Source organism: Colletotrichum truncatum (genome assembly GCF_014235925.2).
Source record: "Colletotrichum truncatum strain CMES1059 chromosome Unknown Contig_0009, whole genome shotgun sequence".
NCBI classification, from domain to species: domain Eukaryota; kingdom Fungi; phylum Ascomycota; class Sordariomycetes; order Glomerellales; family Glomerellaceae; genus Colletotrichum; species Colletotrichum truncatum.
Genome location: NW_027222406.1, coordinates 677,216 through 892,683, shown reverse-complemented (window position 1 = coordinate 892,683; position 215,468 = coordinate 677,216). Strand labels below are relative to the sequence as shown.

Here is a 215,468-nt window from a genome sequence, read left to right as displayed (position 1 = left end):
AGGGTCTCTTTTCTTCAGCATAGCGTCACACCAGATCTGGCTCTCGTTTCTTCGTCGCGGCTTTCTTTCTGTATGCGGATCTCCTGGGGCTCAAATATGGGCCCAGTAATGAGCGATACTGAGAAATGACGGGTAAGCGCGGATGCTTGCTTGCTGTTGAGCTGCACTGTGATGAGAAATCAGCCGATTGAACATTCGCCAGTGAGCCCCGCGAGGGACTTGGTCGTCCTTTTCGGGAGCTAAGGTGTCAAGGGATCGAGCCACCAGGGCAGCGGGAGCGGCGAGACGCAAGATACGAGCACGTCAGTCGTCGTGCATGTGCTCATGACACATGCTTCTGATACGAAATTGGTTCTTCATTCAAGGCCACCAGTCTTGGTCGAAAGCCATCCGGTTGCGAAAGAAAGGGGGGAGGAGCTTGCATTTCGTCAGACAGTAAATGTGCTGGAGAGCAATATTTCATGAGGCCACAGAAGACTGTTGAAGTAGGATTTAGGAGCAATGAAATGGTGTGGCAGCTGGAAGATGAAAACGACAGGGGTCTGTCTGTCATGGATTCGGGGCTAGCCGCTGCGTTGACTGGCTCGCAGATTTGATGCTACCCAGTGCGTGCCAAAGACATGCAAATGATGCATCCCGCAGCAGCTAGGCAAGTCTATCCGGCATTAGCTGCCATTGTGTATCGGCCGCAAGGCAGGTGGTGCGGATCGGTTTCTGGTCAGGTCGCCGGCGACTCGAACCTGTCGCAGCCTCGACCCTTAGAGCGAAGACCTAATCCTCTCCTCTGAAAAAAAGCAATGAAAATGACGAAGCGCGCCGCCAATAAACCTGTCCCTAGAGGCGATGATGACCTGCAGGTCTGTAGGAGGGTGCCTTGTCAGGTCTTACTTTTCCTTCCACCACCACGCCCAGTGCTACGCCAGCGTCCACCTGCGACGATTTCTCGGCCGCGGAAAACGATTCATCACCTGAGAATTTCCTGTAGATAATTGGTGCGTCAGCTTTCTGAAGGGAAACAGGCTTGACAGAGTTCTTGACGAAGGGGGAAAAGAAAGTGATGGGGGGGGGGAGGGGCGGCGCCATTCTCTCTCACACACACCAACCAGCCAGTGGACACTGGACAGTAGCATGGGTGACTGAGTCCGAGATCGCTTATTGGTAGAATCATGACGGGAAGCGAGAATTCCATCTTACCATCCCCTCTCTTCGCCTCCACTCAAGAAGCTGCAATCACTGTTGAGCTCACAAGCCCACCCACCTCCAACTCCACGGCCATTTCTCCAAGAGTTGCTGTCGGCCCCAGCGCCATGACCAGGACCAGGACCTGTTGGTTGTTAATCGAAAAGCTCGTTAACTGATAGTGACGTAGGGGACTGATCCTACCATCGGTTCCTGACGCTCGTTCCCAAGCGGACGGCGATTTTCTCCGGTACACACTCAAGCCGCAGGTGAAGGCTCGGAAGTCTTCCGCGTCAATGGTCTCGGGCATGACCCCGGTAAGCACTCGGCCAAGGGCAATGATTGATGCTGCGTGCGAACAGAGAACTACAGCGCGCTTGCCCTGGGCGTCGCATTGCTCAATTATGGCTTGAACAGCGGCTGCGAGGCGGTCGTGCAATTGGTCGATTGTCTCGCCGTTGCGGGCGGGAAACACACGGCTCTGATACGTCTCGTCGTAGTGACGGAACATGGGCTTCAACACTTCCGGCGAAGCCGGCGTCGGATGCTCAAACGGGGCGGCCCCATACCATTCGCAGAGGCCATGCTCGGGACGAATAACGGCAGCATCACTCTCAGCTCCTGCGGCTTTTTCGCCGAGGCGTCTGAGCTCATCCTCCTTAAGAGACACGAAAGGTGTGATGGTTTGGAGACAACGATAGTAAGGACTGGAATAGACGGCTTCAATGGGAGGGTCAACGGTCATGAGGTGAGCGCCCAGTTCCTTAGCCTGGTCGACGCCGTGTGCTGTCAGGGCCGGATCCGATGGAATTCCTGTAGGGGATGGTATGGACGCCGTGTAACTGCCCGTTGCAGGGTCGACAAGCCAGTTGGACCGGAACTGGTGGGTGCCAAGATTACTGTCAGATTGATTCCGGCAAGCTTAACAAGACAAATACACCCAAGTGGCCCAGCGGCCAGCGCCTACGACAGACACCCACACCACTAGGACCTAAACATGGTCAAGGTCGAGGACCAAAATCAAACTAGGGCTAGGGTATCGTGGTTCAAGTCGCGAAGCGAAGGGTGCTGGTGTTGCGAAGAAGGAATCTGACCTAGCCCGTCACCCTCGATCCTCATTGGGACTTTTGGGACCAGAGCGGAGTCGCGGACGGGGACGGGACGGGGACGGGGACGGGGACAGAGCCTGATACGAAGAAAGGAGGTGACGAGAAGCGAGGACCAAGACTTACTCCATGGCGGGTAATGTAGATTACTTGCAATGACATGACGGCGGGCTTCGCAAACTGCAGTGAACCCCGGCTGGACTGGATGATTGTGAGAGGACAGAAAGCGAGAATGGTCAGGGGGGGGTGTGAGGATGGGTCCTGGAGAGTCTCCGTACACTAATTGGTAGCGTGCTTGTCGTTTCTGGTCTTGTCTTTTTTTTTTCTGTGCCGTCCGTGTTGGTTCTCGGGCTGGGATGAGAAACTAAACTGGGAAAATGGATAGGATGTGAAGAGGAGAAGTTTGAGAGGAGGGGGTGGGAGAGACCCCTGTGACGGTTGGTTGAAGATGTCGTTCAACTAAGAGTGGTTGTGACCAAAGGTGGGTGCCTGAAGCCCGGACCAGTTCCCCGTGTGGTGTCTCCAGCCAACCTGCAGTTACCCTACCGAGGCAAAAGGGAACGGGCAACCACGGCTACTGGTCTGCTCCTGCCTACTAGTCACCTAGTATACTAACTCAAGTGGTATCCGTACTCGTAGTTGCTCGATAAGCAGAGGGGGGGGGAAGCCGGCCTGGATGTGGGAATACCTTGGGAATACCTCCCCGCGGAAGGACACCCAGTGCACCGTGATTACGCCAAGTGGGGCCCCATCCTTCAGCGCCTCATGGCAATGAGCAGGGTGGTGGGAAGGCCACTCCTCCTGCCAAACACACACACACACACACACACACACACACACCTAAACCGCCCGCAATGCGACTCGACCCAGCACAAATTACATCTCGGGCTCGTAAGCTGGTAAGCAGGCCACTTGACCGGGAACCTGTAACGGGATGAATCCGGTAACCTCCACGTAGTATTCCAGCGACCGGTCAAGATCCCCGCAACCTGGAATAGTGCAGGTGATCGATCAATCTGCACCTCGGGACCAGAATATGACGGCCCACTCTCACTCTCTCACTCACCTCATTCTCAGGTACCTAAGTGCTAGCCAGCCTTCTCGGTTCTGCCAGTTACCAATTCAATCCATTCAGCTTTCTCAAGCTTCTTTTTTTCGACTCATTATTTTTGTAACAAAACAGGGGGGGAGGAGGTACTTTGACGGTACAATGCGTGATGCAGGTAGGGGCCGGCTTGCAAATCTCCGTGACACCCTCCCGCCCCGGGGAACAGTGACTCTGCAGCGCATACACATAATCATGTCATAAAGTATTCCCATGGAAACTAGAAAGCCAGCTCATCCAGCACAGTTGGGCAGATAAGCTGTCGGCCGCCTCGTCCTCGTGTCCACGCCCACGTCCACTCAATAGACAACCCGAGCCAGAACCCCCCCCCCCCCTTCCCCCCCGCCTCCTCCCGTCATTAGTGGTAACTCAGCTCCGGATTCGCCCTGAAATTGCATCTGCAACGACACTCGGGCACAGGACACTCGACGTGTCTGGTGAACCACATCCGGGCGTGGTCCAGGTGAAGTACGTGCTCGCACTTCAAGCAAAACGTTGGGAAGTTGGCCGCCGTCCATATCTCAGGCTCGCCGTTCAGCTCTGGACGGTCCGACCTTGGGACGCCCACGACTTCCAGGCACACAACGCAACGCGGAAGATGACGCCCGCAATTCGGGCAGCTGATCCCTGCATTGATGCTCGTCGCCATTAGAGGGTTCCGCGAGTCCGGCGCTCCAAGCGGCGGTCCTGACCCAGCTCCCCCTTGCCCCGCGAGAGACGTCTCGGCATCACAGTAGACGCATCGAAGCGCAATTTGCCGTGACGGCGGCTTAATCGTAGGACGTCCCCCGCGTTTGCTCTTCTTCGTGCTCTCGACTTCGAATTTGGTTCGTTGAAGGAAGGCCTTGTGCCGTTGGAGATACGCCCGGTAGGCATTCCTCCAGGCCAGACATCGGTAGTCGTCAATATATCGCGGCGCGCATATCGACATGACCAGCGTCGCCGTCTGAAAGTCGCTGAACTTTTCAACATACTTGGCGAATATGTCCACCAGCTTATCCGTGATACCCGTGAGAACGATTCCCTCGATGTCGCCTGTGTCTACTGCCATGGAAACCTGTTCGTGAAGCCATTTGGTAAGCTGGTCGTCGTCGAAGTTTCTGACGGCGACGTAAGCGCGGTCCGTGAGAGGCAGAGACTTTTGATTTGCAATGGCAAACCAATCCCCAGTGGCAATAAGAGATGATATCGCCCTGAGGTATGGGTCCGTCTTCGAGGCCACTGCTTCGTCAAAGTCCAGCTGCTCCTTGCTGAGCTTGTTATCACTCTTTCCAATGAGTTGCAACGCGAGCGATACAAACAGCAGCTCCGGATGCGTCACGCTGGCTGTCTTCAAAATACGGATCGCCTCTTGCGTGTCGCCCTTGAACAAGGCTCGAGCTGCCGCCATAGTATGTGTTGTCGTAGGGTAGTCCGTGCCTGGGTCATGCGTAGCCCCTCTCGCCTCGTGTGCTGCCGTGTCTCCCCATCCGCAAATATCCAGGCATAGTTGCCTGTGGAATGGCTTTTTAGTCTGCGTGCCCTCGTACTTTGGCAGTTTGCGCCTCTTGCAGATGCTACCGATGCATTTCTCCCAGAGGGTTATCTCGGGCATGGGAGAAGCCTCCGGTAATCTCGATGAGGGCTTTTGACCTATTTCATATTAGGAAAGACGGTCGCGTCACTGTATAGTAAACACGTACCTAGATCATTGCACCATATGGTACAGACACCCATGTAGCTCAAGTCCAGCGGAGATAGTTTCATGCCTCCATCGTTGGCGGCATCCTCCGCATCTTTTCACCGTTAGCTGTGATTTTTCAGGAAGATGTATTCACTAACCTGCGATCCAATCCCACATGTATCGTAGCCACGGGTCGTCAGAAACCACGGACCGGTTGACATTGCAATCAAACAGGTATTTCTCCTTGGCCCTCAGGAGCATCACATGGTCCAGAAGACACTGTGCCTCAGTGGACAAGCTTTGAGCTTTCAGGGGTAACGCGAGAAGTGATTCATGCATGTGGCGACAAGAAACAGGGCCGTCCTTGGAAAGGGAGAGCTGAGCAAGGGAGCTGACCGACTCTTCCAAAGCTGAGCTTTCAACGCTATTTGTTTCTGACTCTTTTGCCTTTTCCTTTAGGTTCGATCTCAAAGCTCGCATACGCTCTGCTACTGTTTTCGACTTGTCGAGGGATGGTGGTGACCGGTCTATATTGCCCACGAGTTTGCTGTCCAGGTCTGCTGCCGAACACCTCGCTTGCAACGTCTTGTCGACAATAGCCTGAACATCGACTTTGTTGGGACCGAATATGGCAATGTCCGAAAGCGCCTCTTCGACAAACAACGGTCCCAGCATTTCGGAGCACTGCGACGGTTCAAACTCCATGACGCTATGATATGGTCCGCCCTCTTTGTCATGTTAGAACACTGTCCTTCCCAGTGGGGGTTTAAAAACGTACCTTCTAAGCCACGGTAGGGCGGTTGCCACGGTGTAAGCTTGTAGAGATAGTCAGAGGTGTAAGAAGGCTGTTCAAGAATCTCGAACGTGCCATTGGCACGAAGAACCACCAGGCGAGGCTGCAATAGGGGCGTGTCTAGTGTAACCCAGTCGAACGAGACAATTCGGTCGTTCTTCTTGCCACTGTCACCGTATTGCACGTCCATGTCGTACGACTTGTGAACTTCAAGAAGTTCCGGGCTTCCTTCGAGAGCCATATCTCGAGACGTTATTTCCTTGTTCGTCTTCAAGACCTTCAATTGACCAGTGCGCGATAGAACGGCCAGGAGTCCACGATGGTCCCGGCAGTACCGCAAAGATCGCACGATCGAGTGTTTACTCTCACTCAACGACAGGTCGTCATCTGAGTCTACAACTTTGTCGAGTCTGAGAGCGCCGCCCCATGGGAGCTCGTCCTCATCGACAGCGCCGAGGTAAGAGTGCGAAGCTACTGGGCGAGACGTTGCCCGACGATCCCATACCATGATACCCGGTTGGTCTAACGCGGACGAAGCAAAGTAGTTTTGATCGGCATAGTCTATTGCCAGGTTGTTATTGCACTTGGTCTGGAATGTGACCACGCTTCCCGCTTCTGTATCACCCATGTCAGCAAACAATCATACAGCGAAGCAGACACCGAGACCTACCACGCAGGTCATGGATGCGGAGGCCCTGAGCTTTAATTCCAACAACCAACGTCTTGGGGTTGTCTTCAAAGAATTTGACGCTCGACACTGAGACACTGGGCTCTAGTCGATAGGTGGGGTCCGTAAAGGAGTGCATGTCCTTGGAGAAACCCTTGGTAGACTTGTTCATCGACGACAGACGATTGACGTCCCAGATGTGGAGGCACTGATCCATGCGCACGCGATCCAAGCCAACTGCCAGAAGACCTTCGGTATTGAACGCAACCGCCTGACAGGTGCGTGTCATTTTCAGACCAAGTTCAATGTAGGCGTTGGAGTTGTCGTCCATCCTCAGCAAGTTGACAACGCCAGTCTGGGTGCCGACAGCCAATAGGCCCGGTACGCTGGGTGACCAGTCATAGGTAGTGAGCGTCGGGAAGTCATCGTGCTTTGACAACCTTGTGTACTCAAACTTGCTCCTTTGAGCTAGGCCATTGGGCTCGTAGAGCTGCACGACGCGGTGTTGCAGATTGATATGGATGAAGCTATCGTAGCCCGGGATCTGGGACCATTTTATCAAACCAGGCTCCGGGCGGTCCATGGCGGCCGCATGCGCCTGCACTTTGGCGTGGCTTTATGGCAATTTTATTCAGTTTCCACGCCACGTCGACTCAGTGGGAGGCCGAATTGCTGAGATCCTTCAGGCGGGGACACACAAGTTGAATGAGACCGATGAGCGGATGAGATCGCCAGCCCTTATGAGAAGGGGTAATACAATGTCGTCGATGGCTATATATTTGAGCAGTTTGATATTCTTCTTCACTGTTTCGTCAGGACTTTCTAAGAAAAAAAGCTATTGAAAGACGAGATGCTGTCGTGAGTGTCGAGTCGAAGATGTCTATCTGAACTCACTGAGCTTGGGCGGCAGGTACAGCTTCGCTTGCAGCTCAGTGAGCCGTTGTAATTGGGGTCCGTCATTGGCCTAAGCGGCTCAGTTCATGCGCTAGTCCCAAATGGAACTGATAAGCAATTCCCGGTGGGGTCGGCAACATCCAGGCGACCGATAACCAAATTTTTGAACCAAGACGGGCGAAGCCATCGTCTACTTTCCCTCCATCCCAGCCATACGCCGAACCCTGTAATTTGTCGTCAATCTACGGCACATACAGCCACAACCACAAAAATGGGCGCAAAACGATCTCACTCCGAGGTATCGGACGTCGCGATGCAGGAAGTCTCCGACCAGCGCCATGACTCCCCGGCGACCTCTGAAAATGGCGGCCAGCCTGCGACGAAGCGGTCCAGAACCGGTCCTGGTGCCACGAAGAAAAAGCACAAGGCCAAGGAGGGCACGACGGCATGGAATAAGACACGAGCGCGTACAATTAGGAGGTTGTTGCAGAGCGGCAAGGAACTGCCGGCTACGGTGCGAAATGATCTGGAGCAGGAACTGGAGGCACTGCAGGAGAGGGTGGGAGAGCACGACTTCAAGAAGAAGAGGAGCCATATGATTCAAAAGTACCACATGGTTCGGTTCTTTGGTAAGTTTTGTCTCATGCCTCCAGCAAGAACCCTACGAGTATCTCAGCTAACTCTGAAACCACTAGAACGGAAAAAGGCGGAAAGACTCCTCAAGCAGCTCCGTAAGAAGATCGCACAGTCAACCGACGAGGAGGAGAAGAAGCGGCTCGAAGCTGAGGCGCACGTGGCTGAAGTTGACGTCGCCTATGCCCGTTTCTTCCCCCTAATGGAGCGCTACGAGAGTTTGTATCCCAACAAGGACAAGGACGGCAATGCCGACGACACGAAGACGGACGAAAAGTCGGAGGAGCAGCCCTTCAAGCAGCCCAAGGCCTTGCGCGCGCTCCACGCTGAGAGACCCAAGATGTGGGCGACAATCGAGAAGACGCTCCCCGGAGGTGAGACGGCGCTATACAGGTTACGAGACCGCAAGTCGCCGACAGATACCGGTGCTGCGCCAGGCCGACCGGCGAAGAAGAACATTCCCAAGATCAACAAGGCCAAGGCTAGCTTCCCAGCAGAGCAGCACCACCACCATCACAAGGACAGGGCAGTGAACTGGAAGTCTGAAGGAAAGGCACGGAAGTGGCAGGCTCCGGCGCAGCAGGACGAGGACGAGGATGATGGCACAGGTTTCTTTGAGTGATTCAGGCGCGGAAACAAAAAAAGTTTTGGTGTTGAGCGTTTTCGGTCGTCATTTGTATACCCCTAAGAATTTCACGGGATACGTGTAAAATGAAACATAGGTTCATAATCACTTGCAACACAAGTCTTGATCACGCAGACCGACGGTGATGCCTTGGTGGTGCATATTGCGAAAGAGCCAATCGGCCAAAATCGCCCTATGAGCATATGCCACTTCACCCATTATCTCAAGTAAAAAAAACTCAAAAAATGATGCAAATAAACATGATTGGGGTCAACCTTCCAGAGACGTAAGGCAGTGGCTGTGGGTGCTTTTGACTTCGAGTTCCGTCACAAAGAGAAAGGTGTCAGCCCAAGGCAGGCAGGTCGTCAGCCTCCAACATGAAAGCCCGCGGCCAGCAAGGCGGCCAGGCACCGCGCCTTCTCCGCAGTATTTACACTTGTTAATCCATCTCCCCAACACATCGTCATTTGCTGATATAAAGGCCCAGCGGTCGCGCCTAAGTTTCCTTTTAATTCTTTTCTCAGCTAACTTTGGTCAATGTGCATACAACTACTGTCTGGTTACTAAATTTGTCCATTTCTCCATCTGGCAATTTGAGGCCCTCAAACGCTCACATCTACCCCATGCCAGGCTCAACATCCAACGGCAACGTCTCGCAAAGCGTAGACTGGCCAGCGCTCAAAGCCTGGATCGCCCAAAAAGAAGCCTACGAAGCGCAGCACGGCCGCCCGGCTCCGTTAACAGATGTAGAGGCCTCAGCAATTGCAGTACTCCTACAGCCGGCCCCGCGTCCGGAGCCGGTCATCGGCAAGGAGAACTGGATTGGTGTACTGAACCGTGAGCCCCTCCTCTACTCATTTCACCAAACCTTTCATACGTATCCTTGCTCTTGTCACCTTTCCTACGTCTCGGCCTTGTTCTATTATAATACGTCAATATATAAAGCCAGACAAGGACAAGCAAAAGCGAAACATGCAACGAATCCATCATGGCCATAAGCCGAACTGACTAGGAACTTAGACTTCCTCCAAGTCCGCGAAAAGAAGGTCACCTTCTCAGATGAAGCCCGTCAGATCCCCAGACTAGGAAAAGCACCAGAGCTGCGCTGGGCATGCTTCGCCAAATTCGACAGCACAGGGGACACGTTTCCCCGGGCCGGCAACGGCATCGATGAAGGTGCCTCCCTGAGCCCAGACTTCACCCGCAAGCAGGACGCGAAGCAGTTCGCCGCCAAATGCGCCTGTGAATGGCTCATGGAGAACGGGCTAATGCGCCGGAATGGCGATCTGCCTATGATACCGCCGCCGTTTCCCAGTCCTGCCGCCGAACGGGCGGCTACTTCTGCTGTTCCTCAGCTGGCGTCCGTTCCGACAAGGAAGCGGTCTCCTCCGAGCTCGCCTCCCACGTTAGTCACACACGACTTGAGCAGCATAAAGCAGGAGACGTCGCCCACCGAGCCGGAATCTTACATAGCATTCTCAGAGCCCAGTCCACGGCAGCCGCCGTCTTCCCCGAAGCAGAAACCAGCAAAAGCGCCGCGAATGACGTCCCCTGCCAAGCCCTCCGCTTCAAACTCGATGTCAACAACAGCATCATCCTCCGCCGCAACCTCCCCAGGAGGCGCAGGCGCAGCAACATCCCCTTCAGACGTTCCCGCTACAAAGCGCGTGACGGACCTCTGTACCCGGCTCGGCTTTCCCGCGCCCGATTATCGCATCGGAGAAGACGATTCGGTCCCTGGCGGGAACATATGGAAGGGCACAGCATACTTTGACAACAGCCCAGTTGTCCCCGAAGATATAGGGACTGTGAGAGGGATCTATACGAAAAAGGCTACAAAAGAAAAGATGGCAGAGTTGATTCTGGACTGGCTGCTAGCTCAGCAGAAGAAAAGGGGCCAGGAAAAGAAGGCCATACTTGAAGCATAGGCCATCAAATTTACCGTCGAGAAAATAAGAGGGTGCAAAGCATTTTTATACCATATATGGGATTCAACAAGTGGTTTTTATGAGAGTATTTTACTAGTCAATGAAGACAAGCGCATAAATAAACAAGGGAAGAGAAGTAATAGACACGGCAGTCACATACTCGAAGGCACTCCGTAAACCAAACAGAAGCACAAAATCGTGACGTGATTCTTCATGTTTCCTTTCCCAAATCTTCTATACTCTGCGTAGCTAGGTAGTCAGACTAGACGCGGGGATCTAGTACAACAAATCACGACCGACCACCCCTCCTACCGCCCCTGCCTCCTCTACCTCCCTTCCCAGGAGGAGCCCTCATCTTCAGGCCCTCAGGCAAGTCCGCAATCTTCTCCCCGTCACTCCACAACGTCCCAACGAGCGCCTCATCCCGTCCCCTGACCTCCTTAAAAAGCCTACTCGGCACCACGCCCTCCTCGTCTCCCTCCGTGAGCACAACGCCGTTCTCGCTAATCCACCACTTTAGGCCCTCCTCCTTCAGCGCCCTGGCGACGTCAACATACACCAGAAGCTCGGCGTCTTTCCTCATCCCGCTAATGACGCCCTTCTCGTCCGTAGGCAGACCGGTCGCGAAATGCACATGGTTCCGCCCCATTCGTTTCAGGCCACCAGATTCTTCAATCTGCTTCCAGAACGCAAAGTACGTCCCGTGTACGACTGTTTCCGGCACGTTCTCAGGAGTTATTGGGGTAAGGAGGGACGCCGAGTCGAGCTTGATGCTGTGGCCCTGGTTTGCGCGGATGAGCCAGTGCGACGGGTCCACGGACGTCTCGTCCAAGGAGGGGTTGGTGGTCTCATTTGGCTTCAGCGCGAAGCGCTGCTTGTCCGATGTCGAGACGGCGGAATGGATATCCGCGAAGGTTACTTTGAGAGATCGGATGGGACCGTAGGCAAGCTGGTGCTTATGTTAGCGCCGAGTCCCTTGAAAATCTGAAAATTCGAAAGGCGAATCAAACAACTTGAGTTGTCAAATCGCCGCCTTGCGAACGCCCATTTCACAAGCCCGAGATGGAGACCGCTCATCCTCATCTCACAACCTCAACTCTCATCGCACACATAATAGACTCTCATCGCGGGACAACACTCACCACTTTATCCAACGGCGCATAACCCCCATCATCAAGCGTGATCCCCGCGTTCTCAGCCTGATGCCTCAGAAGCCGCGAAAGCGCCTTTGACACAAGAACTTCTCTGTTCTGTCCGCCGCCGCCGCCGCCGCCACGTCCGCCCTTGCGGCCCCCGGCCCCGCCTTTGCGCCCCTGTTGCGCCCTGTCTTCGAGTGTCCCCGCGGTAGTCTCGTCAAAAGCATCGGCCATTTTTGATTCCTTCGAGGCAGGTGATGTAGACGGCCGTGGGATTGGTGGTGGTGGTGGTGTAAGACTATGTTGGAAGGTACCAGCAGCCGGTCGCTTATTCCCGGTTTTGGGCTGAGCTGCTTGGCTGGCAAAGGTTGCCGAAAAGATATATGCTCGCGGTGCAGACGCCGGTATCACTGATTTGGGAGTGGAGATTCTTAAAATTCTTGACGCGCCGGTCTTCATGAAAGTCGATGAGATGTTGTGTAGTTAGTTATATGACGGACGGGGGGGATGAGAGTTGGAGTGAACGTCGGAGGGGGAAAACGCAATTGGGTTAGGCCCCTCCCCGCTGAAAAAACTCATATGGCAGTGACTGGCTGGCTCATCACTCACCACCCCCTCTCACTTCACTTCACGTCTCGCACCAGGCACGTTCGTTGCCGGTGAGTCAACTTGTCAGCGAGGCCAAATCCGTACCAACTCGGAAAATAAATCTTTTACTTTTGATCCGCACGGATCCGAGTCTAAGACGTCAAAGATCGTGGAACAAACCGTGACAGCTCCGCCGAAAATAATTGACAGCGGCCCCGTCGCAAGTGACTAAAACTCAATTGGCGCGTCCGATCGCTCCATTCATACACATCTCACGCAGCGCCATGTTGGGAAAATGAGTAAATCAGACATTAACTTTTTTTAAAAAATAAAAAAAACTAGCCTCCCCTGTTCCGGAACAAACCCAAACACCTTTGATCAAAACGGCGTCAACGTCCGCCGTATAGCCAGATGCACATGTCAATGGTCTGACATTGGCCACGTATTGGGGCTTCAGGCCCCTATCCCTAACGTTTTGTTTCTCCTTATGGATTTCTCGATATACAATGCTCCCAACCTTCCCAACGAGGAGGCGTGTCCAACAGTCAACCGGCCGTCCGTCATGGTTGTCATACAAGTACAAAGTGACAAGTGCCGAACCCATGCGATATAACATATGCCAAACAAGAACGACGCCAGCATGAGAAAAAAAATAGTTAATGGTACATTCATCCATCCGTGTGGGTGTCAATCGTCAAGACGTTATCGATAGCTGCCCGCTTGAGCAGCAGTCGATGTATTCGTTATCGTGCTGTCGCGGTTTGCTCTGCGGCTTATACTGCTCGCCCTGTTCAACAAGGACGTATGAGTGAGAGAAAAATGCCGCGGCTGCGCAATCGTCGTTTGCGCGCGTTCTTCAGGCTTCTCAGCTGAGCTGGGTGCGTCACGTTCTGGGGTTCTTTCCAGATACCGACGTGTTGTAAGAGATGGCGTAGAGGGTGCGACCAAACGTGAGGTGAGTGTCGATGCTCCGAACCGTCTACGGGGTAAGGCAGATGAGGCAGGAGATGCGACTTCGTTTGCCGCGGTGCTGGAGTGATAGGTGTGCGACACAGCGCGAGCTGGTGTCTGCAATTCGGTGGCGGCCCGCGAGGGGGCACGGAACCGGGACGATTCTTCATCGTCCTCGCCAATGGTCCCTCGGCGAGTTCGAAGCAGGGAGGTCTGGCGACCAGGTTCTTGACGAACAACCTCGCGCGACTCCTCAGGCTCTTCGGTACCTGCTCGTCGGGTTCTCAGTAGCAATGATGATCTCCGTCCATCTTCAGGTTCCTCTGTTACTGCACGGCGAGTGCGACCGATGAACAGAGATGATTTACGATGCGCGGTCTTGTTGCCGTCTCCTGGTGTAGACGGTATCGTGCCGGGCGGTAGGGCAAACCTAGGACTAGGTAGAGCGCTCGAATTAAGTATGGTGTTGCGTCTCTCCTCGTACTTTGACAAAGCCCTAGGGCTGGTAACAGCATTTGGCTTCGGGAGGACCTGCTGGTCCGTCACACTAGGTCGCCGTGAAGCTGCCACTCCCAAGACTGCCGATCCTCCACCGGCTGTGAATGTCTTGGTCACAGTGGGTGTCGATGGGGCCGTTGCTGTCACATCCTTGGAAGCGGGCACGTTGATTTGGAGTGTCTTGTCCCGTGCTGATTCCTCACTGAGGACCAGCACCAAATCGGTCAGACTCCGGCAAATGCTGTCGGCCTTGCGTCGCAGTTGCCGATCCGTCAAGTTGGTTCCAATCCCGATGCTGCTGGCTCCGCTCGATATCGGGCCCGGCTGGCCCGCAGTGCCCATCATGTTAGCAAGCGCCAGTGCTTCCGTTGCTGCCGTCTCCAGAGCTCGTGCTACTTCTTCGCTGAGGAAGGGTTTGGATTTGTTGACTGCGGAAAGAAGAATCGGTTGTTGGGTTTCACGCTGTGACGAAGTAGTGCTAATGGCGTCCCCATTGGGATGATTACTGCCGGAAGTTCTCTTCGGAGAAGTAGACATTGTGGTGTTGGTCGCTGTGGGCGGCCGTTCATCGGACGCTCGAGACATTGCAGCACCTGATGTGGCGGGCAGCTTGCCCGTCAGTTCCAAACGGTGGATTCGCGATTTAAGATCGTCAAGCTCGTCCCAGACTGTGGATGGGGCTGTTGTCGATGCCGTTGCCGTCGACTCTGTGCCCTCTACTCCATTACCAGCGTCGTGGTTTGTTTCGGTACGCGGCGTTTCTACTGTTTTTGGTACCAATGGCGAAGAGTTGTAGGTGCGCGTTTGACCGTATGAAAGATTAGACTGTCTGTATGACAGGCTGCGAGCAGAGAAACCCGTGTTGCTGTCTGTTAGGGATGGTCGTCTCCGTCCGTAAGGCGACGTGTCTGATGATTCTTGAAAAGTGAAGGAACGAGGCGTGTTTGCAGAGGAGGCAGAGCGCGGACCAGAGTTGAAAGTCTTGGAGCGATTTAAGTCCTCTCCAGGGTGAACCGAGGAAGGGCGGTCTCGAGTCAGACTGGGGCGGTACGCCAACGCGCGAGCCATGGGTTCAGGAGCACTCTCGTCTTCTGATTGTCGTGCACGCTTCTTGGACGTCTCTTGCTGGTCGGAAAGCCGGCGACTGAGTTGGGGCGGGGAAGTCGGGTGATAAGACAATGGGACAGCTGCCGAGAGGGGGCGGCGGTGGGAGAATCTGGTAACACGTGCCTGTTTGTTCTTGTCAGCCAGGTTACGGTGATCCATAGCAAAACTCTATCTTCGCATCAAGGGCGCCACGGCTAGCGTCGCCGTGTCCTGAAAGAAATGAAGTCGCGCTAATGGCGCTGGGCTAGGAGATTCAAATGGGGAGTGGCATGGGCAAAGACAGCGAGAGCGAGATAATCGACTAAAAATATGGGCAGATGGCTGGGAATGTCGGCGAACAGACACTGTCCATCACAGGGCACGGTCGTCCGAATGACACTAAATAACATCCCGAAACAACAACGCGGACATGATGGGGGTTAAAACTTACAATGGCACTTGACTCTTCCGCTGGCGCAACGTCTGTCGAACCGCGACGTGTTGGCTCCTGCCTCGCGATTTTCATAAAGACGTCACCAGTCGTGTCGTCAGCGTCCGTTGGGTTAGCCGAGTGCGGCGGCGTCATTCGCATGAAGTCATCGTCAATCCTGCCTTCGAGGGCGCGCAAGGCGCGGTCGCGTTGATTTGAGTCTGCGAATTCATCGCCAAAGTCGAAAGACCGCATGGTAGATGTGCTGCTATCGAGTCCCAGACTTCGACGGGACCCGGAAGATCGAAATGATCGGATGGGAGCCACGCGAACAGAAGCGGCTGGGGTGCTGCTGGCGGGGGCTTTGAAAGAAATGGGCGGTCGCGACGTTACGGACTTTCGTTTCTCATCTGTCGGGCTTGAAGTCTGCAGCGTTTTTGGTAGAAGCAGCTCACGCTGGCCGTGGGCCCAGTCCTTTGTTGTTTTGTCCGCTGGGGGTGGAGCGGCGTCGTCGCTTGCGTCAGACTGTTTGTTTTGATGAGCGTTTACAGGCGGCGATCCGACATCGACGGCATTCGACTCGCGGGATCGAGATGTAGCCGCCTTGACGATGTGAGGTCTAGTAGGGGCAGATGTCTTGGGCTCTGCAGTTTCGCCGACGTTCAAGGCCTGGACGATGACGGGAGAGTCGGGGAAAGAAGCGGGCCGCTTGTGTGAGACGGCTGGGGTTGCAGGGGCGGATTGCGAGGCGATCTGATATGTCGATGCTCGCGATCGCGGACTCAATCTCGGTGGCGGTTCGGGTAACTCGTCAATAGGGCTCGAAATTCGGGGGGAAAGCTGGCGGTGGGACGGTCGGCGATCGTGTTGAAGCCGGAGGGAGGTCGGGCGGGTGTTTTGGCTTGGGCTGGTGGTGTCGGGCGAGTTGTGGTCCTGGTGTGGCTGCTGGTGCAGGTCTGACGTTGTTGTTACGACTGTCGGGGTGGCAGCAGGGACAGCGCCGGTGGCAGTGTCAACGGCAGTGCCAGTGGTGATGCCAATACCAATGTCAGTAACGGCGGCAGGGTCGTTTCCGTTAGAAACCGATTTAGGCGATACAGGCGAGGGCGGGATGTGCTGCAGCAGTGAGGGGAGCGCTAGGCGTGGGGATTGGTGTTTGTAGTCGGCGAATCGAAAGGCCGGAAGTTTAGAGGAGTTGTGGTTCTGGCGGTGCGTATGGTAGGGCGAATTGGGCGAAGTTACTGGGGACGTCGCAGAGGCGGACGAGGTCTGAAAAGCAACGCTTTGCGAAGATAGTGAGGAAGAAGGGGACGCGGACGCAGACGCGGATGCGGATGCTGAAGCAGAAGAAGACAATGTGGGATTCAATGTCGGGGCATGGCCCGCAGGTTCGAAACTGGCCATAGCCATGTTCGCGTCTCTGGAATCCGCTCTCATTCGCTTCGGTCGCAGCTTCGCGTCGAGCCAGGGCTTGTGCTTTTTTTTTTTTTCGTCTCCTATCCTCCCTCTGCGCGCTGGCTGTGCTGGGGGGACCCTTTTCGCTCTGTCTCTAACCAACCCCAGTCCACCAGTTGAAGCTTGTCAAAGTGGAATCCACTGACCCAAATCGATTGGTGGTTCAAGTGACACTGAGTGGTGTGTGCGTTAGCACTTGTTCAGTCGTTGATAACACCGTTATCCTTTTTTTTGTGGCCGGGGTTGTTTGCTTTTTTTTTTTTCGGTTCCCCTGGGAATGCTGCAGATTTGTGACTCGGAATGGGTGTTTGTTTCTTTTTGTAATGTTCGGGGTCGGATCGCCCGATTTTGCAACAATCTCCGTCCGATCGTTTCCTTCCTTTCTGGTCTTCTCAGTCTCTCCTTTGATGTTGCGCAATTGGCAATCGTTTGGATGGATCTTTTCTCTCGTTAATTAAGGATTAGTAGTAGGTGGTACACGGTTCGGCCTTCTGGGACATCCATCAGAGAGTCGCCAGAGTCCGTATAGGGGTGTGGGTTGTAGGGTTGGCGGATCGATTCGTTGGTGGTGTTGTTCGGGTGAGGGGTGTGTATTAGTGACACAAGGTTTTTTGGAGTAATGGTGGCTGCAGGTCGCAAAAATGAGGTACCAGAGTGTGGTAGTACGGGTCGAATCGAAGAATTCCAAGGAGAGGACGAGGACGCCGGCGTTCTGAGTGATGATGTATGGAGATAGAGAGAGAGAAGAGGTGGAAGGAGAGGTGGGAGGAAAAGAGAAAGTGAAAGAGTGCGAGGGATGTGATTAGGATTAGCAAGGAGCAGGAAGGAGAGTCGTGAACAGTATAGCGGGAGAGGGCGCAATAGTCCGGCCCAATCCGGTCGATCAGATGGACAGCAGCAGGAAAAGATGATTACAGCTCAAGACAGAAACTTGAAGGACAGAAATGATAGGGTAGAACAGGACAGAGCTAAAAAGGTAGAGTAAAACTTAAGAAGAGGGAAACCGCGGGGAGCGGCCTTTGACGAATTTGCACCTTGGTCGTGGGTGACCACAGTTGCATGTTGGGAATGGAGCTCTGCTGGAGCTTATTGCCTTCTGCTTGTCCTGTCACGACAAGGCTAGAAGCAAAAGCAGCTTGGGCCCGTCCTTCCTTTCTCCGCACTTCAGCTCTGCCCAAATTGTCACTCTACAGGAAACCGCGAGTGGCCAGTGTGGCCATAATGGCAATATCGACTTGCTATGGTGCTCCTGCCTTGTACAAGTACATGAGGCCGAGGTTACTGCTTCCCAAACTCCATCAGCTCAGTATAGATAGAGTACGTAGCAGGATTAGGTTCACTCTTTCCCCCTCATAGTCACTTATACCCAACATAAGAGCAGGTACGTTTCGCACCTTCGCCATACTCCATAAACATCTTGTTAGGTCGTCTCTGTCTACCCTCCTCTTCTCTCAAACATGTTGGGTATGTTCTCTGCTTGTACACTTCTCATTCACAGAGGGAGAAATCTATGCAAGCCCCCCGAGCACATTTCTCATCCTCACTCATCACTCAGTGTTCAACAGCTCCCACTGGTCAGGGCCCTGGCTCGTCGCCTGGTTCAACAGTGGCTCTAGCCAGTCCATCCCGGCCAGCTAGACCTGCACACTTAGCAACCACATCCACACATGCACCACAAAAACTACCTTCTGCACCACCCGTTGAACGCCAACAAATGTATCGTGGGTACGTGCTGCGGGCCGTAGGCGCGCCTGCCACCGTCACTGCAAACATGTTCCCCAGGCCCGGGACACACCGCCTTTAGTCTGCCCTATCCTATCAACCAGGGCCTCGCCATCTCTATTACACAAGTGCCAACCCCTGTCAGCCGGCCTTCCGTCATTCACTCATACTTAACCCTTCTTGTCGTCACGACGAGAGCTTTCAACCCTCTGCTCTGGCGCAAACAGCGGCATGGCCTCTCGCCGATTATCACAGGAACCCCTTGCCCAGTCCGGTCAACTCTCTTTGTCCAGCCCGACCAGTCAAAACGAAGTATCGGCTTCGGCTCATTCTGCCACTAAACGCACAGTTTAGGGGCCGATGCGTCCACCGTTCAGAAAACAAAAAGGCCAAGGTATGTTTTGGTGGAGAGGCTGCAGGGAAGTGCAGTACCTTAATCTAGAATAATGAGCCCTGAGGCCAGGGATACACATGCACGGCTCTCAGGCAACACGCCTTCAGGGGTCCCGTGCCAATTGCAGCTAGCTGACGAGAGGAGGCTGGTTGGTCCTCCAGCAGGAAAGGGGAAGGGCCATACGGCACTTTCGGCCAAACCACCGCCGTTAGTCGCCATAGCGCCGCCCCGGATCCAGTTCCTGAAGGAAAACCAACGAGGCCACAGTCTTCACAAGCGTGCCTGTCTCAAATACGGAACGTTGCTACGGCTCGGGTCTCACTGGAAAGAATGATAGGGACACTATCCGTACGACCATTGTGGGCATGCAAGACAAGAAACACAAGCGAGAGAGACAGAACGAAAGAACTTGCGATGGTAGACCTTCCTTCTTTGCATGGCCCAAAATTACAAAATAGGGGGTTGGGCTCGCCCGGCGATCCTCGACTTGTCGAATCCACGCAGAGACGCGAGATGTGATATTATCGATCCATTCGCACGCACTTCTCTGGCCCCCTTACGTCGCCATACCATCTGTGCCCTTACTCGGGGCCCTGGGGAGACTAGAATTCAATCGGCTGACAGCTGTCTGTCAAACTGTCGTTTGGTGTGTGCTCAGTGCCCTTGGCCAATCTTTAGTGCTCCTCAAATCGGTCGACACCAATTCAGCATACGAGGCTCGAGCTCTGCTCCTCATAATCCTCTTCGAGCGCGGTGCTCGGCTGCTATGCAGCTTTCAACAACCTGAAGTTGATAGTGGGCCAGTTTACACCAAGATGGGGCTGCATTTTATTATAATGCAGACAGACCCCCGAACATGCAGTTGAAAGCCTGCAGGTCATGGCCAGTGACAAGATTTCCAGACAGCAGAACAATTGAGACACCCGCCACCTTGATTTCTGCAAGATCTTCTTCAGAGCACCTGTCTATCTAGCGGTTCTCGTTCCTGCTTGGGGCATATGTCGCAGATTTCTGTCTCCCTCCTAGGAGTCGCGGACGGTTGAGAGACGAGGCATTGTTGATTCTCTTGCCATGGCATCCTTGGATAATTGGCGCTCCTTATGAGATGGAACCACTTAGCTGCGCCGATCGCCCTCGAACTGGGGCAGCGCACAAGACCAGGGTCCTCAAACAAGACACCACCGTTGTACAAAATCCCCGCCAGGTACGGATATGGCGTGGGCGGGAATTTCAACGCCCAGCGCCAGCCCAAGTTCAAGTGCAAGCCCAGGAGTCGGAGACTCGACTAGGGGTACCATTCCTGTTCTTACTCGCATACATTATGGATATAGATCATGACACTGTTGGGTTAAGCGCAACCACAACTACTATGTCACACCGTGGGCGCATACATCAGATGCAGAGACTTACTCGTGCGAAGCCTAGCCAAAGTCTGCTTGTCCAAGATCTGGATGCTATGTAGTACTCGCACTTGTAGCTCTCTCATCCGACAACCACAAATGTCTTTCTAGGGTCATAGCGCCAAGGATGATACCGGCATGCACGGTCAGTCTTCATTTCTTTGCGCATTCCTTTTACTCCCAATGCAAAGGATTGCGCCAGCAGGGGTCGCGGAAGCATAACGCGTCCCGGCAGCTCAACACCGCGTTTTCAAGGGAGAAGCAACAATGGTCTGTCTCCACGCCGAGATCTCCATCTGCGACAGTGATTTCAGATGGCGCAGGAACAATCGTCATGACACGATTGAAAGCTATTTTTGCACTAACCCTTAGAGATGCTGTTCTGCCCCTTTCCCATGCCCATGGCCGACGACCTTATCTGTGACAAACTGCACCGCGCACGGAGGATTTCGGTTCCGCCTATGCGCGAATCGACGTCTACTTTGACTGTAGAGAACCATCAACCTAAATGGCATTGTGTAATGGCCTGGCTTACACGTACATTCCTTCTTCTAACAGGGGCTCCTCGAATCTGAGCTCCCTCAACCCCAAGAACCCTGACAATCACGCCCAGACCATCATCAATCGTCATGCCATTTGCTTGTTTCGTATTCCCACGAGCACAGCTCCAGCACTGAACTCCATTTCGGTTGAGGCGTTGTTGGTGTTGCAACGAGTTTGAGCCGTCAGTCAGTTCGGCTGGAGAATGGTGCTTCAGTATCACGCCGTGATCCAAACAAAGCCACAAGCCCATCGGCAATGCTTCCGGGAATGAGTGCCCCATCTATAACTCGGTCGATATACACCAGCCTAGCACTCTGCCCGAACCAGATGCCGTCTTTCTATGGTTGACATTTGCATACTATTGACTGTCAAAACGAAACATCTACAGGGTTTGACCTCGCTAGATCTGGCTTGCTAACATGAGACCCATTGTTTGTTTGACTCTGACGAACACGCAAAATGAAGAGCGCATGGTATCGTCTCGGTTATTCACAGGTAGCTTAATGCGTCTTACTAGTCCAATGGACCAGGCCGATCAAGCTCGCCCATGAAATGTACAAGGAATTTCGGCGGGTGATTGCGGCTCGATTGTCCGGGATCCAGCTTAGACATCAGATTTCGCTTCTCTTATTGCACCAACCACTTTACTGGCAATGAGCGTTGAGGGCCTTCAGGTCGTCATGTGTATGAGTAACCAAATCTGTATACATGAGAAGCAGATTTGGCCTGAGGCTTCGTTCTGGGGCTTACAAAAGTAGCAGATCGAGTTGTTTCTGGCTAACCAGTGCTGGTGAACAATAAAGACACATTCGTGATAACCAACTTTAAATCCAACAGCGGAGATATGTCTACTGCCGTTGGCAACACAAGTCCCCTTTTGACCATCTCGAGCCCCATGGTTTGTTGCCATCAGCAACGAATTCAAGCTGTCGGGGACCGGTGATGTCACCCCCAAGCCTCGGTCGCTAGAGGATACAAGTAAATTGAACTTGGTCGTGAACAGCGCCCGTTGAGCCTTATCCGACAGGGCAGATTCCTCGCGTACTTGTTCATGTGTGCGCGGCATTCTCTGTGGATCCAGACCCGTGAGGTGGCGCGTTGGGGGACATTGGTTTTGTTCCACAAAGAAATGTCGTTATAAGTCACTTGTCTCAGGATGACTCTGAGGTGATGGGTCGACAGACATGTGCTGCCAAGAAGAGGGCACTGAAGCATGTAGAACCTTGCGGCAACGGGGCTTGGCTGTCGGGACAACGTTGGTTGAGATCGGGCAACGGCGTACTAATTCTTGGCTGCTCTGCAGACTGTTTGTTTGCGGCGCAATGATAACTTGGGGTTTTGAAACGGTTGCCTCTGTCAATGTCTATTTTGGCTGACATTGAAAAAAACTCTTTGATAGAAACTTGGGAGGTAACATTCCTGACGTAGGTGGTTGTCGCGGTTTCGCTTCTTTCTTTTTTTTTTTTTTTGGCATCACGTTACCCATGTCGTACCTTTTAAGTGGCCCGGCGGCTAAAACCCGCATGGCAGAGACTGTTCTACGGCCAAGAACGCCCAGCGCATATGTAGAAGCATAATGGTAGGGTTTCCAGAGTATCAAATTGTCTTGTCCAGTGCAAGTCCCGTGCGAAGATGATGCGATGGTCTACGGCAAGTAGCATCTTGATTCTATGGCGAGCATCTTGAACATCTTGGGCTCGGGGGCGCTGCTGTTTGTGCCAGATATAGAAGTTTCAGGAGGATATCAAGGCCATGTTGCATGGTCGGAATAGCAACAAAACCCCAAGACAAGTGATAGCCTGTGATGTCGATGCGCCGCATTATGGTGCTGGTTCCACCGCGGGAGATAAACACATTTCGTTCTCTTCGATTCCGCTCTTCCACGCGCCTGTATTGTCGTATTCTGTGTATTCTGCTAATGACGCTCTGTCGACCAAGAAAATTGTCGACTGATCTTGCCCTGTACATCTTTGGATTGGTTTCCTGGAACTATGGAGTTGTCACCAGCCTCGTTTGCGCAGAGCTTTGTATCAAATAGCTTTACACTGGACGTTACTGATCTTGGTTCAGCTACTCATGTTACACATCAAGCTCTTGGTCTGTAAGCATTGGTGTTGAGACTCGGACGCTTTGGAGTGGACACTTCTGAGACTCTTTCAACTTGGACCAGGGGCAAGCAAGCCAGCCTCCTGGGTTATATTTGCGACTTCCGCTAGGGTATGGAATACGTATGTTACATCTGGGGTGTTTAAGTGATTATGGGTGTTCCAATCAAAGAATCACTGTCTCTGTACCCCCCCATTTCTCCTGGCGCTTTAGTTCTGTTGGGCAAGGAATAGTAGTTAGACCTGAAGGAAGTGATGAATAGTAATCCGCGCGAGGTAACTGTGATAACGAGCAACTGTATTCTGTGAAATCACCGAAAACTCTAGGCGTCATGGAAAGACAAGTGGATTCAGGGGATGTAGTCGTAGTAGTGGCAGTTCACGCCACCGTTACGTTGTTACGTTTTCGCATTCTACCCGAGCTGAGAAACCCTGTTCTTCCCAATCTTGATACCTCCTCCTGAGTGATTATTTTTTGCATCTTAGAGACCGCCGAGCATGCGTGAGCTGAAGACCTAGATTTAAGAGTGGTAGATTTTACCTGTTTGATATTACTCCTACATATCCGTGAGACTAAAGGCGCTGCAGCTTTTTTTTTTTTTCTTTTTTTTCAAGATCAGTGAACCGTTTCTTCAGAGTAGAATGCTTACTCATATTTCTCATCGTCACCTGTTCTGCTGTAGATAAGCCAATGGAAAAAGCCATAAGTCTCTACGCGGCTCTAGAAATTGTCCGTTTATTAGGTATTCTAACTCCATCTTCGACGTTTGCTTGGTGTTGTTGGCTGTGCTACTGGATATACTAACTCCAACATCGGTTACTTCTTACTACCCAGGATTGAAACAAAACGGGTGATTATGAACATATAAGATATAGCTCTTATCACAAGTAAATCTATGCTCAAAAGCCTTGCTCTTGAGATGCTAGAAGCATTACTTGTAAATATCACCTTTCCTCAGGTTCGATCAGTGGCGGCGTTATCAAGGGCTTGTCCCGGATCGCCAACCTCCAATTTAGGTTGTAACTACACTATACTGCAAAAAATAAAAACGGTTTGTCTTGCTTTATACAACAAAAGAGGGGTTTGCAGGGCCGCGGCGGATACAAGACACCACACGGAACTAGAACCTATCGTGGCGTTACCGCGTGGTGTCACTATAACCTCAACCATGTCTTCCACTTGCTTATTCTATCTTGTTCTCATAAATTAACTACTAGTTGAGGAACTTGTGAGAACAAGTCTCTTGCTCAAACGTGCTCACCTAACTTATTCATCGACCAGTGTGAAAGCAGCCGCCCTGTTGGCAAGACATGCGGGCTTTTGGAGGCTGGTAGTCGTATAATAAGGTTTTCAACATGTACACTAACAGCAACAGAGTTGCCTGATATTCACTATGGATATTGTTTTTGGCTATCGCTTTTCTAACTCTGGTAAGTCCCCCGAGGACGATCTACATAGACAAAGTTGCTCATTTTAGACGACAATTACTACGCCCCGAAGAGGAGCCTCACTTTGGCGGTTCGTAAAACATCTTATCCTAACTTTGATTTGAACATCCAGAACGAGATGCCCAGTTCCATGAATCGAGAACCTAATATTCATGCGCAGTGGTCGAATTCGGCCTGGACGGCCTACATCGCTCATGGAGCCCCATCTGAATCAGGAAAGAGACCATGGCAATCACGGCTGCCAATTTCGTGACTATCTAACTTTAAGTTCAACTTTTCACTAAGCTATAGATTGAGTACGGGCTAAACCAGAAACGGGGGGGCAAGGTTTGGAAAATAAGATAGCTGCCCGTTGTGTCACGAAACTACATTGGGGGCTTCGGCAGCCCGACTCCAGTTTCGGAAAATGGCCAGATAGTCTCATGGACACGGAAAAGTATCTGAGGCTTTGTACGTCCGGCATTACTTGGTATCCCTTCTCTGCCAAGTTCAACAGAAACGCGGCACTTGCCGGCGCGCCAGGGAGTTTATGACGAGTCGACAACCAACCAGCTCATGCAAGCTCTGAGGCGGTTTAAACATGAATCGAACCCTTTATTTCTTCCTTCTGGAGGTTGGGACAGGCTGTTTGAGGTAGAGACGCTGTCCCGTGTCATTTGGTCTCCCCTCAACCTGAGACCGAACACTATGCCCAAATGGCAGGAGTATAACCTAGTCTCTCGCTCCGGACTGCCGGTTTAGAAGACGACCACACACGGAGCCCCGGCGTCGCAGCGAAACCAGCCTCATCAACTGATCTTGAACTTAATCCGCTTGTGGATCGTCTACACCTTCTTTTGTTAGAGTAGCCAGACAGGTGTGCGTGGGCCTTTTTCTCTTTTTCTTCTTTTTTTTCTGCCATGACATGGCTGAACAGGAAACTTGGGATGAGTTCGCGAGGCCCCCCTCCCCTTGTCGTGCTTCTTTTCTGGTCTAGGCCTTTTTCTCCCAACGGTTTTTTGCCTGCCCCCCCCCCCCCCCCCCTTCGGGACGACGTAAAAGGCTAGACGAACGACGTGCTGGCGACATTTGCATCGTCACGGTCGGTCACTGACCCATTGGTGCCGCCTGCGCTGCACTTCCCTGCGTCGCCTTTGACTCGCAACCATGAAAGGGGACCCGCTTCAGCTGAATTACTCCGGTAAACCCGTCAGGCACGGGAGATTAACGAGCACTGTTCGGTAGTGGACTGAGTGTCTAGAACCCGGCGGGATGTTAAAACTGATTTCTTTTTTATTTCTTTTTGACAGGGAGGTTGATTCGGGAATCCGTGGCTTTTGGATGAGGCCTCGTGTGGAAGCTTGTATGGACGAAGAGGCGGCATGTAATTACGGAGTGGGTACCCAAGTTGTCAACCCGGCACAACCAACATGTTGGCGACTTCTCGGCACTTGAGCAGGCCAACGAGGGTGAGTTGTGTATGTGGTCCATGCTGAGTCGTCGCGTGTGATCTGAATAGATGTCTGCTCCACGTTGAGCATGGCTAGAAACGACCATCAGTGGGTGTGTTTTGCGGTTCATCATGGAGATTATGAGATCCATTTACGTCCCCCAGGAAACTTGCAGTGAGCCGTGCGTGACAGATCCGTCCCATCACGTAATGGAGGTAATATTGGTCATCTGCTATAGGTTTGTGGACGTGCCGAACACCATTGCTCAACCCAGACTGTCCCTTTCACGGTAGAAAGGTCCTCCATGGTCGGGCACAAGCTTATCCCATGTGCTCTGCATGATCCGACCCCGAGCATAATCTGCTCATGTAAGTCCAGGGCCGGGTCTTCAGCATTGGGTGGGCAGCATATTGAGAGCCAAGTCGTGAAGTACTTTGACCCCAGACCAGAGCATGACCTTGTCACAGACAACAACAGGATTCTGTACGAATAGAGAGAGAGAGAGAGAGAGCAGAAACGGCTAGGCCAGCTTGGCGTTAAAGTTACGGCGACACAAGCACAACCACCTCCTGACCACGATGTGACCCGGTTCCCACAAAAGCATGGTAAATTGCCAAATTCCGGGCGCAAGAAAGACGTCGGCGGACAGGAGAATTGCTGAAATCCGCATGTCAAAGTTCTGCATCTTTCCCGAATTATCATGACCGAGGTTTTCGTGTTCGTTCCAGGGGGGGGGGGGGGGGGATTGGAATACACTTCGACTCTTTCGACCGTACATAGCCCCAATGCCGCGTGTTCCGGATCTGCTAGTCAACACGGGATGGCATGCCTACTAAGGCTGAGACGGTGGAACCTGGGTCGATTCAGAATGTCGATGTCTATTCGTGAACAGCCTCTTTTCTTCTAGTATCAAGGAACCTCCATGGGGGTTGAAGAGAGGTATTCCTTCTAAGCTGCCGCACAGTTGAAGTGACAACTCACAGGATGCCGTTGTACCTTTGTCTACTCGAAGTTGAGCCCCAAGTAACTCTCACAGGCTCCAGACTGATAATGCCAGGATGCCCGACCAACGCCCTTTCCCCACTACAGGTTTTGGGTATCTGCCAAGTCTCCATCTTTCACGTCTCAACTACACCCTCCGCGGTATGAAGCGGGCACAACGGTCCCTATACACGAGAACGGCAACCCCTCGCACACCCGGGGCTCGGACAACGACCACCGCTGCGGGGTCACCCTAGACGGAGTTTCCGCTTGTGCGGCGGCGACGGCGACACTTCGTCGTAACCAAACTGCATCTCCTGAAGCGAGCCAGTGGCAAAAAGGAAAAAAAAGTTGCGGGAGCTGCAGGATGCTTTTGCAAAGTTTCGTGACACAGGTGCCACCGTAGCTCGTCTTGTAACATGAACACACTACGCCAAGCCGCAGCCGGGCCGTGTTGAGATACCATACCTACCCTTTTTGCAGGCCTCTGACATCAAATGAACATGTATAGCAGTCGTTCTATCGTTGGGGCCTAACGGAGTTGGTCTGTACCCCCCCCTGGCAGATCAGCCGGCATTCTAGAGCGGCCTGTCAAACGTCCAGACAACTCTAATTCGATGCCGTATGCTCCACGGCGGACTTCGATGATGGACCAGCAGTTATGGCTTGATGGTACAGAATGTATCACGCGTTTTCAGTAAAATGCGTTATTATTCATCGAATCTTCAGTCTCTTTAGGATTCGATGGGGGGTCATTGGGAGTTACTGACGTGTTCCTGTGAGGAGTTGCTTCCTTGACGACACAGCCTGCTTCGCTCCGTATACCTCTGTAACTTTGACTAAACTAAGTGAACGCTGAACAAGTAAACCGATACCAACACGGCCGTAGGACTGCAGAAAGAATCATGTTCTAAGCAACGGTAAACTGCACACCCCCCTTGGGAAAGGAACATCACGGCTCCTCTACCACTAACACCATACCCTGGACCAAAGCTGTCTCCGAGAAACCCCCCCAAAAAAGACAACCTTTTCACAGCCACGACGCATCCCATCTCACGATCCCATCGTCCGCAGAACATCCACCAGGGCTCAACGACAAAGCCAGCGCACGCCTCGAACACCAAAGTGCCATCCCGGGCCTCGTAAGTCACGAGTGCACAGCCATGTCCCCACGTGGCCCGGAAACCCCGACATCAGCGTAACCAAAAAAAAAAACCCCGGCACGTTTACCCCATCCACCCCTCTGTCTGGTGTCAGAAAAGAAGAAGAAGAAGAAAAAAAAAAGAAAAAAAAAAGACCGGGAGAAGAAATTATGAAAGGATGACGACTTGAGACCCAAGGGGGCATCCAGACCAGATAGCCCGAATACCTGGGGAAAAAAACAATGGTCAAACGACCCGGGCCACTTTGCGAACGGAGTGTGCTTCGACTCAAAACCGCCTCCCCCCTCGACTAACACGCTGACTCGATGGGTGGGCAAGGAGGCGAGCACATCTGGAGGGGGAGAAAAAAAAAAAAAGAATGAAAGAAAAAGAAGAGAGCGGTGATTTTGCAAGTCCCGAACGTCCCGTTTGCATGAGGGAAGACGTTGCTTGGAAACAGCCGTCTCGGTGATGGTTGCGTAGAACGTGCATTGCATTGCACATACACTACGCATCCTCTCCACCGCGGCATCCCACGACTCGTTTGGATTATGCCCCCCGAACGACGTGGGAGATTTTGAGTTGTTCCAGTTCCATGTCGCCTCTTTTACACGATGTAGCTTTCACCCCAGGACAGGAAGAAACTGGTATGCTTTGTCGCTACCCGGCATTCAGGCTTGACAGTAAACGCAAACTCCGCTTACAAGGTGACCCAAGTGACTTTCGAACATCCCTCATCGCCAGTCTAGTCTGTTCCATCCGGCGAACAGGAGAGACAAAATCCGAGAAACCCTTCTGAAATAGTGATAATCATTAACCGGCATCGGGGACCGCGAGAAAGTTGCGAGCACCTCGCACCATGCCCTCGGCATCATCCGGTCGAGAACCAAACCAAAAGCGGGGCCGGGTTTCTCTCTGCCATCCCCGCGGCATCCCGGACGAGCCTACTGATCGGCGGCGAAGGGGGCCCGGGGGGGGTTTGCTGCAGAAAGCACAGCCCACCGGCTCTCTCAATGTCGCTCTTTTCCTCTTTCCTGTTGAGTGTGTAGGGCAAGGTGGTACGGGCATTTATCCAGCCTTATCCAGGCCTAGGCCTTTTTTTTTTTTTTTTTTTTTTTTGTTGTTGTTGTTGTTTTGTTTTTGCCAAAGCCATTCGACATAAAACCTCAAAACGGAAACATATACAAACCCCAAGGAGATTGATTACTTCCACCTCCCAACAATTAAATAAGTCAATAATAGTTAAAACAATGGCAAGCATCTGCATCTGCACCGCACGGTCGCAGGCGCACTGGGGTCAGACACAGGGTTAATCTTTTTGCACTACTTGCTCCCCCCTCTACCACTGACAGAAATCGAGGGGGGGGGGGGCGGCTTCGGTGATGAGTTTCCGCTTTGGGTAGGCTACTCGTTCGAGCCTTTGACATTTCCGGCCTACGGCGGTTCACACAAAGGGAACTTTGTCTTTTCTTTTCCCTCTTTCCCTTCTTCGTTATGGGCGTTCTGCAACGCCAACATACTAAAGAAGACCCGAACGGGTTAAAAAGGAGATCCCCGACTCCATCGGGTTTCTAGACCACCAACCTTGGGTATTCTCGGAAACGACATGCCTAACGCCTAACGCTTAAATCAAACGCTTTACCGTGATCGGACGTTCTGACCTGGACTAAAACCGGGATATGGAGGCAGAGCAGGGCAGGGCAAAAAAAAAAGAAAAGAAAGAAAGAAAATTAAAACAAAAACGTCATTCAATGACCCAAGACAAAGCCCATCGCCGAGGATTCCTCGTTGGAAAGAAGGAAGAGAGGAGAAATGATCCGTCGTAATCGGGTTACAGTTGCCAACCTAAAGGCGGACAGAGTTTGCATTGCGCCGCAGAAGTTACCAACACAGCGGGTTTTGGTGTGAAAGGGCTTGCGCGTATGTGTGGTCAAAGTTTAGAAGTAAGCCTTTCGGACCTTGCGGGACACATCATGTCTCATCGATTTAGGGGCTCCATGAGGTTGCGCAGCGTGGCTCGCGTTCCACACCAGAAGGGAAAAGAAGACGCCCCCACTAAAGAAACCTGCGCAAGTAAACTTAAGTGTCTGTCCGCTCTTGAGCATTGCTGTCGCAACTCGTAACGGACAGGCTTGCGCTTCATTTCGGCACAACTTGCATCTGCAAAATACACTACAACAGATGGAAAGTGTTATTTCGCAGCCCTGCCCATTCCTAAACGTGCACAATCACCAGGGCGACGTTGTCGGGGATGAAGTGGGTGAGATGCTGAAACAGCATGTCGCCGGTTTCGTGTCTGTGCCCGGGGGTGCCTCTTTCCCAGGGGACCTTGAGGGGCCAGGCAGGCCAAACGTGTTAGCACTAGTAGGGGGGGGGGTTGTTGGGGCTTGCAAAGTCATGCCAGCATCACCCGTTTGATCCGCAACCTTCAAGTTTGGCGAGAGGAGGACGACGGGTCATCGACAAACTATGGGATGGCAGAACGGGCCACTAGTGCAAGCTGAGACGATAGGCGATCAGGATTCATGATACCTCGCTGCATCTGGAAGGGTTCAAGAATCACATAGACCGTTGGTGGCTTCAACGTCGTTTGATGATATGGTGGCCGCGGAAGAATAAATCACGTTTGCGTTGTTAACCTCTGACGACGTATTAGTCCGAAACCAGGCGGTAGGCACCCATTCCCCTCGCCCCCGCCCCTCATGGCTCTCTTCGGCCGCCGGCAGAAAGTTTCCTTGGAGAGAGCACCGAGAGGATCGGGATGAGTGGGTTTTGAGTTGGTTGCGACGAGCCGCAGACAGAGGACAGACAAGCCGGGATTGCCCAACGACGCCGGAACCGCGCATATCTCCCGATCCGGGTACAGAGCCGTGGGTAGAAGCGCATGAGTGCAACATGTAGCCTCTTGGGACTGAGAAGACGCGTGCTTGCATACGTGTGCAAGGCAGGCGGGCTGATGAGACGACACGGAGACTAACTATAGCAAACGGGACCAAAGTCCATGGCAACTTGGTACCTTTTTCTGCTCTGCCAGCACCTGCCTTGGGCGAGTAATTATGAGAAAACAAGATGACAATGAACATATCGTTCAGAGAAGAACGCAGATCAATGCCTCGTCATCATATTTTCATCATCTTTCTTTGACCTTCGCTCGGACGAAAGCGACAGGGCGGATGTCACCAGGAACACTAAAGACCAGCGTTCTGTGTTGTCCCAAATGGTGGTTCCAAAAACGGAAATGCCACTGTGCCATATTGAGGCTCGGCTCAGAGCAGGGCCCCCCTTAAGCAAATTACAACGGGCTGCGGAGAGAGTCGTCTTTTTTGTGGACTCTCAGATTTCTCGATGCATGGCCGACTGGGTCATGTGTTTGACGAGAGTATTGCCATTGTTGTTGTTGATGCTGTCGTTGTTATTGCTGCGCTTGAGCACCGCAGGCAATGAGGTCATGGCTCAAATCGAAAGAGTGCACGTAAAAAAAAGAGAGTAAGACTGAAAGTTGGTGGAGACTGGACATGCTCTAAGGCAGGATCGAGATCGGGCGGAGAAATCTCACCATGGTTGCTCGACATTGGTCAACTGCTGCATCGCTGGTTGTGAACAGGTTCGCCAGATGGTCCAAGGTCCCTCCGTTGTGTGTGGTAGGGGACAGACGACACAACGTGGAGCCCCGACCGTCGGCAGGGGTCCTTGACTTGAAGTGCCTTACTGATATTACGGCAATGCGCCCGTCGCAGGCACAAGAGCACTGACACAGGCAGAGGCACAGGCGCAGGCACAGGCACGAGAGCACGCGTCGTCAGGGCGGAATAACCGTTTGATATTGGGATCCTGGTTACAAACTGAGCCCGCCGTATACTATAGCCGTCAGTGGTGGTGTCTTGTTGATTACCTCCCAGGTCGAAGGGTGTGGGACGGCCAAAAAAAGCTACTCACGCTGATGTGCAGCATCACGGGCCGGTGGGAGACGTCTGCGTTGGTGAAAAGCATTCAGCGAGATTTGGATTCGCGAGCAGAATTTTCGCGCTGCTGTGATCTGCTGAACCCTAATTGATGAGGCTCATCAGAGTGAAATGAGCCTCAGTGTCCTGACTGACTCTGTTTCCCGTATGTTGATGGGCAAGGGCACGCACGTATTTGCTCACAACGCCAGCGTGAGAGAGGACAGGCAGCTAAAACAACCCCGGATTGCTAAGCCAGCAATGCGACAGGGGTTGTGTTCTGCGTCAACAATCGACATTTGAGGGTTACTGGACCCATTTGCACGGCTCAGGTGAAGAGTTCGGGATTGCAGCTGTCTGTTGAGGGGGGGTGTGTGATTGATGGAGCAGAAGCCGGCCCAAGCCAAAAAGGGTCACCTGCAGAGTGGTAATTTGCGGAATAGACGCCCAAAATAGACGCGAGCACGAGGGATTGGGCGATTGCAAAAAAATCGTAAATTGGGGTGTTCCCTGCGAGGGCTGTGGAGGAACAGACCGACTTTTCGAAATGGCATTTCTCCTTAATCTTTTTTTTTTTTTTTTTTCCCCCTCCCTCCTTCTTACTGGCTTGTCTTGGTTGCTCATTGTGCATCGGTATCCGTGTAATACGTGGTGGTAGTTTCCAGGTTTGTTTGAAGGCTTAGAGGATTTGCACATAGCCTTGTTTCGTCAGATCAACACCAGCTCCTTCCCTCCTAACCCCCTCCTTCCGGTTATATTTTGTAGTATCTTTCGGTGAATTTCCAGAGAAAGCTGTCGCCCCCCCCTGCCTTGTCGAGCTGCTTCTGGCTGGGGCTGCTGCCAATCGTGACTTGCCGCTGCCACTTTTTCGGACTGTTGGGTGGGTCTCCAACCGTTCAGGGGGTCCCGTTGTTTCAGATTCTGCCAAGATGTCGAGGAAAATAGCTTCAAATTTCTCCCAACGACGGTCCCAATCTCCAGTGCATGGGTAGGTGGGGGGGTTCGGTGGTTGGCTACTTTTCCAGCCACAGTCCATCCCAGCGCCAACCACACTGTGGTTCCCGATGATAGTTCCGCACCTTAGTACAGTGTGGTCTCATCATGATTGACCCTTAGATGCTAGCTAGCCTTCTTTTTCCGTTCAAACGATCTACTTGCCGCGTTCCTTCAGCAGATGGGACAGCAAGCCACAAAATTGTAGCATTTATCAAAGGGGCTTCGATTGACGGATAGCCGAACCTATCTTGCAATCCTATTTGTCGCAGGTTGGCTGCCGCCAGAGTTTTCCGGAGGTTTTTTTATGGTTTAATCTTCGATCGCGAAATTGCGATGAGCCTGTGGGAGTCTGAGAATGTTTTAGGACCGGGGGTTTTTTTGTCGCTCCGTCGTAAGCCACCTTCCCCTCACCAAGAAACAAAATGTCGGGCAACGCGGGATGGGGAGGGAGGGTTATGCAATATCCAACCGCAAACCAAGGAGGCTCTGCCCTCCTCACATCGCACTTTGTATCAGTATCCGAGCGTCTTTCTCCATGGGACACCAACGCAATTCCGATCTCCCCCATGATGATGATGATGATGCAGAGGATGACGATGATGTTCCCCTTGGGGGAATGAGTGGAGAGGTGGGAAAAGTAACATGGGACGAAACGTGGACATTTCCCCAAGATTGACGAACGGTGAGACTAAGCATGATGACCTTGTTCCTAATTTTGTAGAATACATAACATCGACTGTTATGGCCGTCCCTCCGTCAGGTGAAGGTATTATCCATGATGAAAAGGGCCATAACGGTGAACCATCCTTATTGCCTTGGCCTCGGCATCTCCCATACGAGAAACCAAGCCCAGGGTTCGGCATGACGGGAAGGGATATCGCTGACTGTCAATTCCCACTCTGCAATTTAGCCCATGCAAATAGCGAGCAGCATCAATGAACTCTTGCTCCAAGAAATGCGATCTTTAGGTGTGGCTTACTGGGCTGCGAGTCCTGGCTTTGTGAACCCAGGTTGCCACGAGGTTGATTTGGCAGCCATGTCAAAAAAGTCTCTCGATACGAAAAAAAAAAAAAAAGGTTCACGTGAAATTAAATCACCAGAGTTTAACGGGCGGTGGTGACGTCGCAACCGACTTCGTATTCCCTTCTGACTGATTAGGAGGTAGAATAAAAAAAAAAGACACAGGCATATCCCAGGAACCAGAAAGTGGGCATACTCCAACCGTTGGGTTCCCTCAAGATGGGATTCCCCTTTCTCGGTCAGCCGCCGACAGATGAAGCCTGCGCCTACTCTACGGTGGTCTATCTGAAGAAGGAGAGAGCCGCAGGTAGAGCGGGCACCACTCCCGCTTGAACCCCTCCCTCCTTCTACTTAGGGCAATCGAGGATCCAAGATTGGGTTCGACTCCCATATTATCCTGCCAGATCGGACGAGGCAATGCGTTTCCAACAAATGAATCCGTGGCCTATCACCATTACTATACCGATGATTAAGAACAGATGGCGGCGAGTCCGACCAACAAGTTGAGAATAGAACCACATGGTCTCTATTTCAGTGCAAAAAAAGTGGCCTTTGCTTTCTTGCTTGTTCCCACCTCCTTCTGAACTGTCACAAGACGGCTGTGTAACCGTGTTCAGATACTGAAAAGAGGTATTCGGCGGCTAACGCCGAACCGCGGAGAATATGGGGCTGAAGTAAGGGGAGGGAGGGGTGGAAGGAAGGGGGATTGACCACAGCTATTCACTCGCGATGGCGGTTTTGATTCAAACTGAAACCGATGTGGTTGGCTGGCAACGGCCACGTTAAGCAGGAATGCCCGCCCACGGGAAGGAACCGAAAACATTCACGTTCTAGACTGGCTCAAGGGGTTCGGCAACGTACGAGCTTGTAAGGGCGAATGTGTTTGACCACAGACATGGCGAGCAAAAGAGAGGAACTCTGCAACGACGGAATAGATTGATCGACTGATCCATCTCACACTCACGGACGACATAGAGGCCAAACGAGCCTTTGAAAGTGCACATAAACAATCAACCGGCCGAGAGAGGTCGGACATTGCCCCAAAAAGACAAAAATAATTATGGAAACTATGGGTTGTAGTGGGACACTACTTCGTCACAAGCAAGGAAGCGAGTCTTAGCTCAGGAATGAGGGAGAAAGTACTAAGCAGGAGCAACCGGAGAGTCGGTATTGGGGAATTCTCTTTTGTTTTTTTGGGCATTCTTTGCAAGGGTGTTGGATGAAAGCACAGGACGCCAGGAGGCTCCAACCGAGGCTAACAACTACCACTGAACCAGTTGTCTGGTTGTCTGGCTTGCTGGCTGGCTCGCTGCCAGAAAGACTGGGGCCAAGAACGATCTGGCAGCCGAGACGAGGCACCGAGAAGGACGATCATTCGAGGTTTGTGTGTGTCCCATCAATCCAACCAAGGTCAGGGAAGATGAGGAAAAAAAAAAGGTTGGAGGTTGATCATCAGCCCACACAAACTAGGTCGCTGCGCTGACACTCGGCTAAAGAAACCTGTTGCTCTTTATCAGCCCTGGATTGGATAATTGGAACTTGGACTTTTGACAGGCCTGTCACTTTATCCCGTGTTATTGTTTTGGATGGAACGTCCGAGAGTTTCTTTGCAGCAAGGCCACCACTGATGCGGTCACTGTGACTCTACCGCCGGCGTATGCAGTAGTGAGTAAGTAGTACCGTTCGCCTTGTTATGAACGTGCGGGAAATGCGTGCAAACATGTCACTGCAGAGGTTTCTGTTCTGTACACAGAGAAAAAAAATTCAAAACAAGGCTCCTTCTGTTCTGGCTTGATGACCATGACCGGAAATAAAGTACGAGCCCAGGAACACCCGAGGGCAAAACCCGAAACCGCAGAGGCCGTTCCTGGACCGTCCTGACGCGCTCCAGCAGAGGGGGGCCTAGCCTCCTGAGATCCATTTTGGTAGGGGGCAGTTTGTATCAACAAGAGCAGGTAGTGTTGACAGTAGAGGAGGAGCAGAAACCAGACTCGGGAGAAAAGCAGCGGGAGCATGATATCCGTACGTCGGCGTCACAATCGCTACTACTGTTACTGTGCAGCAGAGTACTAGTAGGGAATATTGAAATGGTTCAAGCGCAAACTTGCAGAGGGCACCTCAGACTCATAGAGACAAGAGACGAAGGCAAAATATTAAAATTAATCCCCTGCCTGCACCAAATTGGACCTCCCGAGACTCCCATTGGTCGTATGTTGGCGCCGAAGCTGGGCTGCACAGCGCTACCGCAGGCGCATGGGCTATTAATAGCCCCTGGTCATGTTTCGCAAAACACCCTCAAGTCACGATGAAGCCTGTGGCGGCCATCCGTTCCCCACTTTTCCCTGCCTCTTGTGCCTCCAGCAAAGTCCAGCACCCACATTCTAGGTAGTTGCACTTACAACGTCCCCACTTCACAAAGCCTCTCTGATATTCAGACCCCACTTTTCCGTGTGGGCGATGAGTGTGAGAGTGAGGAGCCCTGGCTTGGTTTTCTGCCTCCTTTGAAGTCCTGCGACCAGTCACCGTCAACCATTTGCATCTTGCAGCTTGCAGCGCAGCGGCACCTGTCCGTCCTCCCATCTTCCCCCTCACCTCTCTCTCTCTTTTTCTCGTTCCGCCTGTCTCATTCGTTCTCATCAGCATACCCTACTTACTGCCTGTTGGATGTGTTTATCGTAATCCGACCACGGCCTCTACTCGTTGCGATGAGAACCGGCAGGGAACTCTTAGTTGGGGGGGGCAGAAGAAGGTTTATTAGCACCACATAGTAGTTATGACTTCATCCGCCCGTTTGCGCTTCTCTCGAATGCCCTGGTTGTAGTGGCGCTCTCTCTCTCTCTTAACCTCCCACTACTCTAAGCACCACAACAATGAATCCCCCCAGCGAGGTCCCGCCCCATGCATACTGGTGTCAGCAACGCCTTGCCGTGCCTTGCCCCTCCAGGTGGTCCAGGTCCGGGTCCAGGTTCAGGCCCGCCGCCCGCCCAGCTAAAGTGGCCTGTAACCTACTGCAAGTGCGCGCTCTCACTCGCAGCTGCTCCAGCGGACGCCGACCCTTCTGTAATGATTCCTTGTCTTGCCCCCCCACTGTTCAGTCGGTACAGCCTCCCCCCCCCGGCCAATGTCGACGAGTGTCGTGTGTACGTAGTAAGAAGGAGGGTAAAAAAAAAAAAGAGGAAGCGAAAAATGGGCACCCCGTAAAGACAAGATACGTACTTCAGCGTACAGCGCCGCCTTTCCCTTTTTGGATCGCCCAAAGGATACGTACCCCGGTACCTTACGCACCTGTTGCGGGAGCCACTAGCAGCCCAGAGAAGGACCCCTACCCCGGTCATCTCAGCCAGCAACTAACCCTGGTGCCCTGGTGCCCTGGGGGACCCTCCCACCACCCGTTGACTTCCAGGCCAGCATCTCCAGGCCAGACCCAGCCCAGTCAGTTGCCCTCGTCGACGAGCCCATTCTCTCCAGTCGCCTACGCCTGTGCCTGCGCCTGCGTCGTTCCCAAACCAAACCAATCCCTTCCTACTGCCTCCCACTCCGTCTCCTCTTCTCTGCCACCTCTCGAATCCTTCCATTCGATTTTCAACTACTTCCACCCACTCCCCTCCCCATTCCGATTTCTTTGCCTCTTCACCTCCTCTCCCAATTCTGTTCCGGCGCTTCACGCTTTCTGCTGCCAGCCAACCCTTTTCCCTTTTACCCGCCTTGTCCAATGCTTCCGTTTTGACGGTGCCACACATATTCTTCTCCTACAGCATGTGCTAACCACGAGCCGCCGTTTTCGTCGTGTCCAGTAGCCATTGTTTTCTCTCTCACTCCCACCCCATTCTTCTCTCTACCAACTTGCCTTGCCTACCTTTACTGCTACTATTACCTTTTCTGCTCCTGCATCCTCTACTTCTCTTGTACTTGAACACGACAACTTCCCAAAAAAACACTACGCCAGGCCCCCCGCCGCATACGAGTAACCGCCCCCGCCTACCGACCCCGTTCTTGTCGCGAAGCCTGGTCACCTGGTCCTGCTGCGGTCTCTATCCGGTACCACCCCGAGTACGAGGAGGAAGTGAGCATAGAAACATACTTCGGTCCTTCCGAGACTGGACCTCTACAACCACTTAACCAACCAACCACCCCGCGGAGGAAAAGGAAAACAAAAAACACCAAGCAGTGACGGGATTCAGCAGCGCTGTCCTCCGATCTAACATCCTCTTCGATTTCTTGAACAACCCGCGATTACGCTCTTTCACCAACAAAACGCCATCATTTCTTTAACTATTTCGCCAACGGTGCCCCTCTCGGCCCTCTCAGTCTCGTCGCCCGAGACCGCCGCCAACACGTTTCCGTCGCGCAAGAGGAGAGAAAGAGAGAAGGGATTTGGGCAGCCAATTCCCAAGGTGCACAAAACCATGCCGTCAGCAGCGGCAAGACGGATCTACGAGGATCAAATCCCCTCTTTCATGTCAGTCTTCGATCTCGACGCCGAGACAATCGCCGCCCAGGAAACCGTCACCCTCGTCGACCCCAAGTTGATTGAGATGGAGGCCGCTGGAAAGCCGTTGGGCAACCCCGTCCAACACCTCCGACCGACAATACCTTCGGATCCCACGCACAAGCACCACGACAGCACTTCTACCCAGGCATCCGAGTCTGCAGAGTCATCTCCCACAACAACGCTGTCCACAAGTGATTCCTCCCCATTGTCAGACCCGTCGCCTTCCTCGTCCCCAGACTCACCTGTCAATCTCATCCCTCTGTCCTCCTTCCCGGCAACCTCCTTCGGCGCTCTCCCCCCAATGTCCTCCATGAACACCCTCACGGTGTCGGACACCTCGAGCTTCGGCCGGCCAATGACGTCTCCTTCGCCGCGCCGCCCAAAGAACATGAAGGGTCTGTCTATCCAGCCGCCTTTCATGGGCAACACCGCTACAACGCTCGTGTCTGAGCCCGCATCGCCCTCTTTCATCAAGCCTACAATCCCGGCAATGAAGCGCAAGCCTAGTCAATTGAGCCTCAACACCAAGACTTCCGATCTTGTCATGCGGAATACTTTGGAGGTCCCAGGCACGCCTGGAATGGCCCCGATCATGCAGAGACGTGCTTTGAAGCACTCGACTTCCTCCCCCCACATGCTGCCCTCCTTGAAGTCGGCAACATTCGGTCCTCCAGGTGGTATGACCTTCCCCAAGGTGTTGGAGCGCAATGAGTCGGGTTTGTCGGAGCTGTTGAGGCCAACAAAGACAGGTGTCGGTTCCTCCTTCGATACTACCATCGTCGAAGAGGACTCCCCGATCAGGACGCAGCTCGCCAGCCGCGCTGCGCTCGATTTCGAGCCGTACCACGAGCACGAAAATAACGAGGACCAGAAGACTCCCGGTTATCCGGATGGTCCGATTGCCATCTACGAAGACAACGTCTATCTCTACCTAGAGCCGACAGCGGAGGAGGCCTCGAAGTTTGACACTGTTATCAATGTCGCGCGGGAAGTAAACAACCCGTTCTCATTGCTGCCAAAGCCTGATGTGCAAATGATGGACTCCCCTGCCGTCCTAAGCCCCATCCCCGACACTGCTGTGTCAACTGCCAGCTTTTCCACGGCATTCGAGTTTCCCACCGAGGGAAAGTCCGAGACCCCGACAACCCCCAAGGCAATGTCATTCTCGATCAAGCGCCCAGAGTACATTCACATGCCCTGGGATCATAACACAGATATCGCGCAGGATCTCATGCATCTATGCGAAACTATCGAGGCGCGAACAAAGGAGGGCAAGAAGGTTCTCGTCCACTGCCAACAAGGCGCAAGTCGATCTGCCAGTCTCATCATCGCCTACGGCCTTTACCGGAATTCCGACCTCAGCGTTAATGATGCCTACTACGCGGCGCAGGAAAAGAGCAGATGGATCAGCCCCAATATGAAGCTCATGTACTGCTTGCAGGACTTTCAAAAGCAGGTCTCGAAGAAGAAAGCTCCTCCCGGATCAGCCTTCCGTCCGCGAACTGGACGCAGCCCCACCAAGCACCGCTTGACACTGTCTGCGGATGCTGCCATCGACACGACGCCCAAGGAGCCCATGACAGCCCCCCTGCCAGGAGAGAATGAGGGCAGCTCTGGGAACTCGAGCCCGAAGAGAGGCAGTCCCACTCGGGCTCGTGGTCTGTCGACGCCTGCTAGCCAGCCAATATCACCTGGTCCCTCATCAGCACCATCGAGCTTCTCATGCTCAGAAAGCGAGAGCAACTCTGCAAGATTTGGCAAATTTGATATCGATCGATTGCTTCCGCAGCTTAACCCGCCTCCCTCTGATACTGGCTTTGCATCATCTTCGTCTTTTTTCGCAAAGCCGCCACCGTCGCCTGGTCCTCCTCCTTCACCTGGATTTGGTGCACACCGATTTGGACCCTCCGCAGGTTTTGGGTTCTCAAGCTTGAACCTGGGCCCGTCACAAGAGCACGAAGCGGAGGAAAAGCTGCCTAAGCAATCAAAAGAACAGCACGTCGCAGTTGCGCTACCTAGCGATGCGGCACTTATGTCGCCGAGAGCCGAGACAATGACGAACAATCCGCTGCACGGCTCTTACAGCGAATTCGCTGGTATGCGATTTGTTGAAGTGCCGCCAACTCCTAGCGAAGGTCTGTTCTCGCCTCGAGAGACAATGTTCCCCAGGGATCCTTTTTTCCCCTTTGGACGCCCCACTCAAGTTGCCGACCCACGAAGTCCGCCTACAAGAGGTGAAACGCCAATTGTGAGGTCTATTGATGAGCTGCTATGACCGCAGTGCGGGACACACCGCCACTAGCGACTAGCACCAAGCCCGCGGAATTGGACTAATTCGGCGTTACTCGGTCGGACTAGGGCGGCCAATTTCATCTTGGTCATCACGCAGCGACGCAGCGAAGTTGATGGCGTGAGTCAACACGAGGTTGCGGCCAGCATCCGAAACAAGTGCGCACTAAATAAGCCAGGGTTTATTTCTCTTCACGCTGAGCGTCAACATGGCATTTGCAGGCGTAAAACCGTTCTGGAAACACAAGGGCCTTGGCTGGGAATCACGCTTCCGAGCACTGCCGACGACTCCATTGACCTCGTCGACAACCGATTACAAAACTCCAGAAGTCTAGCGATCATTTAGCCGGCATTTCATTTGTCTTTTTTTGAGAGCCTTCTTTTCAGAGAGCAGCGAGTGGCGAACTGGCGGTTGGTTTCGTCACGAAGCACTAAGCAAAACGTACTTTACTACCATAAACCGAAATGTGTAATCTAGAATCGAATCCCCTGGGCGCGATATATAGGAACGAAAACGTGGGACTTCCAACCCATTTGGACACGGAAAGGGCAAGGAAAGGGGTTCGGCCATCATTATTTTATTCTTGTTTTGTTCTCGCCGTCGTTTTCACGCAACACATTTTGTTCGCTTTGGGAGTTGGGGAGGGTATCAGGCACACAGGTATCTCACGAAGGCCATGTTGTTTTATACCCTACGGGGGACTGGCTTGCTTGGAGAGGAAACGGTCGTCGTGCATTCCCGAAAAAAAGAACCGGACGCCCTTTAAGTCTTGTTGGGTCATTTTCGGGTTTTCAGTTTACTTTTTTTTTTTTTTTCTCTTTTCTTTGTACTGCGGTTCATCTACGGATGATAACCGCCCATATGCATAAGGAGTCCAGGGGAGAGGGATGAGATGAGGATACCATGACTGCATGGCCCTAAGGAGTGGTAGATGACTTGAAAAATGAGAAAACGCACTTGAAAGTGTGTCAGTTAAAAAAAGTTCTGGTTCCTGCGTTGTGATTGGAGAACATTGGTGAATGTAATACACGAACGTGATTTCAGAAAGGAACGCACGATGAACGTGTGTAGAGACAGTACTTTGAACAAGTTTTGAAGCCGTGCAGCAGCAGCAATGGATTCAGCCAAAGGACTCTACTACTACTACTATGAGATGTTCAAGCATAGGAGTTGTTCACTATTATAACGCCTACTACGCACATGCATACCACGACCTGGATCCACAAAAGCTCTGGACACCATCACGACGGAGAACATGACGATGCGATGAAGTTGAATTTGATATCCCAAGTCCATGGACTTAGCGTAATCTATCTGATGAACCGCCGCCGAACGCCGGACAGACCACTTATTGGGTCATGTACATGTGTATATATATATTTTTATGTATACAACGCCACTTAGGGGGGATCAAAAAAAAAGAAAAAAGAAAAGAAAACAAAACCGGTTGGATATCTCAAAAGGGGTTCTTTTTTTGAAAACTGAACAGGAAATACATTATCCGTCGATGTGTGCGCAATATTGAGAGATTCAGAGTAGACGGCAAACACTCCTCTTCATATCCCCATCTTCTGGTTCCCTGTCTCTTAATTGGCTGCGTTGCATGACAGAACTCTTCAATGTGATAATGCTTTGCCGATAGATAGACGGAAGAGCAGACATGCGAGAGATGGAGATGACAATTGGGTGCAACGGATGAAATAAAAAGTAAGGCGGCGGGCGAGAATGCAATCTACTGCGTCTTACCGGCGGCGGCGGCACGCTTCGCGGCTTCCTTGGCCTGCTTCTCCTTGGTCGCAATGCGGGCTTCCGCACCGATGGCACCAAAGACAAGAGACACGCCGAGCCACTGCATGTTGGAAAGGCTGTGGCCGAAGGCGAAGACGGAAAGGGCCATTGTGACCATCTTGCGGGTGACAGTGACTGTAACGAGGAGAACGGAAGAGAAAGTAGAAAGGGTGTAGACTGTGATCAGTTAGATAGTCCGAAACTTGAAAAGAACATACAACTAAATGTATGTGTATGTGAGTGAGAAGAGAGAGGAACAACTCACAGATGAAGACCTGTCCTACAGCACCGCACGCGGCAAAGCCTAGCACATCCCACCAGACCGCAGGGTATCTCGCCATGAATCCGAGTGCGGCCTTCAGCTCCCCAGCGTTGCCTGCAACGTCCATACCAAGATATTCACCCAGTCCAGTGTGCACCAACCAGGGGCTCAGGAGGAGATATCCGAGCGTGACGGCGGTGCTCATGAGGTTGTTGGCGCACATCATCTGCGGCCCGGTGTAGCCCTTGAACGTGCTGAAGATGTAGTCCTGGGTGCTATTGGTGAGACCGTCGAAGAGCAGGTTGATGGACAGCAACAGCATGCCCCACGGCATGTTCGCATCCGGGTTGACTACAGACTTCTTCTTCTTGCTTCCGGAATGCAGCGTGAACACTGCGACACCAGCAGTGACACCCGCCACAACGAGATATTTGTACAGAGGATATCGCTTGCCAAACAGTGTCGTGTGGAGTAGCATCACAGGCACCAGCTTGCATGACTTGGCGAGGAGGAAGGTTATATAGTCGATGTGGCTCAGACTCGCATATCCGAAAGGAGAGGCGAGGGAGGATGTGACTGCGACTAGGGCCAGAGGCCAGAAGATTTTGCGAGAGGGGAAGACAGGTGGGATGGAGGCGGCGTTTCGGGAACTGTAGAATAGGTATAACAGACCCGTGGTCGCGGCGAACAGAGACTGGATGGTGTTAAGGAAGACGGGATACTTGAAGACTTCCGGCTTCGAGGCTGGGCCATAGGGCGTCGTCGTGAGCTTTTCTTGCAGGTACGCCCATGTCAGGCTGCGGCAGGTCAGTCACATCTCTGTAGACAGAGCAGTGGGAAATCGTTGACGTACAATGAGGCGTAGATGCCGCCTACGGCAATCAAGATCTGCAATGCGCCAGCTTCCTTAGTCTCAGCGTACGCAGGCGCAGCGGCGGCCGTCTTGCCGTTGGCCTTTGTTGGAGCGCCGTTACTAGGCGTGCGTGAGAGGACATCTTGTTTAGAGAAGTACTCGGACGAAGTCTGTCGTCGGATAGGCGTGGCCTGCTTCGAACGCGCCATCGTTGCGGTTGTAGTGTCGCGGACTGAGTGCAGTCAGTGAGCGGGCTATCGGTCGCAATTTGCGTTGATCCAGCAAAAGGTATTTACGACAGAAAGGAACGAAACTTGCGTCAAGAAAAGGACAAATGGGAAGTCAAAGATAAATGATAAAAAGCGATTGTCAATCGAGGCAGCTTCGCACCGAGAGAAAAGAACTAAAGTTGAAATAGAAAGCCAGTGAGCGGAGGCAGAAGCGCCGATGTTGATGAAGGTCTAGGCTGATGACAGGTTGGCTTTATCCCAAATTAAAAATAAGGTGGGGAGCTTCCCTTACCTCACTTTAATCTGCTGGGCGGCCCCCCCCTGAACTCACCCCTTCCACTCAAGCCTCTTCAGGGTCCCCTCAACTGTCTGTTTGCGAACGGCCCCTAACCTTATCAGGAATCAACCCAGCCTGGTGCCTCCTCTCCGGATCGGCATCGCCAACAGGTACCCAGAACCCCGCGCAGCATTGGCCAATCACAAGGAGAGCGCATCCTGATCCTGGGCCTGCCATGCTTGCGCCGAATGGGAGCTTGAGCCCAGAGGACAGCGAATTGCTGCCCAAAAGCTTGGTTGATTTCAGTGGGCAGTCCTGTTGTTGAGAGTGGTTGCAGACAGAAAAAGGATTCAGCTCGCCGTAGCAAAGTGCCATGAAGACAACAGACTGAAATTGTGACTGTATGTTTCTATGTACTTCCACATCTTCTACAAAAACTACTTCAACATCACATTACCAAAAAGATTTTCATTTTGAGCGGCCTTGCTAAGGGGTATTTGTGTCTGCCTATCTATGGGTTGGTATCACTATCTAGAATCCTCCCGGTGTCGGTCATAAAGCCAATACCAGAGGCGTTCAAGAGCCCTCCCATAGCCCAAGACCAGCAGGGAATACTTGGCCACTAAGATGCGTTCGGTCCAGTCGAGGTAAAGAGGGGAAAAGGAGGTGGAGGTACGAGTGCATTGATGTCTGATGGTCGATGGCCGATAATCATTATTAATGTTCATTCGAAGCATAGCTTCGAAGAGGTATCCCGCGTCGTGAATCATGAAATGGCCTGTCACCTTTCGATGACTAGCCACCTGCCTATGTTCGTGTGAGTTCATACAAGCATCCCGATCCGTGGATCCTAGGATGTCTTTTGCCTGCCCAAACATTGACCGGAAAACCCTTCCTCCAAAATGAGCAAATTTGTCGCGTATTACGACTACAACTGAAAAGGTGAAAGCTGAGGGGCCACAACCTGCTGGTACCCACGTAGTGCTTCGCGTGTGCCTGAACCATTTGTCGGCCCAGAAATCAGAAACGTCGAGTGAGCAAAGAGAAAAGCGTTTTCGAGTCCCAGACCAAGGAACAGCTGTTTAATCAACTGCCCTAGATCAAGCCTTGCGGCCAAAGTCTGCAATGTTCGTTGTGGGAACGGGGACGAACTGAAAAGAGGTAACGTGGAAAATGCGTTTACTCAGAGGACGGGGCCTGGGAGCGGCGCATCTTCTCCGCCTCAAGGTTCTCGTACAAGAGGAAGAGAGCCGACTCATTAGCCTTAGCGGTACCCATGATAGTGAACATGCGCTCGCCGCTCTCATCATGAGGGGCCTAACGAATCACTGTTAGCACAACTTCAACAAATGACACAATATCATCATCTTACCTTGGCAATGGAGATACGGGCACCAGAAGTCTTGCGGATCTCGCTGATCTTGCTGCCAGCACGGCCAATGATGCAGCCAACCATATCAGCGGGGATGGAGATGTTCTGGGTCTGAATCTCCTCTCCATTCTCGTCGTGGGTGGGAGGGCCACGGGAGGCAGCATCTGAATCAGAGCGACGACCGTAGGGTCGAGTGGCACCACCGTTGCTGAAGTCGGCACCGTTGCCAGTACGCATGACACGGGGGCTGCTATACTCGGAAGAGCGGCCGCCAGCAGAGGAGTAGCTGCCGCTGCCACCCAGGGTACTGGTGGAACCAGGCTGGGTGCGGACGACAGGGTTGTACAGTACAGTGCCAGTACCACGCTGCCAGTCATCGACGAGACACTTGCAAATCTCCCAGATAGCAGCCTTGATACCATCGGGAGTGCCCTGGACCTCGACGATTCGCTCAGTAGACTGGGGAAGCATCTCCTTCTGAGCAACCATACGAACGCCAGAGACATCCTGGATGTGCTTGATCTTCAGACCTTGGCGGCCAATGATGGTGCCCATTTGGTTGTGAGAGATAAGAAGCTTAATGGCTAAGAGGCTAACATTAGTGACAATTTTCACTCATAAGCGTTAAGGAGGTACGTACGGTGAGTGCCGTTGTTCTGGACAACGCCTCCCATGCCCATAGCAGGAGCGCCCTCGAGAAGAGCTTGCGCGACAATAGCATAGGCCTTAGAAATGGCCTGGATCTCGCCAGTGATGGTGAGGACACGGTCATGAACGCCCTGGACAACCTTGGAGACGCCAGCCTTGACACCGGTCTCGTCGCGGAGATCAGCAACATTCTTGCCGGCCTTGCCAATGATCACGCCAGCCTCCTTTGAAGAGACAATGGCGCGAAGAGTGAGCTGAGAAACAGCATACTCCTCCTCAGTCCGGGGAGCGGGCTCTCCGTCGGGACCGAGTCTGGGCTCGCCATCATCGACCTTGAGGTGGTCAAGGGAGCCGGCAAGCTCATTGCCGTTGGCGGAAATGGTGTCCTGAACAGCAGACATGTTGATCGACCTGAGATATCGAGAAGTCGAAGGATAGGTGTGAGTAAAGACTTGGATAGCGTGGCGAAATCGGTCGCGTAGCTATCAGAAAGAACTGGGAATATACGTTAGTAAGATGAACCATTTTAAATAAACAATTAGACTTAAAAAAATCTACTGCTCGAAGATGTGAATATTGTGGAAGAAATAATGCTTTGGAAATGTGTTCATGGCTAAGGCCTATGGCATTGCAAATCTGCACTTGCGACCAGTTGTGGTGTCGCAGCAAGATGTGGGAAAGGGAAGATGCATGCGCAACTGAAGTACCTCTTGAATTCGAAAGGCAGCGGTCGTAATTTAAAGGAATGAAAAAAAAAAGAAAAAGAAAAACATAGAAGGGGATGGCCGTGGCAAGGTAAGTTTGCAGCGCAGAGGTGGTGAACGTGGAAGGGGTTGTGATCCAAGGCGGGGTGGTTTTGTGCGGTGCTAATTACCTTGTATTTTTTTCCTGAGCTTTGTCAATCAGGAAAGCGCGGGGTCAACTTGAGGCAGCAACCGAGAGGGCAGGTGCGAAACCACAAATTGAGAAGGAGGGACAAAAGTTGATCGCAAAGCGCAACTCAAAGAGGACAGCGGTAGATATGGTACCTGAGTACGAATTGTCGGAACCGTTAGTTGGTAGGTCGAGGTTGTGAGGCGATGCGACAGGTGTGCTCAGTAGTCGGTGGGTAGAGTTGAGTGGGTGGTGGATCGGGGAGGAGATCGGGAATCTGGAGGGGTGAGGAGTAGTAGATGGGAAAGTGGAGGAGTGGGATGGAAGAGAGATAGGAGGGTGTGTTGGTGGAGAGGAAGAGAGATGTGAGGCGGAAGAGAGGATGTTTTGTGGAAGAGTTTGGGTGAGGTGGAAGAGGCGAAGAAGAGAGTTGGGGGTCGGAGAGAGGTGAGGTTGATCGTGGAGAGTGAGGTGAAGGACGAAAAGAAGTGCGGGCAGAGAATTGGGGGGAGAAAAGTCGGTTGGTAATTGTCAGAAAGACGGGAGGGAAAGTGCGCCGCAGTTGTTTTTTTTTTTCCTTTCCCACCAAGCTGGTAGTGGAAGTGTGGGAGGGAGGTACTTACTGGTAGGTGTGGTCAGGTAAGAGAAGTCTTGTATCATTTTAGTGTTGAAATCTTAGTGACTGATAGCTTTATGGGCTGCAAGGCAGGTGCGCAGGGTTGCTTTGAAGGAGAGCTTCTTGCTGAAGCTGGGCCATTTGCAGGGCTTGATTGGCGAAGAGTGACAGAGGAGGTACGTGATTCAGAGGCTGGATGCGCCTCAAGACCTCAACGGCGACTACTAGTGCCCCACTCTGAAGCAGTCAATCACGTGTACCGACCCGCAGAGATGTGCAGCGACTGTACCTGGGAAGGCGCTAGGGCCACAATCACAGCAAGTATCCTGCCCCTCCTGCACATGCTTCCCGAGCTGTACCTAGAACGTACCTCATCTTGGACCCCTCCAAGCAAAGATGGAGCTTTCCCCAGCGCCTTGGCTACTGCCTCGGGGTGGTTTTGACACCCGCTGCTGATGCTACTGCTTCACTGCCAAAGAAGACCCCTCCAATGCGACTTCCCCTCCCTCAAACACTCACACACTCACAGATGTGACTGATGAAGGACGAGATAAGACGAGACACCAGTAGCCGCGTCCAAGCCTTTTCTAGCCCTGTCTTCTCCGGCGGTAGAAGTACACATGATCCCTAACAGTTAACGCGGCCATCAAGGCGCGAAATACCTCCTACACCCATCTCCTTGGTGCCCTTTCCCAGGGCATATGTCCTCCCTCCGGTTCTCCCTCTCTCTCACACCACTTACACCTCGTCGAGGGTGGGGGTGCCGCAAACTTTGGAGAGAAAGTCCCTAGGCGGCCTCTTGGGGCTAATGGACCTCTTCGGATTGATCCCCGCCAGGGCACACAACAGGGAAGAAGCATTCCGGACCGTCTCGAATCGGCCTACATTCCAGGGTTGAATCTCTCAACATGATGGGCAATGCTGGTCTCTATAGGATCTACGGTGCCTGACCTGGTCGCATCGGGATTCTGAACGGCAAGCACCTTGATCCACCAGCCAGAGTGCCCAATCGAAACGACCTTGACTGCCCGACTTGCGACACGCGACATGAAGTTTGCTCGCTCACTTGTTCTCGCAGTCGCAGATGCACGTCAATGACAGCTTTCCCCCTCGGGACTGTCGCAGGCACATAGGCGCAGGATGCAGGACGGCGAGCAGCGATGGGGAGGGCATAGAGCGTCCCAAGCTCCAGTGGCTGGCCATTTCCCACCTCCAACCGAGGGATACAAGACGCCCTGATCAACAAGGGCCCTTTGCTGCTCCTCTCCACTCGTTACAGCGCTGCAGTTGTGCTTCCTAGCGCGTGTATCCATACCAACATGCCATTCGAATGCTTGGCTCCCGTCCAAATTTTACCTTATTCGTACGCCGATTGTTTGGGTTATCGTCCCGCGGCCGACCGTTTAGCGAGAAGGAGCCGACAAATCCAACCTCCCTCTCTCTCCTCTTTTGGCCAAATGGCATTTAGTGCTCAGAATCCCACATGCAGCGTATATCGTGACTGTTCACCTCATATGGATGCATCCCACCACCAGTAAACACATATGGCATATTCAAGACCTTGGTATGGCCAGAAAAGAGGGCCTGCATGTTGTGTAACTCTACTGCAACTCCCGCCCGTTATCCGGGCTTCGCGGGAATTGCCTGATGGCAACGACCTCAGTGAGGAGAAACCCCGTTCCAACCCCCCGCTAGCCCAGCCGCCACATGACGCCGCCGCCGCTTTCCTATTAGTTTCCGGCCATCCGTCACATCTGGGTCCTCCACCCAAAATATACGATGCCGATGGGCAGCGTTTCTGAGGATAATATCTCCTCAGTCAACCGGATTGGTTGGTCAGGGAGATCCCCGGTGGTGGGGTCGGAACGTGCCATTGGCGACTCCACGGGAAAACCGCCTACTCAAGCAACCTTTACGTAGCGTCTGCAATGCAGTAACCCAGTCGCTAATGCCAGAAAAGCTCTTGTCCGATGTTCCGTCATGCCACGGTCGCCAAGCTTAACGTGTGGCGCATTGCCAGCAACCATTGACACGATCGGGGTATCCCGTTATTCGACTAACAACGTGAGCGGGAGATGGACATGACAATGTATCAATGTCATTAAGCCAATATAGAGGCGAGCACTAAGATGAAAAAAAAAAAAGATTCCCTGTTGCTGGAGCCAAATTTATTGTGTGTATCTGTGACTTGCCGCTCAACCCACGCGAAACAAGAGGCTTTAGGTATCATGATTGTTCAGTATATACGCTTGAATATGCCCGTCAGTCACTACAACGGCCCGTTCTATACACCCAATCACCTCTGCCGCAGCCGCTTCTCGTGTTCAATCCAGAAGTTCTTGCACGCCCGGTGACCCCAGTGCTCGACCCACCACTCGCCGAAGCTGTCCTCGACTTCGAAATCGACCTTGCTCACCCGCTCATCCCGCTTCAGGCCGCAGATTATACACGCCTTTGGCGCCGTAGGTACAACTTTGGCCGTCGACACCGGGATCGTCTCGTTCAGCTCCGGGACGCGGAGCTGCTCATTCTTCAGCGCCGAGTTGGCCGTCACAACTGCTGAGCGCAGCCTTCCGACGTGCTCCTTCCACACACCCACCACATCTGCCGCCTCGCGGTCTTCACGCGCTGCCTGCGCCTTGTCCACACCAGCAAGTTTCATACCCTTCGCGCCAGCCGCGGAAATGGCCATACCTTGTGAGAGGAACTTGTCGCGGTGCCAGCGCAACTTGCGGCCGGCGATGACACGAGCCGCGACAGTGGCAAGGGCGAGATAACCCTTCAAGAAGGTTACAGTGGCCGGATCGGAGAGGATCTTCTTCTTGACCGGAGGCATCTGGCCATTTAGCGGCTTGAAGAGGGCCGTGTTCGCGGTCTCAAGGAGCTCAGGGAAGATTGAGAGAAGAACAGAGGGAGGGGGGATGTTAATGGGCGGCGGATTGTCGTCGCTCGTTTCCAGCGTCGGCTCTGGGTCGCCTAGAAGATTTGTCACTGTTTTCGCGGCGGTTGGGGCTGGGGCTGGGGCTGTTGACGGCTTAACGCCGTCAACAACATCCCAATCCCAGCTTTCAGGGGGCTTGCTAGAATCAATGACAGAGGGTCCATCGTCTGGAAAGTCCTCAAAATCTCCCCAAAGATCCTCCTCAACCTGCGTCTTCTTGGCATTAGTGGTAGACGTAATGGTAGACTTCTTAGCCGTGGCGGACGGCTTGTCAGATGAGGTCTGGCCAAAACTTGGCCAGGCAGTGATGGGCGTGGGAGAATCCTGCTTCTTTTCGTCATTTTTGAAATCTGTAGAGGTTGGCGTGGTGAGTCCTAGGCCTGGAAAGGGGTTGCGCTCTTGGAAAGACGGACTCTTGGGTGCCTGAGGATACGGCGAAACGGGAGCGTTAAGATTCAAAGATGAAAGTTGCGGCTTCTTGGGTTGTGGCTGAGAAATAGGTAGAGGATCGTCGTCAAGGGAAAGCAGATCCATGGAAGGAGGCGGCTGAGATTTCTGTTGCTGTTCTTTCTGCCTTGGCTTCGAATCCAATGTTGGACTCATGTTTCCGCCGGGAAAGGGGGTCTGAACTGTCTCAAAGTCACCAAACTCATCATCGTCTTCGTCGTGTCCACCTTGGAGCTCAAATTCCTCCGCATCAAAAAGAATATTGGAATCAGTCTTCGTCGAGGGTTTGGGAGTTGTCTTCCTTGACATATCAGGCATTTGACCGCGAAGTCTAGGGCTCGACTGCGGCTTCGGCACAGCGCCCGTCTGGAATGTAAGGCCTGGACTAGCTGGCGGCTTAAGGGCTCCCGCACCCGTTCTTGACGAGCCGGGGCTTGGTTGCCGGTTGGGCTGCTGCAACGTCAGTCCCGGGCTTGGCAGGCCCGGGCTCGGAATGGGCGACAAGCTTGAGCCCGGAGGCATGTCTATGACGTTGACAAGGTTGTTTGACATGAGATCAAACGTCGAAGCCCGCGCCACGCGGGTCCTAGGCGGCGGCGATGCTCTTGCCTTGTTCGTCTGTGGAGGGAGAACAAAAGACATTTGAGTGGGCGTAGGTTCAGCAACCTCGAAGTCGCCAAAATCATCGTCATCGTCGGCAACTTGTTTGGTCTGCTTAGGCTGCTGTGACTGCTGTTGCGTTGGGGTAGAGGACATGAATCCAGAAGCAAATGAGCTGAAGTCGCCCCATCCTCCATTGTTGTCATTAACGCCGGAACCACTTGGTTGCTGCGTCTGGAAATCCGGCCATGGCTGAGTCTGATTCTGAACCTGAGTTTGTTGGTTCGGGGCCGATGCTACCGCCGCTGCCGGCCTGCTGGTGACACTGGTGTTGGTGAATGAGGCAAAGTCAAAAAGGTCAGTAGATGAGGCCGTAACCTGCTGCGGACGTTGCTGTTGTTGCGGCAGCTGTCCAAACGGGCCCCCCTGTTGCTGCTGCTGCTGTTGCGGCGGCTGCGGAGGGCTTGAGTAGAAGCTGTCGAGGTCCAAGAGGTCGGCGCTCATTGCTTCAGTTTCACCACCATCGGTTGCACATGCTTTTTGGTTATTCGTCGTTGTCGAAGGTTGTCTTGCTAGAAGGTGGAGCAAGAAGTGAAGGTGAGGAAAAAAAAAGTGATGGTGAGAGGAGAAAAGGGTTGACGTTGGGCGGGCGACAATGGGGGCGAACAAAGGAGGTTAGGTGCTCCGTAGATAGCTGACCTTATTGGAATAGGGGACCATCCTCGTCGGATAGAGTGCTAAATGGGGCTGAATGCTGAAATGCGGTTCCACGGGGCTGGGATGGCAGCACGGCTTTGACGGCAGGATAGGGGAGTAAGTGACCTAAAAAAGCTCGGGTAACTCATTACAGAACGCCACAGCCACAGTGGTATGCGGACGATCCTTGACCAAGACAGTCGGCGAGACCGCGTCCTGGTAGCAGAAACAATTGGATGGTTGCCAGCCCTACAAAGCGTTGCCAGCGAGAAGGTGTCCCCATCTAGAAGGGGCTGACAAGTGCAGGAAAATGCGGGTGTTTATCGATCTCCGTACGTATATATTAGACTCTAAAGTCGGTTATGTAAGGATACACAAGTTGGTGGCAAGTAACCACTCGAACGGTTCATTGGAAACCTTTCAGCACCACAAAAAGGTACTGCCTAGCTCTCACTTGGCTTTGATCCTTTTTGTTCTTCATAGGCTGGAGCTTGATTCTGGTTCCTCGGTACTGTTGCCTGGAGTGCTACTGAAATGCAGACATCCTAAAGCCCATTGGGGAAACCTCCTGGTTCCGATTGTGCCTTTGAATATACGGTCAAATATGTCCATTTCACGAGTTCAACTTATTTGATACTGGACACTTGATTTGACTTTGGTAATAGACCCCTGACGTGGCGCTAAGATGGCCGTCGGCACGGAGCTTAGGCCACGCCGACGTGGGGGTTTTAGTGTAGAAATCTCAGAAACTGAGCTCTAAAATTTCCATTCGCAAGCCAGGGGTGGCACTTGACACTCATTCATCAACCCAGCACCAGCCCATCAGCGAAAATCATCATGCCGCCACGAACTTTGGCATCGCTATGCCCCCGGTGTCGACCGCAACCGTTCCCCCGACTAACGACGTCTCCATGGTTCTCTCAGAGCGCCGCCTACCGTGCCGTCACGAAGGCAAAGCCCTCACGGATGGTTCTGTCCGATAGCGTCTCGCAACCTCGAGGCCGTGATGGCAAGCCGCCTCGTCGCTTCGTTGAGGGGCCTTTTGGTGGAATGAATCAAACAGTTGCAAGAGTTTCCCATGCTGCGCATCGCCCGCGCCCGTCGAAGTCGAATGAGGCTCCGGGCAAGCCTCGCAGAAGCGACGACAGGAATTCTGCCGACTCGAGGAAAGCTTTAAAGATGCAGCGCGCTTTGGCTGGTGTATCATACGGAAAGAGAAATCATCTGAAGGACAAGATGCAAGAATATGAGTCTTTTGACCAGTTCAACCTCCTGCCTTCGGTCAAGGCTGGCGTCCACGAGGATCTTCTAAGGGGTATGGTAGATATCAAGCCAACGCCGGTTCAGAGGCTCGCCATCCCGGCCATGCTAGGCCAATCCAGTGCATTCAAGGTCAGGGGCGAGAAGAGGCAAGACTTTCTTCTTGCTGCTGAGACAGGTTCTGGCAAGACGCTGGCGTACCTGCTTCCAGCCGTTAACGCCTTGAAGGTCGCCGAGGAGCAGAACCCCGATATCCAGGCATTCAAGAAGCGGTTTGAGGAGGAGAAGGCCAGAGAAAAGGCCTCTAAATCAAAAAAGATGTCAACGTTTGACGAACCTCACCCTACCATGGCCAGACCTCGCGTCGTGGTACTGGTTCCTTCAGCCGAACTCGTTGATCAGGTTGGCCGCGTGGTTAAGACGCTCTCTCATGCAGTCAAGTTCAAGTCCGAGAAGCTTTCCGCAAACCTCAGCGCGACGCAAATACAGCGCAACCTCTACTCGCCTCGGGGCATCGATATGGTTGTTGCGACGCCTCACCTTCTTGCCTCGATTGCCGACTCAGACCCCAACGTTCTGTCCCAGGTTACTCATTTGATTGTTGACGAAGCCGACTCTCTGTTTGATCGAAGCTTTGCGCCTGTCACCACAACAATCGTTGACAGGGCTATGCCGTCGCTCAAGCAGTTTGTTCTTTGTTCTGCCACAATTCCGAAGAGGCTTGACAACTACCTCGCCAATAACTTCCCCAACATGACCCGTATAACGACACCAAACCTCCACGCCATTCCCCGTCGTGTGCAACTCGGTGTCATTGACGTTGTCAAAGACCCCTATCGCAACAATAAGAACCTTGCATGCGCCGACGCCATTTACTCCATCGGCCGTGAGGCCTCCAAGCACGAAGGGCCGGTTCAAGGTGAAATTGATGTTCGTCGTATCATGGTCTTCGTCAACGAGCGTGAAAAAACAACGGAGGTTGCCGAGTACCTTCGAACCAAGGGCATCGATGCAATTGCGCTGAACAGAGACACCGCTGAGCAGCGTCAGTCAGAAATGTTGTCCACTTTTACTTCATCTGAGCCCCTGAGATCCACGGCGCCAGAGACTCCTGTTACAGGCAAGCGATCGTTGCCCAACACCAAGGTCATCGTCGCAACGGACCTGGCCTCCAGAGGTATTGATACGCTCGCTGTCCGCCACGTTATTCTATACGATGTGCCGCATACTACCATTGACTTTATTCATCGGTTGGGGCGTGCTGGACGTATGGGACGACGTGGAAGAGGCATCGTGCTAGTCGGAAAGGATGACAAGAAGGATGTGGTTTCGGAGGTTAAGGAAAGCATGTTCATGGGCCAAGCACTCATCTGATGGGCTTACATAGCCCTTGAAATAACTCTGTACAACACCATGTAAAAACACACTGTATACCAGAACAAAAAGGACCATGTTACGAGGATATGGACGCATATATACCTGAGATAGATTTGGAATTGGTGTTGCTTGGTGGAAGATAGAGGACCCAACTCCATAATACTTTTTGATCCATGAGAATTACAATTTGCATCATGCAAACCTCGCAAGACAAGCCATCAGTATTGTGTTTTGAGTGTCTGACCAAATACAGTGAGGCGCATCAGTGTGGTGGTGTGGCTTGTGGTGTGGCGCTAGCTCTGCTTTCGATCTGTGAGTGGGACGCGACTTGGAAGGTTCGAGTCGCGACGCGTCCCATCTGCAAGCGTTTCCCTCCCACACACCACATCAAAATATCATAGACTCTTCGCCATCCGTACCTCTGGCCACGGCCCTATAGTCGTGGTTAAACCTCCGCACTCACATTTACAACGTAACTAATATAAATTTCAATAACGTAGTCGATTCAGCATCAACAATCCGGTTAAAAGCAAGCATGCCGCGTCCTAGGAGAACGCGTCGTACCCAAGCCCCCGCCATCGCCGCCGTGGCTGCTGCTGCGCCAGAGGACAAGTCTAGCCCTGCGCCTGCCTCGGGTAGTGACATCTACAGCCACAGCGATCGCGAACATTCAGTTATCAGAAAGGAGCATGAGGAAGGAACGAGCACGCGCCTGCGGAGGAGCACCAGTTTGCGCCAGAAGCAGACGTTGAAGGAGACAGACCGCGCAGTAGACAAGGGCAATGACGTTGAGAAGGATACGAAGGGCAAAGCGAAGGAGGACCAACAGAAATCCGAATCATCAGTTGAAGCGGGAAGGAAGACGCGCGCAACCCCGGTTCAGCAGAGGAGGGACACGACTGGCTTAGACATGGATGATGATTTGTTCGGGCTTGACACCACTTTGGGTGACGACGATGATGATGCCGCCGCTGCGCCGCCGAGCGCACCACGCTCCGATACCTCGACTTTTAGTGTCAGCAACTTCAGGCGTCGGGGCCGCGCGCCGAGCATTAGCATCAACAAGGACGACGCCCCCATCAGACCAAGCAGTCGCGGAATCAGTACACCAGGCATCAGCTCTGTCTTTAACATCGGGAATTTCAGGCGCCGCCGGAGAGAGCCAAGTATTCTGGGTACGGCACAGAAGGAGCGTGCCCAGCGCCCACTTGAGCCATCATCAGGACCGGAGTCTGGAGATGAAGACGAGGAGGACTTCAATCCTGAGGCTGAATCGACACCTATCAACAACCGGCGCAGAACACGGCCGCCTCCTGCAGCGGAAACAGACTCAGAAGCCGAGGCCGAACCAGTCCCCGAATCTCAACAGGTCTTAGCACCGGATTCGCAACCCGAGAAAGAGGCCGCGGTTGCTTCGAGCACCAGATCCCGCAAGCGAAAGAGCTTAGAGAGCCATGAAGAGACAGAGCGTCCTGGGAAAGCATCGCGAACTGAGCCTGAGCCTGAACTCGCAGATGACAGTGACTCATCGCTCTCTGACTTGCCTTCGCCCGCGTTACTGACCCCTACGCGAGGATCAAACCTTCCGCGACCGGTCACACCGAACCAAGACGAGATCATGGCTCCGCCTGAGAGCAGCGGTTCGGAAGACGATGATGGGGTGTGGCCTGATATTCACACCCTCGCCAAACAACGCCGTCGACGCGCCTCACCTACCACACCAACACGAGACGGTAACATATCTGATGCATCTTCCCCACCCTCTCTCACTCACTCACCCAACTTCCCTGCAACACGCAACAAGTCGCGGCAGAAGAAACAGCAGAAAAAAGTGACCACGGCGGATCTTACTGGTCTCCTTCCTCAGAGACGCCACAAGAAGAACAGAGATCCACTGGATGTGGACGAGTCTGATGATGAGGTCGATACCTCTAATTTAGGCCAGGGCGATGACGAGCTTTCATACATTGATGCTCGCACTCGTTCTAGACGCGCAAGGACTACGCCGCTCAACCGCAGCTCAGCCAACCGACCTCCATCCCGCGGTAGCAAGGCTACTGCGTCAGTCGCGAAGTCCAAGGCGACGCCAGGAAGCAACCGCCCTTCAACGCGCACCTACAGTCGCCGTCTGTCGGACAAGGAGAACCAGGTTGAAGTTGAAGACGAAGTCGAGGGAGAGAACTTGGCACCGGCCCAAGACGAAGCGATCGATAGCCAAGAGAGCAGCGACCCAACCCGGACCGCCGATGAGCTTAAGCAGGCTGTGCGAAAGTTCAAGGAAGTTGATCGCTGGGAACTGGAGTTTGAGGAGGTGACGGAGGACTCGTCGCCGACTCGGGATGCGCGGTGAAGATAAATTCTACGAGTAGTCGATTGGGAGCGTGCATGACTTTTATGCGCCGGTGGGGGGCAAAATGAGGCAATAGGAGAGTGGTATACTTGAGAGGCAATAGGCGTTTTGCAAAAGGCGTTTTATGTCAAGTTCATGAAGTCGGAGGGTTCCTTATATCGGCAGACTGGGTTCATCCGTCCAGCTGGTGGGTCAACATGTTACCTAGTTGCTTTACTGGAAAATGGCGTTGATGAACTTTTTCACCTCGGGGGCGAGGGTTTGCAGTCAAACACGGGGGGGGGAATCGGAGCTGATTAATTTGCACATTTCAACGGCACAGCCCGTGTTGTCCCTTTACCTGCTGTGGTATCTTCTTCGTACCTACTTTTGAATGCCTGTAACGCCTTGGTCTTGCCTTACTACCCCGAACGCCGGCCCCTTATGAGGGTCATTCTACGAATCAACCAGGAGAAAGTAAGCCTCATTGCTTTAGAGAAACGGTCTGCACCTGCCGCTCGACCGTGGGCAGCAGGTTCATGAGCAAGTTCGGGTCGCGCAATGCAATAGTAATGTCATCCGGCAACCGACCCTCCATGAATAGTGACTATAACTCTGTTGTCAGCAAAATATTCATGAAAACTGGATATGCAACCGCGGGTAAGACTCACCCTCTTCACGCTGGCAAAGTTGTCCTCCTTGGCCGTATACTCCCGAATGACTTCATCCGTCTCAAAGTCGACATAGACTCTCGTGTCGCGAATTCGCACAATGACGTTGTCAAGTCGCATGAACAGCCTGCAGAGCAAGAGCATGCGCTTCTCGTGGACGCGCAGCTTGACGCTCACGATGGAGATTCCGTTATCGTCAAGCTCGCTCTCGAACAAGACCACGTCGTCAAAGAACAGAATCGGGTCGCGGCGTTTCAGAAGCTCGAGAGGGATCTCCTTGGTCGTTGTATTCTGCAAGTTCTTTCCGCCCTGCTCCTTGAGCGTGCCGGCGTATTCGGTCGAGTAGGACCAGTCGTATGGCTTAACCACCTCTTTAATTCCCGCGCTCGTCTTTTCTCTGGAGGATGACCAGTCCTTGGCGTACGCCACCTTGAGCATTTTCTTGTCTGTCTTGTCGACGCTGTCGAGTGCGTCGTAGGCGTTGAACGAGATGGACCAGCCTGTAGGGACATGCTCGATGCTGACGAGGTTGTCGCCAAAGATCATTTCTGGGACTGGGATTCCGAGTGAGGCCGTCATCTCGTCAATGGGCCCGGCTTTGGAGATTGGGAGTTTGCGTGTAGAGATGCGAAAGCGGGATTGCGTGTGCGAGGTCGTTGCCGCCGCGAGGGCGTCGGGGGTGGGAAAGGGCTCATTTGGGGAGGTTATGTGGTTCATCTTGCTGCCGTGCCTGTGTCGTTTGTGTTTGTAAGCTTCGTTGTGCCTCCGGAAGAAGGCGAGATTCGCGGGCTGGGCAACAATATCGGTATGGTCGTATGGTGTTAGAGTGAGGTTGGAGAGGGGTGCGCACGGTTCGGAGCGGAGGTAGTTGGAGAGCTCTGGTAAAGAGGTGGTGATGGTGGGGTTTGGCGGGGAACACGGGATGTTTCAGTGCTCAATCCCTGCTTGTCTCGGTGAGGGGCGAACGCCACTTAGTTATCCAACTCACCGAGCCACCTGAACACTTACACAGGCATTCCGGCCGTCTTTCGTTGGAACGACGATAATATCAGAAAAAGAAGTGAGAAATAGCAAGAAAATATGGCTTTTAGAACCATCTGATGGAATAGAAAAATACCACTTGAGAGTCCACATATAACTTCTACGTAAGCTCGTACAAATAACAGGGTGAGGCATGAAAACAGCTTAGAACAGGTGACTTTTGTAATTCAAATTTGTAGATCTAAATTCACAAGTTCTATGATGCTTGAAATAGATCAACTCTTGGTTCAACGATGTAGACTCAACCTTGGTGGTGGCTCGAAGAGATACAAGTTATGTCAGTACAGAGTATTCGGAAGCAGTGATGCAAGTCGTCACATTTATGGCTTTAAGAAAATCACATTAAGTAGTCCAAGTATAATTTCTGGAGGTTGTTTGATTTCTTTTGTTCGTTATATCACTTTCTAGGCTGAATGCGGGACTGCGTGGTTTGTAACAACAACCTCTGCATTGTAGACAGGGCAGCCATGAGCCTCTGAGAATCACTCACTTGATAGCGTACTGCTATATGTTCACCTGCGCCATTAGGGGAGTAATCGAAATTGCTGGAATTTCCAGGTACACAAAGCTGTGGAGAGAGTAGCGAGTGACAGAATAGAGAAAGGAAGGGTGTGTAATACTGGGAATTGGACTTCTCGGGACAGAGACTTCGCAAAACGAAAGGAATGAAGTAGCCCGGTAGCTGGACCGATCCTAGATACTACCATCGGTAGTTGCGCCTGCCTTCCTTCCATGCACCGCGGCAATTACTCTTTTGGAAACCACTATCAGGATCAGTCGCAGATGCCGTCACGGCTTAGGCACCTTCAACAATGAGTAATAGGCCCAGTTGCTTCCCGTATGGAAATTTATGGCTAACGTCATCCGACTTCTCACTCGTCAAGGACCAACGGGTTTCCAATCCACCACGGGCATTTTACCTTCGTTCGAAGAAGTCCTAGAGCGGCAAATGTCCAGTATTATATTCATGCGCGTTACCCCTAATCATATGATATCAAGCCAATCTTTCATACTAACCATTTTCTTCACTTCCATCCTTCCAACGGCATGGTGTCAGATTACACCTCCCAGCTCCCTCCCGATTCGAGGTCGTGGAATTTGGCCCGGCTGCGGCGCAATAATTATTCGGGGTGGGTCGATGCCGTATGCTGCAAGATGCGAAAGGTGTGACAGATTCTGCACGATAGCAATTCCTCAATCGCGTCTCCTGCAATCCGACCAGGGAGAATTTCCAGCTTCGGGAGCAAACTTACTGCACGACAAAAGAAACGGCTACCCGGCAACTCCCGTCTCCCTCTTCCCCACATCAGTGCTGATAGCATGTAAAGCAGTTTTGCGATGCCGTAGCGACTTTGCCCTGGTCTTTGAGACGGCAGCTGCTTCAACTTAAAGAAAGCAATAATTTGGTACTCTTTGTGGAGAACCAGATGCCCAGGAGCCTGTTTTCGGAACTCCTCGAACTGATCAAACCTGGATCACCCGTGATACCCCATCGATGATAGGGTACATCGCCGTAGATGTATCGTTCGGCGAGGAAACTCAACCACGCAACCAGAAGAGGAGGGTTGTTCCTGGCGTGATCAGTATGTTTACTCTGCCGCCTTGCTCAGCATGCATATATCAACATTGGACAAGTAGCACGCTTCAATGTCGACAATGGATATATGTGGGTGAATGTTGTGGCAAACATGTTCCTCATGATCCTGGGACTACTCCCGTACGGAATTCTTGCATACACACATGGAGCGCAAACCGCCCATATCCGTGCTTTGATTGACAGTGGATGTGTTGATGAACTCGACATAATTGACGCGTTCGCGTATACCCAAAGGTATATCAATGCAACCCAGTTTTAGGAGCTGACTGAGAATATACGAGATGCATGTCTCAAAACGCAAAAGCGAAAATGGCCTACCGATCAAAAAACATTGCAAGAGGCATGCAAAAGTGCCTCAGATACTCTTGCTGCCCTCGAGCTGCCCATTTAGGGGCAGCGTTTTGAACTGTTACGCACGTTGCACCAGCTTTCCCTGATGCACCTTCACCGCCTGAGTCGGGAGGCACACAGAATAAGACAACCAGTACACCCACTGAAGCAGAAAGGCATACAATATCAGTTACGAGTGAGAAGGATGAGCTCACACCGGTCTCGGCAGAACAGAAAGCATGGAGGAAAAAGAGCAGCTCGTGAAGATAATAACGAAGGGCATTCTATTCTTAACAAGAAATTATGCAACGGTTTGCTGACTGGCAATGTAATGGCGGTCGCAAGTACTTGTGTGCCTGGCGGCAAAGTTGGGCACGGAAGTAAGGAGGATAAGTAACGACGATTTTCTCGTCTCGGTGCAAATAAAGCGAACACACCAAAGCCGGTGGTCGAAGAAGCAAGGTTCAATAGTCATAACCAAGAAACAGTCGTCAAAACAAGGCATCCGTTGCATGGATTACTTACGAGCGAGCCGCTTGGCTCGATTTGGCCTCGCATAACTTATGAAACGGTGATTGCAAAGGAAGCATACATGAGAGATGGCGCCTAACTCGTTTATCGAGCAGTAGAATAATTATGGTTCACGTCAAAGAGAGGACTGACAGCAAAAGCGCCTGGTGTCTTGGTAGAGTGGGGGCTGGGGGAGTGGGTCAGTCGCTGCCCTGGTGCTGTTTCCCCGGCAACCCAGCTCACCCCCATTGTTTAGGCGGCTCAGCATCGTTGCTCGAACCTTTTCTTAATAACCCCCGACGACCGCTCCAGATTCTTTCCCAACTCCAGGCACTTTTCTAACCAACAGGGAACATTCATACTTCGGCACTCTCTCACCACACAGCACAATGGCCACTCGAACGTTGGAGTCGCGTTTTGAGCGCATGTCTGTGAATGATGAGAACGACCCATGCGATGGCTCCAAGCTTTACTCCAAGGCTCAGGTTCGTGCTGTCTTCGCTGCACACCTTAGCCTGCCAATTCAACAGTCAGCTAACATGATGCCCAGTCCATGGTCAAGACATCACAGCTGGCACACAGTTCGAGCAGACCGAACCTCATTAAGGTCGCGCTGCAGTCCCAGAGCACCAACTCCGTCGCCTCGGTAAAACTGCCCTCGCAGTCCGTACAACGCGAGGCGAAGAACCCTGCAACACCGGCAAGAAAGGCTCTCCCATCCGGCTCCTCGAGGGCCTCCGAAGAGATCGTTGAAGTGGACCACAAGTCTGTCTCTATCGTCGTCGAGCCTGCACCCCCGAAAATTTTCCATCTAGGCATGTTTGAAATCGGCCGACCCCTCGGTAAGGGCAAGTTTGGTCGTGTCTACCTTGCCCGCGAGCGCACGAGCGGTTTCATCTGCGCCCTCAAGGTCCTGCACAAGAACGAGCTGCAGCAGGGCCGCGTCGAAAAGCAGGTCCGCCGTGAGATCGAGATCCAGAGCAACCTGCGCCACCCCAACATCCTGCAGCTGTACGGCCACTTTCACGACAGCAAGCGTGTGTTCCTGATTCTCGAGTTCGCCGGCAAGGGTGAATTGTACAAGCACCTCCGGAAGGAGAGCCGCTTCCCCGAGTGGAAGTCGGCGCAGTACATTGCCCAGATGGCCTCAGCGCTGCGCTACCTGCACCGCAAGCACGTAATCCATCGTGACATCAAGCCTGAGAATATCCTCATGGGCATTCACGGTGAGATCAAGATCTCGGATTTCGGCTGGAGTGTCCACGCTCCTAACAACCGCCGCAACACCATGTGCGGTACTCTTGACTACCTGCCGCCTGAGATGATCAAGCCCGGCAGCTCAGACAACTACTACAATGAGAAGGTCGATCTCTGGAGCTTAGGTGTTCTGACGTACGAGTTCCTCGTTGGCGAGGCACCTTTTGAGGACACACCCGTCATGACGCAGAGGAGAATTGCTCGGGCTGACATGACGGTGCCCTCGTTTGTCAGTCCCGAGGCCAAGGACCTGATTAAGAAGGTGAGTAGATTCACTCCAAGTTTGTTTCGGGACTTCCAACTAACTCTCTCGCCCAGTTGCTTGTCCTTGACCCCGAGAAGAGAATACCCCTGGAGCAAGTCCAAACCCACCCGTGGATCGTAAAGCATTGTGTAAAGGGCGAGAGAGCCGCCAACCGCGAGAAGAGCTACTAATTAACGACCTTCATGATTCATGCATACCAGCCAAGGCATAACGGTCCTTGTTGGATTAGCGGCGTTCATTCTTTTTTTGCTGGATTAGGCGGGCTCTGATCTACGGCTTGTTGGGGTTTACGGTGTTGTTTCCATTGCATGTAGGGGAGTTGGGATTCTTCATATCGTCCTTTTGAGTAGATAACGAAAACCAAAGTAGTGATATCATCCAAGCATCCAAACACTGTTACGTGGCGCTTCTCATGAGAAGAAATTACATCCATGGGGGGGTATTATACACACGCTCTATTTCGAGCCGTCCTGTTCTCCGTTACCTGTACACTTCGTCAAAGGGCCTCGTGTCGTTGAAGCAAGAATCCCAAACCTGATTCACCACCTTGGTCGCCTGTACGTCGTCCTTGCACCTCGGCCGGTTGAGCACAGATTGTATAGCGCGCTTGCGTACGCAGTCCTGGAACTGCTGGGAAAGGCTCCAGTTGCCTCTTGTGAATGCCTCTCTCGTCCATCTACACTCGCCGCTCAATGCGGATGCACGAATCTGTCACCATACGTCAGCCGTGAACCTCATCAACCAAAGTCGTCCGCCGATACTCACCTCCGTACACGCCGCATGCTTCAAATCCAAATCACCCATCCAATCCACATTCCACCTCAGATGGTCCCAAGCATGCACCATTTCATGCGAGAGCGTATCCTCCAGGTGCTTCCTGTCCCGAACCTCGTTGGCGCAGATCAAGATGCCGTGGGCAGGGCTGAAACCGCCGGATTGACGGTGCACCTGGCCATCCTCGGTAAGGCGCGCGGGACATCTTCTGCAGAGAATGTTGGAGCTGTCGAGCTGGCCGTTGAGGGCGGCGATCTTGTCGTTGAGGAAGCGGACGGTCGGGGAGAAGGCGAGGAGCCAGTCACGGTGCTCCTCGCAGCGCTTACAGTCGCGCTCCTCGTGGACACGGTAACGGTGCTCGCGGTAGTGGAACTGGCCTTCGGGCGTCATGCGGCCAGTCAGGACGTTGAAGTAGTTCATCCACCATTTTGTTTGGGGGTCGAAGCCAGTGCGGGCGGGATCGTTGCGTAGCTCGCGAGGGCCGTCTTGAGTCGGCGCTGGGGGAGGCGTTGTTGTCGCCTGTGAGGGGGCTTCGGAAGCCATCGTCAGGTCCTGTGTTGTTGTCTTAAAGGGTCAGGGGATAGTCTTGTTGTCAATTGTTGTTGGGTGAAGTCGATCGTCTATGGTTGGTGATGGTTAAGGTATGAATGGACGATGTTGATTGGAGATTGAGACGGAATTTTTGGCCTTTATCGATAACGACCTGCACACGGGGCAGGCATTGCGTCCCTGGAGACAGCGCCTGTGTTTTTAGTGGGACAATCTGTAAGAAACGACAAGTAGCGAAAAGAAGCGACAGCGACCCGGGAACACGAAAAAATGAGTGTTGAGGAGATAATAACGATAAATGAGTCAACTATGGAGCATAACTCTTAAAGCTTTCGTCGCCTTGCGGTTGACAATTCATAGGTAGGTGACTATCCGTTGAAGTCTACCAAACAATCGAACAAAAGACTGTGAATTGTTCACAGTAGTGACGGAGCAGAGCTTTAGAGATAGTCAACCGAACTGTCTAAATTCTAGAAGACGTACAGATTCCATAGCATATCTTGCATTCCAGAAATACTCCGAATTAAGTTGTGGTTGTCTTTGCCTGGAGTAGTCTTGCCCTGAGTCTATCTCATCTGGCAGTTTACAGACGCAGCTTGATTAGCTTGATTGTGGGAATATGGAGAGACCTCTAAGCCAACATGCAAGGCGCGCCCTGCCCAAATGTGTTGCGAACCTGATCAATGCATAGTTTGGCGGTCACCAAGCCCATTAGTCTGATTCATGGGATCATATCTTGGAACAGACGGACAGGGGGTGAAGGAGACGGACGATGGTAGCATGCTAAAGATGTCACTAGCCCCGGATTTTAGGGGATTACAGGCTCTCTCATAGGCTGCTGCCCACCTACCGAACCAGCCCCGTGTTCCCGTTCTTACACCGGACGATCCCGATGTCGGGGCCAGGGTTTTCAACGACCCAGTCATTCCCGAAGCAAAAACCCAAGACGACAAAGGGCGCAACGACCGACCAGGGGCCTTGAATAATGTTCGCTTCGTCCCACATTAACACGACACCGGCTGGTCTGACAATGGCGGAAGAGAGTGGTCCAACGTGTAAGAGGATCCAGTATTTCTTAATACGTAATGTGCCCAATGCCGGTTGTTTTTGGGCAGTTTTGTTTCTGGTTGCATTTTATTTCCATCTCGTCCTTGGCTTTGGAGGGGTAACGTTCAAAAAAGTGTGTGTGTGACTAACTCCGAATACCCTCATTTGCAGACATGAAGCACCGTGAGGGCGCAAGACCTCTAACGGTGGTGCTCAAGCTAGGTGAGTTGACTCCCCTCATTATCTCTCACATGCTTCGATCTAATTCGTATTACAGGCACCAGCTCTATTGTTGATGAACAAACCCATCAACCCCTGCTGTCCATCTTGAGTCTTATTGTCGAGACAGCAGTCAAACTGAGGAAAGATGGCCATAGAGTAGTCATCGTCTCATCTGGTGCCATTGGCGTCGGCCTTCTCCGCATGGAAATGGACCGAAGACCGAAGCACCTGTCAACGCTACAGGTCTGCTCATCCAGGGACTTCAAAAGTCTAGGAGGTTGAACTAACGAGGTATACAGGCCCTGGCGGCCATCGGACAGTGTAGACTCATCAGTCTGTGGGACGACTTGTTTGGACACTTTAGGCAGCCCGTCGCTCAGATTCTTCTCACTCGCAATGACATAGCGGATGTAAGTGAGGCCGCCACTTACTCCAAGCCTGCAGATATTGATGGAGCCTTAGCGGACACGATACCTCAATGCGCAAAACACATTCAACGAGCTTCTTGACCTGGGGGTCATCCCTATTGTCAACGAAAACGACACTCTCGCAGTCTCAGAAATCAAGTTCGGCGACAACGATACCCTTTCCGCCATCGCCGCTGGCATGGTCCATGCCGATATGCTATTCCTCATGACGGATGTCGACTGCCTCTACGACAAGAACCCCAGGACAAATCCGGACGCCCAGGCTATTGAGGTCGTTGAAGATATTTCCAGTATCCAAGCCGACGGTAAGTTGGGCCCTTGCCCCAACTCACAAAAAATTAAACTGACACAATTGCATAGTATCAACAGCCGGCTCCGCCCTCGGCACCGGCGGCATGATGACCAAGATCGTCGCCGCTCGCCTCGCAACCTCAGCAGGCGTGACGACTGTCATCACCCGGTCTTCCAATCCGGGCAACATTGTGAAGATCGTCCGCTACATCCAAGCTCAACAAAGACACTCCCTGCGCTTCGATAATTCTGACAGCGAGCATGACAGTACGGAAGATCCCCTATCCCAATCTACGGCCTCCCTCCGCCTGGACCAGTCCGTTGCGAAACCCCCGCTGCACACTCGCTTCCTCCCCTCCTCAGACCCGATCCGCGACCGCCACTTCTGGATGATCCACGGCCTCAAGCCGCACGGCACCATCTACATTGACTCGGGAGCACACAGTGCTCTACTCCGAAAGGCCGGGTTGCTGCCCGCGGGCGTGCTCGACGTCGAGGGCAACTTCGCACAGCAGGAAGCCGTGCGGCTCGTCGTCGTCGACAGGCTTCACCAGCCGAATCCTGTCAACGGCGGCAAGATGTGGGGCGGCACGCCGCTTGAGGTTGGCCGCGCGCTGGTGAACTACGCCGCGCCGGAGGTGATGCGCATCCGTGGCCATCAGAGCTCTGAGATTGGTGGGCTGCTAGGATACGCCGACAGCGAATACGTGGCGGAGCGGCAACACATTCACGTTTTTAGTCGGGAGAGTCGGCCGGTAACGCCGAGCTTGGAGAAGGCGAAGGAGCAGATCGTCGAGGAAGTGATTGCGGGAGTTGCGGGATACGAGGGAAAGGCATGAGCGTAACATGATTGTTTTATATTTATAGAATTGGCCAAAAAGGATAGGGGCATCATGATGAGGAAAAGAAAAAACGCAAAATGTCTTATGATTCGAGGAGCGATCCGCCAGATTCCAGCCTTATGGGGTGTCAATATTAGACTTGCTGTTACGACGAAAGAATAAATAAGACTGTGTATGACCAACAAAAACGCCGTCAAGATGCCCCCCGGTCTTCTACTCTTTTTTTTGCGAACCAAGAAACGCCGTCCCATGTACAAACATGCCCGGAAACCTATGGGTATCCCGACCTCTTCCACTAGGTCTTTTCCATCTCCCAAAGCTTAACCAGTCGCAAAGAGGGTATCTTCGTCACGCAGGTACTCGCCACAGTCCGATTGTCTGAAGCACACAACACCGGTGGGGTCCAGACGACGCGCCTCGGCCGTCGAGCGGGCAGTAACACCGAAACCAAGGGGCTTGTCGTCCATGGAGTAGACGATGACACCTTGGTGCTCGGGGCAATCATCAGACCAGCGGCCGACGTGGGCCTTCACGATGTTGCCGCCATAGAGGAAGGGCATCTCTCCGTTAGGCTGTCGGGTTCAATAGTCAGCTATAGCACCTCGAGATGTGCATCGGCTTTTCGAACGTACCTTGACCCAGATCTTGTACCTTGCGTGCTCACTGAGGATGGGGAGAGCGGTAACGTGCAGACGGAACTTGCCCGTTTTGGTGAACTTGCCTACAGAGTGACACAATTAGGAAGGAGTATTTCGTCTTCAGAAAATGCGGAGACGTACCGAGGCAAATTCCAATACTGAGAAGCTTGTCGCGGGCAATGCTAGTCGCGAGGTTGGCAACGGAGAGGCGCACGTAGTAAACGCGGTCCTTGATCATGCGGAAAACATAGCGGTCTGCGTCGGGAGAGTTGTCGAGCGGGGCGATAAGGTTCTTCAGCGAGCTGCCCATATAGCTGGCCAGCTTGTTGAAGAGGGTCTGAGTCTCTTGTTCCGTGAGGGGACGCATCTTGGCGGTGTTCGGTGCGATAGCTCTCGGGTGGTTTGGTAGAATAAGACGAGAGTCTTCGAGATGCGAAAGATCCGTACCGAGAGTGGGATGTATCGCGATGCCAAAGGTTGGAGTAGCGGCAGAAACCCAAAAAATTTCGGGCGGTCAGACAGATGCCCAGGGTCGTTATTGGTTCAATGGCCCAAACCCCACAAAAAAGTTCTTGACGGTCCCTCTTCTGCTGCACTGTCCAAGGGTCCCATACAATCCACTCCAGAGTTGAGAAATCTTGTGCATCCGAAGCCGCACGACGTCGACGGCTCTCCGAACAAACCACACTGTCCAGACTCAATACGATTAGAGATACAATGTCGTTGAGAGCCCCTAAGCGTCGCAGGCTCACGCCTCCCCAATCCGAAGACGAGGAGAACCATCCGAAGAGCCGCTCTTCCAAGAAGATTCAGAAAGCCTTCTTCAAGAGCGCTGTTGGCTGGGACTTGGAGCAGGATTATGAGAGCCGCAAGCGAAAGGGTAGCAAAAAGGATAAGAAGGAGAGCACCAGACTGCCCATCAAGACGGCCGACGGCCGCATCGAGCAGCTTCGCGCTCTCGAGGACGACAACGACGATGCCGACTCAGTTGAGAGTGACGGTGATTGGCTCGAGGGCAAGGAAGATGAGGACGCAATCGCTGAAGCCGAGGCCGAGAGACTACGCCAAACCCGCCGTCAGGAAGAGGAAGAATCCGACCTTCCGGAGCATGTCCAAATTCTCCAGGCGAAGGAGGAACTCGCCAAGATTGCCACAGCCCTGAGCGAGGACCCGGAGGAGAACGTCGGCGCCTTCAAAGCTCTCGCCAAGATCGGCCAGTCGCGGATCCCGACTATCCAGAAGATCACCCTGGCTACCCAGCTGGCCGTCTACAAGGACGTTATCCCAGGCTACCGCATTCGACCCGTTGCCGAAGATGCACCCATCGAGAAGCTGTCTAAGGAGGTCCGCAAGTTACGAGCCTTCGAACAGGCACTAGTCTCTGGATACCAGGGCTATATTAAGGAGCTGGCGAAGTGGGCTAAAGCCGACATCCCTGCCACGCGCAAGTCGGGTCAGAGCATTTCGAGCGTGGCCATCGCCTGTGCGTGCACACTTATCAACGCGGTTCCGCACTTCAACTTTCGCAACGATCTGCTCAAGATTCTCGTCAGCAAGCTCTCGAAGCGCAAAGTCGACGCTGACTTTGTGAAATGTCGCCGGGCTCTTGAGACTCTCTTCGTCGAGGATGAGGAGGGCCGCCCAGCCATGGAGGCCGTCTCACTGCTCGCCAAGATGATGAAGGCACGTGGTTTTGCCGTTGATGAGAGCGTGCCCAACCTCTTCCTCCACCTACGCCTGCTTTCCGAGTTTGCTGGCACGGGATCTCAGGACCGTGTTGACCGGCAGGCCGACCCCTCAGCACCACCTCCTAAGAAGAACAACAAGAAGGAGTTCCGCACGAAAAAGGAGCGCAAGGCACTCAAGGAGCAGAAGGCGATCGAGAAAGACATGCAACAGGCTGACGCTCTTGTCAGTCATGAGGAGCGCGATCGCATGCAGTCTGAGACGCTCAAGCTCGTCTTCGCGACCTACTTCCGCATCTTGAAGTTGCGTGTCCCGCATCTTATGGGTGCCGTGCTGGAGGGTTTGGCAAAGTACGCACACCTTATCAACCAGGACTTTTTCGGTGATCTCCTCGAGGCCTTGAAAGACCTGATTCGTCACGCTCAAGAAGATGCTGAGGGCGATTCCGAACCTACCGAAGAGGAAGCCGCCGCCGCGGCCGCTGAGGATGACGATGATGCTCCCGCTCGTAACACAACTCGCGAAGCCCTCCTCTGTACAGTGACAGCATTCGCCCTCTTGGCCGGTCAGGACGCACACAACTCCCGCTCAGAACTGCATCTCGACCTCTCCCACTTTGTGACCCACCTTTTCACTTCGCTTCCCGCGCTCTCGTTGAACCCAGATATCGAGTTGACATCCAAATCTCTGCACATTCGCCCCGGCGCGACGAGAGACAACCGCGTAAATCTGCAGACCACCACCGTCCTGCTCCTGCGCTGCCTCACGGCGGTGCTACTGCCCACCTACCAGATCCGCTCCGTCCCGCCGCTGAGGTTGGCCGCTTTTTCCAAGCAGCTCATGTCCGCTGCGCTTCACACTCCTGACAAGTCGACGCAAGCGGTACTGGCGCTGCTGCAGGACGTGGCGCACACACACGGCAAGAAGATCAGTGCGCTATGGCGTACTGAGGAAAGGAAGGGCGACGGCATGTATAATGCACTGAGTGACAGTGTTGAGGGGAGCAATCCGTTTGCGACTACTGTGTGGGAGGGCGAGTTACTGCGGAGGCATTTCTCACCCAAGGTTAGAGAGGGTGTCAAATTACTAGAGAAGAGTATCGGAAACGCATAATATAAGAATAGAGGAGTTGGGGAATAAAGACACGGAGTGCTTGTCGTTCAGAATAAGGCCTTTTGAAAGAGCATGTTGCAAGTTTGACGTTTGTATCACCGAGGCACACAGTGTGCCTCTATACCTACACATTCAATAAAAACGTTGCCGAAGTTACGGTCATTAAAAAACTTTTTGATTAGTCGTCTAAATACCCGATTCTAGACTCCAAAGTTGAGTAATCAGGCAACTGAATGGCAAAGGTTTTCTGCTTCAGACAAGACTTGATGCCGAAGCAACTTGCCTGCCACGTTCCTGATATCACCCTCTTCATTTTGTCGCCCACCAACCTGCCTATTGTAGGTCCACGGCTTGGTCTTCAATGTACCATGCATAGCAAGATAGCAGGCTGCGATCTTCTTGGAACCCCTGGAACGTAGGTTCACTGACTGAAATTACTGCAGAACACGTGAACAAATCTTTATCCGGCGGTCGTTCATCGGAACTTTGATGTAGACCTTCTCCAGTCGCATTATGGTCAGTAATGATATTGTTCATTCAACGACACAAGGAGAGGAGTAGAAAATTGGCCGTAACTGACCATTATGCTGGCGATGAGTAGTTGAGGCAGAAAGGAAGTGTTGCTCACAAGTAACCTTAGTCGGCCCAAATAGATGAAGTGAGGCCACGGCTGCGTCCAGGCTTCTGCTTCTCGAAAATCGTTGCAGTGGTTTTTGTAGGCCATCTTCTGACGTCTAGATTGTCCTCCTGGGTCTCGATAGTTGCAGGGGTCGCGCCAAACCAAAGAGGGTAGTGAGCCTTTACCTTCTCCAGAATAGGGCAGTCGGCGAAAGGGTGGTCATGTAAAAGGACATTGACGGGAAATTTGTGTTGAACGGAAGTCGGCAACGTATCTGAGACTCGAACATCGCCATCGGAATCGGTATTGAATCTGGAAGCATTAAGGCCAAGAACAGGACGGCTTCGCTTAGGACAATTGCACACTAATTTGTCCGTAAGCTCCTTTATCACATGAACTTCACTTGTAGGGATCTGTTGCTCGTGATCTTGGACAGCCGAAGTCTCCTTGATGACGGGACTTGCCTCAGAGCTTTTGCCCCCAGCCATACAAGCTCTGAATTCCTGTTCATTTGGAAGCAGCCGTCCAGACTCCAGTTGCAAGAAAGCCCATAGGGCGGTACCAAAAAGAGGCTCTTCATTGACAGGTGCAGTGGCAGTGACACTAGTCGACGTATCGTTTGTAGCAGGCGAGGGTAGGTTGAGATCGGCAAGCAAACGAGTAGCTTGCCCCATACAGTCAATAGACTTTGCAATGGGCTGGCTTGCGTTCAGGTCGATCAGAAATGAAGAAACCATGCCGGTTTCATTATTCTTGGTGTCCCCTCCATGGTCATTTCTGAATCGGGCCTTGTTGGCGGTGGCATCATCTTCAACCCACTTATGATGTCGTTGTCCATCGGAAGGAACAAACAGCTCCACCTTGTTACCAACGGAGTACGCACAATTGATTTTGTTAGACTTGGATTCGTTTTCTGACGGCCTTGTAATTTGGTCTGTGACTGGCTTGATCATCTTCGGCTCAACAGGCGTAACATTGCCGCTACGAGTCTGAAAGATAGTAAGCGCTTGCAAACTAACGAATGTCTGTGCTAGACAACTTACATTGAGAGAAGTGGGTAGAAGAACAGTGGGAGCAGCAGGAACTTCCTGCGCGGCAGAAGCAGAAGTAAGCTTAATTGGGTTCTCTCCATTAACCCAGGCCGAGAGATCAGCGTCAATCAGGGTAAGCGGTTTGTTATCATTGGTCTGTGAAAGAACTCGTTTCTGTGGAGATGTCGAGAATGAAGAAGATATAGGCCGTGTTGCTAAATAGGTCAGTGAATCCAGGCCCATACTTCAGTACAAAACTTACGCATGGGTTGACGAGTGAGGTGACGAGAAGAAACAGATTGGGAATCTATCTTCGGGCCAGAGCTTACGGGTCCATTACCCCTGCCTCTCGAACTGCCTTTGTTATTCCTGGGGCGTCTTGAGTTGACACCAGTTTTAAACTCGCTCTGTAATAGTTTCGCGAACTCCATTTGTGCCGTTGAAGCCATTATGACGTGCGTTAGCCTTGTGAGACACGTTGTGATAGTATCGAAGCCTTCTCGGTGATCTCTATCTTTCCTGATCAATGCGTTACAAAGGTATTGTAAGTTTTGACCCTAGAATTTACCTTGGGTAACGAAGTTTGTGGCCGAAGTTGGGCTCAGATGATCCTTCCCAGACACATTCAAAGGCAAGTATGGCGATCAAAATCTAACGTCCGGATGAATCGAGACTGTATAGTGTCAGTTTTTGGTTTCAAAGTTCACCTTTGAGAAAGAGGCGTAACTGAACAGTAACGACGGATAGAAATTTGACCCTGCAGGTTGTCAAAAAATTGTACCACTCGGTTTGGGTCGAAGAAGCGGGTGTAAAACGGAAGTCTCGTGTGTCTTGGCATAAACCGAGGCAAGAGCGATGTGAGATGCTTATAAAAGAAGGGGCATGGCGTGGGAGGCTGAGTATGGGTACTTGAATTTATGGAAGTGGGAAAAGTGCTATGAAAATAAAGGATGGAAGGCATCGACTGGTTGTTGATGGAGGAGGGAGAAGATTCCGGTGTATCTTTGGAAGGATCAAAGATCCCACGTCCAGGAAGGGCCAGGGAAACAGCATATAAACATTTTACCTTTCCAGTTTTATGATTGTGGTCTAGGTTTCTGAAGAATTCGTGATGAGCTCTGAGCTGGAAGAAGGGGGCAAGTTCTTCTTGACCGAAGTGAATAAAGTCGTGGTTGACAGAGTTGATGATGGGAATAGGTGTAGTGGAAGAAGGAAGATTCGTGATAAGTGCTTCGAAGTAAAGATGTAATTAAGAAGACATACGTTTGAAAGCTCAGATAAATAAGCAGGTTGGGGTCATCTACTTGCGTGCGCAGACACTGGTAGGAGCCAATATCAGAACCTTCCATTTCCGAATGAATGCAAGAGACGACGATTGGGGAAGGCCGTGAGGAGACCAGTGCCCTAAGAGCGTAGATAGCCAGTCTCCTAGATGGGTAACATCTGACTCATTTCTATGATACCTATCTAACGGTAATCGGGGCGACAGTTAAATCATTTTTGGGCGTGAAATGTGATAACGTAGAAAGCACGAAGCCGAAAACGGTCGCTCACCCGGTAGCCAATGCAGAAGGCATTGACTTGGTAGTATTAAGTAGTAAGGCTGGAACAACAAGCACAGGCTAATTTGACTTAAATTTCTGTGAGTCTGATACAAAAGGGAAGGCATGTTGGCGAACCTCTCCTTGTGCACATGAACTGTGTGAACATGAATACTTATTGCGACAAAGGATGGATTGAGCTATCTACCAGCTTTGGGTATCTTGTTCATCTAGTAGTGGTAGTATCTCGTCTTCAGACATTTTCAATGTCAAGGCTCTTTCCCAACAAACATGTTACTCTCCAAAGATCCCTGGCAATGCTTCTTTTTACCCTGCCTATGCCAGGGATAATTCATGCTTTGCCTGTCTTCTTAACAGGAACTAGCTTTTCTTCGATTTTCAGCTGAGTTTGGCGGTATACAGTGTCGCGAGCCTCATCAAACCAAGCTATCCTAAGGGGCGAGACGTGACCCTGAACGTAGTCAAACAACGCCTTCGACATGGGAGCGCCCATACGAATCCCGACAGATGATACCCTGTGTATTCCGAGAGAAGCACTGAGCCTTTCAGCACATGGCTTCGAGTATCCAACAAGTCTCGTTGGAGAAGGAGAAGCTTTCGAGGCCACAGCAACCATTTGTGGTAATTGACAGTTGAACGCCGATGACTGACCGGAGCGAGCAACGAAGATGACTGCGTAAGGGCCGGGTGTAGTAGTCGTGCAATCGCTATCATTCGATGGTTGCTCTGAGCTCTGTTGCGCCGTGGCAAGCTTCTCGAGATTGCGAGTGATGCTGGCTAAACCGACGTCGACGAAGGAGGCGATCTCGGGCGTGGGTGGACGGTCTGGCTTCTCTGATATCTTTGTGTTTGCAGACTCTTCCTTTCTCTTTCGCTTAGCAGCCCGTTTGCCTTCAGATGGTTTCACATGCTTTTGGCGGTGTTGACCAATGGGCATTAGAAGACTGTGCAATATTAGCAAAAGAATTTACACGCAATACAAATAATTATGGGTGATAGATTGACCGCATGACGGATAGTGTCGGTAACTCGACACTCTAGGGCAGCCTTTGCTAATAATGGAAAGAGTTGTTCGTCGAACAGAAACATACTTGCAAAGCAGCTCTAAGATGGCATCCTGGTCTTCAAATGAGACTTCTGGCCTACAGTTGACTCATCAGTCACGCCCAAAAAACCAAGGCTGGGTTTGAGGTTACCACTGTGTTGCTGAGAAAGGGGTGTCGACTGAATACACCAACTTCTTCCTCAAGGGGGCAGACATAGTTGTTATTGCTATAGCAAGGGCTTGTGCTTATAGTTCGAGCTTTGAAGGGAAATTGACACCCACAGGAATGGGCAGAAGAGATTGGCGAAAAGAGTTGCTTGAATTAGGCCTTCGACTGGGGCAGCTACGGCAAGACTTCAAGACTGGCCAAAGTGTTCGTAGCAGCTGAATATCGCGGCCATAAAGTGTCTAATACTAGCCTATGGATGGTGAAAAGTCTGTTACCAACCTGACTTAACAGCCCAAGAAACTCAAGGCCAGCTTGGTGAGCTGCTGTCTGATTTCAATGAAGACCACGCGCCATATGAAGGCTTGATGTTGGAGATTGTTAGAGGAATATGTTGAAGACTGCTTATGATGCTCTTTTGTTTCACAACAATCTGCAGTCTCGTTTGCAGGGGCGGCAGTGGTGGTAGCGTTGCAAGCAATGGATGAAAAGCATATCAGTAGTCACATGGGGGGAAAAAACGATAAGAATAAAAATCAGTCGTGACGCGAGGCTAATTGGGCGTGGCCTTAGCGGCCGATACGCCGATAAGCGAAGATGCTAGCGTGGGCCAGAAGCGATCAGAGGGGAAAATCCAGACGAACAGACACTAAGCACCAGTTCCAAATGGCCATGATGAAAGTAACGGGTGAGCTCATGCCAAAGGATTGAGACTTATTAGTCGGAGAATTGATGTCGATCTTGAAAGCGCCTTGTCAGTCACGGCAAGAGCAGCATTTTAAAAACTGCTTTGAGAGAATGGAGGAGGATCAGCCGTCGGAAATACTACTGTTGATAACGGGAGAATTAGAGGCAGCAGGGACAAGGGCAAGCTCTCTGGGCCCCGCAAGAGCTACAAGGCCGTCCATTCAGAGGGGCACGGACGACAACGGAAGGAACAGCCTGGTCGGGCAAGCGGCGCTGAGAGGCCGGATGCTACATTAGATGCTTCCCAGGAATGAGTTGGATTACATTTACATACCTTTTTTTTTAAGGGTTTAAAGTTGTTGCCTGGATCGAAGTTATCCATATGCAGAATGAGAGAAGAGAAGCAGGCTAATTTAAACGTGTAAAAAGCAATTGCCTTGGTGTCAAACAAGTAGGATGTGTAATCTGGATAGTACAGTCAAGGCTTCGAATTTTTACACCTTCATTATTGCTGTCATCGTTATTATAATCTAAGTGTTGATGTTATCTTCGGGATTCCTTCAGAAAAAAAAGCGATAAGTAAGATGAATCTTTTGGCGACAAGAATGCCTTTCACCTATTCCTCTTCACAGTCTTCCTGTCGAGAGAAACGCAGGTTGACTGACCTAACATTTAAGGCCATAATAAAGATGTGAGAAGATAATACTGAAGACTGCTGATCTTGAGCAACGCACACACAACCAGCTCTCGTCTTGTTAAGATATGCACCCTGCTTCAGATGCCGATTGGACAGCGGCTCTTTACAGGACCGAAACGGCATATCACTAGGTTTGGTTGATCTATTTGTGCCCTTGGCGGCTGCTGTCACAACCTGAGTGACCAAACAGTCAATCATACAATCATTTAAGAAACCTGAACTTTCGAGTGACGCAATTGCAGTGGGATCGTCTGCCTTAACTGGCAGCATATCTTACTTTTTCCCAAGCCTGAAGAAACAGAAAGTCTAACATTGTTGCGGTACGTACCGGCTTCTCACTACCAACCAGAGCACACCCACCAACGCCACCAGCAGCAACAGCCACACCTTCAGACCCCTCTGGTCCGTTGAGCTCCTGGCTTCTCGTTGACGCAAAGGGTGGAAGGCAAGACAGTCATATCACCTGCCACCTGCTCTTTCTCTGTTACGGGCCACAAACAACCCTCATTCGATCCCCCACTGCAAAAGAAGGCGGCTAAACCTCCTTCCTGCTTTGCATCAAACTGACTCACTACTCTTGCACAAAGAAAGGGAAACAAAGTCCTACCACGACCTTTGATATTGTATCTGCATTGTCCTTATCTTCTCGTTCACGCACACGCATGAGTTGGTGCTCACCAGTCAGCAGAAGGCTGCACTTCTGAGGTGGCTAATCGGGTATCGGCATCCCATTCAAACAGGGTCAGGTAAGAACAACAACGAGGGAAAAACAAGCATCGATCACCAAGTGAAAAATTCAAGACAAGGCAACAGCAAAGGACGGATCAACAGATGCTCAGACGTACTGGCTATCATCCGAATACTACGACTCTACTGATCTCCTTCTCGCTTCAGCTGCTCCCTACCCTGCAGGTACGTATGGCTCTTGCTTACCTTACATGCCTGCCTTTGGTACAAACTCTACCCCTCCCCACTTGGACAGGACTGTTTTCCGGACCATGCGCCTGTGCCACACTGCACCGTCACCCCGCACCTTCCACCATCCAAAACCTTTCTAGCATCAACGTCGCGCGCCTAAAGAAGCTGCCCCCGACAAGCTGGAACGTCCCGAAAGGTACATTGTCTAATCTACTACCTAGCTGCTCACCCTTCTTTTGGAGACAAGAAAGGATATTTGTCCACGAAGAACACCAGCAAGCAACATTCCGACTTCTTTTAATGGGAGAAAATTCACCTGCTCCTCCCGACCTCTGTCTTTTGCTCTTTGCTAGGCACTGACAAGCTAAGGTGAGGCAAAGCACGGAAGTCTCCTACTTCCACTAACCTATCTCTGCCATCATTACACCACCTACGATTATCCACCTCGCAAGCGTAAGGTACCTTCCCGCCCGTCCCTTACCTCATCCTGCCCCATCTGCGTCTCCAAACCGATGAGCATCCTCCCCTCCCCCTCCAAAGCTCACAGCTCCAGTGGATTCACTTACGCCCGCACCGCGTCTGACTAGAGAACCAAAAAAGGACGACGTGCACCCCTGCACTTCCCCCAAAAAAGCCCACCTTGAACACAACCTGCTTGGGTCGTTGGACTTCAGCCTGCACTTCGGTATCGTCACCTCGACATCCTTGCGCTCTCCCCCCAATCATTTTTTCCCCAAGCCCTCTGCTCTTACTGAGGCATCAAGCCGCGCAGCCTTGTTCGTTTTAATCTATTTGCCTTTCAGTCATTACTACTCACTGCGTGCAATCTTCTGTTCTCCTGCTCCGGCACCGTCGCTAGAAAAAAAAAAAACCACATGCTAATTCTGGCCAGCTGCTACCGAGTCGTCTCTCGCGCCCGAGTGACGTCTCTGGAGCTCCAGGACCCGCGCTGCAACTCCTCATTGCACCAACCAGATGGACCAGCCTACAGGATCCTCGGAAGCAACAGAACGCGCGGTCTCTTCTGAGCCTAGCTCAACCAGACCAAACCCCTTCACTGAGGGCGACGACGCCTCCAGAAAGCGGCGCCGTACTTCCATGTCTGGAGGCTCCCGAAGCCGATCTGTGGAAAGCACTAGGCCGGGGCTCGACAACTCAAGCTCTCCAGCTACAGACACCCTCGCCGAAGATCTCAATACCCAGGAATCCGCCATGAAGATAGATACCGGGCCTTCCACTCCGCAAACACCTGAGTTGCAATCAACAACCCTCGAGCCGCCGATAGAACCCCCCTCGAGCCGTGTTACGATAAACCTGCGCAATGCCGCCCAACTTGCCCCTTCCTCCTCGTCCCCAACCTCGCCGACGCCGCGAACGTTATCGAGCCAGCCGACCGATCCTTCGGAAGGCGTCAAGAAGAGCGTTGAGGACTTGGAGGAAGTTGACATGATACAAGCTCCGATAGAGATCACAGATACCCCGCCGTCTACATCATCGAGCATGCAGAGTCCCGAAGTTGAGGTGGTTGCCATCCCAGACGATGACCAGGATGCTCCTTTCGACGACGAAGTCAGCATTATCAGAGAAGATACGTCTCCTCTCGATCCGACCGCCGACTTCCCATACCATGAGCCCAATGAGCCGCTGCAAGAAACGGTATCCAAGCTAATTAACTACCTCTCTCCGCCCCGTAAGTTTCCCCTTACGTCTTAAGATTCCGGTCCTAACTGAACATAGAAGTACCGCCAGATGAAGCCGTGCTAGACTCCTTACGAACTTGGATGATATCATACATAAGATATGTGGGCACTGTTGGTGTCAAGGCTGCGTACGAGACGCACACTGCTTACCATAACTTCTGGCATATGTTCCCAGAGCTTGCGTGGATGATATCTAACAAGAAGTTAGTGTTGCATCTCCCGCTAATTGGAATAAATTGCTAACAATCTTGTACAGACTATCGGTGACGCGGGACACCCGGCATGCCATTACCGAGTTCTTCCTCGCATACTCTAAACTGGCCTCTTTCTTCGTCGAGTTCGATTATCTGACTGCTCAAGCGTTCCAAATAGCCCCGGAATCTGAGCGTCGGCAGCCAGATTTTCTGCTTGGTCGTTATGTGCCGCCCCTAATGTCCTTCGCCCGAAGAGAAGAGTCACGATCGCAGAACGGGCAGTTGTCTGATGAGGAGAACTACTGGTCACGGTCAAGTGACATTGCGGAGATGATGAATCTGTTTCAGTCAGAATCTGGTAGCATCAAGGGGCTGAGCAAGCTCACGCAGGTGCATCTGAACAATGCCCCAAGATACCAGCACTTGATGGATGTGCTATTGCCAATCGCTAATATCACGGCTCTTGTCCTTCAAAAGACGATCCAAGCCGTGCGCGCTCAAGCAATACCCGAAAATATTGAAATCGCAAAGGCAAGACTGGCCGAAGGCCATGTGCTTTACGACATGGTTTCCGGCGCCTTAAATACCATTATCGAGAGGAACGTAACTCAGCTCTCCAACGAGACATCAGCAGCAATCATAACTGCCCTGTCCGAGATTCTCAAGTATTCATTGAACGGTGACGATGAGTTGGCGACCGAAAGACTGAAAGCTCACCGGCAGCGCTATCCCCAATTACCTTCCAAGTTCACCCCGGAAGCTATCTCATTAGAATGGCGGCTCAGCATGCTTGGGAAACTCATTACGTCCAGTCAGATGCAGCTGCGCGTTATGGCAGCCTCAACAATGTGTCATGATTTGGTGACCTGCTGGAAAAAATACGGCGACAATGAAGAAGATAGCAACCAACTCCTTACGTATGTTGCAGAGTATCTTCTCCGTACCAAGCTGGTCGACTACATTCTCGGACCGACTTGTCACCCTGAAATCACGCTGGAAAGCGGCAACATTGTTGGCTTCCTGGTGGTTACGCGCTTTTACCGCAACGAGCAATCCGACTTGCTTTGGCAAACGATCACAACAACCCAAGACCCGCGGATTGCAGAAGCATTGATGCGTATGACACAGAGCATAGCAAATCTCTTCTACAAGGAGCAGTTGTTGTACTTGTGCGAGAAGCTGCATAGCCTTCCCATCGACAACTTCACCTCGCCTGTTCGAAACCTCTGTGATGCCATCCTTCGGAACCTGCAGACAAAGTTTCAACTTAATGGAGAGACCCCAAGCATCTCACCATTGAGTCTTTGTATCCGTCTTCTACGACAGTCGTCAGTGTATAGTCCGGACTCGCACATTGCATATCCCGAAGTGCATCATTTTGCGATGACCAAATTCAGGGATTTGGCTAGAGACGGGCTTGATCCAGAGGTTCGAAAAGAGTTCTACGCCGATTGCATAAAGGATATCGCCGCAAAATCTTCCACAACGCTGGGCACTCTCTGGTGTCTTTCTATGGCTTTGCGGCCCGCTATCGCGACCGAGTTGCGTGTCCTAACAACGGAACATAACCTTACAGCCCTGCTTGTTGATGAACTTGAGCATGCAATCGAACAAGGGAAACAGGCTGGAATTCCAATGGTTCTCTGCGAACATATCAATTCTCCTCGCAGAGAGTTAATTAGCTGCATTCTTAACCACGAACCTACCACCGTCTCCGCCGATCTTGGACCACGTCTTTGGGATATGCTAGTTGGTCATGGTACTGCTTGTCAAGAGGATCGGAATGCCGGCTGGTTGATCATCAATACAATTCCAGACTCGGCGCTTGGAAACCCGTTTCTGTCGGTATGTTTTACTGAGTATCTGCCTAATCTTGCGCGCGATTGTCTCTGCGAAGGCGCGTTACAGTTCGTCAGAAGTGCAGTGCTTCCTCGCGTCAATGACATCAACGATATCATACTGGATGATGAGGAGAGTCTTGCACAGAGTGGGGTGGAACAACTTTGGCGCATGATCCTTGACGCAGACAATTCGACGCTCGTGGAAGCCGCAATCCAGACACTCGTGGGAGAAATCTATATTGATAGCAAGTCCATCCTGACATACCCGCATTATAGAGCCTGCCAAGTTCACCTTGGCTTGGTCAACCGTTGTCTGAAGCAGATGGAAGACGCTGCAAAGCGTCTGGAGTCCTTCAACGATGGAACTCGGAGTGGGGACGACGAGCCTATGGTTATCGTGGCGACAGATGAACAGATACGGGAGCAAGAGCGCATCTTTACACGCTCACTTGCAGTTCTTCGGCACTTCCTCAAGGCACACCAAGCCAAGTCCCATTTCTCTGCTCCTGATCTTCGCGCTCTTACTCCTGGCTCACCAAGTGTTGCCGAAGGAGAATCGGCTGAACTTAAGTTCCAATCTTTTGATGGCAATAAACAGACGGACATAATACCCTTGGAAGTTGGGCGGCGAAATACGGCGGCTTCCCTTTTGGCCAGCATCAGGCAAGCCACTGGTTTCGAAAACTATCGGATTTACTATCGTGGACATCCATTCGCACCCAACGAGGTCGATGTTTGCCGGTCCTTGGAGGAATTGAAGATCCACGACGGTCTGATTTTGGTCAAACGAGATGAGAATGGCATAGCCGCGGCGACTAGGATCAAGCCAGGTGCCTCTCTTCTTGAGATTGAAATTCTGGGACATTTCAAGCAACTGTGGAATTACCTGAGTATGCAGGAGACTCTTGCTAGAGAGGTATGTGCTTGTCTTATCTGATGTTCCAATCTTTAAACTAACGACTTCATAGATTCATGCGTTCTTAATCAAGCTACCCGCAGATGCGCAGATGCTGGCTGCTTTCGATTCTCCTGACACGTCTTACCATCAGATATTCCCACTGGGGCACACATTTAAATCCCTCTACGCTATATATGCGATGAAGGAATACATGGATTCTGCTGCTCGTCAGTTGAAAGAAGCTACTTCCACCATATCCGACGACGAGGTTGCTGTTGAACTTTACCTCGAAGCTTTAGTAAGGGTGCGACACCTAGTTGTAGCAGCTATTTCCGACCCCGCAATTATCGACAGCTGTCCTTCTGAGACATTGAAAAATCGGCTGACATTCAGCTTGATGAATGCCTACATGCTGACTCTTAGAGGTAGCTATACCGGGATATTTGCAAACAAGCTAGCTAATCATGATACAGAGCCAGAGGTCTCCGGCCTCTCCTTCAAGCCCAAGGCTGTAGCCATAGCACCCGCCAACCGACTAGTCGACATTCTAAAGTCAGCTGTTATCGGACGGCGCAGCGACGCCTTAGTCTCTCTTGTAGCATCAACATTCACAGCAATTCTTAGAAGCATTTCTATCGACTTGAACTTTTGGACCGCTTTCAAGTCCCTGCCAAATCTAGAAGAGCTTTTTGGAACTCTCCTTTTGGAAGAACCTTCTGATACGATTCGTTCCAACATTGCCAAATTGATTGAGGAGAGAATTATTTACCCCGTGGAGTGAGTTCCCACCACTAACATATCTTTTATAGTCTACTTACACAAATGTACAGGCCGACTATCAATACTCGCGCTTTCCGTGAATTTCTTTGGCCGGTCCTTACTGGGCTCATTCTCAGAGCTACGAAGTTACCAACACAAAGCCAACAAGTCTTCGGGCTAGCTCACACCCTTCTAGTGGAGTTGACTATTGATAACCCAAAAGCAGTGGATATACCTGAATTGGCACGGCAATGCGGTGACCTTTTACTGGAACACGAATCGATTGAAGTGAGTTAGTTCAACCCAGTGTCGTAAGCTTCCACTAACAGGATAAGATACTTGGACATGTCGGGTCTGAGGACACAGTGGCTAGCGGCTTGGCGAATCTCCTCTCCAGCTGCCTAAGAGGCGAGATGGACCTGGACGTAGAACAGGAGCTCCCAGAGTCAGTCCAACAGGATGTGAAGTTAATGCGCGCGGCTAACAAGCAAAACAGGAATCTTGGCAGTAGATTGTTCTGGAAACACCTATTTCCGCCTCCCCGGCAGCAACACGGCGCAGGCCGAACCTGCATTCTATCAACTCAAACTAGATCAGTTATGACCGACATCATCTTCGATTTGGTATGTAACTCGGAGCGAGAGTTGTATATGATGCTTTCCGACTTGGACAGCCTGGTTCCATTCGATGAATTTGACAGCGGTTTGTTTCTCAACTCCATCGGTGCCAGTGGATTTGCTCACATTTGGTTCAGATCCATATCTTTACGAACTGCAACCACAGTTCGATCGCATGTCTGCAGTGAGAGCTGCATGTGGCTATGCAGGGCTTCGGAATCTTTCGAACACCTGTTATCTAAACTCACTCCTAACGCAACTCTTTATGAACACCGGCTTTCGCCACTTTATGATAAATGCCCGCTCTTCCGATCAGCTGCAATCCGGAAATCTACTCAAGGAGACACGGAAGTTGTTCGCCTTCATGCAGGACAGTTCGCGCAAGTTCATTGACCCTAGCTTACTTGTCGGATGCATCAAGACATACGAGGAGACCCCCATTGATGTTCACAACCAGATGGACGTTGATGAATTCTACAATCTGCTTTTTGATCGCTGGGAGGGACAGCTTTCAGCGGCAGAGGAAAGAAAAGTTTTGCGGTCTTTCTACGGCGGCCAACTAGTGCAGCAGGTTGCCTCCAAAGAATGCGAACACATTTCAGAGCGGCTTGAACCTTTTTCGGCTATTCAGTGCGATATCAAGGGAAAATTGACATTGCAAGATAGTCTTCAAGCTTATGTAGACGGAGAAATCATGGAAGGAGGTGAGTATTATTACTGCCAGCATACCCGAGTAAGGCTGATAAGTTCTAGACAACAAGTATAAGTGCTCGAGCTGTGATCGGCATGTCGATGCAGTCAAAAGGTTCGTCTGCCTTATCCTGAACATTGGGTCTGTTGCTAAACATCTCTCCAGGGCCTGCTTAAAAGACATTCCCGATAATCTGATCTTCCATTTGAAACGGTTCGACTTCAATCTTCGCACATTGATGCGCAGCAAGATCAATGACTACTTCTCCTTTCCCAAAAAGATCGACATGCGCCCATACACGATTGATCATCTCGGCTCCCCTTCTGATTCCGGTGAAGAAGATATCTTCGAGCTTGTTGGCGTTCTTGTCCACGCAGGCACCGCAGAATCCGGCCATTACTATTCGTACATCCGAGAGCGACCCAGCACCGGTTCTTCCGAGAGCTGGTTCGAGTTCAACGACGATGTCGTCTCCCCATGGAATCCAGCGGATCTGGAAAAGTCAACATTTGGTGGTCCGGACATGCCCTTCGACAATGGCGTGTCGTACGATAAGACCTACAGCGCGTACATGCTATTCTACCAGCGGTCATCGGTTTTGAAGGCGGAACAGGAAAAATTGGAGAGCCTTCGTCTATCAACTCCTTTGAAAGTCGAGGTTCCCGCTGCCGTCGCCGAGCATATTATGGGAGAGAATACCATCCTACTTCGACGCCACTGCCTTTACGACCACAGTCACTCAGCATTTGTTCTCAAGATATTCGAGCACACCCGGATGCGGAACGGAGGCAGTTGCTCTTCAGTACATGCCGTAGAGCAGCGGGCGATGCACATGCTTCTTGGCCATCTCGACCAAGTTGTCTCGCGAACCAAGGATCTACCTTATTTTGATCTGTTTCGAGACGAAATTGAGCATGCCTGCATCAACTGCGTTAAGTGCGCGATGGACTTTTTCGAATATTTCCAGGAGCGACACGAAGCATTTCGGCAGCTTCTTCAGAGAAACCCGGACACCAATGTCAGATACGCAGTGGGCAGCATGTTTATCACAGCTCTCCGAAAGATCAAGGCCTCAGAACCTGAGCTTTGGAGCTTGTCTCAAGCAGACATGATGGAAGAACCTATCATGGTGCAGGTTATGCAGTTGTTTGACACTCTTTGGAGCAACTTTCACGCTAATATTCGGGCTTGGCCTGAAGTTTTTCAAACAATCCTATCTTTTGCCAAACTGGGAACATTGGAGACAGCCTTACTCTTGTCAGAAGACTGGTTTGTCAAGGTGTTGCGCATTGTTTTCGCGGATGCAAACTTGGACATGCCTAATCATTACGTCCGAATGCTTCAGAACGTGATTCGTCGCGTGAACAACACGCGTGCGATTCAATACGATATGATCATTCAGTTGATCGACCACTTCATTGGTTCTCTAGAGGATGTCCTTGACGCTAACGCAATCGTGGATAATCCTGAGTTGCGGTTGGAAATTTGCATGGAGCAACGCCCGCAAAAACTGCCTTGGACACCAGTGGAAGTCAACATTCTACTTCATGAGTGGGGCAAAGGAGCCGGCAGCACTTTTATCAAGAAGCTGATTGATCTGAATCAAGATCACATCTCCACGGCATCTATCATTAAGAGGGTCATGAGCTTGAGCTCCGAGATGGAGGTCAAAGTCTTCTTCGCAATCAGGAGCATGATTAGCGGGCAAATCGTGCAGTACTCGGTAGCCCCACATATCTCGGCAGCGGCATTGTTCTCTGAGCAAAGCAGAACCGCCCCTTATGTTCAGTCCCTTTTCCGCCACATCGCCGTTCAATGCCGGAACCTGCAGAACTCGGAAGGCGGTGCCTTTTTGAGTTTCTTCAAGCTGGCCTACGCCAGTTTGCAAACCGACAGCGACGAGGTTAAGGTTGGCCGGTATTCCTTGTATATCGACCATATCCCTGTATGGGCACCTAGCCTGCTAGGTTACTATGACCCCGAAATACGACGCGAGACGGAAGAATTCTTGTCTTTGTGGCTGTCGAGCCACGCGCCGGAGAGCAATGACGACAAGTTTGCAATTACTGTGAACATGGCTGCCCGAAAGCTTGCCATGAATTGCTTACTTTACATCAGAGAGAACTTCGTGCAGAGGCGGGCCCAAGTAGCGAAGCAGGCTACTGAAAATCTGCAAAGTATCATTTTCGCATGCGAACCGTATTTTCAGATTGATGTCGAAGCCGAGGGGGATCGCATCGTAACGCAGACCGAATTCCAGGATATTTTTCGCTGTAAGTGGCTCGCAATACATGTTATCAGCTTAAAAAGCTAACCTCAAATGACAGCAATTATTGAGCCACTCCGACGCATGACGGTGGAAGAATTGGAGGATGAGGGCTCCGGTATGTCCCCAGGACTCTACAGTGACTCGGATACAATCGCCTCAGGACCATGAGGGCTGACTTGTCGGCGGCCCAGACTGGGAAAACTCAATCGCATCATCAGAACCACTGGAGAGCATGGCAGACATCAGTATGCAGGCGGTCTGTGATTTGCCAGATGCGGAACAATGAAAACAAAAGAACACCCATAACGACGTGAATGACCACAAGATTACTTGAACAATTTCTTTTTATTGTGCGACATGGTAGGGAACAGTCCAACCACGCAAGGCGTCAAAGGAGACGAGTGCCATTTGGAACGAATATCGGACTAGCGACATGAAGCGCTATACGGGATGGTGGAGGTCTTGCATTTTAGTGGCGTGCCGGCGTTCTAGGCCCAGAAAAGGGTGAACGGCTTTAGCCGTTGAATATTGATGGCGACGATGGAATTGAAGTTCATTACGAGTGGACCTTGGCGAGATCAGTAGATGAAGCTCCGTAAGGAGCCACGAGCGGCCTGCATTGGGACCAGCACAGTTGAGATTGCAGAGGGAATGTGATAGAGCATCCATGTATTGTCAACGCTAGGGTAGCCGGCGATGACCTCGCATCAGGTTTAGCGAGAGAAAGACGGGAATGTGCAAGTTATTTTTGGCACGCAATAGCGTGGACCGGCGTGAAATCACCATAGTCTATCGACCAGCTTTCCGGGCAGGTTTGGACGCTACATTGGCCTTTGAGGTGAAGGTGCGAAAGGAGGTAACTACGGATAAGGACGTCCTCTAAGATTAGATCAACACGAGTAACCAAAGATGGATTTGTATTATGGTAACGGGAGGGGGGAAACGGGCCATGGAAGTCGTTGCCGAGTTCCAACCGCCGAACATTAAGACGACTGGACTTGCGATATCGTTTTTAGTACAGAAAAAGGGACCCCGTTTGGGCGGAGGCGATCACTCAATTGGCCCACAAGAGTTGCAGGGACGAAGTAGGTCTGCAGAAGGAGGGGCAGGTTGGCAGCTCACACGCCAAACTAAAATGACTAGCTGGCATCTCACGTGGGAGGAGGATCGTTCTTATTTTGAACAAAGAAAAAATAGTAATCCCCAGTCACCGTAGATCATTTGTAGATCCAGGTAAGGATCTAGCTCGATTGGTCGACTGTGTTTGCGCCTAAACTAGAAGGTCAGACGGTCTCTTTGTGTTTTTTTTCCCCTTTTTATTATTTTATTTGTGTTTTTCCCCTCCGTAGATGTTCATATTTAGAACTGTGATGTGTAAGGTTACGAGGGGCGATCTGCCACAGCGAATGAGGTTCGCTCTTCGGATGTAGAGCGGTTGGACGGATTGGAAATGGTCCTAATGTCGGTCAGAGTCTAGACGCAGGGACCGACTGAGGCGCTGAGGGCGAGGGTGGAGGCAATCCAAATAGGAGAGGCGCTGGAAGATGGAGATGATGCGAAACGTTATTTTGGGATTTGGAAGTGCTGGTGATCCTTTGCGCAAAGTTAAAGTGGGCGGCTCACTCTGCGATCGCTCGCTGTGCGCCATTCCATGATCTTTCACGTTCCAATCAAAAACCTACGTTCGGTTTGAGACGATTTGCAATTCTCGCCGCCAGTCTTGGCAAGCTACGACGAGAAAGAGTGCCGTGTGAAGCACCGTGTGTTGCTCCTCGAGGCTGACGGGGTCTTGGCTCTCGTTTGGCTGGGTGAAACATGATTGGCAGCGTTCGTGAAGTAGTTTAGTTTTGGAGATCCGGCAGGTTGACAGCGGGTGAGGGAAATCTTTGGGGAGGGAAAGCACAGGCAGGATACAGCTGGATAGACACCACCGAAAAGCTAGCCGATCACAGGCTTATGGCATGTTTGGCGGTTTCGTGTGGGATCCTTCAGTTTGTGTGGCACGAGGCTCACCTGTTCTTATGACGTGCGTCTGTGTTTCGGAGATGGGGCGGTGGTGTGTGTACCACGCTCTTGGGACCATCACAATGGGGAGGGGAATTCGGACGAAAAGATCAGGTTGCTCTAGGTAGTCGCGATCGTTTTCGATCGGTGGATGGTTTTGTATGCCTCTTGGCACTACTGAGGGGTCAAAAAGAGCGAGGGGAAATGCGAGGACGAGGGCGGTGATGGATGGCTTGTTGCGATCTCGATGGCGGCAAGAGATAGCCAAGAAGACATATTGGGGCTGTTCTTACGTTGTCGAAAGTCTGTCCGTTACTTCTGGAGCATCTCCCGAGTCTATTACTGCCATGTACCTACCATCTTCAAGTCTCAAACAACGAAGTTGCACGCCCAGCCTCGACCGCATGGTTTGAACTTGATCATTGTTCGAAGTTTGCTATCTCCCCCCGGACGATGTCCCCATGATGGATCGACTGTCGAGCGGGAGGCAATTTATCTCGAGGGCATGTCGAGACGACGGCAAGAGAATCTAGGGAGGGTCTGATGGAGAATCTTCTGGGGTAAATTGACCTTTCTCTCGTAGTTTTTCCGTCTGTGACATGGAAACTCAAGTAAATTGGGCAGCGAGTCTCAGACCGAGTGTTCGGTTGATGATAGAATGGATTTTCAGGGCCATCGGGCTTAGTATGAGGCTTATCTGCCAATCCTCATCAACTTGAAATCGTGGCTCTTGGCTCCCATTGCTGGGCTTGTTTTTTTTTTTTTTTTTTTTTTGCTTTCTTGGATTATTGCTATCTGAATCAATGGTGCTGGAATTGGCCAGGTTCCCCCAAGGCTACTACCCTTCTGCCATCCCTCCTTTTAGCCAAAGCTGGGGCCCGATGAAGGCCCCTCTTCACCGTTGCACCTCCCATCGTACCCGAAAGCAATCTATTTTTGACACTGGCGAGAACGGCGGGCCCGGTCATGCACGAATCCTTGCCCGGCACACACGTCGATCTGCCAAAATGGTACGTAGATTCTCGCTAGAAACTACCTGGCCAATAACATCTTAGAGACGAGGCGCGGGGTGGCGCTGAAAATAGCACCGTAGCCGCCGAGAGGGACGGGAGAAGCATGCGCTACTGCAAAAAGGAGCTGGGGAAATTCTACGATTGGACCACCTGGGTTTCTGGAAGGGGAGATTTTTTGGCATTTGGGAAATGACTGGCAGTTGACGAAAGAGGGGGAGCCTCCATTTTCTGACTTCATTTTTAGGTATTTTTGTCTGCGATGTGATGAAGTGCAGTAGCCTCTCTATACTTTGCTATTTCAATCTTTGACGTCGCCCATTCAACGAAGCTAGCTGGGAGCTACCTTACTTTTTGAGGGGTTAATGCCGTGCCTGTTAAGGTACGACTGGGTCAGGGTAGAACACGTTGGCTTGACGTTTGATGACGGGCTGAGATAGATGACAGCGGGGGCGGCAGAACCGCACCATCACATCACACCGTCAGTCCAGGTTAGATCGGCTCCTCTTTCCCTCCCGCCCTCCCACATTCCTTGGCCTTGTCACATCTGCCTCGTCACCAGTTATCCAAAATGCAAAGATGTGAGAAGACTACCGCAAAAAAACATTGGAAGATCATGAAACAAACACCTGCTCCCCCCCAACCCCACGCGCCGGCATATCCAAATGTTCCTCGCCTCACACCCCCCCATCATCTAGAAGAAACGGGTTTCATCTTTTTTGGCGCCTGGCCTCATTGCACAAAGCCTACGTCTGTCAGAAACGCCACGCCCAAGAAACCTTTTTTTATCCCACTTTTATTTTCTCCCTTCTTCACCCCGGCATACACGTAGTTTACAGCTGCGTGGTATCTGCGTGGTGGTGGGTCCTATCCGAAGTAGCCCTTGTAGTCGTCGTCGCCGCTGGTATCTTAAGTCCTCTTTGGCCTAGCCTCTCTCGACAGGAATAGAGGGGCACGTACCCGTAAGATTGTTTTGAGTTGCATCGCAGCAGACGACAAAGGGCAATTCGGGTGCTCAGGGGTCTTGCATACGAAGACTCTTGTTTCAGATTTTTGGGTTTGAAGGTAGCCTGTCCTACGCACTGCGTTGTTGATATATCTTCGTCTGTCCTCCCATTCATTGTTCTCGAATCCAAGACGAACATCATCAAACAAAGGCGTCGACGCCGAATACCATTCTCGACACTCTTTCAAGCTCAGGCCTGGTGCTCAGAGCCAATTTACCACCTTTTAATACACACTGGCCTGTTTTGCTTCAACTTCATCTTCGACTCTACCATCAACCTCTCGATAAAGTCAGTCACCATGACTCTCAGGGGCCGCATTTCATCGCCTTTGGAGGCCGGCACCTCTATTCTTGACGTCCAGAACCTGCCGCCACATCTTAATGAAGCCCTCGAGTATGCCTCAAAGAGGCTCGCCAGGAAGGGCCTTCACGTAACCCTAGTCATCGCCAGGCGGGAGTATCAACTTCCTAGACCCGTCCCATCATCTTCCGTGCTCACCTCGCCTACGATGTCGCCTCCTGCATCACCGCCAACCCCTTCCTCTCGCTTTGGCTTCGCCTCGCCAGTCTCGTCGTTCAAGAAGCTCGTTAGAACCAACACCGGCTCCAGCATCTCATCGGTTTCTACTGTTTCTTCAGCCGGAAGTGAAAGTCAGCGCAGCCCAGAGACCTTCACCTTCACTCCCTCCTTCTTGATGGATACCAATGGTCCAAGATTGAGATGGCCTTTGTCCCCGGGTATCCCACTCTCGCCACCTCCAATGACCCCCTCGGTTGCGTCTTCAATAATCACGGACGCCTCTGGGCCTATGTCGCCCAACCCTTTTGGCATCCGCCTCATCCACGCAGATCTGCTGACGGATAAGCAAGAGAGGACGCTCCGCCAAACCATTGAGCGCGCAGAGAGGAAGTTCCGCATTGGGTAGGCTTTTCTAAATTTTACCCTTGAGAGAAACATCACTAACACGGCCAGAACCGAGTGGCTCCCACCAGTTGTAGATGGCTCATCCTGTGGCCTGACAAGCAGCTTGATCCGCTGCTCTATCATCCAGAATGAAGTCCTGTTCGCCTCCGAGGGTTTGACTCTGGTCTCCTTGGACCGCCTTTACACTTTCAAGGCAGCTCTGTCCAGCTACTCACGCACGGGCGCACCGCTGAGGCTCGAAGATGCCGTTGATGAGCTTCGCCGTCTCATCCTCTCCCGCGCGGGCAGGAAGGTCTCCAAGTCTGACCTCCTCCGCTCCTATGACTGGCTCAGCGTCACCGATGCCGCTCTGTCAGATGTCGACAAGATGTACCGCAGGGCATACGGCGGCGTGGACCACATCGGCGCCATCGAGGGAGTCGGCTCTGCGGCTCAGGTGGAGATGACCATGAAGGAGCTCGAGAAGGACGTTGACGAGACCATGGCCGCGGCCATCAGCACCATCAAGATCAGCAAGCCACCATCGCCCAAGGGCCCCGTACTGAAGCTGCAGACCAACTTCGACACCGAGCCGTCCCCACCCATCGTTGAGGCCGACGAGCTTTCGGAGGATGAGGACCTGACAGCCCGCCCGGAGCGTCAACCGCTCGTATCCATTTGGAGCCCCGTATCCATCGCAGAGGTTCTGCAAGAGGACCGCTTGCACGACAACGGTCAGAAGCTGGGCCCGATGACACCCAAGGGATACGACGACATCTCGCCCATCACCAGAGGAGAATGGGGTTTCCTTATGGGCCCTAGCGGCGTCGGCGGTGGCCGGACGGCACCGGTCGTGACTTGCTAAATTATTTCTTTGTTTTGCATTTTAGATGTTTAGACAGGTTCAGGACCTTTTCTTCTTCTTCTTCTTCTTCTTCTTCTTCTCTTTTTCTCTTTTTCTCTTCTTGTAAGATAGCTTTATATCTCTGGTGGTGGCGACTTCACAAGTTTAAAGTTTGGATACCATGGCCGCGATGCCATTCATCATTTTGTACATTACCTGCATCATAAAAAAAACAGGAGACTTTTATATCATTCTGGGTATCATTATTTCGTGCTGTGCCTCTACCAACCGTATCGGTTCGATGCCTCCTTCCTATTATTCTTGCCTTTGGCAAAACTATCCTCAAGAGCCTCACGCTGGTTCTGCACAGCGTTGACAAGTTGCCGCAGATTGTGCTTGCCTGGTGCGATGGATCGCACGGGGTTGTGGATCTGCTGTTGACCAGCGGCCCTGAGCTCCTCGTTGTGCTTGTACTCCTCGTCTGTGTTAAAGTTGATAACCCTCGACGCTGTTTGCTGGCCTCCTTTTTGTCTGCCAAATAGTTCGCGTCGCGCTGCCGCGGATAGATTTAAATCATCGGCAATGTCATCGAGGGAGTTTCCGCCGGCGGGTGCTGTTGATGGTACTGGGTAGTTTCCATGCGCGCCGTAATCCGCGTAGCCATTTGACTCGTCCGTTTGTACCGTCTCGAAGAGTGGTTCGTATGCACCACTGGTAACCGTGGTGGTCTCCTCTGTCAACGTCTCTTCCGGCTCTATTGAGAAAAGGGAGACCTTCTTCGGTGCCGGCGCTGGCGCTGGCGCTGCCGCGGGGGCCAGCGTTTCCTTGGTCTCCGTCTTCGCTGGCTCGGCCTTTGGAGTAGCTGCTGTGGCCAAACCCGTCGTCTTCTTCTTTGTTTTCCTTGCGACAGATAAAGGTCTGAACATCATCGGCTTCCCAACCAATTTCACTTCATCCGCCGGCTTCATGCCATCCGGTATCGTTGGTTGCGGTGTAGCCTTGGGCGCTGGCAAGCTGAAGCCGCTATCGCCCGCGCTCGATCCCTCGCCATCGCCTCTATCACGACTGAAACCAGGCTCGGCTCCGGTCTTCAACTGGAATGCCGGACGCGAGGTGCTGCTTTGCGCCGGGGCGGCGGCCTTTGCGGCGTTCTTGGGTGCCGGTAAGAACGAGTTGAAACCGCTGAACAAGCCACTCTTCCCTGTTCTTGCACGCTTCGCTGGGGGCTCCTCGTTCGAAGGTTTGGGTTCTTCGGTTTGCGCCGATGGTAGATTGACAACAATCTTGCCTGGCTTCGACCTGTCGACGACTTTCTGGAACGGCTTCTTCGTGCCAGTAGATGTGGGCTTCGCGACGGTCGGCTTGACGGGCGCTTCGTCCTCCGACCCCGATGATTCAGAATAATCTACTAAGCCCATCTCCACAGTTGGATTCTCAAATTTGGTTGACGGAGAATAATTATGACGATTACACACTGGCCTAATGGATGACGGCAGGAAAGTTGAAATCAAGTGGCACCGCCACACTCTTGGTGCAAGGCTGGGCGTGGTCCACTTTGGCTCAGGTGCACGAGCCACATTTCTTACCTAGCCGTTTCACAAGGCTGAGAAGGCGCGACACACCGCGGCGGCGCAGTTACCCCTCGACGACTTCCTTCTGTGTCTGTCACTTTACCGCAATCTGCTTCAAAGTCTTGTGAGCTGCGCTCGCAATCATGTTCTTTGCCAGTTTGTGGACGTAGATTTCCATTGTGGCGATCTCTTTTGGCATGGTCTTCTACTGAACATTCCTTTCATACCCGGTGACTGGTCGCACCCTTACCCACGATGTCGGTCATCCAGAATGAAGAGTATGCACGTCTCAGTGAATCGTTTGGTTGAAATTTATTGACTTTCTGGGTTCATAGGCTGGTCGCGTATCAGCTGCGCTGTGGCTACCTTACAGAAATTGCCGATGGTGTCGGCGAACGCTTGATCACTCTTAATGAGGGGTTCATGAACTCGTCGGCTTTCAAGGCCGTCGCATGGCAAGCAAACCCAGATCTTGTTAAGCGATGCTACTCCCCTCCGATTCCGACTGCTATTGCCTCCGAATACTTTCAGGCACCGCGACAAGCGGGTGTCACCCTTGAAGATGAACCTGATGAGACTGGAATGTTGACAGGCGGGGGCACCGACACGCTGGGACCCGGTATGGCCACTAGAAGGAGGAGACGACGAGAAACACTGGAGGATGACGACAGCAGTGATTTGAGCGATGAAAGTGACGATGATGATCCCAGCCAACGAGCTGCTCAGCAGATTAAGTTCGCGAAGATGCCCGTCAGATCGAGGGCCGGCTCCAGCCCGATTCAGTCCTCCCAAATCAAGCAGTCCCCAGCCTTGTCCCCCCGAGCAGCCCCTGGAGCGCGACGAGGGTCGCAGTCAGCCTTGGAAATTGTCAAGGAGAGGGCTCGAAGAGACACTGTCACTAGTAGCGAAGTATCTTCGGAGAATGAGTTCGATGCCTCTGGATTCCACCGGCAGAGAGAGGCTGCTAGAGCTGCCGCCAAATCTGTTAAGCTCCAGGCCAAGATCATGGAGGAACCCAATATCGGAATCAAGCGGTCAGGTACGGGACTTTTGCCGGAAGAAGAGGAAGACTCGGATGGGTCAGATATGTCTGGGGCATATGTCGAAAGTATTGACTCGGCGTCTATTCTCGATGCCGTCCAAAACCCAGATCCTCCTCCTCACAAACAGGTTGTTGGCACACCTCCTCGAGAATTCACAAGAACATCTACAATCCGAAAGTCGCAAGCACCACCTAGAGTTCTTCGACCGTTACCTCCGCCTCGCCCTATGAGCACTATCCGGCCCATGAGCATGATTCAGCCCAAGAGCTTGTTATCTGCAGCACTAAAGGCAAGAAAGACTAAACCCAAGGTGCCTTTCGAGAACTTTGCGGCACTTTCTGGCCAAGGCGAGAATAACCCCATCGCTGTCCGCATCTATCCTGCATTTTCGGATGATCCCGAGAAGCCATACGAGGTCCTAATACGACGCATGGTGCACCACGGCGAAGGTGGTGACCGGTCTGTCACAGTTGCTGATCTGATTGGGCTCGCCCTTTGGAGATACAACGAGGAAAAGCGACAGCCTCCCATACCCTCAGATAAGACAAACATCAATTGGTGGACATTACGAATGGTGGAGGAAGATGGCGAGGTCGATGATGACTTCCCACCCTTTGAACGGACCAAAACGTTGACCTCTTTCACAACGGCTAACAACCGTGCGGCTGGAAGAATGCGCGCAAACTCCAAGACTCACGACAACTTTGGTCTGGTCATGGCTTCTCAATCCGAATTTAATGAGAATCAGAGCATTACGCCTCAGCCCGAGGAGGAGGAGACGGCTGTAGAAGAAACGGCAGATGAAGATACTACACCTCGCAACACGCCGCAGCCAAATATGCATCAATTTATGCCAGTCTCAGCGGAGCCTCGCCCGAACCCCGTTACGAATACTACCTATCGTCAACAGCATAGTATGTTCGCCGACGCACCTCAGGCGCCTGCTGCCGCGCCAAACCCTAGTCGAGGTCAACAAAAGCTTTTGCGCGTGCACCTTCATTCGACGGATGTGGCTCCTGGGCAACTAGTTACACTGGATACCACCACAGAGACGTACATGGCCGAGGTACTGGATCTTGTGTGTCGTAAGAGACAGCTGGACAAGGCCAATCACGTACTCAAAATGCCAGGTGGAGGCCCTGTGATTTTGCTTGACACCAAGGTCCAGGCGATCGGTAGTCTGTCGGATCTAGAGTTGCATCGGCGACGCTTCGCCACGGACGGCCCGCTTGCCATGACGGGCTCACCAAGTAGCGCTTCGCCGAAGCTCCTTCCCTTCGTGGACGGGCAGCCAGGACGTAAGGCGAAGAAGACGCACATTATGGGCAGCCACCCGCTCGCTCAAGAGGCGATCAAGCAGGCAGAGCTTACTAGTGCCTACCATAAATCGTGGGTTGTCTGGCGCTTGCGTACAGTCCGCATGATTACACAGTCGGAGAAACGATTCGAGATTGATGGAGAGTATGTGCATATCAAGCCGACGACAAGGGATTCCAAGACAACGACGGCGCACATATCACAGGTAATCGGATGCAAGGTGTCAAGCAAGCATCCGAACCAGTTCAAGGTGTGTTTGACATGACAGATTGCCGAGCAGGATCCGTAAGCTGACAAGCCGTGTGCGACAGGTCCTCATTTACCGTGACACCGAGAGTAAACGCTACGACTTCGAGGCCAAGTCGGTCGAGGAAGCGCATGAAATCGTCAACGAGCTGAAGAAGGGTGTATCTCAAGTTATGGGCTAATAGTAACTCCCCGACTAGCCCGCATGAAAATACATGACTTGAGGGTAGAGCGCTTTGTGGACGCGCCGTTATTATCTTCGCCACCCAACAATGGCCTACGCCACGTATTCACCGCCACAGCTGAACACCCTCTTTTTTTTTTCCCCGTCGAGTCAGTGACGTTTTCAACGGCGGGAGTCGCGGTCAGCGGTCGTTCCACAGAATGCTGACATGACCCGGAATTCGGTTGGTTATGACGAGTCCGACCCCGTCCTGCCCAGCAAAAGGGTGATTACGCGTCACCGACTGGCTTGCAGCTTATTTTAGGAAGTGGACTACGCCTTCATGACGGAAGGACGAGAATTATGTAATATACCAAGTCGGAGTAAACTGGACCGACCAGGTCCCCTTCCGAAAGTGGCAGGGGAAGCAAACAGGGAAAACAGGGAAGCAAGAGAGCAAAACAGCACCATTGGCACAACACGCCAATTTGATGGGGTAAGCGGATTTTGGTGTGGGGTACATGTCCAATTAAGGTTCGCATCCTGGCTCCTGCGTCATGCAGATCAATGCGATTGGAGCCGCGGGCCGGAATGCTTGGCGCCGCGGTCGCGCTGCCTTCTGAGGTCGGACTGGGCGGAGGCTAGGCACTCTCGGCTGAGGGGGTGGAAAATACAAGGGGGAGGAGGCAGAAAGGATGATGACACGAAGCTCGAGCGAGATGAGGCAACGAAGGAGGGAAGTCATGGGTTTATGCTGCCTCTGCTAGCTTCCCGTCTCTCATTTTTCTCCGAGCTAAGCGAAATAGTGAATGAAGACAATGACATTGCACGTTGAAACGACGAAAACATGTTTTGCCAAACCACCGTGAGCGGTTGAATATCATGGACGAATGATGGGCCGACCTCGGGCCAAGTGGATGATTGTTCTGACCATAACATATATCCGATGATGCTGCGGTACGACGGATAACCAGGTGAAGAGATCATCCCTGTTTCACCCAAATCATCCGAGGATGAGAGAGAGAGAGAGAGCTGCGTTCTTTGTACAGTGGAACAGTGGGACATTGTGGAACAGTTTTGTTGGGGCGATGCTGGGTGTTTTCCCGATGTCGCCCGCTGTTTGTGCTGCTCACCGACTGATTGGCAGCTGGGTAGCAGTCAAGGCCCCCCGGCTCTTCGACTCTACTTTGTCTATGTGCTGATCTCTCTCGCCATTGTGAAGGTGCATGTAATTTCCAGAGGCCACGACGCAAGAAGTTGTCACACGGAGAATTTGTTTGCAGGAGCAGACGATGCAACTTGAAGCCACTGAACTCCAGCAAGCTCGAAACTAATCATTCACAATCGTCGATTCGAAGTTACGGGGCTAGAACCTCCCGGCCGACAACCAAGTGCTTATTCATGACCAATAGCCAGTAGTTAATCAAAAGGGTAGTTGCATAGACCTCACCTTAATCCGAACTCTACCTGCGTTAGCCTGCGTCTGGCTTCATAGTGGCACGCCCAACAGCAAACGATGCAAATAAAAATCGAAACGAACCGGGTGGTACATCAGACCGCCGTACACACGGAGCCCCGTGAAGAAATAGGGCAATACAGGTCGATCCCCCCCCCCCCCCCCCCAACTACCACTTGCCTTGCATTGCCTACTTACGTTTGCAACTACTGCATCCCAAGGCTGAGCTGAAGCTGAACGGAGCATTTGGGAGGCGCAGAGGGAACGAGATCCTTAACTCCGTACCCGTTTGCTGACGGTACGTAGCGCATTATCCCGCATGATCCGCCAGAAAGGAAGAGAGGCAGGGCTGACGGGATTGCTCGGTGAAGCAACATGCGAAGGTGAAACGCAGTTGCGTCCACTCATCCCTCTGGCCGTCTGATCTGATTATCATTTTTACAGATCCCTTCGGTTTGTGGTACTACGGTCACTGGCAGTCATGTAGCCAAGCGACAATGACCAAGAACCCCAAGAAGCTCCAGACCCGTCCAGTCACGCAACGTCGCCAGCTCCTTTCGCCAAAGAACATGGGTATTTCCCCCAACCGGTTCAGTGTTTCCGACCCATCTCACCCTACTCCACACCTCTCCCCAACCGAAAGTCGCAGGACGTAATATCGCCAAGGGTGCAAGGTCCAGAGAGGACATTGAGATGATTATTTTTCTCTCTCTCTCTCTTTAATCTGAAAAATAAACTGGCCATCAGCCTGATGGTTTTCATTGTTATCACGTCCGCTAGCGGCTTTTTTGCCAATTGGGCGACCAGACAGACAGACGGTACCTGTCACTAGTACGTCATCCGCACAATGTCCTACCCCCGAATGTTCGCGGCAGGGTTTATGTCATCGTTTGTCTTGCCTAGTCTAGACTCCGGCGGCAATAGACCAGAAGGTATAGGCAAAAAGTAGACCGCAATAGTGCATAGCGAGTGTTGTCAAAGATTGGAACCGAGATTGAAGCTTGGGTAAATACGGAGTAATAGATAGGATCAGCAGCAAAGTCTTGCTTTCTGAACCTGTCGGCAGTTCCCTGACCTTGGGTAAATCAGGCTGCAGGCAGAAAGTTTGCCGGTGTTTGTTTGGACTGCACCAGCTGGCACCCGGGCAACTTCGACCACGCTCCCATGGCTCTAGATGGGCTGGCAGAAAGCAGGCATGGCATTTGGCTTTGAGGTCGCATAGGGACCCGTTGAATTGGGCCAGCAGCGATCCGGGGAGCTCAAGCCGGCCAAACATCGGTAGCTTTCCTGCTTTTCCTTGCCTTCCTTTCTTCCTTCCACCTTTCAGGCCCAGCCTCAGTCGTTCAAGACATCGTTGCCTTGAAAGCCTGAAACGTATCAAACCGAGCTCCAGCGAGAACACCGCCTTTGCCTCGTCAACGTCAGCTCCCTTCCCTGCTGGTCGCCTCAAAATGCGTGTGCTGTTTTCTGCATCTGCAGCTTCCTCTATGCATGTTGGAATCCCTCTGTCACTGTGTCTTACAGCAATGCCATAAGGGGGTGGAGACAAGCAGGTTTGAGCCTCGCTATTGGGGGTTATGAGACACGCGAAAAGGTACCCGTTCTGAATTGTGATTTGGACAAACAGACAATGGGCAGAAGGAGAGACAGTGACCCAGGACAAAGGGCTCCGCCCCTCTCCCCGGTTCCAACCAACCAGTCTCGCCCGATGCCTCCACCTCCTGTCGATCGCCCACTCCACCTCGCCTCCTCCGCGCCGCCCTCATCCTTGGCTTCCATGGTGTCATTGGACCATGTGTGCTTTTCTTCCTATGGTCTCCGTATTTCGGTACTCAATATTTGGCTCCCGTTTGTTGACTCCGTAATGATGCAACAAAAGAGAATAGCACCGAGCCAACCCCTGCCCCATTGCCTCAATCCATCCAATGCGTCTCTCCCCCCGAGCCCAGAGGCCCGTCCTATTAACTCATTCATCGAATGCTACGTCGTCACTGGTTATGGAGAACGCGAATCACCTCAAGTGGATGGTGTGGGATGAAAAAATGAACCCTCGCATGCTTCCAAAACTGGAACCCTGAGATACTGTGTGGCTTTGCTACCCGTCCTTTTTCTTCCCGCCTTGATACTATCTTTGGAAATCTGGTTTTACACGCAAGCTAGAGTCGTCTCTGTTGGAATGACCGTTAACCACGGGAACGAACGCCACAATCTGCCTGGGTTGTGTACTAGCATTGTAGTGTACGTATATGGTGCAGCACCAGAGACCCATGTTCCAGATCAAACGGCTCGAGCTAGTTTGGCTAGTGGTGTATAGCGTTCTTTCCACTGAAGACGACGGGGGGCCTCGGTTTTCTTTTCTCTCGCCTCCTCAAGAATCTTCTGTGGGCACCTGGCGTGACTGTCAACTGTGTACTCTTCTTAATTCCTCGGTAAAGTCGGGAACTGGAGCTCTGGGCCCAAAGGAGTACCCATCTCGCCTCGTCTCCCCAGAATGACGAGCCTGAAGCGAGCTTCGTGACGGCAATTCTCATGTGCGGCGCTTCAAAAGAAAAAGCCGACGGATCGTGATCCCAGTTTCAGGCTTGCAGAGGCCCCCGATGATAGGCTCCCTCAGCCACACATAGCCTCATGGCCTTCTCCAGCAGAAATTGACCTCCAAGCTCCCTCAACTCTATAGGAATGCATATGTTGCCGCGGGGATGACGTGAGGATGTGGGTCTCTTGCCCTTTCCGCCTCCCTCTCCATCCAGAGAAGATGGGGCCGGACGACTGAACCACACCGCACGGTATGGCACCAAGACTACCTAGCCGTCATCATCCACCTCCATCCCCTATGCCTGTTGTGCCAGTCTCGGAGTGCCACCCGCGGTCCGCTAAGTTGTTCAACTACCTCGCCTCCAAGGGGGTGGGTGTGTACACGCCAAGCGTGTGCCCAGCAGCATTGTGGATGCTTCCCCCGGTGGTACCTGTCTTCTCTCGGCAACGAGCAGAACAGCCAGGCAGATGAAGAGAAGGGGTGGGAGGAGGGTGTGCGTGGAGGGCGGCGAGACGGACAACTCTTGGCGTCAAACGGGTCTATCGAAAGATATATAAGACTCTTTTCCATGAGCTTGAATCTGCATCTCCCTTTCCTCCACTTTACCAATCAACTCAGCTGTACTCTATCCATTCGAGCATCGAATCTATCAACACCCTATAATCACCAACCTTAAACCTTCAAACCAAACCAAATCAGTCAAAATGCGTTTCTCCGCTGCCTCCGTCATTGCCTTCGCCGCCCTGGCTGCTGTAAGTTGATCTCTTGGACGATTCTTCCCAGGGGAATTCGAGACTAATACTTTTGATAATAGGCCCAGGACCCCGTTCCCACCGTCACCACCCCCACGCTCCCCAGCGTTCCTGGTGCGTCTGACGCCAGCTCCATCATCGCCAGCGTATCCAGCCGCGTCCAGTCCGAGATCGACTCTCTGTCCTCCGCCGCTACCTCCGCCGGCGGCCAGGTTTCTTCCGCCCTTGAGTCCATCAGCGCCGACGCTTCTTCCCGCATCGGATCTTTGAGCTCTGCTTACGAGACTGCCACCGACGCCACCGCTTCTGCCTCCATTTCCTCCGCCATCCAGTCTGTTAGCGACGCTGCCAGCTCCGCTGTCGAGAGCGCCACCCAGACCGGTGAGGCCCAGAGCACCACTGCCCCCGGTGCCGCCCCCGCCCAGACCGCTGCCGTCGCCATGGGCGCTCTCTTCGGTGGTGCTGCCGTCCTCGCCAACCTGTAAATTTGACCTTAAAATAAGAAATAACGCCAAATTTACGGACTTGCTTTTTTCTACGAGGGTGATTTAGCGGAAATGATAGGCAATTCGGTGTGGTAATGGATATTACACAGCATTGTTTGGGAATACTTTTTTTTTTAAAGGGGGGGGAAGGGTCTGATCAGAGATATCATGATGTAATACCAGTACGACTCTGTACATCAAATGAACACCAACGTACATTTTCAAAACCATAACCGTTTACTTCTTTATTTCCGAACCGCCCATTTGTGCATTGTTTCTGACCTATTGATTTTTCAGCTGACCATAGCCCCCCCTGTCCTTGGCTGTCATCCGAGATTTGTGGAAATAGTGATTGCTCCCCCCGTCATTACGCGCCTTGGCTGCTTCTCCTAGCTTGGCTTGAGGAGAACTAGCCTCGGGGTGTGTTGGATTGAAAGCAATAATGGCGACATTATTACCACTGGGTGGCTACAGTAGTGTAAGATGTGATTGTTAGAGGGCGATTCAAAAGTACGAATGTCAGGGCCACGCTTTGCCATCCCAGCTGTACCTCGCATGCCCTGTTGTATCCTGGGCCTTACGTTTCGTCTTCTTTCCAGAGGCCGGCCGACGGGGCGACAAGCAGAAACTGAATCCAAGGTCTTCCGGCCTGCGGCTGCGACAAACGCATCACTGCTTCGCCCATTGTTTCACAGTACCAAAAGCAAGGAGTAGAACATATGATTACGTTAGAATATCGTGTTTTCTTGAAAAGTTGGGAAAAAGTTGCCGAGACAACTTAAAACAATGCTTGCATTTCCTCCCCTTTTCTGATTGCGCCAAAAAGAAATAATTGTGGTCGAAAGGCGATCGGCAAGCTTCCGCTATGCCTTTGACCGGGTATCTGCCCATAATTTGTCGATAATCTGGAAGATTGCTGTGATGTCTTTCATGATAGCATCGTCCACTTGCCCACCAAGTTTTTGCTGCATTTTGTCCGGGTGCCACCGCACTCGCTCCTCACGCAGTTTCGTCGCAAATTCCTTTTCGCCTATTTCCTCCACCGCCAGACCGTTGACGATGAACCGTCGGACTTCTTTTTCGCTGATGTCTCTGCGTCGCCCGCTCTCCACCGGCCATGGAATGCCCTCAACATCGCCAGTCCAGCCTGACCAGCCTTGAACGTAGTCCTCCCAGAGAGATGCCCACATCTTCTTTTTGCGACGCTCTTCCCCACGGCGAAGGCTGCGCTCCATATCCTCCTGGAGCCTCTTATTCCGTTTCTCTTCTTCAGATTTCCGTTTGCGCGCCTCTTCTCGGCGTGCTCTTTCGTCCAATAAACCTTGATGCGTCTTTTCCCACATCTTCTGCCTCACATGCGTGGCATATTCTTCGTCTGTCATGCGCTCTAGCTCGCCTTGTGGTCCAGGCCTCTCGTTAGAGTAGACATGTATTGGTTGTCCGTATACACCTTCCCAGTACGCCGCACCCTCATCATCTGCCATCGCATCAAATAGTGATTCTCGAAAAGCGGCATCCGGGTCGAGTGCATCGGGCTCGTAGGGGTTCGGTGGCGTTGGAGATCGGGATCGTCTGCGATGTCTACGGTGGTGATGGTGACGCCGATGCGAGCGCGAGTCGCCATCCTCGCGTTCTCTATGACGGTGCGATCTGGAGCTTGAATGTTTCGACTTTAAGCGTATGCGTGACGACCTAGGACGCAGGTTTTCATCCTCGTCCGCAGCTTGTTCCCGCGACTGTGCCTCGTCGGCCGTACTATTCTTCGTATGTTCTGTTGTGGCTTCGTGACTCTCCTCGGGGTTTATTGACGAGAGGATGCGCCGCCGTCGCGGCGATGATGTTGGACTTGTCATGGTGCATGCCGTATGAGCGCGACAAACGAGGGTCGTCGAAATTTATGTTGCGATTGTTTGAAGTGAATAAGGTTTACAGGGAGAGGTCGAGGGGTCGTCATGGGCTGGGTTGACGTCGTAGTTTTGTCTTATCTTATCTTGCGGCGTTGATGGTTTCCTTGTTGCGGGGCTTGGCATTTTTGTTGGGCCAGTCCTGCCGCTCCCGGCACGATAAGGTTAAGCCTCTCCATACTAACAATGCCCACCCCGGACGAGGAAGGTACATATTCCACGTGTTTTGAGCCTTAGCGGGTTGTAACGTTGTCCATTTGTGCAACGGTCAGCGTCCACGTATGGCGATGCCATTGCCCTAACATGTCGTCCTTCGTTTCCCACTCGCTCATAATATGGTTCACCAGAGGCTTAACAGTGCCACTTAACACGGATAGCTGCTACACAGCTGATTATGATTTATGGGGCAAGCATCATCTTATGAGCCCTTGTACAAGATTTCTGTTATCTGTGTGAAGAGATCAAGCAACTGGACTATGAGAACAGCTTCACTCTACGCTTGAATAGTTCAGATCGCTCGCTCTCATTGACTATTTATCCCGTTGATTCAACAGCAACTTACTTAACTGTCGTGAAGCCAACCAGCCCAGACATCCGGTGGCTAGTCTGTTTCCATCTTATACTCTCAGTCTTGATCTTGGTCGGATTTCTGTGTGTACAATCACTGTTCTTAGGATAGAGATCGAGTATGAGGTTCAAACTTTCTTTCGAGGGCCATCACTGCTCTTTATTAGTGGCGCCTCGTCTCCTAGATTATTGCACTGGATTTTTTTCCGTTTCTCTTCGCTATGGTTCAACAAATACCCTACAACTGTTACGCCTAACAGTAATAGAGATAAGGAAGATCTGCAGGCCATGCAACTGGGAGGCCAATTAAGTGCAGGATTGGCTTGTGAAATCACCAGTTAAGCCATGCTCTTTTTTCAGAATGTCTTTGCTTGCTCCTGGGACACCCAGCAGTATTACTTGCCGAACATGCAAGACATTTCCTGCCACGTTAGTGTTGTATCTTACCGTCTGCCTGCTTGAGTTGACCAAGAAGCCATATACCAGCTCACCGAGGTGAACTCTTCCAAAGCTCAACCTTTCACGTCCTTCCCATGGAGCAGACAAGGTTACCCGCTCGCGTGTTGGAGGCAACACTCATTTGAAACGAATGGCCACTTGTCGCGCTCATAACATGGCAAACAAAATTCTAATAGCCTTCCCCGTGTCTGTACGGCCATACCTTGCTGCCTGTTACGCCGCAGGGAACCCTAACTGTGAAACCGAAGACGTTGGTTCTCTAATTCAGCATCGCCATGGACAGCCATACAGCATGTTTGCAACGGTAACTCGGGATTTATTGGAATCAAACCGGGTTATAAGCCTCCACCACAAAAGTAGTCTTACACAATGTTTCGTAAACCTGAGGTTTGGTTTGCAGTTGTCTAGTTTGCAGTTGTCTATCAGAACTCAAAAGCCTCCAATTTGTCTCTGGAGAAGTCATCAGCGCAACCTAGCGACACGAGACAAGAAAGTCGATAGCGTAGGCAACTAATGTCACAGCCCAAAGACGATGAACGCTTCAGCATAAAATCATGGCTAAACATTCTGTTGAGCTAGTACACATTTACCAGCAGCACCAGAAGTTGCCAACCCATGTACTACAAATGACTCGTCCACATAAAACCTGCGATATTGAGCCAAGTCTCAAAAGTCCGCGTTAGAGAGCGCTTCATCGGTCGACTTAATTGCCCGTCATATTGCTGTTGTTGTCACAGTATCGAAGCCGTCGCTTTGATTCAGGTTGTCTAAATATCTCCATCCATTGTGGAATCAAAGAGAATCCAGCTTGAATAGGCGCCATCCAGAGCTGAATGTTATTGCACTGGAATACATCGAGAACAGTTTATATACCATAGTAACAATACGGTCAAGTACTGTGACGGCGTAGGAAAACCCTTGGAGTGACAAACTTTCGCAATCCCAACAGACAGGTTGCTATGGTCTGTTCCAGACAGAGATATTTTGTCAAGCTGAAAGGATCATTTGGGAAAGTCGGCAGGAACATCAAAGTAAGGTTTGCCGTCTCATTGGCTTTTAGACAACCAGCAGAACTGACCGCTATTCGGACAGATGAGCATGTCTGGCAGGCAAAGTTGGTTTTTAAGTCGTCGGCATTGAGGTATCAGTTGGTTTCATTGAGGCGGCAGGTAAACTGTGGTATCAAATAAAACTCATTGCGCAAACTCGAGTTGGTCGTACCAGATCCCTTAACAACGTCCAATCGATATCATTCTCCAGCAGCAGCGTTTCCATTGCAGCTTTGACACCATGGCCCAAGGTGAGTCTTCAGCAACAAATGAGAATTCCGTGGACCATACCCAGGTGCCCCTATCCGTGGTCTGATCAAACTAAAATTGGATCATACGCCCTGAATATAGAATGCGGCCAACATTCTGTTGAACAGCCTCGAATCGTATGAAGTTACAGCTCTCACTCTCAAGGTGATTCATAGTGGCAGCTAGCGTGGTAAAATCTTTGAGGCAAGCTCTACTAGGACAATGGTACATTGGTTGCTAATGTGCCGGTGAGTTAAGATGCTGGTCGAGCGAGAATCGCCTCCCAAACAAGGCACTACACAAGTAGCACTGATACGCATTTGGTCTGTGATTGTATGCGCGTTCTGTGGCAGTGTAGCTCGGCGAGCCGTGAAATTCTAGTAGTTTTTTAGAAATGACATCGTCCGGGTCTCGGCGGCGGATGGCAAGGTAGAGATCGTCACGGTTCAAGGGGGCATTGGGACAACACCCTCTTTCGAGATGATGGGCCAGGCCGGTTGCGCAGGACCGATCGACTCCACAAAACGGGCAAGAGAGGCCCGATGCGCGGTGAACAACGAACTTCCGATGCTATTTCATGTTAGAATGCCGAATGCGAAGCCAAGAACACGGTCAAAAGACCTGGTCAATAGCATTCCAGCAAGAGAAGTCCCTCTTGCAGGGACCACAGTGCCAATGTTGTCCCGCTTCGTGCTCCCATTGCTCATCGTCATCAGAAAAGTATTCGTCGCATTTGACACATTTGAACCTAGGCTGAAAGTGGCCGGTGTCATCACAGTGTTGGTCTCTAGCGCACCAGCCGGATGGGAACACGCGCCAACAAGTACCACATGTAAGTAAACACCATTATTATTCCAACTTGATAGGGCTGAATCTAGGGAGGAATGTAGCAGAGAGATGAAGGGAGATAGTAGCAAGGCAGTAACACTTGTCGCACATTGCGGGGTTGGTTGATTGATAAAGGGTTCACAAACGCTCAGACCTGGGGTAGTTATCAACAAAAAGCAACGATGCATACGACGACATCCGACCAACCACTAAAATGTCTTAGTGATTGGGGTTCGCTGCAAGCCGGAACTCAACAGTCTTTGCCGAAGGTATACTACCAGGCTCATGTATTGACGTTACCAATTGTGGAATCTTCTGTATAACCGCACCTGGAGCGATGTAAGCGCGATTGTTACTAATCCCCGAATATTTTTACTGTGAGAAACCGTGTTGCCGACGCGACTCAGCTACTGAACAAGCTCAATGATTTGTGCATGCATCGGAGGTACCGGATATGTATCGCAAAAGGCCGAATGCGGGACAGGCTTCAATGCAGGCCGTCATAGCTCCCCACTTTTCCCTGAGCTAAACTGCGGTGTGCCCTGTGGTTGGGTGGCCTAGCAGTAGCCGTTTCCACTGCTCGTGGTCGCCGGACCCGAAAGTAGCTGACAAACCATGCAGCGTCACTGTGACCCTCGCATTTTGGAACCTCCTCCCACCACACCTCTTTTGCTCGACACTCGCGGCACGTCGCATCCAGTCCTCGACTCGACTCGGCCGTCCCTCCAAAAAGTTTTTCCCCACCACGATAGGGTCGCCAGAGGCGTTTATTTTTGTTTCCGCCATATATATATAAAGATTTGAAAAATACAGCAATTGAGAAACGACGCCAATCTCGAGTCCTACCGCAACCGCAATATCCCCAGCGTTCGTTTTGTCTGCCTTAGCATGCACTGACAGGCGAGCTTGGGGAACCGTAAAGCATTCAACATGGACTATTCCGACTATTCGTCGCAGCGCGTCCTGCACACGGGATCGTTTACGGGATTCCATCGCCTGGGATCACTCGGCAGTCACTACCTTTCCGCGACCGACCATATCAAGCAGCCGCTATGCGGCAACGAAGAGGGATGGGGCCCATTGAGTCCGATCCGTTACGACTTCACACCCTGCTTCATTGATGTTTGGATAGCTTCAGTAGCAGTATTTGGTGTTGTCTTTGGAACTCTCGCTATATCGTGGCTTCTCTTGCGCAAGAGACCGTCTGATGCTCCCAAAGACTGGCATTTTTGGGCAAAGCAGGTGAGTCTTGCCCACCCCTGTTTCCCCCGGTTCGGTATGCTGACATGTCGCCTCTTCAGACACTACTCGGACTTATCATCGCCGATGTCGTCGTGCAACTCGTAATTCAAATAATCAACTACCCCGGAATCTGGTTCGGTGACTTCAGGTTTTGGACCACAGTTGTCACCATCCTTTCCCTCGGTATCATATTCGCTATCCAGTGGCTCGAACATGCGCGGCTGCGAAACGCGAACGGTGTTGTCCTGTTCTACTGGCTTTTCCTCTTAATCGCTTTCGCCGTCAAGTTCCGATCCCTCATCTCCCAGCAGCTGTACGTTAAGAACCAAGCCTACTTCATCACTTATACTGTCGGCTTTGGACTTTCCATTGTAGAGTTCTTGCTCGAGTGGTTGTGGCCGAGGAAAGTGAGCGCATACGAAGCTTTGATCGACGAAGAGGAATGCCCGGTTGAGTATGCGACCGTATTCTCCCTCTTGACTTTCTCGTGGATGACCCCTTTGATGCGCTATGGATACAAGCAATATCTCACCGAAGATGATCTTTGGGGACTCGCTAAGAAGGATCAAACGAAGAACACTGGAGATGCCTTCCAAGATGCCTGGGAATACGAGTTGAAGCACCGCAAGAACCCTTCGCTGTGGCTTGCCATGTTCCGAGCCTACGGCGGCCCCTACGCGGTGGCAGCGCTGTTCAAGATTGTCAACGACGTTACCCAGTATATTCAGCCGCAGTTACTCAAGCTCCTCATCGCCTTTGTAGCCTCGTACGAACCGAAGAACGGCAAAGAGGAGCAGCCTGTTATCTGGGGTGCTACGATTGCACTGGCTATGTTCGCATGTGCCACACTTCAAACTGCCATGATTGTAAGTGCCATGAGTAGTAGTATCCTGAAGATGCATCGACTAACAAGTGATAGCACCAATACTTCCAACTCGCATTCGTCACCGGTATGCGTATCAAGGGTGGCTTGGCATCTGCTATTTACAAGAAGTCCATGAAACTGTCGAACGAGGGCCGGTCCTCTAAGACGACAGGTGACATTGTCAACTACATGGCTGTTGATGCCCAGCGTCTGCAGGATTTGACTCAGTTCGCCCAGCAAGTTTGGTCTGCCCCATTCCAAATCATCATCTGCATGGTTTCTTTGTATCGATTGGTTGGTTGGTCCATGCTTGCTGGCATTGGTGTTATGATCATCATGATGCCCGCTCATGGCTTCATCGCCAGACTTATGAGAAACCTGCAGAAGGAGCAGATGAAAAACAAGGATAAGCGCAGCCGGCTAATCAACGAAATCATCAACAACATGAAGAGCATCAAGCTTTACGCTTGGGGGGCTCCCTTCATGAACAAGCTGAACTTCGTTCGAAATGACCTCGAGCTGAAGAACCTGCGCAAGATCGGAGCGACGCAAGCTTTCGCCAACTTTACGTGGAGTACTGCTCCATTCTTTGTGTCTTGCTCAACCTTCACCGTGTTCGTTTTGACTCAGGACAAGCCTCTGACGACTGAAATTGTCTTCCCCGCGCTCAGTAAGCTCTTCCCGCCGAACACCAAAACCAAGCAACTACTGACATAGATCACAGCGCTCTTCAACCTGCTCACATTCCCTCTGGCTGTCCTTCCGATGGTTATTACCTCTATCGTTGAAGCCAGTGTTGCTGTCGGCCGTCTGACTTCTTTCCTCGTAGCCGAGGAGATCCAGCCTGACGCGATTACGATCAAGCCTGCCCCTGAAGAAATGGGAGAGGAGACTGTCATCATTCGTGAAGGAACATTTTCCTGGAACCGTCATGAGAGTAAAGAGGTCCTCAGGGAGATCGATTTCACCGCTTACAAGGGCGAACTTTCTTGCATTGTTGGTAGGGTTGGCGCTGGCAAGTCTTCCTTCCTTCAGAGCATCTTGGGCGATCTTTGGAAAGTAAAGGGCGAAGTACAGGTCCATGGAACAGTGGCATACGCATCCCAAAGTGCTTGGATTCTGAATGCCACTGTCAAGGAAAACATTGTTTTCGGCTACCGTTTCGATCCTGATTTCTACGAAAAAACTGTCAAGGCCTGCGCCCTCATCGACGACTTTGCCCAACTCCCTGATGGCGATGAGACAGTTGTAGGAGAGAGAGGCATTTCTTTGAGTGGTGGGCAAAAGGCACGTGTGGCTTTGGCCAGAGCGGTATATGCCAGAGCGGATATCTATCTCTTCGACGACGTCTTGTCTGCGGTGGATTCCCACGTGGGACGACACATCATTGAGAACGTACTCGGCCCCAGAGGTCTTCTCAGTACCAAGACCCGTATTCTCGCGACCAACGCTATCGCCGTCCTGACAGAAGCAAGCTACATTACCATGCTCAGAGACGGCGAAATAGCCGAGCGGGGAACGTACAAGCAGCTTGTGGCAATGAAGGGTATGGTTAACGACCTTATTAAAACTGCTGGACAAGAATCAGGTTCCTCCTCATCAGCCAGCTCAAGCAGTTCCAGTAGTGAGACGTCTACTGTTATTGAAGCTGAGGGTAGCAGTCAAGAAAAGAATGAATTGGAAGAGGCTCAAGAGCGTCTGCCTGAGATGGAACCCATCAAGACTGGTGCCGCCATGAAAAACAAGCAGCGATCCTCAAGCATGGCAACACTTCGCCGCGCAAGCACTGCTAGTTTCAGAGGACCCCGTGGCAAGCTCACCGATGAGGAAATCGCTGGCAGCAAGACCAAGCAGGCCAAAGAGCATTCTGAACAAGGAAAGGTTAAGTGGGAAGTCTACCTTGAATATGCCAAGAACAGCAACACTGTGGCCGTCGTCATCTATCTTCTCACTCTTATTGCCTCTCAAACAGCAAACATCGGTGCCAACGCTTGGCTCAAGACTTGGGCCGATGCCAATTCAAAGACTGGCAAAAACCTCAACGTTGGCATGTACATTGGAATTTATTTCGCCTTTGGCATTGGGTCCTCGCTCTTGACCGTCGTACAGACGCTCATCTTGTGGATCTTCTGTTCCATTGAGGTAATTTTTATGTTTGCTGTGTCACAATTACAGTTGCTAACGAAACGACAGGCATCGCGAAAGTTGCACGAGAGAATGGCCAACGCTATCTTTAGGTCCCCCATGTCATTTTTCGATGTGACGCCTACTGGTCGCATTCTGAACCGATTCTCCAGGTTTGACACCTGCATTATATCTAGTTCCGCAAACCAGACACTAACTAGCCTGCAGTGATATTTACAGAGTCGACGAGGTCATTGCAAGGACTTTCAACATGCTGTTTGTTAACGCCGCTCGGTCTGGCTTTATCTTGGGAGTTATTGCCATTGCCACCCCCCCTTTCGTAGGGATGATCATCCCCATCGGCTTCATGTACTACTGGATCCAGCGGTACTACCTCCGCACCTCTCGAGAGCTCAAGAGACTTGACAGCGTCACCAAGAGCCCCATCTATGCCCACTTCCAAGAGTCTCTCGGAGGCATTTCTACCATCCGAGCCTACAGACAACAGCAAAGATTCGAGCTCGAGAACGAGTGGCGCGTGGATGCCAATCTTAAAGCGTATTTCCCCTCTATTAGCGCCAACCGCTGGCTGGCTGTTCGGCTTGAGTTTATTGGCGGCTTGGTTATCATGGCTGCTGCTGGGTTTTCTGTTGTCTCTGTGGCAAACCACAGCGGCCTGGATGCCGGTTGGGTCGGTCTCGCCATGTCCTACGCTCTGCAAATTACAACATCTCTCAACTGGATTGTCCGTCAGACAGTCGAGGTCGAGACGAACATCGTGTCTGTTGAGCGTGTCCTGGAGTATGCTCGTCTGCCCAGCGAGGCTCCTGAGATTATTAAGAGCAACAGGCCGCCAGTTGCCTGGCCTGCGAACGGCGCTCTTGAGTTTAAGAACTACAGTACCCGGTACCGCGAGGGCCTGGATAATGTTTTGAAGAACATCAACCTCAGCATCAAGTCACATGAAAAGATTGGTGTTGTTGGCCGAACAGGAGCGGGCAAGTCTTCATTGACTCTGGCACTATTCCGAATCATAGAGCCAACTGCCGGTCATATCAGTATCGACCAACTGAATACCTCCTCAATTGGCCTGTTGGATCTGCGTAGAAGACTAGCGATTATTCCACAGGACGCAGCCCTTTTCGAGGGCACTGTCCGGGACAACTTGGATCCCGCCAACGTGCATGATGACACTGAGCTTTGGAGCGTGTTAGGTAAGTAATACAGAAGAGAGCAGCCGTCTCTCTCCGACCCAATCGTCGAGAAACCCCTCACACCCCATCTTTGAGGGGTTACCTTCTTTACCCCTCCCACAGCACGAATTGGAGCTAATGCGCCGTGCTATCATAGAACATGCCCGGTTGAAGGACCACGTATCCAACATGGACGGCGGCTTGGACGCGACGATTAACGAAGGAGGTAAGCTATTTTCCTTGTTTTCCTCGGCTTTAATCGGCTTTGAGCCTTCGATCATTTCAAATCATCCTTTCGCAGCTGTCTGTAGCCTTGTGCTCCAGAATACCTATGACGACTGGTTAGCTACTTTGGACTGTGTCCGAGGAGAGAATGATAGTCACCTTTCATATGCATATGTTGCCGCATTTAGAATCCCCTGCATGATCTCCCGCGCATGCAGTCGAGGTCTCGTGCTGGCTTATCACATCATGTTTACCGTTTCGTTACGCTGCCTGGACTAACATCCAGATAAGCTGCTTGAAGAATGGGAGACGCTGACTCAACCCGCGAATCTGTAGGCTCGAACCTCTCACAAGGACAGCGACAGCTCGTGTCGCTTGCCCGCGCCATGCTGACACCCTCCAACATCCTCGTCCTTGACGAAGCCACGGCCGCCGTCGACGTCCAGACGGATGCCATGCTGCAGACGACACTGCGGTCACCAATCTTTGCCAACCGCACCATCATCACCGTCGCTCACCGCATTAACACCATCCTTGACAGTGACCGCATTGTGGTGCTCGACAAGGGTGAAGTGGTCGAATTTGACACCCCGCAAGAGCTCATCAAGAAGCAGGGCGTATTCTACGGCCTGGTCAAGCAGGCCGGTCTGGACACTGATTCGTGAGAACAGACTACGGTACCATCGGTAAACATGTTACAAAAAAGAAGAAAAAATATATAACACAAAATTTTAAAGATGGAAGGAGAAAAGGGAAAAGCGCGTGGGCTTGTGTTACCCACAATGTATTGTTTGTATGGTCTATAAGAAAAGAACTGGGTTGGAAGATTGCGTGGATGGATGACACAGCATCGTCAGCCTTGTAGATTTACCCGTGAAGACTTGATCAGCATTCCGTCTACCTTCGTGTACCTTGAATGCCATATGTGTGTGTGTGTGTGTGTGTGTGTGTGTGTGTGTGCGTGTGTATGAGTGCGCGCGTTTGTGCCAGGCAATGTCCGACGGAGAAACGATATTAGTTCCTTTAGCCGAAGTTGGGATAACGTCATCCTGTGCGTCGTAGAGCTAGCCAATTGCCCAACTGTCCACCCACCCCCGCAAGCGAAGATTCGGTTCGTATCCGGCGGCCGTCCTGGGGTCCCCGGCACACCCTCACTTTTGCTGAAGGTGGTCATGAAGAATTTTGGGCTTCTCAGATGCTTAGTTGCGCCCTTGTGTAACGTGAGTTTATGGCTGGCTAGGGACTTTCTTGTGTAACGGCAGATGGGCAGAAGCGGCATTTTGTGGCTCTGGCTCTGTAGCGGGACAGAGGAGATGGTGTCCGAGAGGATGGCGGACTGCCTAGAGATGGATGTTGTGGAACCATTGGTTGTTGCCGGAGGTGGCGGCTATCCCAATTTTTTCGCGGAGCTACTTGTAATGGCCGTGTGAGGAAAGGGTGTCGCCAAGCTGTATTTTCTAGTCAATTGGGCTCGGTGCCTAAAATGTTGGACTCGCAGCTGTGGTTTATCGGTGTGGAAAGAACATCACCGATCCTTAAAAGCGTCGGCATGCGGCGATGTGCCCGAGCCTGGGTCTAGTGGATGGGTAGTGTCTGGGTGAGATATCGAGATACAGATGCCAATCATGTTGCTGGTGTTCCGGACTCTAGTTTCCTTTGGGTTCTAAGCCGTTCTTGCTATCTTTCTAGCTGGGCTTTTGGGGCAGGATTACTGATCAAGAAGCTTCCATTCGGCTATACTAAGATTCTTTAATTTCAGAGCGACAATGGCATCATGGCTGGTTACAGGAATGAAAGCATCCATTCAAGCTCTACGCTCAACATACAGTGTTCTTTTACAAAAGAAAGACTTGTACCAATTGACAGCTTGTCGAGTAATGGATTTACGGAGGTAGACAAGACAACTGTTACGGTTACATCTGTTGGCAAGTTGATCAGAGACACATGCCTAGATGATGGAAACCGGGGATGCCGATGCAGATGTGCTTGTCAGACTCTCAACTGCATGCCAATCGATATGAGGACTCACCCTCCTACTCGGCCATAGCCATTGTTATCGTCCGGTACACACAACTTTTTACCATTGAATAAGCGTAGAAGACCGCGGCCCGAAGGGCAGTATGTACAGAATCGCAGAGCTGGCAGCCGTGAAACATGAGGATTCTTTTGAATGGAGACAACCAAAAGCAAACATCTACCCTCGCACAAAGGTGATGCACTGCAAATAGAACAACAGTAACACGCCAACAAAGCAGTTGATACTACTTTAACAGTCGCCCCAATTTGTGTGTCAACTTGACCAGTCACGCTAATGGAAATGTTGGCCAGGTCGCGGAACCCTCACGTTATGAGACGAAGTAAGGGTTCTGGGCATTTGTGCTGTCACCGGGCGTAGTAGTCTCCCTTTTATTTCATTCGCTTGATGTCATTTCCTGTACAATCATCGAGGACCGTTCAAGATGTTGACTCGGACATAGAATAGTACATAGTCTAGATGAAAGAAAAAGACCCAAAGCTATCCTTGTTTCAAGTTATCTACCTCCCGTGTTTTATATCTGATTAGCACCAGGTGAAGGAATATTCAATTGATCTGGTTCGACTATTTTGCAGCTTTGACAATTAAGTGCAATTTTCCAGGACGTTTATAGAACAAAAAGACAGTATATCCGAGATACTGAGTGTACTTCATATCTTCATCTACGTTGGCTCCAAATGGAACCTAAGATGTTCGATAGGCCCCAGTATGTGTTCTCGCGAACCAGTATGCTTCACTGCCGAAGGTTCGGACTGTGTTTAGCCGAAGTATCCCCTCGCAATAGCAGGCATTACAACATATCCCGACTGCCCCAAAAAGAAGTTCGTGCATGGAGAGCGGCTGGAACAGACAATCTTTAGTCAAAGTGAATGCCAGCAGCTGAGATAGTATCGAAGCATTCCACATGGTTGCATAAAATCTTACATCGCCATCGATATCTGCCCACAGCTTTATCACTCCATAGTTGCCTTAAGCCGCAGGTGTGAATCATCAGTTGGGTGGTCTGCTGATGCTTCCTCAACAGCCGGCGTGGGTAGACAATGGCACAGCCTAAGGAGTTCACCGCCAAGCCACTTCTCTCGCGAACAAAACCAGAGAGGATCACGCCATTTCTCTGTTACCAGAAATCAACAAGTATAGTAGTGATCCAGTGCCCTTTTGACCGAAATTGTTGGGTCTACATGGGATGCATATAATCAGCAGTATTGCGCAGATGGCGCAATTGACAATTGGAGCGAGTCCGCTGGCGCCCATACCGTACAGCCAAGAACTTCGTGAGGCTCGCGAAGGCGATTGAGGTGACTATGCAGCGCGAAATCATCAACATCCTTCATTGAGCCAGCTACGCCTCGATCGCGTCGATATCAGATAGGTGCTCCCCACAGCCGTCACGTGTGGTCAGCAGCTGTCGCGCACCAAAGCGGCGAAATGGCCTTACGGCGTCCTGGCATCGCCGCCACGTCTCGTTTTGGATCCGCGTTCACGAGAATGTCGATTAAACGGACATCGAAGCAAGATGGTGCTGGGCATGAGAACATCGAAGAAAACTCGGTACCCTTAGTGTGAGATATCATCTTCTTTTGCGATGGGATTTGATGTGTAGCTAGTCCAGGCCTGATATAAGCACCGGGGCTTCGCAATAGCTACACAAGCTTCCACCAGCAAGATATTAATGTTGGTTCAATATGTATGGGACTTGGGCGACATAATAAGATATATGGACGCCATCAGATCATCAACCAGAAGATTCATAGAACCAACTATGGAAAGTGGACGAGCTACGAGGCTTTCGGTACCTTTGTTGCCACATTCTTCGCCAGAGACATCGTGATGGCGAATACACTCCATTGCCGAGTGACTTCAAGCAGGTGATTGGAATGCTGGAGAGGCCCTCTGTATGCAAAGTATCAGTTATAGGTCCAAATAAAATCCTCAGCAATGCGGTGGAAATTCTCTACCCGGTGAGTTGATGCGTCATGGTGGATTATGACGGGAGACATGAGTTGCTAAACGGCTGTCACGAGGCTAGTTTCCTATATAAACAAGTATGTTATATCGCGTACGCTTCGATAAGGAGTAGGCGATGGGTTTTTGATTCTGATGATACAAGCCTGCAATGATAGACTGCCACGACCACCACTTAGCGTGGCACGGGGAGGCGACGTGTCCCGCAATCATCATGATGCAAAAGGGGGAAACGAGGAGGAGCAGTAGACAACCTCCGGTATTATTTAAAAAAAAAAAAAAAACGTCCTTGGGAGCACTGCCTGAGATTTCAACTTAGAGCTACCATACGGTGTATGTGGCAACGGCCTTCTGGTTTTAGACAAGTAGACAACAAGTTCTAGGTTCTACGCGTTTCCCATATCGCGACTACGGCGATGCCGCTTGCGTCTTGCATCCGAAGACGAAGCCACCGACTAGGACATTGGAGCGGATGCGCAAGCAAACACCTTCTGATTTTGTATCAGCTATTCTGCCAGTAATCGGCGGCATGCTGCCCTTCAACATTGCCTGGGCCAGGACGAAGCCAGCCAGCCGAGAGATCTCTCGTCGCTCGAAGTCTGTATGCGACCGCGATAGTTCCTGAACCCCTAGGTCCTAACTACGTGCCATTGTATAACCTCTACAGACGCAATATCGTGTTTTGGTTTGCATCTAAGGGGCCCCTTGTGTATGTGTATGTTTGCGAGAGACGGCGTTCTTTTCGAGGTGTATCGGATCGAGGAGGGTTATCGTCTGGTGATCAGAAGCATCTACCAGAGTCGATGACGAGCACGTTTTTCCTTGAATCGAGGGTATTTCGAATGCTTCACGCTGTTCGAAACGACTCGGCGTACGCCTGAACGCATGGTCGACGATGGCGCTAGAAAGGTATCTCTCCGTGGCACCTGTATCACTATCAGCAAATTTGACACGATATACCATATTGAATATCCCGCCGTATCGAGAAGTAACTGTGGCACCAGCCGTAAGTAAAAAATACTCGTAGAAGATTCCTGCTCTTGCAGGTGAGAAATAAGGCAACAATCACGCTCTGGGGGGGGAAAGGCAGCCAGATTGTCAAGTAAATCAGTCACCGTCGACTAGGTTGGCAGTACATATTGACAAAGTTGCTTAGGCAGCTCCAAAAAAACAGTTCACCAATCGTGTAATCTACCAAGAGGGGGCTTCAAAGTTTGAGGGTTGATTCCGCTAAGGTATGTTGATAAGAATCCCTTTCCAAATAAAGCCATTACGGACCCGGAGGCTGCTCCGGGTGTCTCGAAGATTCTTGAGAAAGGGTCTTCTCTTCAAACAACTTGAAGTCTACTTCTCATAAGGGAACTTACGCACTGAAAACCAGGTGTCCATGAGCTCGTCGGTTCCAATTAAATTGCGCAGTAAAGCTCCTTGAAGTGTTATACGATTATGTAGCTTGTGGCTTGTCCTACGGGAAAATCCAAACAGCGATGGCCACGGTGATGCCCAACGCCTTCCCTGACCGCCGAGAGCCAACCTTCCCCTATTAAAGCCACCATTTGTCGCATGTTTTATGGTCCAGGAGGCAATAGAGTCAGTCTAATAATGGTTCACTATGGTCAAGCATCGGTTGACGGAGCATATGATAATTTAGTAAGAGTCGAGGCCTACCTATGGAGAACTTGAAATCAGGGACTTCCGCGGCACCTTGCCGATATCAATAGGCTCGCCATGTATTGAAACCGAGCAGTACACATGATCCAAGAGCTTCTACCCACTCGATTCCACCACCTAGGGTAAGCTGGGCCTGAGCAATGTACCTCTGATGGCTCGTCCTAGGCTTGTGTCCCCGCACCATCGGGCGCTTTTTGATGTCATGACCACCCAAGTCATCTTACAACATGATAGTGTAATCGAGACTGTGAAGGCAATTGGGTGAGATCAGCCTAGCGTCCCAGTAGCCATGCCCTCGTTGTCCATATCGGGTCCCGTCACCGATCAGAGGTGACCACTTTCTCCTGGACAGTTGGTATAGCACCCCGAGATAGGAGAAGCGTTCCAGAAACAGACGTCGCATAAGATAGTGTCCAACCGGTTTCGACTTGGGCCAAGCGTGGCCTGCTCGATTACGATGATTCTTCCAAATTTTCATTGCATACCCCCTATTGAGATTGTGGGGGCTTGATGTATGGTCATTAATGACAGATTCCTCCGGGCCAGGTCGCTAGCTTCCCAGTAATGCATTTGTTGATCAGAAACCACTAGCTGCTGCGCCCTTCGTGATACTCCGGAGATTTTGGGATCATGGGACACGACCAAAAGCAAACATGTCTTGTAACATGCTCACTTGACGTCGCGAATTTGTTTCTTGTCGGAGAGTGAAAAAGGAAAGAGAAGGGGAGGAATAAACAAAGAGAGAGAGAGAGAGAGAGGGAAAAAAAAAAAAAGGTCAAAGCGGCAGCAAGCCCTTCAACTAGGAAACATCATCTTTTTTGAACCTTGCCTTAGTGCGCAGGATTTAAGGACAAGGGGTGTATCCGTATCGTTGAAGGGGGATGCAGAGAGACAGCCGGCCACTTTATGGTAGAGCCAGACCTTGCCCTTGTCTCCCCTGCCAGGGGAACAGTCTTCCTGGATGGCGGATGTGCAGTAAAGCTTGTGGGAAATCAAAGCTATTACTGGCTGCATTGGGCTATCGAATGAGGATTAGGGTGGTGTCGTTTCCCAAGTTGTTGTGTTACCGCTGATACTGTGTAACCTGAAAGGATTCCAGCGTCTTTTCAATAACCTGCAAGACAAAGAGCACCGGCACAGGCACAGCCTTGAGGATAGGTTAAATCGTTCGTTCTCGTAGAACAGTCTTGCCCTATGTCGGTGCTTAAAAGTGAGTATGCTGGACTAAAGACAGTAATACTATTGCTACTAGCCTACGAGTAAAATCTGGTGTAGGTGTAGATGTAAAGAGGGACACTACTGAGCCACATCATTTTCTATTGACCAGATTCCGATTACATTAGTCACAACTTTCAATATGGCGATTCTGGGTCTTGCTCTCATTCGTTCTGCAGAAAACGAAACAGCCAAAGCTTCGGCAGACAGAAGCAGATGAGATCATAGTTTTAAACATGTTCTTCACGGCTGGCAAGCTTGAAGAGGTTAAAGCTAACAAAAACCGAAAGTCATTAAGCTTCGAAAGGTCCGAGGAAACTCCCCTCGGCCCCTCTCTAGACCTCGAGTGCCGTACCCATTGACGCTACCTCTATCATCGGTTCAATGATTGTTAATATTTGGCCAGAAAGCATTGCTCATCAGGTCACCTGGGCCGTTCTGAACTGCTGAGAAGATTGCCAGGGCGCTTTCGGGACGTTCACGCCGTTCGACAGTGATAAGAAAATGATGAGCAAAGGCAAAAATCACGCTGATTGGGCCGGTTATTTGTGTTGATGGCGGCCGCCTTCCAACTCGTTCTTTGCACCCCCGGTCTGGTCCTCTCGATCCGAAGCATGCTTAGGGATCGAATCTGAAGGACCAAGGTCCCGTGAATCATCGTTTAGTCTACCTCGACCAACCTTTTCCGTAAGGAAGTTGTCTGTTAAAATTGGAATAGAACACTGGACATCATCCTCGCGACAGGGTCGACCGATGATGGTAATCAAGCCCCGAGATTGGCGGTGTTGCATTAAGATGGTTGGATAACCACACATTGCTGCTTGGGACGGTTAGTCACCACAGCCGGGGCACTTCTAGATTAGTTCCTCCGAGACATGATGTGACCGGGACAGAAATGACAGGAGCAAAATGGAACCAAGAGGACCCGTGGCAGAGCACGGGAACTTGGCTGTTGTCCCCTTTCTCCTGGTCTGTGAGACCCGACAGGCTTTTGGTTGGTCCAACGGAATTGGTGTCCCAGAGTTTGCAGGTGGCTCGACTCTGTCAGGCGCCGTTACCATTCTAGTGGTAAATGAGCTGCGCAGGGCACCAACGGCCCCGCGTAACATAAGCACATGGCTAGAGCCCCCGTATGGCGTTGAAGATCCCCAAAGTTGGTTTCCCGAGGCAGTGTCGCATGCCCAAACCGGCACATAATAGATGAAGAACGGTGATGTTGATGTTGAAATAGAGTTGAAAGTAAATAATTAGCTAATACAGACGGCTCGCCTGTATTTGGAGCTTGTGGTCAAGCCGCGCCGCGCCGCCCAGGTGCCGTATCAAGCGAGTATTCGAAGGCACGGACATTGAGCTTACCTCTTGACACTAAGCGAAGGGTTGCCAAGACAGCCTTTAAAGGTAAAATGAAGAGGTGAAATGCTTTGAGCAGGCCGGTAAGCGGCAAAGCTTTGGCACGTCATGTGTCGCCGCCGTCAACCATCTTCGGATGGTCCGTCCGTCTCTTCTGGTGTGACGACGGAGAAGAGAAAATAGCAGTGGAGATGAGGTGAAGTGAGCTGTCAGACTGGGCTCTAGTGGCTTTAGTGGTAGGTAAAGTACGGTTATAAGTGGAGAGGTTTGCCAGGGGGAGCCCAGTGCAATGTCAACGTCTTTTGGGGGTTTCTGGGTTCCAACCCTGGTCACTAGTGGATGGAGAGTGGCTTTTATTACCTACCACAGTTGGTATTAGTGACGGAACAGGACGTGCTGGTCATCGCAGCGGAGAAAATGAACCTCGGCTTGAAGGCCAGGGAAGCGAGCCATCGACTAGACTGCGAATCACAGCAATCGTCCAATCCCAAGACTAACGGGGCTGATGGAGAAACGGTAAGAGCGAAGTGTGAGATTCAGTTGGCAGAAGGGCGCGAGGATCCGCTTCAACGCTCCCTGCGCAATATCACAAGCAGTATCGACTGGAGGGAACATTGCCCGCACTCACCGTGTCGCCCTTGCCGCTGGCGCCCAGGGGTTATTGTCAAGACGGCAGCCGAGTCAGCAGGTGGACTGATGCCTGTTTGGTGTCCGCCGAATTCCGCGTAAGGCTCTGTGGGCCCCTAACAAGTATTCGTTTCCATCATAGTAGAAAGAGCTGAAATCCATGTACGTAGTAAACGTTATCTCGGCATCGGCAGCAACACTTGGAAAAGTTGCCAAGCAAACAAAGTGTAGTGAGAAGCCAAGGGTGTAGCTAGCTAATGTAACCCCCTCCTTCTTGCCAACGTCCCCTGTCGGACTGACGCTGACAAGTTGCTTGTCCCAGAAGTATGGTAGTGTATCTTCTCCAGGGTTGTCGCTCCTTGCAGGCGGAACAGCGGAAGTTGACCAGAGAGGTCGAGATGTGCATTTACTTCTCCACGGCGCACTCTCAGCAGCTCGATGCTACGAACCGATGTGCTGCATCCTCTCGGGGACTACACGGTGCTCCCACATATAAAGCTCAAGGAACAGGTCGTCTGTTCTTAGAAGGGACATGGCCATGCATTCGTTCGCCGTGGCCAGATAGGGACTGCGCTGCCGCCAAGGGCCACGCTGATCCACTGTCGTGTTGCTCGAGTAAAATTGAGTGCATGGCTTCCCCCCGCCCCCCCGACCTTCTAATAACGCTGTTTTGGAGTTGAAGAAGAAACTATTTGGCCTGAATCCCAGGCATCGACGTGTCAGCGATAGGTTTTCGTTTGATGGTAGTGTCCCGCCAATGTGCCCGTTGACCTGCCTTAAGCGGACGGTAGCTTAAGCCAGAAAATGCCGCCGTCGTCGAAGCGAGCGACGCGCAATGTAATTGCTGCGCTCGTCTTGGCTGAGTAAGTAACTCCATTGAAAAAAGCAACATCAGATGCTTATCGACATATTTGCTTTTTCTTTTTCTTTTGCTTTGCTGGCCGCAGGTAACGGAGAACCCGTATTTTTGCGCTAAGCCATTGAGTTTTCCCACTAACCACATTGCTTCAGACATGCTTCTAGCTCTGAGCGAATGCCAGAAAAGCAGATTGGCTCGTTGGGGGTGATCAGGTCCACGGCCATATAGAGGCTGGATTGTCTTGGGAATGCATAGATACACTGCAAGGCCGCCTCTAGCGTGGTGGAGTCCGACATTCTTCCAGGCCGGCAGTTTTGGATCGATAGGATGTGACGATATCTTGCTTTTGCGCTATTGCTCGAGACGAGCCGGTGCAATATGTGACAAGAGTCGAATGCGAGCTTTACAGGTGGACCACACCATCGCCGAAAGTGACGTGGTTGAGAGTAATTGACACACCCAGAGTCACAGGTTGAACTTGCCTTTGCGACCCCCCCGCCTTCGTTCCTGCGGGCGACCTTTCTAGTTAGGCAAGGCCTAAAAGCATCCGGCTCTCTATAGTACATTTGTGTGCGCGTTAGGCTGTCGTGAAACCTGGATGCAGCTAGGCGCATCGAAGAACGAAATGCGTCGATGGTACATGAAAAATGGTACTAAGCCAATGAGAAGCGGATGTTGAAGGGAAATCGCGAAACGGGAACCTCCTCAGATAAAACTGTGTGACATACCATTCGGGCGGTGGCTCAAATCGAGCCTGGGTCAGTATCTAGGTGAGCAGACCACGAACGAGAACGAGTGGTCAAATGGCTGAAGAGGCTGTTCAAGCTGAGCCGACTGTCTCCATTATTGGACGGCAGGCCTCTGATGCTTTTGCTAGTGGCTGGATCACTAGCAAGACGGACTTTGCTAGGAACGGCCCCTGTTTGGATTGTTTTTGCCCTGTACTTTTCTTTTTCGGTTTGGTGTAATTGATCATATTTGATCAAAACATAGTATGTGTCGCCAGTGTGTTTATTCACCAGTAGGTCGTCAGTAGGTCGGTTGTAATTAACTAGAGAGTGAATTACCATTGATCGGCAGTGATGGACTAGAACATTGCGCTTTTGGTGCCATTTATTGAGAGCAAGAAGCACGATACGAGGGCGGGGGGAGGCAGCCGAAGTCACGGAGGTACAGAGGCAGGGTCAGTAGGGACGGGTACTCGCTGTAGTGCCAGTACGCAGTACTGTGCCCTATGCTGGTTGGCGTAGGAAAAAATAAAATAATAATAATAATTGTATGGTCCAATCACTCACTGGCGAACTATTTTACCGGAAGGAGTAGGTTTTGGGGCACCTCTCTTGCAGGGACCATGTCAGACTGGGCCCTAACAGGTGAGGAAGGAGTTCCTCAGGCAATTGCGAGCGCATCGTGCTAGCGGGTACCCGTCCGTTCCTTCTCCAGACCCTAGGTTCAATTGAAGCTGGAGACTCAGGCGTCATAGCTTCCGTCTCAGGGTCCGGGGCATAGCCGGCCGACTATCAAGGACTGGGAACTGAACGTGGACCTTGTTTTGATGGGAAGCTTGAACTGGAGCAAAAACTGGAACCTGAAAGGACACGCCTACTATGCACGCCTGTAACCGTGGGTAGTGGTAAGATGCTACAGGAGCTCCGTACCAGTCTAAACTGGGCCCTCAGACCCGATCTTGTCAATTGGACGTCAGGCAGCGGAGCAGAATGCTAAATCTAGATACTCAAGGGACCTGTGCGTAGGTCAGTGGCCGTGGCCACGCCTGTGACAGACCTGCTGTCGGAAAGATTTTTAAAAAAAAAAAAAGAAGAAGAAGAAGAAGGATCCTCTGCGCCTTGGAAAACGGGCCTGCCAATTCCTGATTCCTCCTATGGAAGGTACAAAGCAACAAACATCAAAACCCGCATGTAGGTATCCGTAGGCCAAAGTAAAGTCGTGCCATGTATCCCCAGGCGAGCAACTGAAACCGAACGCTCGGCAACAGGCATACGTCCTGGTCCCAATCTTAACCTCGACTCAATATGGGTCTATGAAGAAACTGGGAAGCTAGGTCATGGATTTTTTTTTATCGCCTTCAGCCGAAGGTTCCGATTAGGTGATCAGTGGTGCAGTGCTCAGGGCTTTCCTCCGATCATTCGGATTTTTCTGAGCTCGGTTAAGAAAGGTTGTATCCTGTAAATGGGTTTGCTGGAGACGTTGGGTATATCCCCCTCCGTCAGATGCTAGTCGTATGCTGCCATAGCACGTTCGGCTTTGGAACAACTTCATTCGTGCGATGGACGTTGAGGGTTATCGTGAATTTTGAGACACACAAGACAGCACACAACTTTCTTCACCTTTGAAGTGCGTCTCTGTATCCATGCATGATAATGGTGTCAAAGTCCGATCGTCGATGTCAGGGGCAGGCTGGCAAACCTGCCATCATTACCTCTGGCCATGAGTTGGAAAAGGCCAGAACGGCAGGGATTTCATGCTAATCCAAGCCGTCTAAGACGACGCGCAAGTGCTCACTTGATGGTTTGATTTGAACAGTATCGGTAGGAAGAGCATCTCCGGCCATGTTCACTACAAGGGAAGCGCACTGCCGTGGACCCCCACTCTCATACTATCCAGGAGATGCCCTTACCTGGCTCGCCGCGAGTTAGCTTGCCATCTCTGGTAGCAGTTTGGTTATATGCCAACGTCGATCTCGGATTGCTCCTCGTAACTTTTCGGTCCCTGACCTGACATGATTTCAACAACAGAGCAAGGGGAGGTGTGTAGCTTATCCTAGCAACATAGCAAGCTCAGTACGACACTGCTAGTCGCAAACCCCCTTCCTCAGCCAGTGGGGAAGCTGGGCGGCCGTGTCCATTCTCCACCCAGAACGTGCCCCAAGGTAACGTAGCTACGTACCGTCTGTCCACCCCAATCCCCGCCATTTTATCCGAGTTCATGATCGTCTTTAGTAGTTCCCTCCACGGTACTGTGCTTGCCGAAAGAGTACGAGTGCCTGACTGCCATCCCGTCCAACCCACCATTCATCATAACCCATCTCATCCACCATGAAAGGTCCGCATTCAATCCTAACCTAATCCTCACGGAGGGATGCCCATGCATGGATGGATGGGTTAGGGATAGGCATCACGCATATCCAATTCTAACATGAGGTACGGCAAGGGGACAAGTTGGAACGTGGTGGATGCAGCAGCTCCAACACAAGCCGTCAGTCCCGTCTTTTCCTTTCTTGATCCTGACCTAATATGCACTACTGCCACCAGAACCAGACCATACGCTTCGGGCGTGGTCAGCCGCCAGCCACCCTGGAGAGCAAGCAAACATGCCCAGTCTTGGCACCAACCGTTTCTCGCATTCCTCCGCCGACAAGCACGAAGCCGTTGAACTTCCATTCCTCTCCACAAAGATTAGAACTCGTCAGCTTGCTTTTTTTTTTTTTTTTTTTTTCCCCCCCCCTCTCAGATCGCCGACCTGGTCCAGACAGGTTGCCGGAGCCCATCCCTCGATGAATCATTGTTACTCTGCTGCATTTCACCACTGATTGGCACGGGCATCATATGGCACAGCCTGTCGTTGACCAATCATTAGTACCCGCCATTCCTTCACAAGGCCCGATGGCCCAACCGGTAGCTGTACAATTGGAGCGTCCCCCGTCGATTGGACGCCTTCAAGATGCGAGGGGACGATAGGAGAAAACGCCAAAAGGACAATCCCCGTTCGGAATCCATTCCGACCACGCCATACTTGAGTTTGATCCGCTTGCCTCTGCAGGCTTTATCCCATCTTCCGCCCCCAGACATCAACGACCGGCTTATTATTGAAGCGCAATCTGGACTTCAACTTGGTCGTTGATTACCAGCTAGCCGCTACACAGCTCTCAGCCAGCCATGTTCGGCCCTCTTTTTTTGCTTCCTTCCGTGCCCTCTTGTAAGCATCGGCATAAGGGTGAAAATGTGTACGGTGGAATGGGCACATACCCTACCTCCCACCACCTTGTGATGTGAAGGGGTGAATTGGACTGGAGGCATGTTATGCATGCACCGATGGGGCACTGGGTCCCCTCGAAATTTTTGTTTGCTCGTCAGTCTCCATACTAACTTCCGCGCCGTACCGCTTCCCGCCGCTGGTCCTGAACTGTCAAAGAAAAAAAAAAGTCGTGCCCAACGCTTACGGACTAGAACGGGCGGGGCCCCCGCCCGACTCCGTTCAAAAGCAAGGGGTAACCTAACCACTAATAACGGAGACGGTGCTGCCAACACGAAATTCCCGCAAACGAAGACTGCCAACCTGTCGGGCGCCGTGTCCAATGGCCGCTATGACGATCCCCGTTTTGTTCGATACCAGGAAATATAGGCCAGGCTGCCTGTCACCTAGGAGGCCCTAAATAGACATACTTCCACGAGGTGAACCCACCACACGCCTTGGGAATGTCCCGCTATCCGCGAGTATACCGTTTGCTTCTTTAACACTGCGGACTCCGCAATAGACGACCGGGCCAATTTGAGTCATGAATTCACTTTGCGGCCGCGCGGCGGCTAGCATCTGCCACTGTCTCTACTACCAGCTTGCCCGCAAAACCATGCCTAGTGAAACGTTTCTCCCAAGACAATACTCAACGTTGACCAAGTTATCTTGCTGACTGGACAGCCGATTAACCAAAGAGATGGCCTAGTCCGAAAGGTCTTAAGCCAGGTTTCACTCATCTTGAACTTCTCGGGGATAACGAGGGACTCCATCTCTTCAACCCACTTCTGTCTTGGTCAGACAGAAGACAATTGTGTACGTGTAAGAAATGCTTGCTTCCTTTGGTCTTTTAACGGGCAGCATCTCAACTGCTATCTGCCGGTTGTCTGCGGTGCGCCGTCTTCCCCTGCCACTGCCGGACACATGCAAATCAGAATGCCAGATAGTGGGCATGGCTGTTGCACCAGCAATGGTAAGCTACCAGGGACCCTCGCAGCCACTGTACTGTTCATGATACCCATAATACGGATATCCTAGAAGGCGTTCAGAAGGGTCTAGGCGGCTTTTTGAGACGCTCTTAACGTGCAGCACTGCGAACAAAAAGAAAGCCCTGAGGGGACAGTACGGCCTTGAAAATGATGCAATCAGCGTCCTTAGATGCAGCCAATGTCATGTAATTACGGCCCCGTATGACTGGCGAGGCTCTTGCCGACCGATGCGCCGTTCAGCCCGGCCCACCGTTGTCTCACACCAACCCCTGCTCATCGACATGGGGCATCTTCCACACCTTCATGCAGTCACACAAATTATGATTTATTTATTTTTTGCCCTTTTTACCCATGAGCGCCTTCAACACTGCAGTGAAAAGCAGCTTCGTTTAGCAAACCCAGGTAGATACCCACTCACAAAACTTCAGGACACTGCTCTCGAGGGGCTATCATAGGCACTGTCGGGCTCTTTGGACCAGTTACCCAGTAGCCTACACGACTTATTTGATTTGCTGATCAGCAGTAGGTAGTAATCATATCTTCTAAAACTGCTGGTCGATGATTGGGAAGTGGGAGGTGATGGCTGGCAAGAAGCATAATAAAAAGGATGAAGTGCAACACCCACACCACATGGCCTGAACAGAGGTTCTAGTTGTCGTCCTAGGTGCGGCATTCCTCGGCCTGTTGGCGGCGGGGGCCTAGAGACGGAGAGAGGGAGAGGGACCAGGCCAAGAGGATCGCCCGTTGCAACACTCACGCCCAGTGACAGCGCATGGTGGGCTTTTCTGCCGGAAAGACGACGAGAGACCCTCCTTTTGACCAGTCTCTGGCTCTTTTGGGCCTGGTACAGCCCATGTATGTGCAAAGATGCGTACAGTATTCGTTGGTACTGTACATGGCCTACCTTGTTCACAGTAGCGCAAACACCACAGGAGAGCCTGTGGTATGGGTGTCCTCACCTGCAGGCCACACTTTGGGACGCCGAGCTGCGGCATTGGATTGTGGTGTATGGGACTATCGAGCACCCTCTCCCTCCTGGCTGGCACCTGCCACACCTTATCAGGATGGTTGACCAGGGAGGGGTCCAAATGTAATCGTTTCCCCTGGCAGTGCTTCATAAGTACCTTGACTACAGTCCACCACACGCAAAAGCTTCCTTGAGAAGCCTTTTTTCCCCTTCTCCACTGTCGTCAGTCCCACGTCGGAAGACTATTGCTCTGCTTCAGGCTTGTGTCCGTTCATTCTCTCTCGGTCAGGCTAACTTGGCTCTTCGTTCGGCCCTTTCGCAAACATTGGTACTACTACTCACCAGTGCCAGCTTTTCCACAGCAGAAGTCTGAAGGAGGGTAGAAAGCTCGCTTTGACTGAACTGGGGTGCTTCCTTGTCCGACTTCCTCCCGCATCGCTTGATCTTACTACTGCGACTGCGGGTGCCGGTCTCGCTGCCCCTCAAGCTCAAGTCATCTGGGGCTTCGCTATCCACCCCTCGCTTCCGGACACTGCTTCTCTCCCGCCTTCCCCAGTCGTCTACTATTGCATGCCGCAGCAACAATCGAAATATACTAGAAAGCCCTAAGTCAGATCACTAAGAAAGTATCGGGTCTGTCTACAAGCTCAACTTACCTCCGCCTCGTAGGTTCCTCCTCCCTTCAAGCTCCACACCAGCCCCGGGAGCCTTGACCTCATCAAGGGCCTTCACCCTCCAACCAGTGGTTATTGGCTCTTTTTTTCTTTCTCTGCTTTCCTGCCGAAGACTGCCGTATTCGTTTTTTACGTCTCGTCTTTGGTTGAGGACGCAAACGCGTACCGCTACCAGTCGGCCAATCCTTCTCACTTATCAACATCTCTCTCCTGGTCTACCACATCTTCCCCGAGACATTGCGTGGAGAGTTGCGCTAAGACAAACCGCGAACCAGTGGAGAGGCTCTCCCCCCGATGTCTCAAGTCATCTTGGAAACAAAGAGGACTTTGGGGTCCTTCCTGGTGTTCCGTTCCGCGAGCTGATAGATCTGTTTGAATCGCCCGAACTCGCATTCTCCGCCAACTTCCTCCCCAAACATCAGCACTGTCCTTGACAAGTTACAACCCGCCCTCTTTGTCGTGGTGGTTTCTGTCACCCGGCCCGCCAATTTCGTATCTTCAGCCACGGCACAGTACCTCGCCTTACTTTGCCTTGGGTTCTGCGTTTGATAGCTACCCGCCCACCGATCCCCGAAGATTTCAAGCAGGAATCCGCTGTGTCTCCTGACCCCGGCATCATCTCAACATACAACGGCAGGCCTGTGCAGGCCTAAACCAGTCTAGTATTCTGTGGCTCGACTCTGCAATATCTAGCCACCGTCCGCCATACAAACATCGGAACGAGTCTTGTTTTCTGCTGCATCTACCCTCACGCATACGGTCTGACACACCACTCTCAAGTCTGAACGACCTACATCTTGCATTAGGTTGCAACACTCTCCGAACCACCTCTCTTTCTCGTATACTGAGCTCGAGCATTGCTCAACTGCGTTGATATCTGACCTTCGTGCTCTACCTTTATCCTTGCGCTTCTGGCCCACCATAACAGTCCACCAGAAGCTTTGCCTCTGACAAGGTCGACGTAAGATATTTGCTTGCTGTTCCATGCAAGTCAACGCCGTCTAATTCCTGAATAGTTACACATCGTATTCGTTTTTCCCCTACTCCTCGATTCTGCCGAGTTACACATCCCGCCGCAGTCACTTCTGACAGTTTCTTAAGACTCGCCCATACGGCACCTCGAACTTGTCAGCTGGAGTATCTGAATGCTAGGGACTTACCAGTTCCATTGACAGCTGCGCCATTTGTGCCACAGCAATGGTCCGCGACTTCCCACGGGAACCATTCCCCCGGCAATGGCACCCAGAGAGGTATCCTGCTGACCCTCCGCCACCTGAGGATGGCCGTTATCATGAAGCTCATGATACCCGGAGGCCACCGATTGTAGGTTAATGATAAAGAAGTAAGGAGCCACACGATTCTGACATTATTGAAGGACATCGGAAAGGCATTGAGGGATCATTGCAACATTCCAGCCAGACATTACTTTGTTGCGGCGATTCTAGATGACGGCAGTGCACAAATGTTTGGAAACACGCTTTCTGGACCAGGAGGAAGGCAGCAGCCCAATGCTTTCAGCAAATTCTTCAACATGAAGACATTTGTTCGGCATGTCAGAGGCGCAGATGCTGGTAATGATGCTTCTTATTCCGTGCTGGTGAATCAAAATTTGACTGACTAGCTATGCAGTCCCAAGCCCTCTTCATGACGACTCCGAATTCAGTTTCGACGGCGATGGCTACCATCAAGCATTTGGTAGTGGCTACGGACACCGATCACAGGACCGCCGCCGACAAGTCGCAAACATGTTCGACGAAGAGAGCAATTATAAGGCTCGCAAGAGGCATCGAGGCGGTCTAGGAGGATCGTATCGAAGACAGGTGGATGATGACGATGACGTGATTGTGTCTGTGGCGAATACCAAGAAGGGCCTCAGAGTTGGCAATGATCAGGAAGTGTGGGATTTTTACGAACAACGGTTCAAGAACTGCCAACAAACGGCCTGCAAACTCATCGCCAAAGCTTGGGTTAAAGTTGTCGAGCCGAAGAAACAAACCAATCACCCTTACACAGGCCAGGATGAAAAGGCACCAGATTGGTGGCCTAAGCCGTGGGGCCCTACGAAGGAAGAGAAAGTTCGCCACAAGGAACCTGACCATCTCTACAAGAGAGGTAAGTGCTCTCTATGCCAACCCAAGTATTTTTACATACGCTTATTCTCTATTCAGAGAGAGTGCATCTCCTATGCCATATCCTGCGCATGATTGTGGAGCCCCCTGAGAAGCAGCATCCGGCCATTCTGAAGATGAACCTGAATGTACAGAAGCTGGAGGATGCCACAACAGAAGCGATGTCGGCGTTCTTTTCTGACAAGGAGAACAAGGCAAATGCCAAGAAAAAGCCATATTTGGATGAGATCTTCAAAGTTGCCAAGGGCGAAGAAAGATACAAGAGGGGCGAGATCGGTAAGTACCACTGTCGATTGAAATGAGCTCTTCAGCTGACGGTCGGTAGATGGTGATGCAACTATCATGGTCATGTCAGAAGACAAATTTCCCGAGAGCTATCCCTCCGATAACGAAGACAATGGTTTCGTGAAAGAAGAGGATGATCACCACCCTTCCATCACGTCAAGTGCATCGCCGTCAAAGACGGGGCCACCACACGACCTCTTGCACACTTCAAGCAGCGATCACAGTCCAACCGGAACTCTGCAAAGCGGCGCGTACATGAACGAAATGCCGTTACGTAACCAGCAGTATTCGGCCCAAATGATGCCTTCAAGCATTCACACCGAGCATCACTTTGTAGAGGGCAACAATATTCATCCGCCATCAGGTATGCCGCTCCAAGACTTGGTACCGCCATCTCACGACCCGCATCGCCGTCCATCGATCTATGCATCTGCAACAGAATATCCAAACGCCGCCTCTGGGATGTACACCCAGCCTTGGCAAGGAGGTTCGACTGCTCCAAACGGGGCCTCTGTCTATTCCTTCACACCACAACAGTCCGGCCCCGCACAAGGGCATTTTGGTAACCCTAGTGTACCGTTGGCCCAAAACCAGTACATACCTACGCCTTACGATAATATTTCGCGAGGTGGATTCGATCAAGGAAGCATGTTTAGGCCTGTAGGCGCCACCCAGACGCCCGTTCAAAATGCTCAAGGGTTCTCAGGCTATCTTCCCACCGACACCCGAGGCTTGCCTGGTTCAGGCGGAAAACCAGATGCACTCGCCCGGGGTCAGATTCACTGACCGAAGGCTTTACTGCACGCACACACGTTTGAGTGAGGTATAATGGACAGCACGGCTTGAAGTTGGTAACAACCAAAGTTGATGAGTCAGAAAAGTTTGTCAAAACCCGTGGCAATACATGCGGGGGGCCTACGTTCTCGTCTTACCTGTCATACGATTGTCGAAATCATTCCTCGAGAAACTTGGAGCCTCATGCCTTTTCCTCATTCGACAGTTCGACAGAAACGGCGCTACTGTGTTGTACATACAATCCATGGCTCTTCGAATACTGCCACAATTACTATCGAAATATCAGAACGAAAAGATATGGCGTGGACGGTGTCTGTTTGGTCGACTTTTTTTTACGACCCAAATTTCTATTACGAGTGGCATGTCTGTTATTTTTAATCTCATTCGCGGCTCTTGAAAAGTTATATCACAGCATCCCTGGGCACGGCAGCAGGCTCAGGACAAACAAATCTAGGAGCAATCGGAGGGTAGGCTTTTGTTCTTGATGAGCAACATCTCGATATTGATTCTTTTCCTAGTCTCATTTTCTTGTCACGCCAGTTTTCCGTCTAGCTGGAGTCTGTTTTTAAGGAAGGTTGAGGAGGCAGGGCTCTTCACTCGATGTGCAGGTGGCTTCTCTGTGCCTAAGCATCAGCTTTTACGCTGTTACCAAACCACGCTTTTCATTAGTTTTCATGTCTTCTGTCGCCGAGCATCAGAAAACAAGTATCATCGGCTCAAGACGTAGCAGAGCGATGCGGGCAAGGCTTGAATTACTTTTCCTCGATACCGCTGGCCTTGGCCGTTTGTTTTGTTTTCTGTGGCCCCTTTAGTGTAGCGAGATCTAAAGAGACTTTGGACAGGAGGAAGGTGCGGTCAAGAAGGAAATCCCCGGTATAGCTGAGAGAGAAGTGCTAGGAGGCTATCGAACTAGCCCCCCAGCCCGCCCTCTGTTTTGGGGGCTCCGCAGAAATACATGACAAAAAAACAACAACAAATTACAGCTAGGGGATTCTCAAGGAGGTTGAGGGGACATGGCTGAGGGATTTGACACGACATGATGACGGAGTTCTTTTGTTTTCCTTTTTCTTCTGAGAGACTACTTGGTTGTCTGGAGTCCTTTGAGACTCGGCCATGACACACTCTGTTTGTAATGAATAGCCATTATAGAGTGGTAGTAATGAGAGCAGCCTGCTCAAATGATCCTGTGGTCAAAATTAGGTGTGTAACGCTTGCAACGGTTCTTTCTTTGTTACAAATGTCTCAGTTCTCAGCCTTATCGATTGTCAACGTCGGTGAGGCTCTTAACCTAACCGAGAGCTTTTCCAAGATCATGATGAGGATGTTTGCGAGTCGATGTGCAGGCTGCCAAAGTCCGAAGTCTTTCCTTCCAATCGGTAGCTTTCCAAGACCTCTGTCACCAATTGCGCTAGAAGACAGTCCCAATTCCCACTGTATTAAGGGTCTTTCCAAAAGGAGGGCAAGAAGCCCCGGTCTTGCATACATGTGACAGCCTGACAGGTAGGTACTCAAGTGACAGAGACGGGCGCTACTGCGAACAAATATACGAAAAGGTAGTGAGATCCCGGCAGCTTGGGTCCCAAAAATCTGCTGTCCAGGAGGGATTTTTTTGACTTGTCGGATGTCAGAATTCGACTCCACAAAAGCGAAAGCGAAGGAAAAGAGGGAGGGTAGGGTGTGGAATGAATGAGCTCTCTAAACCTGGGACGGGGCGAGGCACCCCCCGTAGTTCCCGTTGTTTTCTCGTCCTGGCCCAGCGCGGGGATGGGGGACGACGATAACTAGAAAAGTGGTACCCCGGTCACCGAACCCCCGCAGACCGGTGAAGAAGTGGATACCACCTCCGGCCAGTCACCGGCCTTCGTCCACCACACCTTAAATTCGTCTCGCATACTTTCCCCCCCTTGACCCCCAAATTTCTTTTTGACGACACGACACTTCATGTGAATTGATTGCCCACGCCCCTCCATCCATCCATCCATCTTTGTTTGCAAGAAAAAAGTGACCCCTTGACCTGTTCCCGTCTGACATATGACAACCTCTTTTTAACCACCCTCCATATACTTGCTTTTTTCTTGCCTGCGTTGGGTTGAACGAAGGTACCACTGGCACGGCCCGAGGGGACTTTTTGGCTCCCGCTGCAGAGTGTTGTCGGCCTCCGCCCCTGGCTTTGCATCACTTTCTCATTCTCCTACCACCCCCCCACACACATACACTCTCTGCTATCTTGTCTTCCCTTTGACAGATGATAGAGGATAAATGACAAGGTCTATTTTTATTTCCCTTGCTTATGCTCTTAGGTTAGGTAGGGTTGATGCTATGTACCAGTACTTTGATACCCTATTCTGGAAACTGCCGTGCCGATGACGGCGGGAGGAACCAGAATATTAACATGTCCTTATGTTCCGTTTCGGGAGCGGTATAAGGCTTGACTACGGATATTTCTTGTGATACTGTTTCAAACTTAATTAATTATTAAAGTCCTGCGCCGCGGCTCTTATTGTTCTCAAGCCTCCCTCCCTTTTCGGTGTGGAACCACAAAGAGTCGAGCGGCACAGCGCTTACGTGCGCAAAATACTCGACTAGAGGTGGAAGATCGATTATGCCTTGAAAACTATAACGAACAAGTTGCTGCTCCAAGGGCAAACACGTAAGGTCATTCTCTCCAGTTTCGAAAAAAGGAAAAAAAAAAAAGTGCGGCGCGCTCGTTGGGTCATTGCATCGCTGGCTGACGTCGTGTCAGACTATCTTGGGCCAGCCCGCAGCTCCCAAAAACCGGATCAGCTCACCCGGGCGGTTCATTTGTCCTACTGTGTCCGGGATGGGACTCCTTGAGGCAGAAAGGAAATGAAACATCCCATTCTCTTTCAAAAGTAGGCTCACTGAGACCGCCGATACCCTTGTTTTAGTGGCAACCGTGGCTGTTTGCGCCTTGCATATTGGGATGAACTATCGAGCAAACTGCATAGTTTAAATGCAAGCCGCGTCTCGGTGCCGGTTCAGACTCCGGAGAGCCCCCGCTGCCGGGGAGAACATTTCCAAGAATCCACTCCAATCCCACTTCCCGGCCGGCTGCGTTGCTGCAAAGTGCATGCCATGCAGTCTGTGGCGGGTATCTGCGAGTGATGTTCATCCGAGGCGTTGACGTACGTCTGTTTACATGTATCGGAAGTGTTGGAACCCGCTTCCGTGGGTAGTCTGAGTGGCTGGCTCGGGCCGGACATTCCTATACTTGGAGCATGCGAGCGGGTCGAGAGATCAAAATGGACCTTCGAGGAACATGCGGGACCTTGCGGCCGAGATGTATGCCTCTGCTGCTCGAGTTTCATCCTGATTTCTTGAGTTGGCAAACACGGCATGCAATAGGGAGTGGCTGACGTGTTCGATGTGTTGTGAATGTAGCAACCATCCAAAGGCGAACCAGGCCTTTTTTTGATTGTAGATTTGCAGTTTCTTGATGTGTGTGAGAATGTTTCTTCCACCTTCCTTAATCAGGTTGTTTGAAGACGGTTTATCAGTTTCGAACTCAGGAGAGCATCCTGAAGGTCTGCCAAGAAGCTGCGGTGATAAAGTCATTGGGCGACAAGGAAGAAGACACTGCATCAGGCAAAAAGTCGTGTTGCTTACAACAGCAAAATCGCATCATACCGAGGCAGTTCCGTTATCAAATTTCGATCTCCGCCAAAAAAAAAAAAAGGGGGGGGGGGGGGAGGGGTTACATTCACTCTTCCAGGCCCAAGAAAATGCCAAGCCTGCGACAGCGGCCATGCTATGGGTGCCGTTGGAGCCAAGCCAGGCAAACCCAAAAGACGAGAACTCGATTAAAAGACTGATACTTAAAGGGCTGTATCACCTTAGAAGAGGGTTTATACAAACCAGAATTATAGTACGCTGCTGATTAACTTTATCGTCATTGTCTATTTAAACCGTAGTTCAGCAAACCAAAGCCACTAACCTTGTCTTAAATCAGCGAACTAATGAGGCTGGCATTGGCAGACATTAGCCTCAAGATTTGGCGATGGTCGGCGTTTATTCCACTGGTTCAACTCGCGTACAAGGACGACGATGACGGGCAAGGAGTGGGAAACAGAGCGTGCCTGTTCGGGGTTTTCCAACCTTGATGATTGCAAAAAAGGGACGTGGGCCGGAGGGTAGGAACCAGCCGTCCTAGCAAAGAGCACATCTGCTCTCACACTTTTGTTGCGGTAAGAAACGCCAGCACTAACCGAATCGAATTTATAGGCTGTTAGTATGGTATGCATGGGGTTGGAACGGAAGGAGCGGCTGCAAGTGATGTTGACTGAAGGCAAAATCTCGTAGTTCGTCTTCGCGCAGTCAAGGCTTGTCAGTCAAAATATGAGCAGTTCAGAAGTTATTTAAGACCGATGGCAGGTGGCAAGGGTAATAGGGCCAGTGGTGTGTCGTAAAGAGACGTCCGCAACCGAGAGAGTAACTGTTATCCTGCTACAACCGGAAGATTACAAAGCCCTCTCGAAGTCTTCTATCGAGCTAGGCCCAAGGTGCAAATCCAACCCAATTGGAATGCCAAACCATCATGTCCACGGCATATTCTGGTCGTTTTGACCACGGCCTCTCGGCCCAGAATAACATCATTTTCGGTAAGCACGGCCTTGAGACACGCAGTCAACCAACCATACTCAAGTTAATTTGCAAGGCTGCGCTATCTCATGGTCAAGCTTTTCTGCTCTTTTGCCCATCTCACTTTTCACCATGGTACTGAGTAACCGAAGGCAACGACAGGCATGTCAGTGTAGTACAAGCATTGCAGCATGCATAATTATAATGAGAACTAGTGTGCTACTCTGTCTTATAACATGACTGACTGGAAGCTCAGCCAGTAGCGAAAGCTTTAAGACGCCGAAGTCGGGCAGACACAATGTCCAGCCACATGCATAACTGCATAATGAAATGCGAACCCGATTCCTACAATAATACCACAAAAACTTTCAACGCTGATACTAATCCACACACGTAAAACTAAGATAGAATGAGGCCAGTAAGCAGAGATTCATTATAGACTATCGTCTGTGGGGGCCAGGTGGACCGAGCTTTATAATCTGAGTAAAACAACAAGAAAAGCAGCCCAGGGCTGCTAAGGGGTATAAGATGAATGGAAGAAAGAAGACTCCTCCGGATGAAGTCGAGGAGAGGTTGGGACTAGATTGTTCGCCATTGTCGTCCCATTCTCCGACGTGTCCTCGCAACCAAAGTTGGCAGTCCGCTCAGGAGCCAGAGGCTGTAAAGGCATGGTGTATGGGGCTGAGCATGGATACTGCGGTATATGCTGATGACCGTTTACATGTCTCAGGGGGATGCCTTCAGACATCGATTGATGAACCTGATGGCTGCTGAAGGGGTTGCCAGGAAGGCCGTCGGGAATCGCAGATAAGCCACTACTAGCTTCAGGGCGAGATTTTTGACTTCCAGAAGAGACCTTCTAAGTCGTGGCAGCTGGTTCCTCCTTGTTCGCCTGAGGATACGAGAGGCCGGCATTCTGGGCAACCCGTTTCCATGTCTCAAGTTCCTTGTAAAGTCGTTCGCACTCTTGCTTAAGCTTGTCATTCGAGGCACTGAGCTCTGCTATAGCCTGCTCCGTAAGCAGCTTTTCAAGAGTCCACTTTTCGATGTTCTGCGTCTCGTTCTCTTTGAGCTGGTTGATGAAGGTAACGGCACGCTGAAGGATGGATCCTTTGTTTTTCTCACAGTTGGGTACAATCTTGGCCAGCTCATTAATGCCCTCATTGATGGTCTCACGACGACGACGCTCCACTGTGCAGATGTTAGTACGCGGTAGCAGTTAACTGTTCACATTTACTTACCCTCCTTGTGGTTGTCCTTACGCATCTTGTGCCACTCCTCTGAGCCAACATCTGGCTTCTTAGTCGGGGCGCCGACCGATCCAGTGGAGTAACGGTGCTGAGGCTGTTGGGGTTGGGGAGGCTGGTGCGCCTGGTGAGGTTGCTGAGGCGGGACACCTTGAACACCATTGGTGGGCTGAGGGACAGTTGGCAGGGAAGACATGAGTCCGTCGGGAGGCGATACATCGGCGTGGCCAAAGGTATGGTCCTGGTGAGTCGGCTCATTGCTGGTCTGCGCAGCGAACTGTTCTTCTGTCGAGGGAGGAACATGAAGAGTGGGATACATTCCGAGGGCAGCAGCGGCAGTGCTAGAAGCGTTGGCCGGGTCAGCGGCCTCAGAGTGCTCTGCTGCAGCTGCCTGCTGAAGAGCGCTGAAGTCGGCAACATTTACACCGTTGGCAGCTGCAGCATTAGCAGCTTCGATAGCATTTTCGATGAAAGCAGTGGTATCTGTGTCAGGTCCGGCACTGGTACGCTTGGCACGACCGGGACTTGTGGATTCCGACATGTCGCGCTTGCGTTTCTGACCAGGAGAAGGCGACTGAGCCAGCTCAGAGAGGTCTGGATGGTCGCCGATGACGTCGGCCATAATGGTTGTGGTTGGAGAGCGAATGGGAGATTTGGTTTTGATAAGGTGAAACAGCTTTTGAGAACAGCTCACGATTGAGATGTTGCCTCAACACTCAGCAGAGCGAACCAAGCTGTGGTGAGAGTAGAACTGAAGGGACTGTTAGTATTGAACGGCAGTGACTGATTAACAACGGCAATAAAAGAAGAGGCAGCGGCGAGGGTATTGATGCAAAGTGAGCAGAGGCGCTGCACCAAGGGTAGGTAGTCCAAAATCACGATGACTTCAAAGCCCAAGAAGCGATTGCGTGTTTCAGGTGCGGAAACGTAAGAGCGCTTGCCCTTCGAGTCAAAAATAATCCCAACATGTTTCTCAGGTCCAGGTAATCAGAGGTAAACGTGTCGCTGTTGAGTAAGTGGGCGGAGGACGTGATAGCAGGAAATTTGCGCAGACTTCAGTCATTCTGACTGAGGATCCATTCACGGAAAAGGTGACGAAGATTTGTCGTTGTTTTCTGGAGACAAGTGCATCCTTCTTGACAATAACTGAATAATTTTGCGTTTGATTTCAATATACGCGGCGACATCGTCACCAATCACTTGATTGTAGTTGCGGAGCAAGTCGTGGAACATATTGAGTTGAGTTGGCGGTTCAAGGAAATGGCGCAAATAAAAAGCGACAATAAACCATCAGAAAACCTTGCCTCTGCGGTCGCATTGCAGTGTGATGTGATAGAAACGATAGGGCAGATTAAATGATCGCCAGGAAAAAATGGGACAGCTCGCATACCTCTAGATCATGTGGTTTGCGGTCTGGCCTGGGCGGTGAGAGAGCTCCAGATCACGGGTTTTGCTGGAGTTCACGTGTTGGAGGCGTGATCAAACTCGTGATATCGCGCCGCGGTAGCTGGGGGGTCGTCCCGATGGGGCCGGTTGTAAGTGTCGAGATTCGAGAAGAAATAATCCCGAGGAGCGGAAATTTATTCACAATGGCGATTCCTGAAAAAAAAAAGCCCAGGAAGTCTGAAATTCTGCAGACTTGCCTCTATCTTTTTAATCCTGAGAAAAGACCGGTTGGAGGGTGGTTGAGACGGGCTTGTTCGATTGGGGGGGAGGGAAGCAGCAGCGACGGCGGCGGGAAGCTCTGGTCACGCGGCGAAGGAAGAGGGTGAACACGTGCAAAGTGGGTGAGGCTGGAGATAAATACGCTCGAGGGTGAGGGAGGATGTAAGCCTGAGGCAAAAGTTCTGATTGGGCCAATGAGAAGCCAGAGAGCCACACCCCCCAGTCGTTCGGCTGGCTTGTGGGTGCCTCATAGTTCTTTCCCCGACAGCCCCGATCCAATCCCAGTTCTTCAGAGGAGCACACGCTGCAACAGCGCCCTTAGGCTAGGAGGATGCTTGTCCTTTCTTATCGATTGCTTTGCTTATCATAGTATTTTACTGATAGTAAGATACCCATCTACACAAATGCCTATTACAGATGTAGACAAGCTACAGTGGGATAGAACAGGGGTAGCTTCAGTGTGCCCATCCATCAACCCGCGCGTCGTGGAAATGCCGAGCCTCGCCAGTCACCTGATGCTCCCATGGGCTGCCAGCTTGAATCACTTGACTGATGGGCTGTGAGACATTCCACTTTTGCTACGTAGTAGAATGAGCACATCCTATGCGCCGGCTCTCTCTGTGGTTGTCTTGACCGTTGCTAGTTGTGGTTCGCGACCTGCATTTCCCAGCCTCACATCACAACACAAGTGATTTGGAGTGGGGTTTGCGGCATCCTGGCCTAGCTTCAGGGATCACGTCTCCTTATGTAAGCCGAGAAGAACCACAAATGTGGTCTGTGCGTTTGGATAGCTTGTCACTGTGCGGGTCGAGGATGAAGTATCGAGATGTGAAGCACGAGAGCAGGATGATTGGTGTCCGTGGTATCAGTATTGCTTGGAATGGCGCCTTACTGTTGTAAGTTGTTATTGCGAACATACCCCGTAGCAGGATAAGTTCAATTTGAGAAAGTCAGGGCAAGTCCCCCCCTTACTTTTGAGAGACCTCGGAGCCACTCCGGCCCCGCAACATCGGCCCGGATAACGTCAACGCATATCAGTGCACCTGTGCTTCAACCTCTCAACTCCCAAATCTTCCACCCAAGCCACATCAACACCGCCAACATACTACATCCCTCTTGCGAGGGGGCCTAATAGTGAATCTGTAAACGATACCCCTTTCCCTGTTGACTGAGGACAGCCATCCTAAGCCGTCAAGATGGCCGACCATGAACACGCAACAATCAAGCACCAGGACCATCTTCTCCTCGTATGTTCTTGATCTAAGCTACCTCCCGTCGCGAGTGCATCTGACCTCATTGACTAGGATCAACCCCTCCTCCGTCTTCCTTACGAACTACTTCGCAAGAATTTTCGCTCCGCCCACTTCACAGTCGAAAAGGAATCAACGGCAATCAAATCGCTTCTGAAAGAAACCGCCACGGCCTCTGTCAACGGCCGCGCCTCTCCCGATGACGTCCTAAAAAACCTTGATACGATGATTGCCCGTATGCGCGGTGTCAAACGCAAGCTCACTGCCCATGCGGATGAGGAGGCTCGCCTCACCCGTCAGGCCGGCGCCCGCATTTCCCACCTTGGCGATCTATACGGCATGCACTCTGTCGACGACGTCAAATATGAGGCATGGAGCCGTGCCAGACTAGACAGGCTACTCGTTGATTACCTCCTGCGGCACGGATACAACGAATCAGCTAAAGCATTAACGGCTGAGCGCGGGATGGATGACCTCGTCGACGTCGAGACTTTCGTGCAGATGAGTCGGATCCAGGAGGCGCTGAGAGGTGGAAGCGTCGCTGAGGCGTTGGCTTGGTGCCAGGATAACAAGAAGGAATTGAGGAAGATGGATGTATGTATACTCCTCCCCCAAGTTCTTTCCCGTCTCTCTTGTATCAAATTGTGACTGACAAACCAACCTCCAGAGCAACCTCGAATTTATGCTTCGCTTCCAACAATACATCGAGCTCGTTCGCACCCAATCCCAGCCCAAACTCCTCGAAGCCATAGCACACGCGAAGAAGTATCTTGTCCCTTTCAAAGCAACCTACCCTGATGAGCTCCGCAAAGCTTTCGGACTCCTCGCCTACCCTCCCAACGCCGCCAACGCCGCCTACTCAGATCTTTACAGTCAACAACGGTGGAACAACCTTGCTGATCTCTTTACTCGCACCCACAACTCCCTCCTCTCCCTCCCTTCCTTCCCACTCCTCCATATCGCCCTATCTTCGGGATTGTCCGCACTGAAAACACCGGCTTGCCACTCCGCAAACTCGTCTCACGTCGCCCCCTCGGACGCCAACACCGCAACGAACGTATCCGCGACGGCAGGTACGCAGTCTGTCTGCCCCATCTGCTCCACGGAACTGAACGACCTCGCCCGGAATGTTCCCTACGCACACCACACCAAAAGTTACGTCGAGCACGATTTGCTGCTACTGCCCAATAGCCGCGCATATGGCAAGGAGCGCCTCGAGGACCATGCCAAGAAGTCGGGACTGCCACCAGACCAGGTTAAGGACCTGCGGACTGGGGAGGTGTATTCCATGGACAAGCTCAAGAAAGTTTTCATTACATGATTATACACAGTCTCTATCTACGATAAATAAGCGGGGTTTCTGGTTTTGAATGTATTACTCCATTCTCTACTTCTAGAGCATTGCCTTGTCTGGCCCCATCAGTCTTTATGGGATCACTTCAGGACGCAGTCATATTTAAGCTACTTGGAGTTTAGGCGCATTGTTATTTTGAATCGCGGGATGAAGAGGATGGTCTCTTCCACCTCAAAGATATACAAATGTATCAGACACAAACAAGACCAGACACCCAGAATACTACTTTATGAACGAACAAGCGAGAGAGAGGGGGACAAAAATGAAACATCAATCTTGCAGAACTCATTAACCGGAGGACAGGTTACACGTCTAAGTCACAGGTGCCAGGAGCAGCAGAGTAAACAACTAAACTCGCGTTTGAATTGCAGTCGTTCCCCCAACCCCACCTTTGATCCAGGTATTCACAGTACAGTACATGATTAAAGAGAAGTTTCATACGCTCGTCCTCTCTTTGCTCTCTCCGCTCTCTCCGCTCTCTCCGCTCTCTCTCTCGCTCCTTCTCCCGCTGCCCTTCTTCTTTTCTCATAGTTGATAAAGAACTTTCCCTAGGCGCTCCCCACCCGTCCCCGCTCAATAGGGTTTCTTAACGACTTGGTTGATGCATATAGAACTTTCCTGTCAATCAAAAGTCGACGACAATAAATGTGTTTTCCCCTGTCTTACACCTTTCCATGACTTAAAGAGGATAAACCGACCTGCCTCCCCTTCCCAACCATGCCGTTTCCCCGCCCCGCCTGTTGCTCGTTTCCCTTACGTGAATCATGAAACCAGGACCTTCCCGAATCCCAACTCCATGTAAATCCGCGTGCAAAAGTCGAGCCAAAAAACGAAACGAATAACTTGAAGAAAGCCCCCGAATTCAAAAGAAGAATCCGGTCTAACCCCCGACTTGGTTTCCTTCAGCGAGTTTTGAGACTTTGTGTTTTTCATCGTCAAAAGGGGCGGCGGTAGGAAACACCTCACGCATGTTGGATAAGAAGAGAGGAAGCAAAACCAGACCCAGCGCTTGATGTGTCACTCCTGAGAAACAAGTCACCATGGCCAGTCCAGAGGCACAAGACAAACGCTAATAGCTTAAAAAATAAAGCTGCCCGTAGAAACCCAATATGGCAAGGGATGAGCGCGCGTTGGAAGTTTATCTACTGCCGGCAAAGGCAAAGTTACCGAACACGCCGCCGCCTCCGCCGGGCGTCATTGGCCCCATGGAAAGGCCGTTGGTGTTGTGCGACTGTGCGGCGGGTGTGCTCACAAGACCGACGCTGTTGGTATTGGGCGTGCTTGGCCCCCCATTCTGCTGGCCGTTGGGTCCCTGGCCCTGCGACTGGTCCTGGTTGCCAGCATTATTTCCGAACGGCAGCCGTTCGAGGATTAGAAGATCCGGGATACCAAGACCCCAGACCTTACCGACATGCTCCTCGGGGATTTCTCCGTTGAAGATTTTATCTCGCATTTGGAAGAAAACCTTGCCCGTGAGCAGGGAGTCGGAACCAGCCTGGTGCGCGTTGCCCACGCGCTTGATCTTGAGGGAGTCGGCAATGTTCTCGAGGCCAGACTTGTGCTCAAATTTTTGCAGGATGTCGGCGCTGCTGGGATCGCTCGGTGTGAGCAATCCTGAGTTGTGGAGCCGGATCGCATGCTTCATGAGGTGCTTAACATCATAAGCTGATGGGAAGTACAACTTCATGACTTGATCGAAGTCTGCTTCGTCGTTAGGAAGATCGTTACAGGTAAGTAGCTTGGTGAGGTAGCCAAAGTCGTAGCCGCCGTGGAACGAGATCCATTTTACGTTGTCAAAGCATACGAGGCCGGACGGGATGAGTAGGGAAGCGAACTCGTGCGGGTCAATGCCGTCCCTCTCGAGAAGGGCAAAGTCGATTCCCGCACTTGATAATGATTCGATCGATTTCTCGTTGTACATATCGTCCTTGACGGAGAACTTGAAGTTGAACTGCCAGGCATATGGGAAGGGGCCTTGTGATGCGGCCCTCTTGCCAGCGGCGCCTAGTTCGATATCCTGGGTCGAATTTGGTCGCGCGGGAGGGGTTTCACCGTCTTCGTTAAATAGGGTCAGTCCAATCTGGATAACCTTGAGCATATCAACGTTTGTGCGCAGGCACTGGTAATGGTAATCGCTCTTTCCTCTAAAGGAGCCCATTGGCCGTGATACCACGCCTGGGAATTCAGTATCCTGCGGTTTCGCGTCGTCAGTCTTGGGTTCCTTGGTCCCGGGGATGCTTGCAGATCAGCTAACCATAGCAATGTACGGGTACTTGTCGACGAGCTCCCTCAACACGGCCATCTCCTCATGGAGATTGTGCTTCCAGACCTCCCGTATCCTCCCCTTGTTCTGCGTTGTCCGCGTCGGCGCACCACCGTGATCGAGCGCAAAGTTATGCTGCGGCTGACCGTGCGGCTGCTGTTGCAGGTTCGCCGCGTGGAAGCTCATCCGCGCGGCATGGCTGCTGAGGCTATTGTCGGCGCCGAGGGGGAAGCCGCCGTTTAAACCCGGGGTGCCGGCGAGGACATTACCATTCGTGGAGAAAGGACTGATCTGGGCGTTGGCGTTGAGGTAGGAGGGGTTCCCGCCAAGGGGAGGCCCATGGTTCGCGCCGTGGCCCTGGGCGGCGTGCGAGGGGAACTGCTGGTGGTAGGGCGATATGGTGTTGGGCCCGCCAGGGAACCTAGGAAGCGGTGGCGGCATACCAAATTATGCCTTCCCAGGAAGGGATATCGTCGGTGGTGCGTGTTGTGTTACTAAGTTACCGTGACGTCGAACGCGGTTTCGTCGGTTTCTGAGGGGTTGTGGATGATCCACGGCCCTGCATTTGCGTCTGGGGTGAATATGTACGGGGGGCTGGCAGCAGAAGAGCGCCTTTGTTCTCCGCCGCCGGTCGTCGGAACTCGATCTCACTCGGGGGGATTCGTCCAGAAAAAAATGACGTCGTCCACCTGTCGCTATCTTCGCGTCGATTGATTATCGTTTCGCTCGTTCTGGGTCGTGCTGTGAAGTGGCGCTGGCAAAGAACGTCTGGTTAATCTCGGTTTTAGGACAGAATGTGTGAATGAGGCCTGAAGGCTTGCTACGTTGACCGAACCGTGGACGACGAGGGGTGGTCTGTGCGGGGCCCCAAGCCGGACAGGTACGTACCGCGGGACTTTCCGACGACAACATCTCAGAGATCTCCAATCAGCTTCCTTCCAACTCGACTGACCACCAACCCGAAGCGTCCATTGTTGTACGGCAAGACGACATTAACAGAGCAATCATGCAGCCAACGAGGTAAGACCCTTATAGAACAGTCAATTGACTCGGCAGACTCGAGAGGAGATGGCTGATGACCACGTGCGACGACAGGTTAGCTATGGCATCCCACGGCCCTAAGCCCAATGTCACCGGCTTCGACATGAGGGCCTTCAAGGAGGCCGCTGGCCAGCCCAGATACGACCCCTGGGAGAGAGCGTTAGTCCCATTGATTCCCTAATCCGCTTGCTGGCGGTGCCGTGATATCCCGCTGACGGTCGAGCTGCAGAGAGTCCTGGAGATACAAGGGCCCCTTCACGAGGTTCAACCGATTCAAGGGATCCTTCCCCGGCCTGGGCATTGCCACTGTTGCTTTCGCCGGCTACTGCGCTTACGAGTACTTCTTCCTGGCCGACGACCACCACCACGGCGACAGCCACGGCAAGGACCACCACTAGAGGAACCGTTTGGGAAGGGAAGGAAGACGGAGAGTTGCTCCGCTGTACATTTACCTCTCGAGTCGGCAGACCGACTCGCAGGATGGGTCTAGACGAAGACGAAATTGTATTCCCGCGATCAAGAATATTTCAATACCTGTGATGAGCCCGAAGGCGGCAGCGTTGTTGCGTTCCAAAAAGCGGATGTGAAGACTTCGTTCAGAGGCTTTCTTGTTGGTAAACTCCCAAGTCCGGTGAACACTTCGGCTCCCTTTTCAAATTCCTGACTATGGGGATAATATACAAGAGTGAATGCTGCCGTATGATCAGAGTCTAGGCGTCACTCGTTCCCGACTCGTGCGGGAACTCTCATGAACCCCTCACAAAGTTCTTCATTTGAACGTGGCCTAGAAGCAGCAAGAGATGCCACTCATGCATTATCTCCAATATTTTCAAAGTATTTCGGGTATCTAAGACTCAATGGTCCGATGTGGCCTCTTCGAAATGCGGTCAGCCGCAGGCACAAAAGCGGCACAATCCGTAGCCAAATGCACCGCCTCAACGCCCACTGCATTGTCCAACCAACACTCCCGCCCGACCGTTCCTGCATATGTGCAAACGCACTTCGACAGGCAAAGATAGAGTTCCTAGCTGCCGTCTGCTTTGTCTCAGTCATTTTAGCCAGCTCATCACTACAATCAATCTGCGTGTTGTCTGTTGTGGCATCCAGTGCGGAAGAGGAAATGCAATGCAATGCAATGTAATGTAATCCCTTACAAATGCCAATCTTATCTTCTGTTCTTAGTAGAATATTCTGACAACGACGCGGGTTCTCCCTAGCATTGCATCTCACAAGGTAGTATCCATATATGTCTCTCCCTCCTCAAAACATGTCGTCGCACAGACGCCTGTTTTAACAATCATCCCATCGTACCTACCCTAGCCCCCTTCTGCCCAGTCTAAGCTTTCGAAATGACTGACAAGGGAGGTTCTTCTGCCAGCTTGCCATGGTGCGGTTCAAACAAATACAAGTCTTAAATCATGATGCTTCGAAACCGATCACAGTAGTAGGTGCTTGACAAGTTCTTCATTTGAAGTCTGCTCATACAGTGTAGAGGTATATGCCGTATATCGCCAAAGGTCAATAATGCCAGCTCATTGGTATCGCGTTATACATACTGTCCCAGAAGTCATCCCATATCCTGAACGCCCTTATGCCATATAATAAATACCTTCAACAGTATATATCGTAAATATGCTTCGCTCTCAGTCGAGTCTAATGCCGTTCACTGCATCCAATGCACTATCCACACACGTCTCTAACTCGGCGACACGATGCTTCAGGCCCCGGTTCTCATCCCTTAACAGACTAACAGTGTCCCAAGCAGCTCGCTCGTCCTGGCCACGGCAATTTGCGCACGATGATGAACCTCCCTGATCCTTCGGATCACCTGTCACTCCTCGCATGAGCTTTTGGAAAACACTGGTTTGCTGCTGAGGCGTCTTCGAAGCAGTTGGCCGCGACGCCTTTGGCGGCCCAAGTGTATTTGCTTTGGCTACCGACGGCGCTGGAGATAATTCGGTGATACTGCCCTCGAAGACGCTCGGGGCGGCAGTGGTAGGGCTCCGTGATCTCGAAAAGACGCTGGCGTCCTCGACACTTTCATCGTCTGTTTCGAACCCGACGCTCTTTCTCCACTTCCTCCTGGCCTGATCCTCTTCGACGCCAAGATCTTCAGATATCGATGATCCTTCGGAAATAGGACGGCCCCGTTCCCTCATTAGACGCTCCTCTTGCCTCGCCTTTTTCTCAGCAGCGAGCTCCGCCATAAGTTGCTGTATCGATTGCTCTTGCTCAGCAACCTTTGAAGCCATGTTCTCCAACTGAACCTTCAGGTGTTGAATGCGTGTGTCGGCCTCCTCACTCTCGTCTACCTGGGCGTCTTTGTCATCCCGAAGGTCTTGGAGGACGGCATTCTGTCTTTGGTAGGCACTTTGGAATTTCGTCAACAGACCAACGGCAGTGGCCTCGAGGTTCTTGAACGCAGCGGGCGAGAACGCGTCTCGTTGTGTCGGAGAGGATGGGGGAAACAGAGCTTCCTGAATATTCAAGTTGAGAAGTTCCTCGTGCTGCTTCGGGTCGACTGGTCCCTGGTTGTTCTTCGAAAATGGTGAGGTGAAGAAGGCGAATCGCGAGGTACTTGGCGAGTTTCCTTTGGGTGTTTGATCAGCCGTTGCTCTCCTGCGTAACATCGAAGGCGTTTCGTCTGTGTTGTCGTTGTTCGTTCTGGCAGCTTGAGTTGTCGGGCTGGTGCCCTCCGCACCGTTAGGGGACCCGGAACCGGTGAACCAGCCGCTCAGTATACCTCCTCGGGAGGCGTCAGCCGATTTCCTGCTTCTGTTGTCTCCGGTGAGAGCCATGTTGACCGACAGGGGACGACCACTCCCTCGATCCGTTGATGGCGAAAGCGTCACTTGCGGGATAGGCTGGTTTGAGGTGGAGGATGAGGGGAAGTTTGGAACAGATTGTTGCCTCTGATGGCCAGTCTTCAACTTTGGGAAGCTTCGGTTGGCGGTAGACGGGCTAATGCGGCATGGCTCCGGTTGGGTAGGTGGCTTGATGTTTATGGCAGCACCAGGGGTAGCGCTCGGGGGAGTTGGATCAACCTCTGGATCTATGGCCGCAGGCCCATGTGCATGGCGTAGAGTTTGTGTGCCGTCCATTCCAGAGTCCATAGTAGGGCGTGGAATAGTCGACGGGTAGTCTGGTGTGGATGCGGCGTGCCGACTTAGCATAATGCGTTAATGTTTCGAGTGGGACGGGCAATATCTTTCGCCTCCCGCTTGAGTTAGCTGACAAGCTGGGCTTGCTGGGATGGGCTTGAGCTGTACTTCGCGGGTGTGTTGGTGCTAGGAATGTGAATGGATCGACACCACTCGGGCCCAAACAATGAGCAAGGGAGGGGGGTCTCTATTTCCAACTAGGAGCACCCCGTATAGACGTGGACTGTACCGCCGACCTGCGAGGGAAGTTGAATGTGTGTGCGTGTGTGTTGGGGAGAGCCGGACGCAGAGGCTGGAGTCGATGGACAAAGGGGAAAGACACAGACTTCAGGCTAGAAGCCAGGTTCCCCTGCAAGCGAGAATAGCGGGCGGGCGGCGCACCAGGAAAGGGTGACAGGCAACGGATTGCACAACTCGCATGAACCTCTTGGGGGGCTTGAACTATCGAAGATGGACGGACCCGGTTCTTGAAGATGTGCGCAAGCCGCCGGATCAAGGAATAAAAAAAAAAGTGCTTTCTGAATGACGCCGCGGCGGTGACGGCGTCAACAGGGTCTGGCTCGCTGCGCGGGGGCCGAGCTGTCAAAGTCGCAGGAGAGTACAAAACGGCGCTTGTGGCTGATAGCTTGAAGGGCTAGATTGCGTACAACTCAAATGGTCTTGTTTATGTTGATGTCGTATCTCCTATCTTGGGAGGAGAAAAAGTGGGGGTTTGTTGTGCTGCTTTCAGTGGTCGATAGGCCAGCGTGCGGGCCGAGTCATGGAATCGTCACTTGGTAGGATTGTCCGAAGGGACCAACAAAGAGACTTGACGGAATGCGAGGCTGTAAAGCGCCGAAAAACGAAATAGCTGTAAAGAAGAAGTCGTCAACGGGATGATCCTTGCGTCAGATGCAGATGATTGTGCTCCGTTTCCCACGAGGTAGGGCTCAGACTTGCAGGCCGTTATGACGAGAATGACGAAGAGTAAAACCTTGGGATGGCCAGCGATATCCAAGGAGGTAGTTCCCTGAAGAAGAAAAAAAAAAAAAAAAAGGAAACCGACGCCGACGTGGACTTGGACGTGGACATGGCGGGCGACGTCAACGCCAACAATTGGAGGAGGTTGGGAATCGTTGCTACTTCCCCTCTGTTACCTGAGGCTGCCAGTCCCCATTCAAAGACCTCCACCGGGGGTCCAGTGGGTGGTCATGATCCTCTTTCAGGCTCATCAGTTGACCAAGTCCCCTGCACTCCAGCGCCGACGTACGTCCCTTCGCAGTCGCTGATTTCTGGAACTCCCCAGTTTGTGTCTGTCGGCCCCTGGAGGTAGAGCACTTTACTTGGTGCACGTACCATCGACCCCTGGCGCAGGGGACTTTTGGACCCTGGAAGTTGCACTGCAGTGTGGTCTGCAACGGCCACACGGTAGTCTTTGTGCCTGCCGTTCTTGTGCTTGGTAGAGTTTTGCACACCCATTCCCCAGCACACAACCCCCCCTTGGCTCTGAATGCTCCAGAACTGTGTCCGTACGGAGGAGAGGGGCTTGTGGTATGCACAGTAGGGTCAAGACAAGACATAAGGCTATTATTCATAAGAGGGATTCTGTTCAGCCGAATGTCGTCTTCGTTGGAGGCTGTTCTCTAGCTCGATTCGGATCAGCTAACTTCAGACACTGGCCGTGGTATTATTTTTATCCGCCATGTCTCGTCGACTCTTCGAGCCGCGCCGTCAGGCTTCCGCAATCCGCAGCCGAGACACAAGTGTCTCTCAGCTGCTCCCAATTCTCTTGGGCTACCAGACTCAGACATGCACACCACGTTCCTCTTGAGACTTCAGCCGTTGAATTCAGGTCGGTTGGCACGAGGTGCTGGAGGGGGTAAAATTGCCGATGTGAACTCCCTTGGCGGACCCTAGTTCATTCCAAGAAACAGGATCGAAGAAACATTGTTTTTCTGGGCTCCCATTTCGCACGGCCGAAGACCCAGAATCCCCAGCCACTTGTACTGTGAAGAAACGAAGACGCGAGCGCTCTAAGATAGTTTTGACATTTCTGCGACGATCCGTTCTTCCGACTAGTTGTGAGAAACAGATCCAAAATCGATCGTATATCTTTCATCATCGATGCCACCCGCCGTCGGCCTTACGCACGTCCCATGTCCGCAGCGGTGGTGTTTACCTTCGCACCGGGCAAAGCTTTGATCTTCTATGGCCCTTCATTAGTCGATGCGCTTCTTCCGAATTCAAGCGCACCAAGACCGCTGAGACGGTACAATGTTTGTGTGGTCCAAAGCAAGGGTCACTATCTGAACTTGGTGTCGTAGACGTTAGCCCCATCAGAATGAAGCGACTCTCTCCATTCTTGGGACCTGTGAATGAATGTAATCAAAGGTTCCATGAATTATCATCTTTTTTTAATTGCCACTTTCCAGTTTACCCTGTTGAATTATAACCGAGGGAGGGATCCGGCTTTCGCTGAGACTCAGACTTACATAACGTTTCCTACAGTCAACTCTCTTGCAGCCTGCCTTCTGCTCATACAACCAACTTTGTCCGAATTGCTGACCACAACATCCTCTCGGCTTGGGGTTTGGTATAAACACCAGGAACAGTATTATTGGCTCCGCCACCGTTACTATGCTTAGCTCGATGAGGCTGAAACGTAACGGGACAACGTGCTTTGCTTTCCTACAAACAACAGCCCATTCCTCTTTGTCCATCATACTTCTGCTCTCTTAACCATACTCCACCACGTGAAAGGCGTCAGTTGTCTAATGACCTCGTCGCGAAGTAGCGGGTCGCTCGTCGGCGGCAACTCAGCCTCATTAACCTCCAGAGAGCTCTGCTCGAGAGCCTCAAGCCCGTATTTCTCGTACAGAGGCTTTCCGTTCTCGGTGGCTTCAATGTAGACATCCAAACCCTGCTGACCGGCTCTCTCGACGCCCCAGTCCATGATGAGAGATGCTGCCCCTCGACGACGGTGTTCCGGAACTGTGAACAAGAAATTCAAATCTGGCATGCACGCGTGTTAATCACGACGGAAAGGGAATTCCATGTCGGTTTCGCTAAATGCGCTTACAGGCATGAGGTCGATTCGCATTTCTCACGGCCGTCCCCAGAAAGTCGTTCATCAACCCGCTTGCGATCCTCCTCGGTTCACCGTCGGGAAACCACAGTGCCTCGACTCGTTGCTGTCCGGTATACGGGTTCGGCTTTTCCTTCTTGTATAAACTCCACCTCCCGCCAGCAACGAGCTCCCCCGTTTCGTCGTCGACCACCTTGAGCCATGTACTTGTCGGATCGGCGCGGTGCCAAGAACGCAAACGCTCCGTAGCTTCTTGGAGCGCAGCTTCGCGTGCAGCGGGGTCGTGAGGTTTCCAGTCGCCCATGAAAAGTCGCCAAAGAGCACAGTCCGGAGTCGCGAAGCCCTCACGGAACGCCACCAAAAGAGGGACGAATTCCTCATCGTCCCTGACCTCATGCAGTGTAAGCCCCATTATCGCTGTTTGAACTGTCAGCCAATGCAAAATTAGACAAGTCTTGGCTCACACCAACAAAGATTGACCGCCCGCATCGCTATATATATTGTCTGTACTTCAGCACGAGCAATGCAGTTCAAGCGGCGTTTCACACGGACAGACCCCCTTCTGCGGGATAGAGGGCCCGGACTTAACCACAATATTACCACATCGGCGAAGGAAGAATGAGTAGGGGTTCCAACTGCCCATAGGCTAGGTATATTTTCACATCCGGTACAAAACTGTGTTTTATTACCCGGTGCGCTAAACTGAACCCTAAAACTGGCTCTTTTGGGATCGAGCCATGCCAAACCGTTGCTCAACCCATTAATGGTATCCCAAACCAACCAAAGACCTGAATGACCCAGAGCAAAACTATGCCGCCGTGCACCAATTTTTCCTTCACTATCCTCCTTCGTGAAGCCGTTCTGCTTCACGTTTAGTAGAACGACTCCACCATGGTGTCCTTGAGGTTGGTGTTCACGTTGCTGGGACCCAGGCCCTCGCCGAGCCTGAAGACACTCTCAATAACGCTCAGCTCCGTTGCGGTGGTATCAAGACCGGTGACAGCCATCCAGTCGTTGACAACCATGCCCGCACCAACGACGTTGCTGCCGCGGTTGACACTGCCAGCCACGAGGGGCACTTGCAGCAGACTGGACAGCTCGTCCTGGTCCTGTATCGAGGTCTTGGGATGGACAAGACCGCCCTGGTTCGAGAGAGACATGTAAGAGCCGACGAGGACGTTATCGGCGATGGTCTGGCGGAAGACCTCAACACCGAGCACATCAGCAATAATTTCCTCCGTCTCGCGCTCCAGATCCGGGTGAATCAGAGCAATGTGGTCGTTGGTCACAATGACGTTGCCGAGCGCTGACAGGCGCTCTTCTATTCTTTGTATGCGGATTTCGTCGGGCAGGCTGTTACGGAGATGTTGGAGTTCCTGGTCTGTTGTGGTTGTGGGGACCAAAAGACCCTTGCGGTTACTGCGGAAGTGGTAAGCCTGAGTGTTTTCACGCTCAATGACCAGACGCCCGAAAGAATCGGGCGGTCGAGGTATTGTCGGGATATTGTATGCTTACCCAGCTGTTAACCGGCCAATGATTCTCGTGCCAGCAATGGTTGTCCGGCAGATGGGGATAACATCTTGCAGCTCCGCCTCGAAAACACTGTAAAAGTTCTCACTCGCACCAAGGGCGACAAGAGCATAGGAGTTGGTGAGAGTCGAAAAAACGCCGACCCTACAGACAATCTCAAAGTCAGTACGTTGTGTTCTGGCTGACAACAGGGCGGCTAAAAAAGCAAGATGGCGGGGTCCATGGGCGGGGCTGCTCACTCGTTGGAATTCTCAAATTGCGCGCGCACCGCCATGATTGTGATTTTTGGGTAAGTTCGGTGCTTTAAACTGGACGTAAAAGGCCGACGAAGGCTCGAGGAGGGATTGTTCGTAAGAAAAAGGCCCTGCGCAGGGGGGAATTTGTTATTGTAAAGGTGCTGTCTTCAGGGTGTTGAGTGGTGATGGAATTTTTGCAGAGGCGGAAGGTGCTAATTAATAAGAAGCATCAATTGAGAGCAAGTACGGTGGGGCAGACGGGTGCCCGCCTTTCCTGCAACTTTTTTGGGTGCTGGTTGCCGCTTGGCCTGGGCTCTGGGCTGGAGCGGGGCGCATCAAGCTGTGTGGACCCCTTGATTCTCCTTGAGCCAGTGGGAAAGCTGTATGGCTGATGAGTCACTTTGCGTACAAGACGCACGAAGCCAGGCTGATTCAATGGTTACTATTACCAACCTGCCAAATTTGGCTTCGAGCTCTGCTGGAGATGCATTGCCACTGTGCCACTGTGACTCCTCACCCTCATTCCATGCCTTGTCTTTCAATTTCTAACACCAAGCTAGTCCTCATTGAGGTACCTGGCAAACAGTCATTCTTGAACTCAGCCCAGACAACGACACCGAACTTCAGGTTCTCGGTCAATCTTAGTCACCGTTCGAAGTACCTCAATAGCTGGCCATTGAAGATGGATTCTGATTTACACTTAGTATTATGAATTACAAGACCCTGGTACTTTGCACTTTGTCAACCCCAAGACACCGCCTCTATGTAGGTTACTAGCGATGCTTAGCCCTACTTTTCTCATGCTTGGCTGCGAACTCGTCCAAGTCGACATGTATGCGCAGTCCCTTGGAAGCCATTGTGTTGAAGACCGACTTGAGTTCAAACTCGTCCATTATATTGACGAGCGTTGTGTATGCTTCAAGAGCCAGGTCTTTCGACCAAGGACAGTGCCGCAAACCTCGAAAGAAGACCTCCTTGGCCTTGGATCGAAACTGTTTTCTTGCGTAACTGAATTTTATGTAGCAACGCCAGAGTTCTGGATTTGACTTGCAAGCAGGGCTGTCGAGTGCCCGCTCAAATGCCGCATGCGTGGAGTGAACATTTCCTTTTCGTAGCTCGTACCGTATCGCAAACATACGGCTGCTAACGGAGTCGTTGTTGCTCGTGAGTGAGACTTCACGAAGAATTTCACGAACTGGATCGTCAATTCCAAACGTGGTCGTTGCCCAAGAGAACAGAGTAAGGAAAATAGTATTGTGTGGAAATAGCTTTATGCATTGCGCGAGCTGCTCTCTCAGATAGGCGCGCCGGAAAGGTCTACAAAAAGTTAGCACTGAGATGTTTGAACCTATATCTATTCAACTTACCCCCGGCTGGCATGGTGATAAAGGAGCCTCGCACCAGCTTGTAATAACCTCTCATGAGTTTGGGACGTTGCCTGACCTTGAGCGCACAGTTCCGAGGAAACTGTCCACACTCTTTCCATCGCCATTGAGATGCTTCCCTGAGCCTCAGATGTGGGTTCGGAAGCTTCTTGGGTGGTAAGATACACGAGAAGTGCCAAACATTCAGTGCTGATAGCGGCGTCATCTAGTTCCCGCATTGAGAGTTGCCCCTCGAGGGTATCCAGCAACGTCTGGCGAGCCTTCAGGATTTGCATAGGCGTCACAGCTATCGCGTCCGGCGTCTTTCTTAAAGACTCTTCGACTGTTGCACATAAGGGCACGACAGCTTGCGTCTTGTTCCCGGCATCTAGCTCCGCCCATGCCCATGTCTTCCACAACAGAAATTTCCGGCCGCAGCCCGGAGGCTGCCAACAGACAGTCAGCGATTAAACTTAAAGCAACGAAGGTGGTCAGTGAACACTTACGGAGGGAAGACCACTTGCTGATAAGATGACCTGACGCCCAACATCAAGGTTACCTTTGGCAGACTCAGCTAAAGCGTATGCATTATAAAGCCCTAGGTTGGTAGGATCATGTTTGATGAGGGCCCTAGCGCGCTTTTTGATGTTGCTAGGTTCGTTAACCATATCAACCGCCAGCGAGTATTCTGCTAGCTCCTTAAGGTTGCTGACGGTTGTTAGTTGCCGGAGACTATTCGCAACCCACGCTAAATCCACTGGGCCATCTGCAGACTTAGATGTACAAACCCAGCCTGAGATAAATGGAAACCATTCAGAGGTAGCAAACAAAAGGTCAGCCGAGGCAGCGACCCGCAATCCATCCTGTTTGAATGATGGAATTTTCTTTGTCTCATCCATAACATCAGGCTCATTCGGTTTGTGAAGCACGTCGCCCTCGAACAAGCTCAAGCCGCCTATAAGCAGAGGGTCATCTTCCGCAGCTTTGATCCATTCGCTCGTCCGAAATGCAGGAGGCAGACAGCAGAAAAGTAAAAATCCATCTACAAGTTGTTTCCAAATCTTAGAGATGGTGTCAGCTGGTACAACAAAGAGTAACTCCTCAATATCCGAAAACATGACGACACGGTACGGATCGTCCTCTGACACATCATCCGTAGCTCTCGCTGGATTTCGTGAAGCTGTGGCTCGAAGCCTTTCTGTTGCACCCCAGGACTTATATAAATCCCGTGATTGAACGATGTTATCGTCATCTTTTTGCGTTTCGGGTGGGTCACTTATTCCGTCTGCCTGGACAAACTGGCTCCAGCCAGGAGCGTGCTTATCGCCTATTCTTGGTCCTTCGTCTTCCCAGAAGTCCTTGAATGAGTCGAGGATCTCTGAATCCGGCAGTGCTCCATAACTCGCTGGGCGCTCTAAGTTGAGTTCCAGAAGCGCCTGCCATGCTGCCACGGCCAACTCACGATAGCCCGAGTCGTACATAAATTTCGTGGCCCTGAGAAACACGTAAATCATTTGTTCATATCGCGAAATTTCAGCGGTATTCGTGTTATAGCCTGGCCCAGGAGAGGTTGAGACAGATTCTTGCTTCGCAATGGCTCGTAACCGAGCAACGTGTAACGATTTGATGTTGTTGAACTGGAATGTCGCCAAGCTTGTGAGTTTATGATCAACTCTCGCTTTCCAAAGGCAAAAGCTTGATTCATGCTTCCTCTCCACTTCCTCCCACCGGGTTTCGAGCTTCGAAGCAGACCACACTTTGGCGCCTTCAAGCATCAAGCCAACGAGAAGCCGTTCCTCATATTCGGACTTCCTTGCCTGGGCAAGTGCAGACTCGTACATTGAAATTTTTATCTCTGCAAAACTGTGTACCTCGCCCTTGGTCACTTCGCGATCTAGGGTTTCTCCAGCGTTCAACAAGACATCTTGGTGTGCAATAAGCTCAAGCCAGCCTGCTATGTCTTCAGGGTGCTCCTTAACCCGACGGGACAGTTGAATTGACCGTTGCTTCAAGGGATCGTCTGTATCCAAGTTCAAAGCATCATCCTGATCAGTGTCATAGTCGATATCGCTGTCAGAGAACTCATGAGCTTTGGCCTTGCCCTCGATTGATCTGTATGAAGGTTCCTCGTTCTCAGAAGCCTCTGGTTCTTCGTCACGGCGCCGCTTAGATGAGCCGCCTAGCGGTACGAAATCTTCTTCCACGCTGTGAGCCTCATCCCGAATTTCGTTCCGGACCCGTATGCGTTTTGTCTTAACTCGATGCACCTTGGGTTGAAACAATGCCCTATCTCGCCAAGTTGAACTACTTTCACCCGGCTGTCGAATGCTGAACTTTTCCTGGGGGCCGTCTCTGTGGATGTAAAGGTACCCATCTGAGCCAAGAACTCGCCCTCGACCCCCACGGCGGTATAACGGAACACGGCCACGATCATTACCACCGTACCTCCTGATCAAAGGGTCACCTTTTTTATCAATAAAGAAGAAAACATTATCTCCGGCTCTGTTGTTCAGACTTTTGGTTGCAGTCCGAGTTTGAGCAGCATCTAATCGTTCTTCGCTATTGCTGCGCTTTCGATCACGATGGCGATGCTCTGAACGGTGCTTTCCATGATCGCCACGATGTCGAGATTCATGTCGTAGTCGCCTCTCTTTGGTAACCTCATCTGCTCCATTTTTCTGGTCATGGGAAGTTTCATCAACTAAAGGCTGTGCTATGGATGCAGGAGTTGCGGTCTTCGGTTTGAAAGATGAGAACTTCGGTACCGTCAACTTCCTATCCCTGTTGTCTGACATCTTGCCAGTCTGCCTGTGGCTCACCAAGTCATAGTTAAGACGCACACAGTCAAGTATTCAGAACCGTGGCACCCGGCTGGCCTCGGTGGCGGTGTTGTAGAAGGCTCTAGCACGGAATGAGGATGCCAATTGTGGCGTCGAAACAATTATGGTGGTGAGTTGAGGCTGAGTGAGAAGGTTGAGCTGGGTTGATGTTTACGGTGGCAGAAACGGACGTCCGTCAATAATGGACGAATCAGAATTAATTTGACAGTGTCCTAGCAAGACGCCTGAAGGTATGCAAATGGGCGCCGTGGTAAGAGCGGCAATCGAGGGATCGTAGGTGCAGTGATTATTGATACCCGTCCAAGAATCTGTACCGTTGCACCGCCGCACCGTCAGAAATGCTGGAGCACGTGTCAGTTGCATATTACTGGTGGTGTCTCCACGCCTCAGAGCCGAGTAATAATGGGGCGTCCGACTAGTGGCACCAGGGTTGGAAGCGTGGAAAACTCACGACTAGGTCGGGCCCAGGATATTGGTTTTGTCTGGGGCTGTACTTTGAGCTTGTTGTCTCTGGGTCCAATTATTTGGAAACGAGGCCAAAACAAGTTGGCCGGGAGTGGTGTACAGAAATAGTCTGCCCGAGAAGTCACTACTACCACTGTAACGGACGTGTGGTGGCAGAGCCTGAGGCGCTTGCTGCTATGGATGTGTGAGACGGTCTAATCTGGCGGTCTTGAACCAGAGGAACACTAGAGAAGGTAGTAGTAGCCTTGGACTCAGCTTCACCGCGTTTGGGCAGTTGGCTGCTGACGTAACACGGAATGCAGGTGTACATAGTATGGATTCGCATCAGTTGTACCCGCTACATCTAGAGGTCAACTGCACCTCCAACATCGATACATCACGCTCGTTTTCTTTTTCCATCACATCAGTGGCCATGCTTTGGGGGCCTCAGAACGTTCCCCATATAGCATTACGGATTGCTGTTGTCTTGCCCAAAACTATGAGCTGCAATAGGAAGCTCAACGGGGCCTTGGATCTATGATTGGTACGAAATGGCGTGCGGAGGATCGTTGATATTTTGGCGGTCACTTCGGCTGTGCTTTGCATACCCAGCACACCCAGGTAGGTATTGTGGCCCGTCGGAGAAGGAGGGTGTAATCTCAGGGTCCTCGATCTGACCGTTTCGGCGGAAAGTGCGCTAAGCAGCGGCCAATAACCACCCTGAGTGGCATCCACTCTGAAGGTCATCCGATGCAATGACCTCACAGCCAAGCCCTCTACATCCTCTAGTGCTTCCCTTCCACCGCTACAAATAATTTGCAGCACTGATTCAGGTGGATCACGCCCTCAAGTTACCCGCGCGTGCTCAGTGCGCAGCCTCCTAACGGGAGGAAAGTGGATGGGGACACGACCGTCTCGGACCAGGCCTGTCGCATTCTGTTTCTCGCTTCCAGCTTCTTTTGTGGTTACGATGCGGTGAGGTGACGAGCTTGATGTTTCTGCTTTTTTTCTTGTCAAACCGTCAGTTGCGATCCTCCAGCTCCGTCACTCGTCTGGCCGTCTGATGCCCACGCAAACTTGCCAAGAACCTGCCATGTCTCGCCTGCGATAGTCATCAGCCTACATCGTCGCATTTGACACCGAGCGCCTCGTCGTGATCAGCCTCCTACCGCCTCCTAGCCGACTTCATATCCCTCCCGTGGCTTTTCGTAATCTTGCAGCAGGAATCGAGGTTGGCTCACGTGTAGAGCTAACAGCCTGCCTTACAACATACCCTACTCGGAAACAAGGCCATAGTCTAAACTCGCCTCTTTTACTACCCCTGTCATCTTGCAACAAGTCTTCAGCTATCTACGTTGCTCGACTACATCAACTGTGATCTGGCTGTCACAGCAATATCATCTCGCAAAGAGCAAGCTTCTTGCCATCATCCTGCAGCAACCCTACGGGCATCTTCAGACGCTTGGTGAGAGCGAATCCAATCAAGTAGCACCTGGAACAGATCCGAGAACCTTAACTGCCCAGGCCGCCTTCGTCTTGACCACCACGCATCATGGCAGATTTGCCCAACGACGATGCGCCATCGGGGCCTCCATCACCGACAAGCACGCGAAGACCGAGATTCGATCGGGGAGGCTCCGTCGGCGAGCCGGATGAGCGGTCGCCTTTACTCTTGAGCTCCAGATCTCGAATCCGGCGACACCAGCAAGGCCCAGACAGCCCCAAATACCTTACGCCTGGTCTTTCAAGGAACCACAGTACCGCAGGTAGCTTATCTCATTCTCTTCACATGCCAAGCTTGTCCCATGGAACCATAGAAGCTAATCCATATCCCTGCTGTCCAGGAAGCATCAGAAGCTTGCACCACAGTCGTAATCCATCTTTTGGTCAGCGTTTGTCTCACGCTTTCAACGACTATGTTGACCCCATGAGCGAGTCGAAACGATCCATATTGAGCCACGAGCGAGTTTGGTACGACCAGTTTACATCAACCGATTGGGTCCATGATAACATTGTCGACGCCCATCGAGTGAAGGCCTTGAAGATGCGCAAGGACTTTTGGGGGAGGATATATGCCATCTTTGATGCCTCCCAAGGTTGGATTCTGAGTGCTGTCTGTGGCTTCATCGTTGCCCTTGTCGCCTACGTTGTGAACCTGTCGGAGGCTACAGTTTTTGACTATAAATATGGATACTGTGCGAGGGGTTGGTACATCAGCGAGAGAGTGCGTTCCAGCGGCCGAATACCTATGCTCGGAGAAGCTAACAGTGCAACTAGAATTGTTGTCCCAAAGGGGCCTGTGAGGATTGGCGGACATGGTCAGAAGTGCTGAGGTTTTGGCCGTTCGGCGATGTGGGAACAGAGTTTACGATTTACCTTTTCGGAGTCGTTGTCCTCGCGGTAATCGCTTGCGCGATGACCTTGACCACCAAGACTGTAGTGCCCTCAGCATACCGGATGACGACCTTCGACGAGAATCTAGCTGCAGAGCTTGCCCCTTACGCCGACGATCCCCCTAGTGACGAGAGCCCTACGCCTCCAGAGGTTGTCCAGGTGGCCACAAATGATGCAGCGGTGCCGCCCCCGATGGTCTACTACTCAGCCGCTGGAAGTGGTGTTGCCGAAGTTCGTGTTATTCTCAGTGGCTTCGTCTTGCACGGTTTCCTCGGTCTCAAGACTTTAGGTATCAAATCTGCCGCTCTCATCCTCAGCGTGGCTTCAGGGCTCAGTCTTGGCAAGGAGGGCCCTTATGTCCATATCGCCACTTGTATAGGTAACATTGCTTGCCGACTGTTCTCGAAATACGATCAGAATGATGCCAAGAGGCGTGAGGTTCTATCCGCCGCCGCCGCTGCTGGCGTTGCCGTTGCTTTTGGTGCGCCACTAGGGGGTGTTCTCTTCGGCCTAGAGGAGGTGTCTTATTTCTTCCCAGCAAAGACGCTCTTCCGTACCTTCTTCTGCTGCATCGTAGCGGCACTGTCACTCAAATTCCTCAACCCCTACGGCACACACAAAATTGTCATGTTCCAGGTCAAGTATGTTGCTGACTGGCATTACTTCGAAATCATCTTTTTCATCGTGGTTGGAATACTTGGCGGTGCTGCTGGCGCACTTTTCATCAAAGCCTCGAAGCATTGGGCCAAGACGTTCCGGAGAATTACAGTTATCAAGTCGTATCCCATGCTTGAAGTCGTCTTGGTTGCCATTGTCACCGGCATCATGAGTTACTGGAATGTTCACACCAAACAGCCAGTCGCCAAACTTATGCTCAATTTGGCGGCACCTTGCAATGACGGGTCTGGGCGTGAAGACTTTGGTCTTTGCCCAACAACAGCCGATGGGATCCCGCCGGTCCTTTCGGGTCTGTTTGCCGCATTCCTCATCAAAGGATTCTTGACGATCATCACGTTCGGCATAGTAAGCCATACAGGACCTGACAGATTGAAAGCTGCTAACCCTTTACAGAAAGTTCCTGCTGGCATATATGTCCCGTCTATGGTCGTCGGTGGTCTAATGGGAAGAATCGTTGGCCATCTCGTTCAGTATCTTGTCCTGACGTATCCAGCCGTTGGAGTTTGGAGCCGCTGCGCTGCGACAGGGCAAGGGTCTTGCATTCAACCTGGTGTTTACGGCCTGATCGCAGCTGGTTCGACCATGTGTGGCGTGACTCGGCTTTCAGTGACCTTGGCCGTCATTCTCTTTGAGCTCACGGGCAGTCTGGACTACGTATTGCCATTCTCGTTGGCCATTCTCGTAGCAAAGTGGACAGCCGATGCCATCGAGCCTAACAGTATCTATGTCAGTCCAGGACAAGTCCGCTAAATTTAGCAATGGAACTAACATGAATAGGACCTTTTGACTAACATGAACTCGTATCCCTTCCTGGACAACAAACACAAGCCCATTTTCACTTCCGATCTTGCCGACATTGTTCCTCGTGTTCGCCGAGAAAGAATCATCGATATCAGCGCTTCACCAGGGGTGTCTGCTGTTAGCCTCCGCAGCAAGCTCCAGACTCTTCACAGGGCGGGCGAAATTGATGGCGGTCTGCCAATTATTCGCGACGGGATCCTTGTGGGCTTAATCCCTGCACCTGATCTTGAATATGCACTGGACAACCTGGACGACGAAGCCTCAAGCATGTGTCTGATGGCCCATGTTGCAACCATCGAGGACTCTGACGACGAAGAAACGGAGCGGGACAAGACTGACTTCACGACTTACATCGATCCGGTGAGTATTGAGGAGATGATTGAACCCTAGCTTAGTCTAACGCGGAGATAGGCACCTGTAGCTTTGGACATTAGATCTCCGATGGATCTTGTGTATGAATGTTTCGTCAAACTAGGCCTCCGATACATCTGCGTTCTCAAAAACGGACGATACGCTGGAATGGTAAGCCAAGTGGTTGAGCAATCCAAACAAAAATTAGCCAGCTAATTGTACTAGGTACACAAGAAGAGCTTCGTGAAGTATATGCGAGAACTCGATGAAAAGGAGGGCCATTAATTCGAAACACCGTTCACAGTCAGGACAGCGACTTTTATTCTATTCATTCCATATTAGCATAAGATTATGACTGGAGTGATCAGTTATATATCTTGGAGTAGGAGGGGGAGTAAACAGCATAATGCGTCTTCCTGTTTGGTCTCATTATTTAGCATTTGGGGCATGGCGTTAACTGCCTTATACTGCCGTCGTTTGTATTTGCATTTGTTTGATGGGTATCCCGCAGCCGCGTTGGAAGCTCTGGTTTCAGATTGAAGAATATTGCTTCTGTTTGCTGAAAGATCTGAAGATAAATGGGATATCCTAGGATGTTTTTGTACCATGCATTCATCAAAGAGAGCCTCACGGCCGCATCGTGTAGGTATAAATTTAAAGAGTACTTGAGCGATATTCATATAAGCAAAAAGAACTATTTCTTACCAATCGAGGAGAGAATCAGCAAAGTATCTGTTGAATGCCACGATGAAACTTGAGAGGCTGGAGAATGACGAACCTCAAAACGTTGTTGATAGAAAGAAACCCCAAGGGGCCAGCCATTCTCGGCCGTCGGCATCATGCGGGGTTCCGGAGTGGACCCTTCATCTTTAGCAATGCAGTGCGAGTTTTGCGACATCTCCAAAACCACAGTAGCTTGTGAGATACTGTTAGAGAGTTACTGCTCTATCCAAGCGAGTATTCACGGTGGTAAGCGAATCTATTATTCGACGACCGGCAGTCACTTGCCGGTCCCGGTTTCCGGTCCCGGCATCGGTCACAGGGTGGATAGATGGATGGTTTAATGGATAGCAGACGCGCTAGTCCCCAGCTGCCCAGGGCTCATGGTGGATAAGTTTCCACTAGATCCTTATCGCGAGGGCCTGGAAGACTGAAGACGCTTTTATCGTCCGATACGCCCAGCGGGGACGCGGGGTGAATCCGAAATAGACATCGTGTAGCATGGACAACTTTGCGGTGTAGGCCCCCTTGTGTTTCGAGGGCTGCAACGTGGGTAAGAGATCTAAGATGCAGATCTGAGGCTCTCAGGAGCAGCAATGACGGTGTTGTGGCGAGAACATCAATTGGCTGCTGCAACACGAGTTAATACTTTGCAGCACGGAATTGGTCAACTCCAAAGCTCAATTACACGATTACATCTCAGCTTGAAAAGCCGCCGTATCAGGAGCCAGGGAATAAAGGACAAGCTTCCTGCGGAAGCTGAAGCTGCATGACCGTAGCTGCAGCTCCAGGGTGGTCGGGTGCGTTTGGCATAGGGTGACGGCCACTGGCAAGCGGCTGTCGACGGTGGCGGACAGCGTAAACGACGGCGTCGGACAGCGTAAACGGCGTAAGTTTACCCCTCCAAGATGTCTGTGAGGTCACTTCCCCCAGCTTTCTTGCCCCGCATTTCTCACTGGTACGTAATCTTGGCTTCCCCCCTCGCTCCCTGCCATCGCACCTAGAGCGAGCTAACGCAGCTTCGAATCTCGTTCCGGTAAGGTGGAATCAAGCACCGCGCCGGTGTGTGTCTGATCGTCTTGCAGCAGGCCGACATTAGATACTTTGACTCAACAACCAGCCAGGGGGAGGAAGGGAACAGAGCTTAAAACAGGTACACAGATTGTAATACCTCCACCAAGCTCTGACGGGCCTGATAAGCCGCAGCCACCCGCAGTCTATAAACAGTCCCTCCTCCCCCACGCACCAGTCTAGATCGACATTCTTCCAATTTTTTCGCTTGCCTTACTTCAAAACTGGCCAACTGCTAACAATTTGGTCGGCGTTTGTCACTCCGATATCGCACGCCCTCTGTCAATTGTACCACGAGCTGTGCTGTTGAGACCGTGAGACGACCAGCACAGGGAGAGCTTCATCGGAGAAGCCACACCACAAATAAAGTCGTGAACACACAATGGTTCTTATGCGAGCTTCCGCAGCCCTTCGCCCTGCCGTCCGCACGGCGGCAGCAGCTAGGGCACCCGCCTCTCGCCGAACGCTCTGCGTCTCTGCCTCTCGCATGGCCGCGTCGAGCCTCTTCCAGGGCGAGCCCTCCGGCCCGGCGCTCAAGACTGAGATCCCAGGCCCCAAGTCCAAGAAGCACACGGAAGACCTGCACAAGGTGTTCGACACCCGCAGTCTAAACATGCTCACTGACTACAAGAAGAGCAAGGGCAACTACATTGCTGACGCTGACGGTAACGTCCTCCTCGATGTGTGAGTTCTACCTCTTACTGAGGATTGTGAACGGATGCTAACATATGCGCGTTAAAAGCTACGCCCAAATCGCCTCCATCCCCATCGGCTACAACAACCCTGCCCTTGCAAAAGTTGCCCAGACCCCCGAGATGATCAACGCCATCATCAACCGCCCCGCACTCGGTAACTTCCCCCCAGAGGACTGGGCCGAAATTCTCCGTACTGGTATCCTCAAGGTTGCGCCCAAGGGCCTTGACCAAGTCTTCACAGCCATGGCCGGCTCCGATGCCAACGAGACGGCCTACAAGGCCGCCTTTATGTGGCGCCGCCAGCAAGAACGTGGTGGCTACGACGTTGACTTCACCCCTGAGGAGACTGCCTCCGCGATGAACAACCAGGCCCCCGGCGCCTCTGAGCTCTCTATCCTCTCCTTCCGCACCGGATTCCACGGCCGCCTCTTCGGTTCTCTCTCGACCACCCGCTCTAAGCCCATTCACAAGCTCGATATCCCTGCCTTCGACTGGCCGCAGGCCACCTTCCCCAAGCTGAAGTACCCCCTCGAGGAACACGCCGAGGAGAACGCCGCCGCTGAGAAGGCTGCCCTTGACGAGGTCGAGCACCTTATCAAGAACTACCATGTTCCCCCTGCGGCAGTAATCGTTGAGCCGATCCAGTCCGAGGGAGGTGACAACCACGCTTCCCCTGCCTTCTTCCGCGGCCTGCGTGAAGTCACCAAGAAGCATAACGTCCTCCTCATCGTCGACGAGGTCCAAACCGGTGTTGGCGCCACGGGCAAGTTCTGGGCCCACGAACACTGGGATCTCCCTGCACCCCCCGACATGGTGACCTTCTCCAAGAAGGCCCAGACTGCGGGATATTACTTTGGCAACCCTGAGCTGCGCCCCAACAAACCGTACCGCCAGTTTAACACTTGGATGGGCGACCCGGCGAGGGCCATCCTCTTCAGAGAGATCATCAACGAGATCGAGAGGCTGGACCTGGTGGAGAACACGGCGCGTGTGGGAGACTATCTGTTCGGCAAGCTCGAGGCCTTGGGCAGGAAGTACCCCGGCCAATTCGCAAATCTGCGCGGCAAGGGCCAGGGAACTTTCATCGCTTTCGACAACCCGCGCCGCGACGACTTCTTGAAGAAGGCCAAGGGACTGGGTATTAACATTGGTGGATCCGGCGAGACTGCCGTCCGTCTGAGGCCCATGCTCATCTTCCAGGAGCACCACGCTGATATCCTCATCGAGGCGCTGGAGAAGATCGCCAAGTCTTGGTGAACAAGCGACCGTTTACTTTTTGTTTGATTTCCTTTTTTCATGGTTGAGACATCATTACGGGAGCTACTTGTCCGGCCGCCGCCGGTTATTTTGTTTTTTATAGCGATTGTGAATTTAGACGGCCAAAACGACGAGGCACGTAAAGGAACAGATTTTAGGCAGTATGAAAAGAACATCTCATGACTCTGTCACGGCCTCTTTGCCGATATGATGTCGAGTTTTAGCCCGAAGGTGTTCGGACCGGAGAATGTTCGGATATCCTCTTTTTGCCATATCGTACAATTCATTCCAACGTAAAAACGTGGGTCTTAACCCCGTGTACCCGGTGAAAGACAATTCTAGCCTTCCTGTCCCTGCCCATGCGGATCCTTAAAAACAAACGGCCAACAACGCCTTTCCTTGTAGTGTACACGCGCATTGTTATGTAACAGCAATCCGTCCGCGCCTATCCAAGAACATGCAGTGTAACAGCTAACGGACGTTGAATGTGCAAACTAGGTATCATTGCCAGTCCCATTATAGGTGCGGAAGCACAACCAAGAAAACCTGCAAGCTCGAAAATAGCTTTTCAAGTCGTATAGGATGCACATCGCAGCCTATCTTGCTAGTCCTTCCTGTGTTAAATGGCCAATGTGCGGAATAGCCCTTTCCTTCTGAGACTCTGAGAGCTTCCCATGTTCGGTGTAAGAGTTTCGAGGCACCTCGCTAGACCGGCCGCGGGCCGGCTCGCCGGGAGTTGATCGTCCCGAATGTGTCCTTGATTGCTCCGTTCTGTAGGCGCCCTATGACCAGAATCAGAATCTTTTACATCAGCAGTAGTAGTACACCTACCGGATGACCTTTATCTGCTGACCTTGGCCTTCCGCGTTTCCGTTTGGGAGGCTCGCCAAGTGTTTCTGAGGCCGGGCCCGGCGACAAACTGTAAACGGAACCTTCTGCCGGTGTGCTTGGGCTTTCCCTCGCCGGGGGGCGCGTTGGAGGGGCTGGCGCGAGGGGAGTGAGATGTTGTGGGAGTAAAGGTCTTAACTGCCTGGCCTTATCTGCTCGAGATGGCCGACCTCTCTTTCGGGGCGGAGGCGGCGCAGCTGGCGGTTGATTCGGGCTAGAATAACCATTTGACTTTATTCCAACCTCTGTACCAGAGCTGATCGGCCTGGGCTGTATGTTCGCAAGCTGCGTGTTGTGTAGTTGCGTAGGCGCTGGTAAGATCGAATGAACAGACATCGGGTTCGAGTAGGCAGCTGAACTTTGGGGTGCAGAACCAAGAGGTGACGGCAGAGGAAGTTGCGCTGGAGGTTCCATTGGAGAAGCCACCGCCAACCTTTTGGGTGGCTGCTCGAGGAGATCGCTCATGGATTTGCGCTTCAGATCTGGTACCCTCATAGGGCCTTGGAACATCTGTTCGGTAGCTTGTATGCATTGTTCCATAGTGCGACCTGGCTCCGACAATCAGTACGTAAGGGGTGGATGTGCGAGAGTGAGGTCTCCCAACATACCGCTCGGCAGCTGCATCTTGAGCCAGTCAGGCTCGATATGATACGACTTCAGAAATTCAACCATATGGCCCACATCTAAGTTACTGGTCTTGATAGCCTCTGCGAGGATAAACCTCTGGAGACGAGCTGCGCGTCAGCTTTGTGCGCCCTACAGTCAAATGATAAGGCGCCTACCTTTTCCCCTTCCGTAAAGGTGTAGGCCATCGTGACAAATACTGACTATTGCCAGAGCGAGTGTCATGAACGTACGAGTTTATACTGAAGCAGGGCCTTGGAGTGTGCATTGGCAGCGTGGGATTCTAGCAAACGAGCGGCTCGGCGCTGTCAGCCGGAGAGCGAGGTCAACGAGGGGTAGCGAGGGGCACAAGATCGTTGAAATGAAGGTGGTTGTTTAAAAGGGTGTACTAGAAAGAAGCGAGAGAGTTTGACGGTGCTAGAACCGTCTACTAAAGAGGTTGCGAAAGGGCAAATAGCCTGGTTTCCAGGCAAACAAGCGCGGTAGAAGGGGCAGTAGGCAGTCGAAAAGGTCAGAAACAGCCGCCGCGATGGGTTTCGTCTCGCTTTTTCCGTAAGCAGAATGCTGAAAATTGCAGCCGCGTAGCCCGTTAGGTATAGGCGTGCGACTCAAACTAATGAAAGTGATCAAGGCTGCGCAAGCGCGCGTCGTTGACCAGAGGCCACCGAAGAGAAGACCCGGTCCCACGACGACGTCGAGGGGAAGTTAGACAAGGCGCGAGATGGAGGGGGTAATACAGCCTAGACAGGCCTTGGAGGTGGAAGTGGAGGCTCGAATGTTTCGTTTGCTCCTGGGCACCTAGACCACTTTTGCGACAATGGCCATGGGAGGCCCTGCACGGAGCGCGGTCGGGGACTTGCTGGCGTGACCAGGGTAGCAAGTACGAGACGTGCTTTTGAACGCGGAGGACTCTGGGGGGACAAGCGAGACAGATTTACCGAGTAATTAATGACGCGTGAAACCTATTCAGGAGACAATCTCAAGCGTTGGCTTGGTCGATGCTTGACGCGATATATTTATAGCCGCTGTTCGCAACAATGGTATAGTTCCTGAATGTGTCTTGGTTCCGGGACTCGAGCAAACGATGACAAGGGTGCTGCGTGCCTAAGGAAGGACCTGCGGTGCTGGGTGTGAGTTGAACCTTTGGTTACCAGCAGGCCTCCTCAAGTATCAATTTCAGATGGGTTGAGTGGGATTCATCTGCAACTTGAGGTGTGTACAAATGGATGAGCAGGTCGCAAAACCAAATATGCCCTCCCTTGCTGGAAGAGTACAAAGTTGCAATGTCTGAGAGAAGGGAGCTGGGGAATGACTGCAAATCTATCGATGGCGATGACTGATGGAGACGGCGTGGCTCACTGGAGCTGAGAATCACCAGCAATAAGACCGACGAGAAGTGGTTGTTTTGTCGGCGTGACTGACTGACGTCGAAGGTGCGAAAGGATTGGACTCCTGCAAAGCAAGCGGAATCTGGCCAGGGAAGAGTTCCGGGTAGGGGAGCACAAATGGCTTCCTGTCATCTCTGTCTGTCCGTTTATCGATGGAATGCACTACGGCACTGCCAAACTGGGCATAAGTTTAATGTATTATGCTCGGTCGGATGTTGGGGGGTGGGTGGTGGAGGGATTGATGACGGATTGATGGATGTTGGAACAACTTGTTGTGGCGTCCAGGGCAAAAGCAGGTCAACCACACGGCGTATGTGTGTGTGTGTGTGTGGTGTGCGCGCACGCCGTAATCAGCCTTCTTGTCTATTTCGTATGAGGGGTGTGTGTGTGTCGAGTGATATCGTGATACCATTTTGCTCCTGACTCCTGTTCTGGCAACTTCTTTCCTCCATTTCACTTCGAGTGCCTTGCGGCAAGCTTCTGGTCTGACCCGGCAGTGGCTTTATCTTCGGCGCCTCTCGCGCCTCCCTTTCCGTCGTTGGGTTCTTGCTTTTTCTCGGCAGCCGAATCGCCCTTTCCCGATTTTTGTTGCGCATGTCTCACCAAGCCTCCCCCGAAGAGGAAGAGATTATTTGGTTGGTCAGTAGCCACATCGGGGGATCCTTTTTCGATCGCATTCGAGTTCGAGAATGGGACCTAGTGCCCCAGCGCTGCTAGACAAAATGCCAGTAAATGCACTTTGGTGATTGTTCACAGAGAGGTATCACATATGACTGCACAGGCCTATGCAATCGACAAAGTATATATCCCTGTCTCCCGCCTGTTCTGCGCGCATGCCGCTTGCTGCAAGCACAGTTGCATCTGCTGGGCTGTAAGTGGCGGAAGCTGGGCTGAGCAGACATAGTATGCATGCTGTAATGAGAAGCGACGTGCAGCTAGCTGCTGCATATGAAGGTTTGCGGCAACTGGCCAATCTCGTTTAGGGGGCATTTACGCCTGACTTGACTCTCTGCCACTTCAAGGATGTCAATGACAGTAGGGTTACCAGAGGCATGACTTCTCCCTCCTACAAGAAACTTTGGGTATAAGAGGTGAGCTTAAGGAAAACACACTTGAGAAAATCAGCACTAAGCTGAGAGGGAGGGACATATGAGAAAGCAGAAAGGGGGGGCGGAATATGGAAAGGAGGGGATCGAAGTAGCGTTGATGACGGTACTTACTCTGTCACCCATCACTTCCACTGCACTTGCAGTGTGCATTGGTATCGCCCACCTTGGGTGCGCTGGCAATCGCGATGCAACGATTTGTGCTGTCCTCGTATCGGGAACACTGGACCTGCCTACCTGACCCTCACCCACCAACATAACTGCCTGTGTTCCGTCAGCAGCTGTTGCCCCTCCATTTTGCCATCCGTTCGCTGTAGCTGCTTTTTATCGTTCCCCTCTCCATCACCCAACTCCAACCTTTGACTCCATCGTTCCGCTTGGAATGCGCGCCGTTTCCTCGCCTGTCGGATAGAAATTTGATAACAGTAAGATGGAAAGAAACAGAATGATCAACAGACGACCGAATAAGGAAACAAGGGACTTTTTAGTGCCCGTGCAATGCGAACGGCCAGAATCGCATCCCCACGCCCTCATTGGCCCTCACTTAGCCAAACCCGGCTTGTCGGTGACTGATGAGAGAAACCACTGGGTTTTCTCTTCGCCAATCATCGACCAACAACGGCATGAGAGCCAGCGTGGGGCACCGGTTCGTCACATTTCCCGCAATTGTCAGAGGGAGCCGCAGCAGGAGCTTCGCTGCACCTGAGTGGTCTGAATCTCCCATGATTTCTGGGGGCGGCCCAGATCGTGACCCAAGGAGTAAGAAATTGAAGCAATGAGGCTGAGAAGAGATCAGAAAGTCAAACAAACAAGGGCTGTCGCAACGACACGATATCAAGAGCAAAGGGCCAGAATTTTGACCTGTTGTCAAGATAGCTGCTCACTGCGTTCATCCACCGCCTCTTTATACACCCAGGCTCCCCAGGCCACTTCATCCGGCTTCAGCGACGTCCTGCTGCACAATGAGCTGGCATCCTCCCACTGGGAGGACCCACCCATGTACAACCCGTCCATGCCAATGGCTCCGCCATCTCCAGACGACAGCAAACGGCACCGACCGCCAGTCACTAGCAGGGCATCGTTGCCCAAGTCAGGTACGGCTACATGCACTCTTCGTCTGAAGATAACTAGCACCATTCTCACCGACCGCTCGTCTGCATCGCTAGATTGTGCGTCACGCCGCTCTAAACTCCCCTTACCCTCCGAACTAGTGGTGAGCTTCCGACTAGGCCATCGCGCATCCTCGCAGTAGCTAACTCCAACAATTTACTTCCACCATTAACATTGTACTTGAATCCCTATCCATCAGACGAATTATGCGCCGTGGCTTTTGACTAGCGGAGCAATGAGTATTGGCACTGGCCAAACTGCAGATGCAGTCAAAGAATTCAACATTCCTCTGTCCAGCCCAGCATTAATGACGGTCTACGTGTGGTGACCAAGCACTGCCAAGTTACTTACCCCCGAATAGTGAAGCTCCAAACTAGGTTGCAAACTGTTAAGAAATGGCCATGTCCCAGGGTAGTTTCTTGGAACATCATGCAGGCCATGTGGGCGCAAAGTGTCGGTGAAGCGAACCGAAATAGGCCTTCTTTTTATCAGTAGTAAAAGCTCTGGCTGATGCTAGATCGCAACGCTGTTAGACGCAAAGTGCCGTCTAGGGTCTTTCACCTAAACCTTATCAGAAGCAAGGATAGTTGTGGACCAAATCCTGGAGTTCACAGCTGAAGCTTCTGATGCTGGTTTGGGCTTTTCAGCTTTTGGCTCCGAGCAACTCTACGTAACCTTGCTGGCCTAGGTGGTTCAAATACCAGATGAATTAGAGCAGCCTCCGAGATCTTCAAAGCAGAATGGGAAAGGACATGTCTCTAGAGAGTATGTGATACCCTGTGGAATTCCCGCTTACTTGACGGATACAGCAAACAAAATAGGGCAATGGCCTGCTCCTATGTGGAGGCATCGGTGACGTGGGATCTCCATCCCCCATCTCCAAAGTACATCTGTGCCTGTAGGGTTCCAAGGTGGGATTAAAAACCGCCCAACCATTGGCCAGATCTTGTGTATGCTTTTCTGGGGAAACTAAGATCGGATTTCCAAAAGTCTAGGCTACGGAATCCGGTCGTATCAATATTCCGAAAAACTGCAGATCCTGGTGGCTCCACTAGGATTATTTCGCTGCTAGTTGAGCCTGGCGCGCCCAAGGCACGGAAGTGGCTAGGCCTGGCCCAAAGCGCGACAGGCTGAGTGGCTGCTGTCCAGGTCCAGTTGGAAACCACACTGAGATTATTCTTGCCTGTCGTCCCTTCGTATCTTTTGCGATTCCGCCCTGGAATTTTTTTTTTCTTTCCCCTTTTGCTGGCGGGCAACAACGCAATTTTGCTCGGGTACTGATCCGTTGATTTCCAATTTTGCCATTGTCAAATTGCTGCTCGGTTTGCTGTCAATTCTCGCGCGACTAGCATTTGCAATGCTGGAAACCTTTGGCTCGGACTACTAACCGTTCTCTCCTAACGCGCCGCCGCCTCTCGCAACTCGTCCCCATTTCCGCTTCTGCTACCTACCTTACATATTCTTTTCCTCCTTCTCCACCCAACACAACTCCTGTAGCTCCCTACATGCGCACCGACCTGCAGATTCGCAAAGTCTCTCGTCTCCCGCGTCCGGCGTTCTCTGAACTTTTGTGTCATTCCATCTCTCAGAACGACACGATCCTCGACGCTCTTCGGCTTTCCTCAACTTGCGCGCTCGCCCTACGGAGGTCTTTCCCGACTGCTTGATGGAGGATGAAGCTCTGGCGACGGTGAAGATGGAGGAGGTTAAAATCGAAGATAGCCCTGCGCCAAATGGCATCAAGATGGAGCGGGATACGAGCAGGACGTCTTCGCAGAACAAGAGCAGTCACGGCTCACGCGCCGTCAGCATGTCTCCCGGCGACGACAACGCCAACGACGATGCCGGCTCGACGCCGGGCACGAACAATCGATCGAGACTTTCTCGCAAGGTGTCGCAGAAGCCGGTGAAGCGTGAAGCGCCGCTTTTCGGCGACTTGCCTGATATGACGGAGGAATCATGCAGTACCTTCCAGGTTATCCCAGACTGCCTTTACGGATCGAAACACATGGGGTCTACTGATAATGATGCCTTGGACTGCGATTGCCGTTCCGAGTGGCGTAAGTTTCCCACGCCCTCCCTGAATGTCCACCGCGACGAGAGAATCCGAGCGGCCTCTGACTGAATTTACTGATGCAGAAGACGGAAAAAATTACTCATGCGGCGAGGACTCCGACTGCATTAACAGAGCGACGAAGATGGAGTGTGTTGTGGGTGTCGGCAATTGTGGCGATGGCTGCCAGAACCAGAGATTTCAGCGCAAACAGTATGCCAACGTTTCAGTCATCAAGACCGAGAAGAAGGGATTCGGCCTCCGCGCCAACGCCGACATGCAAGCCAATGACTTTATTTTCGAATACATCGGTGAGGTTATCAACGAACCGACTTTTCGGCGGCGCATGATGCAGTACGACGACGAAGGTATTAAACATTTTTACTTCATGTCGCTCACCAAGCACGAGTTTGTCGATGCGACAAAGAAGGGCAATCTAGGTCGGTTTTGCAACCATTCTTGCAATCCGAATTGCTACGTTGACAAATGGGTTGTGGGAGAAAAGCTTCGGATGGGTATTTTTACCTCACGCAAAATCAGGGCTGGCGAGGAGTTGGTGTTCAACTACAATGTCGACCGCTACGGAGCCGACCCGCAGCCCTGCTACTGTGGCGAGCCCAACTGCACTGGATTCATTGGTGGCAAGACCCAGACCGAGCGGGCAACCAAACTACCCCTTGCAACTGTGGAAGCCCTTGGTATCGACGATGGCGACAGCTGGGATACTGCCGTGGCCAAAAAGCCTCGCAAGAAGAAGCCAGAGGAGGATGATGAGGAGTACGTTAACAGCGTGCAGGCCCGCAGTCTCAATGAGGATGGTGCACGCAAGGTTATGGCGACCTTGATGCAATGCAAGGAGAAGTGGATTGCGGTCAAGCTGTTGGAGCGTATTCAGCAGTGCGATGATGAACGTGTGATACACTGTGTCATGCGCATGCACGCCTACCAGATCCTTAAGACCACCCTCAACACATTCATTGACGACCACAATGTCGTGCTTCAGGTCTTGAATATTCTCGACAAATTTCCCAGGCTGACGCGAAACAAAATCGAAGCTTCAAAGATTGAAGCGACAATTGACGGCCTTACACATTCAGAACATCAGAATGTCAGCGCAAAGTCAAAGAAACTGTTGGAAGAATGGGCAAAGCTCGAGCTAGGCTACCGTATTGGGAAGCGAAAGTTTGACCCCAACGCCTCTGCGACGAACTCCTTCCAAGAAAGACGCAACGCAGACCGCGAGGAAGACGTTACCGCCAAATCAACTCCCGATCCATTGCAGAATGTTGAGATTCCAAAAGGCCCACGAAGCAGCATGCCGCAACGAAACCCGCATTTCTTCAATGGGCCGCCTCGCCATCGAAGACCCCAGAATTTCCACAACAACGGCCCTCTGCCAGCCGGATGGTTCACAGCAGCAGATCAACGTGGAAACACCTACTTCTATAGTAAGAATGGTGTTACAACGTGGCAGCGGCCAACGAAGCCTGCCGACGCGCAAAAGCCAACTAACAAGGTTCTGCAAGAGCAACAATTGCTGAAAAACATTATTGATCAAGTCACAAAGGAGCAAACCCCCAGACCTTCAGCTTCACAGACGCCGCAGCGGGCCGAAACCCCTGTCCAAGAGACAAAGCAAGAAAAGTGGCGCTCTCTTAGCGTTGAAAAGCAGATGAAGATCTATGAGAATACGGTACGTATGCGCCCGTACTCAGCGATGAGCCCCTACTGATTCTGTTACCCCCAGCTCTTCCCCCACGTAAAATACGTGATCGATAAGTATAGACATAAATTGCCTAAAGAGGATCTCAAGAAACTTGGCAAAGATGTCAACAAGAAGCTAGTCTCATCGGACTACAAGAGGAACCGTGTACAGGACCCTACAGTCCCCTTGGATCAGAAGCAGGCCAGGAAGGTGAAGACCTACGTCAAGGATTTTCTGGACAAGGCCGTCGTAAAAATGAAGAGTTATGAGAGAGAGAAGGCTACACGACAGGACAAGACAAAAGGCCCAAGCTCTGCCCCTGCGGCTGCAGACGGTGATATCACCGTGGCTGATGTAGCTGATGAAGTGATGCTTTCGGATGATGAAGACGCCGGTTCAACGGGCAGCCCGGAAAAGAAGCGGAAGCGTGAGGAAGAGGCGGCTGAGTCACTGGACCTCACTCCTAATGATGGCCCTTCGACAAAGCGCTTGAGGGAGGATGATGTGGAGGACGGCGCACCACCGCCTCCTCCACCTCCACCACCCACAGAACCGGTTCCTACCGATTCCCCGGAGTCTCTGACTGAAGAGCAACAAGCGCTTAGAGAGCAGGAGGAAGCTCTGATGAGAGAGAATGAAGAAGCAGAGCGGCTCGAGGAAGAGGCCACCAAGGCCCAGGGAATGAATGAGGAAATCATGCCCCGGATAAACGGTGGCGTAATAGTAACTGGTGAAGGAGATCTCGCTAGCGACCCTCGCACCAAGGGCAACGAGACGGCTCGACAACAGGAGGTTCTCGGCCACTAGGTCTTGGCTGGGGTTTAAGGGAGAGGGGAAGACTACCCATGAAGCATGTGGTGTGAAGAAGAGGGCCTGCCGAGAACAAGTGAAACTCGGCATTGTACGTATAAGCAGGCATATTGCATTTTCTGGAAGGGAATCAGCAGACCCCAAGCACTTGGATGCTCTCTTTGTTTTGATTTTTCGTGTGGATATTCAAAAAAGCAGAAATGGTCATGGCTAAACGAAGCCGTAACCATTACGATTCATCACTTTTGATCAGGCGTGTATCCGGCGGCATGGGTGGATGGTCATGGACAGGCGGGCATTCCAGCATGGGTTCTCGGATAAGGCTAGGGGCAAAAGGCGTTGCTTATTTCACCTCGTGAGGTCAGAGGGGGGAAACGTCGAAAAGCATACCCACATCGCCATAAGTGGACATGGCATAGCATAATGGCACATTGATATTCTAAAACCTTTTTTTCCATGGTTCTTTATGCAAAATTCGTGACTGTCAAACTGACAGGGCTAAAGGGTGGAGGAGGCACAGTAACATACATATAAAGGTTTTTTGCCATTGAAGTGCAATAAAGCTCTCTGACTGTTGTCCCAAACTTTTTTTTCGTTTCTTTCCACCTTCCTTTGCAAAACGCCGTGCTACCCATGCCAGATTAAGGAGCCTTTTTGGAAGCCAACCCAGTACCAAAACCTTTGAGCCGCATTTCTGTGAACAAACTGTGTTCCGAATCGCAATATGAATTCTTCCAGACATACCGATCTTAAAGCTTCCCCACAGTGTATCGAGACAAGTTGCCAATTGGTAGAAACCGCTTGAGGGAAACCCCTCCCACCCTTTTAATCGTCGTCCACTTCCAAATCCGATTCTTCGCTGCTACTTTCATCGCCTCCCCTCTTCCTCTTTTTCTGCACTGGTAGCGGCTCGGGCGCCTCTTCCTTGCGCATAAACACAAAACTCCTGGCAGGCCTCTCCTCACCCTTCCACGCGGCGCCGCTGGCCTCTCCGGTCTTCTTCTCTCTGACAACCCCCAACGTACGCGCGTGGCGGTACCCGGGGTACGCCTTCGAGTGGAACTTGAAACTCTGGAGGGACTGCAGGCCAGCGTGTCGGCCGAGGTCCTTGATGTTCCAAAGTGTATACGGGTCTCCTTCGAACAGCGTTACGATGATGGTGCCTTTCGGCGCGAGGGAGGGTATGGCGGAGTTGAAGAAGGAGACGAGAAGCTCCTGGTTGTAGCGTACTTGGCGGTTGCGGTCGGTAGATTTGCCGCCCACGTGGGGGAAGTTGAAGATGATGCGCTTGTAGAGTCCTTGCTTGGTGGTTTTTGAGATGCCGTGGTGGGTTTGGGTTGTGGAGCGCTTGACGAATGGTTTCATTGTGCGGGCGTCGACGTTGTAGAGGATCTTGTTGTTGTTCGGGACTGGAGGTTTGTATGCTTCTTCTTCTTCGTCTTCGACAGGTTCTCCCTCGGGTGCGCCCGTTTCGTCGGCGTCGGCGTCGTCATCGTCATCGTCGTTGTCGTTGTCGTTGTCGTTGTCGCTGCCGTTGTCGCTGCCGTTGTCGCTGCCGTTGTCGGCGGTCTTGTCTTTTGGTTTCTCAGACTTTGAAACTGCGCCGGTGATCTTGGCGATGTTCTCTTCCGCGTGCGGGTACTTCTCCAGCAGCTCCTTCTCATTCTTCTCAAGCACGGTGGCCGTCAGGTTGCGGCAGTCGTGGTGGGCGGCGAGACTGGCCGCAAAGCTGAGGTCGCCCTCGCCGATGAGGAGGATGGTATCTTCCGAGGCGAAAGGGATAACTGGTTCTTGGTTCTGGTGGTACTGCTTCTGCTCCTTCTTCTTTGTGCTGTTATCATTCGCGGCGTTATTCTTCGCCTTGCTCTTCGAGGGGCCGGGTCCTGGACCTCCATTTGGTTTCTTCTTTTTACCGGAGTCGACAAAGTGGTTTTGGTGAGTCGGGTTCTTGCGCTTTTTACCCATCTTGAATTCCTAAGAGAGATGCGATGGTGCGCCGTGCGGGCCGGGCCGTAAATACGGGATTAGACGGGAGGTTGAGGTTCGGCGTGTGTTGCGACGAGGTGGGATGTAATGGTGTTGCTACCCGCGTCCGCGCCGAAGTACACTTACCCCACGGTCACCGACAACTTTTTTTTTTTCTTTAGCTCTTGACCGAAGGTGAGTAGCGCCCCCCGGCGGCTCGGGAATAGACGAGGTTCAGCCGTGGTCCGTGGCTGGACATTTATTTACTAAGCTAAGGCAAAGCTTCCTTCCTCCCCTGGACGGGGCGACACCGGATTATGGAGAAGCGCAGGGGGGCCGAATTTTGGAACTGGAGACTCAAGGTACACTATACTTTACCACGTTAACAGTGGCTGCAAAGTTCTGTTCAGGGACTTCTCAGAGTGGGAACGTCTCCACCCTGGGCAGGTGTTGTGCGGTGTGGACTTTTTTTTTCCTGCTGGAACCTTGAATGGTTTTTGCAGGGAGAGGAACAAATTCGGCATGCAGTGCAGTGATGCGATGCGAAGGGATTGGTAAACCTGATCGTATCGTAATACTGTGATGTGGACGCTCTTTCGCTAACCTATCGTTGATCTTTACGAGTGGCATCCGTGAGTGAGTGTTCGTAACACTCGTCTTTTCCTAATTATTTAAAAACAAATAAAATAAAAATCGCTTCTGGTGGACCAAAGTTCAAATGAGGCTTACAAAACCTTGAGTGTTTAGCATATTAACGGACGCAAGGGAGAATAGTGCAGCATTCCAGGATCGTGTTTCTGTGTTGCTGGAGCAGGGTCGTCGTTATTACCTTGGGGGCTGTTTTTTTTTTTTCTCGGGACTGTCCACGGAGATCGGTCGCACACAGAACTTCGGCGTCAACATCTCAGGAGATACGTAATCTGGTTCCGTTCTTCATCACACCATAGGACCTATTTGGCCACAGCCAACACCGACTTGCATCTCACTTGGCACTGGGCATTGGAGGCTGGAGACAGAGAAGCAGTCCCGGTTGGAGCTCGGGATCTGGGTAGGAGAGGGCCCACTTCACGGACGGGACCAGGTCCTGAAAAGTGCTCCCCGTCCGACTCGTCCGAACTAAGTACTGGGCGAGTGAAAATGTCTGTTCACTGCCCTTACTTTGCGTAGTAAATGCTTCTCGCGGTGAGACGGAAAAAACAACACTGGGGTTTTCCCAATGGGTGAATAGGATGATGAGGACAAAATAAAAATCAATGGGGCTCCTATCATCACCGTAGGGCAGAACGAATTGCCACTTGGCCCAACGGCGTGGCTCATTCCCAAACCTAAGAGTAGGTAGACAGAGCCGTGTGGAATACTTTTGGCTGCTACTTGGTGGCTTTCGTCACGTCAGAGGGACGGGATGGGTACACGGAAGTCGGGGAGTTAACAGACAAGCCACTCTCTGGTTAAAAACAAATCTTTTTCCCTTTCTCTCCAGCTCCCTCTCTTTGAATATTGGGCATGTAAGCGTTTTAATGCCACTGTGCTTGTCTGCTGACTCTGTGTTCTGCATCCGGAGTGGTTGTTATGTGATGATTTGACACGTTTGCTGTCAATGCCAGTCGTCATTCAATAACCCCAGATAGACGCCAGTCAGCCCGCCTAAACGCTTGACTTCATGCCGGAGCAGGCGGCAGTGAGGAGAATGGCTGGATGAAAGAATAAGACTATACACCACAAAATGCCTCCTTGACGGTATCTGTGCCTTTCCCCAGATGCATTCTTCGTCGGTTGGCCCGCCAAGTCGCAAATCCCCCGTTCCGAGGACCTGAGCGGCCCAGCCAGCAAAGGCAGCAGGGTTAAAAAAAAAAAAAGAAAAAAAAAAGGCTTACACTGAGCTGAGAGGGTCCTGGCTCTCTGCCCAGAGCAAGTGATGGTGACCTTCACGGGTGCGGGTGCGTGTACGCGACTGTAGACTGCCAGATGGCGGTCCGTAAAAGTACCGGGTACCTTCTCCTGTCGGCAGGGGTGAGAGACTATTTTCGGTTGACGGATTATCTAGCTCTCCGGACGAATCATCGTTCGAGAAATGATGCCGACTCCTACCAGATTGGTGTAAGTGTGTGCAGGACAGTGCTAGGCTGGGCCTTGCCTTCCGCCTCGCTGTAGCAGGGTGGTCACGTCTGCTCCTGCCACTGCTGTTGCGCTCCGCCTGGTCTGGTATTATTTGCAAAAGGTAGGAAGGGGAAAAAAGCGAACAACTCTTCGTCCACGCCGCAATTCAACAACCCATTCGCGCCACTCCAAGACCTACAGCTGTGTCTGCGGAAGCTTCTCATCTTTATTCTGATCACATTTTTACCCTGCCTACGCTGGTCTCTCATTGAGAAAAACCCGGTCGTTCAGAGAGTGAGAGAGACTGAGAGGCCAGGCGGCTGCTTTTTCTTAGCCCACACCCATTGCCATCCGTCCAATCCACACCCTCGTCTTTCTCTCCGAACAGCCAACAACGAGCTTCTTCAACCTGAAAGCTCTACACCTTCCTCCCCTTACAGAGGCAATCGCGCTGGTTCACGCACTCTAGAGCGACTGAATTACCTGCGGGCGGAGACTCACTCGATTTTTCTGCTAGCTGTCTGCTACACTCATCTCCTTCCCTCACGTCTCATTACACCATACCCGCTCTCACTTTTGCCTCCACACTTACCCCCATTTCACCTCCCCCAGTCAGTCACGTATCTTTCATGACCGGCCACCACCGCCATCATGTCAGACACAGAGACACCGGAGCAGTCTGCTTCGACTCCAACGCCCCAGCCGACGCCCAAGGCCAAGGGCAGAGGTAGGGGACGGGGCAAGAAACCCGCCGTTCCTAAGAAGGAACCCCCAAAACCCGTCCCAGTGGCTGGAACTGGTCGACGCGGCCGCTTCAAGCAGTTCAGCGACGACAAAGTCCAGGCGTGCTATGAACGCCAACGCGAGCTCAAGGCTCAATATGCAGCTCTTGCTAACGCCGTAAAGCCTGCTCTGCAGGATCTGGCTAGTCGCTCCGTCAGGAAACTGACCAGAGACGGCGAGTACTACACCCAGGTGCCAGAGTTTGACGTGGTTAAAAGCCACCTCCAACAGCGCTTCTCGACCAGACTTGATGTCGCGGAGAACAAGCTCGCGATTGATCAGAAGATGGTCATCAACTCCAGAGAGGAGCAGCGCAAAGCAGTACAAGAGATTTTTGAGGTACGTGTGAGACCGAAACCGACATGTCATGTTTTTACCCTGGTCCTCCGCTAACTGGCGGTGATCCGCGGCATTAGAACGGATTTGAAGAACTTGAAGACAGATTTTTAGATGCGCAAATTCATCGCCTCGACATTCTGGAGTATCTTCATGATCACGGCCTGCCAATTGACGTGAGTATCTTTTTTTTTTTTTCCTTTTCTTTTGTCAGGCGGCAAATTGCTCACGCGCTGCTTCAGCTTGTCGACGGTGGCTGGAACTACAAGCCCATTTCTGACAAAGAAGCGTCTGAATTTGGCATCTATGAAGTCTACATTGACGGTCATCTTGTGCCTTACCCTCAACTGGTCGAGGGAACTGAAGCCTACGCTCTTCGCCAGGCTGCGTGGGCAGAGCCTCAACAAAAAGAGGCGGCGGCAGCACCCACCGCCTCTGCACCACGGACCAAGCGCAAGGCCAAGGACCAGCCCGATGGCCAACCCGCCTCCAAGCGCACCGCAGGTGATGTCGCGCCTGCTAATCACGTGGCGGGCATCATGTCGGCCCAGCATGCTCCAGTAGAGGACGAGTCTAATGAGAGCACGCCGGTTCCTGAGGGGCCGGTTACTGCCGACCAGAGAGAGCCTGCGCTGCCTGCAAAGGCGTCGGAGCCGGATGATTACGGCTGCAGGCAGGTCAACCGCCCACCGGCCAAGAACGGTGCCATGATTGCCAACCGTATCATCGTGCCCCCAACCTTTCAGTTTGACGATGATGAGATCGGATATCGTGACTCGACCAATTCGGCGAAGCATGGCGCCACCGTCGCCAAGCGAGGCAAGTACTTTGGTAAACCCAACTCCAACACCTGGCACTACGACCCTCTTCTTGCGCGATGGGACGCTCGTCTTGTGGAAGAAGACGACATGGACAAGGAGCTTGTAGAAAAGTTCGCTGTTCACCCTCGCTACGGCTACTTCCTTCCCACCAGCAAGAACGAGGCTGAGCCACCAAAGCCGGAAGCCAACCCAATGCATCCGACTGTCTACCTTACTCCGTCCGGCCAGACAATTCATGCTTCCCGTGTTATTCCTGTCGCGAAGGTCGAAGCTGCCGTTCAGGACAAACCTTTCCAGGACAAAATGTCATCAATCCTCACAGCTGTTTGCGAGGCGAACGACATTACAGAGGAAGAGATTGAGGGAGAGGAGCTCAAGCAGCTCAAGGAGATATCGGCTGAGTATGCTGCGCAGAGAGCACATGCTGAGTCAATCAAAGAGTCCATGAGCGTGGAGGAGACCCCTGCAGGCTCTCCTCTGCCCTGCAACGATTCCGCTCTCAACATTGCTGGTCTCGAGGATCTCATCAGCGCCGCCGACGCAGTTGAGGCAGAGCAGAAGGAAACCAAGCCTGTCGAAGAGAAGCCGGTCATAGTTCAGCCTCCCACTCCGGCCAGACCCACGACTCGTGCATATGATGCAATTCGAGATATTTTTGGTGGTTCCGAGCCAGCTGTCACTGAACCTGCGACTCCTGTTATTCCCCATGAGACTCTGGATACCTCGGCGCTGTTGGTTCTTGCCGGCGCCTCCACTGGCGAGTACCAGCCTCGACCTGTCGACATCCCAATGGCTGATGCACCCCCCGCCCACGCTGCTCCAGCCGATGGTCAACCTCACCACATGGAGCCCAGCTATCCCATGCAAAGTACGCATGCTGACTCTCAGATGACGATTCCTCCTCCCAGCAACTCTGGATGGGTTGAACCCCGTCTTGCCTCGCCCGGACCAGACCGTATTCACCCCTCTATCGAGCACCAGAGCCAGCTGCCTCCAGCTCGCCCGGTTGAGATGTCGCAAATGAGATCATCGATTGAGCCTTCCAACGACAGTCGTCGTCACTCTATGTACCCCGAGCATAATGCTCCTCCTCCCTACTACGAGCAGCATATGCCACCGCCCCATCCACAGCAACATTACATGTCTGTGGACCCCATGATCGACCCACGCCTCTACTCTGCACCCATGGAAGCGCCGCCAGCTGGACATCATGATTACCACAACACCGCCTACAACCAACCCCAGCAACCGTACCATATGTCGGCTATCCCAATGCAAGGAGGACCGATGCCACCCGCCCCTTCGCAACTTCAACAATCAGGCTCCACATCTCGAATGCCTTTTACCAACCCGGCTCAGGATAGAAGCTCCCCGCTTCCTCCTCTGCGCCCGTCTCGCGGCCGCAAGAGCGCTCCCGCTGCGCCAGAGACCATGTCAGCTGAGCATCAACAGGCCCAACAGCAACCGCCTCCCCCTTATATGAGCAGCAACAGCGGGTCCTTTTACCCTCCTGGTCCACCGAGACCTTATCACAATGGCTATACCAATGAGCAGCCCGGCATGTCCATTATGGCACCGTATCCTTCGTATGGCGGCTCACAGCCTCCTCCACCCCCACCCCCACAACAATCTTCTTACGGCCCCCCGGGCATGTCTCCTACCAATGCGTCCGTCGCGCCAGCGCAGAGCCCACCTTCGCTGCAGTTCGTTCAGCAGCAGCCCAATGATCCTGCCTCGAACAGCCGTGCTGGCAGTGGCTCGTCGACGCCAAATTCTGCTGCCAACAGTCGATACCCAAAGTTGGCACCAGCCCCCATTCCTCCCCACCGGGTTGGCTGGCCCACAGGCCCTGAGCTTCGGACAGTCCAGTATGACTATAAGGAGAACATCAAGGACTATGCACCGACCGAGCCCCCGCCGCGTCGTGGCCCCGTCCAAATCCGTGGTTGGAATATCAACAATAACAAAATTCAGCGCCAGCGGGCGGAAGATAACGGAGACGAGCGTCGAAGCTCTCGCTAGAAGCGGGGCCGAAAGGCGGAAGAATTAGCACGAGTTCTGCGAATTTCTCTTTGTGTACACAGAGAAACGGAACGGGAAAAGCGAAAATTTTATGTATTATCATCTTGATTGTTTTTGATTTATACCACAGAGTGCGTATGCTCTTCATCGCGGAGAGCGCGAGAGCTAGGGCTGAAAAGCCAATAGGGCTCCTCAAAAGTTTAAGGGGGGCTAGGGCCGAGAGGCCGTGGTCAAAACGACCAGAATATATTAGGCATGATAATGAACACGAAAGAAAAATTGGATCAGTTTTATGACTTTACAAGCATTTGATTTGAACCTGTTATGTGACTTTTCCAAGTTGCCATCCTTTCACTAATGCTCCTGGTCCGCCTCCACAAAAAGAGTGACTTGAGATTATGGCTACGTTTTAGGGAGACACGGCATCTCGTATGTTTCTCAACATGGGGAGACACGATTGGTGTTGTGCTGTGAACTGGTATTAGACGCAATTTTTCGTTTGACTACGGCCATGGCTAATATTACATATGTCCGAACCCCCATTTCTCCCACCCTCCACAGTGGCGAATGTATCAAGATGGAAATTCTGTAGCTCAACTCCTTGTAAGCAAACTGTTGTACACAATGGATGTGAAGATCGCCCTTTTTTTTTTTTTTTTTTTTTTTTTTTTTTTTTTTTTGGCTATTTGGGCCCCTCAAGCATTGGGCAGCTCTTTGCTGCCACCAGAGAGCATCGCATGAGCCAAGGCTGAAATGACTACTGAGTCATGATCGGATTGTTAAAGTCCACCGTGCCGTCCATGTTCATCATCATGCCAGGATCGGGTCCAACCATTCCGCCACCGTTCGGAATGAGACCGCCCGCGCCCGCGAGTGACAGCAGCCCTCGGCCAAGCTCGCCAACGGGATGTAGAGGGTAGACGGAAGCTTCCATGCTGTTGCCGTCGAAGACGACCATGTTCTGAATGGGCTGCTGTGTTTGGCCGAGAACGTTGATGACGTCCTGGGCAAGCTGTCCTCCGAGGATGGCCGTGACGGGAGCTATCTCACTACCGATGTTCTGCAAGAAGCTACGCAGAATCTCGGAACGAAGAGTCTCGGAGGGGAGGCCGAGCTGGGCGTGCTTGGCCGTTGCCAGCTTGGTAAAGAGGCCTAGGTCCTCCTTAGTATGACTAGGAAGACGACCGCCGTTAAGGACCTGGAAGTCCCAGAGAGCTCGCAGGCAGGAGATGACGGGGCTGACAGCTTTCCTCCGCCGCACGCTCTTCGCATACTCCTCAGGCAACGTGGCACCGTCACTAGCAAGGTACCAGGTCGAGTAGAGCTCGCGTTTCGTGACCACCTCGATCGTCTTGCCGCCCTCCTTCTTCGTGTTAACGGCGATGACGCTGCGGGTTCTCGTCTCGGGCTGTAGCTTGGTTGCGACGTTGCCGAGGTCCCTCTCAATGACGTAGTCGTGCTCGATAAGGTCGGAGAAGATAAAGCCGTACATGCCGTGAGTGCCGGCGGCGTAGAAGGACTTCTGGTGCAGGCGGGTGGCGGTATTAATGATGTTGAGGGAGTCAGGATCCAGATCGGTGGCGATTACGATATCGAAGCCGGAAAAGTAGCTTGTACCCTTGGACTTGATGCCCTCTGCGTCGATGTGAACCGCGACGCGCGGGTTAAGCTTCTGTATGGCGGCTGCGGCGGCCTGCGCGCGGTTCTGTCCAACATGGTTCTCCTCCTCAGAGAGGAAGAATTGCGAGCCCAGGTCCGACTCTGAGACAGCGGCGCCATCGAGGATGGTCAGAGATCCGATACCAGCGAGGACGAGGTTCTTTGCAATCTCATTTGCTAGAGCCTTCATGGTGATGAGGAGGATGTTGGCGTTACGGATCTTCTCCTGAGCCTTCATGCCCCACAGGCGGATTTGACGGTCGTAGAGCGCAATCTCATCTGAAGGTGGTCAGGTGTCTTGTAAGTGCACGTAGAGAAGGGGGCGAGGTACCTGCGCTCATGGCGTTGGCAGGAATACCGGGCAAGGCGCCATTGTTGATGAGCATTTGTTGGGCATCCGGCGGGAGAAGCTGAGGCATGAACATCTCGCCCGTAGGCAACATGCCGGGGAGCATTTCAGGCATAGCACCGGGGATGACCTCCTGAAGAGCCTCGGGAAGAACCTGATCCATGGGCGCGGTGTGAAGGTTGGGATTAAAGCCGTTGGATGGATCAGGCATGGGGTGACTCGGTATCGAGAACTCTTGAGCTGGAGCGTTGTTGTTAGGCACGGCGGCCTCTTGCGCGGGCTTGTCCTGGGTGTTTGTTTGGTCCTCCATCATAAACGGGGTTGGTGAGATGAGATGGAGATTATAGATGAGGGCCGGATAGAAACGCGTATATGTAAAAGGTTGGTTCGGATGAATAAGTGGATAACCGATTCTTTGGGGACGCCCTTAAGATGACTTTGCGCGCAAGTGCCTAGCGATGAGATGCACAGGCAGTTGCAACGAATTGGGAGGTGGATGTAAGGTGAAACCGCGTCAGGTAAGAGCTCGGTGAGTACGCCGTAAGAAATGTTGCGGGTATCGAAGAATTTGTCTCAGGTAGCTGCAATTGGGACCAAGGAGATGAATTCGTTGGAATGAAGTTTGTTGATCGAAGAGAAGTGATGGCGATATAAAGATACCGCCGTAGGGTCATGAAAAGCAAGGCTGAAGGCTGGAGAGGTTCACTGAGAGAGGCTACAACAAACAGAAATTGTTAACGTGCCGACTAGGCAGGCCAGACATAAGACCGGAAGTGGCACGGACAACGCGTTAAAACCACGCTAAAGTGGTACCTACTTTTCAGAATGCTATACATACTAACTAGAAGTAGCTGCTAGCATTCGGGGCGATGTCTCCTTCCCTGCATCATAGGTTCTCACAGGCACAGAACCCCGCGATGGACAGGGCCAGGGGCTAACTTTAGTGGGCGCATCAGGGCGATCCCACTCTGCCACCGTTTACCTCGCCTCCTGTCGGATCGGGGCTTTGAAGTAGCAATCCAAAGCCTGTCCAACTCTCACCACCGACCAACCAACTTCTGACTACTACTGGCCTGCTGACGACTGATTGAGGTGCTGCGGCTGCCCTTCGCGCCAGCGTCTTTCTGGCTCCCTCGAAACTCTCGCTTCCCAGGCTCTTGAGAAAACCTCGAACCCATCTGATTGCTGTTTCTCCTTTGCGACAATTAACGACCCCCCTGTAAGCCGCCCCTCGCCCGCAAATACCTCCTGTGTGAGTGCACCCCCCAGTCGAAGAGGTTCCGCCTTCACATTCGAACCCTACTTTCGGCATCTTACAGTCTCGGGATTGAAGAATTCTCCCCTGTGCAGCTTTTTTCGTGTTTTTTCTCGGTATCCTGACAAGTTCGCTAGCGCTGAACCCTCGATCGGATAACTGCAGCTTGCTTTGCATTTGACGGCGTTTGTTTGCCGACATCAGCGCCATCACTAGATCCCGCCGAAGCCACCACTCAAATAACCCACAATTCTTACGTCGACACGACACCGCTAATCCTCCCACACCTTCCGACCACCTGACATCTGCGAATAGAGGATCAAAGAGCTGTTAGAGCCGGTCCCGCTTACTGGCGCCATCGTCGCTGGGCCTTAATACTGTCCCCGACGAAGCATGTCTTCGCAGCGGCCGGACCCCAGTCAAAATCCTCAACGGCGAGACGACGATTTTCCGCCCCTACCGCCATATCGCAGACTACCCCCACTACCGCCCTTTGCCTCGACCCGCGGGCCCCATCCCCCGCTTCCGCCTCGACGACACCTCTGGGACGTTGAACCACACACGGCCTCAAGAGAAAACGAAGAGACGGAGGGCGTTCTCCGCTTCGCACGGCAGATGGCCGACAGGAACTTTCAGGCTGAATACGACGAGCTCTTGGGCAACTTTGTAGGCAATACCTTGAATGGTCTCACGGCGTTCATGTCCGCAGCGCAAGACGACATCAACCCTGACCGAAACAACCCACGAAATCGGAACCAAGCGGCTGGCTTGTTGGAAACCTTGCAGAACGATCAAAGAAGAGAGGACGACTCCCGTCGCCAGGCGATACAGCTACCCGCGGTTTTCGGTTATAGGACCATTCGATCCCTGGGCGGGCGACAACGATCTGACGGTGCCGAGGACGATTTGGAGGCAGTTAGAGCACTGTGGAATCGGCGAACCCAGTACAGCTCCTCGCCATTTTCCCCGCCCAGGATGCCTCCCAACATGTCTCCGCCTCACCTGTCGCCACTTCCTCACTCGGAGGAATATCCTGAGGAAAATCGCCGCGCAAAGAGAAGAAAGCTGGACTCTGAACGGGCCTCACAAAGTTTCAAGGGATTTCGCTATGGACGGTATGGACAGGTCGAGCCGGGCCAACTGAAAATGGAGATTCTCAGCTGTGACGGAGGGTTGTTTGAAAACGCCTCTTCGTATGCTTACGAGAACATCTTGAGGGACGATAAGACCGTTTATTGCACACAATCTAACAGATGCAACATCATCTTGCGGCACCAGGGTGGGACGGCGTTCAGTCTCAAAGAGCTGGTAATCAAGGCACCAGCCGTGAACTACTCTTCACCGTAAGTGAGCCCTATCAGTTGAGTGTGCGGATCGCAGCTGACCCTTGATCCAGAGTAAGAGAGGGCATGGTATTTGTGTCTATGAATCAAGACGAGGTCCTGACGCGGACCGCGCAGTATGAGATACAGTATGCTCCATTAAGGTCTGGCGGACCTGCAACTACCAGGGCGTTGGCCCCAATTATATCCATACGACACCACGAGGATGGGACCACTGTGACCAGAACACACACTCGGCAGAGACGGTTGTACAATATGGGCGGCGATGATGATGAGAACGAGCAGCGAACGGCGCAAATACCGGCGGAATTCACAAGCCAGCTACCCCCCTTTAACATTACAACCGAATGCAGCTATGAGGAGATAGATGATGAAGACGCACCGAGAATCCCTATCAACAGGCGAGCGCCCAATAGGATAGGATCCTTACCCTTCGAAAGCGATAGTAGCGATGACGGCAACCCATTCGCATCAGACGAATATGGTTTCGAGGATTACTCTTTCAATAATAGGCGTCGGGACCAGTCGGATACTTCTTTGGCGGAGGCTGTTGAGGCGAATCAGATGGCAACCCAGGAGGCTGTACGGGCTGTAGGCGGCGAATTGATGGCCCCGCACGCGAAATTCTTCATCGAGAAGGAAAAAAGCAAGTGCACCATACGGTTTGATCCTCCAGTATCGGGGAGATTCATACTGCTCAAGATGTGGAGCAGTAGCCGGGCCTCGGGTAGCAACATCGATATACAAGCAGTTCTCGCCAAAGGATTCGCAGGACCGCGGTATTTTCCGTCAGTAGAATTGCGATGAGGTTGAGAAAACATTGGATGAACAAGACACGTCATGAATTTCCTATTCTTAGCAAGGGTGGCTGCGTTGGTCGTGATGGATACCGATTGGCGTTGCGATTTTTAGAGGTGTACAGCTGTTTTCAAGTGACATAGCAAGTCACACTATCATATACCAACTGGGAATATACTTTTAGGTTTCACTTGGCCAGTTATGTTCTTTCAGCAGGATGCCTCAGCGTACTGCTTCGACATGGTACTTTATGCTGAGCTGACGTTGGCCTGACCAAACTTACAATATGTGAAGCACTAATAAGACTGGGGTTTTTTCTCAAAGTGCAAAGTGTGGTGAGCGGATTCACATATACCAAACTGCGTCATTCATCAAGTGATGATTCAAGTTCTGCTAGCTGTACGCTCACTTGTAGTTGTCTTTATGTGTTGAATCTGATTTGATGGATCGACGGCGAATCCACCAATCACCGGCCCGGCGCAGGTCATTTCGGTCCTCATAGTGTCCCGCAAAACCCAGAATGAACGAAAACGCATCACTCACACACACTCACATACTTATCCTCTTCGACATCAACAACAACCTTCTTTCAAACCCAAACTCTTAACAATACCTACATTGAATTATTATCAATACAAGTGGAGTCGGTGAAGTAATAACTTAAGAATTGCCCATAACTCGACAGCTGCAACAATGAGCCACGAACTCACACTCATCGTTGCGGCGACGCGCAACATGGGCATCGGAGCCAAGGGTGGTCTCCCTTGGACGGGACTGAAGAAGGAGATGGCGTATTTCGCCCGGGTAACAAAGAGGCTTCCAACACAGGTGAGCAGTTATCTTTCTCCTCGTCCACCAAAGCATTCTTTTCTTACCCTTTCTGAATTAAATATGTGCGGGCTGCATCTTCACAACCATCTTCCCTGATTCCCAATTTACCCAATCATATAATCGAGATTAGCTAACAACCGTTGGCAACCCTAGGCTCCCTCTGGGGCAAGGAACGCAGTGATCATGGGCCGTAAAACCTGGGACAGCATCCCTCCTCGTTTCCGCCCTCTCAAAGGCCGCCTCAACATTGTCATCAGCCGTTCCTACCCTGCGCTGGACTTGTCAAACCCAGCCCCCGCAGACTTTGACAAAGAGCCCGTGAAGGTCAGTTCGCTGGAGCAGGCCCTGTCTTTCCTGCGCAGCCGCTCCGATAGCGCAGACGTGGGCAAAGTCTTCGTTATTGGAGGCGCGCAGATCTACGCCGCCGCGCTGGAACTGCCTGAATCGAAGCGAGTGCTGTTGACGAGAGTCTTGGGGGATTTTGAATGTGACGCGTTCTTCCCGCTCAAGCTTGGTGGTCAGGACTCAGCTGCGGACTGGAGACGGGCGGAGAAGAAAGAGTTGGACGAGTGGGTTGGTGAAGAGGTTGAAGGGGGCGAGATCGAGGAGAATGGCACGCGGTATGAGTTCCAGATGTGGGAGAAGGCTTAAGATGAGTTTGTTTCTTTCTGGATAAGAATACTACATTTTTTACAGACAAGGAACTTTTATGCCTCCCACCCCTCAGTGTCTTTAGTATGCCAATGAATTGTACAAAATTACAAGGCTTACCGCATCCTCGCGGCGAACCAATCTCGATGGTATACAAGCAACATGGCACCGTTCGTGTTTGTTTTATTGCAAGTGACACGCGGGGGGACAGCTTACGGCCCGGGTGCCTTCGCAGCCGTCTCCTCCACCGCCTCAATCTCTTCGTACAGCGAGCCCTGCCTGACAGAAACCGGCTCCGGCGGGGGCAACTCCTCGCCCTTGGCACCCAACTTTTCAAAGTCACCTTGCAGCTGAGGTCCGAACGCGTCGACAAGCTTGAACATGTCACGCAGGTCCCGCTTGAACACCCGGCGGGGGCTCACCAGTAGGTCCTCCACGGCGCCGGCCTCGAGATCACGCAAGCTGGCGCGGATATAAGCCACGACGGCCGCGATCTGTCGCATGTCGGCGCCCTCGCGCGACTTGAACAGGTTTCGCCAGACGGCAGCACCCAGGACGCGGTCGTCCTTGATGACGCCCTCGTCGTAGGCCGCGATCAGCCCGCGCCACTGGACAAAGATCTCCTTGAGGTAGCGCTGGCGCAGGGCGGAAGAGGTCATGCCGTGGTTAAGGTGCATCATGCGCTCGCAATCGAAGAAGAACTGGTCGATGAACTGGTGCTGGAGAGCCTGTGCGGCGTCGCGTTCGAGGCAGCGGAGACGGGCGAGCACGAGGTACATGTGCAACATCGTGGTCTGGGACCAGGAGCTGAAGGAGGGTTGCAGGTCGAGAACTGTTGATTTAAACAAGAATGTCAGCATGTGTACAATCCTTCGCACCGGGGATTTGAAGCGAGGGCAACGTACGTTCGAGCCAAGGTCCTTCGGCTACGCCAACCTCCTCGCCGTCCTCCGTCATGCGGACGGTCTCGCGGCGACGGTCCTCTTCGGAGATGGTGTAGAGCGCGGGTTTCGAGCAGGACTCGTACAGGGCCTCGAGGCGGGAGGTTGTCAGCGACGCGGCCATTGTCTTGGGCGCCGCGGCAAGCATGCCGGCCCTCACGGCCTGCTTGAAGCTCGAGTTGCTATCATTTCGTCGGGAAGTGGATTGGCTGAAGTATCTCCTGCCCGTCGCCGCTATCGGACTTGTCGTTTGTGTCGTGGAAGCAGCGGAAGCTATTGCCGTCCGGCCGGCAAGGGAGCTCTTGGATGATGTGCTCGAGAGGTCCGCGGTCGCTCGAAGGCTCCGGGCTAGAAGCCGGGCTTGGTACCGGCAGCTTTGGCAGGCCATTTGCTGTTGAAATTTTCTCAGGGTGTCAATATCGAGCTGCGCAAAAGGAGTGTGAGTTGCCGAATCGGGTTTAAAATCTTCGTTATTTTTTCTCGGTGTTGTCCCTAGCTTGGACCCGAATTTGCCAGGCTCGAATCTGAACGTCATCCAAAAAAAAGTTCATGAACACATCGAATTGGAAATTTTGGAGCTAGCGCATGCCATGCCGGCGGAACCTCGGGACGTTCTGGTAGGTCTCTGGTATCTGATACAGTGTATTTAAGGGAATTTACACTGTATCAGAATCTCGGCACTGTAACTCTGCCTTGACATTCTCAATTCGACGTTACCTATTTTACTTCTAACTTTTCTCTTAGAATTAATCATATCAGAGTTGCGTCAGTATTATCAGATTCTTAATTATACGAAAGACATGTTGTTGGCAATGCGTAAATGTCGTCTGTAGAAGGTTCAGCTAAGACGATGGTGACTCGAAGGTTGCCGACATGCAAGAAAGCAATATGCCGGGGGAAGGTCAACCAAAATAGAGTTGAAGCGACTTTGAGACGATGGTTTACTTTTTATCGGCAATAATATCTCATACAAGTGGTGTGGTCAATAATACAGCGAGGGTGATGACGACTACACCCATCTCATCTCGTAGAGATCTAAACCCAAAGTCTAAGTAGGGAAGAATGCCACTAATACAAGACCCAATAAGATGGCCGTACCCGTCGCGACATGGTTATTCTTACTTCCATCGCCAGCGATTTCCCTCTAACGTACCTTGGAAAAAACCAACGAAGCATTCGTTCCACCAAAACCAAAACTATTGGACATGGCAACGTTAACCTCCTTTTGCTGCGCTTTGAGAGGCACCAAATTCATGGACCCCCCAACGTCTGGATTTTCAAGATTCAGAGTGGGCGGCACAATGTCCTTTTGCAGAGTCAGTTATGTAGCCATGCGACCAAAGTCTGGGGAAGACAAGGTTTCGGTTTCAAAAGCTAACAGCCGCAACCTGGACTCACCTGCGCCACGGATAAAACGGTAAACAAGGCCTCGATGGCGCCAGCCGCTCCTAAAAGATGACCTACGGCGCCCTTTGTGCTGCTCACAGTCACCTGCGACTCGTTTGCGTGTCCCTCCTCGCCCGTCATAATACTTCGAATCGCAGAGGCTTCTGCCACATCGCCCACTTGCGTTCCCGTAGCGTGGGCGTTGATGTAACCTACCTCGGCCGGCCGGATGCCAGCATGCTTGAGGGCAAGCTTCATGGCGCGGAAGGCTCCACGGCCGTCCTCTCGCGGAGCCGTCATGTGGTTGGCGTCGCCACTACAACCGTAGCCTCTTACTTCAGCGTAGATGTGGGCACCCCGGGCCTTGGCATGCTCGAGTTCCTCCAAGACCAGAACTGCCGCTCCCTCCGAGACGACGAAACCGTTGCGGTCGCGGTCGAAGGGACGACAGCTGGCGGAGGGGTAATCGTTGTAGGCCGTGGAGAGGGACCTTGCCCTCCCAAAACCAGCGAAGGTCAAAGGATGGATGCAGGACTCCGTACCGCCAGCAACCATAACATCAGCGTCACCAAAGGCAATGAATCGCATGGCATCGCCAATAGAGTGCGCTCCAGTGGTGCAGGCAGTCGTGGCAGCGTGGTTAGGACCCTGCAAGCCATATTTCATCGAGATGTGACCGGCGGCCAAGTTGATAAGGATCTTGGGCACGAACAGTGGCGAAACCTTTTTGTAGCCCTATCCGAACAGACTTTAGCTTGGCTTCGCTTGTCGATCACTTGCGGCTCAAATTCTCACTTGCTGGTTGAATGCTAGACTTGTCTCGTAAATCTCCTCGAGGTTCCCTATGCCGCTGCCCAGACAGACACCTGTGGCTTCCAGGTCCTCTTGGCTTTCCGGCTTCCACCCGGCATCATTCATGGCCATGTCTGCACAGGCCACCGCATACTGGGCAAACTTTGACATGCGGCGTTGCTCGGTAGCATTGAGCCAGTCAGAAGGTCGCCACTGCTGGGGGTTAGAAGCATCGCTGGGAACTACACCAGCAACTGTGCTCGTCAGATCCTTCCAGCGGGTTTGTGGCTCAAAGTTAGCCACGCTGGTGATGCCCGACTCTCCGGCCAACAGACGATTCCATGTAGTGCGCACGCCAACACCAAAAGGCGAAATAGCGCCGAGACCTGTCACGACAACTCGTCGCATGATCCGGCCATGTCCAGGGTGAAAGTGATCTGTGTGGTAACCTTATGGTCTCACCGGTATATAAACGACGTGAAGATAAACGGCAAGCGAGGAAAAGGCGGGGGTAGTGGAACTTTGCCGTGTTTCGAGGATCAGGACCAGAAGAGAACAAGGGGCCTAGGAAGTGGAAGTGGGCACGGTAGGGACCAGGCGAATGAATGAGTATCGAAGGTCAATGGCCAAGTCGGCAGCGGCAGGAATTGAAGTCAGAACAATGTTTGAGACTTCGCTGCAGACTGTACGGTAATCGAAAGTCGCCTCTGCTGCGCCGCACAGATGCAGTTTTAGCGCGACTACAAGAAGTGAGGGTACGTACCGAGGCGGCTTATGCAGGGGACGACAGAAAACACTGTGCTGTCAGGGGCCGTCATAGCGGGCAATTTGGGCATTCTGAGGTGCTGATGCCACAGTGTCGGAATCTCAGTAGCGCCCATTGAGGGACACTGACGGGGACCTGGTCTAAGGGAGAATGCAGCGGGAAGCGGGGGAGGCTAATGTCGCTGCAATTGGACCCCAGGACCTAGGTCCAGTCAACGGGGCCATTGGGCTGGAGTTGGAACTGGGGGAACTGGCCTCTGCGCCGCAAATGCAACGCAACACAACGCTGTGCTGCGCAACGACACACGTTGCGATTGCTGCTCACTCAGTCGGCTTGCCTGCATTGAGCTTACCCCCACGAGTACACACGAGCCATCGTTTTCTCTCCAGCATACAACTTTCTTTTACCACCGATACCGTCGCTTGTCATTCAGCACCTGATCGTGAGATTGGAGTGTGACATCCGCATCCGACTTATCGGATCTTCTGTCCCTGTCCGCTTCAGGGGCAACCCAACTCAAGAGAAGGACCTTCCGACAGACGACATCTCAACTTGCTATTGAGCCACGTTTCAGGCGCCATCGTGTTCCTTACATTCCAAATCGCCTTTCTTTCCCAGGTTTACTGGCTCAGATAAACATCCTGCAGGCTTCAGGCACAGAGGCGACATCCCAATCTTGGCTCTACTCGTCTTGCAGGGTCTCCCATCGCATCTCTGCTGCTGTGGCACGCAAACAATTCGCCTTCATCCCCCGCAACTTGCGGCTCTTTCTCTTCGGGCCTCAAGTTGCCACACCCACACGCATCTGTGCTGAGTTGTGCCGCAGCTTGGTTTCAGCGTCGCGGTTGTTTCCTTTCTTATCAATTGACCTCGTCGTCCTATGAGAACAACGCAGCCTCTACAATCCCGCCCAAACCTCTATCGCTCGAGCGTTGATACCAGTTGGGAACGATCTCTTCCCTGAGACTGGTCACTTTCATGCCTTTGCCCACCATTCTTCCCAACATCCTCGGCCATCCGATCATCACACAACCTTCACATCGCTCCTCGACGTTACACTGTTCCAGTCAGATTCTTCGCTTTACATCAGTCTGATCCCGGTTCGCCAATCGCCCGTACTCTGCCTTCGAGCATAACCCTGTTTCTCACCGGGCACAGAGCCAGCCTCTACTCAGCAAGCCTGTGGCCCTGCAGATTGATTCCTTCAAGCCCTCGTCCCAGATCCAATCACGCCACCGCTACCCTCGAGAGGCTCATCAGAGGCCTTGGGTACATCCAAAGGGCCATTTTAGCGTTTGCTTCATGTTCGTCTGGGATCGGTGCTCGTAGCTCAGCGGGTTTCCCAATACCCGTCCTCCAACACATACCCGCCTAGACACTTTAGACTCTCCCCTATATAGAAACCCACTGTCTTCTTCCTTCTTTTGGACGTTTTAGCCCTTGCGTCGATGATTGTGCTCCCTCGCTGTCAACTCAGTCTGGGAATACCTTCACCATGACCGAACCATCTGGCAAGTCGTCTGGCACGGCTTCAGCACCCATGATGGTTGACGCAGACAACGGCTTTGACGACGATAAAGTGCAGGTTGAAGTCAGTGGGCGCGAGATCAACCCTGCCTCCGACTCGACCAAGTCGAGATATCAAGACCAACCTGACCCGGTTGAGGACTTGAGGGAGCGCCTCTCGCAATGGGGTGAGTCTAGTGTCTATCAAAGCTATGATGATGAAGATGAGCAAGGGTCCGAACATGAACTTCTCTTAGATCCCAATCTGCCTGAGCAGTACGAGACGAGAACGCGAAACGCCGCTTCCCCTCCATCTCGAGAGGTTGACGATGAGCTGGCTATGAAGATTGAGGAGGAGGAGGATTCTCCGTATCCCGAAGTTCGCGCTGCCGTTCGCAACTATGACGAGGACCTGCCTTGCAACACAATTCGAGCCTGGACTATCGGTCTTGCTCTGGTAACTGTTGGTGCCTCGATGAACACGCTCTTTTCCCTTCGACAACCGTCCATTGGACTTGGTCCCCTGATCGCCCAAATCATCGCGTGGCCTATTGGACATGGCTGGGCCAAGGTCATGCCCACGAAGCAGTTCAAGACTCTTGGTATCAAGTGGAGTTTGAACCCGGGCCCTTTCAACGTCAAGGAGCACTCCATTATTGTTGTCATGGCCGGTGTCTCCTTCTCCGTCGCCTACGCCACGGATATCATTTTGGCTCAGCTTGTCTTTTACAAGCAAGATTTCGGCATTCTCTTCCAGCTTCTCCTTACCATTTCGACACAGTCACTTGGTTACGGGATTGCCGGAATCATGAGAAAGTTTCTTGGTATGTGTCTCTCAGTCAGCTCACAGTTTAGGTTTGCTGACTCCCTTGTGTAGTCTACCCGGCCGCTATGATCTGGCCCGGTAATCTGGTGTCTGTCACTCTGATGAATGCCATGTATGAGAAGAATGACCGACCTGATCCGAGCTTCATCGGAGGCACCATGCCACGGTACCGGTGGTTCGCCATCATCACGCTTGCTTCCTTCTGCTACTACTGGATCCCTGGTTTCTTGGCCCAGTTCCTTAGCATCATGGCTTTCGCGACCTGGATCGCCCCCAACAACGTTGTCATCAACCAGCTGTTCGGCGGCACCAGCGGCTTGTCACTGCTACCGTTGACACTGGACTGGACTCAGATTTCTGGTTTCGTTGGCTCACCGCTTATCCCCCCTTGGTAAGTGAATTCTCAAACGCCCAACAAGCTCAAAAGCTGACAAGTCCCAGGCACGCCATCGCCAATACCTTGATTGGCGTTGTCACATTCTTCCTCATCGGCTGCTCAATCTTCCACTACACTGGTGTCTGGTACGCCCAGTTCCTACCAATGAGTGACTCGGGCACCTACGACAACACCGGTCAACCGTACAACACCAGTCGTATCCTTACACCCCAGCTGACGCTCAACGAGGAGGCGTACAAGAACTACTCGCCACTATTTATCAGCACCACGTTTGCCATGTCCTACGGCTTGTCCTTTGCGGCAATCGCTTCTCTCATTGTCTACACATATCTCCACAACGGCAAACAAATTTGGGCGCAGTACCGAAACAGCAGCAAGGATAAGCCCGATATCCACATGAAGCTGATGAGGAAGTACAAGGAGGCTCCAACCTGGTGGTACATGGGACTCTTCGTTATTGTAAGCGCACACTCGCTTGGTACATGTGACCTGTTACTGACCACGATATAGATGCTCGGCCTTGGCTTTGTTACCGTCCTAGCGTACCCGACCAATCTGACTTGGTGGGCGTTTCTCCTGGCGGTGGCCATTTCATTCGGCTTCTCGCTCCCCATCGGTATCATCCAGGCCATCACCAACAATCAAATCGGTCTGAACGTGCTCACCGAGTTTGTCTACGGATACATTCAGCCCGGACGACCTCTCGCTCTTATGATGTAAGTTGCTTACAACATGTGACAAACCGAGCTTGGCTCTAACAAACCCGCAGCTTCAAGACTTTCGGCTACATCACTATGTCTCAGTCCCTAAGCTTCGTCTCTGACCTGAAGTTTGGACACTACATGAAGATCCCGCCACGCACCATGTTCATGTGCCAGGTCGTCGCTACAACATTCTCCTGCTTCATTCAGATCGCTGTGCTTAACGCCGCGCTTAAGAACATTCCCGATGTTTGCACGCCCCATCAGGAGAATAAGTTCAGTTGCCCCGGTGGTCGTGTCTTCTTTGCCGCTTCTGTCATCTGGGGACTCATCGGTCCCGCGCGCATGTTCTCCCCAGGCCAGGTGTACTCGGGCCTGTTCATCTTCTTCGGACTGGGCGCTATCGTTCCTGTCATCATCTACTTCGCCGCGCTCAAGTGGCCCAAGTCTCCCGTCAAGTACCTCATGGCCCCCGTTATCTTTGGCGGTGCCGGCGCCATCCCCCCTGCGACCCCGCTCAACTACCTCAGTTGGGGTATTGTGGGATATATTTTCCAGCACCATATCCGCAAAAGGCACTTTGGCTGGTGGTCGCGCCTCAACTACCTCACGTCTTCCGGTCTCGACTTGGGATTGGCGCTCGCTACGTTGGTCATCTTCCTGGCCTTCACCCTTAACAAGGTTGATCCGCCCAAGTGGTGGGGCAACGATATCGTCACGTCGACGATGGATGCTCAGGGCACTGCTGTCCAGGCCGTGCCAGCTCCTGGAGAGAAGTTTGGGCCGAAGTCATGGTAAACCAGAGGGTGCGTTGGCGCTACGGTGTAAACTTTAACGATCTACTGGGGGGCTCTTTTATTTACATGGGAACAACAGGTATTGGATGGTTGGGTCAACCATTATTGGATATTAAGATGTTAGAGCGCTGGTCACCAAGATAGTGGGGTGATTCAGTTGTTGTGTATATTCGGCACCGGCCGCACTATGTCTATGTTTAGTTTAATCGTACTGGTTGTTCGTCTTACAATGTGCTCCTGATGGTCGTGCTTGTTCCTCTGGTCTGGCTTTCCGTACCAACTACCCTCATTCACGTTGTTTTAGTGGTTGCTCGAACAAAACGGACCCAGACCCAAACACTACTGAATATATGATCCGCCTGTTCGCCAATTGGCTCCAGCAGATCAGCATGAAGCCTTTACATCTTGCAAGGGATCACGACGGAGCCGCGCCGCAGACGCGCATCTTTCCTAAGCGCGCTACGCCTCAGGTCATTATACGAAAATCGAACCACCCACTGTCAAGATGTAGTGGGCCACAGAATACGGGTCAAGGTGTCGATATTCCCACCTTTGTCAGAACTGACTTACTCGGTGAATGGCCCGGCTAGGGGTCTCTGTTGGGTGGTTCGTGGACCGAAATGAGCCCGCTCGCGAGCCCAATGCAGTCTCGGCACTCCAGGACCGACCGACTATGGGGATGACATCTGTGACGCGGGCGTAGACCCCACTATCTTGTTTGCGTCTTGGCTACTAGAAGTTCAGATATGTGTAACCACGCATGTTAGTGAAACCATCAGGGCAGATAGCGGCACCCGAAACCACGAGCGTCGCATCGGCGGTGGCCCTGGCAGTTCGCCCACCATGGAAACGTTTTTTTTTTTTTTTGCGGGTGGGTCCGGGCGCGAGCGAGCGAGAGCGCGCGGCGGTTCATCAACTCCACCGTATACGCTAACGGTTCGGGGCAGTAAACGGCCGGGGCCGTGGGCACTACGGGGGTTGCCACGGCGGGGGTGGTGGATGAATGGACTAAGCAAGACGCAGGCAACGCAGGGAGTAACGCTGAAGGGCGGCATTGAATGGAGGCCGGGGGCCAAAAAAAAGACGATAATGGAGACGGTTGAAATGCACTAGAACATATTAATGAATTGGTTTCTAGCCCGCTGTCGCTCTTGTGGGCGCGTGATTGGTCGCAGGGCCGGTTTTCTCTCTATTAAGGCCCGAATACCGAAGTTACCCATCGCTGGGCGTTGTCTCGAGAGAAACAACAGAGTCTGGACGATGTTGTCATTGTCCGTGCTCGGCGTGCATGTGTCATTGGCTTCCAGATCCGTCCGTACGGGGTGGAATCTTACCAGGTGCCGAGTCAGAACCTTGAGCGTGTTAACGTTGGTCCCTATGATGACAAGGAAACAACATCGATAGCAAAGAGTATGGGTGCCGGTCGTACATGTGGAACTTGCAGCAACTGGATTCTTGTTCAAGGAGTTGGTTCCCACAACTCACGGGGCAGGCAGATAGGAGCGTCTTGATGTGGGCGGCTTCGGGATTATTAACTTGTTTGAATACAACGGGGCAAGTGGCCTCGAAGGGGTGTCTCTTGTTCGAATACTACGTGCCATAGCAGGAGGGGCGCCGGGAAATGGGGCCTTGTGTCAGTCAATATATTGGATGACGATATTTCGTTCATAGTCGTCGAATGAAGATCTCGAGGATGTAATACCTGTGTTACTTAGCGCTTCGTAGCGGGACGCGGACACAACAATCAACGATTGATCGAGTGTCCACATATCTGCCTGGCCACCACCAGTTCAAGCCGAAGTCTCTGCTCTAGTGGTTTTGCTGGATGCCTGCTTTACTCCCACTGTTCGTGCCAGTGGAGAAGAGAGACAGGGAGGATCAAGGCCCGGAGAAAGGGCGCGCTAGAAGGATGCATTTTGGGGGCGGCGGACGAGGGTGATACAATTACACACACAAGTACTTCTATGGCTCTTTTCGGTGTAATGGGACATGCGGAATGATCGTCGCTAATCTTTCTCCTCTTTCCCTGCAGTAATCACCAATCATCTATCCGAGCCATCGCCCTTTGCTGTCCTTCTAGAATCCTTCCCGGGATCAACTTGCTTTTTTCTCTCCCCCTCAATTCCACGCTGGTATGCACAAATCGTACGAAGAAATTGATGATCCAGACTAAATCTGGGCCACGGACACACCGTTGGGACTACTTCACCGCTATGGAAACCCTTCTGATCCCGGCGTTCCGGCCGGCCTATCGGAGTTTGACTTCGGCCGCAGGTGGCTTGACTGAATTCCGACTCTAGCTCCGGGCCTAGAGCTGTCACTGAAATTGCCCTACGCACGTCGAGCACTGAATCTCGTTGTACAATGCAGCCAGGTACTTAGACTGACCGCATGCTACAGGTCTTACGTCTTTAAGGCGTTGTCTTGCGTCTACTCAAGTGCCTCCTACAGAGAAACTGGCATAGCTAGTAAAGGGCTAGTGACAGGAAACTAAGACGGTTGCGCTAGGGAGTGGCTGGAAACAGGCAATGACATGCATGATCCGGCGGTCGATCTCAACCATGCAGTCTCCGACATACGTGGTAGATCGTGGCGGTAATCATTCAGATTTTCTTTTTCTCACACGCTTTTGGTTCCTAGGCCCCCTTGGGCTTAAAGGCACGCCGCAGCTGCGTACTTTGGGCCGCTGATCGAGTTGCTGCCGCAGCATAGACTAGGCCTCAACGTACCACTCGCGTACCCCTTGACTTCATACGTGAAGCAATCAAGAGCGTCTTCCGCTTCAAGCGGAGAAATCCGCCATTGTTGCCGCCCTGTCCCTGCATTCTGAGCATGTTGTCAGAGTCAAGAGACATGCTATGAGACGAACTGGGCGGGGCTCTTGTTTACCATTGTTGTCCACCGCACACTATTAATTGTACTCGGTTGCCTCTGGTGGATCACAACATCATCGCCCATGCATTGACATTGGATCTCAGGCGATGGCTCCTGCAAAGCTAATGCGCCGCCGCACAGCCATTGCTACCATCACAACCCTTCTCTAGCTTCTTGTCGTCAACCCTTACCCAACCAACATTGCCAGTGCTTGCCGAGAGTCACAATTCAGCTGTTCAAACCTACGGTCCTCGGCCGCCGCCGCTCTGCGCTTCTGGTGGGGTGGAAGTGCGAAAACGACCGCTGCTGTCTCTGGTTGCTTACGAGGCACTTCCTATGTGGAAGTTTCTCTGGTCTTTCCACACTACTCACGCAGTCATACGGCTCACCCACGAGCTATGATATCCGTTGGCAGCCAGTTGACACTGTCCGATTTGTAGTAGCATATTGTTACTGTACTATGTGCCCTAACAAATTCAGTATGCAGCCGGCTTATGGCTTGGCCATCCTACAAACTCAGCCTGCTGGTGGTCGCTAGCCTCTCTCCATGATTTGGGTGCGTAAGACGGAGCTTGATCACATTAGCTCTGGAGGGCAGCCAACACCTTACGTTTTGGCTAATTACAACATTTATGGAATCCGGTTAGGCTTGTTCCTTTCCAAATCTAGGGTTCTGCGTCGCGTTCTTTTGACGGCATTTCTTCCCTCTGGTGAAAAGGGTTCATTCCTCTTCCTCCTTGAGCAACTTGCATGTCAAATCTCACGAGAGACGACTATTTTCTCACCTCATAGCTTGAGGCGTGAAGGACACTGCGGAACCTCACCGGCTAATCGAAAATTCTTCGTTGGGCCTTCTTGGCCTCGTCTAACCACCTCCCAGATAAGGACTCAACCCCATAAAGACTCAGATTAGATTTATTTAAAGTTTCGACTCATCCGACGAACGCTACCCACTCTGAGCCATCCATCAAACCGTAATAACCCAAAATCCTAGCTACCCACGAACCCAATTCAGCCTGTGTCTACGGAAACTATGGCCGGTCAGAACAGCTCTTCGTCGACTGGAAAGGCTCTCTATGACCCGGACTTCACTGACCGGGTCATTGCCGCCACGGGCCCCGACGCCAACCCACGTCTGGCTCAAATCATGCCCAGTCTATTGCGGCATCTGCACGATTTTGCGAGAGAAGTCGACTTGACTGTGGCAGAATGGATGGCCGGTGTGCAAATCGTTCGTATTTTTTTTTTTCAACTTTTTTCCATTTTCTTTTTCTGTCCTCTTGTTTCTGTTTCCTTGCCGGCGCTGTCCAATGTTGCATACCAGCCAGGCACTAACAAAACCTTGCCCGTCTGCTAGATCAACGAGGCGGGTCAAATGTCCAACGACAGCCGCAACGAAACCCAACTGGTTTGCGATATTCTCGGTCTCGAATCCCTCGTGGACGAAATCACCTCGAAGCAGCTCCAGCTCAAGACCACAACTTCCCTCGAACATAACCCCACCTCCTCTGCCATTCTCGGCCCCTTCTACCGTTACAACGCCCCTGTCTTGCCCAACGGCAGCTCCATCGTCTCCTCGCTTGACTTCCCAGAATATCAAAGGGCCTCGACGCACCTGTCCGGCCGCGTCCTCGACCAGAATGGCAAACCCATTGCCGGCGCGGTCGTCGATATCTGGCACACGGCTCCCAACGGCATGTACGAGCAGCAGGACGCGGACCAACCGGACATGGACCTGCGAGGTCGGTTCCGCACCGATGCGGAGGGGAAATACTCGCTATATTGTCTCCGGCCGGTCCCCTACCCCGTGCCCGGTGACGGGCCCGGCGGGAAGATCCTAAAGTTGCTTGACAGACACCCGTACCGTCCCGCACATTTACACTTTATCGTGTCCGCAGACGGGTACAGGCCTTTGACGACGCAGTTGTTCGACAGCGAGGACAAGTACCTCGAGAACGACTCTGTTTTTGCAGTCAAAAAGGACCTGGTGGTCGTGTACAAGCCGAGCGAGTCTGACCCCAAAGCGGCATGGACCCTGGATTACGACTTTGTCCTGTTGACCGCCTGAACCCACAAGCCGGGAGGCTGGCAGAGCTATCCATGATTAGATGATTCTGAAGGACACGGGAAGCTTAGCGATGGCTGTGATGGACCTTACCCTACAATCTGCACCGTTTAGACGTCACCAACGAAGTTCTCCATGGAAACCCATACGAATTAACGAGGATATGACCACTGTGCAACAATGTCATTATTTAACCAAAGAAAAGAAATATAAAACGTTGCAAACAATATTATTCATTGTTCGAATTGTGTTTCTTGATTCTTTATTTTGTGGTTGCTTTTCATTGTGTGGTTTCGCTTTTACTTGTTTCTCTTGTACCCCTCCCCCAAGTGCCCCCATTCCTTATCCATTGCCACGATCCCTTACCTTCGACCCTAAATGCGACTCTGTTCACAAATATAGCCTTCTTTTGACGCCTCTTTACCTGGATGATCAAGTCCATGCTCTATATTTTTGGTACAATGTGTACGCGAACCGGCGGGTTCGACGCCCTTTCCTCCTCTTTACTGGAACATTCTCGTTGCACAGGGGCAAATCTAGAGTTAATGCTCCACCCTCAACGCCGCAATGGGTATCGTCCTCCTCAACTCCAGCGTCCCTTGCTGTGTTTCTTTTGCCAGAACATGATTCTGTGGTTTTCACGCGCAGCTTATGTGCATTGCGACCTTTTCCCCCGTAAAAGCTACACCCGATAGAGATGTTCCTTTAAACATGCATACCTGTTGGCAGGTTGCCTAATTATACCTGTTTTGTTGAACCTCCTTGGAACGGCAAGACTGCAAGGAAAGTTTGTCGCCATTGGGGTACCAAGAAATACGTCCTTCACAGATTCTGCCCTTGACCGGAAAGGCAAAGTTCATGAATATTCCGCCGGAACGTACATTGGAACGCTTGAAGTAGCCATGTAAGCTCCACCACCAGCGGCAGGAGCGCCAGGGTTTCCATTAGGGCCGCCTGGTACGATGTAGTTCGCAAAGCCCTGATACCGAGGTCCGTGGCCTTGGACTGGGTATTCCTGGCCGGGAACTACTGTTCCCACTGCCGTAGTCATCGCGGTTCCTCCAGGTACACCTGTTCCCGCTGTCAAAGACCCGCTGGCAGGACCAGGGCCAGCTCCGAAAGCCCACATTGAGTCGAAAGGCAGCTCATCATCGCCCATATCCGAATCACCCATTCTCGCACTCAACTCTCCTCCAGAGTGAGACATGCCGGGGGTGCTGCCCGCCGGCGAAACGCCAGCAGAGGGCCCGGCGGCTGAGGAGAAGTTGTGTTCCGTCTTCATCGACAATGGGGGTGGAGCCATTGCCTTGACCGTTGTAGACGAGGGCCCTGAGGTAGCGTTGGTGGCGAAGGAGTTCTTGCGCGACATGCCCGCTCTATTGAACAGACTGCCGATTGGGTCGTGAAGAGCAGTCGGCGACATTGTCTGAGGAGCGGGCATGGCTGGCTGCTCCGGCTTCTTTGACCGCAACTCAAAAATGACATTTCGGAATGAAGTGAGAATGAAAAGAAGCCTGTTGGCCTGCGGATCGCTGGTTGCGCAGTAATTCATGATAGAGATGGTATTTGATATCGACGTTACGTAACTTGGATTGGGATATATCGCTGCAAATTCATTGCTTAGAACGATGAGAGAGGCTGCAAACAAGAAGTAACTATAAACAATTGTTAGCTTTTTCCATCTTTGATACGATGATTGAGGGTGACGAACAGGACAAATGGGTTGCGCTGCGGAAGGTAGTTGCTCTCGAATGCCCGTTGCACCAGAACGATTGTCTGGTTGGCTGCGCTTAGACATGCCTCGCAATATCTTGACATGCGATTAATCCACCGTGGAACAGGTAAAGCAAGGCCACTACGTTCGTTGTGCACCTTACTCAGAAGACAAATGAAGAACGGCCGAGTTAGTAAGATGATAGAGTGGCAGTAGAGAAGATTAACATGAAGGGCAGCGATGCCCTGCGACGGGCTATTCGGGTCGGCAGCCACCTGTCTTGAAGATAGGTCGGCGCTGAGTGACGAATGCCAGGTACTGCATTGCTCCCAAATCTCGGATGTTAGGCGGACAGAAATCCGCCGGCGTGCATATATCTTCTTCAGGATTTGGCCAATGATGCGACAAGATCGGACAGCGGCATCGAGCCCATCGTTGGGGCTTTTCACCCGCAACAGTTCTCCTTCGGGAGTTTTTTCGAACACCAAAAGCGCGTCGCTGGAGCATTCTTCTTCATCGATCGCCACGGGACGGCCGAGCGAAGCGGCTAGAAAACGATCCAGCACAAACAAGCTTCTCCACAGGTTCCGACGTAACCTAACCTCTTCACTCTTGAAGATGAAGTGGTTTTCGTGAACTCTGTGCAGACCAAGAGCGAAGCCAGAGCGAACGGCCATTCCTGGCAATGTTAGACATTCACAGTTACAAGAATATCCGTGCTAGACTCACCGAAGTAGGCGTACGCGGCGTTTCGCTTGGACACGGCAAGCATATATACAGCCATCAGCGATAAAGCCTGCACCGACCAGAAATCTGCGTCCTCAAATCCTGATATAGGATCACCCAGAGCTTTCGCGCTCCTAAAGAAAAGTTCTGCCCGGTCGAACTGATTTGACCTGAGCTTTTTGAAAATTGCGTCTCCCTTACTATTAGGGAGGGGTGTCGCGAGGACCATGCCGATCGCAAAAGTCAAGTACAAAAGACAGAGAAAGGATGAGTGTGCAGCAAGGGGGTCCGAGTAGCAGGCTTCCAGTGACTTCTCAAATGCAGGCCTATTGAAAACCTCAATTAGGCCATGAGTCTGCAGACCGTTAGAAGATGAAGTCTGTATTAAGGAAGGGGAATGATCGCATACATTGGTGAAGAACGACTCAACCAGCGCGTTGGCCGTGTCCCTGTCGGGTAATATGTGTGGGGGTCGTATGTTTGCTGGCATGGCAATAGTGGCCTCCATGATCTTATGGCGACTTGGGTCCAATGTAAAGTCGCTGGGCCCAGTGCTGGCTTCCACAATCATCCTGATAAGTTGCAAGTATGCCAGTGACGCCGAGTCGCCAACATAAACTAGACGCCCGGTTAGCAAACCCATGTGAAGTGGATGATGAGGTATCAAGCGTACGAAGCCTGCCCGTTGGGTCTTGTAACATTCTAGTAGACTGAATGAGCGAGGTCTCTTCGTCTGGCCCTGAAGCCGTGCTGTGTCTAGAGCGAATGTCAAACTCCCTCTCTCCGGTTGTTGGCTCATGGTCTTTCTCTATGGAAGGCTTTATATCAAAGCCGACAGCTAGCTTATCATCAGTTGGCGGTGGCTTGAGCTTCGGCTCCCAGGGTGGAGGAGCCGCCGCAGGGCTCTCTGACGCGAGCCCAGTATCTGGGACAGCTGGCTTGCTGGAGGGGAGCTCTTCGATATTGCGACGTTTCGAGGGAGATGCTAATTGGTCTGGAGGAGTCTGGTCGGAGCTATGGTTTGGCGTGTAGGTACAAACCAGGCTCCTCTTCATACACGTAGTACATGGTTTCGAGCCGTTGCACTTTTGAGATGCTGGTCAGTTACTGAAGTAGGTAGATGATGGAATGCGCCACCAAGGCTTGCAGGTACGAGAAGAATGTAACGGGCCAGCACTTGCCGGCCTCTGGAGTCATTCAGACGCCACGACATGATGGATACGAGACCGGTAAGATGGCAGCCCGCCGCAGATCGCGGCTTTGGCTCCTCTAATGGGATGAACCACTGACCCTGGTGAAATCTGTGACCAGATCGTCAAATTGGCAGCCAAGGCCCATCCAAAATCGAGGGACACCCCGGGCAACCCAGCTGAAGTCGACCCATCAAGGGTCCAGCGATATTGTGAATCATGCCGCAAGAGAAAGGACCGGAAAGAACAATTTTGGTATGTCCGTTTCGGCTCAGCACCCACTTGGGATGGACCAAGGTAGCGCGCAGCGTGGTATTGACGATCAAAGTGGGATGGGGGGAATAGATGAACAAGCGCCATGAAACTGTGTTTCAATCGATTTATCAAGCTCCGGGATTTTGGTTACATGAGGATAGGATCGCTTCGGGTCGGAAGAGAACGGACTCGAAAATGATGTCCGGTATCAAGACTACGAAGCGGATGATGGGTGGACAGATTCCCATTATCGGGTGTTGATATGTGACCGATCTAGAGGCTTCGGGCGGCTAGCTGAGGCCGGGGCGAGGGGATGGTGGGGATCGGACGAGGAGGTATGCAACGCCATCAACAGCTTTCGCGTGCTGGCAGCGAATCTACAATTGGGGATGACAAGGGGGTCAAGGAAACGGTAGTAATAAGACGAGAAGCTAATAAGGGAAAAGGGACAATGGCGATAGCATCGTTTGGGTTTCGGGCAAGCTTCGCGGGGGGGAGACAGGGACGTAGAAGAGACAGGTGCTTACTTTCTGCTTCCGGCGCTTACAAGTGTCGCAAGCTTGGGCGGTCCGTTGACGCTTGTCTTCGGGGACCTTGGGACGGGTCATTGTGGTGAATGATGCATCAGCCGACGGTCCATGGGCCCTCAGCAATACCCGTTATCCGATGGTGCGTGGTGTGAGGTGGAGTATGTTTTTGGGAAAGAGCAGTAGCCGTGGTAAGGCGAGGTACAGCAGCCGACGTGTTGAGAGAGACGCGGAAGCGGCGCCGATGGTTCACAGGTTGTTGCACGAGCTGTATCGGAGAGTGGACTGTAAAGAAGCAGACTGCAGGTACCAGGCAGGCATGCTTTCCTTCAACTTCGCTACGGCAAGCGACAGGCGAGGGTCGAGGGTGAGAAAGAGGAGAGGACGGAAGGTGCAACTGGGGCTTGCTACAGTTCCGTTCTCCGAGGCGCGGGAAACTAGTAAGGATCGGTTCTTTGGGTAGGCGTTATTGACATGTTCCGACGACGGACAATCTAATAAGCGTCTGGTGAGGATCGAGACGAGGATAGCTGCAAGTGGGGGCCTTGAGCGTCGGGTATGGGGTTGGTTACTTTAAAGAGCCAACAACACCATACACAATAGAGATGAGATGTGACGTGGGGAGTAGGAGGTCTAAGCATGTGCGTTGCTTCTCAGCGCGCTGTGGAAAACTGAGGGATGGGGGGCGCCGTGCGGCGGCGGATATCGGCGAAGGCGGGGGGAACGGGAGTGAGGGAGAGAGACAAATAGAGGCAGGATGAGCGGCAAGGACGAGGAGAGGACAGAGAGAAGAGCCTGGCCGAGAGAGGGAGGGAACGGCGAGACTTTCATCGGATATGGGATAGGCGGCCTGGCCGGGCCAGTCAGACTTTGAATTGGCCCAGCAGTACCTGTGCCTAACAGACCGACGTCAGGTCAGGCCAGGGACGGGGGATTGGAGCCCTCGCTGTCTGTGAAAGGAGGGCCGCCCGAGTTGAGTCGACTCGCGGGCTACTTGTCGCACGACAAAGATGCAGACCAGGGCCAAGAGAGGGTCAAGGACTCAGACTGTGACAGGGGGTATGGACAAGGAAGAAGCAGTGGGTAGGGGTCTTTGAGATTGATGGGCACCCCCCGATGTCTGGATCTGGGATGGATCAGGTCGGATTTGGGGAATTCTTGAGGGCCCCAAACCAAGGGGGGTGGGGGGGTGAGTTGGGGCGGGTGAGGTGAACCCAGAAGTCTTTCTTGTCTCGAGAAAAGAGTGCCAGGGGAGGCGAGACCCTACTGTCCGTTCCAGCAGTTCAGACAAAATCCAGCCTAGAAGCAAAACGTTCTTTTTTCATGAACCTGTCAGAACGAGAATTTGGCCGAAGGTGATGAAGATACGCCCGTATGTGGCTGCATGGGGGCTAAAAGACGACCACGAGGACGCGACTGGTTCATCTTTTGGTGCGCTTTGTGGGCATAGAGTGTTCCATGGGTTGCACCGCATCCTCCTGACTACTGTGATCCAGCGTCTTGACACTCTTTAGGTGTGGAGTAACTAATAAGCGAGCGTGAGTTACTCGGTGGAGGTTATCCCCAACGTCGGGGCAAGTGCGATTCCTCCCACTTCGCTGATGTGGGAGACCGCCGGCATGATGTGCTTGTCTGCAGATGGTGTGCTACATGTCATGTTTTTTTGACGTGGGCGCGGCTGCGTTGCTGATGAGTAGCCTGCTTGGCGAAACAGATCGATCCCTTGGTGTGCTTTGATGCCACATCGTGAAGTCGACTGAGGGATTCACAAGATGAGATGGGTGATTAAAAACCCAGGGAGCTGTCAGAACTGCAACATTGACTCGTCTGTCTCATCCACCGGCAGCATCAACGTCCAAATCAAGGATTAGGGCCCAACCAAGCCAGCGGCAAAGTCAAAACTGCTGTTAGTGCAACGCATGTAGTGTTGATTGAACGTGTCAGTGTTAGACATGGAATTATGTGCGAACGCTCGAGTGTGTGTGTGTCTCTGTATGTGAGTACGATATCACGAGGTCAACTCTGAGAGATGGTGACCGACATTTCGCTTCATGTTTCGCTCGATATTTCGCTTGATGAGATCGCAAGGGTCGCTCCCTTGGAATCACTCAGATACAGCACAATGAGGCCGGCTCCTACCGACGATGCAGTTGTCGTGGAGCTGGATCAATTTTTGCAAGCCTCTAAAGCCAGTGGCGCCGATTGCTAGCGTGGGATTGGAAAAGCAATAGGCCGCGAGACAACACATGGCATTTGCCATAGCCAGGATAGCGCAGAAAATGCTGCCTTGTGGCCCTCCTTGGTGGGTGCATGGGAGGCGCTCTCTCAGAGGGCAGACAGGTTACTGTGGCTGGATCACGGCGTCGCCTGGGCTAGACTCTGGCTGGGCTGGGCTGGGCTGTGCTGGGCCCGCGGCGGGAGTAAGCACATAGGGCAGGTGAGGCTTGAAAACCAGGTGGTGGTGGACCTCCTGCCGCCAGTGTCTTGCCTGGGGGGGGGGGGGGGGGGTTGAAGGCTATAAGCCATGGGTTTCGGGCGAGTTATTGATCGAGATAACTTCGATTGGAATGTCACCGACAGCATGGCACAGAAGATATGCTTCTCAAATTGACGCCCATTCCTTATAGCACGACACCCATTCGGTGTCAACTTGTTCGAATCGTGATTATGCCCTCGGCTATCTTGCGGGTTAGGACTCGGCCGTTTTGCCCGCTGGGTGACTCGCAAGGGGCGCATTGGGGTGTCGGCCGAAAATGTGATCTGCAATTCCATAGCTAGCCTGCCAAGGTTAAATGTCGGAGCATAGGGTGCGTCCATGGTGAAGAGCTGCATCGTACATGATGCAATGCGATGCGAAGTGAAGTGAAGAGGACAGCAAAAAATGACTGAGGAACGCTCAATGTTGGTAGTGGTGCATACAGCGAATCGTTATGGTAGGGTAGTATTGGTGCGTCAAAGAGACTGAGGATATTCCGCCCCCACTCCATCTGGCAGGTGCTGCTGCTCCTCACCCTCTCTGTTTCTCTTGCTTAGGCTTAAAGCGATTATCCTCTTTTAACCGAATATTATACCAGTTTTGAGTAATGAAGAAAAAGATGCAGCTAAAGGAAGCAAGATTGTTCCGTGCCGCTGCGAAGGTACTTACATACCAGTCACTAAACCGACCTCCCAACCCAATACAGCGTTGTGCTGCTCCGTACTAGTTAGTTCTTTCTCCATCCGTCATCATCTTTCACAATCATTTGGCTGCGGATTATCCCCGGAAGCGGGAGCACCTTGTCAACACGGCTTCGACCAAGAGTAGAAAGGCCGACTGCCAGCTTTGCATCGGATCGATGTTCGGGCCGGGCAAGGTGCTGCACCTTCCTGTATCTACCCGAGTCCCGATGCAATCATAATTGGTCGTGCCGGGATTCCCTCCTCCCACCTTCCACTAAGACGCTGTCAATCGTACTTCGCCCAGTGATGTCGGTATTTCTTTGAGCGATCTGGTTCCACCTCAATTGAGTCCATGTCGTTGTCGAGCATCGTCGGATAACGCACCTAGAATCAGAAGCCAAACATGAATCGCAACGCACTTGACAGGGGACACATGTGCGGGACGGCCTTGGACCTGCTCTGTTTCGTTGCCTATCCCGCCAAACTTGTGCGCTTACTGTTGTTTCCCCGCAGCAGATGTTCTGCCCATTCGATTCTCACGACTCCCTTCACCACATTTCAACCACGCTGCGAAGAATGGCTCGAATCCGGAACGTTCACTTTTGTCAAATCACCGTGCCACCCATCGTAGCATGGCACATGGGTTCGCTGTCATCCCTCCCCTCTGCATTACGAGCTCTTTACCGCAAACAGTAGCTATCGGATGCTGCACCCGGCATGGCTGCCGCTTCTGTTTACCGCATCCGTGCCCCTTTGTCCTAATCGTCAGAGTGTCCTTCTTTGCGTAATATATGATTCTGTGTGACCTGTGCCTCCCCAGGAATCATGTCTGGTATGAGATGTCGGTTTTCAATCGCTCTCGACAGCTTAAGCGGGACAATAACGAGATAATGTTGCCTCTACACGGATCAACTCACAGCCATGGGGAGAAAACTAGACGACCCGTACTTTATCAACTCACTAGCTATCTTAGCTAGACATTGGCTTAGTTCCGGGACCACCCCTCGGTCTGTACCCTCGTCATTCTCCACTTGTTCCGCGGCCACGGTCCTACATAGCAGTGCATGGCCCTCTTTCTTTAACGTGTGCGGCCTACATACGCCGCCATGTTTCGTCAACCATGGGTGAGACGGATCCGATCAACCACATTTCCATCCGCACGCTATTCCCTGCTCAACCATCCCCCGATGCCACACATCCCTTCATTCGTTTGCTATTATTTTACCTGCACCTGACCTGACCCAGAAAGTCGGCTGGTCGCTCGCTTATCATGGCAAGCTAAGCTCATCCCCCTTAGCGGCTATATCTGTAAAATCTGGCAGCCCCAACCGCCTTGGCCGCAGGCGATGCCTTTTAGATCCTTGCCGTCGTCATCCACCCCTATCTCAAATCAACTTTAGAACCCCTCTTCAGGCGGTCCGTCCTGTTCTCCCCGCCGCTCCCTGCGGTTGTTCCCCATCTGTACAGCAGTAGCCACTCTCAAACTCTTAATATCCCATCCCATCTTTGGACCCCCGGTCCCATATACTTCGAGGTTACCCTGACACGGATACCGTCAAATGTTAAGTGCCGCAGTATACACGCACATACCCACGCATAGCCGACGGAACGCCAAGTCTCTTTCCCATCCCCGTCCCCTTCCTGTTCCCGATGCCACTATCCGTAGGGTCGTTAGATCTGCTTGTGTCTAGCTCCACATCTTTTGATGTTCGCCCTATCTTAGTGGAGTGATCAACATGCCCCTAGCCGACCACTTGCTCACCTATATCCGACCTATTTTTAATCTCTGGTACATATATGCTTTGGGCTTGTACAATTTGTGGCTTTTGGAAATCTCCAACCTGTAAACCTTTTTGTCGTTGCACGACTTCAACAACGCACCACATGTGCTCTCGCTCGACATGGTGGTGCCCAAACGATCTGGTGTTCAACAAAGAACAACGCCGAGCTATTCCGTTAAGGAGGGCTCTGAGAATGCCTTAGCTGCTCTCCTTACCGCCTGCCAACGGCAGCTACCTCCTGAGTTCGCTGAACACCTGCGGAACGTTGCCTTTAGCACGCCACTCGGGGACACTGCTTTCTTCCCATGTCCTCTAAAGGAACAAGAGGCTACGGCCTCCATCAAAGCCCTCGAGGGCATGGCTGCTGCCGCCATTGCTGACCTGAGGTACGGGCCTCAGCCAAATAGGAGTATCGAGGTTGATGTGGCACGCACTGCATGCTTCCTCGTTTCCGCATATCTAACCACTGTCGACGGCATGGATAAAGCCCACCCTAATATCAAGTCCAAGATACCTGGTATTTTCTTTTCACAGAGGAAGTTGAAGACTGAACTGCCGGCTAATGCTGAGCAGATACCGACTTGAACCAAGCACAATCCATCCTTTACCGACGTCTCTCAGCAAATTTGTATGAAACCAAGAATACCGGAGAGTACTACCATCTCCATGGCTCCCTAGAAGCGAGTAAGGCCCTTAACATGATAGGCCTGCCCGCCTTCAACCCGGGTCTTCAGAATTATGGCGAGTGTATCAAGACCATTGAGACAGCCATGAAACGCTTCACAGTCACAGAACTTGAGGAAATGAACCGAAGAGAAGGCCAGGCCGGTGTCCCCGTTCTCAAAAAAGAGCAGTTCCTGAATACGCCGCATGGCAGGGCGCTCGAGTCGCTTCCTCCCTTCACCATCAAACCAGCCGAGACTACTACAAAGCCAACGCCCTTTGAACCGCAAAACAGCCATGGCGGCGCCGAGCAATGCCTCCAAGGAATCCGGGTCTTGGAGCTTTGCCGCGTGATCGCCGGCCCCACCATCGGCCGTTCTCTCGCAGCACATGGCGCTTCTGTCCTGAAGGTAACTTCCTCAAAGCTCCCCGACGTTCCCTTCTTCCAAGTAGACGTCAACACTGGCAAGCACACCACCTCTCTGCACCTCAAAGACCCTGAAGACCGCGCGACCTTTGACTCGCTTCTTGCCAGCGCGGACGTCGTCCTAGATGGCTACCGCCCGGGTGTTATTGACCGTCTGGGCTACGGGCCTGCAAAACTAGCCGCCATCGCCGCAAAGCGCGGCAAGGGATTCGTGTACGTGGCGGAAGATTGCTTCGGCGGTACAGACCTTGGAGAGGCGAGGGCAGAGTGGGCTGGTCGACCGGGATGGCAACAAATAGCGGACTGCGCCACGGGCGTGGCGTGGGAGCAGGGTCATTTCATGGGACTCAACGCACCCGTTGTCCCTCCTTTCCCCATGTCAGACTATGGCACAGGAGCTCTCGGTGCTGTGGCTGCCATGGCCGGCCTCTACCGCCGTGCAACTGAGGGCGGGTCGTGGGTGTGCCGGACGAGTCTGTGTCAGTACGATGTCTTTCTACTCTCCCTCGGGGCGTATTCGCCGGAAGTCCAGGCTAAGCTGCGCAAGGCGCATGATCCCGCGTTCTTCGGCCTTCGACACCACGATTCGGTAGATGAGGTCAGTAAACGAGCCCTCCGAAGCGTGAAAAGACTCCATCCAGAGCTATTTTCAGAGGAAATGATGCATACCTCCCGGAGCGAGGGGTTCGACGCGGAGGTGAGGTGGCCCAGAGAGGCTATCAAAGTTGAGGGGATCAGGGTGGGACATAACCGGGCGTCGAGGCCAAACGGAGCTGACGCGCCTTCTTGGGATGATTGGGAAGTGCAAGAGGATATTGTTCGGGCGCAATGAATTGCCACTTTGATATGATACCATCTTCGGGGCGAAGATTGAAGAACAGGGGGGCATTGCGGTGCTTCGTTTCTTGCTGACACAGACGTCAGAAGTTTTGCCAAATCAGCTACAGGACACCAAGATGACACCTTGTCATCACTATGGAAGTTTTTCTAGACATGTAATGAACTCTATACCACTTTCTTCGAGAAACGCCTCTACTTGGACCGTATCCGTCCTCATGTTGGCTTCTTATATGACCGTCCAGTTCCTGTACGCCTAGACTCACGCCCAGTTCAATGAACTGATAGAATTGAAAAATGTACATAATATCCCTATATGATCCTGTCACGAGCCTGAATGACACCTTGGGCAGTGCATGAAGTGAAAAGCTAGATTTTGTGGCTCAAAACAACGCATGCACAGGCCAAGGAACGGTGATGATGTACCTGACCCAACTGCTCAAGAAGCATATCGCCAAACCCTTCTAATCTTTGTCACCAACTTGGCGATCTATCTGTTGCGATATGGGCTTTAAAAAAACGCTTTCCATGTAGACCTGCCACAGTCCAGCAGTGAGCGACAGCCATCCTAGCATACCCACAGTCTTGATCAAACATAAGTCATCTTGATAACGATGATTTTACTTGGCGCCGAATGATGAACACTATCGAATTTCGCAACTTTACTGAGGAGATGGAGATGTCTCTACTGGAGGGTTGCCTTTCGATTTTCTGCATCGACAGTGCAGAAAACATGGAACAAGAGAGACGTAAGGGCATGCAAGCTGTTTGAATAATG

General features: G+C 52.1%; 52 protein-coding genes across 52 annotated transcripts; 25 read left to right on the top strand and 27 right to left on the bottom strand.

The window, feature by feature from the left end:
• Positions 1-834: 834 nt before the first annotated feature.
• CTRU02_212767 (phosphoglycerate mutase) lies at positions 835-2,447 on the bottom strand (the record flags this gene model as incomplete). The annotated part of the gene is made up of 4 exons (XM_070205908.1): positions 835-979; positions 1,195-1,297; positions 1,384-2,059; positions 2,412-2,447. 4 exons carry the CDS (start codon positions 2,445-2,447, stop codon positions 835-837), a joined length of 960 nt encoding a protein of 319 aa, XP_070060301.1.
• Positions 2,448-3,748: 1,301 nt separating this feature from the next.
• Positions 3,749-7,096, bottom strand: CTRU02_212766 (WD repeat-containing protein; the record flags this gene model as incomplete). The annotated part of the gene is made up of 5 exons (XM_036723397.1): positions 3,749-5,022; positions 5,073-5,165; positions 5,212-5,781; positions 5,832-6,461; positions 6,517-7,096. 5 exons carry the CDS (start codon positions 7,094-7,096, stop codon positions 3,749-3,751), a joined length of 3,147 nt encoding a protein of 1,048 aa, XP_036584673.1.
• A 582-nt stretch (positions 7,097-7,678) lies between these two features.
• CTRU02_212765 (rRNA-processing protein efg1) lies at positions 7,679-8,662 on the top strand (the record flags this gene model as incomplete). The annotated part of the gene is made up of 2 exons (XM_036723398.1): positions 7,679-8,036; positions 8,103-8,662. The coding sequence occupies 2 exons, from the start codon at positions 7,679-7,681 to the stop codon at positions 8,660-8,662; spliced, it is 918 nt and encodes a 305-aa protein (XP_036584674.1).
• A 626-nt stretch (positions 8,663-9,288) lies between these two features.
• CTRU02_212764 (uncharacterized protein) lies at positions 9,289-10,593 on the top strand (the record flags this gene model as incomplete). Its single annotated transcript, XM_036723399.1, has 2 exons — positions 9,289-9,502; positions 9,686-10,593. The coding sequence occupies 2 exons, from the start codon at positions 9,289-9,291 to the stop codon at positions 10,591-10,593; spliced, it is 1,122 nt and encodes a 373-aa protein (XP_036584675.1).
• A 289-nt stretch (positions 10,594-10,882) lies between these two features.
• Positions 10,883-11,963, bottom strand: CTRU02_212763 (tRNA 2'-phosphotransferase 1; the record flags this gene model as incomplete). The annotated part of the gene is made up of 2 exons (XM_036723400.2): positions 10,883-11,542; positions 11,736-11,963. The coding sequence occupies 2 exons, from the start codon at positions 11,961-11,963 to the stop codon at positions 10,883-10,885; spliced, it is 888 nt and encodes a 295-aa protein (XP_036584676.2).
• A 1,056-nt stretch (positions 11,964-13,019) lies between these two features.
• CTRU02_212762 (uncharacterized protein) lies at positions 13,020-16,692 on the bottom strand (the record flags this gene model as incomplete). Its single annotated transcript, XM_070205907.1, has 3 exons — positions 13,020-13,831; positions 13,856-15,041; positions 15,304-16,692. The coding sequence occupies 3 exons, from the start codon at positions 16,690-16,692 to the stop codon at positions 13,020-13,022; spliced, it is 3,387 nt and encodes a 1,128-aa protein (XP_070060300.1).
• A 21,574-nt stretch (positions 16,693-38,266) lies between these two features.
• CTRU02_212761 (tyrosine-protein phosphatase) lies at positions 38,267-40,627 on the top strand (the record flags this gene model as incomplete). Its single annotated transcript, XM_070205906.1, has 1 exon — positions 38,267-40,627. One exon carries the CDS (start codon positions 38,267-38,269, stop codon positions 40,625-40,627), a length of 2,361 nt encoding a protein of 786 aa, XP_070060299.1.
• A 1,747-nt stretch (positions 40,628-42,374) lies between these two features.
• On the bottom strand, positions 42,375-43,754 carry CTRU02_212760 (UAA transporter; the record flags this gene model as incomplete). Its single annotated transcript, XM_036723403.1, has 3 exons — positions 42,375-42,607; positions 42,696-43,489; positions 43,546-43,754. 3 exons carry the CDS (start codon positions 43,752-43,754, stop codon positions 42,375-42,377), a joined length of 1,236 nt encoding a protein of 411 aa, XP_036584679.1.
• Positions 43,755-45,231: 1,477 nt separating this feature from the next.
• Positions 45,232-46,473, bottom strand: CTRU02_212759 (kh domain rna-binding protein; the record flags this gene model as incomplete). The annotated part of the gene is made up of 3 exons (XM_036723404.1): positions 45,232-45,369; positions 45,425-46,008; positions 46,065-46,473. The coding sequence occupies 3 exons, from the start codon at positions 46,471-46,473 to the stop codon at positions 45,232-45,234; spliced, it is 1,131 nt and encodes a 376-aa protein (XP_036584680.1).
• Positions 46,474-49,857: 3,384 nt separating this feature from the next.
• Positions 49,858-52,053, bottom strand: CTRU02_212758 (serine threonine-protein kinase ppk6; the record flags this gene model as incomplete). The annotated part of the gene is made up of 1 exon (XM_070205905.1): positions 49,858-52,053. The coding sequence occupies one exon, from the start codon at positions 52,051-52,053 to the stop codon at positions 49,858-49,860; it is 2,196 nt and encodes a 731-aa protein (XP_070060298.1).
• Positions 52,054-53,082: 1,029 nt separating this feature from the next.
• On the top strand, positions 53,083-54,879 carry CTRU02_212757 (ATP-dependent RNA helicase mrh4 (DEAD/DEAH box helicase); the record flags this gene model as incomplete). Its single annotated transcript, XM_036723407.1, has 1 exon — positions 53,083-54,879. The coding sequence occupies one exon, from the start codon at positions 53,083-53,085 to the stop codon at positions 54,877-54,879; it is 1,797 nt and encodes a 598-aa protein (XP_036584682.1).
• A 538-nt stretch (positions 54,880-55,417) lies between these two features.
• Positions 55,418-57,232, top strand: CTRU02_212756 (uncharacterized protein; the record flags this gene model as incomplete). Its single annotated transcript, XM_036723408.1, has 1 exon — positions 55,418-57,232. The coding sequence occupies one exon, from the start codon at positions 55,418-55,420 to the stop codon at positions 57,230-57,232; it is 1,815 nt and encodes a 604-aa protein (XP_036584683.1).
• A 463-nt stretch (positions 57,233-57,695) lies between these two features.
• CTRU02_212755 (uncharacterized protein) lies at positions 57,696-58,599 on the bottom strand (the record flags this gene model as incomplete). The annotated part of the gene is made up of 2 exons (XM_036723406.1): positions 57,696-57,818; positions 57,883-58,599. 2 exons carry the CDS (start codon positions 58,597-58,599, stop codon positions 57,696-57,698), a joined length of 840 nt encoding a protein of 279 aa, XP_036584684.1.
• A 3,150-nt stretch (positions 58,600-61,749) lies between these two features.
• Positions 61,750-63,052, top strand: CTRU02_212754 (serine threonine-protein kinase eg2; the record flags this gene model as incomplete). The annotated part of the gene is made up of 3 exons (XM_036723409.1): positions 61,750-61,845; positions 61,911-62,879; positions 62,936-63,052. The coding sequence occupies 3 exons, from the start codon at positions 61,750-61,752 to the stop codon at positions 63,050-63,052; spliced, it is 1,182 nt and encodes a 393-aa protein (XP_036584685.1).
• A 310-nt stretch (positions 63,053-63,362) lies between these two features.
• On the bottom strand, positions 63,363-64,199 carry CTRU02_212753 (Mitochondrial inner membrane protease ATP23; the record flags this gene model as incomplete). The annotated part of the gene is made up of 2 exons (XM_036723410.1): positions 63,363-63,590; positions 63,648-64,199. 2 exons carry the CDS (start codon positions 64,197-64,199, stop codon positions 63,363-63,365), a joined length of 780 nt encoding a protein of 259 aa, XP_036584686.1.
• A 1,036-nt stretch (positions 64,200-65,235) lies between these two features.
• Positions 65,236-67,032, top strand: CTRU02_212752 (glutamate 5-kinase; the record flags this gene model as incomplete). Its single annotated transcript, XM_070205904.1, has 6 exons — positions 65,236-65,260; positions 65,424-65,474; positions 65,530-65,717; positions 65,765-65,884; positions 65,937-66,207; positions 66,263-67,032. The coding sequence occupies 6 exons, from the start codon at positions 65,236-65,238 to the stop codon at positions 67,030-67,032; spliced, it is 1,425 nt and encodes a 474-aa protein (XP_070060297.1).
• A 323-nt stretch (positions 67,033-67,355) lies between these two features.
• CTRU02_212751 (60s ribosome subunit biogenesis protein nip7) lies at positions 67,356-68,040 on the bottom strand (the record flags this gene model as incomplete). The annotated part of the gene is made up of 3 exons (XM_036723412.1): positions 67,356-67,607; positions 67,668-67,756; positions 67,815-68,040. 3 exons carry the CDS (start codon positions 68,038-68,040, stop codon positions 67,356-67,358), a joined length of 567 nt encoding a protein of 188 aa, XP_036584688.1.
• A 350-nt stretch (positions 68,041-68,390) lies between these two features.
• On the top strand, positions 68,391-70,472 carry CTRU02_212750 (nuclear export protein noc3; the record flags this gene model as incomplete). The annotated part of the gene is made up of 1 exon (XM_036723413.1): positions 68,391-70,472. The coding sequence occupies one exon, from the start codon at positions 68,391-68,393 to the stop codon at positions 70,470-70,472; it is 2,082 nt and encodes a 693-aa protein (XP_036584689.1).
• Positions 70,473-71,108: 636 nt separating this feature from the next.
• Positions 71,109-72,571, bottom strand: CTRU02_212749 (uncharacterized protein; the record flags this gene model as incomplete). The annotated part of the gene is made up of 3 exons (XM_070205903.1): positions 71,109-72,080; positions 72,135-72,278; positions 72,452-72,571. The coding sequence occupies 3 exons, from the start codon at positions 72,569-72,571 to the stop codon at positions 71,109-71,111; spliced, it is 1,236 nt and encodes a 411-aa protein (XP_070060296.1).
• A 1,444-nt stretch (positions 72,572-74,015) lies between these two features.
• CTRU02_212748 (uncharacterized protein) lies at positions 74,016-74,945 on the bottom strand (the record flags this gene model as incomplete). Its single annotated transcript, XM_036723414.1, has 3 exons — positions 74,016-74,628; positions 74,776-74,826; positions 74,881-74,945. The coding sequence occupies 3 exons, from the start codon at positions 74,943-74,945 to the stop codon at positions 74,016-74,018; spliced, it is 729 nt and encodes a 242-aa protein (XP_036584690.1).
• Positions 74,946-78,172: 3,227 nt separating this feature from the next.
• On the top strand, positions 78,173-86,334 carry CTRU02_212747 (ubiquitin carboxyl-terminal hydrolase; the record flags this gene model as incomplete). The annotated part of the gene is made up of 12 exons (XM_070205902.1): positions 78,173-78,887; positions 78,935-79,100; positions 79,154-81,848; positions 81,901-82,255; positions 82,304-82,607; positions 82,661-82,877; positions 82,925-83,034; positions 83,086-83,291; positions 83,344-83,910; positions 83,960-84,011; positions 84,063-86,170; positions 86,225-86,334. The coding sequence occupies 12 exons, from the start codon at positions 78,173-78,175 to the stop codon at positions 86,332-86,334; spliced, it is 7,605 nt and encodes a 2,534-aa protein (XP_070060295.1).
• Positions 86,335-90,485: 4,151 nt separating this feature from the next.
• Positions 90,486-91,955, top strand: CTRU02_212746 (uncharacterized protein; the record flags this gene model as incomplete). Its single annotated transcript, XM_036723416.1, has 2 exons — positions 90,486-91,108; positions 91,160-91,955. 2 exons carry the CDS (start codon positions 90,486-90,488, stop codon positions 91,953-91,955), a joined length of 1,419 nt encoding a protein of 472 aa, XP_036584692.1.
• A 260-nt stretch (positions 91,956-92,215) lies between these two features.
• CTRU02_212745 (mitotic checkpoint regulator domain-containing protein) lies at positions 92,216-93,352 on the bottom strand (the record flags this gene model as incomplete). Its single annotated transcript, XM_036723417.1, has 1 exon — positions 92,216-93,352. One exon carries the CDS (start codon positions 93,350-93,352, stop codon positions 92,216-92,218), a length of 1,137 nt encoding a protein of 378 aa, XP_036584693.1.
• Positions 93,353-93,760: 408 nt separating this feature from the next.
• On the top strand, positions 93,761-96,130 carry CTRU02_212744 (stress-activated map kinase-interacting protein; the record flags this gene model as incomplete). Its single annotated transcript, XM_036723418.1, has 2 exons — positions 93,761-93,783; positions 93,841-96,130. 2 exons carry the CDS (start codon positions 93,761-93,763, stop codon positions 96,128-96,130), a joined length of 2,313 nt encoding a protein of 770 aa, XP_036584694.1.
• A 4,840-nt stretch (positions 96,131-100,970) lies between these two features.
• CTRU02_212742 (uncharacterized protein) lies at positions 100,971-101,503 on the top strand (the record flags this gene model as incomplete). The annotated part of the gene is made up of 2 exons (XM_036723419.1): positions 100,971-101,018; positions 101,081-101,503. 2 exons carry the CDS (start codon positions 100,971-100,973, stop codon positions 101,501-101,503), a joined length of 471 nt encoding a protein of 156 aa, XP_036584695.1.
• Positions 101,504-102,366: 863 nt separating this feature from the next.
• On the bottom strand, positions 102,367-103,356 carry CTRU02_212743 (uncharacterized protein; the record flags this gene model as incomplete). Its single annotated transcript, XM_036723420.1, has 1 exon — positions 102,367-103,356. The coding sequence occupies one exon, from the start codon at positions 103,354-103,356 to the stop codon at positions 102,367-102,369; it is 990 nt and encodes a 329-aa protein (XP_036584696.1).
• Positions 103,357-108,292: 4,936 nt separating this feature from the next.
• On the top strand, positions 108,293-112,873 carry CTRU02_212741 (ABC metal ion transporter; the record flags this gene model as incomplete). The annotated part of the gene is made up of 7 exons (XM_070205901.1): positions 108,293-108,667; positions 108,721-109,336; positions 109,391-110,808; positions 110,860-110,963; positions 111,019-112,004; positions 112,141-112,209; positions 112,545-112,873. The coding sequence occupies 7 exons, from the start codon at positions 108,293-108,295 to the stop codon at positions 112,871-112,873; spliced, it is 3,897 nt and encodes a 1,298-aa protein (XP_070060294.1).
• Positions 112,874-129,729: 16,856 nt separating this feature from the next.
• Positions 129,730-131,732, top strand: CTRU02_212740 (DUF2841 domain-containing protein; the record flags this gene model as incomplete). The annotated part of the gene is made up of 5 exons (XM_070205900.1): positions 129,730-129,855; positions 129,908-130,129; positions 130,170-130,644; positions 130,701-130,937; positions 130,987-131,732. 5 exons carry the CDS (start codon positions 129,730-129,732, stop codon positions 131,730-131,732), a joined length of 1,806 nt encoding a protein of 601 aa, XP_070060293.1.
• A 5,467-nt stretch (positions 131,733-137,199) lies between these two features.
• On the bottom strand, positions 137,200-138,209 carry CTRU02_212739 (helix-loop-helix DNA-binding domain-containing protein; the record flags this gene model as incomplete). The annotated part of the gene is made up of 2 exons (XM_036723425.1): positions 137,200-137,531; positions 137,582-138,209. 2 exons carry the CDS (start codon positions 138,207-138,209, stop codon positions 137,200-137,202), a joined length of 960 nt encoding a protein of 319 aa, XP_036584701.1.
• Positions 138,210-140,448: 2,239 nt separating this feature from the next.
• Positions 140,449-141,823, top strand: CTRU02_212737 (negative regulation of gluconeogenesis; the record flags this gene model as incomplete). Its single annotated transcript, XM_036723426.1, has 3 exons — positions 140,449-140,499; positions 140,557-141,096; positions 141,170-141,823. 3 exons carry the CDS (start codon positions 140,449-140,451, stop codon positions 141,821-141,823), a joined length of 1,245 nt encoding a protein of 414 aa, XP_036584702.1.
• A 1,171-nt stretch (positions 141,824-142,994) lies between these two features.
• CTRU02_212738 (ccr4-not core complex subunit) lies at positions 142,995-144,560 on the bottom strand (the record flags this gene model as incomplete). The annotated part of the gene is made up of 2 exons (XM_036723427.1): positions 142,995-144,047; positions 144,111-144,560. The coding sequence occupies 2 exons, from the start codon at positions 144,558-144,560 to the stop codon at positions 142,995-142,997; spliced, it is 1,503 nt and encodes a 500-aa protein (XP_036584703.1).
• A 565-nt stretch (positions 144,561-145,125) lies between these two features.
• Positions 145,126-145,558, top strand: CTRU02_212735 (nadh-ubiquinone oxidoreductase b12; the record flags this gene model as incomplete). Its single annotated transcript, XM_036723428.1, has 3 exons — positions 145,126-145,139; positions 145,215-145,319; positions 145,390-145,558. The coding sequence occupies 3 exons, from the start codon at positions 145,126-145,128 to the stop codon at positions 145,556-145,558; spliced, it is 288 nt and encodes a 95-aa protein (XP_036584704.1).
• Positions 145,559-146,803: 1,245 nt separating this feature from the next.
• Positions 146,804-148,333, bottom strand: CTRU02_212736 (uncharacterized protein; the record flags this gene model as incomplete). Its single annotated transcript, XM_036723429.1, has 1 exon — positions 146,804-148,333. One exon carries the CDS (start codon positions 148,331-148,333, stop codon positions 146,804-146,806), a length of 1,530 nt encoding a protein of 509 aa, XP_036584705.1.
• A 2,686-nt stretch (positions 148,334-151,019) lies between these two features.
• On the bottom strand, positions 151,020-151,797 carry CTRU02_212734 (GNAT family; the record flags this gene model as incomplete). Its single annotated transcript, XM_036723430.1, has 2 exons — positions 151,020-151,312; positions 151,380-151,797. 2 exons carry the CDS (start codon positions 151,795-151,797, stop codon positions 151,020-151,022), a joined length of 711 nt encoding a protein of 236 aa, XP_036584706.1.
• A 460-nt stretch (positions 151,798-152,257) lies between these two features.
• Positions 152,258-153,189, bottom strand: CTRU02_212733 (eukaryotic translation initiation factor 6; the record flags this gene model as incomplete). The annotated part of the gene is made up of 3 exons (XM_036723432.1): positions 152,258-152,804; positions 152,901-153,059; positions 153,155-153,189. The coding sequence occupies 3 exons, from the start codon at positions 153,187-153,189 to the stop codon at positions 152,258-152,260; spliced, it is 741 nt and encodes a 246-aa protein (XP_036584708.1).
• A 735-nt stretch (positions 153,190-153,924) lies between these two features.
• On the bottom strand, positions 153,925-157,310 carry CTRU02_212732 (DUF1740 domain containing protein; the record flags this gene model as incomplete). The annotated part of the gene is made up of 3 exons (XM_036723433.1): positions 153,925-154,468; positions 154,519-154,964; positions 155,022-157,310. 3 exons carry the CDS (start codon positions 157,308-157,310, stop codon positions 153,925-153,927), a joined length of 3,279 nt encoding a protein of 1,092 aa, XP_036584709.1.
• A 2,041-nt stretch (positions 157,311-159,351) lies between these two features.
• Positions 159,352-162,308, top strand: CTRU02_212731 (voltage gated chloride channel; the record flags this gene model as incomplete). The annotated part of the gene is made up of 7 exons (XM_070205899.1): positions 159,352-159,565; positions 159,644-160,023; positions 160,077-161,216; positions 161,265-161,597; positions 161,649-162,032; positions 162,084-162,194; positions 162,249-162,308. The coding sequence occupies 7 exons, from the start codon at positions 159,352-159,354 to the stop codon at positions 162,306-162,308; spliced, it is 2,622 nt and encodes an 873-aa protein (XP_070060292.1).
• Positions 162,309-164,196: 1,888 nt separating this feature from the next.
• Positions 164,197-165,766, top strand: CTRU02_212730 (4-aminobutyrate aminotransferase; the record flags this gene model as incomplete). Its single annotated transcript, XM_036723435.1, has 2 exons — positions 164,197-164,498; positions 164,557-165,766. 2 exons carry the CDS (start codon positions 164,197-164,199, stop codon positions 165,764-165,766), a joined length of 1,512 nt encoding a protein of 503 aa, XP_036584711.1.
• Positions 165,767-166,362: 596 nt separating this feature from the next.
• CTRU02_212729 (uncharacterized protein) lies at positions 166,363-167,466 on the bottom strand (the record flags this gene model as incomplete). Its single annotated transcript, XM_070205898.1, has 4 exons — positions 166,363-166,548; positions 166,598-167,202; positions 167,263-167,375; positions 167,423-167,466. The coding sequence occupies 4 exons, from the start codon at positions 167,464-167,466 to the stop codon at positions 166,363-166,365; spliced, it is 948 nt and encodes a 315-aa protein (XP_070060291.1).
• Positions 167,467-172,387: 4,921 nt separating this feature from the next.
• On the top strand, positions 172,388-175,447 carry CTRU02_212728 (SET domain-containing protein; the record flags this gene model as incomplete). Its single annotated transcript, XM_036723437.2, has 4 exons — positions 172,388-172,421; positions 172,472-172,942; positions 173,022-174,628; positions 174,683-175,447. The coding sequence occupies 4 exons, from the start codon at positions 172,388-172,390 to the stop codon at positions 175,445-175,447; spliced, it is 2,877 nt and encodes a 958-aa protein (XP_036584713.2).
• Positions 175,448-176,275: 828 nt separating this feature from the next.
• Positions 176,276-177,415, bottom strand: CTRU02_212727 (uncharacterized protein; the record flags this gene model as incomplete). Its single annotated transcript, XM_036723438.1, has 1 exon — positions 176,276-177,415. One exon carries the CDS (start codon positions 177,413-177,415, stop codon positions 176,276-176,278), a length of 1,140 nt encoding a protein of 379 aa, XP_036584714.1.
• A 2,748-nt stretch (positions 177,416-180,163) lies between these two features.
• On the top strand, positions 180,164-183,474 carry CTRU02_212726 (uncharacterized protein; the record flags this gene model as incomplete). Its single annotated transcript, XM_036723439.1, has 3 exons — positions 180,164-180,634; positions 180,712-180,807; positions 180,874-183,474. The coding sequence occupies 3 exons, from the start codon at positions 180,164-180,166 to the stop codon at positions 183,472-183,474; spliced, it is 3,168 nt and encodes a 1,055-aa protein (XP_036584715.1).
• Positions 183,475-184,231: 757 nt separating this feature from the next.
• Positions 184,232-185,792, bottom strand: CTRU02_212725 (sumo activating enzyme; the record flags this gene model as incomplete). The annotated part of the gene is made up of 2 exons (XM_070205897.1): positions 184,232-185,421; positions 185,465-185,792. 2 exons carry the CDS (start codon positions 185,790-185,792, stop codon positions 184,232-184,234), a joined length of 1,518 nt encoding a protein of 505 aa, XP_070060290.1.
• Positions 185,793-187,130: 1,338 nt separating this feature from the next.
• On the top strand, positions 187,131-188,887 carry CTRU02_212724 (uncharacterized protein; the record flags this gene model as incomplete). The annotated part of the gene is made up of 2 exons (XM_036723441.1): positions 187,131-188,080; positions 188,134-188,887. 2 exons carry the CDS (start codon positions 187,131-187,133, stop codon positions 188,885-188,887), a joined length of 1,704 nt encoding a protein of 567 aa, XP_036584717.1.
• A 684-nt stretch (positions 188,888-189,571) lies between these two features.
• Positions 189,572-190,360, top strand: CTRU02_212723 (dihydrofolate reductase; the record flags this gene model as incomplete). The annotated part of the gene is made up of 2 exons (XM_036723442.1): positions 189,572-189,706; positions 189,863-190,360. 2 exons carry the CDS (start codon positions 189,572-189,574, stop codon positions 190,358-190,360), a joined length of 633 nt encoding a protein of 210 aa, XP_036584718.1.
• Positions 190,361-190,572: 212 nt separating this feature from the next.
• Positions 190,573-191,689, bottom strand: CTRU02_212722 (ubiquinol-cytochrome c chaperone; the record flags this gene model as incomplete). Its single annotated transcript, XM_036723443.2, has 2 exons — positions 190,573-191,192; positions 191,266-191,689. 2 exons carry the CDS (start codon positions 191,687-191,689, stop codon positions 190,573-190,575), a joined length of 1,044 nt encoding a protein of 347 aa, XP_036584719.2.
• Positions 191,690-192,445: 756 nt separating this feature from the next.
• CTRU02_212721 (3-oxoacyl-(acyl-carrier-protein) synthase 2) lies at positions 192,446-193,887 on the bottom strand (the record flags this gene model as incomplete). Its single annotated transcript, XM_036723444.2, has 3 exons — positions 192,446-192,607; positions 192,700-193,422; positions 193,483-193,887. 3 exons carry the CDS (start codon positions 193,885-193,887, stop codon positions 192,446-192,448), a joined length of 1,290 nt encoding a protein of 429 aa, XP_036584720.2.
• A 1,853-nt stretch (positions 193,888-195,740) lies between these two features.
• Positions 195,741-198,473, top strand: CTRU02_212720 (OPT family small oligopeptide transporter; the record flags this gene model as incomplete). Its single annotated transcript, XM_036723445.1, has 5 exons — positions 195,741-196,575; positions 196,629-196,968; positions 197,019-197,433; positions 197,485-197,690; positions 197,744-198,473. 5 exons carry the CDS (start codon positions 195,741-195,743, stop codon positions 198,471-198,473), a joined length of 2,526 nt encoding a protein of 841 aa, XP_036584721.1.
• A 3,906-nt stretch (positions 198,474-202,379) lies between these two features.
• CTRU02_212719 (catechol -dioxygenase 1) lies at positions 202,380-203,414 on the top strand (the record flags this gene model as incomplete). Its single annotated transcript, XM_036723446.1, has 2 exons — positions 202,380-202,577; positions 202,704-203,414. The coding sequence occupies 2 exons, from the start codon at positions 202,380-202,382 to the stop codon at positions 203,412-203,414; spliced, it is 909 nt and encodes a 302-aa protein (XP_036584722.1).
• An 853-nt stretch (positions 203,415-204,267) lies between these two features.
• On the bottom strand, positions 204,268-206,906 carry CTRU02_212718 (fungal specific transcription factor domain-containing protein; the record flags this gene model as incomplete). Its single annotated transcript, XM_036723447.2, has 5 exons — positions 204,268-205,066; positions 205,123-205,804; positions 205,855-206,206; positions 206,261-206,469; positions 206,525-206,906. The coding sequence occupies 5 exons, from the start codon at positions 206,904-206,906 to the stop codon at positions 204,268-204,270; spliced, it is 2,424 nt and encodes an 807-aa protein (XP_036584723.2).
• An 821-nt stretch (positions 206,907-207,727) lies between these two features.
• CTRU02_212717 (uncharacterized protein) lies at positions 207,728-207,904 on the bottom strand (the record flags this gene model as incomplete). Its single annotated transcript, XM_036723448.1, has 1 exon — positions 207,728-207,904. One exon carries the CDS (start codon positions 207,902-207,904, stop codon positions 207,728-207,730), a length of 177 nt encoding a protein of 58 aa, XP_036584724.1.
• A 4,979-nt stretch (positions 207,905-212,883) lies between these two features.
• On the top strand, positions 212,884-214,685 carry CTRU02_212716 (caib baif family enzyme; the record flags this gene model as incomplete). The annotated part of the gene is made up of 2 exons (XM_036723449.1): positions 212,884-213,280; positions 213,337-214,685. The coding sequence occupies 2 exons, from the start codon at positions 212,884-212,886 to the stop codon at positions 214,683-214,685; spliced, it is 1,746 nt and encodes a 581-aa protein (XP_036584725.1).
• Positions 214,686-215,468: the final 783 nt, after the last annotated feature.